This window comes from Ursus americanus, chromosome 4 (assembly GCF_024610735.1).
Source record: "Ursus americanus isolate L20-20 chromosome 4, mUrsAme1.1.p, whole genome shotgun sequence".
NCBI classification, from domain to species: Eukaryota; Metazoa; Chordata; class Mammalia; order Carnivora; family Ursidae; genus Ursus; species Ursus americanus.
In genome coordinates this window covers 88,899,159-89,187,516 of record NC_142130.1, presented here as the reverse complement: position 1 = coordinate 89,187,516, position 288,358 = coordinate 88,899,159, and the positions used below count along the sequence as shown (strand labels likewise).

The 288,358-nt window shown below is 46.0% G+C and overlaps 5 protein-coding genes and 1 non-coding gene across 12 annotated transcripts; 4 read left to right on the top strand and 2 right to left on the bottom strand.

The window, feature by feature from the left end:
* The first annotated feature begins 27,529 nt into the window (after positions 1–27,529).
* KCNE1 (potassium voltage-gated channel subfamily E regulatory subunit 1) lies at positions 27,530–41,698 on the top strand. Of its 2 annotated transcripts, none has more exons than XM_087861779.1 (2): positions 27,530–27,674; positions 37,321–41,698. In XM_087861779.1, exon 2 carries the CDS (start codon positions 37,372–37,374, stop codon positions 37,759–37,761), a length of 390 nt encoding a protein of 129 aa, XP_087717905.1. In that variant the 5' UTR covers positions 27,530–27,674; positions 37,321–37,371; the 3' UTR covers positions 37,762–41,698. The 2 variants fall into 2 exon arrangements, with proteins under 2 accessions (XP_087717905.1, XP_087717906.1); XM_087861780.1 differs by lacking the exon at positions 27,530–27,674 and adding an exon at positions 27,959–28,018.
* Positions 41,699–62,993: 21,295 nt separating this feature from the next.
* Positions 62,994–66,468, top strand: SMIM34 (small integral membrane protein 34). The gene is made up of 2 exons (XM_045785706.2): positions 62,994–63,634; positions 65,068–66,468. The coding sequence occupies exons 1-2, from the start codon at positions 63,628–63,630 to the stop codon at positions 65,478–65,480; spliced, it is 420 nt and encodes a 139-aa protein (XP_045641662.1). The 5' UTR covers positions 62,994–63,627; the 3' UTR covers positions 65,481–66,468.
* Positions 66,469–81,134: 14,666 nt separating this feature from the next.
* Positions 81,135–87,523, top strand: C4H21orf140 (chromosome 4 C21orf140 homolog). Its single transcript, XM_045785576.2, has one exon. It carries the CDS (start codon positions 82,981–82,983, stop codon positions 83,734–83,736), a length of 756 nt encoding a protein of 251 aa, XP_045641532.1. The 5' UTR covers positions 81,135–82,980; the 3' UTR covers positions 83,737–87,523.
* An 8,322-nt stretch (positions 87,524–95,845) lies between these two features.
* On the bottom strand, positions 95,846–105,945 carry SMIM11 (small integral membrane protein 11). Of its 3 annotated transcripts, none has more exons than XM_045785575.2 (4): positions 105,844–105,945; positions 102,531–102,613; positions 101,783–101,887; positions 95,846–96,023 (listed from the first exon to the last, which is right to left on the bottom strand). In XM_045785575.2, exons 1-4 carry the CDS (start codon positions 105,941–105,943, stop codon positions 95,859–95,861), a joined length of 453 nt encoding a protein of 150 aa, XP_045641531.2. In that variant the 5' UTR covers positions 105,944–105,945; the 3' UTR covers positions 95,846–95,858. The 3 variants fall into 3 exon arrangements, with proteins under 3 accessions (XP_045641531.2, XP_087717901.1, XP_087717900.1); XM_087861775.1 differs by having other exon boundaries at positions 101,783–101,892; positions 105,844–105,866; XM_087861774.1 differs by lacking the exon at positions 105,844–105,945 and having other exon boundaries at positions 101,783–101,892.
* A 1,490-nt stretch (positions 105,946–107,435) lies between these two features.
* KCNE2 (potassium voltage-gated channel subfamily E regulatory subunit 2) lies at positions 107,436–282,113 on the bottom strand. 4 transcript variants are annotated; one of them, XM_045785574.2, is made up of 4 exons: positions 272,721–282,113; positions 268,745–268,889; positions 123,239–123,333; positions 107,436–110,004 (listed from the first exon to the last, which is right to left on the bottom strand). In XM_045785574.2, exon 4 carries the CDS (start codon positions 109,990–109,992, stop codon positions 109,621–109,623), a length of 372 nt encoding a protein of 123 aa, XP_045641530.1. In that variant the 5' UTR covers positions 109,993–110,004; positions 123,239–123,333; positions 268,745–268,889; positions 272,721–282,113; the 3' UTR covers positions 107,436–109,620. The 4 variants fall into 4 exon arrangements, with proteins under 4 accessions (XP_045641530.1, XP_087717902.1, XP_087717903.1 ...); XM_087861776.1 differs by having other exon boundaries at positions 123,239–123,330; XM_087861777.1 differs by having other exon boundaries at positions 268,789–268,889.
* On the top strand, positions 138,998–139,104 carry LOC123784466 (U6 spliceosomal RNA). Its single transcript, XR_006777458.2, has one exon. It is a non-coding gene; the product is annotated as a U6 spliceosomal RNA (small nuclear RNA).
* Positions 282,114–288,358: the final 6,245 nt, after the last annotated feature.

Here is a 288,358-nt window from a genome sequence, read left to right as displayed (position 1 = left end):
AGGCAAAATGGGCCCAAATCCAAATTCTTTTTTTTTTTTTTTAATATCTTGCCCCCATGGCTCATGAGAGCATTCACCCAGCTCAACCTAGAAACCCTGAGGTCACCCCGACTGTCCTCTTTCTCACTCCCCATGTTGCAGTGAGATTCTCCTGGGTTATCTGGGCCGGCCCTACCAATCACAAGGGTCCTTAGAAGAAGGAAGCTAGAGAGATTTGACCACAGGAAAGACTGAGACACTGCACTCCTGGCTTTGAAGATGGCGGGAGGGGCCCTGAGCTCAGGGATGCAAGGAACATGGCTCGTGAAGCTGGAACAGGCAAGGAAAATGAGTCTCCCCTCGAGCCTCCGGAGGGAGGAGGGCTTTGCGGACACCTTGACTTCAGCCCGTGAAACTCCTCTCCCTCTGGCCTCTGGAACGGAAAGAAAAGAAATGTATATTAAACCCCCAAGTGTGTGGTGAACGGTTATAGCAGCAGCAGGAAGCTAATACATCCTTCAATCTAGAATGGAATTTAAAATCCTTAGCGGGCCTGAGGCCCCCCTCTGTCCTGCCCTTTGTCCTTCGTCACCAACCTCTTCATGCACGTACGGTCTCTGGCTCGGCCCTGTCCAGTCACACCGACGTGCCGCACACACTCCCTTGCACAGAATTTGCCAAATTCTGTGCCATTCCCAGGAAAATACTGACGGAGGCATGGGTGGTGATTCCAGGCCTTTGCCTGGGGCCCCAAATCCTGGAAATGACTAAATTTCTTTGTGGAGAGGAAATTACACCATAGACAGATGGTACCAGCTACCCAGGGCATGAAGTGAACCCCTATTGCCTCATCTTGGTTATGCCACAGGGTCTAGGCAGCAGGCGGGCACTGAGCCAGCTTTGGAAATCATGAATTACCACAAAAAATTTCAGAGTACTTTCTGGAAAGCAGCTTTCCTCCCCAGGGAGCAAGGAATTTGAATCTTGCCTGGGATACACTCCTGGGATGATCCGAGGACAGGGGTTCTCAGGGAAGCAGAAGCAAGGGACTGACAGATGGTCCTAAATGATGTGGGAAACAAGGCAGAAGAAAAATCATTAAATTTCCTTACTACCTACAGCCCATTGACACGTCCTTGAAACAGGCAGAGTGACATTCCTCAGGGACTCAACTGTCTGGGTGTTAATACTTTGCTAAGGGCAAAAGGCAACCCTAGCCCGACCCCCGCCCCACCCCAGGGTCCTGTAAGTCTACTTTACCATATAAAAATTCCTTTAGAAATTTCCTTTATCTCTAAACCCCCAAGATACGTGTTGGCAATCACACCCCCTCCCCCGCCCCAAGCACATGGCCCACCAATACACATCTGAAAGGTCTCATGACTCAGGTTTTATCAGACGGTCATAAATGACCTTTTCCCAACAATAGTTAGCCCCCTCAAGGTCCTGGAAACCTTGCTTCCAAAATTCCTTAGAGACTTATGCTTTCCCTAACCCCCTCCCAGCTCGAAAGTATATAATGAACCACTTCTCATGACCCCAGTGCAGCTCTTTCTGCCCACGGGTCCTGTCCCTGTGCCTTAATAAAACCACCTTTCTGTACCAAAGACGCCTCGAGAATTCTTTCTTGGCTGTTGGCTTCGAACCCCAACGTTCTTTCCAACACCATAAGGGCTCAGGTTTGGGGGGCAGTCCCACTCCCAGTGCTGTATCTTGGGTGATCGCAGCCAAGAACCCAAGTCGCTGGGAGCAAGGGTTTGGGTAGGTGGGTTGGGGAGCTACACAAGGCTGTACGGACAGATTCCTGGCAGAGGGACCGACTGGGAGAGAGGAGGCGTCAGGCATAAGCACGGCCCGTCCGCTCCCAGGGCCAGGGTGCTGACAATGGGGAGAACCGCTGGGGATCTAGGAAGCCCGGCGTGAATGGTCTGGGATATGTGGCTGAGTGCTGCCTCCTGGGCCAGCCGACCAGTCAGGCCAGCAGCGCCCCCTGCTGCCCAAACTGAGCTGCACACACTCAGCACTGGTGGGAGAAATAAGCAGGAGGCGGGCACAAAAGGGGAAGTTGGAGGGGGGTGTTGGGAAGGGAGGCAGAGAGAGGTCACCTGGGCAGGTCCCGCAGGGCTGGGTGGAGAACGTAAGGGGGCTCTGTAGCTGGGTGTCCCCGATCTGAAGAGGCAGTTGCCACATCCCCAGTCACTAGAGAGTTCCCGAGGCTGTGTCCCAGGGTTGGAGAGGATGGGGCTAGTGGGAATGAAGTTGTGTTTGGGTTGGAGGGTGGTGGTAGGCAGCATGGTCAAGACGGCCCCAAGATTCCCAGCCCTGCTCCAGGTGAACCGGATCTGTGGCTACGATGGGATATCAGCCCCCCCCCCCCATGATTATATTACCTTAGGTGGCAAAAGGGATTTTGCAGATAGAACTCAGTGCCCTACTCCGGGACTTTGAGTTAATCAAAGGGAAATTTATCCTGGGTGGGCCTGACCTAATCAGCAGAGCCCTTAAAGTGGACAAGAAGCTGCAGCAAGGCTCTCCTGATGGCAGGAAGGGGTGAGCTGCCAGGTGATGAGAGGAGGGCCGTGTGATAAGGACCTGCAGCAACTTCTAGAGGCTGAGAGCAGTCCCCGGCCAACAGCCAGGAAGAAAAAGGAAAAAACTGCAGGGAAATGAATTCTGCTAATGACTGAATGAGTTTGGAAGAGGACCCTGAGCTCAGGTAAGACCCCAGGTCTGCCTAACACCTTGATGCCAAGGTGGTCTCGCCTGGGGAGAGACCCTAAGCAGAGGACCCAGCCAACACGTACCTGGACTCATGACCCACAGAAACTGCAAGGTGATAAATGTGTGTATGTTAAACTTCTATGTTATTGGTAATTAGTGCAACAATCAAGGTGCAACGTGCCACCTCAGAGGGGGCGTGTGACCTCTTCATCAGGGCGTCGCTCATGGCCATAAAGTCAGCCCAAGGCCAGCAGCTCGGGGCCAGGCTGTGTGCCCCGGGAGCCATCAACCCCAAATGGACCTGAGCTGTCCTCAAAGCATCCCTGTCATGCATGCCACGGACCATGTCCATTTAAGCACTGATCTCTTGCCTCCTTTTTAATGAATACATTTATGACAATATTTTAGTAAGCTCTTTCCTACGCAATTTTGCAAAAAGATATAGTTATGAACTGGGGTGGGTTTCGTTTTTATTTTTATTGAAAGGGTACGATACTCTTGGTATAAAGCATTTTTGTAAGATACGCAAAATAAAGTTACTATGATTTAAGAAATCAGGCTTTCTGTGCTTATTTGAACTACTGTGCCGATGACACCATCCACAGGCCGTTGCAATATCACAACATTGCCTTCAGTGTTCATTCAGAAGGTATCGACTGAGAGTCCAGGTGTGCCAGGCACTGAAGAGGGGATGAGAAGGACAAACATGGAGCCCAGCTTCACAGAGCTTAGTCCGAGGAACTAGATAGTAAAATATAAACAAATAATTTCAGGAGAGCAATGCTGGGAAAAAGATCAAGATGTATTCGTTTTCTATTGCCGCTGCTAACCAGTTACCACCAACTTAGTGCCTGAAACAGTGCAGATGGATTCTCTCACAGTTCTGGACGCCAAGGTCTAAAATCAAGGTGTCTGCCATGTTCCTTCTGGAGGCCTGGGGAGAACCCGTTTCCTTGCATTTTTAGGTCCCCTTCCTGGAAGCTCTCCAACCCTGGCTTCGTCATCTCTCTTCATCACCTCCTCTTCACCCCAGCGGTAAGGGGGGGATTCCTGCCCCAGGGTTACTGGGACCGTGAAGACGCCACACCCAACGCTGGCCAGTGAGGCCAATGGCAGGTTTTTAGTCTCTCGTAGTCACAGCCAGAGGGAGGGGAGCACCAACCGCCACGCAGGGCCACCCAGGGTCACACTCGGGAACAGAGTGAACAGGCAGGGCTGTGAGAGGCAGGCTTCGTAGTACCAAGAGGGTGAGGTGCCCCAGTTCCCACGAGAGGGTGTGATGGGCTTGTCTGAATAATTCCACGAGCTGGGAGGGAACTGGAACCCACTACTCCAGGGTCAGCAGGCACTGAGCTTCTGTGTGATAAGAAGGGGTGCTTGGCTGGGGGACTTCCCCACAGGAGCGGCATGGGGGAGGGGAAGACCCTTCACAGCCCTCCGATTCCTCCAGATATCAAGGCACACATAATATGGAGTCTTATGTGATGTCCTGCACCACATCGTCCTACTTCCTACTACAGATGGAAGTGGGCGAGACACAATGTCAGCCCCTATTTGTCTGAATCTGGAGCTGTTGCTCTAGCCGCCACACCGCACAGTCTCTGCCGTGCCGTGGGTTGTGACAGCCAGTGTGTGAAGATGGCCCCCAAGGAGCCACATCGGCCCACACGTGTGCCCTGGCAACATGTCCTACCACATTGAGTCTGGGTTGGCCCTAAGATTCAATTTAACCAATAGAACATGGTCAAAAGGACACCATACTTGTTCTGAGGCATAAGAAGGCCTGGAAGCTTCTGCTTCTGTCGCCTTGGCAGCCAGCTACCACGGAAGGAGTCCAGCTACTTCCTGTTGAAGGGAAGAGGAAGAGGTACCAGGGCATGAGACCCTTCCACGGAGGGAGAGGCCACGGGAAGGAGCACCAAGTTATCGGCCATGTAGGGAAAGAAGCCACTGTGGAATGTTCTAGCAAAATAGAGCCCCCAGACACTGCAGCCCCAGCCCAGCTCACGGAGCAGAGAAACTGGCAGCTGAAACCAGTCGATCCACGGCGTACGGTGAGAGAATGCAATCGTGGTTGTTGAAAGCCACTGCTGCCGGGTGATTTGTCACTCCAACAGATGACTAAAACTCTGATTTAAATCTTTTCTTACCGGGGCGCCTGGGTGGCTCAGTCAGTTGAACATCTGCCTTCACCTCGGGTCATGGTCTCAGGGTCCTGGGATTGAGCCCCACATTGGGCTCCCTGGTCAGTGGGGAGCCTGCTTCTCCCTCTCCTGCTCCGCCTGCTTGTGCTCTCTCTCACTCTTTCAAATAAATGCATAAAATCTTTAAAAAAAAAAAGAAAAAAGAAAAAAGAAAATGACCCAACTCTCTCTATGTATGAGAACACTTGCATGAATATACTTACAGATTAATAAAAAGGGTTGAAGAAAGACCTCTAGTTATATTGCATTTTTTATCATTTCTAGTCCCACGCATGGATTTTTTTTTTTAAGATTTTATTTATTTATTTGACAGAGAGAGAGACAGCCAGCGAGAGAGGGAACACAAGCAGGGGGAGTGGGAGAGGAAGAAGCAGGCTCCCAGCAGAGGAGCCTGATGTGGGGCTCGATCCGAGAACGCCGGGATCACGCCCTGAGCCGAAGGCAGACGCTTAACCGCTGTGCCACCCAGGTGCCCCCAGCCATGGATTTTTTTATAAAGTTGTCTAATGGCTGCCTCCTCACTCTTTGTCAATTTCTGTGTTTTGAAAAACATATTCTGTCACAACGCTTGGTCATTCTGAAGGCTTTCGAGAGAGTTCCTTCACAGACATTCTTCCAGAAACACTGAAAGCACGAGTTACATAGATGAGCTACCTTTGACATGAGGTAATGTCTTGGGCTGTTCGTCCGACTCCAAAGAAAGATGGCGTGTAACTCCAGGTAGTGGTGACTGATACTCTAAAAGCCAGAGTGGGTGTCTTTCCAATTTTTCAATGCATGCCTAGGCTGCTGTGTCACCCGTGGCCCTCCCGCCTCTCACGGGGCTCATGATGCAGTAGGGTTTTGAGGTGGGCGTTGTGTTAGGGGGATTATGGCCTGCTCAAAGCTTCCTCATCGTCACTGACTTAGATCTTCTCTGGGGCAAGGTAGGTCCTGGGATAAACCACCCCTAGGCCCTCCTTTAATCTCCAAGAAAGATATTCAAGGCTGACACACAGATGCGTGTTTGTCGCCATTAGAGACGAGTTTCTCTGCTGTCAGAAGGAAGTCTTGAAACACTCCTGGGGGCCCAGACCCTTGTTCTCCACAAGACTGCCACCCAGCCCACTCCCAAGGGCTCCACAACTGGGTGTCCTCCATGTTTCCACGTCTCAGTGACGGGGAACCCTGTTCCTGGTGACTGAAGGGAGGGCGGTGGGAGGCGTCCTGTCTCCTTGTCTCCCCTTCACTCACTCAGGCCTTCCTCATGTCTCCCTTCACGATCAGCTAAGCCTCCCCATCCACGCTCACACTCCTGCCGGAGCAAGCTTTCTAACACGCACATCTGATCCTCATACTTCCCCTCACCGTCATACTCAGTCCAAACTCAGTCTCCTGATGCACATCCGTCCACCCTGGGAATTCTTTCTCGCCTCCGCAGAGACCGAAGACCCCATGGGGCATCTGCACTGCTCAGGCCATGCCCCCCGCCCCGTGTCTTCACCCACAATGCCTTTCTCTGACTTTCCAGCTTCTCACCATTCTCCAGGACACTTCTCAAGCATCACGCTCTTTGGGAAGACTTGTCTGAAGCCCGCAAGTCCCCCTACAGAGAGCTGAGTGTCCCTGCCCTGGGCTCCCACAAAGCCATTGTGTCCCCAGCACAGGTCCAACCACGCTGGACTAGACCGTGGGGTTGGCTTTCCTTCCATCCCTGAGCAGCTTGCCAATTATTTCAATTTCTGTGTCTGATTTCTCAGCACCCTGCAGAATGCTTGGAATGAAGTAGTCATTCAATAAATATTTATTTATTTAAAAAATGAATTGCTTCCAACCCTACTTGATTCCTTTTTCTTCAACTCCATAAAGGTACAGAGCCTCCCCCAACACTACTGAGCGGGCGGAGTCTGTGTGGGTGGGTGGTGGAAACTTGGGCAAAATAGGTGACAAAAATATTTCACAGGCGGTGTTTTCTCAGCGGGGACAATGCATCCAACGTGGAAACGTAGGCCTGGCTTTCCCCCAGGTGCTTCCAGGAGGAGCTGGTTCTCATCTCCACGCCCCCTGGCTGTGTCCACATCTGCCCCGTCTCCACGGCCAGTGGAGTTAGCCGAAGCAAGAAACCATCACTGAGTGATGGGAAAACATTTCAAAGACACGATGAGTTGAGTCTGGACACCGCACGGTTTTCTGAAAAGTTGTCCCTTCGGGATCTGTAGGGCCCGGCTGAAGAGCTGAGGCAGAGAGGACATTCCTGAGGCACTGACCTTGACCTACAATATGGAAGAGTACAGCCGCTTGGTTCTGAGTGCGCAGTAACAATTCATTCCTGAGAAATTTCCTAGAGGGCCCGAGAACAAAACAATCCCCTCATGTAAGGCATCTGATATCCGAGTGCTTACACAACTCAACCAACAAAGAGCGTATGTTGAAATCATTGCTAAAAATACTGTAGTTAAGAAATTTTTTCTTTTTTAAGATTATTTATTTATTTGAGAGAGAGATCAAGAGAGAGCATGAGTGGGATGAGGGGCCAAGGGAGAAGCAGACTCCCCACTGAGCAGGGAGCCCAGCACGGGACTCGATCCCAGGACCCCAGGATCATGACCTGAGCTGAAGGCAGACGCTTCACCGATGTGCCACCCAGATGCCCTTTTTTTCTTTTCAGAATCCTCTGTCCTGTCTCACAAAGCAGCACCATCCAGGGGAATTTCCGGCAACTTGGAGGTAGCGACTGTGTGTCCCGAGAGGCGGCCGTGACATTCTCGGACACGCCAAGCCAGGTCCTTTCCTGGGACCTAGGCTGAGCTCCCTGGAGCTGGAGTAGCCAGTGAGAGTGTTGGCACTCCCTCGGCTGCGCTTTTCGCAGATGAAGGGGGGGATGGAGCAATGCACGTGGTGATAGCTCGGTGACACTCGGGACACATGGTCAGAGCAAGAACAGGGAGACAGGCACACTCCCAGCACCCAGGGACTGTGCTACGGCTGGAAGAAACTTGTGTGCAACCCGAATGTTAAAGGCTTCTGCCCGGGTCTCTCAGCGCTGGGGAAATTCCGCAGCTCGGGGAAGCCCAAGCCTCCCTCCCGAGATGCCTGCTTACACTTTCCGCACCAGCCTCGGCCACTCTTGCGGCCACATCGCCCGGGCCACAGAGTGTGCCTCCGTCCCTATGTCTGACGTACAATCACATGTAATTCACCCACTTGGTGCACAGCTCAGCGCTTGGGTGTATTCATGGACGTGTGCCGCCAGCACCGCCATCCGTCCGAGAGCACTGTCACCACCTCACCAAGAAACACCAAACCCATTAGCAGTTATGCCTCGGGTTCCCCATCCTTCCCCCACCCCCACCCCCAGCCCAGCCTTCAGCAACCAGGAATCTACCTTGTTTCTCTACATTACCGCACCCTGGGCTCTCCTGGGAATGGAATCCTCTACCATGGGATCTTGCGTGACTGGCTGTTTTTGTTATAGGATTTCTTTTCCTTTTAGCGCCCACGGTGCTTCCTCGCGCCCCTTTGAAGAACGAAGAGGTAGACCCAATGAAGAGCGGTGGGCAGCAAAGCAAAGCTTATTGAGTGATAGTCTGAAGCTCCCAAAGAGGGAGGGGACCCAGGAGGGTTGCCAATTTGACATTTAGATCTAGGGGTTTCAAGGGCTTGTGGGTGGGCTGTTTCAACCTGATTAACCCTCCACGTGCCTGTCCCCCAATCAGGTGAGCTACCTACCACATGGGAAAGGGTGGAGGGTTCCTTCCAGGGTGGTGTAAAATCCTCGTAAGAATGGTTTCCTCTTGGGGCGCCTGGGTGGCTCAGTCAGTTAAGCGCCTGCCTTTGGCTCAGGTCATGATCCTGGAGCCTCCGGATCGAGTCCTGAGTTGGGCTTCCTGCTCAGCGGGGAGCCTGCTTCTCCCTCTGCCCCTACCCCCGGCTCGTGTTCTCTCTCAAATACATAAAAAAAAGTCTTAAAAACAAAACAAAACAGGTGGTGTCCTCTTAGGGAGGGGGGCCCCTTGTCCCTGCCTGCCTTCGCTCCGACTATCCTTCATTACTTTCACGCATCGTAACAATTACGCGGCTCATCCGCTTCGTACCACGTGTCACTACTTCATTCCGTTTTACGGCGGATACTCGTGTATTTTAGGTCAGTGTGTTTATCCGTTGATTGGCTGATGGGCATGTGGCTCTTCTGCTTTTGGGCTATGATGAGTAAAGCTGCTACGACTATTTGCATAACAGTTTCCGTGCGGACTTACTGCTTTTGTTTCTGTTGGGTCTCTATGCAGGAGCAGAATTGCTGGGTCTCCTGATAACTCTGTGCTCAATCATTTGAGGAACTGCCCGACTGCTCCCCAAGGCAGCTGAACCACTTTATGTGGCCACCGGGAGTGTATGAGGGCTTCGATTTCTCCACATTCTTACTGATGCTTTTTCTCTCTTTTTCGTCCTGGTCACCTAGCGGGTATGAAGTGGTATCTCCTGGTGGTGTGCCTTTACAATTCCCTGGGACAGGTGACGTGAAACGTCTTTTCTTGTGCCTAATTGACCACTGGTTTTGGGTTGAGAGGAGGGATTTCATCTTGCAGAACATTCTACTGTCTCATTCTCCCATCCCCTCCTCCTCATCTTCTACCCTCTTGAATCCCACCCAACCCAAACACGCAGCGAGGTCCAGCCTTTTCACTCCCCTTCCTCTGACGCCCCAGGGCCAGTCAACACAGGGACTCAGGGTCTGCCACCGTGGGCTTGCCTGACAAAGGTAGACGTCTCACACCAGCTGCTTAGATCAAAAGTTCTCCGTCTTCTTCCGTCTGTGTAACTGGCACAGGGGAGGGGCCCACTGGTGGATAGCTGTTAATATCGACATGTGTTTGAATGCATGTATTCAGGCTTCGGAGTGCTACAAATTCACAAGGTGAGGAGCTCCTCAAAAAATTCAGAGGGAAAGAAAGGGTTTGGGGGCATATGTTGAAATCCTGAACACCCCCCCCCCCAAACAGCCCACTTTTCACAAAGATCTAACCTTCCTTAAAGAAAAACAGAAGGTGACTTTGGGAGATGAGAAATTCACCCAGACCCCATGGTAGCCATGATGAGATTTGTACGGAAGCTCGGAAATTCTAGAGCCGTGCTTCTTAAGGGAAAATGGGGCTTGATAGGAGTATTGTGACCTCTGATCGTATGTCAGCCTTGGCTGAATTCCAGTCTCAGGCAGTGCATGGAGCATCTGTTCGCACCTCACATGGGTCGGTAGAGAACAATCCACAGTGGGTCCTCCACGCTCGCTTGCTGACAGACAGAGGGACCCGTTGGCCAAGTCTCCAGGTGGAGTCAGGTGAGGGAATGGAGGGGTGGGGTAGGGGGAGGATGGGCCTGCCCAATCAGAGCACAAGGTGAGCTCCATCCTGGTACACACCAGAAGGTATTAGGAATGACTAACGATAAGAACGCCAAGGTAAGTATTCACCATAGAAAGGCCAGGACCTGCTGTCACATAAAACCAAACCACAAAACAAAACTCATCTGGGTTTTGGTCTTTATTCCTGGTTGGTGCAAAAAGACGAAAAAGTAATAAGCTAAGTGCCTTTGTCTGGGAAGCAAATCACCCTCAGGCCAGTTTCTTCACCTGTTGAATTCATTCATTCACCTCTGAACAGTTATTGGGCACCAACGAGGTGCCCTGAACAAGGCTAAGTGTTGACGATAGAGATGAGTCGAAATCCTTATCATCCAGCCAGGATTAAATGCGAGAGGATGGGTGAGGCCTTTCCACCTGAGGGGGCCCAAGAGAGGTTCCTTCGGCAAGGCAATGCTGCTGTTGATTCTCGACAGATGGGAAGGACTCTGGCACAAGGGTCAAAGAAGGAAAGGCATTTGAGACGGTTGGCACAACAGCAAATACCTGTAGAAATAGAGTTCATCTATGTCCCCAGTTCCCAGGGCATCAACATTCCTATTCTTCCCGAGGCTTGAGACTTCCAGGTCCACATCCACTGGTTGGTGAAGACACCCAGTTCTAAGGCCACCTTGAGACCCAGTGGTCCCCCAGGGCTTACAGAGGCCTGGGTTACTGTGGGGTTCATTGTTTCTGGAGCCCAGCGGGTCACGGAGGTGTATCTGGACCAGAGGTTAACAGATGCTATCTTAAGCCTACAGAAGCTACGGACATGCCAGCTGCAGAGTGGGGGCCTGCTGGGGTGAGATCATGGCTCGGGGAGGGTTCCAGAGTCTGGGTTTGTTCCTGGGACACCGGCACTGGCCCGAGTCCTTAAAGCTTTCCTCTGTCTACCAACCCTTACACCCCCAGGCTTGGCTGGTGCTGTTCTAGTCCCATCCGCTCACCCACCATACCTGTTAGACCCAGAAACTGTCAACCCTCGCATCCACCCCCACCTTGCCCTCAGGAGCCTGAGGGCAGGCCCTGAACCCAATAGCATGAGGTCATGTTCTTTCTCAGACAATTGAGTATCTCCCTCCAGGACAAGTCCTACCTGGAGAGTTGCCCTCATCTTCTGCCTGGAGCAGACTGCTTCAGTGGTGAAGAATGTGGGGGCCCCTTTTCCCGGGTTTCATCTGGGCAGTAACTTATCTTGGCAGATGACCTTGACTTGCCCAGTCCGACTCCCTGCTGTGACTTGTGGATCATCCTCCTTCCTTGAGATTGGGGCTTCCAGAGCCTTCCTCGGATCAGCTCCCTCTTGGGCAGCCAAACTTCCACAGCAGTGTAGCTCCTCCCCTGGCATTTACACAGGCTTGATCCCACCCTTGCTAAGGCAGGAAACGGCAGTGGCCAGCCAGAAATCCAGAGGCTCCGGGCCAAGACAGCTAACTCTGGAGTGACGCCCCCCCAAACCTCACCTCCCTCATCCAGCCCAGAGCAGAAGCTGACAGGCAGTCGAAGCACCTAATTTTAAGGAACATTTATCTTCTCCTGTTTTTTCAAGAAGCAGAAAGTTACAAAAGGAAGCAGGTACCTAGGCTAACATCCCAGAGAAACAGGCAGAAAGGGCCTTCTACCTCTGTGTTCACAGTTCAAAGAGAGGGCTTCAAGCCCCCAAGAAAGACATCCCTGAGAAGCAAAACTGGTAAGGGGCTTAATTCCTTTTTTGAAAGATTTACACGCATCTCAAAGAGACTGAAAGAATGCTAAAGGAAATACTCTTAAGTAAAGGGAGGGAGGGGCTTCTCCTTCCCTTTGATCCCAGGGAAAATCCTCTTTCTTTTGACTTGCCTTTGCCTGGAAGAGTGGTCCTCGGCCCACCGCTTGGGGATCGACCCTCCTTTCCCTGTCGGCTGGCTGCTCCATGATCCTACCACCAGCCCTCAACTGGGATGCAACGGGCCCCCTTCTTGCTAGCTCACCCTGTGGGTTCCTGTTTCCACCATTGCCCCTGGAAAACGTTTCTCGTGTTTGAGATTCAGCAAGAAGGATGGTCATGGGTCTTTCTCATCTGGAAAACCTTGACCTGCTTTTGTGTCCTCCTCGGCTTATCAGACACAACAGAGACATTTGCCAGAGTTAACCAGCCCCTCATGTTTGAGACACGGTATTTTCCTGACTTCTAGGATGGGACTCTTGGTCTTCCTGCCACCTCTCCAGCTGTTCCTTCTTAGTCTCTGTTCCTGCTTTATTCTCCTAGAGACTGAATATGCAAATGGACAACGGCCAGATCATTTGGAGAGAGAGAGCTCTGACCCACAGCCTGCAGCAGCCTTCCCAGGAAGCCCGCTTGCTGGAAGCCAGACTAGATCTCTAGTCACAATACAAAAAGATAATCAATAACTTCGCAACACTTGGCCCCAAATGGCCAGGACTTAACTAATAACTGACAGCTTCCAGAATTTGTGTCCCCACTCCCAATTTAGGACCAACAAGAGAAAGCCAAATATTCACCCCTAACCAATCACATAGGACACCCCCCTTCTGGGTAGCCTACCTACTGTTTCCCCAAGCCAACAACCTCCGATGAAGCCACCTGAAGTCTTCTCTTTGGTCTCCTACGACGTGTTCCCACTCCTCTGCCTGCCTTTGAGTCTCTGCCAAAATGCAAGTGATGGGCTCCCTCGCTACCTCTCTACCGAATCAAAAGCTTTTGCTTGGGGCACCTGGGTGGTTCAGTTGGTTAAGCGTCTGCCTTTGGCTCTAGCCATGATCCCATGATCCCAGGGTCCTGGAATCGAGTCCCATGTCAGGCTCTCTGCTCGGAGGGGAGCCTGCTTCTCCTTCTCCCTCTACAGCTTTCCGTGCTTGTTCTTTCTCTCTCTCTTGCTCTCTCGCTCTCTCCGTCAAATAAATAAAATCTAAAAAAAAAAAAAAAAAGCATTTGCTAATCTCACTTGGCTCCTCTGTGAAACTAATCACTGGGGCATCTCAAGACTTGATCCTCAGACCTCTCTTCCCCACAGGGGCTCTCAGCAAGTCCCATGGCCTGGAGTACCATCGTATGCTGAGGACACCCAAGTGTGCCTCTAGCCTGACTCCTCTCCGTAATTCAGATTCAACAGACAGTTGCCCACATCTAGACTTGGACTTTGAAAGGCATCCCTGACTTCACACTTTCAAAAGACAATCTTCTTAACATTTCCCCCCATGGTGCCCATCTCAGTGAATGACACAACTCCACATGGCCACTCAAGTCAACTCTTGCTGTCCTCCTTGATTCCTCTTCTCACTGCTTGGGCTCAGCCACATTGTTTAGAGCCATTCAGGGTCTTCTGACAGCTCTGCCTCAAAATGTTTTTCAGAGCTATTTACTTCTACTTCTTCTCTGCAGCCAGCTTCCTTCAAGCCCCATCATGTCTCATGTGGACCATGTGGGTGCTCGGTTTATGCTTTGGAGTGAATGAGTGAGCCACTGGGTTGGTTTCTCATTGCTCATTGAACTCCAACATTTGACTGTTCCCGGTGATTCTAAAGAGCCTTATCAGCAGATGTAATCTGTCTTCCAGGAAACTTTGAAATTACATTTCATGAAAGATGTGATGTTAACAAGGGGCTGGTGAAATGCAAAGGTCCTCTTATGAAAAAAGAAGCTAATGGTTTCTGTATTGCCAAGAATCTATGGATCCATTCATCCTCAGCAACATGGAGGCCAAGTGTTGATCATTAAATGCTTGTTAATTACAGATATAGACATACATGCACATATGTGTATATTTCAAAACCCGAAAAAAGAACAGAGAATAATATGATTACCCATGTAGCTGAACCCCACTGTATCATAACAATATTTTGCAATTTGTGCTTCAGATTTTTTAATATATATAAAATACTATAGCTAGAAGTGAGACCCTCTATCCCCTCTTCCTTGATTCTATTTCCCTTCCTCCCTCTGCAGAGGTAACTGCTGTCATGAATTTGGTATTTATAATCTCATGTGTTTCTATATAGTTAGACTGAATGTTCTAGGTCGGCAAGCAAGATTGTGTGACCCTGACTAATGTCATCTTGGACAAGTCTGCCATGCCAACTGACCAGTCTGTGATCTGAAACATTCTGGAGCACAGCACCCCCCAACCCCCCATCGCACCCCCACCTCCTCCCCACCACATTCTTTCCTTTTGTTTAACCACACCTTTACATACACGTCAGGGCAAAGCATCTTTGATCTGCCCTGGGGACAGGACAATGACACACCTATTTTCCAACATTCCCCTCTTAAGTGATCCCTCACCTGTACTCCCAGCCCCTAGGGTTATAAAAGCTGGTCTTAAGGGAGAGGGGGGCTGGGGAGCTCTGCTTGACTTGTGGCCCGCGCTAGACACGCTTCTGTCTGTAAATCCTCTTAAGAAACCATTTCTCGTCAAGCTGGATTTGGTGGCCTTTTTCTTTTGTCTTAAGGCTGCTTTGGCCTTGGGAGGTCTTTTTATAAAAACCTCCCTTTCCCGGAACAGAGACAAACTTTGCTCTACCAATGGTAAATTTTAAAAACTGGTATATTTTAGGTATGATTTGGCAGAATACTTTTTAAAATTCAACATTTTTTCGTATTCATCCATGGGGATACACACTCTGATTCACTCCGCGGGCGGTTTTGCTTCCTTTCCACCGTTCGGGTTTGTCGCAGTGCACAGCAAAGCGCACACGTAATTAGTTCATTAACGGTCATGAAATGAAAGTATCCGGGAACCCGACTGGAGCAAGAAAGAGAAAGTGAATTACGCTTCCCAAGCGCCTCACGTGACGTCATCTGCTCACCGCCTGCTGCACTTCCCCAAAAGGAAACCCCTTTCTAACTTCTCATGCCCTAATCGCCAGCCTAAGAATCCTATATGCGAGACGTCATACAATCTGTTGGCTCGTCGGGCTTCTTTTGCTCAACTTCCTATTAGAGAGATTCATCTATCTTTCTATGTCCACCACCGGTTGGTTCATTTAAATTTTTCTTTTTGGGGCGCCCGGGTAGCTCTGTGAGTGAAGCGTCTGCCTTCGGCTCAGGTCATGACCCCCAGGGTGCTGGGATGGAGCCCCACATCCGCTCCCTGCTGAGTGGGGAGCCTGCTTCTCCCTCTCCCTCTGCCACCCCCCCTGCTTGTACTCTCTCTCTCTTTCACAAATAAGTAAATAAAAATCTTTAATAATAATAATAATAATAAAGGCTGGGTTATAAGTTACGGGGAGGAAGGTCACAGAGGTCAAGTGCTATTTTCAGCACATCGTGGCAAGTGTACATACTGTCAACATGATTGATGACTGTCCTGTCGGTGGCCTTGGTCAGCCGCCGCCGGAGGCAGGGTTGGTCAGGCATCTCCAAAGCAACGTTAGTCTTTTCCCCTCCCTTTCTATCCTGTTCGGTTTAGAAGGAAGTCACTCACAGAATGGGGACTTTGACTCTCCCCTTCGAGGCACGATAGCGGCATTAATCCTTTGGAACCCTTCCGCATAGAGATTTAGTCTCTTCTTCCTCATTTATAAATATATCCAATCATTTATTTATATGCATATGGACTGGTGGATATTTACTTGATACTTTGTGTTATAATCTAATATTACTTTATTTTGCAGCTCAGAAGTTCCAGCGTTGACCACCGGGAACCCTCTGTCGGCTCCTGTGATCCTTCTGATGCGGGGAACGAAGGCAAAACAAATGTAGCTTCAGTTAAAATCTCCTTACAGCTGGCAGCCCTGGATGGATCCCTGAAAAACGCAGAGTGTGACCTTCTTCCAGGAATTCATGGCTGTCTTAGGGTCTTAATGTTCCAAAGTAACCGTCTCTTGGCAGCAGCTGGCCCCTCAAGGTCCTGAAAGCATTGCTTCCAGATTCTTGGAGCCTTGCGCTATCCCTAAGCCCCACTAATTAGGAAGTGTACCGTCAGTCACTCCTCACAGTCCCGGCATAGCTCTTTCTGCCCCCAGGTCCTGTCCCACGAGTAGGGAAGGGGTGAAGGTATAGGCAGGACAGGTAGGACGCCCCACAACCACGACGTGCACGTGTGTCACGTCCTGCCCCTTTGATCCTAGATTCAGAACTTCGTTGCATTTGGGCCATAGCACCCAGTCCACATAAAACTGACATTTAAAAATGGGTTGGGACTTCTTTTGTGACCAAGTACGTGGCCAATGTCTGAAACTGTTCCACCGATACTTGTAAAGAATGAATACTCTCTACTGGTTGAGTGTAGGGTTCTGTCTGTATGTTCACTCAATAAAGCTTCGGAATTCTATTACTCAAATATTTTTTATGCTTATGCTTAGCATTTTGGGGGGAGAGAAAAGATGTAGCAGTTTCTCAGAGAAGGATGTTAAACTTCTCCCACAACCCAATTCCTCTTCATATGAATATCCCGATTTCTTGTAAATCAGCCAGTATTGTCTTACATTTTTTAATTCTGCATGTTTACACACAAAGCCGTAACTTTAATATCTTCATTTTATTAAATTATGTGACCTTGATATCCTACTGATCGCCTGAATTTTTACTTTTTTTGTATATTAATATTGATAGCTTAGATTTCTGTGGTTTAATATTTACTGAATATATTTTTTCATACATTACTTCATTTTCAACTTTTTGATTTGGTTTTATTTTATTTTTTAAAAAAGATTTTACTTATTTAATGAGAGAGAGAGAGCACACGCAGTGGGAGTGGTAAAGGGGGAGGGAGAAGCAGATTCCCCTCTGAGCAGGGAGCCCGATGCGGGGCTCGATCCCAGGACCCAGGATCATGACAGAGCAGAAGGCAGATGCTCAACCAACCGAGCCCCCCAGGCGCCCCACGTTTGGTTTTACTTTTGATCTGCATCTTGCAAAAGCAGCAAAGAGTCAGATTTAATTTTGTTATTCAGTGTGATAATATTAGTCTTTTAGTGTCTACATATCCTGTTTAAGAAATTATTATTGGGGCACCTGGGTGGCACAGCGGTTAAGCGTCTGCCTTTGGCTCAGGGTGTGATCCCGGCGTTCTGGGATCGAGCCCCACATCAGGCTCCTCCGCTATGAGCCTGCTTCTTCCTCTCCCACTCCCCCTGCTTGTGTTCCCTCTCTCGCTGGCTGTCTCTATCTCTGTCGAATAAATAAATAAAATCTTAAAAAAAAAAGAAATTATTATTGGTCTAGTTGGATATATTTCTGCTATATTATTTTTTGACTTCTGTTTAACAGCTTTTTTCTTTTGTCCTATTTACTTATTTAATTGACTTTTCATCATGATAAGTGCACTCCTTAGTCCCCATCACCTATTTCACCCATCCCCCCACCCCCCTCCCCTCTGGTGGCCGTCGGTTTGTTCTCTAGAGTTGACAGTCTGTTTCTTGGTTTGTCTCTCTTCTTTTTTTTTTTTTCCTTTGCTTATTTGTTTTGTTTCTTCAATTCCACATATGAGTGAAATCATATGGTATTTGTTTTTCCCTGACTGACTTATTTCCCTTAGCACTATACTCTCTAACGCCAACCATATGCTGCAAATGGCAGGATTTCGTTATTTTTTATAGCTGAATAATATTCCGTTGTGTGTGTGTGTGTGTGTGTGTGTGTGTGTGTGTGTGTGTGTCTTCTTTACCCATTCATCTATCGATGGACACTTGGGCTGTTTCCATAGTTTGGCTATTGTAGATAATGCTGCTATAAACATTGGGGTGGGTGCATGTATCCCTTTGAATTAGTGCTTTCATATTCTTTGGGTAAATACCCAGTAATGTGATTACTAGACCATAGGGTAATTCAATTTTTAATTTTTTGAGGAACCTCCGTACTGTTTTTCACAGTGGCTACACCAGTTTGCATTCCCCCCAGCAGTGCATGAGGGTTCCTTTTTCTCCACATCTTCACCTACACCTGTTGTTTCTTGTATTGTTGATTTTAGCCATTTGGATAAGTGTGAGATGATGTCTCGTTGTAGTTTTGATTTGCATGTCCTTAATGATCAATGACGTTGAGCATCTTTTCATGTGTCTGTTGGCCATCTGTATGTCTTCTTTGGAGAAATGCCTGTTCATGTCTTCTACCCATTTTTAAATCAGATTATTTGTTTTATTTGGTGTTGAGTTGTATCAGTTCTTTATATATTTTGGATACTAACCCTTAATCAGATCTGTCATTTGCAAATATCTTTTCCCATTCAGTAGGTTGCCTTTGAGTTTTATTGATTGTTTCCTTCTTTGTGCAGAAAGCTTTATTTTGCAATAGTCCCAGTAGTTTATTTTTGCTTTTATTTCCCTTGCCTCAGGAGACAGATCTAGAAAAATGTTGCTACAGCTGATGTCAGAGAAACTACTGCCTGTGCTCTCTTCTAGGATTTTTTATTTCAGATCTCACGTTTAGTTATGCTTTTAATACATTTTGAGTTTATTTTTGTGTATGGTGTAAGAAAGCAGTCCAGTTTCATTCTCTTGCGTGCAGCTGTCCAGTTTTCCCAACACTACTGGTTAAAGAGACTGTCTTTTTCCCATTGTATGTTTTTGCCTTCTTTGTCAAAGATTAATTGACCATATAATTGAGTATTTATTTCTGTTTTTTTAATTGTATTCCATTGATCTATGTGTCTATTTTTATGCCAGTGCCATACTGTTTTAATTACTACTGTTTTGTAATATAACTTCAAATCTGGAATTGTGATACCTCCAGCTTTATTTTTCTTTTAACAGCTTTTTTTTGTTAAAGAATTTTCCCCTTCGGGTTTCTACCAGTATGATAAAGCATTCTATATTCACTTTTATTTTTATTTTATTTTTTTAAGATGTAATTTATTTATTTGAGAGAGAGCAAGAGAGAAACTGAGAGAGGGAGAGCATGAGCGGGGGGTGGGGAGAGGGAGAAGCAGGCTCCCCACTGAGCAGGAAGCCCAATGTGGAGCTCAATCCCAGAACCCTGGGATCATGTCCTGAGCCAAAGGCAGATGCTTAAACGACTGAGCCACCTAAGTGCACCTCTTATAAATTTAAACATACAACTAGTCCTAAGTATTAACCTGATAAAAATGAAAACATAAGTCTACACAAAGACATGTAATTGGATGTTTTTATCAATTTTGTTTATAAGAACCCTAAGTTAAACCTTAAAGTAACCTGAAGTAAACACCTAAAGTAAATGGTAATGTCTATCAGCTAGTGACTGATAAATATCACAGCACATCCGTTATGAAATACTAACCAGCAGTATTAGGAACAAGCTACAGATACCTGAAACAACACGTACAAATCTCCAAATCCTTATGCCAAGTGAAGGAAGCTAAATGTAAAAGACTGCATACTATATGACTCCATTTGCACAGCATTCTGGAAAAGTGAAACTGAAATCAGATTAGTGGTTGCTGGGAGCTTAGGTTAGGAGAACAGATAGTTACAAAGGGGCACATGGGAAACTTTGAAGTGAAGGAAAGATTCCATATCTTTATTATGATTATGATTACATGACTGTACATTTGTCAAAATTCCTCAAATGTTATACCTCAAAGAGAGAAATTTTATCAAATGTAAATTATACCTTAATAAACATGACTTTAAATACATATGAATATAATCCAGACTCGGACCAGTTCACACCATTTCCTGTGATAACTTTTTAGTCTGAGCCAACACCATCCCTGTTCAGCCTCCTGACTAGTCTCCCTTCTTCAGCATCTTCAACCAGTTCTCAACATGGCAACCACCATGAGCACATTAAATGTAAGTTATTCCCATTTAACACCTGTCCCATTTTTCCCATCTTACAAAAGTTTATGAAAGTACCTATAAGATCTTTCCCCCATCGCTTGAGCACTTCCCTTGTCTTCCCTCCACTTCCTGTTCCCTCTTCCCAGCCACAGTAACTGATTTCTTTCTCCTCTCACCAGACCTTTCCCATCCTAGGCTCCTGGCATTTGCATCTCCCTCTGCCTCCTCCCAGGTGCCCAAATTACTTGCTCCTCGCTTCCTTAAGACCTTCACTGAAATCTCACTTCTTCAGTGGGAATTTCCCCTGCCACCCTATTTAAAATTACAACCTCCCCCAACCCCTGGCCAACACTCCCTATCCCCCTTCTCTGATTGATTTTTTCCATGGCACTTCTACGTTTTAGGAATGTTATTTATTTTCTTGACCACTGGGGTCCTTCTCCCCCTCCTTCCCCCCACCAAATTGAACATAAGGTCCATCAGAAAAGACATTTTTGTCCACTTTGTTGATCCCTCTCCGTGTCTAAAACAGTGTCTGCACAGAATAAGTGATGAATAATGTAAATGTTGACTAAACAAAGAAATGAATGCTCATACGGTTTTTCTCCTTTAAAATGAATCACTTCAGTAAATTTGATAATAATAACATGTGTGTTTCTCTCCAGAGAAACGGGACCATTAGGAGGTTATGAAAAGATTTGCTTTAAGGAATTGGATCACTTGATTACGGAGACTAACAAAGAGAAAATCCACAGAGCTGATGTCCTTATGTTGGTCTAAGGGCCGGCAGTCTGCTGTAGATCCAGGAAGAGCCTTATGTCCCATTTCAGAGGCTCTCAGGCAGGAGAATTCTCTCTTACTTGAGAGAGAGTCAGACTTTTGTTCTAGTAGCGTCTTCAACTGATTGGGTAAGGCCCACCTACATCGAGGCATGCAATCTGCTTTACTGTGTCTGTAGATGTCAATGTTAATCTCATCAACAACACCTTCACAGAAACACCCAGAATAACGTTTGACCAAATATCTGAGCACTGTGTGGCCCAAGCAAGTTGTAACATAAAATTAATCATTAATTTATCATAATATTAATATTACTACTACCACATGACTTATGTACATTGATTTTCTTATATTATACCACATTAAACCAACCTGGCATTCCTGGAATAAACTTATTATTTTATTTGTTATTATATAATGTTGATTTAAGAGTTGTTGAATTCGGTTTGCTAACATTTTTACCTAGCGTCTCTGCAACAGTTTTCAAGGTTGATGCTGATGGGTGATTTTCCTTTTTTGTCCCATTCTCATGCAGTTTGGTATCAGAGTGTTCTAACTTCATAAAATGATTTGAGGACTTTTGACTGTCCTTGATATTAAATTTCTTCACATGTTTTAGAATTTTAATTTTAGGCTCCTTTCAAGTGGATTTTGTTTGTTGGCTTCTTTTCATATTTCAGTTTCATTTTCACCTGGATCCACCTCACCCAGCCCCCCCTTCCCTGACCAACATTTTGTGACAGCTTTCACCTGGGCTCTGGACTGTCATCCTGGACTAGGTAATGGCAGTTTGGGGGCACCCTGGCCTTGATAACAGTAGGTTGGGGTCTCTGTCCCATACTGATCCTGGGGGCATCCACACAGTCATGAGGCCAGTATGTGACTAGGCTCAGTTTTTGGTGGGGAATTGGGTCTCCAGCTCCGCAACCCTAGACTCCCATTTTTCTAGAACTGTAGTCTCCAGACAATAGTTTCTTTCCATGATTCCTTCCTTTCAGGACTCCCACTCAGCTCCTGACTTCAGGTAACTCGCTTCCGGTCTGTCATCTTGCTTGTTTGCCTGTTGGGCTTGCCCAGAGGAGCTAAGCTCCCTGCTGACTTTAGACCAAGAGCCCAGTGGGTCAGAGGCTTCCAGAAAGCTTTCACTGTTTCTCTTGAGCCAGACATCTCTTTTTAGCTTTCTATTTTTATACCTTATCTGTCATGGCTGTGTTCAGAGCTGAAGGCTGGGTCAAAGCATGAACTCATTGAGCCGTATTGTCCAGAACACTCTTCCCTATCTTCCTTACTTTCAATCCACTGCCTTGTTGCACAGGGATTTAAAGAAGCTTTTTCAACTCATCACAGCGACACAACAAGTCAAATAGAGCGAGACTTCTTATCACCTGAATCGCAAATGAGCAAAACAAGAAAGGGAGGGTTCAAGTGCCTCGGTTCAGGTTTACTGATTGGATGGTTTATTTGCAGGGCCAGGACCCCACACAGGGTTCTGAGTCTTTCCCATTTTAGTCCCAGGCCACACTCGCTGCCAAGGGACATGGAACACTGAACAATCATGACATTTGTTATAGACAATTCCCTTGTCCAATATTCACTGCTTATGGCACCTTGGGCATTTCGTGATTTACAAATGAGCAACATCAGAGGAGAAAAGGTCTGATCTACTGTCACAGCATGGATTTTCATTTAGATATTGTCACTCAGACTTATTCCTCCTACTTACTTTTCTAGCCCAAACTTCCACGCTCTGACAGTCCATTAAATTCAACTTGACTCAGCAAATGTTCATTGAGATTCTGTCATGCTCATGTGCCACCAAGGGATACAGTCTGGTCTATGACTGGCCCAGAAAGGGGTGCCCCTCCAAATCATGGAAAGTAACCAGTTATCTACTCAAGAAATATCTGTGAATCCCTGTCTACTTGCTACATTCCTCACTGGTCCCAGTGGAGCACTAAAGGCGAATGAGTTGGTAGAGCTTGTCCTTTGGGAGCTGACAGCTGACAAGGAAGGCCAATGTGATAGTCAGCTACTGACAGGTGAAGTAGAAAATGTAGTAAATGTAGAAAGTGTAGTAAAATGGACCTCTTGAGGAGAGAGGAAGAGGGCCAGATGGAGTTAGAAGATTAGCCTGGAAACTCTTGTTAGATTCCTGGCAGAAGTTGATACGTGCTGGCCTTGGTGGGGCCTTCAGAAATGAAACAAGAAGACTAGTCCTAAGAGCTTTGGGGGACAGAGTGCCATGGTCAAGGTGACACCTTGTGCTGTTGGAACCGATTGGGTTTAACAACAACAACAATAACAACAACAAGGACAACAACAACAACAAACATAAGGGCAATATTTGCATAGCATCTCTCCAGTAGGAAGAGACCACTTCCACCAGGAAGACTGTGTGTGTGTTGAGGGTGGGGGAAGGCTGGCAAGAGAAGGGGGTGGCATCTCAGCTCTACTCTGCAAGGTGGGTAAATTTGGACATGCATTTAATTGCATGCTCTCCACCCTGCCCATCTAGGAACTCAGTAGATACTGAATTAAACTGGCCCATCATCAGGAGATTTATTTATTGAGAAAAATTTTAAGGGAAAGGGTCTGAGTTCAGACTCAATATTACTTAGAATAAGGATTCAAAGATCAGGGGTGTCATGAAAATCTTTTCAGTGTTCACACATTTCAAACTTAAAGGTATTTTGGAATTTGCTCTTCTGAAGATTTCCTCTGAATATAGTTCCTCTGGTCCTCCACCGAGACATGCCAGACACCACCTCTGATTTCTTCCTTCAATCCCTGTGGAGGGCCTGCAGCAACCCACATTAACCCAGACTGCCAGGCAGAAGGGCCTGGTTGAAATGGCACAGAAATCGTGACGACTGTGGACAGTCCCGTTTCTAAAAAGTGACCTTCGCACACATTCCCAGAAAGGCTGGTTTCCAATTCAGGCTTGCCAATGTCCTTCTATTTCAGGGACTTGGGCCACAGCAGTGCTTCTGTGTTATCGGGAATTGGAGGAACACCAAAATAATATCAGACATGCAAGGAACTGAAGAGATGTTAATCTCATTCCTCTGGTACCTTGCTCTTTGGCTGACTACAACACCCAGCACATTATTACCTTCGCTGTTTTAAATCCACAGCCTTTAAAAGGATTATATGTATAATCCTATGTAAACTGGACCTGTTGGGTTTAAAAAAAATAAAGCAAAAACATAAAGGCAATATTTGTATTCAAATGTCAAACACTGTATGTGTAGATTTAGTGTGCTTTCCTAGCAGTGAATAGCATTCCAGAGTGTAATTAATTTATCATGTTCCTATCAGCATAGCATTATTCCGGGACAAAAAGGGGGTTGGGGGGTGAGTAGGAACAACAATGTTATTTCTTTTGGAAAAGCTTTCTTAATTGGATTTGTGCTCTTTCATAGCAAGGTGAAGGCTGTGGTTATTTGTCAAACGCAAGGGCAGCTGTGATGCCTGACTTGGTGGGTCTGGAGCTGGTACATCATCTTCCTTGGGTGACTGGAGGGTGCCAGGAATTAGTGCTATGCTCCCAGGATCCTGGGTAGGGGCAGCTTCAGCAACTGTTTTCGTAGACAGTCTTGCTGTCCCCCAGTCCGGCAACACTCGGTGACATTCGTTGAGCATAGTACATAGTAAAGACCCATAGAATCGGTTCTGCAGAGTTGAAATTGTTTCACGGAAAAGATAGTCCTTGCCCTGCAGTTCCTAATGTGGCAGCCACGAATCGCCCAGCATACCAGGGTCCTTACGTCTCCTGAATTGTAGGCAAAATGCTGCACATCCGTGCCTTTGGAGGAATGGGAGGAAAGCCAGAGCTTTTCTCAAATGCCCAGGAAGATTCCTGAAAAATTAAGAACCCTTGCTCTAAAAAGATAAACAAGCAAAGAGCACTTGCCACACAGCAAATTAGCCAGGACAAAACAAGGGCAGAAATGAGTTCCCAGGTATGCAAAGAGAAGGAGCAGCCAGGCAAGGGGCTTTGTCCTGGAAGGGAAAGGCCTAGAACAGAAGTGACCAGCTAATACCTACAGACAGGCAGGTTATTGAGTAAGTGGGTCCTGCTCATTGTCCTTGTTGGGGAGAATATGGAGTGGGAGGCGTGTGGTAAACTCTCTAGTGTGTCTTTTTGTGGAAAATGCAGCCCCTGACATTGGTGGAAAATGTGCCAAAAGTGAGCCTAAAGTTTCTAGATCTGTTGAGTTTTACAAGAGAAGCCAGACATCTTGATGTTTAGTATGAGAGATCTCAATTTTTTCATCTTGAGAATGAATTCAGGGCTAAAGGAAACAGATAGACTCTATGCCAAGAGGCTTAGAGGTGGTCACAGATCCCACATTTTGCACCTTTGCTGAAGATCTGGGATTGAAAATGTCCTGGGCCCATGTTGGAAGAGGATCGTCCACCTGTCTGGAGGGGGGAAGGGCAGGTTGTGCACAGACAATGGAGGTGTGTCTTTTGCTGGTCTGGAAGCTTGGAGGAGCAGCGCTGTGGGAAATAAGGTCATGGAGCCGGAATGGCCTCTCTACAGGTTGTGGGCGGTCTCTTTTCAGAACAAGGGTGGTCCTCTAGGGGATTTTAGGAGAATGCCAGGAGACTGTAGCTTTGGGAAGATGTCCTTTATGTGCAGGACCCCTACCCAAAGAGGAGCTCTCGGAGGAAATGGAGGCCAGGCCTCCTACAACCAAGTGAATCAGATGGGGAGATGTTGGCCAAGGGAAGGAGGACAGAAGAGATGAGAGCACCACGTGGCCATCAGAGAAGACACGGCCATGCCGAGCCACCTGCATGAGGTGCTGATGGAGCTGTGGACAGCAAGGGGGGGACAGCATGCCAGGTGATAGGCAGGGGGCAGGGTGGGGCTCTTCCATCACTCTGCACCTCATCCGTCACCAGTAAGGCAGAATGAGGACTTCAGTGCCCTTCCTCCTCTTTGTCCTTCTTGGGGGAAGTATTGTAACTGAGCATATGACCACACTCAGGATATGCTCCGCTGCTACTAAAGAAAGGTTGTTTGCCTTGCAGGTGTTTCTCATTGACAAATGAGAGTTTCCCGTGGGATAGCAGAAGCCATGGGGTAGAGGGGGTGAAAAAGCAAGAAGAGGGGTTGAAGGGCATGGGATGTCCTGAGGCTAATGCAGGGGCATCTGGACACCAACGGAATAGCAGCAGAGGGAACAGCCAAGAACTGTCTACATACCCTGGTCCAGAGTCTGTAAGAGCATCCTGGGGGGGGGGGGGGGGCGGTTACCCTGCAGACCGATCCTTTCTGATGGCAGAGCTGTTCTTTCTCCTATAGCATGTGAGCAAGGTTAGGAACGTAAGCAGGACATCCAAGTTGCAAATTGAGATACGAGATTTTCCTAAGAAAGAATGAAAAGTGGCTGGAGCTCTGGCTTCGAATGCCTCCTGTATTGGGTGGGAACTCACAGAAGAACATAAACCCACTAAGAAGAGCAGGGGGCTACACTTGTCACCCCTTTCCCAAGCCCCAGCTCTCAGTGAAGGGACCAAGAAGAATGGAGAAGGTGAGGAGCCAGAGAGACGAGAAATGACCCAAGGGCCTCGCAGGCTGTAGCTCTGTTGTTCTGATGGTTTTAAGTTCAGTCACACCCGCACCGAGGAAAAGTGAGTCTAGAAAGGTAAAATTAGGAAGAGAAAGAGAAAAGAAGAAACCATTTCAAGAAACAAAATACAGTTGGGGAGCCTGGGTGGCTCAGTTGGTTAAGCAACTGCCTTCGGCTTAGGTCATGATCCTGGAGTCCCAGAATCAAGTCCTGCTTCCTGCTCAGCAGGGAGTCTGCTTCTCCCTCTGACCGTCCCCCTTCTCGTGCTCTCTCTCTCATTCTCTGTCTCTCAAATAAATAAATAGAATCTTTAAAAAAAAAAAAAAAAAGAAAAAAATAAGTCTTTCTTGCCTACGATCATGTCCTATCATTACAAATAAGAAGTGACAAAAACAGTATCATCATAATCAAATAATCCATCACATGGGAACGGATTGAGCAGGGAGCCCGACTCGGGGCTCGATCCCAGGACCCTGGGCAGAAGGCAGACGCTTCGCCTACGGAGGCACCCCGGCGCCCCTACCAAGAACTTTTCTACGCAGAAACCTTTTCCCTCCGCGCAGAACACACTTCCCAGAGTACAATTACACAGCCGGGCTAGGGGCATTTTAGGGCTTTCCAAAGCGTCTGGGTTGGGGTTGTACTGGCACCCATGGGAACGGGAGGTGCTCCGGCTGAGCTGAGTCCTGGAATGTCACACGAGGCGGCGGCGGACCCCTCTGAGGGCCTCCTCACCGGGAGAGCACCCGGGCCACAGCCTAAACAGAAGGAAGGTGAAGGAGGAAGACCAAGCGGAGGGAGCATCTTTCGGCTCCAGGTCAAGAACCTTCCTCATCTGCTACCCGCCTGCGGAGCGTGAGCCTGGACCTCATTGCTCAGCTTCCGCGGGCCTGTCATTTGGAAGTGGCCCAGGCCCATTCTCGCCTCCCACGCTCGTGGGCAGCGGCTGTGACATTTGCTGGCAGGGCCCTTGTGCAACGGTTTGTCCCCCGCGGCCGGTCCCACCGCCCCAGGACTTTGGAGTGCCCCTTCGAGGCGTGGGTGGCTCTAGCGACTGGCTCCGGCGGGCCGGACCGCACCTGGCCGGTGCACAGCTGTCCCTCCAGCTCGGAGCCGGACCCCCAGCCAGTAGGTGCTGCCTGATTCCGGCGCACAGATGCGCGGACACTGCTGGCATGCGGGATGCCGCTAGGAGTCTGCTGGGGTTGTGAGCGCCTTTGAGTTATTGTTTGGAGCCGTTGGAAGGGACGTTTGGGCTGGCTCTCGGCCGAGGGTGGGGGTCTCCCGGAATGCCTTTCTCTTGCTTCTAGCCTGCTCACTGCAAACTCCCGCAGGAAGGTAGGTAGATCTGTCTGTCCGTCTGTCCGGCTGGCTGGCAGGCAATTGTAGTAATACGGACGCTCTGCCGGCCCTGAGTCTACACCGTGCGATCCGAGGCGCTCGGCAGGGGACGCGGGCAGCGGAGGGCGGGGAGGGCCGGGGCTGCTCTGGGGTGGGTCGGGGGCTGGGGCTCGGCCAGGACGCGCGGGGACGGGGCGGGGCGCCCGCGGGCTCCGGGAGGCCCCGCCCGGCCGCCTGCGCCGCCCGCCGGGGAGCGCGCCGCCTGGGGCTCGGCTGTCGGTGTCCTGCGCGCGACCTGGCGGACCCGCTGCGCACCCGGCTGCCTCGGCGCCCCGGACCCGGTAAGTCCAGGCTCCCGCCTCCCGGCTCCTCGGCCCGCGCGCCGGCGCCCCAGTCGGGCCACCCTGATGGGGGCCCCAGGGACCGGGTCTCAGCCCCCGGGGGCCGGAAGCGCCGCGACCCCCGCACCGGGAGGTAGATGGGACGGGATGGAGGACGCGGCCCAAGCCTCCTCTCCCTCTGCCCCCCTTCACCTAGAGACGCACGCGTAGGAAACTGTCTCACCACCAAATAACAACCGCTTTTCCCCATTTTTATGAAGTCTCAGTCATTCTTGTAGAAAACTTGGGAACAATTTCAAAGCACCCACGGAAGACTAAAAACCGCCCACGATCCCAGTCCCCACTCGATTTCAAAGACCTCCCTCCAGCTCGGGTTATACTCGCAGGTACACCCAGCCTCAAAGGGTACTTCTTAATTTTTTGACCTGGAAGGTGCTTGGGCCATGGCATCTCCCTGGGGAAAAGGCGTGGGACGTGGAGAACATTGATGGTATCTGATCTTGACTGTAGTAACTGGGGAAAATGCAGAACTTCTGGAAGAAAGTTGACCCGGTAGCGGCCGTGTGTCTGTTCGGGATCTATCACCTGTTACAGCGTCCCCGCCTGGATTTTTTAAACTGCTGTACGTGAACTGTTTGTTTTGAGTCCACATTTAGGTTAAAAAGGAGCATCTAGTTCCATTAAGGAAGGTTCTGGTCAGTAAGCACTGCTGTCAATTACGTTCCCGGTGGCGGGAAGCTTTGCTGTGATCGCACAGCTGTTTAAATTCCTATGTGGTGACTTGCCAGAAAGCACCTTGGCTCTGATCTATGGATTGCTAAGGAGGGGGCCAAAACCTGCTTCTGTGGTCCATTTCATATACTCATCAGACGTGAGCCAAGGACGGGTCTGAGGAAGGTGTTCTCCCTTTGAAGACTAACCCCAGGAGGTCTGGCTTTGGACAGATTCTGAGAAAGTGGATTGTTTTTGAAAATAAAGTACGCTGGGAAGACATCAGAGGGACTCAGTCTTGTCATCCTAAATCTCTGACGGTAGAGCTGGTGGTTCGGGGCTTTCTGGTAGTTGAGTGGGACATGTATTCATTCATGCATGCATGCCTGCGTCCTATGAATATTTATGGCGCTCCTAACATATGCCAGATACTCTTCTAGTCCTTGAGATACAGGCAGAAGAGCCCATGCAAACATCCCTGCCCTCCAAAGCTTGCGTTTTGGTGGAGAAGACAAAGAGTAAGCAATGGACATAATAAGAAAACCATATTATATTAGCAGGTTTTAAGTACTATGGAAAAAAGAAAGGGAAAGCAGGGTACAGGTTATTAGGAGGGGAGCCGAAGGGATAAAAATTCAGCCATACTATCAACAATTACTGACTACCTTAAACCTCTTTAGGAATAAATAGGTTGTGGATACCCATGTAACAATGTTAATGATATCAATTTTAATATATAACATAAATAATACTAATAAAATAAATGTAAATAATTCACATTTTATTATATAAAAACATACTATATTGAAAAAGGTTTTCATTTGGCTACCCACCAATTTCTTTCATGAGCGTATTATACTTTCTTGGTTATTTGCACTGACAATCACGTTGTAGTTGTATTGAATCTAATACTTTGCATCCCCATTTATTTCAGCAATCACTTATGGGATGATTCTGGGTGCTGGAGTGGGGACAAGGTGAGCATATTAGTTTCTGACCTTCCTGAGCTTCTGGAAGGAAACGCCCAGACAAGTCTACACATTATTGAGATACAATTTAGAATATGAGTGGTATAGACAAGGCGCCATGTGATCAAAGGGGGGGGGTGTGGAGAGGGGCATTCTCACCCAGATCAGCATAGGACCAGGCATTGGAGGACCAGTGGAATTTTGACAAGCAAACATGGGGGTCATGACTCTCTCGAAGAGAGAGCTGCAAAATTTAGAGATAGCAAAGTTGTGGGTTTGTTCCACGCTTCACAGAACCCTGTGGTATAGTTGGGGGAGATTCCATTATGCCCAGTGTTTGGATAAGAAAACCGAGGCTTCTCAATTTTATTTAATTTGCTGAAGGTGATAATCCATCTACCCTCCTGTGTGGCTTCAGATGCCCTCCAGAGTCTGGGAATCCTTCGGTCCATTCTCCCCGCCAAAATGTTCGTCCCTTTCCCCATATTGAGTTTGGCTGGGTCCCTCTCACCAGCTCACTGGTTCACGTTCCCATCCTTCACAACCCAGAAGGGTCTGGGGGGGTCCCTGTTGGCTTTTTTTTCTGCTTGGAGGTAAGTATGTCTCCAGAATTTGTTGAGATCAAGATGAGAATAATTGACAGTTGCTTCCAGGGAAAATATGGCTGCAGAATTCTTGACTCGATAAGATCATATTCACGAAAATTAGGCTAATCCATAATTGGTTTTACCCTAATTCTTCTTCCTGAAGCAAGTAAAACCTAATGATGATTTCAAGACTGGATGCTCGTTGAGGAAATGCTTAAGGAATGCTGTTAAGATGGTAGGAACGTTATGCCTATTTACCAAGATAAGTAAACTGAGGCCCGGGGGAGCCCTGTGTTTTATCTAGGCCCGAGCCAGGCCTGGAACTCAGATCTCTGAGCTCTGAATTGGACACTCCCCCTCCTCTCCTCCTCCTCACCTCCCCCCCCCCCAACCCCCCAGCATCTAACCCTCGCAGCAGAAGTTTGGATGGAGTCAGCCCACAAAAGCCTTGGTTGCTCAGTAAATGCTTAAGAAAGAAGGAAAGGTGGCAGGGCCAGGAAATCTGTTCTAAAAGCTTCCAGGCCGTTATCAGTGCTGACAGGCCACGCAGCCAGAACATGTGGGAGAAATGCAAAAGGGGTGGTGTATGCCAGAACAGTGTGACATCACTCACTGCCCCCTTCTCGTCTGGGTGCAGCTGAGGGCCTTCCAGAATCCCAGGGTGCTGGAGACCCAGTTGGTATACATTCGCAGCTGTGAGCTTTGAAGAAAAAAGACAATTGTACTAACCTTGACTGGGGACAATTCTGCACGAGGAGTCTCAAATCCCCTCCAAAGTAGACACTTCTAGAAGCCCCCTCTTTCCAGGCCCAATAAGGCCAGTTTGAGAATGTTCAGCATGGGCTGGGCATGAAACTGGTTGTGTTTAGAGTTGGACCTCCCTAGTTCCCGCCAATTCTCCCTCCCCCAGCCCCCCTGTCACTGTGCAAGCTACAAAAAGTGGTGGCTCTCCCCGGTGGGGAGGCGGGATCTTCTGATGGCATCTTTGGGTCCCAAGCCAGTCCTCATTTGGATAGACCTGGTTTTACCTGATATAAATGGCCAGGTCCTCCGTTCCTTTGACCTTAAATATAGAATCTGTCTCCTTTCTGCAAGGTCCTGAGAACTTCTTTTTCTGTACTAATAAAATGTGAGTTCATGGTACAAGATTAAATTTTAGATGTATTTTTGATAAGAGACATGACCTTGGGCAGGTCAGCTCAACTCTTCGGAGCCCAGTTTCCTGTAAGTGAAGATTGCTGGCTGCGATGCTCTTCAAATCCGTGTGAGTCCAGGGGTCTGAAACAGTCGCCAGTGGGCAGTGCGTTGGTTTTCTAATGGAAGTGAACATAGAGAATGGGACATCAACCCCCAGCTGACATGCAGATTGAGTTCCTTTACACCATGCTGACTATTAAGAGAGCATTGCCAAACTCATTTTGAGACTCATTACACAGAACACCGCGTGACCCAGCAGGCAGCCCTTGGGGGCACAGAGGGCATTTCACAAAAGCAATACAATAAATTCAGTGTAAAGTAAGGAGATTGTTTTTCTTTAAAAATTCAGAGTCGTTACTTGAAAGGCAGTTAATGAACTTGACTTTTCGGGTCTGGCGGGAGGCTCTGGCAGCCTCCGCATCATTAAGGTGCCAGTGTGAGTTAGGCGGGAGGCAGCTGGGCTTATAGTGAAGATTTGAGAATTTCTCTCTGCATCTCCTCTTCAGATTATAGCAGGGACATATAAGACCAAACAAGAAAATCTAAAAAACAAATGAGATTTGAAAACTATTTTATGAAATCATTTCTCTTCTGATCAAATTCTCCCTGGCACCTTGCAGCATGAAAGATTGATCAGTTTCCTAACGTTCCATAGCGCAGCGGGTCTCAAGCTTGGCTAAAAATCCGGATCACCCAGGAAGCTTTATGCCAGAAAGGAACCCAGAGCCAGGACATCACAGTCTTCGGAGAGAGGGGATCCGACCATCAGTACTTTTTTAAAGCTCTCTAGGTGATTCTGATAGGTCATCAAGTGGGTGTCCCGGACCAGCAGCACAAGTGGGGATCCCCAGACCAGCAGCATCAGCAGCACCTGTGAATTTGTTGGAAATGCAAATTCTCAGGCCCCACACCAACCATTCTAGATCAGAAACTCTGGGAGTGGAGACCAGCACTCTACATTTTTGAAGGTGTCTCTAAAGCATGCCAGTGGCGTCTGGGTGGCACAGTCGGGTAAGCAACAGACTCTTGGTTCTGGCTCAGGTCCTGATCTCAGAGTCCGGAGATCAAGCCCTGCGTCAGGCTCTGCACTCAGCTCAGAGTCTGCTTAAGACTCTCCCTCCCTCTCCCTCTGCCCCTTCTCCACCACCAAAATAAATAAATAAATCTTTTTAAAAAAGACATTTAAAGCATGCCAAAATTTGAGCACCACTACCTTAAAGCAAGGCCGAGGATTGTTGGCCTGGCAGGTTTTCAGAGCAGATGTTTCTGGTTGCTTCCTCTGGCCATAGAGAAGTCTGCCTGATTTTAAGTAACAAGTCTTCTCTGTGATCCCACCCGTATGAATTAGTTGCAGAAGTTACTGTTAAATTAACTTGCTGTGTGGAGCTATTGGTTTTAAACCAATTAACCTTTGGAGGTTGTCTACCATACTTCTATTTTTCTAAGATTTTATTTATTTATTTTAGAGAGAGTGAGAAGGAGAGAGAGCACAAGCAGGGCAAGCAGCAGAGGGAGAAGCAGACTCCCCGCTGAGCAGGGGGCCAGACTCAGGGCTCGATCCCAGGACCCTGAGACCATGACCTGAGCCAAAGGCAGATGCTTAACAACTGAGCCACCCGGGCGCCCCGGTTGTGAACCATAATTCCAGTCTCACGTGAAGCGATAAGAACACTCTAACAGTAATTGCTGGCAGGATTCCTTGCTTGTGATCATTCTGCATTTTTAGAAAAAAATTACATTATCAGCTCAAGGGCTACGTATTTTCTGGGGGCAGGGCCCTATGCATTCATAAGTGGTTTGAAGTCGTTTAAAAAGAAAATGTCCAGGGGCGCCTGGGTGGCTCAGTCATTAAGCGTCTGCCTTCAGCTCAGGTCATGATCCCAGGGTCCTGGGATCGAGCCCCGCATCGGGCTCCCTGCTCTGCGGGAAGCCTGCTTCTCCCTCTCACACTCCCCTTGCTTGTGTACCCTCTCTCACTGTCTCTCTCTGTCAAATAAATAAAATCCTGAAAAAAAAATAAAAAGAAAAAGAAAATATCGGGCATTGTGTTTGTAAAGCTCAGATGCCCACAATTTCCAGCAGACTAGCAGCTCTGGGTCTAAGCATCACAAACAAACAAACAAACAAATGTTACCAAACAATTTCTACCTACTGCCGTGGTTAGACTGGGGCAAAATGCTGGTTTTGTGGAAGAATCACTACCTGGGAGTCTCTTGAGCCAGTACAACTTAACCCGTTCTGGAAGATCTCAGGGCACAGACTCAGAAGCCCCAGAGTTTCAGGAAAACCCATAAACACATTTGTTTCTTATTCTTGAGCAGTTTCTCCACAAGGTAAAGAGAGCCACAGTGGTCAGCCACGGAAGAGCCAGACCTAAAACCCCAAACCTCCAAATTCCTGGGCTGGGCTGGTTTCTTTCTTTTTCTCTCTCTCCTTCTTTTCTTTCTTTCTTTCTTTCTTTCTTTCTTTCTTTCTTTCTTTCTTTCTTTCTTTCTTTCTTTCTTTCTTTCTTTCTTTCTTCTTCCTCCTTTCCTTCCCTCCCACTCTCCCTCTTTTTCTTTCTTTCTTTTCTTTTTCTTTCTTTCTTTCTTTCTTTCTTTCTTTCTTTCTTTCTTTCTTTCTTTCTTTCTTTCTTTTTCTTTCTTTCTTTCTCTTCCCCCTTCCCTTCCCTTCCCTTCCCTTCCCTTCCCTTCCCTTCCCTTCCCTCCCTCCCTCCCTCTTTTTCTTTCTTTCTTTCTTTCTTTCTTTCTTTCTTTCTTTCTTTCTTTCTTTCTCCTTCCCTCCCTCCCTCCCTCCCTCCCTCCCTCCCTCCCTCCCTCTCTCTCTCTCTCTTTCTTTCTTTCTTTCTTTCTTTCTTTCTTTCTTTCTTTCTATTTTATTTATTCATTGAGAGAGAGCGTGCACACAAGCAGAGGGAGGGGCAGAGAGAACACAGGGCTCAAGCCCACGACCCTGAGATCATGACAGGAGCCAAAACCAAGAGTCAGAGGCTTAATCGACTGAGCCACCCAGGCGCCCCCAGGCTATTTCTTAATGAGCTGGAAAAACCAATCCATTCACACTCGGGACCCCATGTGTGCACCACTATGTGTCATATGTTATGTCGGCTCCTCTGCACGCTGGTCAGTGATCCAACAGTGGCAGATGTCAGTGCTGTTTCTCCGTGTTCCCAAAGGGAAAGAGACTGAGCCATCTAAGGAACCTGACCAGAGTCGTCTAGCTGGAAAGCAGCAAAGCCAGAATCCAAACCTGGAGTGCACGTATAATTCCAATGTCCGATCTCTTCTCCTCCTCCACTCTTGGTCCCTGAGCCTGTGGCTCCCAGAGGGGGGCAGTGGGGGCCCCTGTTAATTAGATACTTGGGTTATGAAGAGTCAGGCATTACACCGTCAAGAGGTATAAGAAGTTCACGGACAGCTCCCGAGCCGTGTGCCAGGCACCAGGCTGGGGAAGCTGCGGGGGCAGGGTGGGGGGCAGGGATGACAACCGTACTGATGTCAGTGGGGAGCACAGCGGCCTTCATGGGCATGCAGGCTGGTGCTTAGCAAGCCCCATGCATCAGAGAAGGCTGAGCTGGATTAAAAAACACAAGTAGGTACCACTTCATGGCTCGGTGGGCCAAGAAGGAGGGGCTGCCTCTGCTGGAGATGTGGGAAGAGGTGGTGATGTGTACAGAGCTCGGCAAGCATGGGGTCTGGGCAAGTGACAGTAGTCGAGCAAGAGAGGGAGGCAGGGGGCCCTCGCATTTAGACCCCATATCCGTGCTGAAGACAGGGTGCTTCACCCCAAAGGTAGGGAGGAACCTGGGAGGGCCTTTGAGCTGGGGAGTGACCTGATGGGATTTGCTGTGGGGACCACAGGTTTTGGGGTGGGTACAGAGCTCACTGAGGCACGGCGCAGGAAGGGTGGGAGCTGAGGTGGAGGGGCCTGGGGATGGCCAAAGGTAAATGAATCCTTGGCAGGTCATGGGGCACGCAGCTCTGGTGCTCAGAAGGGTACCTGGGGTCATGGCCATGTGGGTGAACCTGAAGGGGCAGGTGCAACCACAGAGGGAGAGGGCAGAGTGAGAAGAAAGGAGGGCCAGTGAAGGAATTCTGGGGTGCACCAACATCCCAGGGACAGATAGAGGGAGAGGGGCCTAGGGCAGGTGCCAAGCATCTTCCCCTAGGGCTGGGTTTAGAATTTTCAAAATTAAGCCAATTCTAAGAAGTATCTCTAGATTGACATTTGTCCCAGCAAGACAATGTGTGATGTCACAGCCCCCATCCTAGCTGGGAGAGGCTGAGCCCCCGATTCCCCCCCACCACCATGTACATTGAATTTCTCTTGCTATGAGGTTTCTGGCCAGAAACTATGGTCCCAAACCGTCACCCTTAGTTTCAACAGCCACCCCAAGGTGCCTCGAATGTATGTTACACACACCTGCTTTGAACGCCCTGAGAAATGAGTGAGGCCTGGGAGTCTGGTCAGCCCTCGGTAGCCCCTTGTGGGTCGAGTTTCAAGCGTGGCCTCATGAAGTTGGCTCTGGATAGTTTGTCTCCCAGCAGGACCGGGGCCGGGGGGAGCGGGGGGAAGCCAGCATTTTCTCAAAGATACAAACAAAACCTGTTGAGCTTATCAGTGACCATGAGGTGGGGTGTCAGGACTCATGAACCCCCTGACAGAATTCCAGAGTTTCTTAGAAACAGCGCTCACAATTCCGAGGCCTAGTCTCTGTGTTTTTAGGGACAGTGACATCCAGATTGAAATGATAGGGAAATTGTCCCTTTCTACATGGCCCATGCTAGCCATTCAGCAGAGGACGGGGGCAGGGAGGGGACAAACACAGCACAAGCTGGAACACTGACCCATAAAGCCGCGGTGGAGAGAGGAAACAGAAAGAGAGGCAGATACGTAACCCAGCACCGCTTGGCGTCCTAGCTTGGGCCGCCATAACAAAATCCCACAGGCTGGGGGCTTACACGACAGATGTCTATTTTCTCACGGTTTTGAAGCTGTAAGTCCAAGATCAAGGTTCTGGAAGGTTTGGTTCCTGGTGAGAGCTCTCTTCCTGGCTTGCAGGTGGCTGCCTTCTCATAGTGTCCTTGTGTAGGAGAGATTTCTCTCTCTTATTATATGGTCTCAGCAGGTTAGGGCCCTACCCGTACAGCCTCCTGTAACTTTACCTCCTGAAGACCCTTTCTCCAGGTGCAGTCCTTTGGGGGTCAGAGCTTGCACAGGTGAACTGGGGGGACAAAATTCGGTCCATAGCACATAAACTAAAACACACACACACACACACACACACACATACCCCAGTGTGTATATTAAAGGAACTCATTCTGGGGGTCGCCTATGGAGGTAGGCGATGGGAGTGGTGAGTGGAAATAAGAGGGAATCGGGGCGCCTGGGTGGCTCCGTCGGTTAAGCGTCTGCATTTGGCTCAGGTCATGATCCCAGGGTCCTGGGATCGGGGCCTATGTCGCGCTCTCTTCTCAATGGGGAGTCTGCTTCTCTCTCTCCCTCTGCTGCTCCCCCTGTTTGTGCTCTCGCTCTGTCAAATAAATAAAACAAGAAAAGAAAGAAAGAAAGAAAGAAAGAAAGAAAGAAAGAAAGAAAGAAAGAAAGAAAGAAAGAAAGAAAAGGAAAGAAAGAAAAGGAAAGAAAGAAAAGGAAAGAAAGAGGGAATCAGTCGATTCATTGATCAGTCAAGAGAGGCGCCGTGCGGAGTCAAGGTGCGCGTGGCAGGGACTCGGTGGACTTCCGGGCGCCCCTCCCCCCTGAGATTTCACAAAATGTGCGTGTGTGTGGGTCTGGGCCAGGACACACTTTCCAATTTCAGATCGCACTTCTCTTTCAGACAGTTTTCTCGGCAAGTTCGAGCTCCAGCGGCGGAAGCTTGAAGCCCAGGATGGTTCTGTCCAACACGACGGCGCTGACGCCCTTTCTGACGGCGCTGTGGCAGGGGACGGTCGCACAGGGCGGCAACTCGTCGGGCCTGGCCCGCAGGGCGCCCGGCGGCAACGACGGCCAGCTGGCGGCGCTCTACATCCTCATGGTGCTGGGCTTCTTCGGCTTCTTCACCCTGGGCATCATGCTGAGCTACATCCGCTCCAAGAAGCTCGAGCACTCCCACGACCCGTTCAACGTGTACATCGAGTCCGACTCCTGGCAGGAGAAGGACAAGGCGTACTTCCAGGCGCGGGTTCTGGAGAGCTACAAGGCGTGTTACGTCATTGAAAACCAGCTGGCCGTAGAGCGGCCCCACACACACCTTCCCGAGATAAAACCTCTGTCATGACCCCACGGCGGGTGTTAAAACTGGACGAGTCCTACTTGGAGATCTGATTTTTCTCATCACGTGCCTTTCGTATTCTTTAGGGTAGGGATGTAATTGGGGTTCTTTGCAATCGTAAGGGGTGAGGGGTGGCTTCATAATCCTTATTTCTCCACAATCACATTCTTTCTCTGATGACCTCCAGATGTCCCCCAGTATCTGTCCCTTTCTCGTTGATTTCAGCAGCAGCTCTGAGATCACAGCCTCAGAGCATAAGAGCACTATTTCCCAGACTCCCTTGCAGCTAGCAGGTCATGTAATGTCGCTCTGACCAGTAGAAGTGGGAGAAGGAGAGGGTGTGTCCTCCACTCCCCTTCATCTCCCCCTTCCCAGTGGCTGGGACAGGGACACGGTAATGAGCCAGCTTTGACTCTGGAAGAGGACAGCAGCCTCACAGATGGCAGAAAAGAGAGACGCGGGGCAATGTCATGGGGCGGGACCTCTCTGCCTTCCTGCTCACCACCAGCTCAGGCATCGTGGGAAGGAAACTAACTCTGACCTTCCTTGGGCCCCTGTTATTTTGGTTCCTGTCAAAATAACAGAGTCAGTAACCTAACTAATATCCTATTTTATGGGACTGAGACTAGAGGCACAATATTCCCAGATTTGTCAAGCTTGCACCCTGCCCTTGTCACAGGACAATACCACTCTGCCCTTGTCACTAATGCCCACGCTGCGGTGGCTCTGGCCTCCTCTTCCTCCCTGCCTCCTTCCCCTCCCCTCCATCCACCCTTCACACCCCCCCCAAACACAGACCTACTCACACCCACATGCACACACACTCACAGATACACACATGTGCACACAGAGAAACACACACAGACACTTTCTACTCACACATGTCAATCTCAAAATAACTCACTTCCTACAGGACTGAGATGCCAGAGAAAAACTTTCCACTTTAGAATGTGTACCAAGGGGAGGGGGGTGCACCTGCCACCCCAGAACCCAGGAGAGGGAATGGGTCTGGGTAAGTGGCAATGCATGGGGTCAAGGGGACAGGGCATGTTGAGACGATGTACCCATCGTGGTTGAACTGGGGTCCCCCCAAAAAACATGGTCAAGTCCTAACCCTGGTACCTGTGAATGTGACCATACTTAAGAGGGTCTTGGCAGATGTCATCAGGTGAAGATGTGGTCATTGGGGTGGGCCCACATCCACTATGACTGATGTTCTTATGGGATATGGGAAATCAGGTCATGGACACATGGGGAGAACCCTCATGAAGACAGACAGAGACTAGAGTCACCCATCTATGAGCCAAGGATGCCCAAGGACTGAATGCCACCACCAGACTGGGAGAGGTGTGGAGGGGCTCTCCCCTACAGGCTTCACAGGAACGTGGCCCTGCCACACCGTGATTTCAGACTTTTGGCTTCCAGAACTGCGAGACGAGGAGTTTGTAATGTTTTATTTGGGTTCTGTTAGGACGGCCACAGACAACGTGGGCAGTGTCCACCCCCCCACACCCCCCACCGGAGACAGCAGCTTTCCTCTCCAGTCTTCTTCTCACCGGACAGAAGATTCTCCGGGAATCTTCCCTCACGGAGGAGAGAGGGGGAAGAAATTAGGGTGGAGGCTTGTGGTGCTGGGGCCGTTGCTCAGAGCAGTAGAAGGAAACCCCCTTAGCGTTCCCTGACCTTCGAGAATCCCAGAGAACACGCGCCTTGGTTTCTGCTTGCTTCTCCAGGGGCCGAGTTAGCGCTCTGGGAAGTCCTGCATGCTTGCCCACTCCTGAAAAGCGTGGAATATTTAAGTAAAACATAATTGTTGGAAACCTGCGCATAGTACGAATGAAAAGCAACACGTAGTCATCATCGGCCATCCTCAGTGGACAAGTCGGGCCCCGTTCACGGCAGCCCTTGCTTCACGGCTAGACCGTGGTGCCTGCAGGAGAGCTTGGAGGCAGGGGTTAGGACATCTCTGGGGCAGAGCTCTGGCGTGGACGACTATAGTCCCTGAGATGAGTGCTTCTTTGGGTCAGAATTCTTTGACAATCTAATGAAAGCTATGATCCCCCGTACCTGAAAAATGCACATAGAAACATTTTGCCCAGCATCTCGGGGGCTCATGGGCCGCTGGAAACCCTCTCACACCTGCTTGCACCTCATGGACCCTGTGTGAGCTGCCTGCTTCCGACAGACACACATCGCCCACGGGGAAAGCAGGCGGGCCTGGAGCGCAGGTTTGGAGGGGGACCCGGAGCGCACGTGACCCAGGACATGAGTCAGAGTGGGCACAGCGGCTGGGACCCCGGACCCAGCAGCTGGTGCTTACCCCCACTGGGATTCCTGGGACTTTTAAGGCAGAGAGAGATCCCATGATCTGCAGTCCTCCCAGTCCTCAAGGGGCCAGGTATCCAAGCACCCCCACCCCCGCACCCCTCAAAGGTTCGAGAAGCCACACATTTTCAGATGCCTGTGACCACACGTTAATATTTGGTTGAACAGGCACAGAGCACTCGGTGTGTCCGGGTGCTGTTCTGAGCTCTTTAGAAACAGAATCTCAACATTTTGTGTGTAATGTTTTATGTGTTCTCTGGATAGGACAACATGCCTGGGAGGAATTAAGTTCTTTTTAAAAATCAGAGTCTTTCATCATGATCTGTGGCGTATATTTTCTTCAAGCCATGATGACGCTTTTAGAAGTGGAGGTGGGCTCTTGGGAGGCTCTGGTGAGGCAGCCCCGGGGGCTCAGGAATAAGGAAATAAGATCGCTTCTGGGTAGTTAAACTCGGCTGTCAGTCCCCCGTGTCTACAGATAGAAAGCAAAGGGAGCAAACGCAGCCATCTGGGAATACAGACGCGGTCTTAAGGGACCTGGGAGTTTTAAGAGAAGCTGGAAATGAAGATATTTATTTGAAGTCTCTTGATTTTTAAATGTTAGCACCTGATTCCATTAAAAAAATGTGTAAGCCAAACGAAAAATGACCTTGAGTTGAATTCTACTCAGAGACCACTGATTTACAGTCTCTGCTTTAAAGGGACAGAGGATCTGGTAGCAGCCCCAGGTCACACTTGATGGAGAGCAGCGGGGGGAGGGGTACGGGCCTCTGCCAGGCAGACTCACTGGCAGCACTCCGCAGAGTGTGGTTCCCTGGCCACTGAACACTCATCCCAGCCCCATGATGACCTCTACCCCAGGCTGTCTGCATTCATCAGACTCTCACATTCAGATGTCAGGCCCCGTCGTACTGTCACTCCGCAAGAGTACAACACAACCCCGATTCTTCTGCTCGGACTCTTGGGACGAGTTGTGAGGGTCCACCCTGGAGAGGCAGACCCACTCTGCGTGCAGACAAACCAGGCTTCGGAGCCTCTTATGAGACTGAGAGCTGAGCGTGGACCGCGGTGAATCAGCCAGATGAGGAACGTCATTTCCACCTCCGTGTCCGCAGGAGCCACCCGGCCTGGCTGGGCAAGTTAGCCTTAGAACTTCTCCGGTGTAGACAGGCCGTGTGCAATTCAGTGGACAGTTGCTCTTGAAGAGTTAGCTCCAAGAAGGCTAACTAGACGTCTGAGAGGTTCAAGGACACACCCAAGGTCATTGGTTGCTTAAAGGAAGAAGCCGGCAGGAATGCTGCTTCCCTGACTTAGGGCCCCAGCCCCCTGCTCTCCTCCAGCTGCTTCAACAGGTCAATGGCTCCCAGAATCCTTGAGGTGGGAAAGGTCATCGCCCTTAGCCACCACCAGAGCAAAGACTTAGTGAACACTGCAGGGCAGGATGGGGACTGATTTAGTGATTTTATTCTTTTTCATACACTAAGTCAACCTGAGCATTTTTTATAGGATATCATTTAGTAACATTGGACAATTTACACTCAAAAAAGATCCTAATACCATCTCTGCTGTATACCCAGAGATCTGCTTAGAAAGACAGAGGCTAGTCCAGCATATTGGCCAAGCCACTAAAAAAGGTGGCGGGGCGGGGGGGGGCGGGCACCTGGGTGGCTCAGTCGGTTAAGCACCTGCCTTTAGCTCAGTTCATAATCCCGGGGTCCTGGGCTCGAGCCCCGTGTCCAGCTCTGTGTTCAGCACGGAGTCTGCTTGTCCCTCTCCCTCCAGCTGTGCTCTCTCTCTCTCTCAAATAAATGAATAAAATCTTAAAAAAAATATATGAGAATACAGTTTGAACTACGGCGTTTGCACTGGCTGTGAACCTCGACCTCCCCTCAGGACGCTGCCATAATCCAGCAGCAGTCTCAGCAAGAGTTAGAGATGAGCTGACAGGCAGAGAACATTGCTGTGCATTCTGTAACCTTTAAACTCCCAGGAAAGCCTGCACTGAGCACAACTGTTACGTAATGTGCGGCTCTCTGGACACTACAGCCTAGCTTAAATCCACACCAGCAGATGACGTCTCTGTGGGCACAAATGAGATGTAAACACTCAATCAGACTAAGAGAGATAACCGAAGGCTACGAGGACTTGCAGACTGAAGAAATGCATGGGAAGCTGTGAACGGATTGATAAGGGGGGGGGGCAAATTCTGTGAGCCAACTGCCTGGATTCATAAAAATCTAAATACAAAAAAAAGGGAGTCTGGAGACAGAGAGCAATTGGCCCCTCAGGTGCACTGGTGTGTCTACTTGACGTCAGCAGAGCTGGAGGCAGGTGTGGAGATTTCTAAAAATACTAGGTGTTGTCTGCCAGTCTCCTGGCGTGGGAAGGCACTGCGGCCACGGCTGCCCTCTGGTGGTCACGTTGAGGATGTTTCTCAAGGGATGGGGAGCCCTGAGCACCAGGTGCCCTGCGATGCTCGCTTGGGCCTGGGCCAGGTGCTCAGAGGGGGCTGTAGACAGTCTTGGGAGGCTAAGCTTCTTTTCACGTGTCAAGTTCCGCGGGACAGGGCTCACCGTGGACACCATTATGAAACAGGAAAATTGAGAGCCTGGAAAGAGAGAAGCAGTCCCCAGGAAGTGTCTTCTCTGGGCAGGGGCCCTGAAGGTGCAGGATTCTGGGGAAGTCACTAGGACCCCCTCCTTTGTGCTGGAATCTGCTCATGCCCTCCCCATTTCCAGAAACAACTCTTTATCATCCTTTCCAGCTTTGGAAAATGGTCTCTCACTTAGACCTAAGCCCCCTTCCATTCCAGGCCTGTGACCACTACGTTCTGGGTGGAGAAAGGTCTCCACACGCGTAACTTCAGAGCCTCTGACATTTTTCACCTCCTCACCCCAGCGGTGAGGGAGGGATTCCTGCCCCAGGGTTACGGGGACGGTGAAGACGCCGCACCAACCCTGGACAGATGAGACCGACAGCAGGCTTTTAGTCTCACATACTGACAGCCAGAGGGAGGGGGACACCACACTCCAGGGAGGGGCCACCCGGGGTCACACTCAGGAACAGAGTGAACAGGCAGGGCTGTGAGAGGCAGGCTTTGTAGTACCAACGGGGTGAGGTGCCCCGGTTCCCACGGGAGGGTGTGATGGGCTTGTCTGAATATTCCACGAGCTGGGAGGGAACTGGAACCCACTACTCCAGGGTCAGCAGGCACTGAGCTTCTGTGTGATAAGAAGGGGTGTTTGGCTGGGGGACTTCCCCACAGGAGCGGCGTGGGGGAGGGAAGGCTGCGGTGAGACCCTTCACAGCCCTCCGATTGCTCCAGATATCAAGGCACACGTATTGGGCTGTAATTTGAGGCCTTGCACCACCGCTGGGGACACCTAGCAGGAGATGCACTGAGCTGGGTGCTGGGCCATGGGGGTGAGTGAAGGCGACACCCAGCACCTGCTCCTCTAGCCAAGTTCTGGGCTCTGGAGTGGGACAGTGGCTGCTGACAGAAGGGGCGCCTTTCTCCAACTGGCTCCAAGGACGCTGTCTGGGCTCGTAGGGCTGTTGACTCTCATTTCCTTTGTCCCTTCCACACCTGCCACTGAGTGTGGACTTAGTTTCAAAGATACGATGTGGTGGGCGGGTGTGCAGGAGGTGAGCTGGGTGGGTTCACTGCCCCCACTCCCCACCAAGGCATCTGGAAGGCTCCCCCAGGAGGACGGAGGTGGCTCTGAGGTAACTCAGCAGCAAAAGGCCTTAAAACAGCATGAAGAATGGAGAACGTGCCGGCTTTCAGGAAAACCCAGGAGAGCCGTAGGAAAGAACCCAGAGTTCCAGGCTGCTTTTGAAACACAGCTTTTCTGTGAGAATTCAGTGATATATATTAATTTTCTAAGGCTACCGTACGTAACAAATTACCACAAAATTGGTGACTTGGAATGATGGAAATTTGTTCTCTCACAGTCCTGGAGGCTAGAAATCTACAATCTAGGTGTCGGCAGGGCCACACGCACTTCCTCTGAGGGCTCGGCAGGGTAGGGGAGGGTCCTTCCTGCCTCTTCCAGCCTCGGGTGACCCCAGGCATTCCTTGGCTCATGGCTGCCTGGCCCCAGTCTCTGCGCCTGGCTTCACTTGGCCTTCTCCGTTGTGTGTCGTGAGTCCTTGGATGAGGACACCATCCCAATCCGGGATGATATCTCATGCAGATCCTTAATTACATCTGCAATGACCCTCTTTCTAAATGAGGGTACATTTTGAGATTCTGGGTGGACATGGATTCCATTCAATCCACTACTGTGATTCTAGGCCAAGACTTTAGAAAATGCCTGGCCCGGAACGAGTGTAGAATACCCTGTCAGACATCCCCAAAGGCAAGAGAAACAAAAGATAAAATGAATTTATGGGACTTCATCAAGATTAAAAGTTTCTGCACAGCCAAGGAAACAGTCAGAAAAACTAAGAGGCAGCCCACGGAATGGGAGAATATATTTGCAAATGACACTACAGATAAAGGACTGGTATCCAAGATCTACAAAGAACTTCTCAAACTCAATACACGAGAAACAAATAAACAAATCAAAAAATGGGCAGAAGATATGAACAGACACTTTTCCAATGAAGACATACAAATGGCTAACAGACACATGAAAAAATGTTCAAAATCATTAGCCATTAAGGAAATTCAAATCAAAACCACACTGAGATACCACCTTACGCCAGTTAGAATGGCAAAAATAGACAAGGCAAGAAACAACAATTGTTGGAGAGGATGTGGAGAAAGGGGATCCCTCCTACATTGTTGGTGGGAATGCAAGTTGGTACAGCCACTCTGGAAAACCGTGTGGAGGTCCCTTAAAAAGTTAAAAATTGAGCTACCCTATGATCCAGCCATTGCACTACTGGGTGTTTACCCCAAAGATACAGACGTAGTGAAGAGAAGGGCCATATGCACCCCAATGTTCATAGCAGCAATGTCCACAATAGCTAAATCGTGGAAGGAGCCGAGATGCCCTGCAACAGATGACTGGATTAAGAAGTTGTGGTCCATATATACAATGGAATATTACTCAGCAATCAGAAAGAATGAGTTCTCAACATTTGCTACAACATGGACGGCACTGGAGGAGATAATGCTTAGTGAAATAAGTCAAGCAGAGAAAGACAACTATCATATGATTTCTCTCATCTATGGAACATAAGAACTAGGAAGATCAGTAGGGGAAGAAAGGGATAAAGAAAGGGGGGGTAATCAGAAGGGGGAATGAAACATGAGAGACTATGGACTATGAGAAACAAACTGAGGGCTTCAGAGGGGAGGGGGGTGGGGGAATGGGATAGACCGGTGATGGGTAGTAAGGAGGGCACGTATTGCATGGTGCACTGGGTGTTATACACAACTAATGAATCATCGAGCCTTACATCGAAAACCGGGGATGTACTGTATGGTGACTAACATAATATAATAAAAAATCATTATTAATAAAAAAAAAAAAAAAAGAATACCCGGTCAGTGTTACTGGTTCTCACCAAGTGACAGTTGCTACTATAAACCCAATTGTGATTTTTCTCAAGTGACATTTCCACTGCACATTCTCATCCCTCAGCAGACGCGCCTTATCACTTCGTAGCCTTCAGTCAGGGTCTGCTCGGGAAAACAGAAGCCTATTTATTCTGACAGAGAAATTAATAGGAAGAGTTCGATGTGACTATGAAGAAACAGATATGAGAAAACTGAAGAGACAAAAAGGGAACCAGACATTGTAACTGCAGGGAGCAGCCTGCAAGCAGGACAACAGGAAAAGGTGGGGGGGCTTGTTACCCTGTGACTGCTGTGTACCCCATTGCCCTGTAAATCCTACACCACTGCCTGGGGAGGGACTTGGAAGTGAGACTGTTTATTTAGTACTGAAGTGTAAATGCACCCATGGGAGCTGGTCCTTAGAGGCTGGATGCTGCCTTTCAAGGCTCCACGCTGGGCACACACTAGATTGTGCTTCCCCCCATTTTACTTTAAAGGGTGGCCTTTCTTGGGGCAACTGGGTGGCTCAGTCAGTTAAGCGTCTGACTCTTGATTTCCGCTCAGGTCATGATCTCAGGGTCCGAAGATCAAACTCTATCAGGCTCTACACTCAGCGTGGGGTCTGCTTCCCCTCTCCTTCTCCCTCTGCTCGCTTGCCCATGCGCTCTCTCTCTCTCAAATGAATAAATCTTTAATAAAATAAAATAAAATAAAATAAATAAAATAAAATAAAATAAAATGTGACCTTTCTGATATTGGGGCATAAAAAGAAAGAGAAAAACTCCAAAGTCTCAGCTATTAAGGAAGTCCCCAAGAGCCCAAAACACTGCGGCCCAGTCAAGAATTTGTGAGTTCAGGGAGGAGCTGAGTCAGGCACTCAAGGGCTGGCCCTGCATTAGGAGAGAGAAGGAAAGACATCATCATGTGGTCAAGTCAGAGGGAAGGAGCAAGGCTGGGAAAACTAAGAAACAGAAACGTCATTTAAAATGCAGTCCAGGGGTGCCTGCCTTCCACTCAGGTCATGATCCCAGGGTCCTGGGATCCAACCCCACCTCTGGTTTCCCCACTCAGCAGGGGGTCTGCTTCAAGCTCTTCTCTTGCTCTGCCCCTCACCCTGCTTGTGCTCTCGGTTTCTCTCTCTCTCTCTCTCCCTCTCTCAAATAAATAAATACAATCTTAAAATAGATTAATTAATTAATTTAAAAAATGGCGTACAGAGACCAGCAGTTGAGCTCTCATAATCTAGGGTTTATGATCAATAGCCAAACTCTCCGGAAGACACATACCTGGCGTTCCCAACACAAAGCCTATGCTTGTTACTACCCCCACAGCAGAAAGAAAGATTTTCTCCTACCCCAGCAACAGTTCAGCCAATGAGAGGCAGTCACAGCCCAACCAATGAGAAGGAGTCACAGCCCAGCCAAGGAGAAGCCGCTGTACTTCAACTTTGCAATTTCCCTCCAAGCATTTAGTGTTTACAACAGCCCCTCCCCAACCCCCTTTCCCTCTATAAAAGAGTTCTCCTCTCCATTGTTTTCCAGACTTGCCTATGGTTTTGCTGAAGATGGCTTGTCCTCCGTTGCAATTCTCTGTTATTCCTGAATAAACCCATCTTTTGCGGTAAAATAAGTAGAGTTTTATTTTTAAGGTTAACGGACCCCTAAAGGAAATGAGGCAGAAGATGTATTTTCTTTGTGCACATGTGCTCACAGGATCTTTGGGAGATGCTTCAATTGAAGCAGATGTGTTTTGATGCAGCCAGATGAGGATGAAGACATTTGGTGACTACGGGTTTGGAGTTGACTTCTTGAATCAAACACGTTGGGACAGTCTTCAGCACTGAGGCATTCAAGGTGTCACTCTCCCCAGCTCACAGAGGTTATACCTTTACTCAGTCACCAGATGTCTGCACATCCTGACCTTGGGCTGTATTCAATTCTGTGGGACAGCAGACCGCAAAACCTCACACTGCCGACAAGGCAGCGTGTCGTTGGAGTTTGAAGACACGGACGAACATTCTAGACCAGTGTTTGGCCAACGATGGCCCATAGCCAACTCTGGCCTGCCACCTGTTTTTATAAATAAACTTTTATTGGAAATAGTTACACATTCATTCACACATTGTCGAAGACCGTGCTGGTGCTACAGAGGCAGAGTTGAGCCCTTGTGACAGACGTCATATGGATCACAAATCCACAACTATTGACGATCTGGCTCTTTAAAGAAAAAAAAAAAAACTGTGCTGACCCCTGTTCTAGAACCATCCTAAAAATTTTGATCATGTGGCCAAACTCGGTAACGTTGGCCCCCTATGGTCCTGTGGACGCACTGGCTGGAGCGTGCAACTCCGGGAGTCACAGGTGAGAGGCGCCCTGAGCACTCTCTGAAGTCAAACTGAGGCAGGTCCCGGCTGAACACACCCCACGGATCTTCGTAAGACTTTTGTCTGTTAAGCATAGAGTAGCAGAATTTGCAATTAAAAAAAAAAAAAACAGAACTATCATTAGGCTCAGAATAATGCACTTCGTAATTTTTTTTTTAGTGCTTCTGTGTGTGCATGTTAAAACCCACATATCTGGCTATTGTGCTAAAAAAAACCACGCCCAGCTCTTACACAGAAACATGGATTGAAAACCCATGGGCTGGACACCCAGGGAAACAAGAGCGCTTCTGGTTGTCATAGCAGCTGCTCGCCACGCGGGGGCAGAACATCCCCGGCTACCGCGGAGCCCTGCCCCGCAAGAAACCCGGAGTCCCAAAGTCTCTGCCTTCAGGGGGTTTTCGGGGGCACCCCCCCCCCACCCTGGGAAAGAGGAGGTCTAGTGGGGTGAGCATCGGGGCAGCTTCCACTGAATTACTGAATCAGTAATTACCTGCGGCACTGAATCAGAGGCAGAATGAATCGCTGAATTTCGAAGGGCTTTTTTGGTTCAATTCAGGGCAACCCGCACATAACAGTTTCCATACTTCATTTGATTCTATTGTGAGGTAGGCTTTTTCTCTTGCATAGGGGAGCGTTTCTACAGGAAGATGCAAATGGAACTTTAGAAGATCGGATGAAAAATGTTTGAAAGCAAGAATTTAAAACGTGCAGGCGTAGAAATGGCTGATTCCCTGCAAAGAGCTAATATGTTTATCGCAAACTCTTCATTCTTAAAAAAAAAAAAAAAAAAGATTGGTCTTAATAGGTAATAGACACACGGTAAAAAATAAAAAAAATCATCCAAAAGGATACTGCTCAGAAGCAATGCAAGGATTCTTGGGTCTCCTTCAGAGATAGTCAGTTTATATACAAGAATAGCCAGCTTTTGTGAACAAAGGGTATACAACGCACACTGTTCTGCATCAGGCTTATTTTTTCCTACTGAGCAATATATTGAAGATCGTTCCACATTAGTTCATGGACATCTTACTTCATTCCTTTGAATGCTTGAATGCTTCAATAGGATCCCACTGGAAGGATTTCCATGCTTTTTTTTTTTTTTAAGATTTTATTTATTTATTCAAGGGAGAGGGGGTGGGGGCGAGGAACAGAGGGAGAGGGACAGGCAGACTCTGTTGAATGAGAAGCTTGCTCTTAGGGCTCTGAGACCATGACCTGACCCGAAATCAAGAGTCAGACTCAACGGACTGAGCCTCCCTGACCCCCCCTCCAAGCTGTCTTTAACTAGATCTCTCTTGATGGACATTTAGATGACTTCCCAATCTTTTGTTGTTACAATGGCGTGATGACTGGGCTTGCACATATATCCTGAAAATCTCATACCTTCGTCCCCCAAGTTCCTAGAAGATGACTGAGTGATCAGAAGGGATGCATGTTATAAAATTGTAATGATGCCAGTGAATCCTCTAATGATACTAATAACTGACTTCCGTGAGCTGTCACTATGTCAGACACCCTTCTGACTGCGTTGTAAACTGCAGTAAGGGCACTATGGACAAATTCAACTCACAAACGATCTTTACTCATCTATTGTAGTAAATGAGATCTCTTTATAATTGCAATTTGCATTCATGTTATGAGTAAGAATGAGCATATTTTTATTTTTGTTTAATTTTTTTTTTAGAGAGAGTGGGGTGGGAGGGGGCGGGGGAGGGACAGAGGGAGAGAGAGAATCTGAAGCAGGCTCCACGCCCAGTGCAGAGCCAAGGTGGTACTTGATCTCACCATCCTGAGATCAGGACCCTGAGATCACACCTGAGCCAAAATCAAGAGTCAGATGCTTAACCAACTGAGCCCCCCAGGCGCCCCATTTTTATGTTTAGAAGACGATTGTACTTCTTTTTCTTTGTGACTACTTGTTTAGATCTTTTGACCATCTTTCGGTTGAGTTGCTGACCTGTTTCTTAATGTAAAAGGCCTTTGAATATTAAAAAATTTGACACCCAATCATATAGGTTGCAGATGCTTCCCCTCGTTTAACATCTCTTGACTCTGTTAATAGTATTTTGCTTTTGCCCCAAAGAAAATTTTAATTCTTATGTAGTTGGTTTTATCGGTCTTGTCTTCTGCAATTTCTGACTTCTGTGTCATGCTTGGAAAGACTGCCACAATCTGGGATTATAAAAATAAATCCCCCATGTTTGTGCTAGCACTTTTATGGCTATATTTTTAAAAATTATAACTTAGCTCCATCTGGAATTTATTTTGGTGTAAGTATTAAAGCAGAGATAATTTTACTCTTTCCCAGATGTCTCCGCAACTGTCCCATGCCTTCATGAGATAACCCAGGTTTTCTACGCTAATTTGAAACATCCTTTTTATTTAATATTATTTTCCTGAATGTTTTTGCGTCTGTTTTCGGACTTCATTCTGTTCCATTGATCTGTCTGCTTGTTTGTATGCTAGAATCAAGCTCTTTTCGTTTCTGTGGCTTTACAGTACATTTTAACATCTTGCAGGGATATTTCATTACTTCCCCCCCCACCGAATTTTCTTAGCTCTTCCTGCATGTTCCATTTCCCATATAAATTTTCGACTCAGCTTCTCTATGTCAATTTGAATGAGGCCAGGCTCTCAAAGTCTTTGTTTAAATAAGAAATCTAACAGATTTGTTTACCTCATGCCTCCTGTGAGGGAAGAGAGAAGCCAAAGAAAGAAGCCTCATGAATGGAAAGGTCACCTTTGGAAAAACAGAGGCCTCTCTTTAAAATATTTGTCAGAACCAACTTCATTAAGTAAGACGACCGGGTTGGTATTAGAGCCTGTGGGGAAGTTGAGGTTACCTTTCTCAGGGCAGAGCAGCAAACTTGAAAAACCAGGTGACGTGCCCTCTCCTTTGTTGGGATAATGTCTCCAGGGATGGAGGTCAGTGACGCAGGATGCTTGCGGAAAAGGAACTTTTCCTCCTTTCCATTTTGCTGCAGTGTTGCTGTGATTTTTTCAAGCCTCAAAGCCAGAATTCCGTTCATTGGTACTGAGAGGAAACAAGATGGGTCTGAAAGTTACTGTTAGTTACTGTAAGTTAAAGTACGTTCCTGGAAAGGAAAAGAGAGGAATAAGGTCATTAACCAATGGAATGTGGGCTGGGATCGTTTGACATTCGGTGTAGTTCTGAAATACAAAACAAAACCAGAAGGACAACTAAAACCAAATAAAAATCTCTGTCGATGTTTTCTTTGGGATTGTACTAAACCTACAGATTTTATTTGGGAAGAATTTGTCATCTTTACACAAGTGAATCTTTCTAACAAAGTGTAGGAAACAGTTGCATTTAGTCGCATCTTCCTTTTTGTCCGTCGTCTAGAGTTTCTTCATGTATGAATCTTATACATTTATTGTACTCTTGGGTGTTTTATCATTTAGGTTTTTATTGGGTTTTTTAAAGATTTTATTTATTTATTTATTTCTCTTTGTAAGAGAAAGAGCTTGAGCAGGGGAAGGGGCAGAGGGAGAGGGAGAGAGAATTTCAAGCCGATTCCGCGCTGAGCACAGAGCGTGATTCAGGCCTCGATTTCATGACCCTGAGATCATAACCCGAGCCAAAACCAAGAGTTGGATGCTCAACTGACTGAGCCCCCCAGGCGCCCCATTTTTGGTTCTCACTGTAAGTAGAATCTTTTCTTCAATTATATTTACAAAATGCTATTAATACAGATCCTTGGATATTGATTTTATTTTTTACGATTTAGTTTGTACCCACTCAGCTTGTTGAATTATCCTACTGTTGTTCATAGTTTTGCCATCGCTTCTCTTCATTTTTCCAACCATACAATCAATAATAATTTTTGCTTCCTCTTTCCAGTTTTTGTGCCTCTTGTCTGAGTGGGATAATTCCTCCAGTACCATGTGAAATAGCAGTGGTGGTGACAGCTGATTGTGTCTTGCTCCCCACCACACTGGCATGCTTCTCATGTCTCCCCATCAAGCACAAGTCTCATTTCTGACTTGAGATAGATTTAATTTGGCATTTTAGAGAATTAGCTATCTTCTTATTTATCGAGATTTTAAAAATCAGGATGAGATTGGAATTTAACAAATACCTATCATCTGTGAGAATGAACACATTTTCTTTGGACTTATTCATGTGGTAAATCACGTTAGCAGATTTCCTAATATTGGACAACTCTTCCATAATTGGCATAGCTACAATTATTTGTGGCGTTTATTTTTTTAATACCCTGTTGGATCTGTTGGCTAATATTGCCTTTAAAATATTTACATCTGTCTCCATATGTGAAGTTGGTCTGTGGTTTCCTTTTATCATGGTGGTTTTGTCAGGTTAAGTTATCATTGATCTGCTAGCTTCATCAGAAAAACTTGGAAGCTGTCTTCTTTCTCCAGGCTCTACAGCAGTTTTAAAACAGCATTCTCTAATCAATAAAGGTTTAGTAGGATTCACTCATGAAACTCTGAACCAGGTGTTTCTCTGGGTGGATGACTTTTTTTTTTGAGAGAGAGAGAGAGAGAGCACGCACACAGGTGGGGGGAGGGGGAGAGAGAGAGAATCTAAAGCAGACTTCACCCCCAGCATGGAGCCTATCTCGGGGCTCGATCTCATGACCCTGAGATCATGACCTGAGTCAAAATCAAGAGTCAGATGCTTAACCAACTGAGCCACCCAGGTGCCCCTGGGTGGATGACTCCTTATCAAGTTTTTCATCATCCTCTAGGGTAACTGACACTTTCTGCGATTTTAAAAATCTCTTTTGAGGTCAGTTTTAGTTATTTATATTTTCCTAGAAAGCCATCCAATTGTTCAAGGCTTTCAGACTGATTTGCACAGAATTGGGCAGAAAGGCACCATTTCTTTGATTTCCTCTATGGCTAGGGTTATTCCATCCACCACCCTTATTTGGTGTGTTTGTGCTTTCTCCTTTATTTCTTTATTAGGGTAAATATTGGTTTCTCCATTGTATTTATTTATTTATTCTTCAAGGAACAAACTCTTAGATGCGTTATTAGCATTATTGTTTTTCTGGCTTCTAAATTCTGCCCTTATCCTTTTTAATCTTTTCCTCCCTGCTTTCTTTAGGCTTCTCTTGTTGTTCTTACCCACAGGTCTGGAATCAGGTACTTAATTTAAAATTTAAAGCAGCTTTATTGAGATAATAATTTACATACAGTAAAATCTGCCTGCTCTAAGGGGAATAGCTGGATGATTTTTAGTAAATGTATACAATGGTGAACCACTGCCACAATGCAGTTCGAGAGCATTTCCATCAGCTCCCAAATTTCCCCTCTCTTGTTTGTGTCAATTCCTTCTCCCATCTCTGGCCTCAGGCAACCACTGATCTGTTTCTTGCTTTCTTTTCATCTTTCCCAGACATTTCACATAAATAGAATCATACAATATGCAGCCTCTTGTGTCTGGCTCTTGCATTCAGCATAATGCTTCTGAAGTCCATGCATGTTTACTGCTGCATAGTACTCCAAGGCAAGGATATAACACTTTTTGGTTCCGCTCACCACTTGACGGACATTTGGACTATTTAAAATTTGGGGTTTTATGAGTGGTGTTGATATGAATATTTATGTACCAGTTTTTGTGGGGGTGTATATATATTTTTTTCAGTGGATACCTAGGAGTGAAATTGCTAGGCTATGCGGTATGCATAAATTTAACTTTGAAAGAAATTACTCAACTGTTTTCCGGAGTGCCGTACCTCTCAACATTCCAACCAGCAATGCATAAGAGTTCCTGTATCGCCACATCCTCGCCAAAAGTCAACAACCTTGCCATTTTTTAAATTACAGTCATCTTAGGGGCGCCTGGGTGGCTCAGCTGTTAAGCGTCTGCCTTCAGCTCAGGGTGTGATCCCGGAGTTCTGGGATCGAGCCCCGCATTAGGCTCCTCCGCTAGGAGCCTGCTTCTTCCTCTCCCACTTCCCTTGCCTGTGTTCCCTCTCTCGCTGGCTGTCTCTCTCTCTGTTATATAAATAAATAAAATCTTTTAAAAAAATAAATAAATTACAGTCGTCTTAGTGGATGCGTGGTAATATATCATTGTGGTTTTGATGTGTATTTCCTTGAAAACTAATGATGTCGGGCATCTTTTCATGTGCTTATTAGCCATTTGTGTACTTTCTTTGGTGACATGCTTGTCCAAATCCTTTTTCTACTTCTAATTGAGCTGTTCATCCTCTTATTACTAAATTGTGAGACTTTTTCATCTATTCTAGCTGCAAGTCCTTTCTCAGATATCTGATCTGCAAGTTTTTGTTCCCAGTCTGTGTGACTTATCTTTTCATTTTCTTCATAGTATCTTTTGAAGATCAAAAGTTTCACATTTTGATGAAGACCAATTGACCAGGTCTTTTTTCTTTTATGAATTGTGCTTTTGATGTTATACCTAAGAAATCTTTTCTCAATCTAATGTCATGATTTTCTTTCGTGTGTTTATCTAGAAGTTTTATAGTTTTATTTTTTAAAATATTTTATTTACTTATTTTACAGAGAGAGAGCACAGCAGGGAGAACGGCAAGCAGAGGGAGAGGGAGAAGCAGGCTCTCCACTGAGCAGAGAGCATGACACAGGGCTCAATCCCAGACACTGGGATCATGACCTGAGTTGAAGGCAGACACTTAACCATCTGAGACACCCAGGTGCCCCAGTTTTATAGTTTGAGCTCTTATATTGAGGTTGAGCCAAATGATCCATTTTGAGTTTGCGTTTGTATATGGCGTGAGGTAAGGGTCTCAGATCGTCTTCTTGTTTGTCTTGTTTTTTTTTTAATGTTTTTTTATTACATTATGTTAGTCACCATACAGTACATCCCTGGTTTCTGATGCAAGGTTCGATGATTCATTAGTTGCGTATAACACCCAGTGCACGATGCAATATGTGCTCTCCTTACTACCCATCACCAGTCTATCCCCTTCCCCCACCCCTCTCCCCTCTGAAGCCCTCAGTTTGTTTCTCAGAGTCCATAGTTTCCCATGCTTCACTCCCCCTTCTGATTACCCCCCTTTCTTTATCCCTTTCTTCCCCTACCGATCTTCCTAGTTCTTATGTTCCATAGATGAGAGAAATCATATGATAATTGTCTTTCTCTGCTTGACTTATTTCACTTAGCATTATCTCCTCCAGTGCCGTCCATGTTGTAGCAAATGTTGAGAACTCGTTCTTTCTGATGGCTGAGTAATATTCCATTGTATATATGGACCACAGCTTCTTAATCCAGTCATCTGTTGCAGGGCATCTCGGCTCCTTCCACAATTTCACTATTGTGGACGATGCTGCTATGAACATTGGGGTGCATATGGCCCTTCTCTTCACTATGTCTGTATCTTTGGGGTAAATACCCAGTATTGCAATGGCTGAGTCATAGGGGAGCTCAATTTTTAACTTTTTAAGGGACCTCCACACTGTTTTCCAGAGTGGCTGCACCAACCTGCATTCCCACCAATAATGTAGGAGGGATCCCCTTTCTCCACATCCTCTCCAGCAATTGCTGTTTCCTACCTTGTTGATTTTTGCCATTCTAACTGGCGTAAGTATATCCTCATTGGAAAAGTGTCTGTTCATATCTTCTGCCCGTTTTATGATTTGTTTATTTGTTTCTCGTGTATTGAGTTTGAGAAGTTCTTTGTAGATCTTGGATACCAGTCTTTTATCTGTAGCATCATTTGCAAATATATTCTCCCATTCCGTGGGCTGCCTCTTAGTTTTTTTGACTGTTTCCTTGGCTGTGCAGAAGATTTTATTTTGATGAAGTCCCACATGTTCATTTTATCTTTTGTTTCTCTTGCCTTTGGAGATGTGTCATGAAAAAGGTTGCTTTGGCCAATGTCGTAGAGGTTGTTGCCTATGTTGTCCTCTAGGATTTTGATAGATTCCTGTCTCACATCGAGGTCTTTCATCCATTTGGAGTTTATCTTTGTGTATGGTGTGAGAGAGTGGTCAAGTTTCATTCTTTTGCATGTAGCTGTCCAATTTTCCCAGCACCATTTATTGAAGAGACTGTCTTTTTTCCACCGGATGTTTTTTCCTGCTTTATCAAAGATTAGTTGCCCAAAGAGTCTAGGGTCCATTTCTGGGTTCTCTATTCTGTTCCATTGGTCTATGTGTCTGTTTTTGTGCCAGTACCATGCTGTCTTTGTGATCACAGCTTTGTAGTACAGCTTGAAATCTGGCATTGTGATGCCCCCAGCTTTGTTTTTCCTTTTCAACAGTTCCTTGGCGATTTGGGGCCTTTTCTGGTTCCACACAAATTTAAGGACTATTTGTTCCAGTTCCTTGAAAAATGTCATCGGTATTTTGATCGGGATAGCACTGAAAGTGTAGATTGCTGTGGGTAGCATGGACATTTTAACTATGTTAATTCTTCCGATCCATGAGCATGGAATATTTTTCCATCTTTTTGTGTCTTCCTCAATGTCTTTCAAGAGTGATTTATAGTTTCTAGAATATAGATCCTTTACGTCTCGGTTAAGTTAATTCCAAGGTAATGTATGGTTTTTGGTGCTATTGTAAATGGGATGGATTCCCTAATTTCTCTTTCTTCAGTCTCATTATTCGTGTATAGAAATGCAACTGATTTCTGAGTATTGATTTTGTATCCCGCCACATTACTGAATTGCTCTATAACTTCTAATAGTTTGGGAGTGGATTCTTTTGGGTTTTCCATATAGAGTATCATGTCATCTGTGAAGAGAGACAGTTTGACTTCTTCTTTGCCAATTTGGATACCTTTCATACCTTTCTGTTGTCTGATTGCTGTTGCAAGGACTTCTAGAACTATGTTGAATAATAGTGGGCATCCTTGTCATGTTCCTGATCTTAAGGGAAAGGCTTCCAGCTTTTCCCCGTTGAGAATAATATTTGCTGTAGGCTTTTCATAGATGGCTTTTATGAGCTTGAGAAATGAACCCTCTATTTCTACACTCTGAAGGGTTTTAATCAGAGAAGGATGCTGTATTTTGTCATTGTTTGTCTAGTTTTGCAAATGAACATCCAGTTGCCCAGGGCCATTTGTTGAAAAGATTGTCCTTTCCTCATTTCTTAGTAAATTTATTTTTATTTTTTCTTTTTTATTAAGTTAGCTTTGTCACTTAGGTTTCAATATGTGCTGTTTTTAATTTATTTTCCAGATGATATTTTACTTTCAATTTGGATTTTCTTTTTGACCCAAGAATTTTTTAGGCTTTGATTTCTAGATAACAAAGCCTTCTGGTTTTCAATTTTAAAAATTAATCTCTATTTTAATAATTGGTAGTGGAGACTATTCTTTTTTTAAATGTCCCAAGTTGTCTTTTACAGCTATATATGTGATATTTTATGCATGTGAAAATTCCGTGGATCTTGAAAAAAGTTGTATTCTTTGTTTTCAGGACATGGAGAAAGCTTCTTTGCTGCAGGAGGAAATGAGGTCAAGGTGCAGAGAGACAGAAGTGGAAGACAGAAATGGACCTTGTCTTGGATCTACCCCTTAGACTAGCTCTACCCTGCCTCTCTCTTACTTACTTGAACCTGTAAAGTCTCCCTTTCTCTAACTGCACCCCAGAGCATCCTGATGGTATTAACATCATCGTTACAGATAAGACTCATTTGATGCAATAATAGCACTTTATTTGGGCTCCCACCATTTCTTTAATTTTGTTCTGTAGGCTTTACACAATGTGGGGTTTGATCTTTCCCTGCCCCCATTGTCAAGTTCGGTTGGGAGAGATGGTCTTAATTCAATAATTAAGATATGCAGTCTCATGTCATAATCAAAATTCTGAACTCAAGGGGCACCTGGCTGGCGCAGTTGGTAGAGCACACAACTCTTGATCTTGGGGTTGTAAGTTCGAGCCCCATGAGGGGTGTAGAGATTACTTTAAAATCTTTTAAAAAAAATTCTGAATTCAATCTTTAAGGTTGAGGCTCCTCTGCTCTTCCCACTCAGGCCTGCAGGGGGCAGAACTGCAGTGGGAAATGACAGCTGGGCTGGCTTCTTCCGTTGAGCGCTACTCCTCTGCTTCCACTCCGGAGATTTGTTAACTGTGCTGTGAATGAGCAACAGGCATGTGTCTAGAGCTAATGCTTTGTCTCCTGGGCGCGCTCTTGAAGCCTTTGAAGACTGCACCAAGCCGGTGTTCAACAGCGGCCCCCCATGGCACCTGGAAGCAACAGCAGCGGGGGATTACTCAAGCGCTGGTCCTCTGTGCTGGACTGCCCTCCCTATTCACTCTGGACCAAATTCCAGAGAGTCCTGGTAAACCCAAAGGCCTGAAGAGGGAAATAGATGGAGGATTTCCTGCTAACTAGGTACTGGGAGCTCAGGTAGTTAGTTTGGAGAAGACATGAGGTGTGACTGTAGTTGCCCCTTGGATTTGTGGGATGGTTCGTGTAATCACAATTTATTACCCTTGGTTTTAAAGCTGAGGTTTGGGGTGGGGAAGTGACTTGACCACAGTTAGTAAGTGAGGAAGCCCCGGCTAGAACCTGGAACCTCCAATGCCAAAGGCTGGGAGTATCCCTCTGCACCGTCCTGGAGATAGGACGTGACATTAAATGTCCCTAAACGATGGAGACAATGACATTAAAAAGGAAAGGCAAGGGGAATCTGGGTGGTGCAGTCGGTTAAGCAACTGACTCTTGGTTTCATCTTCGGTGGTGATCTCAGGGTCGTGGGATCGAGACCCACCTGTAACTCCATGCTCAGCTCTGAGTCTGCTTAAGACTCTCTGCCTCTCTCCGCTGTGAGTGCTCTCTCTCGCTCTCTCTCTCTCAAATAAATAAATCTTTAAAAAAATTTAAAAAAAAGAAAGGCAAGAATGACGTAAGTTAAAGATTTTTTAAATATGCAAAACATCTTTTAAATGTCCTCTGGAAGTTTGTACCCCTGCAAAGGCAGAAACATCTGCAGTCTGTGCTCCTGGTCAGGAGAGCCTGCAAGTGGCCTTTGTCTGGAGCAGGGCAAGAAGAAGTTCAGTTGCTGCCTGCAGGACTCCCGAACTGTCCTTTTTAATGTCCTTTTGCACTGCAAGGAGTCAGAATTGGTTAGTGAGTTCTGCCTTCCCTAGAAAAATTCCTTAGAAAGAACGTCAAGTGTGGTTATGAGCGTGTGTTTATTGACATTTTTTTAAGTGCCAATTCTGACATCCTGAAATGCAAAGGCACTCTGTTTCTTTTCCTTTTTTTTTTCCTTTTCTTGGCTAGTCAAATCCATATCCCTGCTACCTTTGCCCCCAGTTTAGACATCTTCTAAGCTGACTCGTTCTTTAGTAGAGAAAAGAGAAGAGAGATAAGAAAGAAGGGAAGAGAGAGAAGGCAGGAAGGAAGGAAGGAGGGAAGGAAGGAAGGAAGGAAGAAGGGAGGAGGGAAGGGAGACAAGCCACAGCCTTCTGGAAGAGTTTGCTCTCTAATGTCAAAGGAGCCATAAGGTATTGGGGCCCCTTTCTCCCAGAACTATAGCTCAGAGAAACATTTACCAGGTGAATGGCTTTGCTTGATTGCACTTTGTCTAGACTGAACCAGAAGGTCTAAAGAGACATACACAAATAGGAAGAAAATTCTTGCCCCACGCGGTGGTACAAGTTGTTCCCTTTCACTGTTATGTAAGCATTCGAGAATGACCAATAGAGAACGTCATCCACACAGCATCACAAGGCAGGCAGCTGCCCAGTGTCTGTGACCATGATGTCCACCACCCCCCAGCCCCAGGTGGGGCGCTTTTCATCAGATGGTACCCTGCGGCCATAGCCATGACAGAATATAGAATTCTTTTTTATTTTTATTTATTTATTTTTAAGATTTTATTTATTTATTTGACACAGAGAGAGACAGCCAGTGAGAGAGGGAACACAAGCAGGGGGAGTAGGAGAGGAAGAAGCAAGCTCCTAGTGGAGGAGCCTGATGTGGGGCTCGATCCCAGAACACCAGGATCACGCCCTGAACCAAAGGCAGACGCTTAATGACTGCGCCACCCAGGCGCCCCTAGAATTCTTTTTTTAAATAGCATTTGTATTTTCTATATAAACCTTCAACTTCATTTTCTCGTCATCTGTCAGGGCTTTCCATGTGAAACGGTGAGGTTTAGAGCGGAGTGAAACATGCATGCCGGAAAGTGAACACAGTGCAAGGGGACAAGTCTATGACCAAACCCACCAAACAGAGCACGACCAGCCCCCTAGAGTCATCCTCCTGCTACCTTTAGTTACTAACTGTCAGGGGAAGGATATCCGTTATCCTGACTTTTAACATCGCAGTTTCATTTTGGCCAGCAGGAAGGGTTTCAAGGTCATGGATATGCCTCAGCAAGGGCAGTCTGCGATTCAAGCTGGAGGGCGAGCGGTTGGGACAATTCCTGGGACCCTGGGTCCAGCCCGCAGGTGACACTCTCGGTGTGGGAGGAGAATGCCTTTGGTTTCAGCCCTCCCCCCTCTGGGATCTGGGAGCTGTGTGACACTGAGCAAGTCACTTCTCTGAGCCTGGAAAAGTATTACTCCCTCTTTAAGAGGGAGTAACACCCCTGCGTCCCAGGATTAGGGAGGGAGAAACCAGGCAGAGAGCACCTGGCACAGAACCGTGCCCTCACTTGAGCGCCCCTTGTACAGTGGGCATGAGAAGGAAGGCTGCCTTTTTTGTCTCCCCCATTTTGCTGGAGCTTCATGCTCCCCACACCCCCTGCCATCGTCCTGCTGAGCTCAATGCTGACAGCTTCTGACCCCACAGATGACACACTTCCCCAGCGCCAGCTGCCCAGGCCTGCCCTCCCTGCCCTCCCTGCCCTCCCTGCCCCGAGGCGGCCGGCCTTGGCAGCCCTCCCCTTCAGACACCTCCACGGAGTGGCAGCAGCTCCTCCCCACGCTTCCCCAGCCCCCCTCCCCCCTTCCTGGGACCAGAGGCGATCAGATCCTGCTGCTCGCCGTCCAGGTGAGGAAACTTGTTCCAGGGTGGGGAGGGACTTGCCCAGGGTCACAGGGCGAGGGCACAGCTAGGACGAGAGCCCTGGCTGCCGACCCTGTTCTGTCATTTGCTCTGGGTCACGCAGATTCCTCCTTTCTGGCCCTTCTCACTTCCGCCGGTCAGCGTGACAAATCCCTGTCCGTGTGGCAGAGAAGCGTGGGTCCGGCCGTCCCGCCACAGACAGACAGACAGTAGGAGCCCAAATACAACTGGAATGAATATTTGCATTTAATGAGTGGATGTATTCGTTATTGAATAGGGAGCACACAGACGCGGTTAACCTTCTTCAGATCCATAAAGAATATACAGTAAGAATTCTCCCCCCACTCCTGCCCTCCATCTAGTGAATTCTCTTCCTCTCCAGGGAACTCCTGTTCTTACGTGCATCCTTAAAGCAGCTTTCCAATGCCTACGCAAGCAAACTAGGTCTATAGGATTCCCCCCCTACTCTTTTTTTTTTTTTAAGATTTTATTTATTTATTTTAGAGAGAGAGCGCTTGAGTGGGGGCGGAGGCAGAGGGAGAGGAAGAGAGAGAATCTCAAACAGACTCCATGCTGAGCACAGAGCCCAACGTGGGGCTCAATCGCACAACCCTGAGATCAGGACCTGAGCCGAACTCGAGAGTTGGACGCTCAACCTACCGAGCCACCCCGGTGCCCCTCCCCCTCCTTTCTTACATGAAGGGTGACATGCTGTCTTCTTTGCTGTTTTCATTAAACCACACATGTTGGGGAACTTATGCATCAGCGCACAAAGAGCTTCTGCGTTTCTTGATCACGGCTCCATAGTATTCCTTCGTACGCCTGCATTCCATTATGGGAACAGAATTCATATCCCATAAAGTTCATCCACTTAAAGTGTACAATTCAATGGCTTTTAGTGTATCCACTAGAGAAGAGTTGTGGAACCTACACCACCATGAATTGTTGAACCTATACCGACCCTAAAAGAAACCCTGTACCCCTTAGTTATCACCCCGCAAGCACCACCCCAGTTCTGGGCAACCACTGATCTACTTTCTGTCCTTATAGATTTGTCTGTTCTGGGCATTTCATATCCATGCAACCATGTAATATGCTGTCCTTTGACTGGCTTCCTTCACTTGGCTTGACCCTTTCAAGGTCCATCAATGCTGTAGCATGTGTCAGCACTCCATTGCTTTTTACCATCAAACAATACTCCAGTCTAGGGATCGACTGCATTTCATTTACCCTTTCATCAGGCAGTGGACATTTGGACAGTTTCCAGTTTTCAGCTATTACGAATAATGCTGTTGTGAATGTACACATGTAACTTTTCATCTGGGTGTCTGTTGCCATTTCTCCTAGATACATGCCTTAGAGTGGAATGGCTGGATCATCTGGCATATTTGATAATTTACTTGTCTAGTCCCCTATTGATGAAAATTTGATCAAATTACATCTTACTTTTGTATTTTTTTAATTTTTAAATTTAATTTTACTTTTCAAAGATTTTATTTATTTATTTGACAAAGAGAGCGAGCGCGCAGAAGCAGAGGGAGCGGCAAGCAGAGGGAGAGGGAGAAGCAGACCCCAGCTGAGCAAGGAGCTCGATGTGGGGCTTGATCCCAGGACCCTGGGATCGTGACCTGAGCTGAAGACAGACACTTAACTGACTGAGCCACTCAGGCACCCCTACATCTTACTTTTTAAAAGATTTTATTTATTTATTTGAGACAGAGCGCATGCAAGGGAGGGAGGAATAGAAAGAGAGAGGGACAAGCAGACTCTGCAGTGAGCGTGGAGCCTCATGTGGGGCTCAATCCCATAACCCCACAATCATGAGCCGAGCCGAAATCAAGAGTCTGATGCTCAACTGATCGCACCACCCAGGCGCCCCTCAAATTACATCTTAAAAGCCAACAACCTTTACAAGTTGGCAGGTGCTGGTCTTCTTGGTGAGGATTCAGGAGTGGGGCTGGGGACACTGGCTGCTCAGAAGCTGCTGAAACTCCCTGCTTTTCTTCTCTCCCAGACTTCTATTATTCTAGCACTTTCTGGCTCAAGGTACTCAGATTCCAGTGTGGGCTGTGACTCAGGAGTGTGGGAAAGGGAAGCCCCACTCCGCACAGCCTGGCCTATTGGTTCACTGCCCACTGATCGCTGAGGGGCTGTCCCCACCTCCACCCCGTGCCTGTGTCTTCCTGTCTGGGTTTCCTCATCCAGGAGACAGTCCAAGAGGAAGCTGGTGACTCCTGCCCCTGGAGTTTCCTGACTCTGTGACAACAGGCCTTTGCCACACCTGACCATCAGCCACTCCTAGGACAGGTGCAGAACAGGGGAATTCAGGAACCATCCAGGCGCTAAGAGGATGAGCCAGCCTCTGGCGAGCCTCCCACCACTGCAGGCCTGGATGGGAAGGGAGAGCAGGAGACTCCTTGGTTCCAGCATTTTTAAAAAATTCTTTTGCTTTAGACTTTCTCAGGAAGCCAGGAAGTGCTTTGTTTTCTGAGCCAACAGTAGACAGATCGACTTCGTTCCCGAGAGAAAAGGAGTCCACCTCTTCTCTGTGAAGTTTCTATTTGGTACTGCCCTAAAATTCTCGGTATCATGTTACTCCCTGCTCAGTGCAGCCTGACTTCACTAGGACTGTGATCACAGCAGGGAAGACGTCTCCATTTATCTTCTCTGACCACGGCAGCCGCTTACACTTGCCTCCCCAAGACAAGGAAAAGACTGCCTCATGGAACGTGAGTATTCCGCTTCGATACAGGGATGGGCTGTTCTAGAATGACTGCTGTATTTCCCATCAGTAAATTAGAAGTGCAGAATGGCACAGAGGAAAATGTTCGTCTTCTGCAGGATGTGTGTATCTATTAAGATACAACCAACTTATTCTTATTTTTTTTTAAAAGAAAAGAAAAGAACAAAGTACTGCAATAAGTAATATAGTGAGATTCTTTCTTGTGGAAATGGACTGGTCTTAAAATAATGTAATGTCCTGTAGTTCTTGCTTGGGTGTATTTTATATGTATTTGAGCATATCACATCATTCTATCACAACTCTCAGCAAAGCTCTGAGCTTACATACATGTGTTCTCTTGCTCTAATTGAGATTTACGATGTTCTTGTTGGGTTGACTTTTTTTTTTTAATATGATGGGAATTTTCCCCCTTCCATACTTTAAGTTCTCAAACCCTTCCACCAAGAGCAGTATAGAATTCCTCATCGCTCTATCATTTATAATGAATGACCAATTTTATAGGACTAAATCTGTTCATTTGGGCTTTGTCACATGTGGTTTGTAGGGTTCTTTTTCAACTGTTTCTCCCTTCATCTAAAAATTATAAGATCATTCACTTATTCTGGCAATTAACTATAATAAAACAATACCAGCCTCTCTGCATCTCGCATTAGCAAAATGAATTAGCAGCAAACACGTGTCAGATGCACAGAATCTGTGGAGCAACCTGGGTCCGCACGGCAGGCTATGGGAGAGATCCGATGACACATCCGAATACATCTGTGGTCGTGAGGGGCGAGAAACGAGGATTTGAGCCAGGAAAGTTCAACTGGAAAATTGTCTCACAGTTCTCTGTACTATTTCTGTGGCTTTCATTTCATGTGCACTGGTTCTTCGAGGAGAGAAAACAGTTTTGAATTAAACAGCAATTAAGATTTTAATCTTCTGGTCTTGGAAGGGCACACGGTGTCATACCCAGGGGCACTTCGCCAAGGAGACCGAGAAAGTGCCCACTTGTACCCTTTCCTTTTCAAATTACCTCCTTTTTGAAGATAGATATACATGGTACAAAATGTACAAAAGGGCGCCAGTGAAAAGTACATCTCATCCCTCAGTTCTCTTCCCCAAGGGCAACTTTGTGTGTTCTCCCGGAGGTATTTTATGCATATATGAGCTTCAAGCAAATACCATATCCTTCCTTCTTTTCTGCATATGATTGCACTCTACCATGGTTGGTTCGCTTTTTCATATATTCATATTTACTACCCCACGCCCCAAAAACCTCTCTTTATATACAGGTTGTTAGACTCCTGCCCATTCAACAGAGAGAGCCCTTGAATCAGTCCCTCAGTTCTCCCACATTTTCCACTGATCATTGGCTTGGCCAGGCAACCCTCAGCCCAGAATACTAGATCTCATCTGAATCTCTCTGTTTCTCAGTGACCCAGTGGACTCCTCAGGGAGCCCCCAACCAGACCCAGGCTGGCACTGGCCTCGGCTACCTGCTGAGGGACCACATGGAGGGGAGGACTGGCATCAACTCCACCAGGGCCCTGAAACTTTCAGATGGGACCAGCGCTGCCTGGTACATCCTCACCATCATTGGCATCTATGGAGTGGTCTTCCTCTTCCGATTGGCCAGCAACATCCTCAGAAAGAATGATAAATCCTTGGAAGATATGTACTACTCCAATTTGACCTCCGAACTCAAAAAGAAAGGTCTCCAAAGCAAGGTGGCAAAATGCTCTGCACTGACCATTAGCAACACAGCTGTCCTGCAGCCCAACCAGGCCAGCCTGGGGCCAAAATATAAAAACAGTGAGTGCCAAACTGAAATCCAAGGGATCCCTTGAAAGCCAAGGCAAGCTGACTTCCACAGAAGAGGCCCAAGCTTCCTACAAGGGGAAGCAGATTTGAGTTTACCTGGGACCTTGAGAGAAGAGTCGGGTCCTTGGGTGGGGCTGGAAGAACATCCCTGGGGCACTTAAGCCAATGGGAGTGTGACCCAAAGCCAGTGTCCTGTTTCCTTCTCAGGTTTTGTGGCACTTTGAGACAGAACAGCAGGGGCAGCAGCTTCCAGTCATACCCTTCACTGGGAAAGCTTGTGTTCCAGGGAAGGACTTGGAGCATCCACTGTTGTCAGAGAATCTAGGAGATTCCTGAGGGTATACATGCAAGTAGCCTCTTATCATGGGAAGAAGGCTGAATTTGGAGTCAAGCCCTCTGGATTCAAGTTCAACTTCCAGGGGTCACATGAACTTTGAATGACTTGTGGCTCTCACCCGGAACGCACAGCAGTAGGATATATGGTTTCAAAGAGCCATTCCTTCTAGAGGTTCTCCGTTGAATACCAAGGTTGTTAATAGGAGAGAATGAAGTTCTTCATTTTCATTGAGGGTATGGGGTCCATTGAAAAGAGCATTAGTTTTGAAGTCAGAAGAATCGAACTCTAGTCAAGGATAACTTGGTGTCCTTGAACATGCCACCTCACCTCTCTGGACCTTAGTTTCCACACAGATAAAATGAGAATGATAATCTCTGTTCTGCCAGTCTTATAAAGTAGATAAGAGCTAATGAGACCATGCATATGAATATATTTTTCAAAGTAAAATAAATAGGTAAAACATAAGCCTTGTGTTCATAGTGGTGATGGTAGTTGATGCTGATGGTGATGATGTTAGTGGTGATGGTAGTGATGGTTGATGCTAGTGATGTTGTTGGTAGTGGTTGATGTGGATGGTGGTGTTGGTGGTGTTGGTGGTAGTGTTGGTGGTGTTTGATGGTCGATGTTGATGATGGTCATGTTGGTGGTGGTTGATGTTGATGATGGTGGTGTTGGTAGTGGTGGTCGATGTTGATGATGGTGGTGTTGGTAGTGGTGGTCGATGTTGATGATGGTGGTGTTGGTAGTGGTGGTCGATGTTGATGATGATGGTGTTGGTAGTGGTGGTCGATGTTGATGATGGTGGTGGTTGATAGTTGATGTTGATGGTGGTAGTGTTGTGTGGTTGATGTTGATAGTGGGGGGTGGAATTGTGGAAAAGGAAACGACTAGTCCACTGGCAATTAGTCTGTAAGAAATGGCTAGAGTACCTTGTTCTATAAGAGAATGAATCTGCAAAACAGTTGATGAACTGAGCTCTGAATCAAGTCCATGAGATTCAAGTTTTACATGTAGACAAAACAGTTACTTTTAGGTTTTGTTATATTAGACATCATATGATGTCTATAATGTCTATAAATATCTGTTACTTATATAGCTGTCTCTGCCCAAAAAGAAATAAGACCTCACTTAGATGAGTAATTAATTTAGAGAGATCGTGATTAGCCAAACTTCTGCAAGTGGTTTTCAGCAGGCAAAGTGATAAATTATATGTTGTACCAACTTCTATGAAGTTTATCCAGCTCCTTTTTTGGAGACATTCCCTGGACTACAAATGAAATATTTTTTTCCTTGTCTGTAGTCAGTGGTCTGCAACCAGCCCCACAATTTCATAAAGGTCAGAATCAAATCCCAAGCTTTTGTTTTTAGAGGGTGAGTTCGACTTCCAAGTATTTTTCTTTTTTTTTTTTCTTTTTTAAAAAATACTTTCTGCAGGTTATCCAGCAAAAGTGTTGGCTTGTTTATATAGTTAGGGCTGGACAAGCTTATAGGGCAGGATAAAACAGAAGGAAGAAATATAAACAAAAATGTAATCCACAGCGAATAGGAGCATAGAATGTATTACAATGGGAGTGAAAAGTCAGAACTTAAGTGAATTTGAAGATTCAATCCTCTCCTGTTGGTTGCTTCCCCCGCATGCAGTTTCCCCTTCCTTAACCCAACCACCCCCAATTTGCATTTGGAGATCCATACAGCACTAAGGAACTGAAACTACTCCTACTTCAAGGGCTGAAATAAGAGACCTCGGTTCATCCAATCAGCACATTCCGTTTCCTGGCTTCACTGATTGGATCCAAGATCGACTCATGACCTAAGTGAGCTGACCCCGTCAGAATCACTGGAAAGGTTTTAAAGGGAGATTCTGGGACATAAAAGTTCTGTCTTGTCCAGGATAGTGTTAAATGCGGATCTGAGCCTGTAATTGCTGGAGCCTTTTTGCTAACGTTAGAAAAGCCAATCTGAGGACAAAAGCCAACACAGAGAGGAGAACTGAGAAAATCACAGAGACTAGAGTCCCAATCAAATTGTGCCTGAAGCCTTAATTTGCCACAGGACTGTTTTAGTTTGTGAGCCAATAAATTTCCTTTGTTAAGCTTTCTGACCACCCCCCTCCAACCAAAAATATCCTATATGGTACTACTGGATAAATAATTTCCTGAAGGAAGTGGGCCTTGAAGTAGAATTTGAAAAGAGGAGCAATGTGATGTGGTAAGTTGAGGTTCCTTCTTTCACCAAGATTTCTGTATTTCTAGGATTTTTGTGTTTTAGGGAAAAGATAGATTTGGTATGCTTCTTATGCCAGCTCAGTGATCGCTTGTAAGATTTCACATTGCTTGACCTCTCAAGGAGCATTCAATGAGATTCTGTTCCATTCAATCCCCAACCCTTGGCTCTCTCAATAAACCTCCATGGAAACCCCAAGGAGAGCTTGTCATGTTAGACACGTGGTCAGGGATGGGCACCTATGGTATTTCCTAAGGAGCAAAGCTACCATCTTCCCATTGACACTCAGACACAGTTAATTACATGAGATCCAAGGACATTTTCCCAGGCCACTTAACTGTTTCTTGATCCAAATTCACCTGTTTTCTGGGGAGCTGGTCTGAGAGTTTGCATGGGAGATGGGTTCCTGGATGGGAACAACATCCATGTAGTCTCCATTTTAAGCAAGAATGGTGGGACACAAGTACTGTGAATATTTTACATAAAATCTCTTTAATCTAAAATGCTTGGGCTCCAAGCAATCCACCACTATCTTGGCAAACCCCACATAGTTGGACTAGTGGGAAAGGTACCAGCTCCACAGTGTATGGGGGTTCAGTTCAGCAAGTGGGGAAGCGATTTGCACAACCCTGGTGGAGACAGGAACAGAGCAAGTTGATGCCCTACATTCCAGACACTTTTGCTTTCTTTGTCCCTATGGTAAGTTACCCCCAAGATGAGGGGGTCAGGTCAGATAAAGGCCTTCCTCTGGAATGGAAATTTTAAATAAAACCAATGCAGAATGGATCTGGTTAACAGTTTCCAGGAATGGCTCCTCTGGGGATTTGTGGCTGATGGTACCATGATTTCTACCAAATCAAATCCAGGTTACCCAAGTTTTCCTGGGTATTTGCAACACTTCTATTCTAAATGGAATTCTAATCAGCTCAGCTGCATTTTCATTTGTCTGGTGTGATGTAATTATCACAACATTTTTTTTTTAATTTTGATTATTTTTTAAGATTTATTTATTTATTTTAGAGAGAGCAAAAGTGCAGGGGGAGGGGCAGAAGGAGAGGGGAGAGAGAATCCCGAGCAGATTCCATGCTGAGTTTGGAGCCTGACTCAGGGCTCCATCCCAGGACCCTGAGATCATGACCTGGGGTGAAACCAAGAGTCAGATGCTTAAGCAACTACGCCACCCAGGCACCCCATCACAACATTTAAAAAAAGGATTTAAAAAAAATTAAAGACCAAATATTTGTCAGTATTTACCCAGCTCTTCCTAGAAGTGCTGGTGGTGGCTCTGAGTCTCATAACTGATTCTGATTGTCTAGATTTCTACTGGAGCAGAAAAATGTCAACTCACTCTTCAATTACAGTTAAAGTTCTTCTCTTGGCAACAAGGAAACCAACTCTAGCTAACTCATGGCCTCCTTCCCCAAAAAGAGGATTTGTGGGAAGGCAACTAAGGTAGCTCCCAGAAGCAAAAGGACAGCAGCTTATCCAGGCCTTGGAAAGGAGAGGCATTAGTCTGCTCAAAGCCTTCACTCAGAGGCCCGCGCTGGAGAACCCTATCTCTAGAGTCCTCCCGGAAAATGTCTCACCTTCCATGCTGCCTCTCTGCCTCTGCTCGTGTCAAATGTCCAGGAGAGTATCCCATTGGATCAGGTATAGCAGGGACCTACCCCTTGGACCAATCACTGAGGGTGGGCCCGAGGAAGCAAGAACTCTGATTGGCTGAGGCAGAGTCACGTGCTCCCTCCTATGGTCTGAGGGCACTGGCGTCTAAGGAGGAAAAGCCAACAAAAAGACTCTTGTCCAGGTATTACCTTCTGTGAAACTTTCTTGACCTCTGAGGCAGAATTGCTGGTTCCTCAGGGCTGCCGTCACACTTTGTAAACGCTTGGATGAATCAAGAGAAAATTTGATGTAACGGAGTCTCTCCAAGGATGGGAACTGCATGTGTTTGCCGAGTGTTTGGTACAGGAAGTGAGACCCCGAGGGCTCATGAACGTGGGTGGAATCATCCTACAGGAGACGGAGGGAAGAATTCTCTTCTCAAGGGAAGGGGAAAAGAAAAAGAGGGAGGAGTAGGTTAGGGACCGAACAGGATGGCAGAACACATTGCGAAATGTCTTTCCAGTGACTTGCCCACCCAGAGAAGGACGATCATAACTTAAGAATAAGGACAAGAATAATTTTGACATTACCAATTCTGTGCAAAACACATAATTAATATTTGCTGAATGAATGAAGGATGCCTGTACTAGTGTGTCAGTTTAGTTACTTACAACGAGAGCTATTTCACTGGGGACGATAGGTCCTAATAATTTTCACTGGGCACTTCTTCTGGTGGAAATGTCGTCTCCAGACAAAATATAATGAGCACGGCATTTGCACAAGGCAATTCGTTGTTCTTTTTTTTTTTTTTCAATTCGTTCTTCTTAAGGAAGAAAGTAGTTCCAGCAAGCAAAAGTAATTGGATTATTATTGTTTACAATCTCTCTGTGTGTTTATAAAGTGGATTTATCTGTCTATCTCACTTGGGTCCTTATAGAGGCCTTAGGAGCTGCGCAAGCTTCCAGCCTTGGCCTGGGTGGCTGCCTTTCTGCCCATATGCCCCGTTCATTTGTCTATCTTCAAACCAGCTCAGATATCATTGCTTCCAGAAAGCCTCCTCCCATTGCCCAGCCTCCTTTGTAACAATACTCATGTGACAATAATAAAAGTTAAAATAGAAGGACTTGGTGTGGACCAGGCACTAAGCGCTGTTGTACCTGGATTGTTTCTTTTGCCCATTGCCAATCCTCTGTATCCCCACGTGCTATGCTGCCTCCATGGTAACACCTACAGTAGAGCTGGAGACAGACCATGCGGTCATGTGAACAGAGGACGTTTCATAGAAAGAACTACCCAATTATGATAAGAAACTATAAAAAATAGAAAAAGAACTCTAAAGCATATCCTAGGGCTGAGGGAGAGTGCCCAGGAAAGGACAAACTTGGAAGGGGATCCCCTCCCCAAGGCTGGGGTTCAGACCCCATTGGTGAAGCTCTGGTTGCAACCAGTGGAAAGTGGAAAAGTTTGTGGGGTTGCCTGGACCTGATCTGGGCCATGGTCTCTGGGCAGCAGGAAACAATTTCCCAGGGCACAGGGGGGCCAGTGCTGGTGAGCAGGTGCAGAGAGAATTGGAGTGTAGGGAGCCCACTCACTGGCAAGAGGGCACCTCGTCACCCATGATGGAAGGCTATGGTAACAGCTGTCCAGGACAGAGACCAGCTGAGGATGGTGGATGCCACGTGAGGGAGTCAGGGTGTTGTTAGTGTTCTCTGGACTGAATATTTGTGTCCCTCCAAATGTGTATGTTGAAGTCCTAATCCCCACTGTAATGGTATTTAAATATTTATTTATTTGAGAGAGAGAGAGAGCATGTGCACACAGAGGGGGGGTTACAGAGAGAGAGGGAGAGAGAATCTCAAGCAGACTCCACACTGTGCGTGGAGCCTGACGTGGGTCTTGATCTCACGACTCTGTGATCACGACCTGAGATGGAACTAAGAGTCGGACCCTTAACCTAACTATGCCACCCAGGCGCCCCCCCCCCCACCAGCCCAATGTAATGGTCTTTAGAGGTGAGATCTTTGGGGGGGTGTTAGGTTTAGATGAGGTTATTAGGGTGGAGCCCCCATGATGGGATTAGTGTCCTTATCTGAAGAAAGACACCAGAGCTCTCTCTTTCCACTGTGGGAAGCAATAAGGTGGCAAACCAGGAAGGGTCCTCACCAGACACTGAATCTACCAGCACCTTGATCTTGGACTCCTGGCCTCCAGAACTGTGAGAAATAAATGTCTGCTGTCTAAGCTCCCAGCCTATGGTATTTTGTTATGGTTGTCCGAGCTGGCTAAGGCACAGAGTCAAAGAAAAAACAGCACTGGACACTTCTTAAAGGCTGCAAGACAGATGGCATTCAGATGACTGAGGAAGAGGAAGGAGACTCCAGGACAGCCTGAGCTCCCCTCCAACTGAGACAAAGGTGAGAACAGATAAGGAACACAAACAGACTGGAGCTGTGTGGATATGGAAGATTCCAGAAGGAGGTGGGTGGAGGGTTACTGAAAATGGTTTGGCAAGGTGGGTTGTACACAAGATGCACATTGTGGGACCACGTACATTTTGTGGTGTGGCAGCACTGTATTTTCTTGAGCGAAGATTCAGCGCGGGGCTGGGGTCACCTTTATGGACACAGCCTAGCGCGGGTGGAAGCTGGTTCGGTCAAGTCTCTTAACACAGTATGTGGGTGAGTCCTTTGTGCCAGATGGAGTTCAGGGTTCACAGGAGTGTGCTCACTGGCAGGTGGAGCCTGGCCTGGGCTTTGGGGCGCATGGTATCTGCATGGGGAGGGCCACGGGAAACAACCCTCTGGGCCTCACATGGATGGCGGTGCCCTGGCTCCCCTGCCCCTGCCCCTGCCCACCAGCCTTGGCTCTCCTGTGCCTGGGGAGTCATGTCCTAGTGCTCGGAGACCACGGCCCAGCTCCAGCTTAGGCAGCCCTGCAAACTTCTCCTCTACCCAGTGGCCTCAATCCTCCCACAAGCTCTAAACCCCAGCCCTGGGAAGGGGACCCCCCCCCAAGTTTGTCCTTCCCTGGGCACTCCTCTTCAGCCTTGGAGCACCTCTAGAGCTCTCTTTACGTCTTTATGGCTTCTCCTGTTTCAGTTTAGTAATTCTGTACATTAAACGTCGTTGAGCACGGGGAGGGACTAATGCCCAGTTTGGGATGTGATCCACTGTAACGAAACATTCATCATAGAAAGAAGGAGATAGAGCCCCCAGGACTGTGAGCCTTTCACTTGTTCTGCACTTACTCTAACTGGAGTTAAATCACCCACTAAGCTAGGATGTACTCACACCCCCATCGCGCACGGCACTTTGCTACTTAAGCCCAAGACGGCTTCCGTGGAGGGAGCGCACGGCCGGGAGGACGTAAGTGGTGCAAGGTTTACTTTACTCCGATGGAAATGTTGAAGCAAGAGGTGCCCTGCGACAGTATATAATGAACCATGAAATGGGGGATGGCCAGAGGTCAGAGGTCAGGAGGGGAACAAACCACGTATTTATTTGTATTGAGGATGCTTCCCGGGTAACAACCTAGAACCCACTTTTTCTCTCCCTCCCTCTCTTTGCTGCTCTCAGCCTCATCTTTCTGAAGCAGCCCCATCAAAGTATCACTTTACACCAGTGCAGCGCCCAAAACTCTGGTCCTGAGGTCATGTGATTCCCCAGATACGCGGTAAGGGCCCCGAGCTATTTTTTGCTCACAGGTGGCCCCAAATGTGTGGGATTTCCACACCAGATGCTGGTCCCAAGTTCCCCCAGTGTCCCCAGTGCGACCGCCTGGCTGCACATCAGGGGTCCCCACAACTTCCTCAGGTTTGTCATTTGCTTGAAGAGCAATGCTAAGCTTGAACAGACCTCAGGGAAACACTCTATTACTAGACTGTCCGTTTATAATAAAGGACACAACTCAGGAACAGCCGGATGGAAGAGTTTATGGGGTGAGGCGTGGGGCACGGGGTGTGGCGCTTCCAGGCTCCCTGAGGGGCACCCCGCACCCCAGCACCTCTCTGTGTTCACCAACCAAAAAGCTTTGTGAATCCCATTTTTAGGGGTTTTATGCAGGCCTCATTATGTAGGTGCAGTGAATTAAATCCGTGGCCACTGGTGATTTAACTCACTCTCCAGCCCCTCTCCCCTCCCTGGAGGTTGGGTGTGGGCCTGAAAGTTTCAACCCTCTAATCACGCTGTTGGTTCCTATGGCAACCAGCACCCAACCTGCTATCTCGGGGCCCACCAAGGTCACCTTATTAACATAAACTCAGATCCAGTTGAAAGGGGCTTGTTACAAATAATGAAAGATGTTCCTCTCACTCAGGATATTTCCAAGGGTTTTAGAAGCTCTGTGCCAGAGGGGCGCCCCTGCGGCTCAGTCAACAGTTGGGCATCAGACTCTTGGTTTCAGCTCAGGTCAGGATCTCAGGGTCTTGGGCTGAGGCTCTGTGCTCAGAGTGGAGTCTGCCTGAGATTCTTTCCCTCTCCCGCCCCCTCTGCCCCTCCCCCCTCTTTACCCTTTGCTTGCTTGTGCTCTCTTTCTCAAATAAAGAAAGAAAGAAAATCTGGAGGAGGAGGAGGAGAAGGGGAAGAAGAAGGGGAAGAGGTTGAGAAAGAGGAAAAAGAAGAAGAAGAAGAGGAAGGAGAAGACAAGGAGGAGCTCTGTGCTGGGTACTGAAGCAAAGACCAAATATACATTTCTTATATGGCAGGCATGCAAAGGCCCAGCCACTGTGCTAGGACCAGCAAGACAGAAAAACAGAGTCTCCTGGAGAAGGTCAAGGGACCACACAGGGCAACACAATAAAAGCAAAGCTGGAAGTCAGCCAGGATCTTTGGGAGCGGGGAAAGGGCAGGTAGCGCTGGTCGGAAATTATGCGTGCTGGGGCTGGGGGGTTGGGGTAAGGGAGGGCTCCAGGAGAAAGGTTGCCCGTCAGGGACCCGGCACATAATAAATGCCTCTCCAGAGGGACAGATTCTGTGCAGATTACCTTCAGAAGGCGTCATGGTCTCTCTTAGGTTCTGCGTGGCATATGGACCTCACCCAAGTCAGGCTCCTCCTTCCAGACCTGACCAGGTGACCACATCAGTGTGTGACAGAAGGCGAGTCTTCCAGGGGCTGGGAACTCTTTGTAAGAAAAGCATGGGCAAAGTGTTGGTGATTGGGGGCGATATGTTACAACACAACTGAGAAATTGATCCATCAACCTCAGGTGAGGGCAAAGAGATTTATGTCATCCGCCATCGGCATTAGCCATATAATTTGGCACACTGGAAAATTTTATGAAGTCAAGCCAACAAGCAGGATTATGTTGATAAGTCTTCAATAAAAGTCCTAAATGTTAAATTAAGCCACATCATTTCCATGACATGGATTTCTGGTTCTTTCCCAGGCGCACAAATGCTACACAAATGCTAACGTTCTTTGGAGAGTATTGTTATTGTAATTATATTTGCCTGGGAGATGCTGAGCTGTCTGCCCTCCAGCCCTTTGTTTGAAACCCTGATTATCTCGAGCCTTCCGCCCCAAGCTGTCACCAAGGCCCAGACAAGCTCTTGCACGCGTGTGTCCCTTTATTAGCTGGGTCTGTGGGGGAAGCTGCCGCCTCACCAAGCCAGGCGGGGCCCTTTATCCCACACCCCTTGCCTTGCAAACCCACTCGGTACTGTTACATTAGGAAGTTTAATTAGCAGAACACAAGTGGGGGGCCCCGCTGGAGCCCAGGCTGCGTCCCCCGTTGGGGTCGGATGTGTTTGAACAAGTGTCTTTTGCACAGAGGACAGAGCACAGACCCCAGAGGAAGCTTGAAACTCTGGGGGCTTGTTCTTGTCTGCCCGGTGAGGGCCCACAGAGAAGCCAGAGAGGGGAGTTTTGCCTCAGCCAATGAGGCCAGAGGTGAGCTGAGGAAGGTTGAAGAGAATTTGGTAGTTCCCCTGACTCATAGTCCCAGCTCCTTCCCAGCAATGGGAGCTGGCGCTCATGTGGGAAGAGGCCCGCGGGAGGCGTGTGTAGCCGGAAGCATTCCCTGTGAGCAGGTCACTCGGCTGCAGAGGAAACAGGAAGCACATCCGGAGGTGGGTGTCCCACACCAGGTCCCGGGTAGTTAAAATCCACACACGTGTGTACACACGCATACACACGCACACTCATGTAAACACCCCCCCAACAGACACACACGCATACATATTTCCACACACATATACACATTCTAGACACACACACACACACACACACACACACACCTACACTCAAGCACATCTTACTTGTTCCATAAGAAAAAGATCCAATTTTAGGGCAAATGAAACACAGCCTTTGCCTGGTCCAATTCTCTCATTTTACAGGTGAGGCAAAGAAACTCCAGAGAGGATCAAGGCATATGAGAAGCCCCTGTGGTCCCTCCCTGTCAACTCTCCTTAGCTCTAGAAAGTACATTAGGTGCTTTTTTTAAGAATCCATTTTGTAGGAAAAGAGGCAACTGAGGATTCTTCCCTTGGTTGGCAAGGCGAGGAGAAGGGGCCCTTTTGCCCTCTCTTCCTAAACACTTTGTCCTGAAAATGGCGTGAGAATCCTTCCAACTCCATGGGCTGCTCGGAGGGGTCACCAAGATGCTTTGGCAGAGGGCACGGGGCCCTTCTTGCCACTAAGTGCTCGCAAACAGTATTGTTACCCCCAGTCGCTGAGCGAGCAGGGGCTTTGTGACCTCACATGCCAGACAGGGTTCACTGGGAGTGTCTTCCCTGCAGCAAGTCTGGGGAGAAGGCAAGGAGACTGACATTCGCCTGCTCACACACTTACCGGGGAGGGTTCGTTTGTGACTTGTGAAGTTGGGTTCGTTCTTAGCCCTTTTCCCTTCCTGCTCTGTCTCCTGTAGGGGGGAGCCAGGCTCTGGGCCTCAGAGGAGGTCCAAGCTGCCAGGTCAAACAAAGCCCGAGGGCAGCCCCTCCCCCGTGTATGTGAGACCAAGCTACTTGGAGGGTGTGGGAGGACAGGGTCGCCCAGGGGAGAGAATGGGGCAGAGCTATCCCCAAGCCCAGCTTTGGACAGAGGCTCTTTGATGGGGGTTCTGGGGGTCTTCGACTTGCTCATTCTTGGTCCCCCTGAATGTGACTGGGCCCCCTAGGCAGTGGCTCTGGGGTACAACCAGAGGTTGCCCTGAGGTTCTTAGCCCCAGCAAGACTCCCCGGCTCAGGGGACGGGACCACCAGAATTGGATCTGAGCGTCTCCTGGGTTGCCCATAGTGAGCAGCGTGGAAGGCTGACTTCAGTGCCCAGCCAGTGCTCTGGGCTTGGGGATGGGGGGTAAGGAGCATTCCAACAATGCCTGAGTCCAGTGTCGTTGATCTAAATAAATAAACATGATGTTTCCTGAGCAACTAAACTTAGGGCGTAAGAGTCAAACTAGCACAGATACACATATCTATCTATATGTGTGGCGACTGTTTCATTTATTTATTTATTTTTTGGTGCAACCAGTTTCCAGAGGTTTCCTTTTTTTAAAAATGCTAAGCATGATTTGTGTCAAGCAGAACTCAATAAAACTACAGCCATACTCGCCAGGTTTAGGATCCCCCCCACAACCCCTCCCCTTGTGAATTCAAGTTAGGACTTCTGTCACTTTTTGTCTTTGATTCAAACAAACTTGATTTTCCAATTATATTAAATTAATTTAAATAAGTTAAACACACTACAGTGTTCTACCTTAGAGTATCAGTTATCCAGGCAGTAGAGAAGAAAGAAGAACAGAATTTTCTAGAAAAGCAGAGGGTAATTACTATTAGGACTGAGGGAGAGGGCTCTGGTTGGGAAGGGGCTGGCAAGGCCTCCCCTCCTGGGAGGTGATCACGGTGTTGCTTGTAAGTCATCATGGAGACAGATCCAGACTGCCCCCTGGTGGTCCTTCCATCACCCTCCAAAATCTCTAAAGTGGAAGGTGACCCTGAGTTGTCATGTCCTCTCCCCCAGGCCTTCAGGAGCTCCCAGTGGAACCTACAGTCAAGGAGGGGAAGTGCAGAGATGCAGAATCAAGGGAAGGAGGAAATATGAAAGGTTCTTTGAGTTTCTCTGGCTGTGTGTGGTGCAATGATTTGCTTGAGTCCAGGCCCCTCTTGGCTGCCAGGTCAGGCTAATTCCTGGTCCTGCCCAGGACCAGGTCTCCCCCTAGGCCAGCGAGGGTGGGGTGCAGAAGGAGTCTCTGGGGAGTGGTCACTGTTGATCACTCTGACTCCAGAACCCCCTCTCCAGTCACCTCCAAGGCCTGGTGGGCAGCCCACTGGGCCCAGCCCTTTGACTCCTCCTTTGGCCAACTTCCTCCAAACCCATGGCCCCTGTGCCTTCTCTAAAAATAACCCCCAAGGGCATCTAAATGTGTGCACTTTATGTCAAATTCCTCTTGTCATTGTTTTCAAATTCTATGGGCAGATTTACTTACAATTAACGAAGTTAAAACAGCGAAGGGCCATTTTTGCCTAACAGATTGGCGAAGATGAAAGATTACTAATATCAAGTGGTGGTAGCAGTCTGAGGAGTACAAACTGGAACAAACTTTTTAGTGGATGATTTGGCAATATCTACCAATATTTCAGCCATTCATGGCTTTGACCTCTCCTTTCCCCTGCCATGTGTAGCTGCATGTGTCTACAGCAGACCTTCGTCACTGTGAGGAGATAGTCATTACAGCATTATTTGAGGTAGCGAACAATCTGAACAACCACAAAATAGGGCATTTGTCAAATAGCGTGTGTCACATCCAAATAATGGAATACAATGTAACTATTAAAAAGAATGAGGTTTGGGTGCGCCTGGGTGGCTCAGTCTGTTAAGTGTCTGCCTTCAGCTCAGGTCATGACCCCAGGGTCCTGGGATCGAGCCCCACATCGGGCTTCCCGCTCAGCAGGGAGCCTGCTTCTCCCTCTCCCTCTGCCTCTCTCGCCAACTTGTGCTCTCTCTCTTTCTTTCTCTCAAATAAATAAAATCCAAATAAATAAATAAATAGATAAGTAAAAAGAATGAGGTTTTCCAGTATTAATGACATGGAAAAATGTCCGTGATCTGTTGTGAGGTTTACAAAAGCAAGTTACAGAATATAGAGTATAATTCATTTTTTGAAAAATCAAACGTCAATTCATGGATCTGTATCTCTACTCCTAAATCCAGGTAGAATAGTGTCTGAACGACACAGAACAATTCCAACGGCATTCTGGCTGGTGAGTGAAGCAGGTATGGATGCAGTAAGAACAAGACCGGAAATTATATACCACACCTATACATTGTGTTGATAACTTCAAAGGTAACGAGAACATTTTTCAAAAAGAAGGCTCCACGCCCAACATGAAGCTCAATGTGGGGCTTGAACTCTCAACCCTGAGATCAAGACCTGAGCCGAGATCGAGAGTCAGATGCTCAGCCTACTGAGCCATGCAGGTGCCCCAACATTTTTTTTTTAATTTCAATTCTGACAGTTAACAAATCCTCCTCTTTCCCACTGCCCACCCCCTTCCCAGCTTTCCAGAACTTCCCACTTCCTGAAATACCAGGAAGTACTCTCACCTCCCAGGTAGGGGTAAAGATTTAATCAACAGACCACATAGCAAGCAGGAAGTGCACGGACAAGGTATAAACAAAGAGTGTGCCTCCTAAGCAGCCATTGGTCCCTCCTCCCCTCCCCTGCTTTGCATTCACATCTTTGTGTCTCTCTTCAGCTCAACCATCCCCCTCAATGGAGAAATCTTTGAATTCGGTGGCTGCAGTCCCCCCTACAACCTCTATTGGCTACACATTCTCTGGGCTCTGTGTAGCTCAACCCTTCCTCAGCAATTCTGTGACACTCTCCAGGTTAAGCCTTGAGGAGAGAGGTCAGGAGCTCCTTGAAGATTTATCTCAGCTGAAATACAAGCTCTTCCCCATGGCCACCCCATCCCTAGGTTTCCACAGTTGGCTGCTCCATCTCCTCCTTGGAAGGTGTCCCTCCCGTGGGGCCCCATTTCTTGAGCTTCCTTCTCCAGCCAAGACCCATCTCCTTTTACTGAGACTCATTGTAACTCTTCTCTCCCACAAGATGGCGCCTTCCTTGAGGGGACTTCAGGGAACTCTGGTTTTTCCAAGATTTACACAGCTTGGAACCTGGCAGCATTCAAGATTTGTTGATGAAGTTAAGAGGGAAAAAGAGAGGAAGGAAGGAAGGAAGGAAGGAAGGAAGGAAGGAAGGAAGGAAGGAAGGAAGGGAGGAAGGGAGGAAGGGTAGGAGGAAAAGAGGAAGGGAACACTTTTCTATTCCATGGGGTGGACAACTTATTTCATTTCAATGTTGGTCCTCAGTCTTGATTTTTCTTTTTAACTTTTCCTTCCTTTTCTCCTCCTTTGACCTTCCCCCTGTGACTTTTTTCTTTTCTCATCAGTCACTGCCAAGCTCTCTGAGGGTCTGTCTTCCCAGCCAGTCTGTCTTAACAATAACAGCAGCCATTTATTAAGCTCCATGCAAGTGAATTCTATCTACTACCGCATAAGTCCTTGCCTCAATACTTTACCATAGGTATTCTCCCCATTTTACAGAGAGAGAAGTTGAGGCTACTGAGAGTGGAGCCTCTGCCCATAACCCCGGTGCTCAGACTTACTCTACTTCCCTACACAGCCCAGTGGGGCCACATTCACACCCATCACCTTGGCCTGACATCTGCTTGGACTCGCCATCCTGGCATTTCCCACTCTGAAATGGAATCCACACAAGAAAAGGCAAGATAAGCATTTGATTCTTCTATTTATTAATTGGCAAAATAGTGCCATGGTGCTCTCCAATGTCACCTCCGGGCAACTAATAGGTTTTTTGGGTGTTTTTTTAATTGTGTGTTTGATTTGTTATTTGTTTCAGTACTATTATGAACTCAAAGATTTTTATACATTCATCCTGCTTCAATTTCTTGCAGTCATTATTTCTTTCTTTATTGATTGATGCTCAAATTCTTCCACTGTTGGCCATGGGAGCCTTTTTAATTTGACTCTTGGGTCCTTCCAACAGAATCTGGTAGTCTTTGATGGCTTCCTTGCTTTCAGGCTAGACAAGATGCCCCAAGCTCCTCTTGTATATTTCCTTTCCCTAGAACCAAAGGACCCCTGATTCCTCTAATAGGAGACGGTATTAGGGACTACAGTCTGGGGGACAGAAGTATGCATTGCTGCTGGGTTGAGTGTTTTTGTTGATGTTGCTGTTACTGACATGATAAGCAGGTTCATTAGTTTCAGCTTTATTTGTATATTTTAAGAAAATCTTTGTTTTATCTTTCCTTATTAACTTTTTATTTTTTATTTTTTTTTAAAGATTTTATTTATTTATTTGACAGAGATAGAGACAGCCAGCGAGAGAGGGAACACAAGCAGGGGGAGTGGGAGAGGAAGAAGCAGGCTCATAGCAGAGGAGCCTGATGTGGGGCTCGATCCCACAACGCCGGGGTCACGCCCTGAGCCGAAGGCAGACGCTTAACTGCTGTGCCACCCAGGCGCCCCAACTTTTTTTTTTAAAAAGTAAAATGTTTATACTTTCTGGTTAAAACTATAAAACAAGATACATTCAGAAAAATCTCTATTTCTTGCTTTTCTCCCTCCCTCCTGTTCTATTCCTCCACTTATAGGTAAGCAATTTTAATTCATATTTGGTTCATTCTTCTGTTTTTCCTACTTGAAAATATAAGTAAATATAAATATTTATCATTTTGTTATATGTATATATTTACACAAGGGATAAAATATGGCACATTCTCTTCTATACTGCCAATCATGCTTCTCATATCCATACCTGAACATTGGATGAAAGAAGCAAAGAATTGTTGTCTTAGAATTGACCCCATTGCTTTATATAGTGTTTTCACACTGCCATTCCAGAGCTCAGGGGACCTTGGGACAGTGGGGAAAGGGAGTGGCTGACAGGGTGACTCTGAGCCTATCGTTACCACTTCAACCAACCATAACAGCCACACCTTTGTTCTACATCTTTGGCATTCCTATCAAATTTGGTCTGAAAAACGGTCCCCACTATTAAAAGAAAAATCCTAGGAGAAAATGGCCATAAGTTAACAATCAACCCAAACTCACTGCTCCTGGCTTCTGAGAGGCTGTTCGGAGAGCACATGCTTCGTGTTAACTAGGCTGGGGTAATCTTACTGTCCAGGGTTGCCTAAATTTGAGTCCCAAGAAAACCCTGGTGAGAAGAGAAATACTCAGCCATTCAACAGTTGAGCAAAGGACCTGATAAAATCATTTTGTCCACATTGTCATTTGAGGGAGTCTGCTTTGGACATTTATGAAACAGCTTTAGCTCTAAGGATGGGAACAAGAAAGTCAAAGGCAATTGAAGAGGCTGCTGGGATTTAAAGAAAACTCTCTTTTGCCCTGAGTATATAAAATTAAAAGTGCTTTCCAGATGGGTTTTGGAGTTAGCTCGAGAATTGGGAGCCCCAGTGAAAGACAGGCATGCAGGCCGACTTTCTTATACTCTTTGCCACAGCTTCCTCTGCCACCTGTGAACTCCATGCACGTGCAGACTTAAACCACACACACGTGCATGTCTCACTGGATGTGTCATGGCTGTACCACTGGTGCATGGCACAATGCCCAGTGCTTAGTAGGTGCTCAATAAATATATTTGGACTGGATGAATGAATGTAAATATTCCTCTTCATCCTCATGAACCAAATGGAAAGGGGTCATAAATTCAGCTCATCACTGTTGAAAGATTGTTGTGGTGGGTAGGATCGTTTCCCAGGTTGTATTTTGAAGCCCTAACCCTGACCCCAGTACCTCAGAATGTGACTCTATTCGGAAAGAGGGTCTGTCAAGAGGTGATTAAAGTAAAATGAGATCATATGGGTGGGCCCTAATCCAACAGGACTAGTGATCATAAGAAGAGATCAGGCCAGAGCCATGCATGCACACAGAAGGAAGGACATGTGAGGACACAGCAAGAAGGCGGCCGTCTACAAGCCCAGGAGAGAGACCTCAGAAGAAGAAAGCAAACCTGCCGTCTCCTGGATCTTGGGCTTCCAGCCTCCAGAAACATGAGAAAATAAATTTGTTGTTTAAGCTACCCAGTCTGGTATGTTGTTATGGCAGCCCTAGCAAACTAATACAATTGATGATCTCTGTCCCAAACCATGGCAGAAGCCATGTCAAGGAAACATTTCTTTTTAATGGTTAGCATTTCCCATAACACATAAGCCAAAAGAAAATTGTACTGAGTATGTGTTTCATGGTGCTTTGAAAGCCAAAGTGTATCTATGCGACTGGGCCTACCTGTAAGAAAGCCCTTTGTGAGGTCATCATGCTACTCTTGCCAGATCTGCACAGAGAGAGACCTGCAAGCTTTTAAAAACACTTGAGGAGACACCATGCCTCACTTTGCAAACCCTCTTTTAAGAAACATCATTACCAGAAATCCATTTGATAGCATCAGGAGGAACCAATGTCTCCAATATTTGAAAACCCTGAAAATGCTGCAATATGATGGATTTAAGACCATCTATTTTGGAGAAACCGATATCGCTGAAAGTCTTGTAACTGGAGAAGACCTTAGTGATGGGTATTTCATGCAAACTCCAACTTGGTGTATTGTGCATGCTGGTAGTAGTCAAGGATGGGTGCCTTGGAAGTATCGGATGTTCCTAAGAGATGAGTTATGCATCAGACAGGAAGACAGCCTCTTCGTTGAGTTCTGTGATGTGGCGAAGAAGGCCTATGGGAAGTGTGCCATTGTGGTCAAAGAGAGAAGGCAGCAGGACAAGATGAAGCCAAACGAAGACGAAGAGCCAGAGGCCCAGGTCCATGCCCCATCAGTCATCAACTTAACGAGCACTGTATGTTGCCCTGAGGTAGCCAAGTCCTGTGGCCATGAACTACTCTCTCTGCCTTCCCCTTACAATTACCTAAACCCTTTAGACACAGCCTGGTCTTCTCTGAAATGGTTTATCATCAATAACAGAAAGGAGTTTTGTTTGCGCTACACTGACAGTGTCTATTCTTACCAGTATATACTTCTCAATGATTTAATTAGCAAAGGGATTGAAAGGATAAACCCAAGCAAATGGAAAACAATAACCAACAAAGTACGGAGATGGGAAAACTACTATCTTGGTAAATTTTCTTAAGGGTGATTCCTCTCACAAGCGGTTGGAACCATACTATGGGCATAGTCTTTACCAAATCTGCTGGGCTCGACTGTGGACCACTGCAGCCAAAGATACTCCAACAGCGCTCTCACAGAGAGACTGTGGGGACTGAGGTTTCTAAGGCTGTTGGCAAAGTGCTTTAGGCTTACTGGAGGTTCCATTAAAGCTTGTTGGTAAATTAGGGATCTCGACTCCCATCTTGTGAAGGCCTCCTTGAGAGCTATGTTAATGGGAAGATGACAAGTAACCCAGCCCAAAGGGCTCAGTGGTGAGCAGAGGTGAGCAGAGCTAATGGTTGTGGTAGTCGAAATTTAGGTCAGAAAGAAAAAGAACCAAGCGTGTGGTCACAAAAAAGTTGAAAATAGTGTGCCAACCAGTTTCAACCAACCAAAATAATCTACAGGGAGACAGTTTGCCGTGAGTGGGAGATGTGGTTCAGACAGTGGCTGAGCAGCTGCCCATTGCTTGAAAAAAAGGTGTCAGAAGTTAGGTGAGAGACATCCAAGGTGAAACCCCATCCAGATGCTCTAAGGCGAGTTGGTGGTCCTAATAAGGGACCTGGAAAGTTGTATCAGTTGATTGATTCAACTGGGACTTGGTGGGTGAACAGCTGAAGTGAATGGGGGTCTGTGGAACCCACTTATGCAATCTTTCATCCCAACTCCAAGAATCCTACCGGGAGGTCATTAGATTTTGCCATGGAGTTGCATCTTGGGGCCCCAAGGGCCGAGACACCTATGGCTGGTGCGGCACACATCACTCAAGTTCAAGGCCATTGCTAATGCAGGTTGTAAGGATTTGTGTGGTATGCTTCATCTTTACTGAAGGTTTCACCTGCCTCCAATTAAACATATCAGAAATTTCACTCCTATTTATATATGTTCAGGCAGTAATTTTACAACAGACATAGTTATTCCAGAGTGTGTCAAAACAACTCATGAAAATCTCCACCTAACTCCTAAGAGAATGACCCATACATAAGATTGTTCCTGATAGCCAATTGCAGAAAACACCAGATGATTTGCTTATCTTCCTGCCCTGTTTCCCTCCAGAACATCCCTGAGTTATTCAGAAATACATGGTCCAATGATACTAGATGTTCAGTGCTTTTCATCAGTCAAGTGGCGGACTTCTGCAGCATTTTGTTGTCATGCATTTTATCTGGGGATGAACCCATTGCACCTGCAACCGCCGACCCCCCCAGAACAAGGCGATCTCAGTTGTTACATATCCCACTTCCCAGTGAGCTGTGTTTATCTCCTGTGGCTGCTGTAACCAACCACCACAAACTTGGTGGCCCCAAATAACAGACACTTAGTGTCTCCCAGTTCTGGAAGCCAGAAGTCTGAAATCAGTTCCACTCCATCAAAATCAAGGTGTGGGCAGGGCCACACTCCCTCCAGAGGTGCTGAGAATCAGTCATTCCTTCTTCCGGCTTCTGGTGGCTGCTGGCATTCCTTGGCTGGTGGCCACACGGGTCCAATCCCTGCTTCTGTGGCCACATTATTTTCTCCTCTTCTGAGTCTAATTTCCCTCTGCCTCCCTCTTGTAAGGACAATCATGATGGCACGTAGGGCCCATCTGTATGGAGATGGGAGAACTATGACCTCAAAATCATTAATTCCATCTGCAGGAATTCTTTTTCCATATAAGGTAACATTTCACAGGTTCCAGGGATTGGGAGCTGGATGCCTTTGGGGACCATTATTCAGCTGATCACAGAGGCTAATGCAAGTCTTCTGCCAACTGAAATACAGCAGTCCCCATTAACGATTAACCTAGTGAAACAACTCTTACCATGTGCTACGTTTCTGAGGTCTTCTTTGCTACTTGTTTCGCGTATGTTTTAGAATTTAAGTTCCTTGAGAGCAGGCAATAGGACTCAAACCTCCTTGGTGACTTCAGTGCACTGGCACTTACAGACCCCAGTGTGGCTGGCCTGGGTTTGGGGGTATGAGTGTGTTTTGTCCCTCCATCACACTTATTACACATCTACCCAGAGTTCTATGTAGTTATAAGCACTGACAGCTACATGTCCTTAACTCATTTTGTCCTCCCAATAGATCGCGATGGAGTAACCACTGTTCTGTGTTTTAGATGGGGTAAACTGAGGCACAGAGCGATCATATAACTCACTCCAGTGTGGAGGAGCTAAGGTTCAAACCCAGCGTTCACACCTGGGCAGTTCATCTAATCCCATAACCATCCCATCATGGAGGTCCTATCATTTCCCCACGTTACAGATGAGGAAACCGTGATGTTTTGAGGTCACACAAGCCAATCAGACACGAAAGCCCAGGTGCCTAAGAACCATGCTTGGCTTCGTTGCTGGAACCCAGTGTTTTGTTTTTCTCTCCCACAGTTCACGTGGCGAAAGGGTCACCTTTGACAGCTGACAAAGTGGCCACCTCCAAGTGGACCCCACAACAAAAAGAGATTTCAACGCAGAATTGAGCAAGAGGCAGAATACCTTGCAAAGACATTATTTTGCAGAGAGGGGAGAGACATGGAAGGTTTTTAAGGTTCTCAGGCAAACAAGATAAACCAACAGGAGCTATTTTTGTTTGAAAACCAAAATGATCTAAAAAGACAAGTTTAGGGTCCTATTGTCTTAGGTCCTTGTTTCATTGTTAGGAAGGCACGGAGGGGAAAGAGACGTCAGGACAACCAGAGAGATCAGAAGGACCTTCTTTAACGTGTGATTTAGTTACCTAATACTGTATGCATAATTAAGAAATGCTGCTTAATACTAAGCATGGAAACTTTCGGCAGAAAAGTAATGGAAAGTATGTTGGGCTTTGGGAATCCAGTAGAGCTCGTTGGAATCTCAAGTTTCCAGCTTATTAACTATGAGACTTTGGACAAGTTACTTCACTTCCCTGAGGCTCAGTTAACTCATTAGTAAACTAGGGTTGAGAACTTTACTTTTTTATTTTTAAAGATTTTTTATTAATTTATTTGAAAGAGACAGAGAGATAGCTTTACCTTCACCAACAACTGTGCATGAGCAGGGGGAGGGGCAGAAGGAGAGGGAGAAGCAGACATCCTGGGAGCAGATGTAGGACTCAATCCCAGGACCCTAAGATCATGACCTGAGCCAAAGGCAAACACTTAACCGACTGAACCACCCAGGCTCCCGGGTTGAGGACTTTAAAGTGCTTAGCATAAGCCATGCCACTAAACCATGTCTGGAACCTCCTGAGTGCCCCGTACACCGAAGCTGCTGTTATCACAGCCCAGGCCGGGGGCCGGCAAGTGTGCCCCAAATCAGGCCTGATGTCGCTGACCTCATCTCCTTTTCACTGTCTGGGGGAAATTCTTGCTGCTTTCTATCACCAGGACATAATGAGAGTAGACACATCTTAAGATACTTTGATCAAAGGAACTTTGTTCTCTGGCATTTCTTTTAAGACCATCTGTGACAGGTCAGGCAGCTAATGATAATAAGTTTTGTCTGGTGGGGTGGACAGGGAGGTTGGTGAGCAGAGCCAGGACTCTTCGAGAGCAAACACGTGTTGCACTTATGTGAAAAGAACAGGTCACGAGACACAGCAATCCTGCGTGTGTGAACAAGTCCTCTGGAAGAGATTTCATGATGTTGGTGGCACTGCTTTACCTTCACCAACAACTGCATCCCCACTCCCTCTCCATGGGCACGGTGACTCCCAAGTAGGTGGTGTGTTGGAATGGTCTGTCCCAAAATGAACCCCGAAGTAAACAGGCAAATGGAGCTGGATGCCCAGTGGATCCTTCCTTGTCTACCCAAGGAAGATCCAAGCCCAACTGGGTTGAAGGAGCCACACCCGGCCAGTCGGGGCGGGGGGGGGGGGGGGCGGTGCTCTGCCTACCCAGGCGGTACACGCTCCATCCATTTGTGATTGTTTTGTACACACAAACCATTGGTACACACTTGACCTCATTCAGTGTAGACAATCAGCCTGTACATAGGCAGGGCAGTAATCATTAAGCTTATTTATCAATGAAGACAAGTCCAAGCAGTAACTGACTCACCTAGAGGCATGCGCACCTGGAGTGACAGGAAGGCCGGAACCAGAATCCACCACATCTTCTTATCAAGGAGCCCTCACACCTTTCTCTGCCCGGCTTCATGGGTTGGTTAGGATTAGGTCAAGCTGTGAGTAGTGGAGACCCAACCACAGAGTTAAGAAGGTACCCCACCTCCTTCATCAAAAATCAAGAACTGCCAAGGGGGCATTTCAAGCCTAATATGATGGATCCCTGGTCATCAAGAATCCAGAGTCTTTTTACTCCACTGTCCTAACCTGGATCAGTCCTCATTGTCCCAAATGGCTGCTGAACAAACCATTGCATTAGCACTCTAGGCAGCAAACAAGGAGAAAGGGAGGAAGAAGAGTTCATCTCTTCGCTTTTTAAGGGGTCTTCCTGGAAGTCCCACATAACACTTCTACTTAAATCTGATTGGCAAGACTTAGTTGCAAGGGAAGCTGGGAAATGTAGTCTTTTATTTAGGGAGGCAATGTAGGCAGCTAAACTCAGGATTCTGTTACTAGGGAGAAGAGGAGGAAGAACACGGAGGTAGGCCACTGGCAGCCTCGGGCCATATTCCCTGCTCCCTTTCCTTTTGGTGTGACAGTCATCTGCTCATCAATGTTCCAGTACCTTCTATGTGTGGTGGAAGAGGGATACCAAAGAAAATAAGCTCGGGCCCTCGAGGCAGTCAGAGTCTGATGGTGGGGATACCTCTCAGTCACTGAGATGTTAGAGGTTTGGGGAGTGGGGGCTCTGAGTCTAGGGCCTAGAGAGAGTTACAGAAGATGGTGTGGGGACCAGAGGAAGCATGGGGATCTCATCACAGGGAGAGAAGGCCAAGCCAGGCAGGAGCTTGAACAAGTGTGCTGAATCTACCCACCTCACACTCAGGCAGGGGGTGTGTGAGTGAGTGTGTGTGTGAGAAATGAGTGTGTGACCATGACTGTGACCATGTGAGAATTGTGAGTACAAGTGTGAGGTTGTGTCTGAGAGAGGTGTGTGTATGAGATGTGTGTGTGACCATGAGTGTATTGCATGTGAGAGTTGTGTGTGTGACTGTGTGAGAGCTGCATGTGTGTGAGGTTTGAGAGTGTGACCATAGGAGAATTTTGTGTGTGTGAACTTATGTGTAGGAGTGTTGTGTGTGTGAGAGACGTGTGCGGGTGTGTGAGAGAGACTCTTTGTGAGTGTGTAAAATGGTGTGAGAGTTGTGTGTGTGAGACCGTGTTAGAGTTGTGTGTGTGACCATGAGTGTATGCTGTGTGAGAGTTGCATGTGTGACTGTGTGAGAGTTGGGAGTCTGCGAATTTTGTGTGTGTGAGATCATGTGTAGGAGAGTTGTGTGTGTGAGAGATGTGTGAGAGACTCTTTGTGAGTGTGTAAGACGGTGTGAGAGTTGTGTGTATGAGATCTTGTGAGAGTTGTGTGAAATGTGAGTGTGTGTGAGAGTGTGTGAGCATGTGTGTGAGACGTGGCCCTGTGAACATGGGGTGTGTGTGTTGGGTGGAAGGGGACGCAATGACAGGAAGCATGGGCGTGAGGCAGGGCGGGGACAGAAGAGGACAGAAGGCGCCGGGCTCTCTGCAGAGGAAGGAAAACACTGGGGGGCCAGCAGGAAGACACCTTCCTGTTTTAGGGTGTGGAAGCATCACTTGTCCCACCGAGGGGACAAAACCCTGCGTGTGACTTTTCAGGCCCGACTGCCAGCAATTGCAAGGCTCTACCCTGCAGGCCCCACGGGGGAAGCTGCCCTCCCCACACCGGGCGTGGTGACAGCCGGGGCCCTGTGATCTCTGACAGGTCACACTTCTGCACCCTCAGCTTGGCACCTTCGTTCCTAGGCTCCTTGGGCTGGGTTTTCAGGCTCCTCTGCCGAGACGTCTTTGTGAGGAAGGGGAGGTTCGGGGACACATTGCCCCTCTGACTCAGTCCCCAGTACTTCTTCACTCCTAGGCCTTCCTCCTTGCTTCCCACCCCACACCCTAGGGTCCCTAAAACTGCCAGAGCTTTTTGTTCAGTGAGTCCAGCAGCTCCCGGTCTGAGCAGATCCACCTGACACCTGACCGGGGCTCGAGGGGGACAATGGAACAGGGCGAGCTGGCCCTTCCTCAAGTTTAGACTCTCACTTGTGCCATCTCGTACCCTCAGAGTAAGTGGTTAAAGTCCTAACTCTTCCATTTTGGGCTTGTTGCTCAGGTCAGCTACTGTGACACCTGACAGCTCAGCTCTCTCCCAGCTCGGCTGAGCTGCTGACACCCACAAGCACCTAGAAGCAGGGAGACACCGCAGAGGTTACAGGGGTTGAAGAGGGAGGAAGGTGCCTCCGTCCGAGGAAGAAGCAGAGGCAGACGGGATTGCAGAGCCCGGTCCCCTCGCAGCTCTGGTCAAGCCACAGTGGCTTCCCCACTGCCCCCAGCAGCCCTCCCACACTGGGAACAGAAAGCCTTGTGCCAAGCCACAGGGGAAACTAAGATCGCCAGCATAGCTTCCAGGGCCTTCAGGGCCTGGTCCCCAGATGGCCCGCGGGTCCCTCCCACTTCCTCCTGCAGCTGGTCCCCCTTCCTCTGTGTCTCCTTCAGCCTTGATCACGCTCCGGCTTCCTCCTTCCGGAAAAACCTTTCCTTCAATGCTGCCTTCCCCCATGGCTACCGAGGTCTCTCTCCCCTCCCGGGAGGTATGCAGCCTGCGGCAAAGTTGGGACTCACAGGACACGTCTTTCACAGTTTTCAAGTTATCTGCTCCCTGTGTTTTCAGGTGAAGTACCTCCAAATTTAATCTACTCGGGCAAATTGTGAATCTGGAGAAAAGCAAAATCAATACATTAGAGAGTGTCCCAATCATCTGGAAACACAAAGAAAATACTGAGCCAATGACTTGAAAACTCACCAGTTATTCGTAACTAACACATTATGCAGAAGTGTTTCCATCCTGGCTTTGCAGACACCACACGCGCGCACACACACACACACACACACACACAGACACAGACACAGACACACAGACACATACACACACGTGCTTGAAATAATAATGCAAACAGCACCGTTTCTATTCCCTCGCACCCTCCCAGCTCAGCCACTCTCCACAGCCTGGCCTCTGTCCCCATCATGCCACTCACGCCACCACCTTTGCACCCTGGCTGACCCACAGCCACACGCAGACCCAGAACTCCTGCCCGCCTCCCCTTCCCATGCACGGGGGTGAAAGGGACAGGCCCCGGGGGCTGATCTACCGGGCTTAGCCCCTGTCTCTGCCTCTGGCCAGCGAGGGGCCTGACACGGGGCTATTAACCTCTCTGCGCCTCCGTTCGCTTATTTGAGCAGGGGATGACGACAGCCGGCGCAGGTGCTGGAAGGGAAGCCCGTGGGAGAGCCGGGGCTGAACGAGGAGTCTCGCTACCTCGCTGTCTCTGGACCTTCATCCTCCTGGATGCTCTTTCCCTGACTGGGCTTCCACAGCTCATCTCCCTTTGTCTGTTGAAAGCTCAAAAGAAGGTCCAAGGACTCCCTCCTTGGGATCCCCGAGGGTGTTCCCAGCACAGATTCCTGTGGTGGGTCTGGAGTCTCGCCCAGGAATCTGCGTGTTACACGCCGCTCGCGTGTGCTCACGTTGGCGAACCCATCCTGAGTTCTCTTCTCCCTACAGACGCTCTCCATCATCCCCGGGCTTCACCCCGACACACAGGCGACAAGGAGCATCCACGAATGAGGTCAGGTGAGACACTGCTGTCAAGGCCCAGAGATCTGGAAATCGTCGGACTGAGTCATTTAGACAGCTGTGTTTCCCTAGAGATGATCATTTGGACTCTGTCCCGGGAGAGGGGACCCTTTCTAAAGCACTTTTTGTTTGAACTCTTTGGTTCCCGAGATACATTCTGTGTGTCTCTGTCTCAGGCGGCAGAGTACGTGAACACAGCTGAAGCTTTGCTTAGAGACGACGGTCATCACTGTGATCGTAACGTCCTGATATGCGGTGTTCCCGGTGTGGGGCCGTGACGATCGATCACACGGAGAGTTCTCAGAGGCTCGGTCGGCTTCGTAAAGACCACCGCTCTTGCTCTAAGGTATTTCGATATGTTGTAGGCTTGAAACCAATAAAATGGTGTTGAAGCATGTCTCATAAGACTAAAGAAGATCGGGGTGAGGGGGTCCTGGGGCTCCCCTATAAGTAGAGAACACAGATTTCCGCTTACGCTCTCTGAAACATCTCTCACCTACCCAGGGGCGGTCCCCTTCTTAGGGATTGGCGCACGATTGCGGTCCCGAGAGGGGCTGGCTAGCTGCAGCCCACATGGGGTCCCGGCTGTGCGCTTGACCAATCCCTCTACCCACCTGCATTTGCCCAAGCATGCATCCAACCAACCAAACTATGAATCTCTCAAACTGTGAATCTACTGACTTCAGCCTCATGGAGTGGAACGGTTGTCGTAACTCCGGGGGTGGCACTCATCTCCCCCTAGTGGCAGAAGAGAGTAAGAAAGGTGCTGGGCAGCGGGGGGCGGCGGGGGGGGGGCACAACACTGTACAAAAAACCCATGGGTGTGGTCAGTAGTTTAAGTTCAATCCTTAGGTCGCCCTCTACCAAATTTTCCAAGATGCCCCCACATTCCACAAATTCCAAAGCCGAGTTTTAAGTCCCAAAACTGAGTTTTAAGTTCCCCTAGAAAAGCACCTGTGTTTCAAATGTGACCATCTACTGCTTAGGCATATTTAGATTCCCCAGGAAAAGTCAGCAGCCCCCGTCCCTGGATTTCTGAGGCGCACAGCAGAGAGTGCTCGTGGAGGGAAGGTGCCCAGAGGGAATGAATGTGATGCCGGGTGGCCGCCAGGCATGCCGGGAGCCAGCGATGCCCTGGATCTGTTGACCAGAAGTCTTACCCACTGACATGAAGTTGATTAACACATATTTCGTATACATATTATATAATGTATTTTTAAAGTAAGATAGAGAAAAAACCGTTAAGAAAACCATAAGGAAAGTACATACAGTACAGTGCTGTACTGTATTTATTGGAAAAAACTTGCTTATAAGTGGAGCCCTGCAGTTCAAACCCATGGGGTTCAAGGGTTAATTGTACACTCATGCAAATTTTCCACATGGCCACCAGCAAAGGGACCAAACCAAACACTGCACCCTATGTATGGTTTTGGTTCCTGCCTCCTCACCCCCCAATCCACTCTGGTAACAAGAGAAGGGAGACAACAGGAATCTTTTAATAGAGATCTCAGTCTGTTAGGCGCTGAGTCAAAAAAGTCTTAGTATCACTTCTCTCAAATCTGGAAGTCTCCTTGGCTCAGGTCTCCCTTCATCTCTTACCAGCAAATCCCAACAAGCAAACTGGGGGAGAGGACAGCACACTGGCTCTTCTCACTCTTTCACGACAGGGCTCAGTGATGTGAGTTCTTCCGAGACTCCCACCCAGTGTGGCCGGTGGGTCTCACCCTGTAGCTCTCCCCACGAGGACCCTCCTGGGTCAGCGGAGGCGCCAATGCTCCCTGGGCAGGCGAGCATGCAGCTTCCCTCCACCCCAACAATGAAAACATGGCAGAAGGTGAGCAAGAGAAGAGCAGTGTGGGGGAGGGCAGCTGAGGAGAGGGACAGAGGGCTGAGGGGGGGGGGGCAAGCCTTCCACCCCTACAGCAGATGCCACTTCTCCGGCGGCCCAGTCCTGTGTCAAGAGCACAGGTGACTGGCACCCAGAGCTAAGGTGGGCTGGGAGGGGTGCGGGCTTGCAGAACTCCCTCCCCTCACAACATGGCAGACATGTGTATGAGACCGAAAGACTTTGGCTTATTCCAGAGACAGAGACACCCTTTTTTACAAAGGTATTTTATTTTAGTAAACAAAATACGGGTTCTTTTAAGAGCATTAAAAAGTTCATATAATTTTAAGTTAACCCTACAGGTTGGGAGTTCATCCTCTGACACATCATTCCATAATTGTCTCCTCTTTCTTCTCAGAGGGAATCCACTCAGGCTGACATTTAAATTGCGAATTCTAGAAAGGAAGACCAAAAGGACAAGTATGAAATATCCGAACGTTTTACTTGCTCGGCATTAATCTTCATGCTCAGCCATTTCAACTTAACAAACAGAAACCACTGAAGTCTATCTATTAAAGAATGTATTTTCAACCTTACAATTTTCTGCCCATCTAAAAGTCCCGCTTGGTTAAAACCGGGCTCGAGGCTGGAGGGAAAATGAAGCGTTAGTCCTGCTGCCACCCTCCCCCCTTCCATGGAGGTGTCTGTGGATGCCTGTGGGAGGGGAGAAGCATTTATGACCCACACCCGATCTTTCCTTCCTCTTCTCGGTCTAACACACAAAATGAGGACTCTGCCTGGGACAGAAATTCAACCTACAACATTTCAAAGACAACAGCCTTCCCTTGCCCGTTTTAACTCTGCAGTGCTCCCCTCTTTGCTCACTGTTGTGCCAACGCCCGAGTTTCAGTCAGGAACACACCTTTTCCAAAAAAAGTAAGGGTCCCTGACAGGAACTTCTTTGGCCTGGCAGAAGCCTACACAGCCTGCCAAAGACTGGCGTGGTGGCGCGGTGGGCAGTGGCATGGCGGGCGGTGGCACGCGGCCTGGTGGGCAATGCCAGGAGGAGGGGGGGTTCTGGGCCTGGGGCGAGGGCCAGACAGCCACAGTGCTCCTCACAGCACACGTCCCTGCGTTCGGAAAGAGGACGGGTCAGGATGAGGCCTGGGGGCACAGGTCTGACCTGGTTCAACGCTGACTCTGCTCTTCACCAGAGAGAGCGCCGGCCCTTTCTCCACCCGAACAGGCGTCCCGGAGCCGGCAGAAGGGGCAACACCCCCGTCTAAGAAATGCTGAGCAAAATGCTAACACACACAACGGTCACTCGGGAGAAGTGTTCCTAAGATTCCCAGTAGGTGTGCCGTTACCCTCCACAGCTCTAAAAATCCTCTAGGGGAATCCACCTGACAGAAGCGGGCATCTCAGGACGCAGAGGGGTTTTGGAGATCGCTAGCCCAGAGCTTTCTAGAGCAACGGCAGACGGGGCTGCGTCGGAGTCCCCCAGCAACAGACGTCCGCACCCAACCAGACTTCGCGGAATCCCTCGGGGCCTGGAAATCTGCACTCCTACCAATTCCGATCATTAGCCAAGTTTGGGGACCACTGATCTAGAAGCCCCTGCCACCGCACTTGAATCCTCTTATTTTTAGAGAAGCACAGAATTCAACCTGATCCATGAGGAAATTAGATCAGCGCGCGAGAATGACCATCCTATGCTCAATCTGTAATGGGGGTTTGATAACAACTTCGCAAACGTGTTCTGGGCACCCCTGTGCGCTCTGCGATAGACCCGGGGCTACAATGGGGAGTAAGACTTGGTGCCTGGTGAAGAGGTTGTTGGGAAGGGCCCTCTGGGACTAACCGGCAAGGGCCGAGGGGCACGAAACTCTATCACAGTCAAGGAATGGCCTGCGGGCTGTGGAGAGTGGGCACTAGAGGGGACAGATGGGACCTGGGTGAAGGACACGTCGGGAAGGGACTTTTATGCCATTCCTAGGAGTCAGACCCTGAGCAGGGAGCCTGATCCAGGGCTCGATCCCAGGACCCTGAGATCATGACCTGAGCTGAAGGCAGACGCTTAACCCGCTGAGCCACCCAGGTGCCCCCAGTACAGCAGGGTTTCTTAATCTTAGGTGCGGGCACAGGTTTCAAAAGACCTGTGACCCCACCTCCTTCCCACCCGTCTGCAATTTTATGTACAATTGTGGGTGTGTCTAATACGTATGCTTCTGCTGGGAGAAGGCCCACAGCCTTCATGAAATTCTCAGGAGTCCTGTGACCCGAGACCGGTTAAGCACCGCGGCCCCTGAAAAGGGAGCAGCCGCAGGCCTTGGGCAGAGGTGTGAACAACGAGCTGTGCGCCCTGGCTCGTCTGCACCCAGGGCGCAGGGTCAGGGTGTGCACACCCCGCCTTCTACAGATGCTCCACATCAGACAACAGGTGGGTCCAAGGGATGAGGCCTTCTCCACCTGCCACGTGTGTGGACCGGCCCACCCCAGCCCACTGGACATTCTGCATGTGCAAAGTCCCGGTACCTCTGATTCCTCTTTAGTTCTCTTTCTTCTCTGACTGCGTCTTTTTCTCAGCTTCCAGCTTCTGCTGTTTTGCTTCCAACCTTTTCCTTTGGTATATTTTGACTCCGGCAAATGCCAGGCAGAGAATTAAGGTTTTGGCTGCCAAGATATACAGTAGCAGGGGCACGTGTTCAAGGACCTGAAAGAAGCAAGCATTCTAGATATTCCGTGATTGATAACAAAGGTTTCTTTCATGTTCCTTCATTTAACAAACCTTTACCGTCTACCTCTTATGTACAGGCACTAGGTTGCTGGGACCATATGGGTGACCGGGACAGACAAGGTCCCCGGCCCCACGCCAGCGAGTCGAGGTTTACCTCTGCCCTCCATCACTCCCCCACTGCTGGCTTCACGAGAGAACTACCCGTGGACTGGGGACGTAACTCTGGTCTCTCACAATCGGACCACGCACTTTACCAGTCCCCCAGGCCCTCTGCTTCTGAGACGGCTCCGTGGTCCAGCAAAAGGAGCCGGAGCCAGGGGGCCTAGGTGACAGCTCGGCTCTGCCCGACGGACCATGCAACTGGGGTCAGTAAGGTGACTTTCTGAGCTTCTGCCTCTTCCAGGGAGGCTGGACCAAACCTTACTTTCTGGATTCTCCAACTTTGGCATGCTACAATTTCCTCTTGGTTGTGGCTGCTCGTTAGCACTGGCACTTGAAGGTAAAATAAATATAAAAAGACAATAAATTCCAAAACACGAGGGGTGCCTGGGTGGCTCAGTCGGTTAGGCATCTGACTCTCGATCTCAGCTCAGGTGTTGATCTCAGGGTCGCAAGTTCAAGCCCCGTGTTGGGCTCCACACTGGGGGTGGAGCCTGCTTAAAAAAAAAATTCAGAATGCGAACGCTTAGCTACTTACTAACTGTTCCTATAATTTTCTGTTAGCGGGTAGCTTTAACCCATGGGCTAAAATGATACCGGGGGAATAACTATGGATTTGAATTACTCTCTGTACGAGCACGTAGACTATTATGATAGCCTCTGTAGCACAATGGCATCTCAGGGCAAATCCTATACTGGTTTTATAAACGTGATTAATATGACCTGAATAGTAAGTAAGAGCTTCTTCTGGGATTAAAAATTCCTTCCCAAATAAAGGTATGCTTTTTTTGAGTGATCACCATTCTAGAGGACTGGGTAGGATTTATTCCCACGAAATCATTAAATTGCCAAACGTCACTTATATGCAATTCCTGTACAATGAGCTTCTACCATGGGAAGAACATTAGTCTCTCCTTGTAACAGTTTAACTCAACCGGTCAGAGAAAACTTTAGCTGGGACAACATGCTCACAGAGCTGGAGGCCTGGGGCAGATTTCACAGATGACTTAGTCCACCACGTTGTTTCATGAACAAGGAGAGGGAAGCTCCTGGTGGGCGGGGGAGAGGCCAACCCACGTCACACGGCGAATTCACAAGGACACCAGATTCAGACCGAAACGTTCTAACCTCTACGCTAGTCTTCTTTCCACTGCGTCCTGATTTCCAAGGAAATGGAATTAACGAAATCATAAATTATGTACATACGTGCTCGTACGATTTTATTAGAATTCTTGATGACTCGGACCTAGACGTAGATTTCACACGCGGAAGGTAGAATATCGTTAGGCCTACTGGGAGCTCACTGTGCACTCACTGACTCCCTCACATTTTCCCGTGGAACCCTCATCGGGTCCCCAGGGGGCAGGCGGACTGTCCTAATTTTGTGGCTGAGCATGTGTAAAGTCTGGAAAGGTTAGGTCTGACCAAGCTCTCGGGCCTCTCCAAACCTCAACTCTCTTCCTCGTTACACGAGGCTGTAATACATACCAGGTTCTCCCCAACCCTCCCCAGTTTTACAGCTAAGTTATGCAAATAAGTGATGCCTTGGCTACTGAATTTTCCAAAGGCAACTGGAATTACTGTCTCTGAAATTATTCAGCTGGTTACTTAGGGATATTTGAGGAAAACTGCCATGTGATACAGTGGGAATATACCAGATAGCAAAAGGAGGAACCCAAATATTTAAATCGCTTGAATTTAACTAAAACACTTAAGAACATACGAACACTGAGTAACTGGAAAATGGTTTTCAACCGCAAAGTCATTTCAACAGGAAAGAATAAATACAACATACCCGCTTCAGAAAGATCCCTCCAGCAAGAGCATCAAAGGCTAAAAAAAAATGCAGCAGGGAAACTTTTTCTCCTGACAAATATAAGCAGCCTAGGACACAGATCTTCCGGGGCGCCTGGCTGGCTCGCTCAGTTAAGTGTCTGCCTTGGGCTCAGGTCATGATCCCAGCGTCCTGGGATCGAGCCGCACTGGGATCGAGCCGCACGTGGGGCTCCCTGCTCAGTGGGGAGCCTGCTTCTCCCTCTCCACGTGCGCTCGGGCTCTCTCTCTCTCACTCTCCCTCAAATAAATAATAAATAAATAAAATCTTATAAAAAAAAAAGAACACAGATCTGCCTCACTCAGACTTACAGCTAACCTCTGTGACATCCCCCAAATAATCCCCTAATTCATCTATTTTTTTTGAAAGATTTGTATTTGAGAGAGAGCGCGCGCAAACTCGTGAGCAGGGGCAGAGGGAGCAGGAGAAGCGGACTCCCCACCGAGCAGGGAGCCCAATGCAGGGCTCCATCCCAGGACCCTGGGATCACGACCTGAGCTGAAGGCAGATGCTTAACCAACTGAGCCAGCCAGGCGCCCCTAATTCATCTATTTTCTTGAAGGTTCTCAGTCACGATGAGGCTTGACTCCATGTTTACAAACCAGCTATGAAAGAAAAAAATGTTAAATGTTCTTTTACCTATTTCCTTGGAGGCAAAAATCAACAGTTTAGAGGTGGGAACCCCATTTTATGTTCACAAGGTTGATCTCGGGCAACTGAGCACTAATCCCCATGGGAAAAGTTGCCCTTCCAGTTCTCTCCATCTCTAGGGCTGGGCCTGTGGGTCCACATCATAGCCCACGGTTCCCCGTGATGTGACAGGACACAGCTTTAGCTGGTACAGGAAGGCGATCTCAACCGCAAGTTAGAAAATGCCCCAAATTGGTAATACATCGACACCTGGACAGAGGTAAGCGGTTTCCAGATTTATTCTCTCCTTAAAGGTAGTGGACACAGGAGGCAGCAAGAGGCCAGAGGCAGAAGTTTCGGGACTGGGAGAGGGCAGAGCAGTAGCAGCAGAGGTCGGGGACACTACACAGGCTTTAAGCAAAGGGTTTCAGGGTTCCATTCCTGCCCCTCTAGGGTACCAAGCTTCAGTTGTGCTAGATTTCTAGCAAACCCCTCATTTTAACTCTCAAAACAAACCAACCTTTAAGGAGATAAATGAAAAAAATATTGTGGGGGTGGACGAGAGCTATACCAATTTTTAAAATAAATCCCCAGGGGTGCCTGGGTGGCACAGCGGTTAAGCGTCTGCCTTTGGCTCAGGGTGTGGTCCCGGCGTTCTGGGATCGAGCCCCACATCAGGCTCCTCCGCTATGAGCCTGCTTCTTCCTCTCCCACTCCCCCTGCTTGTGTTCCCTCTCTCGCTGGCTGTCTCTATCCTGTTGAATAAATAAATAAAATCTTTTAAAAAATAAAATAAAATAAAATAAAATAAAATAAAATAAAATAAAATAAAATAAAATAAATCCCCAATACCTGTGTCATGAGAATGGCTAATTTTTTCCACAGAGGTCACACACTGTTGCTAATGCACGATGTTGACTGTCACGGACGGCCACAGGCCCCCCGAGCCAGAAAGGGAAGGCCGCAGGACACACAGGGCGTGCGGGAGCCTCCCGCCTACCAGAGCTCTGTGCAGTCAGGGCGCAAGGAGAGGCCACTTCTTTCTGACAGGACACAGAAGGGCCCCCTTTTAAACATGAGGTTGCTCCCCGGCAGCCACAGAGTTGTGTGTCTGCTCAAAGTTGGAAAGGGGTGGGCAGATTTTGTCCCTGACATCAGAAAGAACTCTTTTTGTCACAAGCAGGAGTGGCCTGGGTGCTCAAACGGGCTGTCCGTCAGTCCATGATTAAAAACTTTCTCTGTGGGGCTCTGGCTGGCTCCTGCGACTCTTGATCCCAGGGCTGTGAGTTCGAGCCCCATTCTGGGAGTAGAGGTCACTTATAAAAATAAAATCTTTAGGGGCAACCTGGGGGGCTCAGTCGGTTAAGCATCTGACTCTTGATTTAGGCTCAGGCTGTGATCTCAGGGTCGTGGGATCGAGCCCCAACTCGGGCTCTGTGCTGGGTGTGGAGCCTGCTTGCGATTCTCTCTCTCTGCCTCTCCCTCTGCCCGCCCCCGCCCACATGCACACACTCTCTCTCTACAAAAAAGGAAACTTAAAAAAAAAAAAAAAATCAATAAAATAAAAACTTTCTCTGTGCCCTGCCTTAGACCCGTGTTAACCCCAGACCTAAGTGATCAGAAACTCTGGGGTGGGCCCACAATGTGTTTTAACAAGTCCTCAGGTGGTTCTGACGCACCCTGAGGTGTGAGAGCCATGCCTTGGAGCAACAGGCATGGCGCTCTGAGCTTTGCTGACACGGCCTTTCATGCCAGTTACTGCGTTTCATCCCCACTGACTGTGGCCACCACGGAGAGGACAAGCCCTCCCCTAAATCCCACCCCACACTGCTTTCTGCTTCTTCCCCTTATATCCCCTCACTGCCTCGTCTTTCCTTCCCAGCCTTTCCACTGTGAGCTCTGGAACCCCAATATATGCTAAACAAACACTCCTACATTTTCAACCCCTTCAAGAAACCTTCACTCTGCCTCTTAACTTCAACCAGGCTCGTCCTGGAAAATAGTACCCACGGTCCTCCTGCATGGCCCCCAAACCCCTACCCAAAGGAGCTGGGGAAGGAGAGGGGTTCTCTACCTGCCAGCTCCCTGGTTCTGCTTCCAGAGCTTTCCAGTAACCCTTGCTATGGAAAGCTGGTGGATGTTTTGAACAAGGAAATGTTCATAATTGAAAAAAATACAAACAATGAGATTGTAAGCTTGAAAATACACACACTACACTTACATACACGTAAAAAAGACTGGAAAAAAACACACCGAAATTGTTAATAGTAACCATCTCTGGAGGGTGAGACAACCTGATTTTTACTGGATTTTATACTTTTAAAGAATCTACAGTAAAATACATTTTAGTGGCTGTTCTCTTAACCAACCTTTACCGCACCCCACGTACTTCAGGAATTTAACGTGATGACTCTCTTCCCTTTCCCTCTGCGAGACCTCTTGACGGCCGCCCGCAGCCCACTGAATGCCCACAGCTCACAGGCTACCGTCGAGCGCCCCTGGACCTGCGCTCCCGAGGCTGAGTCTGCAGTACAGAGGACGGCTGTGTTTATTTCCCAACCAGCTGTAGCTGTGCCTGATGTTATAACGGATAGTTTATCTAAACAGAAGACTTATGAAATATAGCTATGTTATATAAGGAAAAAATTGTTTCCATGAAAACTAAATTGAATGCTTTCAATGCACTTTCAAATTTAGGTTGAAAAAAAAAGTGCTGTTGGCAACACAGATGTAAAAGATTAGGGAAGAACATAAAAATCTGGAAATATCTTGTATGTAGAATGTTTCCTAAAATATTAACCCACTTTAAAGAGACCAAAATGTGAAACTGTAGGTAAAACTTTCAAGGCGTGATTTTTTCAAGAGGAGTGAGGCAGATCCGAAGTCTATCTACCCACTCAAAGAAAGGGCCTAGCATTCCTCCAAAAGTCTGGGGAATAAATGTACTTTTATATGTTTTAACTTAAAATAGAATATTAAGTATTATTAGGATTCCTGCTTTAATCCGCTTTTTTTCTTTTTAATCAACCTACATCTCTAGCACTGTTATTCTGAATTTTTACAATGAGGAGAAAGACAAAACCCAAGCCATAATGCTGAAAACTATTCTTACCTTCCAGTTCATGTTGGGCCAATGGCGAATTCCCTCCGGGTCAACGCAGGCCCACTCAGACAAGCATATGAGGAGGGGAGCTGGAAGGGCTGTTCTGTTCCGTTGCTGTTCTGATGGGGAAGAGAAGAAACGGGTCACTCCGGTTTTCTGGAGCAGATCAACTTAGGAAGACCTCTGATGGACAGAGAGGGCACATGAGCAAAGAGAGCGAGGGCTACAGAGAGGAAGGGTCACCGTCCCCAACATGGTGACCCAGAGCCTGGTGGAAAGCAGATGGCCTGGCTTAGGGCTGACACGGGCTTGGGTCTTGGGGAGCAGAAACATCTCCCCGGCTGCTCTTTGCAGGGGGGTGGGAGCACAGCACGGAGCAGAGGGAGCAGTGCTGCTCCTAAGGGGACATGGGCTCCCACCCCTTTCATCTGTGCACATAAAGGCGCAAATCCAAAATCTACTTCCCCACTCCTCTCCTGCCCCGAGCAAGAGCTGGTCTGCGGAGGAGTGTCTTTCTGTTTTTCAGGCCCTCTGAGTGTTAATGAAGCAAATCTTGGTTCTTAAAAAATATCTGGAGGGGAATAAATGATAGGGGGAAAAATTGTCCTTTGAAAGCAATTCCCATCTAGAATTTCATCTCAACTGTGAGGGAGCCCGAGGGAAGGTGAGGCAGGGAGTGACAGGTCAGGGGCACAGCCGGAGCACAGCATTTGCTCCCAGGCCTTGTACGTCACTATTTTCAGAACATGGCACATACCCCAAGAGTCAGAAGACTTGCGCTCTGGAGGAAGAACGTATGCACGCTGGTAAGTGACTTCCCTCTCGGGGCCTTGGTCCCATCTGTAAAGGGGGAAAGGGCGTGGCAACTGGAGGGGCTCTAGGGCCCTGATTATTTTTCTGACATTGGGCAACTTACAGCATAATCACAGCTTCACTTCACTGCGCTCGGCAGCACACAGGTACTCACACGGACTTCACACTGGCCTCGGGAGGCCGCGGTTACCATTCCATTGCACAGACGAGGAAACGAAGCTTATGTAACGTGTCCAGCGTCACACAGGGACTGGGATTTGAACCCATCCGGTGTGGCTCCAGAGCCCTATCCTTTTTTTTTTTTTTTAAAGATTTTATTTATTTATTTGACAGAGAGAGGGACAGCCAGCGAGAGAGGGAACACGAGCAGGGGGAGTGGGAGAGAAAGAAGCAGGCTCCTAGCGGAGGAGCCTGATGTGGGGCTCGATCCCAGGACTCTGGGATCACATCCTGAGCCGAAGGCAGACGCAGGCAGCCTTTAATGACTGAGCCACACAGGCGCCCCCTCCAGAGCCCTATCCTGATGCAGGCAGAAAGCTCTACATTCAAACATCATGCAGAGCCTTGTCTTTACACGTACTTAGAATTAGGAAAAGCACAAGAAAATGCCACAGGCCTTTAGAATGGGGATAATAAAATGAACTTTGGGGAAAAATGTTTTAGTAAAAGTTTTACTTACAAAAACATCTAAATATAGAAAATTCATACCTCATCTATTCAAGGTCATAGTATCTGGAAAACAGGCTGGTGGTTGGCACAAGATAACCAGGTTTTCCCCATGACTTCTTTCAGAGCCAGATAAGTTAACGATAGGAACGTACACCATAAATCTGTTTAAATGGGATGACGGTGATTGAAGGTGCTCGTTTTCTTCATGGATAAATGGCCTGTTTGTCTCTAAGAAGCAGAAGATTCTGACTTGCACTGGTGAAATATGTTCCTAACATGATATAACCTATTGCTAGAATTTTCACTTTCAGGAATCTCGGATTGTCTGAGAGATTAGCCATATTGTAACTCACAATGTTTAAGGTTATGTAAATTTTATTTTTACAACTCTTGCTCTAGTTGAGTTCTGTACAAATAAAGTAGGTAAGTTTGGCTGTTTCTAATTTTCTGAGGTCCTGTTAATGTAATTAACATATTAATTACATGAATTAAGTAAGAATTAATGGGTTAACAGTAAGATACATTAATGGATTAATGTAAGATATCGATTCCCAAGGCCAAGGACCACAAATAGGTCCAAAAAGCTTACAGGAGGAAATAAATTAAAAAGAACACGCACTGGGGCGCCTGGCTGGCTCAGTCAGTAGAGTATGCAACTCTTGATCTTGGGGTGGTGAGTTCGAGCCCCACATTGGGTGTGGAGATTATTTAAGGAAATTAAAAAAAAAAACCAGTGTTGACTTAATGAACAACAACAACACCCAATGGTCTGGCCCTCTGGCAATCCAGGACTACGTTTACGACTGGTGTGACCTTGGACAAGTCGCTTGGCCTTTCTGAGCCTCAGGCCCCTCATTTTTAAATTCTTTAGAGGTTGGACTGTAAACACGAAGCACCATGCTCAGCACATAGAAAACATTAAATATCAACCGTTATTGTTATAAGTATCTCTCTTTCTGCTAATGGACATGCCAAGCTTAAGAACCATAAACACGAGGCAGGCAGGGCAAAACGCAGTCAGTGCTAGACAGCAGGGACCAAGAGAACTGGAGAGCTGGACTCTATTCTTGGTGGCCCCTGGGACGGGCATGTGACCTGGGGTAAGCCATTCACATCTCTGAACCAAAATGTTCTCACTTTAAAAATCAGAATCCAAAGAACAACCCTGCAACTCTGGCATTCGTAAGTCACCATTCTCTGGGATATCACAGAATCGGACTAAGAAAATTTACTGGCAGTTGCCTTGACTTCATACAGACAGTGAGGACACTCAAGCTCTTTAGACAGAAAGGTATTTAAAGTCAACCTGCAAACAAAGTGGCAGAAGGGATGCAGTGAGAGAGTGGGAGATAGGAAGGCTGATCAACCCAGCTCAGAGACACCCGCAGCCTCCAAATGCTGACTTTCCCCATCTCCCTGCAATTACGTGCTCCAACTCAGCCATTTCTGTAGCATCCCAGCAGGACTTCAGCAAATGAGAACTGAGAAAGCTAAAAATATCAGCAGGCCATTAGCTGCACCGCCAGAGGCACACACCTGCTGCAGAATCACACACAGGCGACAGCTGGTATCTGAGGGCTGCACCGCAAAAGCCAACGAGATGGGGGCACTTTGGAGTATAAACTCTGTGAAGTGCAAGAAGTTTTTAGACTTCCCCTAGAACTATCCACAATCCTAGCTTAAATCTGAAAAATAACAATGTCTTAGATAGAAATGGTTCTGTCTCCTTTGCTGTAAAAATATCCTCATTTTTCCTTTGCTTTCCTTTTCTCCTAAAAACCAGAAAAACGGTCTACAAAAATTTTGGGTTAGGCCAGTGAAAGCAATCTGGACAACATGTCCACAATCTACATTTTCTTCTTAGCACACCTAATAAACTCCAGGACCGTCTGTCTCTTGATGTCTACGCTCTTCGAGCCGCTAAGTAGGATATGTCAGTCTGAACCTCCCGAACCTGTTCGCCTTCCCAGTCTCTACCCTTGTCACCCCAACTCTTCACCCAATCTTTGGAAGCTGGAAGGTGCGGGGAGGAGGGAGTTAGTTGCAGGTGAACTTTGGGCATCACTCCGTGGACCTCTAAGCCCCATTCCCCGGTCACCTGGGATTCCCGGGGCCAGAGACACTGGATCTCAGCTCCTCCGGAACCGGAGGCGCAGGCTAGGGTCCTCTCCGCCCCGACACGTGGAGAACACCATCTACCCCGCCCACACCCGGAGATGAGGGCCACGGGCGGCCGTTGCTTCCCCCACCCATCCAAACAGAACAGGGTGTCCAGAACATTCGCTCATCCGCCCAAACCCTCTGGCCAGAACAACTCTGGGCCCCGCCCGGACCTCGTGCCAGCCTAAACACTGCGCCCCCGGCGCCTGGACGCCCGAGCCAGGCAGGGGCGCTCCGCGGGTGCAGGCCGCGGCGGCCGTCCTCCTCCCGGTCGCCACCCGGGGAGCCGGCGGCGCCGCGCGGTAGGGGACCGGCTGGCGGGCATCCTGGACAGAACGCGCAAACGCGGGGCCGTCCACCCGACTCCCCAGCTCCCCGAAGAGCTGTCGGGCTTCGGGTCAGGATCCCGCTGATCGGACTTCACCCACCTACAACTCCAGGCCGCCAGGGCTCCAGCACCGGTACTGCACACGAACCGCAACTCCCACAGTGCGGCGGGGAAACTACACGTCCCGAAATGCACCGCATCGCGCGCCGGCGCAGTGGGCCCGGGCTGCTTTCGAAGGCGCGGCGCTCGGCGAGCCGGCGCAGTGAGGCGCTGTGGGCCGGGCGTTGGGTGACCGCGAAGGGGTCACTGGTCGCGATTGGTCTCGGCGGGCACGGTTGTCCAGAATTTACCTGAGCTGGGAGAGGAGGGCGGCCGGAGTGCTGGGTCTCTCGCATCCACTGCTGTCTGCGACTGAGGCTCCTTGGGTTTCCAGAAGTTTCCAAATTTAGCGTTCATCTCCTCTGACAAAATGCATGCATTTTCCTTTGGGAAAGCGCTAGCCTCCATCCTGGGTTCCCAGACCAACAAACGCGCAGCGGACTTTGGGCACGCGCAGTCCCTGCCCCACGGGAGGGCGCAAGTCGGACCCCAAATAAATACCAGGGTGACGACGGGGAATGTTCACGGAGTTCTTTCTGTGGCTTGAGGAAACCAGCAAGGGGAGGATAAGTGGCTGGCGCAAGCTAACGTGCGACTTGGCAGTGACAGAATCTGGATTCGAACCCAGGCGAACTAACTCCAAATCTCACTGTGACATTTTGTCTTGATGAAGTACAAGATGTTAGGAATGCGGAGGAAGGGACAAACCGAGGGGTGGAAGGTTTAGTTGTGTCGACAAGCGATGTTTTCCTATACAAAGTAACAAAACTAGCTTTGTCCTGAGCTTTGTCAGACCTGTGAGGGTCTGGTCTCGCTGAAGTCTCACCATAAGCTCATAGAAGGACATAAAATAACCAATTCCCGATGAAGAAGTGGAGACGCTAAGACATTAAAGTGATTTGCCCAGGGTGTTAAAGCCAGCAAGTGCCGCCGCTGGGACCTGACTCTCAGTAATGGATGTAGACTCCCATCAGGGCGGCAGTTACCATGGGCTCCTTTTCCAACCGCTCGTGAGCTCTGCTTGTAAGAAGTGGGATTCAGGTCATATGGGGCCAGTCATCCAAGCAGACGGAGCTCTAAAAGCAAAACGGGGGCCGGGGGTGGGGGGCAGCAAGTTGTTTGAATTGGTATCTTAGTTACCGAATTGAAAAGCGACCAGCCTGGAATTTTGAGAATTGGTGCTGAAGAGGCAGACAGGGGCAAGTGGTTTCAACAATTGTATAAATTCTAAAGATTCTAAAGATCTTCCATTTCGCCCATCCCCCAAAAGTAAAGTTGGCTGATAACCATCTACCTTGCCACTATACTTACAGTGATGATAATAAAATGTACTTTCTTAGAAAAATCTAAATTTCTTTCCCTCCATTTGGTTTCCTGTGTCAAAGATCAACCCAGGCACTATGAGAGCCTTAAGGACAGACGTTATTTGGTAACTACTGCAGTAGAGAAGAGGGTTCGTGTGAACCTAAGTCCATTTTGATTTATGCGGGGGGTAGCTGGGCATTTTAAAGGGAGAATGAGGGAGTGGGGGCCCTGGGGCAGAATCAGGAAGTGGATATTTACAAAAACGGGGGGGGGGGGGGGATTAGTCAGCCTGATCCGGTTTTGTTAATAGTCACTTACCTGAAAGAGAAACAAACTTCTGTCTTTATGACCGGAGGCAACAGTGCAGGTAGGAGAAAGGTCCCCCTCTTGTCCAGAGAGTTACCTCCTTGAATGCTGGCATTTCAGAGACATGACAGTTCTGGGGGACAAAAGGTTTCTATCTCAAAGGGGGAGAGAAAAGATTTATAATTCCAAGTTTTCTAAAGTAACTCCTCTTAGAGGGGATTCAGGGAGCTGATGTGCTTATCTCCAGGTTTCGGCTGGAACCAACAGTAAATTTTCCTGGCAGCTTTCTCAGACTGGCGCTCCAAAGGGGGCTGGGATCCTCTTAGGGATGAGGCCTTGAGCTGTTAGAAGCTGTGCTAGTATTTGTTCAAGTCCCTTGGCGTGGAGAGGGGGACAAAATCATTTATATCAAGTGTCTGCAGTATTTATAAGCCAAGGTTGAGGCCTCCTTGAGGGCCCAGAAGAGCCTGACCAGAGGTTAGTGAAGAAGATAGTCCTCACCACCTGGTGGAAACCTTGGATTTCTGTCTGGATCCAGACCCAAGGCCAGGATTTTGTAGCTGGGGTGGCCCCTCTGGGCACACTGGGATGAATGTTCTGTGTGCGATGGCATTTCTGGGTTTCTGATCTGAGGAAGGTGGCCACTCTTGCCACATATGCTCTGGGAATGTAAATGGCTTTCCATAACACTGTATGTAATGCTTATGTGAGCATAATTGCACATTTGTTACTAAGAAATGGATACCTTGTAGATACCTCACTGGAGGTAGAATCCTTGTAGTCAATGGAAGACATCCTACAAGCATGCCTCAAAGAAGGGCTTCTTTTTTGAATTTTCTTAGTACCCTGAGACTTGAGGCCCTACTCACAACTGCTGTGCCTTGGCAGAGTAGATAGGGGAGAAGCTGGGGGGCACAAAGCCACCACCCCATACATCTGTCTTGGCTCTGACCGCCTACTCTCAGCGACTCAGAGAGAGTAGACTTTAACCCGAGTTAGGCTCACCCTTCCGTCCCTGCTCTAGCTCTGCCCGCTTTGGGTTGATCTCCTTTATAACCGGCCATGTTCTATCATCGTGATGTTTCTGTATGTACCTGACCCTCTCTGATTGCTCCAGCTCAGACAGTCTCGTTCATGTCCACACTGCTGGGGTCTATGCAAGTGGTCCGAGTAGACAGGGGTTAAATACTGCTTGATTTAATTAACAGATGAAGTCACCTAATCTGTGGACTGTGTCCGTAACGCAATATTGACATATAATGAACTGTCTAGCTTTTCAATGGACACGGGCAATTCAGACACTTTCTGTACCATCAGTCTCTTAAAACATGAGTGAAAATAAGTAATTGTAAAAGGAAGAAGATAAACCAAGTCGAAAGAATATGTTATTTATAAGGCGATGTTACAACTTTTCCTTACTTTTTCTATAATAAAAAGAGCTTTGAAGAGTTAATTTTCTGGAAAACTTTAGATGTTAACTTAAAAATACGTTTCTGTTGCACTGGGGTAGTTCTTAAAGATGCTACGTCTCCGTTGGGGACTATTTGCCCTTGTGGAATGTTTGTTCTCTCTTCAGACTTCCAAATAAAGAAATATTGGAAAACAATACCTGTAAAGTAACCTGGTGATTCTGTTCATTCATCACTTCAGACTCTATACTCCTGAATTACTAAATAAGTGCTCCGATGCCAAGCCAGTGAGCAAGTGATGCGTTTTCAAACCACAGCTTCTGGGTAACACACCTGGGTTATTTATAGTGAATTCGTCACCTACAAAACAGTGTTTCATAAGAAAGAAGGCTCAGTGATGTATTAGTCCTCACTCTATCCCCACTGCCAGCGCACAGACACTTCCCTTCAAATTTGACTTTATTTTCACTAACTTGACAAAATTTGTCAAAGTTGACATTGATTAAAATGACATTTATAGTGCCCAGGAAGTAAAAGAGGTCTTCAGCATAAAACATTGCTCCGATGAGCAAGTATAAATCACCGAGATTAAAATGTCATCTGTCTTGGTTGAGTGGCCACGTGATCTCCGTGAAAATTCTCAACAGCAAGCAAGGAACAGAGTGTCTTCTAAGCGATGACAGCTTGGATTTTCTCCGTGGCATGGGCATCTCTTCGTATCCGGATATCAGATGTTGGCTTTATGCCTATTCTGTTCATCAAGGACCCATTTTGAGCCCTGCGGCACCCATGTTCTCATGGATGGTGGTCTTTGATTCTTCCAGATTCAAGATTTGGCTCTTGTACTTCTCTTGCCAATCTTCCACGATGTACTGGTGGTAGGGGTCATTGGAGTGCTCTCGCCGCTTGGACTTCACTGTGCTCACCAGGATAGCTACGATGATGAAAGAGAACATTCCGATCATCACCATGAGGTACAGGATGACGTAGTAGAAGTTCTCAGCATCGAGTTTGGCTTGTAAGTCCTCTTGCTCAGCTGTTGTGTTCCTGCGCCAATTGTCCATATAAGTAATAAAAATCCTTTTGAAGACATCTTCCAGCGTCTGTGTCAGATTGGATAAAGTAGGCATATCTCCCTCCTGCTGCAATTGGAATGATAAAATAGATGAACAGGGTGACAAACACTGACTCTCCATTTGGCTACTTTAAGGGGTAAAGAGAGGGGAATGCAAGGGGGAGATAATACAATTTCTTCTTTACCCAGCTGGTGATTGATTGAGTGCCTATTTTTTTTTTTATTCTTTAAGCTTTGCACATGCATATTTATGCACTTTTTGGGTGCAGGATACCTTACAATAAAAGTTTGATGGAGGACATAAAACTATGTGTAGTATGCCCATTTACATATGTAAATAAACGTAAACATGCAAATGACAATGGAAGAAAGACAGGAACTAGTTCAAAGCGTTAATAGTGGGTGATATACCTAATGAAAATTTTTCCTTCTTAATACTCTTCTCACCTTCCAAATTTTCATCAATCATCTTGCACTACTTTGTTTTTAAACAGGTCACCTCACAATAGCTAGCATAATGCCTTGTTCTCAACAGGCATTCCTCAGGCATCAGCGGAATGAAGGGGCGACTCATGTCATTCATATTCCTCAAATGCACCTCTCCTCTCCCTCCTCACTGGTGCCGCCCAGCTGCCAACATCTCTCACCTCGATGACACAATGCCTTGCAATGTGACCCTCCCCCAAGCCATCTCCTGGGGACATATCTGTCCCTCTCTGCCCTCCACAGCAGTCACTGTGCTCTTTTAAAGAAGGAAATGGGATCATATCCCCTTGCTTTTAAAACCATTCAGTCCTTTCCTATAACACTTATAATAAAATCCTAGTTCCTTCATGGGGTTCACCTGGCTTGGCCTGAGCTGGCCCCTGACCACCTCCCCAACAACCCTATCCTCATGACAACTGGTCATCCTGGCCTTCCTTCCTCCAAGTCAATAAACATTCTCCTGCTTTAGGACATTTGCACATTCTCTTCCGCAAAGAATAATTTTATCCTTTCTCTTCCCTCTGCTACCTCCTTTACCCTCTTGGTCCCAGCTTAATTGTCACTTCTGAGAAAACTCCCTGGCTCTGCTCTAACTCAGTTCTGCCCCCTCCCGGCCGCCACTCTTCTCCAATAGCATCTTATTTTTTTTTCTTTGAAGCCCTTTTCACAATATGTGCTAATTATGCATGTATATCAGTGGTGTGTGTGTGTGTGTGCATGCGTGTGTGTGTGTGTGTGTGATTATCGGCTTACAGTGTCATCTTTCCTCAGCTGTCATCTCCATGAGGACAGGACTCATATCGCCTTTGCCTACCTTGGGACAGAGAATGTGGGCACAGAGCCCAACATATCAAAGGCACGCAATGGATGTTGAATGAATAAATGGATGTGCCAGGTACATGAGGGGCATTGGAAATGCGGAGATGATGAATATGAGATTTCTGTCTGTGGTAGCTCAGTGTCACGGGAGAACTGCAAACAAATGGCAATGAGAAGGAACAAAGAGTTGTCAGAGGTCTGAACGAAGCGATAAGGGAGCTCAGAGAGTGGAGCTGAACGTGGTGCATAGATGGAACAAACAGGTGTGAACAGAACTGGAAGGAATGTAGACAGGAAGTGAACCTGGGATTGGCCAGGACCTACAGGTTTGCCCAGTCAATAAAAGCCCGAACAACCTAACAGTGAGTTTGCCTAATGCCCTGCTGAAAACAATGCCCCTTCTCTTGAACATGTCTTTCATTTCTTCTTTTGAGGAGAGAGGTTTCCAATCTCCCCACCTGTGGAAAGGGCACAAGTACACGTCCAGGTCATTCTCTGACGGCTGCCCAACATTTCATTCATTGAGAATTACGGTAACTAAGGTAATAGACTTTTTTCAATCTGATGTTTTAAGTCCTATTATTCAAAGGAACTCAGGTCTTCCTCTTGCTCTTCCCTCCATGCAAGCCCTAGAGAGTTGAAAAGAAACTTGACAAATGGATAAGATTGCCCCAAAGTACATACCAAGCACATTTTCCAAGCAATGTAGCAGAGACATGCTTTCTCCCCCTTAAAATAATACAGTTCACTGTGAAGAGTAGAGCTAAGCTGGCTTTAATCCTACCTGAGACATCACCACTGGCTCCTTAACCCTCCCAGAGATGAGATCTAGTCATTTTGGGGGAGTTCACACTTATTTCATCAATCAAAAGACAACCCACCTCTCTGTGCTGTGTCAGGGCTGGTCTTACAGGTATGATTCCTTCACCTGTGAGTGTTCTCACCCTATGCTTCTGCCAACCCCTCTCCACATCTTCATCCAATAAAGAAAACTGTGATTTCGCCAGCTTGTATATTCCCCCTTCCACACCCTCTAGAGAGAATTCAGTTTCCTTTTATGAAGCCAAATGGAAAACTGGATAGAATATAGAGACAAGTAAAAAAAAAAAAAAAAGGACCAGAGGAGCTAAGTGTACAGAACGAAGGGCTGGTGGAAGGGTAGAGAAATCCCAGGAGTGAGTGGGGAGGGAAATTCAGTCTGGGGGAGGGTGCTGAGCAAATGCAGGGCAGCAGAAAACTAGCAAGGGGAAGGGGGAGCCCCTTCTGGGCTAAGAATCAGCTCCCCTGCAGTGTTTTTTCTAAGGTGCTCTCAAGATTAGAATTATTCTAGTTGTTTTTGCTTATTGGACAGCATTTTTTGGATACTACTCCAGTATCCACATGAGGCCCTGCCTTGGATCTGAGTCTCCTCCCAGAGAGGTGGTAGCATTGCAAACTCCTAAGTGCTCTGAGCTCCTCTGCCCACCTTGCCTCCCACGTATCTCCTTTGTGGGCTCTGCCACAGTGCTTGGAATTCTGTGCCGCCTCTGAGCGGAGGAAGCCCAGTAGGATAGGGCACACCCACTGCCAACACTGTTCTGCGAATGTTTTCATCAAAGCAATGGCACCACCTGTGAAAAATCTGGGCCAGCTCCTAACTTATAAGAGTCCTCAATTGTGAGTCCCCTGTCTTTTCAGGGCTCTGAGAGAATGGGGACATAGGAGAGGTATGTTTCGATGCTCGGCAAGACCATCCAGGACAGGGTGCCTCAAGGGAAGCCTCAAAATTCCACAGCTAAAATAGGAACGGGGCACTTTAAGTAAGTATTGAGGGGGAGGGCAGATGCAGCCCAAAGGAGAGAGGAGAGGGCGTTGGAGTAACCTTGATCTTCTGATGTCCCTGAGTTAGCCCTGCAGAGGAAGAAAGAAATACAATTTCTATAGGACAAAGGAGCTGAGTCTTTCCGGACTCACACATAAAAATGGCGGTATGTTCTTATAGTTTAGAAACCACCCCCGCCCCTCAACTCCGTCTGTGGTCACCTCATCCACAAGCTCTTCCCCAGACCTCTGTCTGAGTTGGAGGTCCCTTTCTGTGCTTCTGCGAACTTCCATGTTTGTCTGTTTGCTCGTTTTCAATTACCCAGGTATTGTGAGCTCATTCATGTGATACTCAGAACCACTCTCTGACACTGGGATTATTACCTCCAACTTACAGACAAGGAAACATGTTCAGAGAGCTGAAGTAACTTGGAGCATAATTACACGAGAACTTGAGCTGCTGGGGGCAGGGATCTACTCTTCTATGTATCTTGGAATCCCAGGGCCCTGTATCATGGTTGGTACATCACAGATCTTTACGAAATGTTTGGTGAATCAATGACTGTTCTTCTCTCGTGTACTATGGATTTCAAATGATCTTCAACTTACTTGCAGGAGAGGAAGGGATTTACGAACTCCGTGAAAACTGAAATTAAACAATCTGATTTTATTCTCTCCCTTAAAAGTATGCATAGGCACATACAAAGCTCTGCATTCAATTTCAGGGGACTCCTGGGCTCCCTAAAGCCCAACCAAGTATCCCTGCGACAAAACATCTTTGAGTTGAGGGACTCCAGTGCTGGGTTCCACTGGAGTTGTTTGGGTTTGTTTCAAGGTATGAGCAGGGCAGCATTCGCCAACCTGTTGCTGGAGCTAAATACTGATTATTTGTTCAGCTCTTCTAACATGGACAAAGGCTCATGGCAAAGCTTTTGGGGCACCTGGGTGGCTCAGTCAGTTGAGCGTCCGACTCTTGATTTCAGCTCAGGTATGATCTCAGCGTCGTGGGATCGGGCTCTGCGCTCAGCGGGGAGTCTGCTGGAGGTTCTCTCTCTCCCTCTCCCTCTGCCCCACCCGCTCCCCTCTCTCTTTCTCAAATAATATATTATTATATTATTATATTATATTACATATTATATATATTTATTTATCTTTAAGAAACAAAGCAGATCAAGAGGTGCTTCTTGATAAGACTTAATCATAGAATGAAAAGGGCTCAGGTAGATTAAGTACCTGGCCCTTGACCAGGCTGGAAAAATTGAGTCCAAGGGGGATTCCTATTTTGAGCACTGTTGCATGAGACATGGCTGAGTAATCCATCGTCTGTTCCATAACCAAGGGAAAAGCGAATCAGTGTGTGAAAGCAATTTTACTGATGGACATTATGCTAGAATGTTCTAATAGGTTTACATTTATGATACTCAGAATAACTACTTAACTGATAGGCCTTGATCATGTTGGGTATACATATTCTCCCTCTCTCAGCAGAACACATAATAAGCGTTGAGTAATGTGAAGATTGTTACATATGTTCTGTTGAACCATATGAAACTGCCATTTCTATATGTTAAATATGGTCAGTACTGGCAATTTCATATGGTACAACCTAACATAGGTTCAACATATGGTTCAACCTAACCTGTATTTTCAGGCATTTTCAATAAATAGTTCTTGCTCAAAGAATAGGATGGGCCTCTAAAGATTATTTAGGCTGGCCTGCTCATCTGGCAGGTGCAGTAAGTATAGCCCAGAGAGCTTAAGTCATCTGTCCAGCATCACAGGACTTACATGTTGGCCATGGTGCTGGGACTGGAAACCTAAGTCACCCAGGCTAGCACGCAGCACCCACTGGGCCCTAGCAGAGGTCACACGTTCCAATAATGCCCCATTTCCATCACCTGTGACTGGGCAGCTCGGCTGGGTAAAAGAAATGAGACCAAGACGGCGGTTTCAGCTCACGTACACCAAGTAGTTGTGCCGTATCTTCAGGACACATAATGATCCCCTAATTCCAGCTGTGTCTGTCACAGGTGTGTGTCCTTCACAACAGAGACAATCTGGACACTATGAAGAAAGTAACACCCACTTGATCCCAAAACCCGAAGTTCTGTTTTCTTGAAAGATGGTGGTGGGGCGCTGGGTGGCTCAGTCGGTTAAGTGACCAACTCTTGGTTTCAGCTCAGGTCGTGATCTCAGGGTTGTGAGACCCAGCCCTGCGTCAGGCTCCATGCTCAGCAGGGAGTCTGCTTAAGACTCTCTCTCCCTCTGCCCCTCCCTCTTTCAATAAATAAATCCTCAAAAGAAAACAAAGAAAGATGGTGGATCATTAGCATCACCTGGACCTAACAAGACAGTGAAGTCTTTTGTTGTTTATTGTTTTTTAGAGTTTTAGAGAGCGAGGGAGTGCACAGTGGCGGGGAAGGGGAGAGGGAGAGAGAGGATCTTAAGTAGGTTCCATGTTCAGCACGGAGCTAGACACGGGGCTCGATCCCATGACCCCGAGATATGACCTGAACCAAAATCAAGAGTCAGACGCTTAACCAACTGAGCTTACCCAGGCGCCCCGAACTCTTTCATTTTTATATCAAGAAGATAAAAGGATATGATTATCTGCATTTACCACGAACATTCCATAAAAACACTTTCAAAATTTTCATTGGAGTATGAAGAATTGAGGAAGGAAAACAATAGCAAGAATTAGAATGAGAATGACAGGGACGAGGGGAAAAAGAAGAGGAAGGAGAGGAAGGAGAGGAAGGAAAAGAAGCAGAGGAAGGAGAAGAACAGAGAGAGAGAGAGAGAGAGGAAAGAAAGAAAGAAGGAAAGGCCATCTTATACCAGGAAAATCACTTTTATAAATGTCTAGAAAAGGGAAATCGATCACTTTGTTACTTAATTTCTCAAAAAATAATTTGCGATAGCAGCTTACCTAGGCAGTGCGTGAGCGGCGTGAGAGCCCCTGCTACACAGCGAGGCTGCTCTGAACCCCCTGATTGCCGTTGGCAAGCTCTCCGGGACTATGCATAAATCCCGGCCTCCGGGGCACCCTCTGCTTGCAGCCAACCAAGGCTTTGTTAGCCGCAGTCTGCGATCTCGGCTTTTATGAACGCCAATGTTTAATCTAATCTTACATGGAAAGTTAAATACCGGGCGGCAGTTGGGAATAACCTTGGTGCCTGATGGGGTGTGCCCGCTTGGAGGCTGGCATTGGGTAGAGGCACCACAAGCTCCCTCCTCGGGCCCCGTGATGCCAGCCCTGACCAGGACACTGGCCACAGTGAGCCCCCCTCCTCAGGGAAAGGCTTAGTGGACAGCACGTTCCCCGCTGAACTTGTGCCGAGGGCAAGCATCCCAGGGAGACGAGATGAACATGGCCATCTCTGGGTGGGTGTGGGTTGAGGGGAAGGCCAGAATGCCTCCTGGCAAGGGCCCCTATTCTAACCACCTCCTCCTAAACCTGATTTGGTTTAAAAACTCCTCTTTGAGACAATTTTCAAGTGGCTTTACAGCAACACGGTTATCTTGTGCAGTAGAGACCGGCCACAGTAAAGGTACTATACAAAGGACACGGAAGCAAGTCCAGGGAATTATGTAAAGACCCCGAAAGAGCCAAACACTCTCTGTTTACCAAAAGATCCTTTTCTATCATGGTGGGAGTCCTTGGAACTGAACAGAGTGGGGCTTGGTAAGAGCTAATACCTATTATTAGCACATGTTATCACGTGCCAGGTCCTTTTCAAATGCTTTTATTTATCAGTCTCATGCAATCGTTGCGACAACCCAATGGAAAGGGACTCTGAGCTTTACAGCGAAAGAATCCAGGCACAGAGAGGTCAAGAGCTCAGGATAACATAGAGGGAGAGCCAGGATTTGAATCTAACCCCGAATGGTGGCCAGAGTAGTGACATACCACCAACATCACTTGAAGGTCATAGGGCTGCCCATCACTCTGTCATAGAGTTGTGCAAAGTAAGATGACCTTTGTTTTACGATTGAATTTTCTCATCCGACGGTGCTCTGAGCAATGTGGCTTGAGGTGCACTGGGTGGCAGGAGGAAGGTGGCTAGGAAATCATATTATCTACAACTCCTCATAGTAGTTAACATGGTGTGATCTAAAGAAGCACAAGGATCTCTGTAACTCCACGCCAGGCTCTCATGACACCATTTGTCCTCATAGATTGTCTTCACCGAACTCGATTAGGCAACCTCAACCAGACAAAAATGGTTTGATGGTCCAATTGGGCTGAAAGTGTCTCCATAGAAACGAAGTTCAAATGGCTCCCAGGGAAATTCCACTGGGGCAACTCTGCCACCTGCTGGTGGAAACAAGGAACCAACGTCTCCCTCACTCCTGAACCGGTCTTGGCCATTTCATTTGGTGTCTTGCATTCTCCTAGTGCAAAGGTGAGGAGAATCAAAACAGCGTGCAAGTCTACACTTCAGTAATTTGAGGCCGGACTGGAAGGCAATACATCATAGAGGCTGAGAGCTTGGCTTTGGAGGCTGACCAACCAGGTGAGCAAATTACTTACATCCCTGATCTCTGGATCCTTCATCTGGAAAATGGGAAGATTAAGAGCCCCTACCTCATTGGGTTGTCACCAAAGTTAAATGAGAGAGTGAATGGAAAGCACTTAGTACCGAACCCGACCCATAGTAAGATAGGAAGTGTTTTATACGTATTAGCTTTTGCTAATATTTTTTAGAGAACTAAGCAAGAGAACATGGCAGTGAGAAGCAGAGCTTGACCAGACGTCACCAAAGAAAAGAACATTGTAGCTCTGTGTGAAGAGTAGCTCCTTAGTGGTTTATTTTTAGATCGCTCCTACTCATGCCCTGATACTCAATTCACACAACTGGGACGAGATGAGGACCTGACAAAGTGGGTGCAGAAGTGGAGTATACATATGACCCAAGCATCAGCTGCGGGCTGGAGAAGAAAATGGGGGGAGGACAGAGCTGTTCCATGTCTACCCTGACAGGCTTCAGCTCCCCTGGCCTCTGCAAAAGGCTCTCAATAGATTCACTCTGCATTGTCCCCCACAGGAGAGTAAAACGGTATCTGCCAGAAAGCGAGGTTCATAAAAGCAAATGTTCTCTTTGAAAATCAAATTGCAACCCACACCTTTACAGAGCTCCTCTGCCTACATATGGCATATGTTTTTAAAGCCCAGGGAGTTGAGTCTGCTTTTGGATTTAAACTTGGATGTTACCCAGTCCACATCCAGCACTACAAACCCAAAATTCCTTCGAAAGATAAGAACAGCGGAAGACTGTTTAGAATTTAGCCTGCCTTTCCAGCTACAAGTACTGTGTTTAGGACACCACTATGATACAAACCAAAAGACTAGCAACTGCTAGCGGCAAGTAATGGGGAATGCAGGAAGTTGGGTAATTGTCTTTGGAGAATTTCAGGTCAGTCAGTGCCTCTCTGCTCCAGGCAATCCTGCTAGGAGATATCCCGTACAGGCTTTATCTACTGACCTCCTGTTATGGTAGGTAACTCTATGCCACATCCTGTTTCCTTCTCCACACCCTCCCCAGTATCTCACAATTCACAGTTAAATCCAAATTCAGACTTTGCATTTCTATAGTGGTGGAAATACTCTTCTCAGATGACCTAATCACCTCTCTCCTATACAAAATTTTGGTTTTCAAGGAGTAAATTATGATTTTGTTTTTTTCATTTTCACAAAGCTATACCTCTCAATGGCTCAACGTCATTACTCATTAGGGAAATGAACTTACAACCACAATGAGATATGACTACACACCTACTGGAATGGCTAAAGTCCTTTCTAAAGAACCAACACCGCCAAATGTTGATGAGAATATGGAGTAACTGGAACTTTCTTACATTGCTGGTGGGAGCATAAAATGGTACCACCACTTGGAAACATCTTGGCACTTTCTTAGAAAGTGACCACAGGGCCTTAACAATCCCACTCTTAGGTATTTACCCAAAATAAGTGAAAAAAAGTGTGTCCACACAAAGACTCACACGTGAATGTTCCTAGCAGCTTTATTCATAATACCTAAAAACTGGGAATAACCCAAATATCCCTCAATAGATAAATAGCTAAACAAATTGTAGTGTATCTATACCATAGAATATTGCTCAACAATAAAAAGGAACAAACTAATGATACATGCAACAGCGTGGATAAATCTCAAAAACATTATCTGAGCAAAAGAAGTCAGATACACAAGAAAAGCTGAACTGTATGATTCCATTTCTAGAAATTACAGAAAAGGCAAAAGTAATCTACAGTGCCAGTAAGCAGGTCAGTTGTTTCCTGGGGCCAAGTAAGGGGAAGATTGGCTGCAAAAGATTGAAATTTATGATCATAATTTCTGGGGTGACTGAATGGTTGTAGATCTTGATGGTGGTGGTAGTTACTGGGTGTATATATTTGTCAAGATTCACTGACCTGTACCCTTAAAATGGATACATGTAATTTTATGTAAAGTCTACCACAATAAAATTGATTTCTTTTTTTTTTAAAGATTTTATTTATTTATTTGAGATAGAGAGAAGAGCATAAGCAGGGGGAGGGGCAGAAGGAGAAACAGACTCCCCACTGAGCAGACAGCCAGATGCAGGACTCGATCACAGGACCCTGGGATCATGACCTGGGCCAAAGGCAGACACTTAACCGACTAAGCCACCCAGGTGCCCAATAAAATGATTTCTTAAAAATCCATGTGTATGTAGTTGACTCGTAAATTTATGTCCCAGGCCAGTCCTCTCCTCTGAACTTCAGACTCAAATGTCCAAATGCTTGCTTGACATTTCCATGTGGATGTCTAAGGGGCATCTCAACTTCAAGGTCCAAACAGAACTTTTGATTCTCCCACCAAATCTGCTCCTCCCTCTGCCCCATCTCAGCAAAGTGGCCCCACCATCTTCCCAGTTCCTTAAGCCAAAACCCTAAGAAATAGTGTTGACCCCTTTCTTTTTCTCACCTCCTTGTTGGGGAACATCATCGAAAAGATGTGACCACTCACTGACCTGTGAGCTGGATGGGGGCACTTGGAGGCTTCTCATACCCCACCCTGTCCTTGGAATGTGGGTTCTGCTCGCCTTTCCTTCTCCCCGAGGTTGCTCCAAGAACATGGCCTTGAGATAATGATGTGGTGTTGAGAACACCTGCACAGTATATGTGTCGAGACCCAGTTAAGGCCTCTTTATAAACTTTTAAGAGTAGGCAACCAGGTGTGGGGATCCATTTGTCTTGATGCCGCCCAAGGCAAGGCTCATATGTAAGTTCCCTTTGGAACTTTAAACCTGCCACCTACCAGCCTGGAGTGGCCATCTCTCTCTTAGAGCTCTTGCTGCCCTCTGAGTACAGGGGCCAGTTTCAGGTTATACAGGGAAGCTGCTGGGAGGGTTGCAAACCAACGGTTTCACATCCAATCCATTAGCAAATACTGTTGACGGTCTCCCATCCAAGAAAACGCTCTCCAAGCCTTTGAGCATGGCTGTATGAATTTGCCTACTGGGTGACATTGAACCTACCAGAAACTTAGCAACCCATCTCAACTTCTTTGAAAGACATGCTGGGGCTTGTGTGTTAACTAGTGTAATAGCCAAATGCAAAGAAGAATTACAACCCATTTCATGAGCCAGCCAGATAGCTGTTCTCAGAATCTTGCCCTTTGTTGTACTTTCTCCCTGTTGCCCTGAACCTACTTCTTCTCATTTCTGCACAGACTCTTTGACCTTGTCTCCTTTGCCTGGAAAACAAGAAATTCAGCTTTGTTTGTTACTTCTCTAGTGGTTTTGGGTTTTAATTTGACACCTCAGAACACACCCCAAATCGGTCTAGTTTCTTCAAACCACCATCAGCTCATGGCTGAACTGTGTCATGACTTACTGTCTTCAGCTTTCCACTCTTTGTCCCCATTCAGCCACTTCTAAGAGGGACCACATAAATCAGAACATGCTGGTGCCTGTATGAATCTCTCCACTGGTTTCCCAGCATCCTCAGAATAAAGTCCAGAATGCCTGGTGCCATAGAGCACCTAGACCCTGGTCCCCTCTCTGACCTCTCCTTCCTCTGTAGCCTGATCCTGCCTCCCTGCTCTTCTCATTTCTGCCTTAGGATCTGCATTAGTTTATCATTGTGGCTGTAACAAAATACCATAAGCTTAGTGACGTAAAACAACACCAGTGTTTGATCTTGAAGTTCTGGGGGTCAAAAGTCCAAAGTGTGGGTAGGGTGGTTCCTTCTGGAGACTGGAGGGAGAGCCTACTTCCTCTGGAGGCCGCCCTAATTCCTTGGAAGGGGGTGATGGCCCTTCCTCATGTCATGCCAACCTCTGCTTCCACCATCACATCTTCTGACCTCTAACTGACCCTCCTGCCTTCCTCTTCTAAGGACCTTGGTGATTGCATTAAGCCTGCCCAGACAAACCAGGATAATCTTCTCATCGCGAGCCTTTTATTCAATCACAACTGCAAAGTCCCTTTTACCACATAAGGGAAGCATGTTCACAGGTTCCAGGGATTGGGGTGTGGGCATCTTGGAGGGACCATTATTCAGCTGACCACAGCACCTTTGCATCGGCTGTTCCTTCTGCCTGGAATGCTCTTCCCCCAGATCTTAGCACAGCTCACTTCTTCTTCACTTCAAATGGCATCTTCTCAGACAGGTGTTTTCCTGCTGTCCCAATCTGTCACACTGGAACCCACCCTAATCACCAGTCATCCTACTTTATTTTCCTTGTAGCATTTTTTTATTATCTGAGTTGTGCAGGGCTGCCTCTCTCTGTGGTGTAGGTCAGGCCATGCATAATGGGAGGAAGCCCTCATGGAGAGTGGGAACGGAGTCCGTGCACAGCCCACACCCTGTGTGTGTGTGTGGCATCTTTGAATTCTGAACTTACCTCTTTCATTGCTTGCTATTTCCTTTTCCTGCCTCTAACTAGCACTTGAGCTCCGTGACAGCAAGAACTTTGTTTGTGTTGTTTTTCCCGAGTCTGGTTGAACAACAGCTCTCAATGCTTCCCAAACTCTCGGAAAAGACTGCAACTCTAGATTCGGGTGCTGAGGGAAGCCAAGCACCCCATCTATTTACAAGGTACTGAGATTATTCTTCCAATCAAAAATATACTTGGAATAGAAACTTTTCATCCTTTTGAGAGCATTAACAATACTTGAAGTTTCCAAATGGGACTCCTAAAACAGGACATTTCCTTTGATGGTTTTAGAACGAGCGTATCAGATTTTGTGAAAGGCTGGAGTTGAATGTGCTGAGAAACCACTGGTACTCTCATGAGCTGCACACGGAGCTGCTTCTTCTTCTTCTTCTTCTTCTTCTTTTGAAGATTTTATTTATTTATTTGACAGAGAGAGAGACAGCCAGCGAGAGAGGGAACACAAGCAGGGGGAGTGGGAGAGGAAGAAGCAGGCTCCCAGCAGAGCATGGAGCCCGATGCAGGGCTCGATCCCAGCACCCTGGGATCACGCCCTGAGCCGAAGGCAGACGCTTAAGGAATGAGTCACCCAGGCGCACCCCCCCCCCTTTTTTAAAGATTTTATTTATTTATTTGACAGAGAGAGAGACAGTTTGACAGAGAGAGAGACGGTACATGAAGCTTCTAATTTCTCTGCGTAGCTTCAGAATATTATAAGAGCTGACAAGGGCTCTGGATGCCATTTGACTGAGGAGTCACTAGAATGTTCTGTCTTCTTTAAGTCGAAAACAAGCTTGACTTTTTCCAACAAATATGGCTTCATCAAGAACTCTGCTCCCCAAACATGTGGGGATTTTGCTAAGAATCAGGCCTACCTTTGCTTAGAACCCAGGTCCTGTTAGTGCACCCAACAAACCTCTTTCCAGAGGGTTCTTTCCAGACGTGTCATTGGCAATATCTCCCCTCATTCCCAAGCCCTTCGTTTGGGCACTGTGTTGAGTGGGTTTTCTCTGGAGCTTCTGTGTCTAATTCAAAGACAGAAGTCCAGGCTGGAGAGTCTCCAGGAACAGAAGAGACCGACCCCCCCGGCACGGCGTGGGAACACCCACCCCACCCACCCATTGCCATGGACTCCCAGCCCTTCTGCCCTCCTGACGCAAGCAGGATTGGCCTCAGTGGGGGACATCGGCTAAACCCAAGCACCTGCTCCCTTAAGAAATATTTCCTAAGAACTCTGTCTCCTTGAAAATTTAGAACAAACCCATGATTCCTTACCTGGTCTTGGAGAAAACCATCTCCAGGCCTCTGCTGGGTTCCAAAGTGTGGGAGCTTTAAGAATTTGCTTCACGTCAGACCCGTCAGGATGGCTGCTATCAAAAAAGCAAACAGACAAACATTGGTAAGGATGTGGAGAAACTGGACGCTTCGCACACCATTGGTGGGAATTCAAAATGGCAGAGTTGCTACACAAGACAGTGTGGAGGTGCCTCCAAACAATTAAAACTAGAACTACCGTATGATCCAGCAATCCCAGGTCTGGGAATTTATCCCAAAGAATTGAAATCGGGGTTCTCGAAGGGATATCTGCATCCCCGTGTTCATTGCAGCACTATCCACAGCAGCCAAGATGTGGGGGAAAAACCCTACGAGTCCACCAAGAGATAAATGGGTGAAGAGCGTGGGGCATGCACATACAATGGGATATCAGTCAGCCTTTAAGAAGAGGAAACTTCTATGTGACAACACGGAGACACCCGGAGGACATCAGGCTGAGCAAAATCAGCTGGTCACAGAAAAACAGACACTCCCTGTTTGCACTTCTCTGAAATGTCTAGAATAGTCAATTCAGAGAATCAGAGAGTGGAATGGTGGTTGCTGGCGACTGGCGGGAGGCGGAGATGGGGAGTGACTACCCAACAGGCACAAAGTTTCAGTCGAGCCAGATGAGAAGGCTCCAGAGATCTGCTGTCTAACATGGTCCCTGCAGTGAGCAATGTGGCATCACGCACGGAAAGATCGGTAAGAGGGTAGGGCGCGTGCAAAATGTTCTTCCCACAGTAAAATAAAATTAAAAACCAAAGAATTTGCATCCAGTTAGCAACCTCAAGGAGAAAGCTCAGCTTTACTGAGTATTCAGAAAAAGGATGGCCCAGGGGCACCTGCTGTCCAGTTCTGGAGAATTCCTGACGACCACTTTCTGTTGTATGGTCTTTCAAGCTTGATAGGTTCCCCTCTGCTGGGCTAGAGAAAGAGAGTCTACACTGGAGGCTGCGGTGTTCAGAACAACCACACTGTGTCCCCACAGCGCTGTCAAGTGCGCGTGACTCATAAGCTACTGAGTCCAGAGGTGTTCAGTTGTGTGGAGCTGATAAAAACAGCCTCGCGCCGCTGTGGGGGGGAGAGCCCTCTTCCCCGCTGGCCCTCACTGCCGAGAGCCCCTAGCAAGGCTTTGGGTTGATGTCCTTTTAAATTTTTATTTTAGAGAGTGATGAATATAACCATTCTATCTATTTCTGGTTTATTATTTTTATTTTGAAATCATGATAGTCTCAGAGGAAGTGGCAAAAGTGCTGAGTCCCCTCTGCGCTTCACCCAGCTTCCCCCCAGTGGTGACATCGTGCATAACTAAAATAGAATATCCAAACCAGGAAACTGGGGGCGCTTGGGTGGCTCAGTCGGTTAAGCATCTGACTCTTGGATTCTGCTCAGGTCGTGATCTCAGGGTCGTGAGATCGAGCCCCGCGAGGGATGCTGTGCTCAGCACAGAGTCTGCTTAAGACTCTCTCTCCCTTGGGGCACCTGGGTGGCTTGGTCATTAGGGCTCTGCCTTCGGCTCAGGGCGTGATCCCGGCGTTATGGGATCGAGCCCCACATCAGGCTCCTCCGCTGAGAGCCTTCCTCTTCCTCTCCCACTCCCCCTGCTTGTGTTCCCTCTCTTGGCTGTCTCTCTCTCTGTCAAGTAAATAAGTAAAATCTTTAGGAAAAAAAAAAAAAAGACTCTCTTTCCCTCTACCCCCTCCATGAATAAACAAATCTTACAAAAAACAGGAAACTGATATTGACACAGTGCCGTTAACTAGCTCGCAGACCAAATTCAGATTTCGCCATTTTTTCCTGCACTCATGTGTGTGTCTGTGTGTGTGTGTGTGTGTGTGTGTGTGTGTGTGTGTGTGATGCAACTTCATCTGATGGGTAGATCCGCGGAACCAGCACCGTGATCAGCCCCATCACCATTATGGAACTAACCTTGACATGCCCTCCTTTTCCACTTGCACCCCTCTCTCCTATCCCTATTCCCTGGTTCCCCTCTGTAAATCTGCCACTTCTAGAATGTTCTATAAATAGGATTATACACTATATAACCCTTTGAGACTGGCTTTTTTCCCACTCAGCACCATGCCCGTGAGATCCGTGTGAGTGGTGTACGTCCACGGCTAGCGGATTAACGTACTCTGGTAAACAGATGTTCAACCACTCACCTGCTGAAGGGTATTTGGTTGTTTTCAGGTTTTTTTGCTATTGTGAATAGAGCTGCTGTGAACGTTTATATACAGATTTAGGCGTGAATGTAAGTTTTCATTTCTCCGAGGTAAACATTCAAGAGTGCAGCCGCTGGATCGGATCACAGTTGCATGTTGAGTTTGATAAGAAATTGCCAGTTTCGTTTCTGGAGATGCTGCGCCATTTTACATTCTGACCAGCAATGAGGAAAATTCTAGTTGCTCCACATCCTCCCCAGCAAAGCTCTGTGTTTTGTACCCAGAGTTATGAACGCTTAGGACTCTAGAACATTGGAACTGTAGGAGGCTTTAAAGGTTACCCAGTCCAGCCCATATTCTGCACAGGAAGGAGCCGGATGTGGAGCAGGGACCTGACCATCCCTTGTCCCTTCATCCAAGTCCTCTGTTACTCTTACCACCTTCCTTGTGTCCCAGAGCTGCCTGGGCTTTATGACATCTCTGCAAACGTGTGAAAGGTTGGGCAGGACCTGAGAGCCTTGTTCAAGCGTCGGGGGGCGGGGGGGAGGATGTCTTGCCCAGGAAACTCGACCTTGTGCTTTGCTGCCATTGAAGAAACCAGGCTCCGGCTGCACTCTCCAGTGCTCGCACGGCTCTCAACGCATTGTCTTCTCTCAGGAAATTACTAACAGCACCAAAGTTCAAATACAATCTGAAGTTACAGCCCACAGCCAACTTTCCCAGGCTCACCCGGCCTGCCCAGCGGTAATGTCAACACCCATTGCCTCTAGCTCAGCTCCATGCATTTATGGAGAACCTACTGTGTGTCCGGCACTGGGCAAGGCACTTGATGTCCCATGGCCCCTGGTCTTCACCCCGGTCTGCCGGGCTGGCCCCATGAGCCCCATCTGACAGAGGAGGAAACATGGCTGGGGAAGTCATGATCACATGCAAAAGTTTCAGAATAAAAGACTAAGGTATAGGTCGTTATTACACACAGCATGCATAAAATACTCTTTGGGGTGATCAAAGTGGCCTTTCCCGTCATTTTCTGAGTGTAAATGTGCAATGTGCTTCTCCCTGGGTCTTATGCCTGAAACTCGCACAGCGGACACCAGGTGGCGCCAACGCTGAGCTTTTCCCTAGGCCGGACCCTCCAGACTTGTCACAGAAGCCCTCTGCTGATTGTACCACCGTGTGTGCTTCCAACCCAACCATAGCATTTCTAGCACATTAAACTCTTTTTTTAAAAAGCAGAGATCCTTGCTTTCTTAAAAATCAAATCAGTAAATATTAACATCTGCACATCTTTCTAAAAAGGTTGCACTTTACAGCAAAAAGCCAGAAATGCAAGATCGAGGTGGAATATAGAACCTTTCCACTAAACATCAACTGTTTAAAATTGCTGGTTATCCTAACTTCAGCTTTTCCATATATGGATGTTCTTGAGAAACAGATAACTGTTCCAGACCCTTCCTGCATTTTGAATGCTGGAAAGCCATGAATTTCTCTGCAGAGAGGAAGCTCAGACATTATCTGCAGTTTTGTTTACTACTGAGCTTGTTGGGGGATATTTTAAGAACTGAAGCCCTCTTGTTTTGCTTGCGAGGCCCAACTCCTTATAATCTCCTAATTGCCCTGTTTCTTCCTGTGTGGATGAATTATGTTCTGGTTCTTTGTTCTTCCTAACGAAAACATGAACGGGGAAAGGCAAGTGCTTCTTAACACGCCTCTGGTCCCAGCGCCCCCTTATTTCCCTAATTCAGATATTTCCTATTCAGGAATTCTTCTCCCTAATTCCCTTTTCTTTGAGGTTTCAACCAGCTGCTCAATTTACACTAGCGTGTCTGGGAATTCTTTTCCAGTCTGCATCCACAGGAATCCCCTCCATCCCAGGCAAAGTGGGACGATTTGCGACCCTAGCTGTCTAAGTTTGAGCCGAAGTGAACTTGCGTTGAATTTTAGATTCAGATTTGACTTCGCTCCTTGTAGCAGGCTTCCTTCTCCACCGCATTACTCATTATTCATTCACTCGCTCAGCAAATGTGTACCCAGGAAACCTCAACTCTCTCTCTGCCATCCCGGATCTCTCACAATGGGCCTTGACATTTACCTTTGCTGGGTTTTGATGCCAGCGATTCGTGTCATATCCCTTCTAAGGTTTGCAGCGCCAGACGCAGCATCGAATCCCAACAGATGCCTCATTAATGGTTATTAAATGAAAAGGAAAGAAAACTGAATGTCCCTCTCCCCCTCGAGGCTACTGCTTCTCTGTGGTTCCCAGAATGTCATTACTTTGGAACCTTACAAGCCCCTGCTTGGAGCCAAAGAGGGACATCACGATGTCACGCAGGGTCCCGGCTATGATAGGGACAGCAGTGTCCAGTAGTTTTTAGAACCTGCCTCAAATTCCAAATTCCTGGTTACCCTTCTGGGAATAAAATCTCCCCGAGTTTGTTTTCCGTGGGGTTCAGATTTAGATTTATGAGAAGTTAGCATTTAGAAGGAACCCATAACTCCAGAGCAGTCTTCATTTTGCACCAGACCTCAAAATTTCAGAAGAGGAGGTAGTGGTTGCAGGAGTGGGAGAAAGGAATTTGCCGGAGAGATTGTCCTCTATTCCCAAATAAGTTCTGTCTCTCTTTCCCAGCCAGACTCTCTATAAAAGGGAAAACTGGACAACAGGCAGTGGGAAAGGAGCGCGTCCTGGCAACTTGCTGCAAAGCCTCGTACACCATGCTGTTTACAAATTCCTGCAGCCAGCCCCGGGATCCAAATGTAGACAACTCTGTTTATGTAACTAAAATAGATGCTTCTACCGTGTGATTAAGGTGGCTCGGGGAGCTGGGCCACTGTGAGGCGATGTGTGCTGTAGGCCAGAGGGGAGCGCAGAGCATGGGAGCCCTGGGACCCTGGCAGGTATGAGGTGGATTAGATTGGTTTTCTGGCCAAGAGATCTCCCAGGGTAGGCACATCGCAGGTGCAGGGGAGAGCTGGAGGACTCACAACCCGGCATCCTTTGTTGCTGTCGGTCTTAGAGGACCAGGGACCAGCCCAGCACTGTCCCCTCCCGCTGCATTCTTGCCCTGCACAGTGTTTGGAAGGAAGCCCCCCCGCGCTGCACCACCAGGAGAGGATGGGTTCCAGCATGTGGTTCCACTGCTGGGATCAATAAAGAGGCTCGAGTGTTCTAGGGTCGGTAGACATGCAGCTCAGTGAAACCTTCCCTCCACTCACCACGCCCTTCACATCTCTGCACCCTGTGCTTCCTGACCAGAAGACTTGTTCTTCTAGAAGCAGTGCAAGTTTCCCCTCCAGACATTCTCCAACCCCTCCCCAGCTGGAAGTGGTCCCGGCTCCCTCCCCTGGGCACCGAGGTCACCCCTCTCACCCACTGCACTCCTGCAGGAGCTCTTTGGGGTCAGAGTCTGCGTCTCGCCACCTTTATATCAGCCTTGGCTCCAGCATAGTGCCCGGCCTCGGCAGTCAAGTGAGCCAATGGCTTGTCTTTTTGCGTCATGGGAAGACAGCATCCAGGGGCCACGGGATGAGAGCCAGCAGGAGCAGAGGTGTCACACCACTGCTGATCACCTCACGGACTCCCAGAGTCTCAGAGAAGGAGGCCCCCATTCACGTGGCTTCCAGGCTGGCTGTGCCGCCCGTGCTGGGCTCCTCACGGCTCCTCCTGCCCCAGCCTCCTTGGTCTTCTCAGCTTTGCAAGGACGCATGCACCCTGGAGCCCTTTACACACTCTTTCTTCTCCTGAGATGTGCTGTCCCGCCCATCCACATCCCCTGTCTGACCTACCCTGGTCGCTGTTCTGGTCTGCCCCCAAATGCCTCGAGAGCACCTCTCCTCAGTCTAGATTAAGTCCCCTTCTTCTATGTTCGCCACACGCCAGCTGCTGCTATAACGTCTTACGTGTACTCACCGCCCTCTCGGGGGCAGAGAAGGGTTTGATCTCTGGGACCCCGGCCATGGCTCCATGTGCACCCCCTCCTAGCATTACTATGACGGTGCGCGATCCTTGTGGAAGTATTTGCTTACTGTCAATTTTCCTGCTTGAGTCGGAGAACGGGAAACCCATCTTCTTCTCCACTGTCTTCCCAATGCCCAGCCCAGTTACCTGGCTTCGTAGAAACAAACGAACCAATGACTGGATGAATTAATTAATCAACCGAGGGAGACCTGGAAAAACTCAGGAGAGAGCCTGGAGCAGGCAGACTCAAGGTCACCTTGAGACAGGCAAGAGCAAGCTAGAGCATGACAGCGGCCCACCACAAAAGGAGATTCCAGGGAACAAAGGGGTGACTACCCTCTGCCCGAATCAACGGGGTCTTATAGGCAACATGTCCGAGGGGAAAAGGCAACAGAAAAACCCCACGGTTTTAAGCTGACTGTCTTTTCTCTTTTTCTTTGGAAAAAAATTGACAGAAGGGTTGTTCACGGAGGCCTTAGGGGGAAGCGGGTGGCTGGGGCAGGCGGCGGGAGGAAGAAGAGTGAGGGACCGTCCACATCTCTGATCACAGACGCAGAGTCAAGGAGCCGGAGGCCCACTGAAGTCACACTTGGACGCCGGGCTCCGGGTGCAAGGGCGGGCACGGCGGCTGCCAGGCCCAGTGCAGGCACACACAGGGGGTATTCACAGCCCACGGCCGCAGCCGCTGCCGCCCACCCTGCGCACCCCCCAGCGGCAAACAGAACCCTCTGTCTCGGTTCCTGAGTCAAGCCTGCACAGAATTAACTGTAATAATTGGCAGGTGTGCTGCTGGCTTCTGGGTTTCAATCCACCGGGGGCTCATGAAAACTGGATGTTCCGCCGCAGCCAGTATTTAGCTTGGGCTCCGAGAAGCTTCAGCTTTCCATGACGAGAGACGAAGTGTGTGGCTGCAGCTGCCCTGGGCAAACAAGAGTTCCAGAACGGCCTTGGAGAAGGAGGCCCCTCTGGCCAACAATCCAGTTCGCTCTTTGGGGAAAGGGGAGGAAGTAGCCCTAGACCTGCTGCCCTTCTCAGGAGCACAGAGTAATGGAGAAGAAAGGAGCCTTTCTGGGAGTTGTTGTTGTTGTTTTCCCGCAGGATGGAAGACAGTGATCATCTCCTCCAGAAGTTTTCTAGGGCAGGAACGCCCTTGGACTTCTTCCTGTGAATACCTACGGTGATAAGGAGGCTTATCGCAGCCCGCAGCCAGGAGCCCCGGCCAGCCGCCTAGTGACAGCCACTGCCCCTGGGGCACCGCTGCTGTGCCCGTGGCCGACCTCACTAATCAAGAGAGGTTACCTTTTCTACTGAGTCTGAGACAGGAGCTCGGAATCCTTCTCAACCCTGCGCCCCAGAAAGCCATTACAATGAATCGGCATTGGCACGAGAGATAAAAAGTATTTGCCACTTCTATTTTAGTAACTCAGAAGAGGCCAAAGTGAGAATCTCATCAGAAAGGTTTTTTGCAAAGACGGGAGTCAAGGGATGTCCTACCGCGAACTGTGGCTTTGATGCCAGTTACTGGCCAAGCATAGAATCCCTATCACTGCGCTCCAAAGAGCCAGCTCCCACGATGATCCTCGGAAGGGGGGCCCTGTATGGGATTTCACTGCGGACACAGACATGGTGGCCCAGGGATGGGACTGCCAATGCCAAGGGCACATCCTTTCTGCTCATCACACCCACACTGGAAGCTTGTCCTTCGACTGGAGTTTTTGCCATCAGTCTGCTATAGCAGGGACAGAGCTGTCCGCCATCCTGAAGTCCCGTCAGGAGACAGCTGCCCATGCACGATGGCCCCCTGCCATGTGTCACCCCACCGCTCTTTCTCAGCAGGCCTGTGGGCCCATTTTTGTAGGAACTAATGTGTAGTGCTGGGGAGAGGGGACTCCAGCATCCAGGGCTGGGAAACACTAAAGAAGCAGCATCCCTTGGATTGTGCCCACATTCTCCATGGAGGAGGCCCTTTGTTCACAATCCCAGTAACAGAAGCTACTCCTTCATGGATGATTGTCCTTGTAACCTTGGGCTTCCTTCCAATAGGCTTTGAGACGGTGTCTCCTTCCAGATGCTCTTTCCCATCCATTTTACCTTTCATCAGAGACCAAAGCCTGGACAGGACCTCCTGCTGCTCAGCCCAGTGACACGGGGAGGGTCTTCCTCTGTTATCACAAGTTGGTGCTGTGTCCCAAGGAGGAGGGAGGACTTAGCAGCCCATCCCTCTTTCTTACCTCGCTGCTTGGGTTCCCAAGTCACACTCCCTGGGTTTTGGGCAGTCACGTTAGTTCTGTAGGTCTGTGTCCTCCCCTGCAAACAGGAATAATGACACTACCTCCTAGGATTGCTATGAGGACCAAATGAGAGAGTCTACGCAAAATGCTAGCATGCAGTAAGCACCCAGTGGGTACCAGCCCTAATATGGGGTAGCTATTCCAGCTAGCTCTGACACCCTCCTATGAATTTTTAAAAGTTGTAAAATACACATAACACAAATTTTACTATTTTGAAGCGTATAGTTCAATGGCATTAAGTATCCTTACAATGTGCAACCATCACCATGATCTCGTCCCAGAACTTTCCACAATCCCAAGTGGAAACCCTGCACCCACTAAGCAGTCCCTCTGCTCTTCTCCCTCCCTATCAGCCCCCGACAACCACTCATCTGCTTTCTGTGTCTATGGATTTGCTTATTCGGGACATTTCAAATGAATAGAATCATGCAATATGTGGTCTTTTGTGTCTGGTTTCTTCCACTTAGCATTGTGTTTCCAAGGTTCATCCATGTTGTAGCATGTATCAGTATTTCATTCCTTTCAATGGCTAAATAACACTCCAAAGTATGGATAGACCATAATTTGTTGGTCTATTGATCTGTTGATGAACAGTTTGGGTTCTTTCAACTTTGGGCTATTGTGAAAAATGTGCTATGGTTACTTGTGAGCAAGTATGTGAACACCTGTTCTCAATTTTGGGGGGTATACACTAGGAGTGGAACTGTTGGGTCAGAGGGACATTCTGTGTTTAACTTAGAAATCACAAATACTTTTCCACAGTGGCTCTGCCATTTTACATTCCCATCAGCAACGTAGGAGGGTTCTAACTTTTCCACAGCCTCAACGACACTTACCGTTTCCCCTTTTTTAAAATATGGCCATCCTCACCCTCTTACACTGTTGGTGGGAATGCAAGCTGGTGCAGCCACTCTGGAAAACAGTATGGAGGTTCCTCAAAAAGTTGAAAATAGAGCTACCCTACAACCCAGCAATTGCACTACTAGGTATTTACCCCAAAGACACAAACGTAGTGATCCGAAGGGGCACCTGCACCTCAATGTTTACAGCAGCAACGTCCACAATAGCCAAACTATGGAAAGAGCCCAGATGTCCATCGACAGATGAATGGATAAAGAAGATGTGGTTTATGTATATATACAATGGAATCTTATTCAGCCATCAAAAAAAGAAATCTTGCCATTTGCAACAATGTGGATGGAACTAGAGGGTATTATCCTAAGCAAAATAAGTCAATCAGAGACAGACAATTACAATATGCTCTCACTCATATGTGGAATTTAAGAAACAAAACACAGGATCACAGGGGAAGGGAAGAAAAAATAAAACAAGATGAAATCAGAGAGGGAGACAAACCATAACAGACTCTTAGTCATAGGAAACAAACTGAGGGTTGCTGGAGGGGAGAGAGGTGCAGGGATGGGGTAACTAGGTGATGGACTTTAGGGAGGGCATGAGATGGAATAAGCACTGGGTATTATATAAGACTGATAAATCACTGAACTCTATCTCTGAAACTAATAATACACTATATGTTAATTAATTGAATTTAAATTTTAAAAAAATGTTAAAAATCTGGCCATCCTAGTGGGTTTGAAGTGGTATCTCATTGTGGGTTTGATTTTCATTTCTCTGATGACTAATGACACTGGGCATCTTTTCATGTGCTTGTTGGCCATTTGTGTATCTTCTTTGGAGAAATGTCTATTCAAGTCCTTTACTCATTTTTTAATTGGGTTGTTTGTCTTCTTGTGGTTTCTCCTATAAAGTTTAGGTCATCTTCTAACCAATGGGGTCAGAAAAAAGAATCAAAAGACATGAAAGTGTGTGTGTGTGTGTGTGTGTGTGTGTGTGTGTGTGTGTACTTCCAAACTCCCTGTATAACCTGGATGTGCAGGGAATAAAGCTAGTTCCTTTATGTTGTCTAAAACTTACTTGTCTTCCTTCTGGTCTTTACTGCTCTAATCTGCTTTATTACCTAGATCCTAAATTTAAAAGGCCCTCCCAATTATGCTCAGTCTTTCTAGAAAAAAGAAAAGAAAAGAAACCCAAATTCGAAGTCTCTGAGATTTCTATTCCCTGGCCCAAGGTGGTCATGGCCTCTGAGAATATGGGGTGGTGGTGGTTTTGTAACCTCAAGGCAAAGGGGACATCTCGGCATTCTTGGTGTGGTGACTTCTGCCTTCTCTGGACTCCTTGGCCATACCCCTTGTCTGCTGACTGAGCCTCACACCCTGAAAATGGTGCCCAAAAGCTGTGGCCATATGGTCAGTCTCCTTGGCTCCATCAGAGGCTACCTGCTCCTGGTGACTTGGCCTACCTTTGAGGTTTGGCTGTGACTTCCCCGGGGCCTTCCTCTCAAAGATCCCGCCTTATCCCAGCCAGACCTTTGGCTCCTCCTGAGTCTCACCTTTACCACAGACAGGTAAACCAAGGACATCTCAGGAAAGGTATAGCCTCAGGACTGCCTGCCAAACTACCCCGCACCACCATGTTTGTGTGGCTGAGCTGCCCCCCAGGGAAGCTGCAGAATCCTCCCAGAGACCTGAAGAGGGAACAGGTGGAGTGACAGCATCCTGGTGGCTTTCAGGAGGGAGAATTCAGAATGTGGCCATCAAATAGATCCTTGAAGGACAGAGAGGTGTCTTGGGGTGGGGACTCTGCCCTCTGAGTCTCTACCATTCCTCAGAGCACCTGACAGTGTTAGACAAAGAGGAGGTGCTCAAGCCACCAACTGTTTCAGTTGACTGTGACAGATGAAAGCCTTGGAAGGTTGAAGGCAACAGCTCAGTGGCAATTTCTTTTTGAATTAGAGGAAACATTCAAATGGCCACCCAAGCCCATCTCCATCACTGGCCATGAATTTCCCTAACTTACCGCCCACAAAGTGACAAAGGTACAAGGTTTATATTTATATCCCTTCCCTGCCAGTCTTGCATGTCAGAAAAAGGAATAGTCCCCCCCCCCTTGGAAGTTAATTCTCCTACCTGTGCTCATAATTCCCAACCCTCCATCTTCTTTAAAACCTAGGCCTTAATCCCAGGAGTTCAAAGAGAGGATGCTCTTCTCTGATCTACAGAGCAGTGGTTGACCAGTTGGTTTCCTGCTGACTCCTAAAAGCAGAAACTGCTGAACCTTCCATTACCTGCTTCTTCTGCCACTGCTTGATAAATGTGCTTATCCTGATCTGCCTGCCAGTGGACTACAAAACCAGGAACATTTAAGGGTCTGTGATGAGAGGGAGAAAGAGTGAGCCTCCAACCCAAGAGGCCCCTGTTGGAGCAGGACTGACAAAAGGGGCTTGAACAAACAAGTATTGAGAATGCTCAAGAGGACAGAGAGTCTAAGAAAAGAACTTCTAGGAACTAAAAGAAAATTATTTTTTATTTTAAAAACTTGGGAAATAAACTGAAAGGAGGATGATCACTGCTTATCAGTGAATTAAAGGTCTAGGGGATCAAGTAGAAGAAAAGCTCATAATATGAAAACACAAAAATTTGGAAAACAGGAGGAAACAGTAAGAAATTTAGGGGACAAAACAGGAGATATGACGTTCAAATAATAGAAGTTCCAGAAGGAGAGAGAGAGAGTGTGAAGAACAGATGGAGGAGAAGTAATATTTAAACAAATAACAGAAGAAAATTTCCATGGTCCGATATGAGATTTAACACTGTAGGTTGAAAGGCCCAAGTCCAAGACAAGGTTATTTTTTTAAAGGCATACACCTAAATATAACTTGGTGAAATCTTGGAATTCCAAGGACCAAAAAAAATTGCTTACCAAGATGAGCGAGGATGAAGAGATACGAAGGGAGATAGAACTTTTCCTTCTACATCTTTGCATTGTTTCACTAGTAAAATGAGTACTCGTTATGTTAAAACTGACAAATAAAAATATTTTAATGGGTTTCTAATGATTCTCATTTTTCCAAAGACCCTCTTGACCCAATGTCTAAAGACATGCATGACTTTGGACCCAATGCCTAATTGTCCTATTTTTCTGATTCTGCCTCTCACATCTGGGTGCTAGCCAGCTTGAGCTCCTTCAGACCAACACGCACTTCTCATGCCTTTATTTTGAGCCTAGAACTGTGCCTGACATTGGTATACAAAGATGAAGACGCATGGTTCCTACACTCAAGGAGCCTAAGTTGGGAGTGAGCTGAATTTGCTCACTGGGGGAGGCCTCTGGGCCTTTGCTCTTGGCTGGTTCTCAGGGTAAGTGGTGACATATAAAAGATCATGCCCACTTCTTCCATCAGCCTGCCTAGGAACCCCCCCTTAAAGGAAGGCAGCTGGACACTATAGCCCTGTGGTTTCTATGACAACCTCAGGATGGCATTAGCTGTGACCCAGCTGAGGTTCTTCTGAGACAAGATGGGTGATTTGGCCTTCCCCCACCCATCCCAGCTCCTTTCCCTTCTCCCTGCACCTGCCTTCCACATCATCCTAGTCACAATGTATGTTGGGATTCCCTTATTTCAGGAAGACAGTCTACATTGAGTCTACAAACTCACCCCCTCAGTTTGCTTTCCAAAGGCAATGGAAAACAGTCCCCAAAGGCAGGCCACCTGAAGCAGTGTCACCCACGGGGGACAAGGGACTGGCTGAGGTTAAGAACCAAAGAGAATTAAAAGAGGACACTCTCTGAATAGGAGGACTCCTCCCTTCTTCTCTGGTCAAGGGAGTGGGATGGGGATATAGAAAGCTTAAGGGAAGATAGCAGGAGAAGCAGCAGGGAGGACTGTGGATTTGGCATCTCTAGGAAGAACTGTGGAGGGCCACCACCCAGGAGACTGACCTGCAGGGCAGGATCTGTCAGGGGCAGCTCAAGAGGGTTCCAAATGATACCCAGTGAGACAGGAACATCGCCATGTTGGACAAAGTAGGATTTCCAATCATCGAATGTGGCTGCAGAGCTAACACATTTGCATACCTGGGGGCACCTGGCTCGATAAAGGGGTACAGCTTCCCAGGTGTTCAGTGACTCCAAGTAACACCAACTGCATCTTTGGCATGGTTAGGTAATAAACTCACACTTCCTGTTTGTTTGCCATCGCCCCTCCCTTCCTTGCCACTCCAAAGCCCACCTCTGTGACTCCCCCTCCACCTGTCTGGTCAGAAACTGGCCAAGGCCTGGGGCTTGGGACTCTTCCTCACCCCAAAGCTTCTTCTCAATCCCAGAGGCCAAGAAAGAAGACCATGGTCACCCCTCCTTCCTTCTCCCTGAGATATGCAGCTTAGCTGGAGCAAAGACCCCAGAGGCCCAAATGAGGAAATGTCAAGGCATCCCAGGGCAGGCAGCTCAAGGCCACGTTGCCAGCCCTGGCCAAGGTCTGAGCCAAAGGACATAAAGAAACAGGCTTTCCATGGAGAGTATTTTCAAGGATTTGCACTCCTGCCCAGTTGACAAAAGCCCCAAAGTGTTGGCCCAGGGAGGGAGTGCCAGCTTTATGTTTAGTCTGGCACTGATCTCACAGGCCTGCAAGGCTCAGCAAGCTGCGAGTGTGGGTTTCAAGGCCCCTGAGTACCCATGTTTATCTTCAGGCTCAGATCCAAGAGCTCAGAAATGTGTCCGTTTCAAAATAATAATTACAATAGTCTGTCTTCTGTAAGATGCAGACCTCGGAATCCATGTCAAAGTACAGGGGGACCAAACAGCCTAAGAGAACATGATTTGGGTGCACGAAGAATGGAGTTTAGTAAAAGAATGCTCAGAATTCATGTGGGCCTCACTCACCTCAACAAGAAAAGGATGTGAAGACATTATAATTGGAAGAGATAATTAGGGAAAAGATTGGAGCACAGTGTTTTTGCAAAATTGGGTGTTTCAGCTGGTTCTGGTCATCGGACAATGGAAGGACCAGCATTTGGATATTCAATTATCTCCTGAAGCTGAGGACCCGTTGAATATATTTGGTTCCGGAAATGTCCCAATGAAGCAAGAGAAAAATGGAACAAAAGGCTTTGGCAGGGGCCGGGCCATTCTCACAGCTGCAGAAAGGGAAGACGAATCCCAGAACACCCTCCACCCCACCCCAAACCCAGCCCCCCCATGGCCTCAGGGGAGCGTGTAAGGCAGGGCCTCACCATAGCTTGGCTGACCACAGCACGAGCCCCCCAGGAAGCCTTCCTCTGTTGGCCCACCCGATCCAGAGGACACACCATCACTCCCTCACTAAGAATGAGAAATACCGAAATAACCTCTCAGACTGTTGGCACCCAGGCACCCAGGCACCCAGGCCCTTACCAGTTGGCCTCCCTGCCTCCTTAGAGAAAAATGCCAACTTCCCAACCACACACTGACATTCCTGGCAGAAAGAGCCTTATTATCCCACCTGAACCAACGAGAAACAAAGCCAGTCCAGAAATTTGCCTATTGGGATTGCAAAGCTTTGAATGCCATCAGTCATGTGGAAAATGTTGAGCCGAGCCTGGCAGAGTCCTCCAAGGCCTTCATGCAAACAACAAAAGGCCGCTGAGAGCGTTCAGGCCCGTGTGGAGGAGGAATCGCTCATCACAAAAGCAGGCCCTGGCCTCCGCCGATGGCCCTAATGAGGACCAGGTGACCACCAATGAATGCGACCACACTGCGTTCGCGTTTGTCAAATCTGAGATTACTGCAAAGCCTGGAATGAATGAGCCTACAAACAAGAAAATCTATCTGTTCGGGAGCTGGAAAGAATAGGATGTGGAAAAGGCGGGGGGTGTCATCAATTACTTGTGGTTCTCGGAGAGCCAAGAATTATGCTTGGAAGTACAACTTCTGAGCATCTGGAGAAGTCTTTGGTCAGCATCCTAAGTCTTCTGGAGAATATCAAAATCATTCAGACCATCCAAGCGAGGCCAGATGGAGACAAGATTGTGTAGTGTGCAAATGTCTTGGGCCTCTCTCTGCCCTCCCCCTGCTTCTTGCCCATCTTCCTTGGGAGCCCACCCCCTCCACCACCACCATCACCACCACCACCACGGCCACCAAGAACAGCTCATGGTCTCAACTTCTGGCCTGCCAAAATCTCCTCCTAGGAAAAGGATCAGATACAACTACACTTGCACTAATCCCAGGATAAGTATTAATGTAATGGGAGTAAATGCCTTCAGATAAAGGGTCATAATTCTCACTGTGTAAACTGAGGAATTAGCTGAGATCAGAGGAGGCGGGGGTCACAGTGACAGAGCCAACGAGGCTTTGCAGGAGGGAAGAGTGACACTCACCCAGCTCTGCCCTTCACTTCTTGGGGAACCTTGGACACTGGCCTCTCTCTCTCGGTCTTAGTCTCCTCCTTTCTAAAAGGAAGGGCGTGGCTGCGGTCGTTTCGGCAGCACATACACTAAAATTGGAACGATGCAGAGAAGATTAGCATGGTCCCCTGCACAAGGAGGGACATGACTTAGGGCACTTGAACGTGCTTTCGATCCTGACCAGTCCACAGCCAGCCGGCCAGCGGAAGCTTCTTGTGAGCCCCCGAGAAGTAGTGAGACATGTTTATGGAGATGGGGACACCCGAGAGGAGGTGCTCTAGCATTGCTGCAGAACACTCCAGAAAGGAGGGCCATGGGGTCCACTGGGCCTGGGGGACAGAGCACAGGGGGGGATTCTCACGGTGCCCATGGGAGTATTTGGGGGTCCTACTGATGGTGTGATAGGACTTGGGCTGGGGCTGCTCCCGTGTCCCTAGGGGGGCCTCTGGCCCAAGTGTACCTCGATTTTACTTCCCTGCAGGTGTTCCACTCACACTGTGGCTTAGACAAACGGCTCAGCTTTGCCAGGGTAAAGGATGCCCCCCGGAACTGTGCAAGGCCACAGCCCTGCCTTTTCCTCCAAATCACTCCCTAGTAACACTGCACACGTCAGGAGCTCTACTGTCCCCATAGGCCCTGTCACCTTCTTCGTGCTTCCCTCTCTTCCATCACAGCCAGAGCTCATCTCCCTCGTCTTCCTCCCTCTCTGAACATCACCCAGGATGGGGACCCGAAACCCTGCTGACTTTACTGGACTAGAAGTCCGGGCCACAAATGACCATTCCCTGCTATTCATAAATGCTGTGGGGGTTTTTGTTTGTTTGTTTGTTTTATTTTTATCTTTTTCTATGAGAGGTATTTGGGTGTCTGGGAAAGGGGTTCTTAAAAAACTTTTTACAGCTAATGAAGAATTTTAAAATATCCTTTAAAACAAAGGCCTCTTTGAAGCTGGGTGTGCAGAGCTGGGACACAATGGACACCCTGTTTACTTGCTACAAATTGTTTACTTTGCTACAAATTGAATGCAGAGAGAGGGCTTTTTGTGCCTAGGGTAGCATACATGTCAGCCTCGAAAAGAATTCAAGTAACTTTAGCCCCATTCCACACACTCCACCTCAACTATGCGCTATGGAATGATGTTGTGCTTGGAGCAGCTTGCCATCGATCTGATTTGGCCCTGGAGTGGGGTGAGGGGTGGCCGGGTCTCTTATTACAACTCTGTATTTTAGACCCTAGGGTGAAGAAAATGGACTCAATAACTCGGTATTTTTGACCTGTAGAGAAGAGTCTAGTGATTTGATGATTTACTACAAAAGAATTTAGTGCTGTTGGCAACCCTGGAGATGTCATCCTCCTTGCGCATTTCCAGGGGGCCCAATCACAGTGTTTGTCGCCCCTACACCAATCCCCTCTTCAGGACTTTACCTCCTCACCAATTTCATAGAAAGTCAGGATTTCACAGTAACCATCGACAAGACAAAGGTTCGTTGAAGGTCTATATAAATTATATCCACAAAGCTATTCACCTTCCTGTCAAACTCTAAGAAATTAGTCAGGTGTGATTTTGCCCTGATATAATCTGTTTTCTTGCCCAAAGAAATACTTTTTTTTAAAGTGCTGGTGATTCTGTCTTCCCTCCTACCTATGCTTTGTGACATGCTGGGGACGCAAAGTTTGAGCACTGAGCCTCTTGTGATGTCCTAGGGGCTTCCGGGGACACTGTGACCACATGTAATGATGGGTTACATCCTTCACCAACAGTCTTGGCCGTTGATCTGCATTTAGCTTGCTTGTCTTTGGAAACACTGGACTTTGACCACCTCTGAATTTAAACCTCCAATTCGATACATTCGAATCTCCCCTAGAGTTCTCCCACCCGACACTGGCGTGGATCCTGGCCACATACCGCTGCTTTCCCTTAATATCTCTAAATGAAAAGACCCTCTTAGTCCTCAGTGTCTGATGGCCACAGAGTCTCTGCCCGGCTTTGGGACTAATCTTTCTATAAACACTCTGGCCCTGCAAAGTTAGCTCACCTCCGGAGCTATTTCAGCTTCCCCTCTCTGTCTAAGGGAGATGGGAGCAACAAAATAGTTGGTCAATGCTATATTTAATTAATGTTTTTCAACGGTCACAAGATGTTCTCACTCCTGGGTGATAACTTCACCCTCAGGAGTGTAGAGAAGGCAATGGTCATGAAAAGAGAGCTGTCTTCTTTATAGCAGCATAGCTCTCCGTCTTCGAGAACTACCTCCCTCCAGATCGGAAGTCTCTTCCTCCCACTTGGCCCCAGGAAAGCAGCGTGCACCTCTCTGCCCGGGGCCAGTTCTCTACCTAAACTCCTGTCTAGTGTCTGTCCACCTCGGAGGGCCTTCCCGTCACACCTTGCTTGGTCTCTCCCTCCCCACGCACCAGCTCCCTTCCGACATTACAAAACCATCTTCTCCTGAGCCCCCTGTCTGCCCCAGTGGGCCATTTCTCACAGCCAACATTGTTTTTTTAAAACGTAATTTTTCCATTTGTATTGAGATGTAACTGACATGTCACCTTGTATAAGTTTCAGGTGTACAGCATGATTAATCGATACAGTTACATATCGCATTATGATACCACCAGAGCGTTAGCTAGCTCCTCTCTCGTGTCATACAGTTATCATTTCTCCTTGTGGTGAGAACAGTTAAGATCTCATCGCTCAGCCCCTTTGAACTTTACTATACAGTATTGCTAACTATAATCTCTGTGCTCGGCATTAGATTTCCGGGACTTTTTTATCTACCAGTTGCAAGTTTATACCCTGAAATACTATTTCCCAGTTCCCTCACCCCCGCACCCCCAGCCCCTGGTAAGCACCATTCTACTCTCTGCTTTAACTAGTTCTGAGGTTTTTTTATTCCGTATATAAGTAAGATCATACAGTTTATGTCTTTCTCTGTCGAATTTCACTTCGCAGAATGCCCTCAAGATCCAGCCATATCTCAAATGGCAAGATATCCTCCATTCTCCTGGCTGGATAATATCCCACTGTATATGTCTGCCATGTCTTCATGGCCAAGATCCCTAATCACAGGGTCGTGACCCACCACCATACCTCATAGCCGCGTGTTTGTTCTGAATGTCTGAAGCCTGATTGCCATCCTACCACTCACCAAACGAAATCTCAGTCCCGATGCCAAAGGCTGAGCCCCACGGGGCAAACCTCCGCCCCGGGGAAGGAAGCAGAAGCACCCGGCTACCAGCAGGAGGATGAGATGCCAGGCCAGGCGAGATGTTCAGTCTCGTGGGAAATCACAGAATCACATGCAGTGACCTTCCAGGCCATCCACATGGCACCTCTCCCTCTCTGTGACCCACAGCTTCTGCCACCCAGTGTCAGCCCACCCCAATGTGCCAGCCTGCCCCACTCAACTCCCACCTGCTCCCTCCTCCTCCCCCACCCCTTTCCACACCCATCAGAGACCCCAGAGCCCATGCTACACTGAGCGTCAATGAATACTTAACTCTGGCCAAGCCATTGTGTATTATTCTGTCCTCAGAGCAAACCTACAGGTTAGGTACTATTGCCACCCTCATTGCCATTTCACAGGTGAGAAAACTGAGTCCCAGAGAGAGCAAACTGTACTCGCCCAGGTGTCACTCTTTTAAAAAGTAGGGGTGCTAGAACTCAGTCGCAAGGAGTCTGGCTCCACGGAGCCTGTCCTGCCTTAGGTCTGAGTCTGTTTCCCTCTTCCCATCGGTGTCCGCTCCACTGCATGGCCCTGGGGCAAAAAAGACCCCCCAGCCCAAGGCAACCCTGGACCAGCAGGGCTGTCCTCCTGCAGGGAGCTCTGAGAAGTCTGGAGAAGACCTTGACATTGGTGGCTGAGGCCCCTGACTCCTTACTCTCCCTCCTGGATTCTGCTCCATCCCTACTTCTGCCCTGCCCCCAACTCCAAACCAGCTCCACTGCACCTGCTTTTCCTGTTGAGTAGCCTCCATTGGAGAGGAACCCAGTTTTGTCCCCAAAATGCAGAAAAGAGGAGCGGTTATGCCATGGATTTCAAGTGGACTGCCCAGTTTCTATTCTGGCCCCTGAGACAGGTTACTGAACCTCTCTGTCCCTGGGACTCCATGTCTGTAAAATGGGGATGATGATAGCACGTCCCTCTCGAGGAGACTGTGCAGATGAAGCAGCACGGTGTGAACGCCGAGTAAGCATCTGCTCTCACTGTTTGCACTGTGGTCCTAAGGAAATAGCCCTTCTCTTAGAGGCAATATTTTGGTGGGAGGCTCTTAAAGGGAGAAAACACTCAAAGAGCTGAAGAAATACACCTCTCACTGTAGAATTCCAGGCACCCTGGAGGGCCAAGGGTCCTTCCTTGCACCCTCCAAATCATACCACCCACATGCCCTGATTATGCTCGCAGTGCAAGTACTGACCACCAAGCCGGTTTGCGCAAAGTGGCCAATCACCTCTCATCAACACTGACTCAAAGTCTGCATTAGTTTGATGTGGGCAGGGGAGGTGTCCATGCTGCTTGAAAGAGCTCTGTGGAAGACTCACCTCTGCAGTGGTGACCATTACCCCAAAAAGGCAATGAGGGAGGGGCAGGGCCCAGCCCCCGGCTAGCTTGCTGGGCCTTGCATGAATTCTCTCCACAGAGTGGGGAGCACGGCAGAGGGGCTGTGCAGAGGGAGAGTGAACAGCCTTGGAGCTCCCCCTCCTTTTTTTCTGCTGTGCACAGTTGGACCTGTTACTGGTCCCGATCACAACGCCTTGTTTATTGATTCTGCAGGCTCAGGACCAGAGCATGATGAATATCACTTTTCCACTGGGGCTAAAGTCACAGGGCCAAAAGACCGAGGCAGTCATCCAGAAAACAAAATTGTTTTTGTCTGAATGTGCCGTTGGAGATACTCTGAAAAACAGGCTTTTCAGGTGATTATGGAACTTAAGCAAAGCCAGGCTCTTGCTTGAATTATCCGCATAATTGCCCTGGTTCTCCAGTGTGCCCATGCAGATGCGGCCTCGCAAATCTCCAGCTCATCTAAGGGAGAATCTGAAGTCAGGCAACGATGGTAATGATGCCGATTTAATAAAGGAAGAACGAGGCTCTGCAGAGCACCCAGCTGTAGCGACAACCTGGTGCTTAAGGACTTGTGTTTAAGGACTTCTTTGGCAGAGGTTTGACGAATGTTTTTATCGCTGGTTGTCCACAATAATCCTGGAAGGAGTAGTTCCCGCCTTGAGGATCATCTTGGTCCCTGAACAAGCTTGTCATCTGGGATGTCTTTCCCTGCTGGGAGATCCCCTGTTCCCCTACTGCTGGGGTGTCCACGGCAGGCAGTTCCTGAGGTCAGCCGTCTGCACTGTGTTGACCAACCTGGCTGCCATCTTGCAAAGTCAGTGTACTTCCTCTGACACGCCTTTCCAGTCCCTGCCTTTGGCTAGCTGAGCAGAGTTACCTGTCCCTGGGGCATCCAGACTATCCAAGCACATGACCACCCCCACTGAGGCCACAGCCAGGACCCCAGCAGGAAGCAAGTGGCCTGGCAAGATAGGATCATTCAAGGAGGGGATAGTTAAAAAGGTATGGGCTGGCTGAGGGGCACCCCAAGGGGTGGGGCAGGAATGCAGCGTTGGCTCTCTCTTGGCTCCTCCATCTACCTGACCAAACGAGGGAAAGAGCGGTCTCTAGAACATGGAACATGAGGGCCATGTGGAGCAGGCCAGCTTGAGAAAAGCTATGAGGGACACAGACTGCCAAGACCATTTTACAGCGAGGGGCCAGAGAAGTCAGACCAGGTGCCACCCCACTGCCACCTCTGATCTTAGGTTGAGCACCCTGCTAGCTGAACCCAACCAGAAGGCAGAGTCTCTTCCATCCCATCTATGAGCCCATATAGGTCAGGCCCTCAGGGCAGAGAGCAGGGGTGGAGGAGGGTGGGGGTGAATGCAGCAAGGTGAAGAGAGGGATTTTGCAAACACAGAAATCAAAATTCCATCATAAAAAGGAACCCAGCTTGGAAGTTCAGAATTGAATTTCCGTGGGTGTTGTAACCACACCCTACATCCCAACAAGAGTCAGTTGGTATAAAACCTAGAACCTGCTGGCTTGACTAGGCTGGGAGGATACTTTGACTCTGGTTCAGAGAAATCACTCTCTTGAATAGTCACTGAAATGTCAGGAATGGATCAAAATAAAAATAAGTAGAAAAATAATAAAGAAACAAAGAGCCCCATGACATACATTGTATTCTTATCCTTATTTTAAGTGTAATTTTAACCATGTCATTATCATTGTGATAATATACAAATTTTTTGAAGTATGCAAAAGAAGTCAATATAGTCAAATTGTGATTTTTAGTTGGATGATTAAGCAAATTTGATTAAAGAAGTTTGTAATCAATGTTTAAATATCAGGGAATTTTTTCATTTGGAAATTCCTAAGATTTATGTTATTGGTTGGGTAAGCAGTGTTTGGATTTATAGGAGAACAATATTCAATAGGCTTATGAGATTAATAAATTATGCATTAGATGAAGCACACATAGTATTGAATGCTTCTCTTTATGTTCAAAGCCATTGGACGTTTGCAAGGCCGTTCTCATGTGACTATGGACTTCGTCACATGAGGTCCAACCCGAGTCCCTTCATATCTGTGACACGTTCATTGATTCTTCCAGGGATTTCTCATCTCCTAATTCTTTAGCTGCTATACCCTCTTTTTGGTCTCTGATGTGTAACCTAGTTCTTGCCCTGTTATTATTTGGGGGTATCTATGACTTGAGTCCCCAGCTAGACTGTAACCTCTGGGAGACAGGCACTTCTCCAGAAGCAATCTTCATTTCTTTTCCTTTTTCCATTTCTCCAAGCCCAGTGCTAGATACATATTAGGTACTCACTACACGTGTGTTATTTGGTTGGTTGTTTTCAGACATGTGTGGAATGATGCTATCACGCTACAGATAGCCCAATAAACAAGAAGGAGTCAAAGTTGTTGTCAAAGAAGGAGTTAATACAGAGGACCCAAATATGGCCGGCTTGAGTATTAAGTAATGAGAATGTTTTATTGGTACTTCCATAACTTCCATAAACATACTTTCTCAATCCTATGGTGATCTGTGTATCCTTTCCCCACTTCACCATCACCATCATGCACAAACACCCACTCAGCGCCATGGATTTTTTAGGTTCTGGTGTTCTCTAAAGCTGTAAGGCACAACTTCTTATTTTGAGGAGGCTCAAACCTTGTTAACAGAATTCATCTGTTAAGAAAATGTCTGATGAACGTCTACTGTGTGTCTGGCACTGTGCTAGGTCCTGGGAATATAGCAGTGGAAGAGGCAGAGTCCTTGCCCTCTTAGAAGGTCACGATCTAGTCAGTATCTAACAGAACAATACCAAGCAGCCCATGTTCAGTGAGATGTGGGTGACGATAACTGCTCTAGGACTTGAGAAGGAAACCATCGCGGAGTGACAAAGTAGTTGTGAAAGTTCCACGAAAGAGGCGGCGAGGTGGCAGTGTAGACCTTTGCGGATCAAGTAGAGGTGGAGGAGGGAGATGTCCTCTTACTCTGCGGGGACGAACAAGAAAATAAGAGAGGTAGAAGTGGATTTCTGTTTTGGCCATGCTACACAGGAGGCACCATCACCTCAGGGGAACTGCTGAGAGTGAAACTCCGCAGAAGTGATAGGAGCAGACCAGTGATAGGAGCTGACTGAGCGCCATCTTGGAAAGGATGTCAGGGCATCAGGTCCCTGTCAATGGTCGGGAGTAGATCCACGGGGAGCACACGGACAGCGTGATGTGTTAGGAGTAGTGTTTCTAGTCTCAGACGTTCCTTTCTGCTCACCAGCTCCTTCTCTTCTGTAAATTGGAGCATCCCAAAGTGCGGATGTCAAAATCTGGCCCAGCCAAGGTGGAGGTGGGGTGTGGAGTGGGATGGGAATGGCAGAAATGCCCGACGCATGGGGAATGCACGAGCAAGGCACTTCTCTGCTTTAGGAAGAATTACTTCTCATGAGCATTCTTGACAGGGGGCAAGCCAAGGGAGGGGGCGGGTGGGTGCCTCCACGCAAAGCATGAGCACTGGAGAAGCAAAAGCTGGGTGGCATGTCACCAGGCAAATGGCCCAGTGACATGTTACAGACTCCCTGCACCCGCATCCGTGCTGAGAGGAGCTGGAGCTTTCCCATGTGTCCCAGAGTGGCACAGAAGTAGCAGAGAGAAAGCGAGCCAACTCTGACCAGGCGGGCCCAGGAGGACACTGTGGTGACATCCATTGCAGGGGACAGGGACCTGACAGGAATGACAGAAGCCCCGGGGTGTGCCAGTGTGTGAGTGCCAGAGGATGATGAGTGGTAACGGGATGCCGGACCTCCCCCTCCCCCACCCGTCCCTCCCCCAGCATAAGAATCCCAGGGGAAGGGGAGAACATGGCCGTGGAAGGATCTGAGATGACCCTGAGTTCACCGACATTTCAGTTTCCACCACCCGGCAAGACGAGAGCTTGAGATAGAATGCAAAAGCGGTTATTTAGAAATTAAAATAATGAACATCTCTGAGTTTGTGATCTGAGATCTGTGCCACATATTTAAGACCAAAAGGAAAAGTAGAGACACTGAAATAGACACAAGAAAGTAGGACAAAAACCGAAAGAGCGAGGCCATGTCACAGAAGTCAGGGGAGGGAAGAGCCGTCAGCCGTGGGCGGCAGCGTGGGGCACCGCAGAGCGAGTACCCGAAGAACCAGGGAGGAGCCCCGAGGTCCCTTCGTCAGCTGTGAGCACGGAGGCGGTGACCTTCCAGGGCACAGCGGACGCTTCTCTCGACTTGCCCAGCTGTCTCCGTGCGCAGCAAGTCACGCTTCTTGATCTTGAGAGGCTGTGGCCGGCGCATGCGCATGGGCTCTCCTTTCGAGAGGGCTCCCTGATCTGAGGCTGATACAAGTCTCTTCGTGTGCAGCTTTGACCAGACTCAGCATACATATTGAAAAGCAACCATGAAGGGGATTGGGTCTGCTCTTAAGGTCATAGAGAACTTCTAGTCAGCATGACTTCTCTTAACCAGGATAAGCAGCTGCCTTAAATATAACGCTTCAACACAGGAGGAGGCAAGGGGGGTCAGGTATGCTTGGGACAATTGTAAACTCATTGACCCCACACTGTGACCAGGATTGATCACTGTGCTGCAGGCCAGTGACTACACTCAAGTCCAGTGTCAATGAGACACCAGCTGTTTATCTGTCTAACTTTGGGCAAATCACTTACTTCTCTGGGTCTCACTTTTCTCCTCTATAAAAGAGCCATTCTGTATTCTCTGAGATTTCCTCTGTTCTCCCCACCATTTTCAGTGTCTGGTCCTTGTCTATTGTTAAGCACAAAGTACTACAACTGTCGATTGGCCAAACCGTAAGGACATGTTTTCCAGTTAGTGTGGATTTGGTGAAATGAACACCACTATACCCCGATGGTGAGAATACGAATCTAGAGGACAATCTGACTATAATATCAAAAGCCTCGAAAAAACAATTGTACCCGTGACTCAGCGATCCCATTTCTAGACATTTATCCAGCAAATAATCATGGACTTGTGAAAAGATATGCAAGGCAAGGATGGATGTTCACAGCTAGGACAAATTGGAAACAAATGTCAAACAGTACGAGATGATTACGAAGATTATGATACATTCACCCAATAGAGTACCAAGTATAAAATTATCCATAAAATTATACCGTAGGTGAATATTGTAACAGGAGGAAATGTGTATAATATGACGCAGGATGGGGGGAGGTACCATAAGATCTCATCTTTGGAACATTATCTGTTCCACTTATAAGATAAAAAATAAAGAAGGGTGTATTCTCTAAGTGTGAGGGTAGAGGTGGTTTTGATTTTCTTCTTTGTGCTCCTCTGTGTTTCCTAAGTTTTCTGCAATGAATGTGATCTATGTTCGTAATCAGGTTTTTAAACACATCTTTTATAGAGGGCATTTTTTACCCAGCCCCTCTTCATGTTCTGATGCCAATTAGTCTCTCAGAAATATGTCAGTAAATCCTTCATCGACAAAGCGTCTTTGTCTCTGCTGGTTCTGAATCTTTTGGAGTGTGGTTTCTCTGGATGTTGGGGAAATTCAGGTGGGTTTTGGTCAGATGGTTGGGATATTTTTGTAGAGAAAGGTGAGAGGAGCTGGAGGTGGTCCCATTTGATTGAAGGACAGAGTTGAAAGAGTTCAGTGGTAGCTCCCTGTCTTCTCTGCACCAGTCATGCAAACAGCCCACTGCCAAGTTCAGCATAAGAATCTCTAGCTCTACAAACAGGGTCCAGAGTGGGTGTCTGTCCATCAGGATTATGTAGCCAGTGATATTTTCGTAAACAAATTTAAAAAGCATTATTCTACATGCCAACCACGGAAGCAGTTGCCCTCTCTGGCAGACTGCCAGCTTTCCCAGCTCCAGAAATCCTGAAGCGTCTCTCCCACTGCCTTTTCTAGGTTGCGGGCAAATCACCAAGGCCAGTCGAGATGCAGGGGCAGAGGAATTAGACCCTATCTCTTGGTGGCAGAGCGACAAGACCACATGCCAGAAGAGAATGCAGGAGGTGACATCTGTCTCATCTGGGGCAAGGCCTTCTGGAAAGGAACCACTGATGCCTGTGGATATGGGGCTCTGTTGGCCTGGCATGGCCAGGCCTTCTAATTTTTCAGGAGTAGCCTGCAAAAATCTCTATTTTTATCTGAAATCTTTTATTTTTATATTTTCCCCTTATCTCCTCGTGAGAGCACTTGCCCTTTCTTGAAGTGGTAGCCCTTCTCTTTACCCAGATAAAAACAAGTTTTCAACCTTTGGGGGGAAAGGGTCAGAAGGAGAACGCTACTTAGAAAGGGGACGGTGCTGAAGGTAAGAGGAAGATCAAGATGAGGACCCGGCTTCTGGAGGAGAGAGTGACGAGGCAGGTTGAGGCCGTCCTTGATGAGAAGAGAGGCCATGTCTTCTTTTCTGGAGGGAAGGAAGGAAGAAAAGAGGAGGAGGATTCTCCCAAGTGTCACAACACTTTGTGGTCCCAGATGAAGTCCCAGGCACTACTTGGGCACTCTTCCAGGACTGGGGGCATCAGACTGGGGTCTTACCTTCTAGCGGGTGGCCCTGTCTTCTCTGTGGGGCCCAGGCATGTGCTGAGAATGCGGCATGAGGAGCTGAGGCCATTGAGGGCCCAGGGGAGCCCCAGGGGTAGGAGGGGCTCTCTGCTATTTCTCATCAGCCTTATAGGGATTTTTTTTTAAGATTTTTTATTTATTTAACAGAGATAGAGACAGACAGTGAGAGAGGGAACACAGCAGGGGGAGTGGGAGAGGAAGAAGCAGGCTTCCAGCAGAGGAGCCTGATGTGGGGCTCGATCCCAGAACGCCGGGATCATGCCCTGAGACGAAGGCAGACGCTTAACAACTGCGCCACCCAGGCGCCCCCCCTATAGGGATTCTTGAGCATGACCTTGCGACGAGGCACCCATGAACAGGGACCATTCTGAGGCTTGGGAGCAGGGACACACAGGAACACTTAACATGATTCTGGGTTGAAGATTAGGGCCGAAGAAGGCCAATGGGGTGAGGTATGAGTGGCTTTGATTATTTTTATTTTATTTTTATTTTTATGTGTATTTATGGTTTTTTTGTTTTGGGGTTTTTTGTTTTGTTTTGTTTTGTTTTTGTTTTTGAGTAGTTTTTAAACAATGGCCCCAGGAGAGAGTCAGTGAAGCCCAGGGTGAGGACATGCTCGGGACACAGGCTCCTCTCAGGGGGATGAGGAAACAGCTATCACTGAGGCCAGGGGCCACGCCCACCTGCCAGTCCTGCCGCGGGCCAGAATGGTGCCTGCACCCTTGCCCGGCTGGGTGATGGGGCTCCCTGGTCAAGAGACTACGTGGGCCTGTCCCTTTGGGAAAAAAATCAGCGCTGCAAGCCATCAAATCCCACTTTAAGGAAGTGGCACTGAATTGGTGATGTTAACCAGCTCTTCATTTAAAAAGAGAAATAAAATATGTGGCTTTTGTATTTATTCCAGTTGTTAAGGGCCTGAAGGAAAATTAACAGCCACAGCTTAACAGAGCAGAATGCGTGATTTGATGTTCCCTCGCCATATAACAAGCAAGGGCTTTATGGAAACTCTTGTTTTTTTAAGAGCCTGCTGTGAAAACCAGGCTGTGATGGGACATGCCAGGATTCACAGGGAAGAATGTTAGGATGCATCCGTAAGTGAACAAAAAGGGGTAAACATATACTAAAATGCAGGAGACCAATTTTTCAGAGCCTACAAATATGAGATAATCCAATTAGCTCGCAATTGGATACCTTATGTAAGAGCATTCAGGAAGTTGCTTCGTTTCTGTGAAATGAGGCATACCTTCCCAAATTTCATTTCCAAACTTAAATTTGAACCTGGAATAAAATTTAATTCCTCACTCACCATGCTATGCATCTGTTGGAAGAAAATTTGAAACAAATTTTCTATTGTACAGCAAAATCAATGCCAATTCATCCTGGTGTTTCTAATCAACATGTCTTATTTTCTCCTCTGTTCCCATAACTTATAATTATTTGTGGTACACTCCAAACAAACCCTTCTGTTCTTCTCCTTAGTGTCTCCTTCTGGCTTGCAATTTATATATGTGGAAGTCACTTGAGAATGGAGATCACTGATATATTACTAAGCAATTTTGGGGGTCTTCAAGACCCCCTGCCATTTTAAAATACGGAGCTCAACCTCTTGGTCTTTCATAGTTCAGGTAGAATATAGTAATGATTAAATTTTTAATGAGAAGGTAAACATGGAGCCATACAGTTTCTCAACTTGGACTTTGAGAAAACAGATCATTGATTTGGTGCCACTGCTGCTCCCTGCTAAAATAATTTCCACAAATGCTGGAGGACTAAAATATTTGGTTCTTGCTCAGAAATCTCATCCAATAATTTGACATTGGCACATTCCCACCTGGGCCTTCAGCATGAGGCTGCCTCTTACCCAGCCCTGACATTCTCCCATTCTTAATCCCTTTGGGGTTGTTTAAAATATATAGGCATATTTTCAGCTTGAAAATATTGAAAACATTTCCAATTAGTTTTTATAATTATTGAGGTTTGAGTTTTGGAGAACAAACTTCTCAAGTGGGCATCAGACCAGGGACGTTCTTGAGAAATCAGCCAGACCTCATGCACCTGAAATGCTGGGGGGCAGAGCTGGGACTGATGCTAAAGTTTCTGTCTACAGCCATCCCAACCCAGAACCTTCCTGTTTGCCTTCATTTCTTCCTTAATCTAAACGATGTAAATTCAAGGGGGGTAGCAGCCCAAGAACTAAGGATCCAGGCATTTTCCACTGCTTAATTTAGGCAATTATGTGGTTAAATCAAAAGACAACAGAAAGACCCAGAAAAAACTCACAGCAAGTTAATCCACTGCATATTAGTGACTGGGTTGGAATCTCTTTTTCTCTGGCTGTAGTGGACCCAGGTGATGTGAATTGGTAATATACTTCGCCATTACAATTGTTCCCAGTGCTGAGTGGAGAAATGTGATTTTGTGGTCTCTCAAGCCACTCAACACCACTGCCTTTTGGCAAACAGAAAAAATGCTTTCCTGCAGCACTCATTTCTATATCCCACTGGACTGAGTTTGCACAACTAAGGGGAAAAGCCCCACAAACTCGTGAGATGCTCACGGTGGTTAGGTTTTCATTCGTCTTCAATCTTTCTCCATTGTATCTCCAAAAATGTCAAAGAGTATTGTGAAATCCTCCAAACAAAACTGATTTTAATTCACTCTAGTCAAAAACAAATAAACATAATATGGGGGGGTAGGGGGGACAGTAAGGGAAAGGTTGTGAAATAATTATTTTCCATCGTAGGTGGTCACAGCACCCCCAAAGTTAGGGATGCTGCCTGGGAACCACCATCTGAAGATTTATTTATGCGCTTGGACCATGTCAGGAGTAGAAAACAGACTTACAGCTGAAAGGAGGGGCAGATGGAATCTGGTAAGGAGAAAAGAAAGACTGCGTGGAGGAAGCTATATTGGAAATGGCTCTGGGGTAAGATGGCAACAGGTGGAGATGGGGAGTAGGGTTTTAAGAAGATACCATTCTCCAAAAAGGGAACTATGAGGGTGGGGAGCTATTAAAGGATGCTTACACCCTCTCTCTTAATTCGGGCCACCCAAACACCTTTGAGAAGGATCGAGCTTTGTCAGTCATCGCACAACAGTAGAAAAATTAAGCCATCCCTTCCCCATTCCGTCCTCCTTTATTTTCATCTGCATTCAAAAACAAATCGAAGTGATTTCTAAAGAGAAGTTTTAAAAAGAAGTGGTTTAATGCATAAAATATAACTTCAGAGAGATCTAATGTGAACTAAAACCATTTTATAAGACTAAGACAACCCAGTTAGGTTTATTAGCGCAACACTTCCTGGATTTCACTTTGGAAAAGGCTTCTCCGAGCCTGATTGGTTACAGCAACAGGCGGGCGGATATCCGGCCAGGATGTACCCATAGGGCATAGCAACCATAGTCCGTTTTGATTGTTTGATACCAGCCATTAAATATTTTTATAATTGCTATGGATGCCTTCACTGTCTGGGAGTGGCAAGGTTTAAAACAAAACAAAATGAAGGACATTTGAGTTTCAGGAAGTTGAGACGAAACCCCTGTTCCATTACTGACAGTGGGAACTTGAGCTTCCCTTTCCTTCCTTCCCCTTCCTTTTACCCACAATGATACATAACATCTCAGGTAACTCCAACAGCATCAACCAATACCCCCCTCCCCCGACTGGAATGCCAACAGCTTTTCTTGTCCATTGGTCACTTTTCAAGCTGGTGAAAAAAAAGCGAACCAATAAACATAGATACAGTAGGGTCCATGTCTCCAGAGGTCTTTACCTTTAAGATAAGCTTTCCTGAGTCAGTATTCGGATCCCTTTGTTAGCCCACATTGGCACTGAAATTGGCAAGGCATTGCTACTCTCTTATAAAATATACAATGCCATTAATAAGGAGATAATGTAGCTTCCTCTTATGTCTCTTGAGGTATCAGTTCGTAACCAGGCATCCGGTTCCCCTCTGTATCTTTGTCCTTTCAAGTCTGATAAGGATTGCTCATCAATTATGAACTCCCTCCAGCGATGGGGATGGGGTGGGGGAGGGGGCTCCTTTGCCTCCAAGCCCAGAGAAAAATTCACTACCTGAGAGGGGTTGAGCTGTCTGGGTTGTCAGGTTAGTTTCTTTCATATTATCAAAGAGAATTTTCAAAGCTCAATTTCACAGCCTGTTAAAGTTTTATGGTGATGTCCCCATGTGATGCTTACGTGTTTGCGTTTGCATAAAAAGCCCTTTATATTTTTAGGTATAAAAACTTATAAATGCAGGATAGCCGTCTTGGCATTTTGAAGGACATTCCTGTTAAAGGGGCATTGGATTTCATCTCTTTTGCTCCAGAAAGAAGAAATGGAACCAAAGGGTGGAGTCCACAGGAACAGAATTCTTCTCAAAATTAGTTAGCATTTTCCTTAATAGTTTGAACTGCTGAAAAATGACTGGAACTACTTGCTTCAGAACAGTAGGGCTAGTTACTGGTGCTGGAAGAAGACACCCTTACCACAGTATTTCAAGAGATTGGAGGTCATTCATGAGGGAAGTAAAAAAAAGGAAATTCAGCAGCAAATGATCACTATGGTTCCTTCCAACTCAAAAACCAGTGGGCACTCCCAACTTTGAGGAGTTGATTTATGCTGTTAGGAAGCTGGCCCACTCTCTAGAACCCAGCAAACTTACTATAATACTTTTCTTCTTTTGTTCAAGTCTTCCTTTATTTCTTTTAATGGAGCTTTACAGTTTATGATTTTATTCATATAAATACGAGGTTCTTTGTCTTGGTCTGATTTCTGCTTTCTGAGATTTAAAAGTTATAGTAAAATAAAGGAATCAAATCTCCCTATTTCCACATTTAGAATGAACAAATATTAACTTTTTTTCTTATTTGCTTCTTGTCAATATTTTGGAAGAAAGAAAGAAGAAAGGAAGGAAAGTAGGAAAGGAGGGAGGGGTGAGGAGGGGCAAGCCAAGGAGAAATAATGCTCCTTAAACCACCAAAACCCACCCATCGCTCTTCACATCTCCCTAGAGACTCAAATGTTCACGTATCATTCCATTTCTTTGAAAAGTTTTTTTCTAAATAGACGTGCATCCATTAAAACACACACACACACACACACACACACACACACACACACACACACAGTATGGTTTGGTGCGTTATCTGTATATATCCCATCAATCTGCATCTTGTGTTTACGCTCTACCTTATGTTTTTAACATCTACTAATGCTGCCATATATATCAATTTATTTATTATTTTTAATTGTTACATGGTATTTCATCATAGAGAATACCACATTTGTTTAATTCTTATGTTGAGGGATGGTTCAGTCACTTCCTTTTTCCTCTGCCAATACCAAAAACTGTTGCACCAGACACTGTTGTGTACAAGATGTTCCTGACACCATGCAGGAGGCCATCTAGCATGTATCCCAAAGCAGAATTTCTAGAACACAGGGTAAACACATTATCCCACATGCCACCAATTTTTTCTCCAAGATGCCTCTACCAATTCACATTTCCAGCAACAATTTATCATTTCTTCTACAACCTTGCCAACAGTCGTGGAGATAGCCTGACTACTAAATTGTACAAATACAATGAGTGAGAAATGGTCTCCCATTGTTTTTTCTCTTTGCCTTCTCTAAGTCTGAGCATCTTTTTGTTTGTTTGTTTCCTTATTTGCTGGCCATTCACATTGCCTTTTCAGACAGTTAATTCATTTTTTCTACTTTTCTTTATTATGTGTTTTGTATACTAATTCCTAGTCTATTAAATGTGTCTCCCGGTCTCTTCTTAATCTTTGCCAATAGAAGTTTATGCTTTTCTGCACAGAATTTTAAAATTTGAAATAGTTAAATATATCTATATTTTTCTTTATTGTTGGGGCTTCGTAAATTCTTTTTTTTTTTTAAGGTTTCCTCTATGCTAAGAACATGTAGCTATTGTCCTTTATTTTCTTTACCAGTTTTTGAAATGTATTTTTCACATGTAGATCTACAACCCTTCTGGTGTATGTGTAAAGTCTTTGGTGTGCAGTAGGGATCTAATTGCATTTATACAGCCTTTACTCCCCCCACCCAACTTCCCAATACTATAAGATTTTTCTGGGATTGTTTCTGCCACTCCAGAGCTAGCCTGTCCTCATTTTAGTTGAATGGTCTCTGTAACACATTTTCTTGTGGGCCAGAAGGTGACAAAGTGATACAGTTCCAATCGACTCATACCATGGTACACTTGACAGTACCAAAGTAGAAAGGACATGGAATTATGGTGAATAGTCCTGACATGTCACTTCAGTGGTATGCATACTCCTATCTGCTCGGTTGGCACAGACTCTCTCCTACCTGTACCTAGTGCAGATGTTATGGGTTGAAATGTGTCCCCCCCCCCTCCCAATTCCTATGTTGAAGCCCTAACCCCCAGGACCTAGGAAAGTGACCAAAAATCAGGCCTTTAAAAAGATAATTAAGTTCAAATTGCCTTTGGTAATTTTAGGATGGGCCCTAATCCAATATGACTGGTGTTCATATAAGAAGAGGAAATTTGGACAGATATGGCAGGTACAGAGGAAAGACCATGTGAGGACACAGCAAGAAGGCGGCTATACGCCAGCCAACCAGAGAGGCCTCAGAAGAAACCAAACCTGCTGACACCTTGCTCTTGGACATCCAGCCTCCGGAAGTGTGAGAAAATAAATTGCTCTTGTTTAAGCTCCCAGTCTGTGTCACTTTGTACTGGCAGTGCTAGAAAACTCATACAGTAGGATAATGCCCAACAGAGAAGGATGAGGATGATTGTAATTTGACAGAGTTAAGCCTCTCAACAGGGATTTTTCACCTAGTATAAATACATGAAAAATATGTGAGCAATTCTATCCCAAGCTCACCGGAACAAAGGAAGGCAGTCAAGGAAACTGTATGAAGATCCACATGGAACCAAAAAATCATTCCTTTTTTAAGCTAGCAGGCATGATCCAATCACTCCTGATGGGTTGTATTAGTGTTTTACTGCTGCAGAAACAAATTCACGCAAACTTAGTAGCTTAAAACAAATTTATTATCTTACAGTGGTGGTGGGGGGGGGGTAAGAAATCCTAAAATAGAAGTGTTGGCAAGCCTGTGCTCCACACTCCTGGAGGCTACAGAAGAGAACTCATTCCCTTGCCTTTTCCAAGTGTCTAGAGGCCACCTGGGCTCCTTGGCTCGTTGCCACTTTCTCCATCTTTATAGCCACCACTCCAGCCTTTGACACTGCCAGCACATCTCCTTTCCAGATTCTGACCCTCTTGCCTCCCTCTTAGGAGGACCTTTGTAATTCATTGGGCCCACCTGAATAATCTAGGATGATCTCCTCGCTTCAAAACCCTAAAGTGAAGCACAGCTGATTTTTGCCACAGATGGACGGTACCTTATTCACAGGTCCAAGGGATTAGGATCTGAACATCCTTGGGGGCCATTATTCTGGTTACCACAGTTGCAAAACAGTTCAGTAAAGTGATTTTATAAGGAAATAATTCTATTATGTTCAAAAGTCGAGAATTTTAAAAGAATAGAAATATTGAAAGCCTCCCTGCTTCTTAACGAAGAGTCTTTAATTTTTTTAAATTATCTATTAGTACCAGAAGTTTTTCAAAATCGTTTTTCAGTCCTTGCTAGACTTGAAAGGTGTTGTTTTGGTTAATTTTTTGTTTGGTTTGAGCCCTCTGTTGAGCTTTTTTCCACATTCAGTTGGATTCCATCGCCAATGTGCAAATGGGGCTGTTTCTACTTAGGAGATCTTCTTCCATGTGCAGCCTTGAGGCAGAAGTGTCCTAAACTACTGCTGATCTCTCCAGCTCATGCAACCCTGGGGTCAGTCTCTAAGTCAGAAGGGCCAAGCTTTTGGGGCCGGAGGGGGACCAATGCTCCTCTGGCCCAGCATGACTCAGTCCCTTCACCACTCCTGTCACTGACCGTTTGGGGCAGCTGCAGGCAACAAGTTCTTGCCCCCACAGCCCTGCAGTGTCACATGAGGGAAGTGAGTGTCATCAGCTCACAGCACTAAATTACAACCTGCCTGGGGCACTGAAGACGCGTGGGTGGGAAAGCTGCCTGCCGGCTGAGGGAGATGAACATAGGTGTGCACTTGCCAGAAACCATCCTGGGAGTTTCAGATACAGACAGAGCCCCACCACTTGCAGCTGACCGATGGAGGAGGGAGGGCTAATTGTTCTGGAAGGCTGTTGCATCCTCAGCGGACATGCGTTAGAACAATTAACTCCCCAGGCTATCAAGAGAACAAGTTTATCAGCAGCTACTGCTTGTATTCCAGAATGGCAAGCTGCCCCGATCATCTGGCTGTGTGTATCTATTATAGACATGAACTCCGGATGTGCACACACATGTAATTGTGCAAGGGGATGCCGGGCATGTGTGCATCAATGTATGCCTGTCCATCTGTCTTCGTCTGTGCATTTGTTCTTGCACCTGTTAGTATGTGCCTGTGTGTAGGTCCTGCTTTTCACTAAGAAGCAAGAGAGGCCAGAGGTGGGATCTTCCAACTTCCCATCCAGCCTCGCCTCACTCACTCTGATGCTCCCGGAGGCAGTTTTCTGCCCAACACACCAGCCTTCCCAGAAAGGCACTATGACCATTCTTGGGAAGGCAGAAAATGCCCTATGGTCTGAGTTCCTTTTTTGTTCCATCTCATCCTTCACAGAGGCGATGTCCCAGGCTTGTAGGAGAAGGTCCTCGTTTCATTCCACACTCTCCAAGCCCCGAGATGTCATTGTTCATTCCTCTCTTCTGGGACCTGAGATCACGTCCCCAGCCTGGCAGAGACATAGAGGAGCAGGCACTCTGGCCGAGGCCCCGTGTGTGGCTTCAGACGGGTTATTTTTCTCAGGGGTAACAGCTACCCTGAAGAAGCAGCTGAGGTACAAATGCATTCCATTCTGCAGTCTCATTTTTATTTTTTTAATTGATAAACTCTATTTTTTAGAGCACTTTTAAGCAGCAAAATTGAGCAGAAAATTCAGAGAATTTTCATATGTCCCCTGTCCCTGCATAGGCACCCCCCCCCCACTGTCATATCTGGCACCAGATGGGACATTTGTTACATTCAACGAACCTAAATGGACACATCGTTATCACTTGAAGCCCACAGTCTACATTAGAGCTCACTCTTGGTGTTGCGCACTCTATGAGTTTTGACAAATATATACGACATGTATCCACCATTACAGTATCACACAGAGTAGCTTTCCTGCCCTAAAAATCTTCTGTGTTCCACCTATTCATCCCCCTCCCTGACCCAAGCCCTGGCATCCCCTTATCTTTTTCTAGTCTCCATAGTTTTCCTTCTCCAGAATGTCATATAGTTGGAATCGTACAGTACGTAGCCTTTTCAGACTGGCTTCTTTGACGTAATATTTGGCATTTACGTTTCCTCCATGCCTTTTCATGGCTTGATAGCTCATTTCTTTTTATCGTTGAATAATATTCCATTGTCTGGATGCGCGATAGTTTATCCTTTCACTTACTGAAGGACATCGTAGTTATTTCTGAGTTTGGGCAATTATGCATAAAGTTGCTCTAAACCTTCACGTGCAGGTTTGTGTGTGGACAGAAGTTTTCAACTCATTCGGGTAAACACCAAGAAGCTCGGTTGCTGGATGGTGTGTTAAGAGTATGTTTAGTTTTGGAAGAAACTGCCAAAGTGTACAGACTCTTTTTAAACTTAGCATTTCTGCTTAACTTTATTTTTCACATAGCTATTTATTAATATGCGGTAGGCACTTGAAATCCTCATGGGATGGCACTCTTGCTTCTTCTAGAATTCCCCAACTCAAGAATGTGAAAAATTTGTAGAGGCTCCTGGCGTCTTCCCGAATCACATTTCCATCGGGAGTTAAGTGTTTCCTGCACATCCATGCACACCACAATCTAACTGCCTGTCAACTTTTATAAAGCTTCTAGCTTTTACTTGTTACCATTTTTCACATACACAAAAATGATTTGTTATTGCTTGATAATTTCAACAGACTTACTTTGTAGCGTAAGTCAAGGAGAGGAGATCAATACAGTGCCCTGGGATGAAGGGTGAGCTAGACACATTCATGAAGCCACAAGATTTGTCCCCAGTACAAGCCTCATGGCGTTGATGGTTCATATTGATGCCTCAGCAAAAGGACAAATTGCAACCTGATGTGGGCCTTCTGAATCACACAGGGAAACTCAAACCTACAAGTGGTAAGTCCACAAATTCCATATAGTACCTTTTTAAAAAAAGTCTAGGAAATAGATTCATATCATTAACCTAGTTTAATCTAAGAAACATTTCATTAGTCTGTCCTCAGATTGCACAGTAGCATGATGACTGCATAACCCTGAGAATGCAGAGATAATATAAAAATCACTGATTCATTCATTTAAAAAAATGTATTGAGTCCTGGTTTTGTTGGTCTCTCCATTGAGAGATGAGGAAGTTACCTACTGATGTTCCTGGTAATATGATGACACCATCCCTAGACAGGCCACTTAAAATGCTGGAGACGATATTAATTAAAATAATTATTTTAAAACATAGCTGAACCAGCATCAGAATAAGGTGTTCCTAAGAGATCAGAACTTTGAGAAAGTGTGAATCCAGAAAGGAGAGTGAAAGCTGGAGGCAGCAGTTACCTGTGGGGGCATGGCCATTTCTTGGTGACCTAGCCTGGGCTTTAATGGGTCATGCAGGCACCATGGACAGGAAGGGTGAGGAGGTGACTGGGAGATCCTCACATGAAGCCAGGACCACCAAAGGGTGATACCCTGAAGAACTGAACCAGAGAAAAAGAGCCTGCCCCTCTGAGGGGCCCTTTGGGTACAGAAGGAAAGAAAAGTATCTCCTGAGAATTTCTGATGGTGAGCCAAAATTCATACTACTTGACTCGCTCTTCAAGCCAGCAATTTATTTCACGTGACAACAGATTGGGACTACCCCCCCCCCCCCACACACACCTGATAGAAACAAACACAATCCCTCAAAGAATGATCACAGATAAGGTTTTAAGGACTATGAGCTAGGATCAAAATTCACCGAACTCATGAAGAAATAAGCCATCATTACTGAAAATCAAGAGATATAATAAACCACAGAATCAGACCTGCAGAGATCACAGATGTTGGAAATACCACCAGAGACTGTGAAATCAGTTTATGTAAAAATACTTAGAGAAATGAATGAGGGGATTGAATGTATGATGAGGATATAATAAGCATCAAAACCCATCAGGCAGATTTGATAAGGAGCCAAAAAGTACTGTCATAAATGAAAAGCAGATGTGGATACAGCACACAGAAACAGAGGTAAACAATATAAAAGGGGTTAAGAGGCAGGGAGGTTGAAGGGCAAAGATCTGACGTATTACCAGACGAGAGCTGCATGAAAAGACAAGAGAAACAATGTGGAAGAGGTAGTATTTAAAAAGGTAATGGCCATAAATTTTATAGAACCAATGGGAGATATCAACCCCCAGATCCATAAAGCCTGAAGAACACCAAATTAGATAATTAAAAAAAAAAATCTCTTCACTTAGCTACCTTGGCAGTAAAAGTGTGGAACAAAGGTCAGCAAATTATGGCTCATGGGCCAAATCCTGCCTGCCACCTACATACAATTTTAATGGGCCAGAGCCACACCATTTGTTCACGCATCATTTATGGCTACTTTCGTGCTACAGTGACAGAGTTGAGCAGCTAAACAGAGACCGTATGGCCGACAGAGCTAGAAATATTTATTATATGGTCCTTACCTGAAGATGTTTGCCTACCCCTGTTGTAGAACATCGAAGTAAAGAGAAGACTTTAAGTGATTATTCATATTTATGGTGAATTAGTAGCATAGCTACTAATAGCTACATAGATTTTTTGCTCAGATCTCTTGACCAGTAGTTCTCAAGCTTGGTCCCAGAACAAGGACGAGTAGCCTTAGCATCACCTGGGAACTTGTTAAAAATGCACCTTCTTGAGCCCATGGTCTTCCAAATGATTCGGATGCATGCTGATGTTTGAGAACCATCTCTCTCAACTATTTGTACTAGACCAGAGGTTCTCAACCCTGGCTGCCTATTAGAAGCATCTGGGGAGCTTGTAAAAAAAAGTCACTGTTTGGCCTCACCAAATTCCTACCTAACAGGTCTATAAGGAGACTGGGCATTGGTATTTTAAAAATCTCCTCCCTCATTCAGGTGAGAACCACTGTGCCTTGTTTGATCACAGATAAAGCAGAATAGAGAAAACCTGTTGAAGTCCCAAAGCTTTGTCCATGTTGTGTATGGTATTCTCGATTATGTAAACTAAATCAGAACAAGAACAAGGACCACTTAGAGTGTGGGGGACTGTTCTGTTGACTTACTTGAACCACCCAAATAAGCCAAAGCTAAGTCTTACCCTTCCTTTCTCTCTCCCCCACCCCATCCACCAACACCACTCTCTCTCTCCTGGAAGAGGAACTAACTACCAAGGAGTGAAGTAACCAAATGTCAAGCCATTTAAATGGGTGGAGAAGCAAGTTTTGTGAACAGTCAATTTTGTTGTAAATAATTCTGGATAACAAGGGTTTTGGTAATGCCCATTACACCAACAGGGGAAGAAGGAACTAAGCAGAAGGAACTGAGACTTGTTGAGTTAAGAAACATTGGCTCAGAGTCCCCTGCATGGCAGGTGCAAGGGACAGGGGCAAGCAGGGACAGAGCATTCATGTCAAAGTTCTCCCAGATGTGGGGTTCTAGAAGAGGAGGGCTGAAATCTTCCCTCTTCACCCCTGATGACATTGACCTCTGCTGAAGGACACACCTCCTGGGCATACCTACTGAAGGCCCGCCCCACCTGCACCCACCCTCCTTACAGTGTAGCTCTCGAGGCAGGCAAGGCCACAACGTGACACCCAGTTGACATCAAATCACTACTGTCTTCTTAGCTTGTAGATGAAAGGGGCTATTTGGGGCCAAATGCTTCTTTGGCAGAGGGTAGTAAAATTCAGGGGGAGAGAAAGAAGGGGCCAGGAAAAGCCTGAGAACACCACTTCTCAGGCTGTAAATGTGCACATGAGCCACCTGGGGATCTTGTTAACCTGCTGATTTGGGCTCAGTGGATCTGGATGGAGCCTGAGATTCTGCATTTCTAACAATTTCCCAGGTGAAGCTGATGCGGCTGGTCCTCAGACCACATTTTGAGTAGCAACAATCGAAGGTATGTTCCCAAGATCAGGACCCTTGAAAATCCTTCCCCGTGAGGTACCGAGACTTCCTGCAGCCCCTATAGCTGCTAGCAACAAGAAGGTGCAGCAGTGGAAGCAAGACGTGCTCAAGAGAGGTTCTCTACAGTTTGCTCAAGTGTACGGATTGACTGATGTTCCCAAGCTTGGCAAAATTCCACTTGCATAAAACAGAATCCTGGGAGTTTATCGAGTTTCTCACCTAAAATTTCAAAATAACATCATGTTGAACCACCACAAAAACAAGTGGTTTTTATAATAGGAAAGCCCACAAAATGGCCACAGTAATTTACATCTTTATGGTTTATAGGCAAAAAGTCTTCAACTTGAGCTGAGGGAGAAGTAAAATAAATAACGGGTTCTTTTACCACTCACCAAGATACTTATGCACTTAAAAGACTGATGTTGGAAACCACATTCTCATCTACTCTGAGTTTCCACCCATTCCCTTGGAGCTGTCTCTGGTGGACGTTATTGTAATGCCACTGCGAATATTTGTTTAAAGCTCACCACACATTTATGGGGACCAGATTTGGTTCCCCGCGGAAACCTTGCATGAGGCAATTGAGAAAAATAATTGTCATGAGTAAGGTTTGGCAGCAGGGGGAATGAAAGGGTTGTAGACAACTGGTACTGGAAGACAGGCAGCCCCCCAGGGTCAGGGGACTCCCCACAAGGAGGCAAACTCAGGTCCAGGAAGCAAGGAACCCTGAGTCCAAGAAAGCCGATCCGAATCTGAGTCTTTTTGTCTAAGGCAGAGCTCAGGACAGCTGCAGGAGATGCAGGGGTCACCCAGGGTGATCACTTGCTGGGTCAGGGCTGGGAAATGGTCAGTGTGGGAAACAGGATGAAGAGAAAAGGCATTAGGTGGCTAAGGAGGCCCCTTGCACAAGCCTGGTCAGGCAGAAGCTGGACTGGTCCCCAGGGATCACTGATGCCAGGGAAGGACAGCTGCCAGGTGACCTGTCCCTGGGAAGCTAAGCACTTCCTTGGACAACTCCACCGGAAATCCATCCTCGCTCCTGACCATTGTGGTCATGGGCCTGGAGTCTCCTAGGTTGTTCTTTGAGCACTGGTACACCTTCAAGGCATTTGATGAAGCCCTGATGGGGAAGAAACAGAGGGAGACTGGGTGTGTCTGCCTGGGGGGTTGGACCAAGCAGTAAGCATCATGGAGGTGTGGCCCCTAGGGACTGCAAATTCAATTCTGGAAGTTCATTGCCTGGGAGGCTGGAATACAAGGATCAGTGTTCTCACCCCTGGCCAGACATTAAATGATTCCAGGGAGCTTTAAAATAAAATCTTAATGCCCTGGCTCATACCCAGAGATTCCGACTTAATTGCTCTGGGGAGCGTCCCTGGCATTGCATTTTTTAAACATTCTCTGGGTGATAATAAGGCTCAGTCAAGGCTGGGTTAGAGGAATGTGAAGAGGGGAGATAAGTGACCGTTTCTGTACTTGTCACCCCCCTCTTTCTACAGAAAGGCCATGTTTAATGTTTGACAGTCTGAGTTTTATTCATACTATCTCTTTAATGAATAATAACCGTTGGGTTTGTTTATTATTTTTTCCACTAAATTACTTTAAAATCCTAATTTTTAAAGACGTCTTTCCATTATTTCACAATGACTAATCACTAAATACAAAGCACTTTTCTCCAAGGGAGAGGCACAAAGTGACGGGAGATGACAGGAGGGGGAGGAGAAATGTTCCGAGCCCACGCAGGGATGTGTGTTCTCACCTGCCCACAGCTGGGCCCACCCCCCTCCACAATGCTGCCCCTCTGCTGGAGGTGGATATCTCCCCCAGGGACTGAGCTGCGTGCTAACAAGCCACCAGAAAGGGGCACCATCTGAAATGCTGTGGATCCAGAGCAGAATTGGAACAGTGCAAAGTAGGTACCCCACAGTCCCGGGCTTGAGCCTCTCTGGAGGACATCCATTCAGACCTCTAGGCTGCAGACCAGTGGCTTTTCCCTTCCTAGGCAACAATCCTCCCTTGATGTATTTGCTTTTTCTGAGACCACCAAATCCAGAAGGAAGTGTTGGTGAGTTTTGTCCTCCACCAGGTGCTTCACAACCTTGGTCAGAATTTGCCCACTATGAGCCCACCATGACCTCTCCAGCCAGCAAAGCTATGCTGCCCATTCCCGAGTCCTTAGGTTCACTTGAGTCTTCTCTGTTGACCAGACACCCAGCCACTGACTCCTAAATCATGCTAAGTGAAATAAGTCAGACGGAGAAGGACAACTACTGTATGATCTCACTTATATGTGGAATCTAAAAAAGCTAATCCTGCAGAAACAGAGAGTAGAATGGTTGTTACTAGGGGTTGGGAATAGGGAAAATGGGGAAATGTTGGTCAAAGTGCACAAGCTTCTAGTTAGAAGATGACTGAGTTCTGGAAATTGAATGTACAGCATGGTGATTAGCATTAGTGTTAGTATTACCATATTATATACTTGAAAGTTGCTAAGAGAGTAGATCTTAAATGGTCTCACCAAAAAAATGTAATACTAATGATGTGCCATGACGGAAGTATTAATGCTATGGTGGCCATCATTTGCAATATACATGTATCAAATCAACTCGTTGTATACCTTAAATTCACACAACATTATACTCAATTATATCTCGAGAAAGCTGGAAATAAATTTTTATTTTTATTTTTAAAGATTTTTATTTACTTTTATTTGAGAGAGAGACAGAGACACAGACAGAGAGAGCAAGCATGAGCAGGGGGAGGGGCAGAGGGAGAGGGAGAAGCAGACTCCCTTCAGGGAGCCTGACATGGGGTTTGATCCCAGGACCCCAAGATCGTGACCTGAGCCAACTGCAGATGCTTAACCTACTGAGCCACCCAGGAGCCCCTGGAAATAAATTTTTAAATAAAGGAAGGTATATTTTTAAAATACCAGGAAATGTTCTTGAGAATGCTCCTATTGTATGTTCAATCACACCAGGTATATTTGCTATAGTTCTGGCCCAGTTGTGCAGCTGGCTAGGCCCTGTACATTTTTGTGTGCATCTTCTGACTTTTGAGTCAAATGGATATGCATTTTTACTTTTTTATTAGTGCAATTAAAATATAGCAGGGTTGAACAAATGGAATTATTTTTGATGTTTTGCATGGTTTTAAAATTTCTTATGTTTAACAGTTGGGGAAATAAGTATTGGTATTCTGGTTGCAGTAGAAAATTTAGGATCAGGGAAATTAAAGAAGTCACCCAAGGTCACAGCTAGTCAGTGAAAAAGTTGCAGTTCAACCAAAGTTAATTTTGTTATTTATACATTAGGTCAATTTTTCTCTGTTTTGCTCAGAAGTAAGCCAAAATAAATATTTAACTGATTTGTTTTCTTTTATATTGAGGGCTGTATTCATTTTGTTAGTCTGTTCTTCCTTTTTCCTTTACAAAAAAAAAAAATGTTACTTGGGGAGCTGAAACACAAATTCCTAAACCTACCCCTGTGATTGGCAAAATAATAGTCCCTCAAAGACATCCACATCCTAATCCCAGGAACCTAAAAAATGTTATCTATGTGGTAAAGGGAATTTGCAGATGTGGTTACATTAAGGATCTTGAGATGGGAGATTCTCCAAGATAATACCAGTGTACCCAATTTAATCACCGGGGGCCTAATAAGAGAAAGGCAGAAGGATCAGAATGAGAGAGAATATGTAAGTGTAGGAGTAGAGAAGGAGTGATAAAATTTGAAGATTGAGAAGGGTCCATGAGCCAAGGAATGTGGGTGGCCTCTAGAAACTGGAAAGGGGAAGGAAAGGGATTCTCCCCTGGAGCCTCCAGAAGGAAACACAGCCCTGCTGACAGCTTGAGTTTAGCCTAGTGAAACTGATTTCAGAGGTTTGAACTCCAGAATGGGAAGGCAATATGTTTATGTTGTGTTAAGCCACTGAGTCTGTGATAATTTGTTACAGCAGCAATAGGAACCTAATACTCCCACTCCCTGCACCGTTGCTGGTTCTTGCCCACAATATTTTGCTCTAAGAGCAACCAGCTCCTCATTCCACCCCAGGCAAGTGTTACTTGTAGGTGTGTAATCCCCTCACTTTTCCCCTGTATTTTTCCCCAGTGTCCTAGATCCTAAAATCAACAGTCTGGTTTTGAGCTGAAGCCACATAGAGTGGACTAGGATGCTTTCGGGAATTCCTGGCCTTGAGTTGAACTTGATGGATCAAGCTAAGTTGTGTGTGCATGTGTGAGGTGGTGGTGGGGGGGGAATCTCAACACTGGTGGATACTTGGGGGAGGTCTCTCTCCTCTTCTTCCCCTGCTCTAAGACACACCACACACCCTGGCTGGCTGAATTATACTTGAGTGTCTGTGCAAAGTTCTGGAATGCACAACCATTCCAGCTACAGAGGTAGCCAGGAGACTTTCCAGATTCTTCCATCTCTGCCCCATTCCATACTTTCTATTCACTCATTCGTTCATTCATTCAACTGCCATCAATTAACGACCTCTCCAGGCCAGATGCCATGCCAGGCGCTGGGGATGAAACACTGAACAGACACAACCTGTCTCTGTATAGCAGGACGGTGGGCGGTGTGTTCTACTAGAGATGTGGGGTCACAGAGGACGGCAGGCCACTCTGTTGAGAGTTGGGTGCAGTCAGGCTCTGGGAGGATGGGGCCCTTGAGCTAGGTCTTGAGGATAAAGAGTGTTCAAGAAACAGGCAAAGAAGGTAGTGGAGCGTGCTGGAGACAGAAGGTGCTGCAGCCATAGAGGCCAGACATCAGGGAATGGCTTGGCCCAACTCAGTGGTGGAAATAGTTTGCTGTGGCTACAGCAAAGGGCATACAGGGAAATGGGAACAAGTAGGTGGAGAGGAGGGCACAGCCCCTTGGGGTCTAACAGGAATGTCAAGGACTGAGTTTATAAAACTGAAGCCTATTTTCCTTCACATTTGAATTGCAAAACTGTGACCCACTGGTTGGCTGGTAGGGGGGTCTGGAAGCACCTCATCATTGAGAACCGTTGTTGGCTGATTTAGCTAATATTAGTATTACATGGAGGGTTGGTATGTAGTTAAAGAGGAAAGATGGAGTGTATAGGGGTTAGACTGTGGACTTTGGAGTCCCACAAACCTAGGCTATGAGTTTCCAGGTGCGTAACTTTGGGCCAATAGATAAACCTCTCTGCTGAATTTCCCCCAGTGAGGTTCAAAGGTAAAAGTGAGGATTAAATTTAATCATGTATGTAAAGTGCTCAGCCCACTACCTAGAACACAATCAATGCTTGTCAATCACAGTTGTTTATTATCATGGTCGTTTATGCCAATTTAACGTGTCACCCTATTCTCCTACCAGGGAAAGATAAGAGGCGAGCTGTCAACAGCTTCAGGATGGGATTTTAATAAGAAGCTGTGAGCAAAATGAGAAAAGAGCCAGGAAATACAAATCTCTAGATTATAAAAAGATTCAGGTTGAGAGCAGATGGGATTAATTGAACTGTTAGAAGATCCTTAATTAGTTAGGGTAAAGTTTCAAGATTCTAGAATGACAGACCTTTCTCTAGCTCCTCCCAGGAAACCAAGAGGACAATGGCAGGAACCAGAAGAATTTCTGGAAGGATCTTCACTGAGAAAAGGGGGGCGGGGCAGGGTGAGGGGAAAGAGGGAGTAGGAAAGATACTTAGTCATCAGCATTGTGGCGGGAATGTCATATTCGGTCACCAGTGGAACCTGGATTCTATGTTCTTTGAGGGTAAGCCACAGTCACAGGTGTCTTTGTAACCTGCAGGGTCTGCCAGGTGTTGGAGAACTAATGTTGAATGGTTGAAGGAGACACTACTGAGTATTTCCCCCTGAACAGCTCATCTACCAATCCAGGCATTATTCAAGTGCTAATTCAGCACCGGTATGCCAGTGGATGGCTGTTTTTAAATGACACCTTCTTATCTCAATTTGAGCCTCATCTATCATTCAAATTCCTCAAATCACTCAAAAACTTTGTTATTGCTCTCGACCCTTAGGTCACCCAGGAGTGATGCCAGGAAGATGGGTGGTAGTTGCACCCTTGGAAGAATTTTATAAGCTGAATTAATAAGCGTTGCCCCTGGTCTCCCGTAGAATATGGACTGATAATGAAAGGATACTTGAAAATACATCTTTAATGAGAGAGAGGTCGGTAGCATACTCCATTATTTTTGCAAGTCTTAGCATTATACTTTGTGAAACAGCAAAGCCTGTTTTTAGAGATGTGGTGTCATTGGCTGGCATGGCTAAAAAAGTTACTGCCCCAATATGAGAGAACCAAATGGAAGACGTGCGTGTCTGTTTGTACTTTACTGTGTCAGGACGCTCACTGCTCCATTTTTTCTACCAACCATGACATTTTTCTTGAAATGGCACTAGGAAGTTTCTTTTTTCCTGATAAAACAGAATTTTCTTGCGATCTAAACAGAAGACATCGGCTCTTTAATATTTTTAACCAAGAGGTTAAAAACTCACTGAAATACTTCCTCTGGAAGATTGTGGGACAGGTGAAAAAAAAGTTTCCATTATTAAAAAATGTGCAGATATGAGTTTTTATAGGTAACACATCATTTTTGACAACAATACTACGTAGTCATGGAATATTTCCAAACATCTGTTTTCAAAATGCTTTCTCCATAGCACGATTTACTCTTGAGAATCAGAAACTTTTTTACTCGAAGGTAGAATATCATCTTTACCTTCGCAGATTATGTTGATTTATTACTTCCGAAATTCCTGCCAGCTAGCAAGCCACTGACAGCCGTGGGTTGCAGAAAGTGTCTGAATTTGCAACACTAACCTTACTGTAAAAGCAACCGGATGCCTCCTCTCTTGGGCAAATACTTTAAGTATTTTATAAAAGATACTCAGTAAACCTCTGTGCCATACCAAATGTGTTCCTAATACTTCCCCTTCCATTATGAAATATTTTAAAGAATCTCGCTTAGTTTACAGGTTTTTTGGTGTTTGTTTTATTGCTGTATTTTGTTTTGAAAATCAGCCCTGAGGCGACTGGTGGCTTAGTTGGTTAAGTGTCTGTCTTCAGCTCAGGTCGTGATCCCAGAGTCCAGGGATAGAGCCCCACATCGGGCTCCCTGCTCAGCAGGTTGCCTGCTTCTCCCTCTTCCTCTGCCCCTCCCCCTGGTTGTGTGTTCTCTCTCTCTCAAATAAATGAATAAAATAAAATAAGAAAATCAGCCTCATCAGTGTCATCCTCTAGAACTCTGTGCCTTCCAGCAACAACCTCTTCCTAGTGCTAGCTTGCCTGAGAAGGAAGTCGTAAATGAAAATCACCTTTGGATCTGTCTCTGTAGGGCTACCCTGGGATTCCTTTTATATTTAGGTCAACTTGGCTGCCACATCAAGGGTTGCACTAATACTCTTGTCTCATAAAACATTGTTCTTGTTACAGAAGTCACTTCTCGTTAAAAATATCTTCCCCAGGCCACCTTTCTCTAGAGGTTCTCGAAGAAAGTCCTCCTGGATGTATTTCAACTGTACTTCAATCCAACTGCCTCGTAAGCCTCCCACACAGTCTGATTTCTCCTCGTACTTGTTTCTTTAAGTCTTCAGTGATGTTTCCAACCCACCTTTGAACAGTGTGTGCCCACAAAGGAACGTGTTTTCACTTAGTCGCTGATTTGTGTCCCATTCCTCCCCCCCCCCCCGCCCCGCTATTGGACCCACAACAGGAGTAACAAGCGTCCACTCCAGAGTATGTAGCTTTTCCCATTGACTATTGAATAAGAAACTATTAAATAAGACATTTAAATAAGCCCATAAGGGCTTCCAAACATTTATCATCAAATTTAATGTGATTTTTATAAAGCACTGGATTGAGTAAGTGAATAGCTCTAAACATTAAAAAAATTGTAGACATTTACCTTGATATTCTGGATAATAAGTTTTTAAATGTTTTGCACATAGTTTTGGCTTCATACCAGCTTTAGTTGATATGCCGGTTACAATACCCATTTAGCTTGGGTTTCATTGTTAATGGTAGATGACGTAAATCCTATTTCAAGCAGGTTTTGTAGTCATTTCCATTTCTTTCTTTCTTTCTTTCTTTCTTTCTTTCTTTCTTTCTTTCTTTCTCTCTCTCTCTCTTTCTTTCTTTCTTTCTTTCTTTCTTTTCTCTTTCTTTTTCTTTTTCTTTTCCTTTTTCTTTTTTCTTTTTTTGGTCATTTGTTGCCAGAACTGATTAGGTTATCATTGTTTGGCCTCCTAATGTGGCCAGCCAAGAGTTTGCATCAGAGGGTCGGCCTTGACATTTTTCTAGTGGTTCACCACTGCTTTCATTACTAGCATTGTCTGCAAACAGCAATTTCTCTTTAGGTACATTTAAGGCCACTTGATCACTTTGCAAGGATTGGTTTTGTTAAAAACAAGATAGTATCAAAAATAAACCCACTTAAAGAAGCTCACGTGATTTGCATTTGCCAAATCTCCCTAAACTGAAATGAATGAATGAATCTGCATCCTGGGGATGCCGGCTCTTCCCTTAAGAGGACTCACACGTTGGATAAGACATGGGACGATCCGACATAAGGACCAAATGTAGGCCCCAGTGTCACTTCCTATGCTGAATGCTGGCAGCACTGAAGTTCTTTCTTATTATCTTAGATTTTTAAAAAAAGATGCTCTAATATACCTTTCCTTGTGCCAATAGATCATCTTTTGCACCCTAGAGTGTGTGTGTCCTGCTTTGGAGATGACCATTCTTAACCCACTTCCCTGATAAATCAATAGCAATATATTACTTATTGATTTCACAAATATAGACTGTTTAGCTATTCACCATCTCCATTTCTTCTCCTGTCTAGCACACAACTCCTACATTTCCTATTTTCTTCACGGCTTCTGTGGCCATGAGACCGAGTTCTAGCCAATGGAATGTGTCACTTCCAGGCCCAGGCCATGAAAGGCCCTATGCCATCTCTCTCCCTTTCTTCTCTGTTACTACATCTGCTGTCTGGCTGTCAATGTCTAAAGTTGGAAGCCACATGTTGGAAATGGAGGAGTCTCTTTCCATTTGGGTCCCTGAATGACTGTGTTGAGCAGAGCACCACTCTCACCCCTCCGTCATCAACTACACTTTGCAAGATTTACAAATAAACGTTCATTGTGTCAAGCCACCAATATCTGGGGAGTACCTGTCACAGCAGCCAGTGTTAACCTTAATTAATACCCTTCCTTTGTGGGCGACATTTTGACAGATGTTGTAGGGGTTGCGAAAATAAACAGACACATCCCTGACCTCAAGAATATAATAAGACAAGTATGCAAATCATCATATTATAAATCAGCTCAGAGCACAAGCACCATGAGAGGGGCCCAAATTAAGCACAAGGTGAGTTTAAGCAAAGAGAACAACTGTTTCAGTTAGTGTGGTCAGAAATGGTCCATGGAGGAGATCACATTTGCACTGAACTTTGGAGAACAGAGAACATTCCAGTAAAAAGAGCTGAAAAGGAGAGAAGGAGAAATGTAAGGCTCCAGGTGGGGGGCTAGGACTTCGAATATCAAGCAAAGGCTTTTGGACTTTATCCTGCAGGCAGTGAAGAGCCAATGAGAAATTGTGAGTCGGGGAAGATGCGGTCCCATTGGTACCTTAGGGAGATCACTCCAGTAACAGTGAAGAAGGTAGACCAGAGGATGCCCAGCAGGCCCTGTGTGTTTGTGAGGCCAATGAAGAAGGAACCACAATTCTGAGCCTAGCATCACAGCTTAAAACTTAGGCTGTGGGGTAAGCAGACCTGCCTGTGAATCCTGACTCTTCCACTTGTCAGCTATACTGGCCTTGAGTAAATTAATTAACTGAGCCTCAGTTTACCTGTCTGAAAAAAGTGGATAACAAGAGAAGGTACTTCATAAGATTGATGTGAAGAATGAGATAATGTATATAAAGCATGCAGCATGGTGCCTGGCCAATGGATAAATACTTAATAAACAGCCATTATTATTTCTATGCCCAGGGTGACAGAGTGAGGAGCTGAACTGGGTTTGTTGCAGTGATAATGGAAAAGAAGGGCTGAATGCAAGAGATACACAAGGAAGGCAGATGAATCAAAAGTGACTCCAGAGTTTGGTCTCAGTTGCTTGGGAGAATGTTCTCCCACTGGAAGAATGGGTCGCTTTTGTGAAATACAAAATAACCACATTTTTAGGCAAGCCAAGTTTAAGGTGTGAAGGGAAAGCCAGAGACATTTGTAGACAAAGATGAAGAAGGCAGGGGCGCCCGGGTGGCTCAGTCGGTTGAGCGTCTGACTCTTGATTTGGCTCAGGTCATGATCTCCTGGGTGGTGGGATCGAGTCCCATGTCAAACTCTGCTCACAGCACAGAATCTGCTTGAAGGTTCTCTGCCTCTGCCTCTCCCCCTCACTTGCATGCTCTCGGTCAGTCTCTCTCTCTCTCTCTCAAATAAACAAATAAATAAATAAGTAAATCTCTTTTAAAAATGAAGAAGGTAGCAGAGAAGGAGGATTTAAGAAGTAAAATAAATTGTTGGAGAAAGATTCTAAATAAGAAAGCAGCAGATGTGACTAAGACAGAGGCTAGGGTCTCATCGGCAGACAGATGAAGATATACACCCTTTTTACCTTCCTCTGAGATAAAAGAGAAAGAGGGGCAGGGGGAAGGAAGGAAAGCTTTCGAGAAACCATGATACATGGAACAGAAAAGTTGAGGTTGCTGTAGGCTTTTTCTGAAAAGCTGGGGGTGTAGTCTGTTCGAGTGGCAGTGGGGACAGAGATCTCTGCATGGAAGCAACCCCCACTCGCCACTCACCATCTACAAATCCTGTTCACTGAATATCCAAGCACATAAGACCCTGGGCTCGGTGCTTTGCAGAGAGAATTTCAGAAGGACATTGCTTTCATGAGCACTGCGGAATGACCAGCTTTCCTGGCCCTGCTGGAGGCTTACAAGGTTAGCTGCAAGCTGACAACAGCAAACATTCTCGCCATTTTAAAGCTCAATCAATTTTAAAGTTAAAGGTCCAAATCGACTCTTCGCTCTGATGTCGTTGGGCAGCATCAACCCCAAGGGCATGGCACGTTACTGTGTTTGCCAACTGGGGCCATGCTGTAATTTGCTCTCTGGGGGCCCAGGGAAGCCATTGGGGGACCGCCAGCTGGTTAGTGCAACGGGTGCTAGAAACAGTGGAAAGCTGGTATGGGCACTCACAGAGTAAGCTTCCACTTTCCTACCAACATACTCGACCGGCCAGGGCCTTATTGACTTCTCATCATCCAGGCTACCCAGATGCTCCCTTTAACCTGATTTCCTCTTTGGACAATGTGATTGAGCAGAGAGGGAGACGACCAGTGCACTAGATCCCCCCCAGAGATGGCCCTGCCTGGCTGCTAGAGCCAAGTTTCGGCCAAGTTGAGTCTGAGCATCTGAACTTGGAAGCTCATAATGTTGAAGACCACCAGAAGGTACTGGTCACGTGAGAACCTTCCTAATGAAGTGAAGCCTTGTTTATTTTTCCCTGGCGGAGGTAATTGCATATGACATTTCTCTGAATCATTTATTTATATTTTTTCTTCCTTTTTCAGCATGAGAAACTAAACAGATGGAGGAAGCTCACTTAAAGGGTTTTCTTATTACTCCTGGCAGTCTTTGGCTCCAGACAACTGCTTAGCCTCTTTCCCTGGCTAGAAATAATGCCTGGAAGTGTTTCCGCAGCCTTCAGACTTACAGAGGGTGAGCAGGGACCACATTTTTCCCATTTGTTCTCTTCATCATTCCTTCATCAAAGTCTTCTGAACTCCAGCACAAAGATGTTTTATTGAGGCTTTGGACGCCACTCAGAAGCTTTTTTGTTTAATTCAATTCTTCTTGTTACCATTAGGAGTGCATTTAAGCATGTCTCCGTCCCCATATTCTAGCTGGAATCCAGAGCTCCTTCTTAGAAGGTTGGACATGGATGAAAACATCCATGATGGTGAACTCAGCTGGGAGCATGGGCAAATGAGGAGAGGATAGATGGGAGGGGGGTGGGCAGCAGAGGGTAGAGTACCCTGTACCAGCACCTTTATAGGTAGGATATCCAGAAAGATGGGACTAGGGACTGTCTAGAGGGGGCCAGGAGCCTGTTGTTACTCCCAAAAGGATTGGCTTCTTAAATCTGGCCTAAACCAGATTGAGAGACTGAGCCCCCAGGATCCACCACCCTTGGATATTTGTTCTCCTCTACTCAGGGCAGAGTTTATACCCAGAAGACAGAGTTAGGAAAAGCAACAAAAGAAGAAGAGGAAAGGGGTGTAACTGGAGCGAGGAGGATCTGAGAACTCCAGACATGAATTTTGGGGGGACCAGGACCTATAATGGGGCACAAGTGGCACACCCAGCTCTCTATCCCATGGCCTACTTTCTGTCTGAAAAATTGGGGTTCCCCCTCTACTTCCCCACTATCTTCTGTCCCCATCGAGAAGGAAAGTAGTAGCTCAGCAGGGCATCCTCTGTCACCCCTGAGAACTGCCAGAATTCCCTTATCCCACCTCTCTTCCCCACCTGGGTGGAGTGCCCCTCTTTTCATGTTCCCACTGTACCCAACACTTAACTCACACCGTATTGGAATGAACCTGCTTATGGGTCTCTCTCCTTCATTAGACTGTACACTCTGAAATCAAGGACTGTCCCTTGCTGGTGGGTTTTTCTAGGAATCACCACAATGTCAACTCATTGTTCAATAACTTTCAAAGAAATATGTAGGTGAACAAACAAACATAAATGAACTTTCTCCACTCATCCAATCCCACTGTAAGACTGCCATTTGACAACACCAGACGAACACTGGGTGCTTGCGCTGCGCCCAGCACTAGGGCCCTGGACCTACCACGGTGATAAAGATGAGTTGGGACTTCCATGTTGCACTCATACATATGAAATAACAAACAGGAGAGCCCTGGTGGCTGTCTTCTGTCCTGCCCTTCTCAATCAGGGATGCCATGCCTGGCTGGAAGCAGACACGGTCCCTTAAGCATGGAGTATGCTGGTGCACCCCACTGCTTCTCATCCCTCACCTTGGCAGTGCTCTCCCTGGGCTGTTTGATTCCTCTCTCCTCCCATGGTTCTCAATGGGTCAGAACCATTGGGAAAATTTGTATGGTATTTTTGTCTCAATGACCAGGGGTGTCCTGCTGATATTTATTTGGTGGAAGCCAAGAATGCTCAACATTCTGCAAAGCCCGGGACAGTGCCCTGTTGTAAAGAGTTATCCCACATCCTGCCGACTTCCAAATGCTCCACCAGAGCTTCCCATAGATAAAAACTGTTTGTTTCACATGCAAATACAAAGTATTTCTTGCAAGGTTGAAAATATGCTGAATTCCCCAGGAATGAGACTCCCATATAAATTGAGGGAAGACTGTACTTTGTAAAGAGTCAATCACTATTTGGGACATCATACCACCACTGACAGTGCCCCATGGTGTTTGAGTCGCCTGTGGCAGGCTGCATTCCTACCTCCTGCTTTCATAGAGAGGCCACACAGACCCAAGTAACTGACTTGGGCATTACATTTTCTACCTCACTCCTGCCTGAGCATTTACCGACGGAAACATACTATTTTGCTGTAAATTACTTTCCATTTCTTTTTAAGTCAGAGCATTACATTGACCATTCCAAATATAATGCACGTACAGAGATTAGATTCATTTCCATTATGGGCTGAATTGTGTCACCTTCCCCTACAAGCATCCAAATTCCTATGTTGAAGTTCTAACCCCCGGAACCTCAGAATGCAACCTTATTTGGAAATAGGGTCTTTACAGAAATCATCAAATTATAGTTAGGTCATCAGGGTGAGCTCTAATCCAATATGACCAGTGCCCTTATTGAAAGGAGAAATTTGGACACAGGCACGCATAGAGGGAAGACAGTATAAAAAGGCACATGGAGGAGATTCTGTCTACAAGCCAAGGAGGAAGGCCTGGAAAAGACCCTTCCTTTGAGGTTCTCAGAGGGAGCCAGCCCTGCCGACATCTTGATCTTGGACTTTCAGTGTCCAGAACCATGAGACAGCACATATCTGATATTTAAGTTGTGAGATTTATGGTACTTTGTTATGGCAACCCTAGGGAACTAATACAATTTCATTCCAGAAATGTACAGGGGTATGAGAGATAGTATAAAAAGAGGGCATTGGGTGTGATGGGTTGAGAAAAACTGTTCGATTTAGACTCTCAAACAGCACTGCTGAATATGGCCCCAAACAGCAACAATAATACAAAAATTGGGCTTGGTTTGGCAAAGGCAAACCGTGGGTAATTTCAGTGTCAGAAATAATCAAAGTATTAAGTATCTAGCGAAAGAAAAGAAAAGTAAACCTCTAACTATGGAGATTTCCTGCGCTTGAGAGAAATTGACCACAAAGCAATTAAAGCTAAAAAAGAAAACCTTCTATTTCGTACTTGGAAAAATCTCTTAAAACTCTTCCTGCTATAGACAAATAGCCCCACTTATATTTGTATGGTTTTTCAGTTTTTGAAGTGCTTCATGTGTTTTACTCCATTTAAAAGTCCTGAGAGATAGGCAGGGCAGATAAAATTATCTCCAATTTATAAATGAGAAGTCTGTGGCTGTTAAAGAGATTTGTCCAAGATAAACACTAAATTCCTTTAGTGATTAAAATTATTTTGGTTGCAAGAAATAGCCACCAATTTGAATAACAGACATAAAATAACTTGGTAGTAGAGATCCCCCAAGCCAAGGAAGCCATGAGCAATCAGCCATGGGAAGGCCAGGGCCCAGCTCCTCCAGGGCCTTCCCTGCAGGGAGTTGAGGGTCTTCATCCACAAGGCTGCCATGAAGATGACTTCATAGCCAATCTCCAAGATTGAGTCTCTGATCTAATTTCAAATTCCCAAATGAGAGGCTCTGGTTGGCCAATTAGGTGTCTAATCCTACGTCAACTAATTGGGGCCAGTATCACCTGGTCATGTAGTATCAGCAAGACAAATGGGGACCCAATCTTATATATTTGGGGGACACTTTCCAGAAAGAGGGAGATCAAGTCCCCAGAAGTTTTGTACCTTGGCTGTCCCCAGGACAAGTCCCCAGCAGTTCCACACCTTGGCTGCCCAGTGCCAACACATACCAACTTTCTTGTGCATCTAAATACGCCCCCTGGGTAGCACAGTGCAGAACACAAACACACAAGCATTCATCCACTCCCCAGGAGAAACCACCAAAAGTCACATTCAAGTAACAGTTAGTAGCTGGAATAGCAGCTTCTCAAACTGGATTCCTTTCCTTCCTGGGCTCACAGACTCACTCCAATCCCCAGCCTCCCTTGGAATTAGATGTGGATGTGACTGAGTTCTAGTCTATCAACTGTGAGCAGGAGTGTTGGGCATCTTTTCCAGGTCCAATCCTCCTCGCTTTCCCCATTCCACTGCCTTGATGCAAACACGCAGTGACCTTGGCAAGCTTCTGTAAATCGAATAAGGAAAAACCACAATGTGGAAGGAACCTGGGTCCCTGAGTCACTTCTTGGAGAAGAGGCACTAGCAGATCAGGAACATATTTGAGACTTTAGGAGAGCAAGAAACTTCTATGGTGTTTGTGCCCTAATCCATTCTTGTATTGGTTTTATAGGAGCTGGTATTATCTTTTTTTTTTAAAGATTTTATTTATTTATGTGACAGAGAGACAGCCAGCGAGAGAGGGAACACAGCAGGGGGAGTGGGAGAGGAAGAGGCAGGCTCCCAGTGGAGGAGCCTGATGTGGGACTCGATCCCGGAACACCGGGATCATGCCCTGAGCCAAAGGCAGACACTTAACGACTGCGCTACCCAGGCACCCCTGGTATTATCCTTTCTGACACAGAAGGTGACGCTAAAGGCACACAGTTCAGAGTGTTCCCAAACTCCAACTGATGTTCATCCCTCCCCTGCATCCTCCCCTCCCAATCCCATATCCTTTGGACTCTGCTATCAACAATATTCATTATATAAAGGAGTGGGGAGAAGGAGAGGAGAAACAATATTAGATATGAATTGGAAGACCAAGTCACACACTTGACTCAGTAATTCTGTCTTTTGCTCGTGGTAAACTCTCTTTTCTCTGGTAACTCCAGGAATGGGCTACTGGCAGCCCTGTTTCTACTGCATGAACTTGCCTCCTCAGGGCTGACTGGGGCAGGGAATGCATCCCTCACCTAAGTGGGCCAGTCAGCTTCTTTCCTCTAGGAATCTGGACTTGGAATGAGGACAACAGACACCAGGAGATAAGAACTAAGCATATTAATAGCAAAGTTCTGGATGAAAAGACCTGTTAACTCCTGGGATTGATATCAGTAGAGCAGCCTAGGTCCCATCTTCCTTGAGTTGACTTTTCAACCCTTCCTGGATCACATGACATGCCAAGTAACCTTCCAATAAATCCCCCTTTATGCTTAAACTAAAAAAAAAATTGCAACCACAAGAACTCAATCTAATAAAGAAGGTGGTTCCGGAAGAGGGATTTGCTGACCTCCTTGGTACCCAAAGGAGGAGCACTTCAACCACACATTCGTTTGCTTGCTTGTTCATTTAAAGAACATTTATTGAGCTCCTACTGTGTGCCAGGCCTAATGTGTACCTCCTGAGGACTCAAGGACAAATCTGGTATCTGCCCTCTTGATGCTTACAGTCTGGAGGGGAGGGGGTACTGGTCAGGTAATCTCACTCGTGAACATGCAGTAACAGAGATGGGGACCCTTAAGGAAAGATCCAGGTCTATGAAAGAGCATAGCAAAGGATCGAACCTTACTTAGACCTGGGGGTTTGAAGAAATGACATTTGGGTGAGTCCTGAATACCGAGAAGGTATTAGCTTATGGGAGAAAACAACCCTAAACTAAATATTTACAGAACCCTGTGGTGGGGGCTTAGCGAGAAGTATATGGTGAGTACCATAGAAGTTGGGGAAAATAGTACTTTAATTTCTCTGAAGGAAATGGAAAAGGATTCTCATAGTAGGTGACATTTCAGTTGAGTGCTCAAGAAAAAAAAGGGGGGTTGCCAGGAAGAAAAAGGAAGAACCCTCCAAACAGAAGGAAAGAAGGATGTGCAGAGGCATGAAGGCATCAAAAGTTGAGAACAGGGGCACCTGGGTAGCTCAGTTGGTTAAGCGTCTGCCTTGGGCTCAGGTTAGGATCCCGGGGTCCTGGGATCGAGTCCCACATTGGGCTCCCTGCTCAGTGGGGAGCCTACTTCTCCCTCTCCCTCTGCTGCCTCTCTGCCTACTTTGCTCTCTCTCTCTCTCTCCTTCTCTCTGTCAGATAAATTAATAAAATCTTTAAAAAAAAAAGTTGAGAACAAATAGTTCTGCGTGGCTGTAGCATTTAGGATAAGGATATTTCTAAGGACGATGGCCAGTGAGGAGCCGTAAAGGACCTCCCCTAGGTCATGCTAATGCGGGGGGTGGGGGGGATCTTTACCCAGAAACCAGTGGGCAGCGGAGAGTCCAAGGAAGACGACTGCAGGGAAGGGTTCCAATAAGATTTTGGCTTCCGAAGTTTATTCTAGATTTTATGAAGAACAGATTGAATTCGGGAGAGAATGGAAGCTGAGAGGATAATTTGGAGCCATGAACTGCTTCTGTGTTACCCGTTATCATCTACTAAATGATCCACGATAGGCCTGAGGCCTACCGTAACCTGAGCATTTGCGGGAGAAGGAATAGCTTGAGTGTCTTTCCAAAGCCCTGTGCTGCCACCTGGCTCACTGCCGCCTGCTTGGTCGGCCCTAGTTGCCTCTGCGGGGCTTGTTGCCATAGCAACAACCAATCTCTCTCTCTCTATCTCTCTCTCTCTCTCTCTCTCTCTCTCTCTCTCTCCCCTCTCTCTTTCTGTCTTTCTCTCTCACTCTCTCTCTCCCCATAGTCTGCCCCTCCAGCCCCTTCTCTGCACTGCCAGCTGGTCAAGCTCCCAGGACTCGCAGTGGACGGCGTCCTCCAGCTCAGAGCTCCTCTTGGCTTGTGGGCTTACGCCATAGACATCTCTCCACCACCTCTAGCCTCCTTTCTCTTTGCTCATCACAGCGACTGGGTGCTCAGCTCTGTACCTCTGTACCTACATTATCCTTCATTCGCACCCCACCCCACCCCAGGGTGAGCATTACTGTCCTCCTTTTGTAGCCACAGAGAGGCCAGGTCACAGGTCACAGGCTAGTGAATTGTGAAATCACGTTCTGAGTCCAGGACTGTCTGACTCCAAAGCCCACACCCTTCCCATTCAGGCATGTCAACTCAAAGCCAAGTAGCCTGGGTTAGTCAGGCCCCAAACTATACACCCCAGATTCGCACAAACGCCAGAATGAGGCCCAAGTGATACTCCTGTAACATTGAAAAATGCCAGTGCTGTTCTTTTCCCGAACCACGGTAAAGAATAGAATTTTCCTAATTTTACATAGGTGCCCTCTATAATTAAAAAAAAAAATCTTTGGGAAAAAAATCTATAAATTAGAATTTCATAGAGAATGCTGACTCTGCACTAATTACTTAGTTATTTTAATCGATTTTGTCTCTTAAATAAGCTTGAAATCCACTGAGCTAGACTACACTGTTAGTGGGGGAAGTGGGAAATGAGGCCAGGAATCTTGTTGGGGCCCATACATGGGAGACTCTGAAAGCCTGATCCAGTAGGTTCTGTTCAAGGCAATGGGGGCCTTGGGTGGCTTTGAGCTGAGGAGGGTCCCAATGACAGCGAGGCCACAGGAAGACCTCCCTGACCACAGGGCCACACAGGTGAAAGCAGAATTTCTCAAAATGTGGTCCCCTACCAACTAGATTAGAATCCCCCAGGAGCATGTTAGAATACATGTTAAGATTCCCAGGCCACTAGACTCCCAGTCCCAGAGACTCTCTAGGGAAAAGGCACAGGAATCAACACTTTAACAACCTCCAAGATGTTCGTGTATACTGAATTCAAGAACCAGCAGATTAGGAGGAGAAATTAGAGATGCGGAAACCGGGAGGCAGCTGCAGAAAGTCTCCAGAAGAGAGGAACCAGGGAATGAACTAGAAGGGAGGAGAGGAAATGGGAGGGCGGGATCTGGAATGGGACAGCGGTTAGATGAGATGGGGAGAGACGGGAGAGCAGCCCACGGATTCTGAGCAGGTGGCCAGGACGTTGCTGGGTTCATTGACAGGAACAGGGAATGCAGGAGAAAAAGCCACTTGGAGGAAGAGAATATATGTTCAAGTTTGGTGACTTTGAAATTGAGGCTCGGACAGGGCATTGTCACCAGTGTTGGGAAAAACATAGCTCCCCGCAGATCTCTACGTGGCATTGAAAATCTCTGGCTGACTTGCATATTTGGAAACCACAAGACACTAATGAGGCTCAGGCCAGGGGACGGGTCTTCAGGGACCCGTCTATTAGCTTTCGCTGTTCCTGGCCACAGACGACACCTCTCGCCCACCAGCCACCTGCAGATAAAGGTAATAGTCAAAGGCGCAGGGAGGTGTGGGGGTGGGGAGGGGAGCATGACCAGACCCCTCACGATCTGGCCTTGCTGTGTGGAACCAGCTCCAGGCTCCCATGCTGCCAGGGCTGCCTCGTGACGGCATCTTCCAAAATGCACCCCGTTACCCTTCCTCGGGTGCTCTGGTTGGGATTTATATACGTGTCATCGTTGAGCTCACTCACCAGCAGTGAACTCTCAAAGGCAGGCTTCAAAATCCACACAGCTGTGCTCTAAACTCGGCCAATTATATTTGACTGGAAAGTCAGTTGGGGCCAAAACCTGGGAGTAATTTCAAGGACACCTTTTAAGACCAAAAGAAGGCCTTTTAGAATTGACGGTTTCTATAGATCCAAGTCGTACAGGGCCTTTCATCTGCACGTTAACACATGCAGGACTCCGGGCGGGGGCTTGTCTGAAGGCTTTCTGAAACCCACGCATTTTCTTGTTTAGCTTCCAGTCTACCAAGGGGGTCATCTGGGGAATATCAGTGCCGGAAATGCATCTAGAGGTTTCCAATTATAATAAATTGCCTCCATCTTTGCAACTGCCATCTTTGAAACCCCGTGTTGTCCTAGGGCCACAAACTTCCCTCTCGGGTGAGCTCCAGGCTGAGTTCCTACGGAGGCCACCGCCACGAAAGAAATATCAGCAAGACTCACTGCCTCCCCCACCCCCACCCCAGGACCTTATGAATGGACTCACAATGCCCAGTTCTCAGCCTCAGGAAGCTCTCAGCAGAAGTGTTGGGAAATCCACCCTGGCAATCAGTCCCCAGAGCTGCTTTGGACTGGGCTGCCCAAGGTTTTCCCGTCTGTGTCAGGGGACTCCTGGAGCCCCTCAGGGTTCGGTGGCCTCCCAGACGCCCTTTCTCCACCATCAGCCAAGTCAGCTCATCTCTAAGACAAAATGGCCCCACATCCCCAGCACCTGCCAGGTCCAAGGCTCCCCTGGGCTCTGATCTTTATCCCCAGGCAGGGTCTCATGGGCACATAGAACAGGGTTGCCTTTAGCTTGGTCCCCACACTGGATCAGAAGCACTCAGGTGGTAGATTTCCTTTCCGGAATTCCCTTCCTGGCCTCACAGCCCCCGGGAGCCCAGGAGGAGTGCGGGGTTGAGGTGAATGGCACTTGTGTTGTTTACAGACCTTTCAGGATGTGATTGTTGAAGACATTTCAGGACGGTTCGCGTTGACGCACGCATATATCACTGTCTCAGTCTGCTCGACTGTGGACGACAACCGAAATCTATTTTCTCGCCGTTCTGGAGGATGGAAGCCCAAGGTCAAGGTACTGAAAGGGCTGGTTTCTTCTGAGGCCTCTCTCCTTGGCTTGTAGGCAGCTGTCTTCTGGTATCTTCACCTGGTCTTCCCTTGGTGTGTCTGGGTCCTAATCTCCTCATATAAGGACCCCAGTCAGATCAGATCAGGGCCCCCCCACAGGACCTCCTTACCTGCACTGCCTCTTTATCAGGCTCATCTCCAATACAGCCACGTTCTGAGGTCCTGATGGTTAGGACTTCCTCGTATGATTTCTGGAGGGGACACAATTCAGTCTAGAACGGTCACCCAGCATAGCATGCACCCAACACACGGCCGCCCCTCTCGTTCCTTGCCCACTAGCCCGGCCACCCTTGCAAGCTGCGGTGGCTGGAGACAAGAGGAAGTCCAACAAAGTCAGTTGCTTCTGGGTCACAGTTGTGGCAGAAAGGTCATTTGGAGGAAGTATGTGAAATGAATAAGGGGGAGATCCCTCTCCTCACCTATGTAGACACCCGTCGCCCTTGGCCGTGGGAGGTCACCAGGGGCCTTTAACTGTGACTCAGCTTATAGCCATGGCCCCCCAGCCCTCAGAGAAATTCTTCCCCAAAGAATTCACACACCCCAGGCCACAGACATCGCCTTAGTGCCTGTGGTGCTCCAGTTTCTGGTGGGGGTCCGAGCACCAGGTGCAGGCCAGGCCTGAGGGCCTGTGATCTCACAGGAGAGGAGGCCCGGTGGAGGGACACACACGGGGAAGGGCCAAGGCGCCAGCCAGAGCCTATTGGCGGCTTCACACAGCTGTTTGAAGAGAACTGTTTTGATCCTCACCACAGATGAGCCGAAACATCGCAGGAGATCTACTCTAAAAGGACAAAAGGACGCCAACATCTACAGAGGCCCCGCTGTCGGAGGAGCCCCGCAAGGCGGAGCCGCGCGTCCTACAGTTCAGAGGAGGGGAAGGCCAGAGGCCTGGAGGAGAAAGGCCTGTGGAGAAGGAGAAGGTGGTGCCTGCGCTGAGCCTGGAAGGGAAAAGCTGACCGAGCGGGCTGGGAGCAGGCGGGAGGGAGGCCCCAGACGTGGGGGGCACAGCCTGAAGCAGGCCCAGCAGATGCAGGGGGGAGCCAGCTGTGCCCAGGGCGGAGAGAGAGAGGCAGGGCCCCGTGCTGACCAGAGCAGAGGGCAAGTTTTTGAAACGCAGAGATGGGGCTGCTGCATGAACAGGGTCCTTTCCAGAAAGAACAGGGAGCTGACAGCAGTGCCTGGGGCCGAGAGGGGCCTGCAGACAGCAGGAGAGGCCAGCCTGTTCTCAGACTCAGCACCTCTTCGGCATCTAAACCGAAGCTCTGCTCCACTTTCTGGCAGGACCCGGCCTCGCTCTCCGCTGTCAGCATTATTGCTTTCCAGGAATCTCCTGTTTTTCAAAGTATTTTTGCCAAGATGTGATGTTTTGCAAGCCCCACGGCCCATCTCCCTCCTCCCCTGTCAAACTGATGAAACCATTCATCTCCCAGCCCCAAGCCTGCCGCCCCACCCCGCCCACGCTCCGCAGCTCACCCCGGGATCTGGCTGAGACCCAGGAGTCCCGGAGGCAGAAGATAGGCCCGTCTTGTCTGTGCTGGAGCTGGCGACATGGAGGGGCCGTGGTATTCTCCCTGCCTACTCCGGACAACGGCATGTTGGCACATTCTCCCAAAAGGCATAAATATCTCCGAGGCAGCCCTTGAGTTTTGGCAAGAGACAGGGTGGGAGGGTTTCTGCATATGTTTTGACATGAATTAAGGGCAAGGGGCCCTTGCTAAAATATTTGCTTGAAGACTGGGTTTTAAACTTATTCCACTGCTTTGTGACTCCTGTCTCCCATATACTAATCCATACGGTAACCTATTTGTTGAGATTCCCATTTACTGGGCCAGGAGAACGTAAGTTGCCTCTGGAGAAATTTCATTAGGCTTGTGCATTCCTGTACCTGGAAATCATTTTAGCCCAGCCCTGGAATTCTACCAGCCTTTTGCATCAACCCAGGAAAAACATCTTAAGGTTGGAGAATATGTTATTAACATTTATTGAACTATGGATCAGGCACTGTTCTGAAAGTTTCACGTGTGTAAATGTACATAATCTGAAAAAAAATCCAAATCCAACATGAAAAACCACCTGTGACCCTTTGTGCTTTGCATCCCTGGTGATACCCCATGGAAGTCCATTCCGTCAGGAATACTGAAATAATAACAAACTTTACCATCCATCCCAGGGTTAAAGGCTAAATCCACATTGATCGACCCCAGCATTCTCAGGAGGCCTGTTGCAAGCCTTCAACTAATTCAGGACTCAGTTTTCCTCACCCGTATACTGTACTCCATACACAAACTACAGAGAATTTCCAGCTGCTGGAGGAGCTTTTGGAGAGCAGTCACCCTGGAAATGACCCTGGACCTTTCTGGAAGTCTAGCCAGGGCCTAGGAGGGCAAGCAGGTGGACAGGCTCTTTTACTCCCTAGCTAGCCCTGGGTCATGGGCTCCCCAGCTCCAAGCACGTGGCTTGAGGGGAACAGAAAAGTAACTCCGGAAGAAAGCTGTTGAGGAGTTCAGCGGGATGAAATGGCTGCCACAAGCCGTAAATAGCATTAGAAGAAGCTACTCCGTCCGCCACTGGAGACGCACACGATTGTAAAGTGATACCCTGTCGCAGATGGAAAAAAACTGCAGAGGTTACGTAAGTGTGTGGTTTTAAAACTTTAGAGTTGTTTTTACTACGGAAACCTTCTCCAAACCGAATCTTGCATGGAAACCCAGTACATCAAACAGCAGCTAGAAGGCTCTCTCGCCCTCCTCCCCAACCCCAGACACCAGTCTGGGCCGCCACCTTCCCTGCGGGTACCTGAGGGACAGGTGCCAGCATGGGAAGTAGAGAGGAGTCACCCAGCCTTCTAATGGCAAGTCCATTGAAGAAAGATGCCACGTGGGCCCCCTGAGGTGGGAGTCTCACGGTGGCACTCAGCGACTAGACCGGAAGTTCACCTGCCTGCATCTGGGATTCACAGCGTCTTGAGTAAAGGGACTCTTTGTGGTCCCTCCTGCCGCTCCCCAGTCGGCCCCTTTGGCCAGAGCTTCCTTGGCAAGGTAGCCTGCCCCAAACGGTTGGTACACATAGTGCAGTAAAAATCCCACCTGTTGCCGATGTAGGTTCTTCTGCTGTAACGAATGCGTCACCAGCACCAACACCAAATATGTACTTTATTCCATTTTTGTTTACCTATTATGTATATAGAAGATATACTATAATAGAACTCTTCTCTGTTCACTGCGGCTTAGAGAGGAGATGTGCCCTCCATAGGTGAGGTCTCTAGGAAGTAGCAAAGCCAAGCTACAACTCAGGGTGCGACCGCCACCTCAGCGTTTCCCCCTTCCTCTGTCTTATGTATTTACCACAACCACCTCCCCCACCCCGCTTCCTAACACCCATGTCAGTCCCTCTGTCTCTCAACACATTAATTCATAGTATTTATTGAGTACCAAGTGTATGCCTGGCCCTGCTCCAGGTACTCGGGATGTAACAACAAACAAGGCACACAGGGACCCTCCCTCATAGTTTAAGTAAACAAACAAATAATGAAGTCACATCTCATGATAATTGCAATGAATGAAATAAATAGGATGCTGGGATACAGAGTAACTGACTTCCCTCATATAATTTTAGGGCCATCCCCCAACCAGAGACCATCAAACTCTTGATATGCTCCTAATAGCTGGAGCATTTGGCCCTGGTTCCTCCTCCTTCCAACCTCTGAAAAGAGATGTCCATGACCCAGAGAGGCCCTTAGCCCAACCACCCATCCAGCCCTGTGGAGTGGGACAAAAGAAAATGGCAGACCTGCCCAGGGAAAGTATGGATGGGAAACAGGAAGTGTCTAGCAGGAAAAGAAGTCGAAGAAATAGGAAGTATAGGTCTCATGGACCCTCAAGTCTTCAGCTAGTAAAGGCTTGACTCTCAAATCCTCTGAGTCCTAACCAGACACATCAGGAAGATGGTAAAAGGGATGGGCAGAAGGGCATCGTCATGGGGGTTTCCTCACTGATGAGCTAAGGGGGAACCGCGGGGAAGCTGTGTGGAAAGTTCTCCCTCTCTTTCACCCTGAGGGAACACGTGACTGTAATAGTAAGAAGTTCAGGCACCCTCACTAACCTTTGCCAGCTAGGAGAAACTGGAAGGCTCAAATACAAAACAGTAATCAGGACATTTCTTCACCTTATCCCAGGACAGTACTAACTATGCATAGAAACACCGGTCAGGTCATTGAGATCTTTTAAAGAAATTTGCAGGAGGCTGGGATCTCTGTCAGAAATATTTCCTGGTGGGGAGGGGACAGAGAAGGCAAATATATTGAGGCCACAAATTAATTCACATTACAAGTCAGAGGTTCAAAGAAGCGATCCTTTATTTTCTCTATAACTTCATCTGCTACTCCCCATGAGCCTCCGCCCCGCTGGGCAGTGGAGGCAACCAAGCCTGGCCATTAACAATAGTTCAGACTTTTCCAATTTAAACAGACTCCTTTCAATGTAACTATTTGGTCAGTTTATTCAAAGTTCAATTCCCTGTAAGGCTCTTCTTAACAGTCTCTTCAGGATGGTTCAGATTTCCTCCCCTGTTGCTCTGCTACTTTCCAATATGGCAGCTAAGTGTTTGGAGGAAAGGTAAGGGTTTTCCTGACTTTGAAGAGCCACGGAAAGGCATCTCTGAACCTCCCTACTGGAAAGCATTCCCTAGCCAAATTTCTTTTTTTTGGGGGGGTCTGGCTTCTGCCTGTCCCTTCAAAGGCATCCAGGCCCATCTGCTGTCCATTCCACACTGGAGGTGAAGACAGCTGGGGAGGGCCAATCTGGTCATCCCTCTGACCCCACTCCATTGATGTCTTTCCCAGGCTGGCACAGGAGAAGCCTGTGAAACAGTCCCCTCTCAGAGTCCTGAATTGTGTCCTTTTGGCGTACTCAGCAGGGCCTCCACAACCCCCAACTCTGGGGTTGTGATTGTGACAGCATATCAGGACGGGGGTTTGGTCTCTTGCCTCCCCTCTGTCAGCCTGCTGCCATTTTGGAAATGGCCAAGAGCAGGGTTCCTCCTAGAGGTCAGAAGACTTCCTTTTACACACCTATGAAAACATTCCATAAGCCTTGAGGTTTGGGGCTGCCCCACCTATCCAGATGTTTCTGGGAGCCCCATGGGATAGAGGTGTGTGAGCAAGATCCTTGGTACCGGACCCGGTCTTTTTCCTTCTTATTTCTGCCCCCACAACACCAGACCCAGGTCGGGGGGGGCCTCAAGCTCTCCCTTCTTCTCTATCGTATCTTTCCCCCACCCTGGAGCAGCAAGCCCCAAGGCCTAGTTGTCACTGGCTGAAGTCCCTCTCTTCCATAATTATAGGAAAAGTTTAGGATATGAGTCCTCAAGCCTTGGTTCCTGGTATGTTAAAGATTTTTTAAAGTCCTCTCCCTTTCTGCAAAGTCTGGTTTTCAAAACTATTGTTTTGCTGCAAAATCCTATTTTGGATATCAGAAACTTCTTTCTCTTTGCATCCTGACAGGGCAATTCTGACTCTTTCCCAACTTGTTCCCCTGAGGGGGAACGGATGGTTCAGACAGCGGAAGAGAACTGGGAGGATTTTCTCCCCACAAAATTGCAAAAGGTAAAAGAACATTAGTAGTTTGCAAAAACAAAACACACTCACAAAAACAAAACAAAACAGAACAAAAAACACCTATCCCCATGTCATAAATCTAGTACTGGGACTCAATCAAATGCTTGGCCTCCGTCTGATTTACTCCTATTCTCAGAAGAGTAACACAGATACTTCAATGGATAAAAATGGGCCCCCCAGAAGCCCAAGCCTGTTCCATCTCATGTCTCCACTGGACACTTACTCACCCTGCTTCCTACTCTTCAAACTGTCCAGGGAGGGACTGCAGCCATCCTATCACCCCACAAAAGAACGGGCTCTGCTAACTGTGACAGGAACTTGAGGGACAAGTTGGTGCCTTTTCAATGTCAGAAAGAGGCAGAAAGGGACAGATGAGGCTTAGTGGTTTTACCAACCAATCTTATGGCTGATCTCTTTTGCCAAGTAATGGAAAGGTTTCCAGACCAACTGCCACAACTCTTAGAGACTCTGTAAAGAAAGGAAACAACTGTATGGATTCCTCCACGCCCTCTGTATGGAGGATGCAGTCAGGAAAAGTCAGGGAAAACCAAAGAAAGAGAACAAATGCCAGCACAGGGATGGCTTTCCTCCACCAACTTCTCCAGGAGCCACTTTAAAGAGACAGAACTATTGTTACATGTGATGATGCCCTGATTCGTGCAGCTTTAATTCTCAAAGCACGATCACATCCACCATCTCCTTCTATCCTCCCAAAGCCTTGTGAGGAGGGTACAATGAGCAGCAGCACGATCATTGCCTGTGACAGATGGCATCAGCCTCCGGGGCACAAAGACATTGAGAGGCTCAAAGAGATTTGCTTCAAATAACCCCCCACCCCCACCCCGATTCCCAGGGCAGTTTCCTTCCCTTATGTCACAAAGAGACATTGGGCAGAAATCTTCATGAAAAGGCACAAAGTTGAGTGGTGCTGCTGAACAGCTGAGAGAGATGGTGGGTGCTCATAAATTCATGCTAAACTCGGAAACAGGAAACCTGGCTTCTCATTCTGGCTCAGCCACTGAGTGGCCATGTGGCTTTGGGGAAGACCAGAAAATTGGAATCATCAATCATTATCATTGTTATCATCCTGCTCTACTCACTTCCCAGGATGGTTGAAAGCATTGAAAATAAGCTGTACCGATATGGATGTACCTATGCATTTATGGAGGGACATTTTACGACACCACCAGAACCCTTAGAGATGGTGCCGTGATGACTTGATAAAGACAGTGTGCCCATGCTCCTGCTTTTTCTAATCTCATTTTTGGACAGCAATCCTGGCATCTCTGCCTCCTTACCTTAGGAAAGAAAGGGGAAAAATTGTGTGCAACCAGGAAGATACAGATTAATCCTTTTGTTCTTGCTTACAGATGGCTGGAGGAAGGAACATGGCATGAATATATGGTAAAGGGTGGGTGGGGGCTGTAAGGATTCTTGGTCTATACATTAGAGGAACACTTTGCAAAAGCAGTTTTACATACTTTTCTCTTTTGGTCCTCACGGCGACTAAGTAAGTAGGTAAATAGGACAAATAATATTATCTGGGTATAGAAACGGAACAGTGGTGTGACCATGGTCACATGCTCCTGAATTCAAGCCTCCTAAGCACCTCATAATCTCCCCCTCCCCTGATACAAAATTTGGGGCTGTAACTTTCAGCACTTGAAACAAAAGATTCGAGCAACTTGAACCAAGGCATTTTTCCCCCTGAAATTCAGCAATAGTCGCCATCAATAATCCTTGAACATCTAATACTTATAGTTGTATCAACTTATAGATCTATATTGAGCCTCTGTTAGGCTCCACTTTGTGTTGGACCCAAAAGCGATGTTGAAGTCAAGTGGTCGGTGACTTCCAAGGTGCAAGAAACTATTAGTAAAGGGAAAACAAAGACATGAACTAGGCCAGAAGGAAAACCAGCAGAGGGCATGGTACACTCTAGGCTCTAAAGGAACACGTTGACATAGCAATGATTGAATCAACTAATTAAACCAAATTAATGCAAGACATACTAGTAAGTGCTAGGTTGTTTGGTTCAGGATATGAAGAATGTAGGGTGTGGGTGGAAAATAGATCAATGAAGGCAATTATTGTCAGAGAAAGTGTGATGGAGAAGAGAAGATTTAACTGGGGTGTTTATTGATCAGTAAAGATGTTGTAGTACAGGAAAAAGTAAAGATCTGCTAGGTAAAAGGGGGGGGGAGAATGTCTCAGAAGAGGAATATATAAGGGAAGAGCACAGTAGAATGCTGGCAATGTTCAACATCCCTTTTTTGGGAAAAGAAACAAACCATTATTTGCGGCATTTACCAATTCCCATGGTACAAATACTCTGAACATGGCTGATTCCCAGGTACCAGTGTGACATTACTGAATGCAGAGTTGGGAAGAGATGTGCGTTAGCTCACCATCATATAGCATTTCCACATGCAACATAAATAATCTCAAAAGCACAGATAAGAGTAAAATAATTAGAAAGTTATGAGTTTTAAGGATTTATTAACTTTTTAAACATAATTTATTTAAGTTTACACAATTTACTTTTTAATAATGGCTGTGTTTAACTGGCTCACAAACTTCCTGAAAATTTCACACCAGCTCTTGTGAGCCAGTACCAGACAGTTCCACACACTGTTATGTAGATAAAACAAAGAAATCAGCTCCATGAGAATGGTTTGTGTTGGGAGGGTAGAGGGAAAGAAAATTTGCTCCTCTGAGCCAGATTATAAAGTACAGGAAAGACACAGAAGGAGGTCTAGACTGAATGTACACGTAGGGAGGCACCAAGGATACTCAAGCAAAGGAGCAGCTCCCATGATGCTCGAGGAAGTCTGAGAGGGATGGACAGGATGGAGGGATGTGGGAAGAAATGGGTGTGGGGGTGTTCAGCTCACAGGGAGTGAAGGTAAGGGGAGCAGGAAGGGCGGGCAGCAAATTGGACAAAGATGGAGAAACTAATGTGAGAGAAATTTTGAGGTACATCCAAGCACAGCTTGGTGTCTGGATTTGAGGGTAAGGCAAAGGGCCAAAGATGCTTACAGTAGGTCTGGATGATTGAGAGGAGGTAAAGCTGAGAGAACTAGCTGACCAGAGCCTACAGGGGAGGAAGGTGATTTCCTGTGCCTGCCAGATGGAGGCACAGCTGGGAAGATGTGGTGGTAGAAATGTCTTGAGTACACCTCAAAGGAAATATTGGACCAGAGCCTGGGGAAGAGGAATGTACTAGAAGATGTTGATTCAGGAGTCCTAGTCCAGAGATGGCAGAAGAAGCCTTGAGACGGATGAACCCTCTGGAGACATACACACAGAAAAGAAGGCCTAAGTGTTGGTGTATACTATCATTTGGAAGGGGAGGAGGAGGAAGAAGAGCCACAAAAGATTCCAGATAAGAAGTCACCAGAGAGTAGGAGAACCAGAGAAAAAGGTCAGAGATACCAAGGTGGAGCACTTGATACACAAGGTGGGACATTTGATACACACTTCGCTGTTGGAAAGGGAAGTGTGTATCAAATACATTAGGGATGTTGAGTAAGCTAAAACAGAGAAAAAATAAGTCCTTGGAAAGAAAGGAAAACAATAATGAAATTTAATTCCATCCTATCAAGAGAACAAATTTCTCGATTTCAGGCGAAAGCTGTTCTCTTGCCTGGGTCATCTTGAACGTGCCCCAATATGGCACCTCATGTTGCTTCCGTAGGCACAGGCTCTTTATTTTCAAGATGGAGGATCTCAGTCAGTGGGTGTAAATGTGTATTAGAAAACTCACTGCGCTAAATGAGTTCTAAAAATAACAGACAACTTCTCAGTAGTCAACAACGATGAAAGAGCCAAGATTAAAGAAGTTCAAACTTTAATAAGCAACTAGAGATAGAGCACACAGCACATCAGCCTTTAGACATTTTTTTCTCTCGTAGGGATATGACATTGCAACTTGTGAAATAATCTGAAGGCTGCATTGAATCCGGTTGCTTCCTTTGAGGAGATTCTCCACGAAACTAAAAACACAAGTCGTGTCCCTTTAGAGGAAATCGGTTTTAAATGCCCAAAAATAATAAAATATAAATACAGCATCTTCTTAAAGGAATGTGCTGTATATATGTCTGTTGTTTGTTATGAATGCCAGAGATATCCACATGCAGCCTGTAGGGACCGCTATGTAAATAATGAGCCCTTTGAAAAATGCAAAAGCCATTTAATAGCATTTTCATCGTTCTTATTTTGCATTATGGCTACTGAGAGAGAAAACAGATCTCAAGCCAAGTAGGGAAAAAAGATAATAACCCACATATTGTGTTGAATTTAACATATTTAACGGCAATTGCAAAAACAAAGCTTACTCTGCAGGTTTATTCCCCAAATTTAGTAATTCTGGCAATTCTTCTGCTTCATAAAGCACTGAAAATAATAGCAAGAATGTTTACCTTCTCGTGTGTTCTACAATGCACCCCATCATTTGCCCTTTGGTGCTGTCTTATGTATTTGTTCTCTCTTTTGTCTCTACCCCCTCAAAAGGGCAGCCCGTGTCCCTATGTTTTTTTTTCATTTTTGTACTTGAATGATAAAAATCTTTCTTAACTCTTTACGATGTATATTAAAACCTCCTACATATCACCACAGCAGGCTTTAATTAGGGAAAGATTATTTTCTGATCCCATCTCCTTAGCTACGTGGAATTGTGCTGCAACCAGAACAACAGGAGAAATGAATCAAAACGACAAAATTGTTTGTTGGCAGGGTTTTGGGGAAGCAGGCACACTAAACTTTGCTGGTGGCACCATAAACCGAAAAAAAAAAAAGAGTCTTCAAGAGCAATTTTGCAATAAATGACAAATCATAAAAATTATTCTACTCTTTGACCTGGTGGAGCCTCTTGGGAAAAAATGTCCCCAGGAACGACTCCAAGGAAACAAACACATGTGTAAAAAGATGTTTCAAGTCCTGCCGTGTATTAAAACGAATAATTGGAAACAGCCCAAGTACCCAACTGTGAGGAAATGGTTTAGGCAGACTGCATTCTATTAATATAATGGAATTGGAAATGGTCACCAGGAAGGACAATTGGAGAGATGATTATGAAATCTGGCAAGCATTGTGCAAAAGCATCCTAAGTGGGAAAGAGGAGAAATAGACCAGCGCAGAGTAACAGGTGAAGTTGCGTGCTTCTCTGAGAGGGTATGTGAGTAAATAACTAGTGATGTAGGGCTTCACTTGTTGGAGCTTTCATTTCACCTTGCCTTCTTGATGGGCCTGCTTGTCCTCATTATTCAGGGTACTAACTCCTGGAGCTCTCAGCTGGCAGGTGGCATACTCCCCTCGCAGGGGAGAGGCAATATGAGAAGATGGGGTCAAGGCGGAGGCACATGTAGTTTATAAACATTGGGGGTTTCATCGCATTGTTTTCATGGGGTGGGGGAGATGATGCTTAATGTGAACCTCAAGTAATATTTTTATTTTAAGCAGGCTCCACACCCAGCATGGAGCCCAACATGGGGTACGAACTCACAACCCTGAGATCAAGAACTGAGCTGAGATCAAGAGTCAGACACGTAACTGACTAAGCCCCCCAGGTGCCCCTCGAGTTATATTTTTAAAGAGTGTGAACTTTGCATGTTTATCAAAAGTCAAAAGCAGGGCTTAAAAAGATCGAGAAATACGAAGTTCCCTCTGGCAATTTGTTCTAGGTATTTACTTCACCAGTTTCAGGATGGCATTTGAATTGGAGCTCCAGCGATTCCACTGGAACTGTCCATTCGGAAGCAGTCCATCACACAAAATAACTGCCTGATAGCAATTTGCCAAGGAAAGGAGTTTATACAAGATAAACAGGCTGATGGCCTGTCACACTGGGGTGGGAGAATGACAGCACACTTAAGGCAAATTTTTAAATGCTCAAGGGGGAACTCTAGAAAGACAAGTAGATTAAATGGAGCATCCAATGGTCTCCTTGAGGATATGGCTGAAAAAGTCTCATTATTTTGTTATATATTTAAGTGGAATTTACGCCAATGGACAAGAGGCCCTCCCCATACCTGGGCTCTGGGTCCCAGTCCACCACCTGCTCAGTCGTGCTTCATCCGAGCACCATTGTCTCCAGCACCTCCACCACCATCTCCAGTGGCTTTTTGCTCCCACCCTCCCTAGTCTAAATGAAACTCACACTAGACCCTTTTTCCCCCCATCTTAAGCAGTGGTATGCCACTGCGAACAGCAAGTGTTTCACAACCAGCTCTCTGGGGAGAAGAGTCCCACTTTATAGCTTTTGCAAATTGCCGTGGTGTAAATACTCCTACTGTGGTTGACTTCACGCTACCGACATAACGTCACTGACTGCAAAGCTGAGAAGGGATGGGCGCTATCATCCCACTATGTAACATTTAAGCCACACAGATGCAACAGACACAAATAACCTCAAGAGCACAGACAATTGTAAAATGTAATAAAATAATTAGCAAGTGAAGAGTTTTGAATATTTATTATCTTTGATTTTAATAAAATGCACTTAATGGTAAGCTTAGAAAATCGAATTTTTAAATTTTAACAATAGCTCACAAAATTCCCCAAAAGTCAACAGTTGGCTCTTGCAAGCCAGCTCTAGCATACTGCCCTAGCACACCAACCCCTCTCCATGGGAATTCGAGCCATAAAACTACTGTGCTGTTGGGTTTGTCAGTTGACACTGGCCTTCTTGAAGCTTTCTCCTGCCGTGGTTCTAGAACAACACACTGTTGGGGCTTTCCTTTGACACTTCCCACACACCTTCTCATCTCTTGTCTGGGTTCCATGTCTTTCTTTGCATATTCGTATGCCCCAGGTTTTCATTCTGGATCTGTGCCTTTTCTTATCTTCCCTAATGATCTCATTCATCACCACCATGGTAATGACTCCAAAATGATTCCAGATTTGTGACTTTCTGTAGTCTTGACTTTTCTTGCAGGTTTGAGAAACTCGGGCAGCTCCACCTGGATCCTTACCTTTGTGCCTTCTTTCCAACCCCTTCATCCAAACTTAATATTTTTCCAGCCTTCTTTATCTGATCCATGGCAAAGAGCATTCTCACTTATTCACTAATTCATTTGCAAATACTAATTGAGTCTTCACTATGGTCAAGGCACAGTTTTAGGCCATGGAAATATAATAGAGAGCAAAATTGGCAGAGTCCTTAAGAAGCTCACTTTCTAGTGGGTGACACAGTCCACAAAACAAACAAGCAAACAAAAACCAGACGTATTTTATCATATCAGATCATAATAAATGCAGTGAAGGCATTTTAACATCATCCTCAATTCCTTTCTTCTTTACTCTCCACATTGAATTGGATAAGAAGATCTCTTCCTGGGGCGCCTGGGTGGCACAGCGGTTGGGCGCCTGCCTTCGGCTCAGGGCGTGATCCTGGTGTTGTGGGATCGGGCCCCACATCAGGCTCCTCCGCTATGAGCCTGCTTCTTCCTCTCCCACTCTCCCTGCTTGTGTTCCCTCTCTCGCTGGCTGTCTCTATCTCTGTCGAATAAATAAATAAAATCTTTGAAAAAAAAAAAAAGAAGATCTCTTCCTTTACTGCCTAAATATCTCTTGAATGGAAACCTTCCCCTCTCTCCAAACTGACTCGGCCTTAATTTGGTCATTATCACCTCTGACTTCCACAGTCTCTAACCTGGCCTCCTTGTTACAGGTTCTTGCCTAGTCCATCCTCGACACGTTCTTTGGAGCTTGTCAAAAAACCCATCTCATCGTGCCACTCCCCTTGTTAAACACCTCAGGCATGGGGCAACTTTAATAACTGTAGGATAAATTCCTTAGCATGCTATAGAAGGAAACTGATTTTGTTAGTATGCGTGAAATGCTCAGTGAACACACACACACACACACACACACACACACACACACACACACACACACTTTATTTCTATATCCCAAATAGTTAACAGAAAGCATTTTGTTACCTTCCAACAACTCGGTGAATTCACATTATTTTTCATTTTGTAGTAGACCCCTTCACAGTCCAGCCCAATCTTTCTTGATAAAGTCTCCTCTCCTGCTCCTCGCCCATCACTCCTGAAACATGGCTTCCTTGCCCTAACTTTCCCATTTGAAGTTTTTTTTCACACATACGAGCTTGTTCACTCTTCCAGGGATGCGTTTGCTTCACTTTCTCTACCCAGTGAGACACTAGAATTTGTGCTCCATTCTCAGGCAAGGCTTCCTCCCTCTGACCCTCATCACCATCCTTTGCTGCAGCACTCTCCCCCTTTTCAGCATATTCACAGCCCTGTGCTCATACACATCTTTGTTTAGAACCTACTATCAATGAGGCTCTCTTCCAGACACTGGGGATAAGCTGATGAATAAAACTAAGTCCCTGGTTGGTATTCCAGTGGGAAGAAATGGAACCTAAACACATAAGTAATTTCAAATAGAAATGCACACCATAAGATGAAGCAGTAAGTAAAGGGAGGGGGGAAGAGTTGCAGGTTTGGTCAGGGAACTTTCTCCCATCCCCAGCGGAGACAATCACAGCACATAAAATCAAATATTAGAGTTGGTATCTGGATCCACTTTCATCTCCCCCATTAGTCAATGAAGGTAGGGATCATGACTTATTTCTCTTTGTCCCATATCACTTAGCATATATGCAGTAAGTATTTAAGAAAGAGAGAGAGAAAGAAGAGAAAGAAAGAAAGAAAGAAAGAAAGAAAGAAAGAAAGAAAGAAAGAAAGAAAGAAAGAAAGATTGGAAGAAGGGATGGAGGGAGGGAGGAAGGGAGGGAAGAAGGAAGGAAGAAAGAAAGGAAGGAAAGAAAGAAAGAAGGAAAGAAAGGAAGAAGGAAAGAAAGAAAGAAGGAAAGAAGCTATCGTAGACAATTTGGGCACAGAATCCAATTATCAACATTCCAACCTCTAAAAAATCTACTGATGTCTTAGTAGAAAATCCTGGCACGATAATTTGCCTCGTTTTTAAGCTATTCATATCAAGCCACCTGAGCAGCTCACACTTTTCCTATTTCCCCCCCATGGTCATTGTATCACAGCCAGCCGCTTGACAAGGAGAGTAAAATTGCATCAGACTTCCCAATTTTGAAAGCACAAAGAATTATTTCTGTCTTGGATGCAGTTCAGTCCCAGGAGTATCAATGCCAGCATCCTTTCTAAAGTTAATCTATTTCTCCATCTGTACCATTCATGAATCTACCCATTTGAATTCACAGGAGAGGGAGGTAGTTGGATGAACTCCATGGCTAGAGGAGACAGTAAAATGGTGACTCCCTTTTAGGGAAATGCACAGAACACCACCAAAAGGAGAGTTAATGGCAAGACACCAGATGAGTTCTTCATGCTCCCACAGACAGCATGCAGCCAATAGATGGAGGGGGTCCTGAGAATTTTCAGCCTTGTACCTTGAAAGTAGAAGAGTGACTTTGGTGGATCACAGGCATGATCACATTTCATGTTATTTGTGGCTCCCTAATTAACATTACTTTTGGTTTGGGTGGGAAAATGGTACATATTCTTTTATCGCTTGTGCAAGTACAGGAAGGAAGGTACAAGAGGACATATAATTTCAGGTCCTAGTTCTGTGGTTTTAACCCCGGTACCTTATGTCTTCCATGCTTGCTCTCAATGTAATCAGATTCACATATGTGTGTTTGCATATAAATTTTTATACAGCCTGCTGTGTTCCTGAAAGAATTTTAGACAATTTATAAAATCATTGAAAATATAATAAGATTGTACGGCTTAAAAATGGAATACAATTTCTGCATATGATCTTTACTTGAAATGAGATAACTTACTACACTAGATCTTTCTCACTGAGATTTGCTAAAACATAATTAGATCCTTCTGTATAGGTGCATAAGGCTCCAAAGAAAATAATGTTGCTAACAGAAGTCCAGGGCAATATCTCTGGGAATGGGAAAGATTATGTTCCACATTTTGGGCATATTTTTGCACAACAAATGAGAGGGAATCATTTTCTGCATGGTGAGCAGTTGTGAAGTTCTAAATGCTTTAGTTTCCCAACCTTGTTATGATGGGCAAGGGAGGTGGGGCAGAGGACCAAGGGGTTAGAACATTCTCTAAAAAGAAAGTTACTACATTTTTATTTTATATTGGCTTGTAGACAGATTGGAAGAAGGAGGCAGTGGGGAGTAGTTAGGAAAAACGAGAAACAATAGGGGAATCACAACATTGCAGCACTGAATATGGTAACACCAAAACATTGAGAACCATGGATTTACACAGATGTGGACTGGGAAGCAAAGATAGTATGTAGGAGTGAAGAGCATGGGTCTGACCCACACTGGTCTGGGTTCTAGCAGCAGCTCTGCTGTTTAGTAGCTGTGTGACCTTGGGCAAGGTCACTTAGCTTCTTTGGATCCAAGTGTACAAGGTGTTTATTATTCTTAGCTCCCTTGTTGAAGCCAGGGAGCCAAACTAGAAGACCTCTTAAGAAAATTCCCCTTCCGCTTTCGGAAGCACAGTGCAATGAAGAGGTGCTTGAGAAGCTGGTGAAGAGGCGCCATCCAACTGGGGCAGGGCTGGGAGAAATGTCCTTCTATTTTTCCTAGCTGGATCTTGGGTGGATTAAGCTCAGAGTTTGGCCTCCAGGGGCCTACCTAGATTCTCCATGAGCATGTCTTTGCCCTAAACAGCTCATTACTGAAAAGATTAGTGATAAAAGACTTTGTACATCTCTTTGGAATATCTGCTTTTCCCTCCTGAGTGGTTTACAAACCTGCTATCCTAAATTCATAGTATCATATTTCTCCTTATAAAAAACGGAGGAAAATGGCCTTCAGTATGTGACCTTTCAGACTTCCTTTAGTATGTACCACCAGTGCTGGAACAAACAGCCTTCACCCACCTTCACCTTTTTTTTTTCCTTCTAATTTTCTATAAATTATTTTCAAACTTAGTAAAGATTTCTTTCACATACAAACTCTCTAGGCCCACATGAAAACTTGAAAGCAAGCAAATTAAATGCATTACATCTAGGAACAATTAAGCACATTTTATTTTATCTCCTGGAAAAGCAGCCTAAAGTATCTTAATTCCAACAGTCAGGCTGGGACAAAGGACTTTGTACCCATCGCTGCTGAGGGATCATGGAAGAAGCCCACCATTCCATGCAGCCCGGGTCCCTAGAAGTCCAGAAAGAACAGCAGACAAGAGCAGACCTGTATCTCCTTGAAGAATGTGGTTGGAGTTCCACGTAGAATGTCTGGAACCACAAACACACAGACTTTGATGACTTAAAAGGAGGACTTAGAACAGGACCCAGTGAGAGGACCCAGCTAGGTGGTCACCACACATATTCTTCAGGGTCTTTAGGACATATGAAAGGCTTAAATTCTAAGCCAGGTGCAATGGGAAGCCATTGAAGGGTTTGGGGCAGGGCTGTAAAGTGATTTGGTTTCTACCTAGAGGAGACAACTCTGGCTGTAGGAGAGAAGGCTGCAGATGAACATAGTCACCAATAGTCATGGGGAGACAGGCAGGAGGCTAATGGGTACTCCAGGAGAGAACTACTGGGGCTGGACCTAGGATGGGACAGTAGAGATGGAGAGAAGTGGATGGACTGTAGACAAAATTTTGTGATAGAGGAGAATGAGTTGCAGGGGCACCTGAGTGGATGGTGGCTCCACTTCCAGAAGGGGTGTACAGTCAAGGAGCAGGTCTGAAGGGGAGGTCAGGAGGTCCACTTGTAAGCACTGAGGTTGAAGAAAGTGTAAGAGCTCCAAGTAAAGCTGGTAAGGAGGTGATCAGATGTGAGTATCCTGGAGCTCAGAGGGAAGGTTGAGGCTGCTTTCTTCACTCTGCCTACTTGAGCCCCACATCCACTAGACAAGCCTAACGAATGACCACCACAGGACCTAGAGCTTTCAACTGAGTCTGCTATTTACCCCAGGTCCCATGAACCCCAGTGTCAGGAAGGCTTAAGAGTCACTGTCACAAGATTTTGAAAATGTCGAAAACCAACCACAGATACTCCAGTTTAATTGCCAAGAGGGCACCAAAAGAGTTAAATGCATAGTAAGTATCAAAATTACTTTATTTATCCCCAAGCTTCTCCCATATTACAGTTCATATACTCAAGTCCCAGTATAATAAAATCTGGATTAAGCTGTTGTAGAGCTTAATAGAGCCAAGTCACGATGCCAAGTTTCAGTTAATACATTTTAAATGAAAACACACCAGCAAGATTTAGAACAAGGGTCAGGAATCGTAAAATAAATACCACAAAATAATTCTCCATTGTGAAATGATGGGCGTCACGCCCCTGGGAGTCTAAAATCTCTTCTGAATTAAACAGTCTTTTCACTTGAAGACAATTAGCAAACCACTGGCAGTCTCTGCTCTTACCTTTAGAGAGGGGAAGAGGAAAAGAAAAAAAAAAAAAAAACTCAAAAGAAAGCCAGAATCTTGCTACCTCTATTTCTAAGCTTGGTTCTAGCAATCGTCGAAATACCATTGCTCTGGTTCAAGAAACTGACCAACCAACAACTGGGTTAGTGCCTAGAAAAGAAAAGTAGGGCAGACTTCTAGAACCTTCTAAAAGCTGAATGAACTCTTATTTCTGGGGATATATTTGTTCCCTGAGAGTTACAGGTGGTAAATTAAAACTCTTTCCCATCCATCCCTCTAAAGTCGTCCTCATCATGAATCCTGCCATAAAACTCAGTTTTTCTCTCAGAGGAGCAACTCCACTACAAATATTCTTTGCTGTGGTGATAGTGAAGGCTTGGGGTCATTGTGAATGGCAGGAGCTGCTGAACTGAACAGGCACTTGGTGTTCCCAGCAAATGCTGGGCAGTGCCAACCCCTGAAAGGCCGAGCTGGCTGGGCCTTCTCTTCAGGAGCTCAGAGCTTTGTGCTCTGACAGGCAAAGACAGGGGCAGGACACCATATTTAAACTTCAAAATACAGAGTCTGCCCAGATTTGGTGGGAGCTTCCTAGGAAGGCTGTGTGTGTTTCTCATAGGGAGACATCCCAGCAGGATGATTCTTTGTTGGGTGCCCCTGTCTCAGGCCTTGCTGACTTTTTGCCTCCCTGATCAGTTCCTCATGCCAACACCCACAGCATGGTGACTCACTAAAATGCCCCCCTTGTATTTCCAAATGCTCTCCTCAAGGAAGTGGTACCACCCCTTGGTGAGAACCACTATTGGGGAAACCTAAGGATAGGAGTTTGAGACCCAGAACTGTGTCTTCTCTCTACCTGAGCCACACCCAGGCCTTGGATAGCAAACAGAAAACTATCCAGCCTCCCTGCCCCCCACATTAAACCAGAGTGTGTCCCCCACCAAAGGACATCTGGATCTTTTGGTGAAACCCAGGGCCTTCCCTAGCAGGCCTCTAAGCTGCCTTCCATGATGCTCTCCCTAGCCAGCTCTGTCTCTATGGTTGGCCAACATTCTTGGGTGGCTTGAGTGGCAGGCCATGTTGCCATCTTCCCCTACCTCACACAGGCCTCAGTGACAGCACGTACCACCCAACCCTCAATTCACAGTCCTCTCCCTTTCTCACACAATGTTTGGGATACCTGTTCCTTTACACTGGGGTCCAGGAAGCGCCATTATCAATAAGTGCTCTGACAGGTTTTTATGTTTCTTGAACGTGAGGATGTGAGGATGTACCAACAATTAAATTCTGTGAGCGGAGAGGCTAGGAATAGTTGCTGGTTGATGTGACTGGTAGGTCAACTATTTGTAACAGATGCTCTGCTGCCACTGGGCCAAGGCTGGAATAAATGTGGCCACACATCTGAACTGAACTTTGACAAGATCCTGTTTCCAGACGCTTGTCTGTCAAAAGCAGCAACATCTACCACAAAATGGAAGTTTTTGTCCTTGAAAAAGGTAGTATCAAAGAAAGGAGTGATGACCAGTTTGTGAGCTGTATTTAGAGTGCTATTAATACATTGGCCCCAAACCACAGGTGATTCCACGTGGTCGAGGTGAATGAGGAAAGAGGATACTTTTCTGAGGGCTTACACAACTAAGCATTTATGAAATTTAAAGTCACTGATGGGGGCAAAAGAGTGGGGTCATGGCCCAGCATGGATGACTCCCAGCCTCACTGTCAAGCAAACCGACTGTAGCAGTCTCCAGGCCAAAACATTAATATCATTTGCCCTAATTAAATCTACTCTGAAGGGGGGCTATGCAGAGCTATAATGCCTTGTGAGAGCTTTGGAAAGCCAAACAGCTTGTAGCCACCATGTCTGGCTCAGAGCAAATAAACAACAGTCGACATCTTGGCCCAGAATATAAACCTAGACTTTCAGGGGAGTTATTTTCCAAGGGTTGGATCAGTGTTTTTCTTCATTATATATATATATATATATATATATATATATATATATATATATATATATATATATATATATATATATATATATATTTCATTTTCACGCACATTGCTATCACTGGCCTCTAGCCAGGTGTAGTCTGCCAAGAGTAGGAAAACTATGAGAAAACCTTTTTTTTTTTTAACATTTCTAAACTGACTAGAAACAAAAGGTGTAAGGAATCTAGACAGTGGTTGGTGAAAAAAAGATGTATGCTTTGGGGGCTGGAGTGCAGAGACATTGCAGAGGAAGAATATCTAGCACTCAAAAATAAATCATGGTAGGATGGGGATGAGGGAAAGAGAAGGAACAGTCAAGGGAAAGTCCACATTCTAAGGCTGGGGTGTAGAAGAATGATGGGTCCATCAATGTATAAACTTGGGGAGCCTATGCCAGGTTGGTGCTTTTAACGACTCTTTCTATGTGCATGTTCAAGTTCAAAGGAACACCATGGTAAGTGTTTGAATCCAGCATTTCACCAGTTCAGAGCTTCCTCCAGAATCCACTTCCCACCCTCCAAACCCTCTAATCTCTAATCCCACAAAATTTTATCTTGCTGTCTTTCTACCTAGATTCTCCCTCCTGTCTCACCTCTGTGAATTGGTGACATTTTGGGGTAACCTGGCTGGCTTTGATTTGGTATCATCTCAAGACCCACCATTAATTTTTGTTTTCAAAACTCATCCTTTATGATCCATTACCCACACCCATCCCATACACATCAACAGCCCACCCTATGCCTTATAGCTTTTGACATGTGGAGCCTAACTTTTTATTTGATCTAAGGCTAGGATATGCCACATACCAGGTTGACTTGAGGTTCCAATTACCTGAGCAGAGAGGGGGAAAAAGGAAGAGAGGGGAGACAGAAAGAGAACTTGTCAGGCAGAATACAAGTTTGTTTTCATATGTGTAATACAAAGTGGTCTATTTAAGTGAACAAGACCAGAGAGCAATTAGAAATTCGGTCTGGAGATCAAGTGAGGGGTAGGGATAAAGTTTGAGAGTCACCAACATAAAGGTAAAAGTTGAATCAATGGTGGTGCTCTGTACAGCAATTTCCAGCCCCACCTACAAACTGAACTACATTTCCACTCATCCTTGCATTGTTACTTCTCATCTCTGTATTCAAGATGAATTCCCCACCTATGGTCATAATTCCATTCCTTCTCTTCTCATTTACTACCAGCTTTTAACCTTCAGGGAACCTGCTTCTCCCTCTCTCTCTCTGCCTGCTGCTCCTCTTGCTTGTGCTCTCTCTCTATCAAATGAATAAATAAAATCTTTTTAAAAAATCTCCCTTACCTTTATTTTTTTTTGCTTTTTTTAATAATAATTTTTTATTATGTTATGTTAGTCACCATGCAGTATATCCTTAGTTTTTGATGTAATGTTCCATGATTCATTATTTGCATGTAACACCCAGTGCAACATGCAATATGTGCCCTTGTTAATACCCATCTCCCTTATCTTTAAAATGACAAAAAATTAACAAACTAAAAAAAACCCAAAACCAAAACCAAACCAAAACAAAAAAAACCCTCCTCTGACCCTGGTTCTCCTTCCAGCCACTGCATTGTTTTTATATTTTTGGTTTTCCCAAGAGGTAAGGAGGTTTGCCTGAAAGAGGGGTAGATACTACCTTTACTTCCCATTTCTCATAAACTGCTTTGTTCTTGAGATCATCACTATCTCCATGTCTCCAAGCACAATGGATTTGTTTCAACACTCATTTCACTGTGTACTCTTTCATTTAACATTGTGGTTCCTTGAATTTCTCTGTTCCTTTGGCCTCTGTGACTCCTCTTTCTTGATTCTCTTTATTCTTCTTTGACCTTTTCTCATTGGCTTTTTTCAAGAGCTCCTCCCATGGTACCACCATACTGGTGTTTCCCCAAGTTTAGCCTTGGACCATATCTCGTCTCTTTCGCTGCATGCTCTCCATGGGTGATCTCTGTCATAGATTTCTAATTTAATTCCATTATCATCAAAGAACAAATGCCATATGACTTCATTTCTTTTAAATTATTGAGACTTGTTTTATGACCCCACATATGACCTATCTTAATGAATGTTTCATGTGTAAATCTTAAAAATAAGTATCCTGTTGTTGTCATGGAGCATTTTTAAGTAAGTGTCAATTATATCATATTGCTCAAGTTCTATGTACTTATTGATTTTCTTCTCCTATAAATTATGGAGAAAGGAGTGTTGTCTTAAACTATAATTATGAATTTGTCTGTTTGTCCTTTCAGCTATGTTAAGCTTTTACTTTATGTATTTTGAAGCTTGATTCTTGATGAATATATATTTAGAATTGTTATTCCTTCTTGAAAAATTGATCACCTTATCATTATGAACTCTCCTTCTTTAACCCTGGTAATATTCCTTGTTCCAAAGTCTATTTTGTCTGACGTTAATATAGCCAATTCAGCTTTCACTGGATTAATGAAAGTTAGTATGGTATATGTTTAACCATCCTTTTACTTTTAACCTATTTGTGTCTTTGTACTTAAAGAGAGTTTGTTGTAGGAAGCACACAATGCAGTCTTACACTTTTATGCAGTCTGACATCTGCCTTTTAGTTAGGGTGTTTAGACCATTTATATTTAATGCAATTGTCCACATGCTAGAATTTCCATTTGCCATCTTCCTTTTGGTTTCTATTTGTCCTATCTGTTCTTTATTCTTTTTCCCTGTTTTACTTTATTCTTTCGATTAATTGAGACTATTTTATGATTTATTTTATCTCCGTTACTGGACAGCAGTCAAAAAGGTGGGAATAAATCTGGTAAGTATGGTCTCATGAAAGCCAACTTAATGAATATTTCAATAAGAATAATAAACTATGTTAAATGCCTCTGAGAGCTTGAATATACACAGGAAAAAATGACCACAGAATTTAGCAATGTGGAGATCAAACTGATGACCTTGACAGGAACAAACGCAGTGAAGTTGTTGGGTTGTAAACCCAATCTAAATGAGTTGCATAAATAATAAAAGATGAAGAAGTATAGACAGGTATCACGGACAACTGAAAACATTTTGCTGTAAAAGGGAGCAGAGAGAATGTGGTAGTGATTAGAAAAGGATGTAGCATCAACAGGGATTGTTTTTTAAGAAGATAAATATAAGAACATGTTTGAGTGCTGATGAAAATGACCCTGCAAAGAAAGAGATTGATAGATTTACATTAGAGGAGAGAGAAGAAACACAGAGAGAACACAAGTGAAGAGTTACTGAAGATTTTCTAGCTTCGACATGAAAAGACTGAGCTTTACAATGGGTTACTCATCAGAGTCTGTCTATCACAGGGAGGCCAGGAAGCCAGAAGGCAGAGAGGGTCTTAAATGGAAACTTCTTTTTTTTTTTAAATGATTTTTTGTTATATTATGTTAGTCACCATACAGTACATCCCTGGTTTCCGGTGTAAAGCTCGATGATTCATTAGTTGCGTATAACACCCAGTGCACCATGCAATACGTGCCCTCCTAACTACCCATCACCAGTCTATCCCATTCCCCCACCTTCCTCCCCTCTGAGGCTCTCAGTTTGTTTCTCATAGTCCATAGTCTCTCATGTTTCATTCCCCCTTCTGATTACCCCCCCTTTCTTTACCCCTTTCTTCCCCTACCGATCTTCCTAGTTCTTATGTTCCATAGATGAGAGAAATCATATGATAGTTGTCTTTCTCTGCTTGACTTATTTCACTTAGCATTATCTCCTCCAGTGCCGTCCATGTTGCAGCAAATGTTGAGAATTCGTTCTTTCTGATAGCTGAGTAATATTCCATTGTATATATGGACCACAACTTCTTAATCCAGTCATCTGTTGAAGGGCATCTTGGCTCCTTCCACGATTTAGCTATTGTGGACATTGCTGCTATGAACATTGGGGTGCATATGGCCCTTCTCTTCACTACGTCTGTATCTTTGGGGTAAACACCCAGTAGTGCAATGGCTGGATCATAGGGTAGCTCAATTTTTAACTTTTTAAGGGCCCTCCACACTGTTTTCCAGAGTGGCTGTACCAACTTGCATTCCCACCAACAATGTAGGAGGGATCCCCTTTCTCCACATCCTCTCCAACAATTGTTGTTTCTTGCCTTGTCTATTTTTGCCATTCTAACTGGCATAAGGTGGTATCTTAGTGTGGTTTTGATTTGAATTTCCCTGAGGGCTAATGATTTTGAACATTTTTTCATGTGTCTGTTAGCCATTTGTATGTCTTCATTGGAAAAGTGTCTGTTCATATCTTCTGCCATTTTTTTATTTGTTTATTTGTTTCTTGTGTATTGAGTTTGAGAAGTTCTTTGTAGATCTTGGATACCAGTCCTTTATCTGTAGTGTCATTTGCAAATATATTCTCCCATTCTGTGGGCTGCCTCTTAGTTTTTTTTGACTGTTTCCTTGGCTGTGCAGAAGCTTTTTTATCTTGATGAAGTCCCATAAGTTCATTTTATCTTTTGTTTCTCTTGCCTTTGGGGATGTGTCATGAAAAAGGTTGCTTTGGCTGATGTCATAGAGGTTGCTGCCTATGTTCTCCTCTAGAATTTTGATGGATTCCTGTCTCACATCGAGGTCTTTCATCCATTAAACGGAAACTTCTGACATTATCTCCAGGTAAGCTTATATAGACAATCATAGTAATAATATGTTGATAGACTTGAGAGAGGACAATGTTAACCCACCTGATTTTAAATGTTTGTCCTAATATTGGTCCACACAACCTATAATGCCTCTGTTTTTTTTAATCAATCAATCTTGTAAATGAGACAATTATATTAAACTTGGATTTTTATTAAAAGATATTAAAAAGATTAATTCATTAAGTGGAAATAGTTAAAATATTCTACCACTTGGGGAACCTGGATTGTGTGTGTGTGAGAGAGAGAGATAAATACCAGAATCCTAAAGGAATGGAAGTGATACAGACTCAACTACTGAGAGGCTCTGCTTGCAAACACAGCAGTATTACCTTTTGTAAGCTGATAATAGCTTCCTTCTTTCTGTAGTATTTTACAGTAAGCTAAGAAGCATCAGACAATCAAACAGATGGTAAATTATTACAATTCTTTTATTAATGTCAACTTTTGTCTTATCATATTAGCAATGGTCACATATTGTATCTCATTCTGCCTTTGCAGACACTCTGTGCCAATTAAAATTCCCAGTCCATTAACATTTTTAAAGGTTTCAAAGTAAAAAAATTAATATAATTTAATTTCCATGCTTCAAAATTCAGCTAAGATTAATGGAGTTAAAGAAGAACATGCAAAATTCTTGACAAACACAAGATGATTATTAAGGAAACTGTCATGAAAAATAAGATACTTATTTGAGTTTCAGTTAGCACTGGTAAGTGAACCCTGTACATAGACAAAATAAGAATATATACTAAGCAATGCTGAGAGTGGGAACAGATGTCCCCAAAACGCATGAATCCATATTTTTCATTGTCTGTCTTCTTCACCAGATTTGACTGACACAGGAATGGAGTAGTTGAGCCCCCATGCAGTATTTTGTGAAGAGAACTACAAATGAATGACTATTTCCTGACTAAGGAAATCTTCCTTGCTATTCTCCCATTAGAGATTAATATCTTGGTTAAGTATTACTCTGTTTTTCCTTCTTTTTTTATTTTTTTTTTTAAGATTTTATTTATTTATTTGACAGAGACAGCCAGCAAGAGAGGGAATACAAGCAGGGGGAGTGGGAGAGGAAGAAGCAGGCTCCTAGTGGAGGAGCCTGATGTGGGGCTCGATCCCAGAACACCAGGATCACGCCCTGAGCCGAAGGCAGGCGCTTAACCGCTGTGCCACCCAGGCGCCCCTTTCCCTCTTTTTTTAAAATCCAAATACTTCTGGGTATTTGCCTGACCATGAGAAGCTACACTCAAAGCTAAAAAAAGAAAGAAAGAAAAACCCATCACTCAGGACCCTGGATTTGCAGCTAGATATGGTAATTGTGTGGGCTTTAGCTTGACTTTCTTTTAGGTAAAAAAAATATATATAAATTTTCTTAGAAGGAGGCATATTCTAAACTATAAATATGAAAAGAAGGATCTGTGTGTGTGTGCTGTGGGACTAAGGAGTGGAATGTTGTGGACATCTGTGTTTTTTATCTGTCCCAATACCCGCATTTCCTTTGGGGAAATGCTCCTTTTCCATAGAAATGATGTGCTTATAAATAGATGGACAACCCCAGCATCTTGATACCATTATTTGGCATAGGAGTAAGCAACTGGTATGGCTCCTGATGATCAAAGTATCCCATTATTCTAACCAGAAAGGCTGGTTTAAGTGTAAGTCCTTCCCTGGTATTTTTCTAGATAAGCTGGAATAAAATATCATTTCAGAGGTCAGGAGATTCCAGATAAAAATGCAGAATGTAGGGGACTAAAGTGCTAACCTAAGTAACTTTGGAATAGGTAAAGTCTGTAAGATTAAAGGCCAGAGGAATGTAGATAGGCACAGCACTGCATTCTATCTGATAAACTTATTTCACATGAGGGTATGAGTTAATGACTTTGAACCACTATATATGTATATTGGAATTGGACAATTAAGTAAATGGATGGCAGGTGGATGCAACTGAGTTTCTTACTGTTGAGGCGGGAGGTTACAGATGAGAAACAAGAGGAGGCTAGAATAATCTATGTAGTAATGGAGTAGAGTTGGAGACATCAGTATGAACTCATATTTAGCTTAAAATAGATACCGATGGTTATGTGTGTATAAATATTTATAGATATGTGTATAGACACAAGTTCATATACACACATATTCTCCACAGTCTGTCAGCTGAGAAGACTAGAAGCAATGGCCATCCAGATCATGGTTTATAATAACATTCTCCAGTAAAAGGGACCATGGGTCCATGAAGAAATGCTGATTCTAAGACCGGGGCAGGAAATACTCAAGATGATCCTGGAACATCTTGTAGTGCCAGAAAGTAAGGAAGTACTCAAAACCAAACCAAAACAAAAACAAAAAACAACTCACTTTGTTGGGGTTATGTCAGATGGACCCAGGAACAAACTGAAAGAGTTCTCAGTGGCCAAACCTGGAACAACTTGAGCAACAAAATTTAAAACACAGTATTGTGTTGTAACTCAATGTATAAAGTAAATATCAATGAGCCCATTCTGTTATAAACAAATGATTGAGTGAATAAATAAATGGGGGAGAATAGGCAAATCTCTTGTGAAGAGGAATTTGAAATAATTTATATAGAATGGGGTATACCCTCAAGATGAGGAAGCATAACTGTTCACTCTTTAAGTGTGGACTCTGCACAGCAACTGTCTTCCACAGAGGACAGTATGGAAAGGGAGACAAAGAGTAACTTTATGGTGTAGAAATCTGACAAACACTACCTCAGATGATCGGATTTAACATCAACAGTAATAAGTCATGTTGATAGTACTGTACCTTTGATATTATGCAATGAGAACAGCATTTTATCTCTGTGGTCGTCCTCCCCAAAACCCATAGCCCCAGTGTAATCATGAGGAAAACTTCAGACAAATGCTAATTGAAGGACACTCTGCAAAATACCTGAGCAGTACTCCTCAGAACTGTCAGGGTCATCAAAGACAAAGTCTGAGAAACTGTCACAACCAAGAGGAGCCTAAAGAGATATACGGGAACTAAATGTAAATGTAGGATGGGATCCTACAACATAAAAGGGACGTTAGGGGGAAAATTGGGGAAATCTGAATAAGGTATGTGCTTCAGTTAAAAATAATGTATCAATATTGGCTCATTAATTGCGATAAATGTACCACACTCATGCTAGATGTTAGGGATAGAGGAAACTGAGTTTGGGGTATACAGGAACTCTTGGTGCTATTTTTTCCTTTTTTAAAAGATTTATTTATTTATTTATTTATTTGAGAGCAACCAGGGGGGCGGAGCAGAGAAAGTGAATCTCAAGCAGACTCCCTGCTGAGTGCAGAGCCCCACACAGGGCTCGATCTCATGACCCTGAGATCATGACCTGAGCCGAAGTCAAGAGTTGGATGCTCAACTGACTGAGACACCCAGGTGCCCCTCTCTGTGCTATCTTTACAATATTTCTACATATCTCAAAATAAGATTTGTTCAAAAATTACAAGTTTATAAAAATAAAATTCAAGAGTTACTTAAAAAAAAAGAAGAAAGAAAAGAAACCTGCATCAGCAAAGCCAGCTCTCCCTCCAGCACTACGTGGAACCAGGAACCAGCTCCCTGGTTCAGAAGGTTCTGGGACCTCCACAGTCCTTCTTGGTCACCATAGTTTCTACAGACTTCCTGCTTTCCGCCCCGGGTCCCCTAGCTCTGATTCTTGGATCTGCCTGGGTTACCTTCTTGCACCATCCTTGGCACACGACCCTGCTAAGAGGCCCTCTTCTGCTTCACATCATCATCTGCTAGTACCAGTCAGGCATCTCAGGTAAGACATGATGAAGGTGAAACTTCACTCAAAGCCAGTAAACACTTAGGAAGACTGCATTGTAACACAGCTGCTCCCACTCCCCTCTGCTTCTGCCACTTTAGTAGGAGGAGCTATTTGAAGGAGGGGCTACTTTTCTGCATAACACAATAGAAGGACTGACCAAAGAAATAAGACCTAAAGCATTCCCAGACTCTGAAGACCTAGAACATTCTCTGACTCTGATATCCCAACATACTTGTGCCTTTCCACTAAGGCAACACACAAGATCCTTTTTGCAAATAGCTTTCCAAGAGCTGAAAATCATGCATTTGGCCCATAAAACTGGTCCTGGCCCTAGCCTCATATCCTAGGGTTCTCCCTCTCCTTATTCTCTATCCCCACTGCCTTTGCCTCTCTCTACACCTCAGTGCATCAACTTAGTACTACAAAGACCCTGGGGAAACAGGGGAAGGAGACATTATCTGAGGGCATGGGTAGAGCGATAAACATGTGAAGGGAAAATGTGCACCACTTCAAGAAGAATGGTCAAAATGAGCAAGAAAATAGCCAGAGTCTTAAATGGGGCCCACAGCCATGGGTCCCATCAGGTTGCTGCTATGGTGGTGCCAGGAGGCCTAAGTCAAGAGAGGATGGAGGGAAATCAGGAAAAGTGCAAACTTGATCTGGAAAACAGCCAAGAGACACCTGGAAAGGAAGGGTGAATAAAGAAAAAAGGAAAAAAGAAATAGGACATTCTTAGTGACTGCCATAACAAATTGCCACAAACTTGGTGACTCAAACTAATAGTAACTTATTTTCTTGTGGTTGTGAAGGGCAAAAGTCTCCAATCAAGATGTTGGAGGGACTCCTTCCTTGCCTCTTCCAACTTCTGGTGGCCACAGACATTGCTTGGCTTGTGGCCGTCTCTCCAAACTCTGCCTGCATCTCCCATAGTCACCCCTCTTCTCTGTGTCTGTGTCTTCTCCTCTTCTTACTCTTACAGAGACATTTCTCATTGTATTTAAAGCCCATCTGGGTAATCCAGGATGATCTCCTCTCAAGCTGCCTGCCTGTGCTTAGTTATATCCTTTCTCCAAATAAGGTCACATTCAAAGGATCTGGGACATGGACATATCTTTTGGGGGGCCACCACTCAAGCTACTACATAGAATTTAGGAGAAAGGATTAAAAAACGACTTCTCATGAGCATGAAAAACCAAATGCCCCAAGTGTGGTTGTTTGATGTTTGATGGTGAACAGATATTTTCATACATTGGACACAGCAAGGATGCGAAGCCTTTGTGCTTCATTGGATTTCAACTTGAAAAAATATAGATGCCCAGGCTTCACCACTGCCTAACTGAATGAGAATCGCGAGGGGATGAGTCCTGGACGTCAGCATTTTTCAAAGCTTCCCTGGTGATTTTAATGTGTGGCTGGGGCTAAGAGCTACTGGGCTAGGTGAGACATGACGGGTTGTAAGCACTTATAGTTTTTATGAGGCTCAGCCCACCCCGTGAGTAAATAGAAGAGAGCCCACTGGCCCAAGAAGAAATGCCGCCATGCTTGGTTCATCAGGCACTTCCCAGCATTCAACTGCAAGAGATGTACCCTAGAACCTGCCGCTCCTGAGCAGAGGTGTCAATGACATAAAGGGGTAGACTCTTGGCTTCACTTGTTGCCAGCATCTGTGCAGTCTCCCAGACACACATGCATTCCCCTACACACATAATTCCCTGACCACAAGTGACTCACACTTTTTCTGTGTGAGACCCTTTCCCCCAAATGGGGATATTCCAACCAGCACATAGTAATCTCTGTTAAGAACAGCATCGTCTTCTTAAAGGTGAGGGTTTTAGAGGGGAGCGGGGTGGGGGGATGGGCTAGCCCGGTGATGGGTATTAAGGAGGGCACATATTGCATGGAACACTGGGTGTTATATGCAATCAAAAACTAATGATGTACTGTATGGTGACTAACATATAATAAAAAAATAAAGAAATAAAGGTGCTATCCCAGATGAAAACCACATCTCTATCCAAAGTATTTTTTTTCTAGTTGGTTCATACAAGGAGCTAGATCAGGTGAGAAATACAAGAGCCAACCCATTAGAGTTATCAGATTTATATTGAAAGGAAAATTAGATCAGCATTTACCTGAAACAAACATACTCTCTCATTCAGATAATAAAAAATACATCAAACACTATTTAACATGGGGTACAAATATGCTTTGATTGTTTTTAGTAACACTCTTTTACATGGGTGACATCAAAGGAAGCACCGAGTTAACCAGGAATGAAGCCAAATTGGCTTGCCTTTGAAAGGGAACAAGAAACTCACTATCCTATAATCACTTCTTGGATCCACTGAAATGATCACTTCAAAGTGACTCCTTGGGCTTCACACCAATTAGTCTCAAAGCTACAGGCAAAACCTGAGAGGACAATGTCCCATTGTTGGGAATGAGGAAAGGATGATTGGACACTTCTCAAGTTTGTCATTATGACTTAGCAAAAAAGAAAAGTGAAGACAAAGTCAAAAATACTTCCAGGTTAATGCAGATTTTGAGCTGGTGGAAGGAGAAGGGGGACCACAGAAGAATTCTATGGGGTGGTGACATGAATGTCTAATATTCTCAGAGAAGAGCATTAAATAAAGAATATTATGGTTCTTTTTTTTTCAGAATCAGTGCCTCCCATAAGATGATCAAGGAATAAATAGTCCATTTATATAGGAAAAAAACACAAATAATAAATCATTACATAGTGGTCATTAATTCTATCTTCCATATTTTTCTGAATCTTCTCTTAGGACCATGATAGAATTGTAGATCCCTTGCCCTTGAAGTAGGGTATGGTCATATGATTTGCTTTGGCCAATGTAATTGTGGGAGAAGTGACATGTATAACTTCCAGGCAACAGCATTTAATGACCTACACATGATTTGCTCTTCTCTTCCACTTCCCAGGGACCAGAAGCATTTCTGATAGGGATGCTCTACCAGTCTGGCTCCTAGAGTGAGGAGTAATATCTCTGATCAACCCACAGTGGAAATGTAGCACGAGCAAGAAATAAGCCTTTATTATTACTAAGTCACTGAGATTTTTGTGATGTTATTACCACACCTTTATCTAGCCTAAGTAGATTTGCATATATGACATGAAAGAAAAATGTTCAGCTTCATAAAATTCAAGTCAACTGTAAAATAGCATTTTGAACATATAAATTAGCAAGAAAGGACTTAAATGATAAAAATCCAATGCTAGCAATACTGGGGGTTTTTAAAAAGCCATTACTGATTAAATAATTTGATGCAACATTCCTGGAGCATTATCTAGTACAATCTAACAAAAGTCAAAAATATTCACAATCTTTAACCCAGTAATTCCCTTCTGGGAATTTATTTTATGGAAATAATTCAAAGAAATTGTCAGAAATTAATTATAGAGGATTGTTTACAGCAACTCTAGTCATAATGGTCAAAATGCCCAACAACTGGGTAAGGTTAAGTAAACTATAACAATTAAAATATTTAATATGTAAATTACTAGCACCAATGAAACAGTATATATGGCATAAAGTTCAGTGCAAAAGTTGCCCACCTCTGCACATTAATTATAACTGAACATACTTGTAGCTCCTATAGAATAAGCAGATCTTTCCACCAGAATATAAACCCCATGTGGATAGGAATTTTCTGGATCTTGTTTCCCACCACATTCCAAGTACCGAGAATAATGCTTGGCACATGGAAGACATTCTGTCATATATTTGATGACTTGATTAATCAACTAATTAATTAACCTTCATAAAAAGGTTCAAAGTCAAGTATAATGTTATTGTCCCCAAATTATAGCTAAAAATTAATTGTGTTTTTGAGAGGTTTTTTGTTTGGTTGGTTTGGGGAGGGTTTTTTTTCCTTTGCATATTTTTCTACGTTGTTTAGCATTTTTAAGAATTCTCTCTGAAGGGATGCCTAATTCTTTAGTTCTCCCTCTTCAGTCAACCCCTTCTGAGAGCCTCTTCTGTGATTCCCAAAGGGCAGGAGGAGGCTCCGAGGTATACTGGGGCTTAGAAACCAAGCAGGGGGCAGGAGGGCGTTATCTTCAGGCTCTGTTTCTCTCATCTGAGTTTAGGTCTTGGCTCCAGCAGGCTTTTCAACCCTTCTGAGCCCAAACATAAACATGATGTCTTGGGTGAGGACATGAATATGAAAGACCTCGTAAACCATACAGAGTTATAGAACTTTTGGGGACTCAGTTTCCTTATTTGTCTGCTTCCTAGGATAATTATAAAAACCCAAAGAGAGAATGTATATGGAAGTGTTGTGTATACTATAAAGCTCTCTGACAGATTCCATTTTTGGTGAGAGAACCAGGGTAAAAGTGTGGGAAGAGCATGTAGTAACACTTAACTGGGGTGGCTGTGGTTCCTAGGAACCTGAATGATCTGTCTCCTCCCCCATGTTCCGCATGGTCAGGCAAGTTGTCCATACCCCGCTGGTGAGTCCAAACACAGCTTTCCTTCCTGCAGCCCTTGCACATCAAGCAACATCCAGGACACACCAATGAGGGCTGATGAAAACGCACAGATTGGCCAAGGCTTTTTCCATCAGAGCTCCTCAGGGACACCTGAGGGAGGAGACGAGTGCCAGATGCTCCTTGTATTAGTTATCTATTTTGTGTAACAAATTATCCCAAAATTTAGTAGCTAAAAACAACAAATGTTTATCATTTTACAATTTCCGTTGGTCAGGAATCCAGATGTGGCTTAGCTGAGTGGCTCTGGCTCAAGATTCCTCATGAGGTTTCAGTCAAGCTGTCAACCAGGGCCGTGGTTTCATCCAAAGGCTTGGCTGGAATAGGCGGGGTGGAGTCCATTTTGAACCTCACTTATTTGGTTGTTGAAAGACCTAACTCTTGCCACATGGCACCTACCTTACAACATCGCAGCTAGATTCCCCAAGGATGAGTGATCTGAGAGAACGTGGGCACCCAAGATGGACGATGCAATCTCTTTGTAACTTAATCTCCATAGTGGCATCCCATCACTTCTGCCCTACTCTATTTATTAGAAGGCAGTTAATAGGTCCAGCATGCACTGAAGCAGAAGGGATTACTGGAGGCAGGGATCATGAGGGATATCTTGGAGGCTGCCTACCACCCTCCTTCTTTCTCACATTCACTCCATAAGGTGGTGCGGATGTCCCTACCAGGTGCCATGCTACCTGCCAGGCTCAGTGCAGATCCAGTCCTAGCCCCAAAAAGCTCTACAATGGCTTCGAAAGTAGGAAAGGTCACATCAGATCTACATACAAGAAGACTCACCTAGAAAACCCCGGCCCAGGTCCCCCCTCTAACCCTGTCTTAGTCCATTCTGTAACAAACAGAACACAGACTGGATGACTTAGAAACAACAATTCATTTTTCAAAGTTCTGGAGGCTGGGAAGTCCAAGATCAAGGTGCCAGTAGATTTGATGTCTGCTGAGAGCCTGCTTCCTGGTTCATAGACAACCGTCTTCTCACATGGTTAAAGAGGCAAGGGGACTCTTAGAGGTCCCTTTCATAAGGGCACTAACCCCATTCATGGGGGCTCCACTCTCATAACCTAATCACCTCCCAAAGCCCCATTTCCTAACACTGCCACATTGGGTGTTAGGTTTCAACATATGAATTTGGGGGGCGATGCAAACATTCGGTCTATAGCAAACACACACTGACTTCAAATGATGAATTTGTTAAGGAAATATAAAGAACAGTGGTTAAGGGTACACTCTGGAGCCAGACTATCTGGGCTGGAATCTTGATTGTGCCACCTAATTATGGGAAACCTTGTCCAAGTTTCTCACCCTCTCCGAGACTCAGCTTCTTCATCTATAAAATGGGACCTATCCCATAGGGCCATACTGAGGATTAAAGAAAACAATAGGTAAAGTAGTTAGAACAGTGCCTGGCACTGAGCGAACTCTCCATATATGTGTATAGTCTCTTCACGCTTCTTTCTTTGTTGTTGAAAATCAAAACAGAAGATCAGCCCAGAAAGGATAGGAGCTGATCATCTTGCCCAAACTTCCCTCTTAGCAGCTCTGGCCTTCTAAATATGGTGTTCAAGTATTTTCTCAAAAAGAAAAAGATTTTTCCAAGGAAGGCCAAGTCGTATGCACTGCATGTTAATGCTTGGCCATCGACACTTTGCTCGGGCCATCATGAGCCACGAAAGTGGTAGGAGCACAACAGTGTGCTTTCTGTGTGTCTCTCCTAATCTGCAAAACAGATGCGGCCTGGACAGTCTCCGCTCCAGGCCGTCTTGGGGAGGAATGAGGCCCTACAAACTGCCACTGGGCTCTGCCTTCCCAGTGAACAGGATCCCCATAAATCAGGCCACTGGTTCCAACCTCAAACCCTAAAGCAGAAGGGTTCTTGGCAGGAAGCTCTTGTTAGCTTATGACTTTTTGTCTAATGACTTAGTCCTGTAAAATCCAATTGGTTGCAAGTAGAAAAATGAGGATTTTAGCTGTGATGTCTCGTTCACACTGAGCATATGTCTCCTGTCTGCGTCCCTCCGTGGCTTCGAAAGCAAGAACAGCAGATTATGGCAAATTCCTCCCAGCACACTCCAGTGCTAGAGAGAACGCCAAGCAGAGCAGAACGTCCAAACCAAGAGCACTTAGGAGCTGGGACAGACAAGGGGGCACTCCTCCAGGCCCTCGCCTGCCGTGGTGCCCACCGAGAGCAGCAAGCCCCGGGGAACCCTCCCGTGCGGGCTCCCCTCAGGCTCAGGGTCGAGGAGCCTGACCCCCCAGCTCTCCAGCCGCTACACGAGCTTTGCCTCGTCCACCTTCCAGAAGCGTGTTTGCCGCCCCTGCTTCTCGTTCTCTCCGGGGAATCTGTTCTCCCGTTTGTTCTTATGCTCCCTGCTCCCCAGCCCCGGTGTCTGTAGCACAGCTGCAGGGCCTGAGAAAAATACCGGTTTGAGGCCCACGCCGGAGCCGGCTCGGTGGGCTTGGCCCGCCGCCTCGGCTCTCTGAGCTCCCGCGTCTCCTCGGTCGGGCGCCGCCGTCCCCGCAGCTCTGTGCGCCCGTTCCCGAGGACGGTGGTGGCGGGTCCGAGGCAAAAGCTCCCCGCCGCCCACTGATACCCACGGAGCAAGGCATCCCCGCGGGAAGCCGGGCGCCTCCCGGCCTGGCCTGCCCGAGCCCCGCTGCCTGCCCCGGGCCGGGCCAGCGTGCGGGAGACGGTGCGGGAGACGGTGCGGGAGACGGGCGGCCCGGAGCCCTCCGGCCGCGGCGCGAGCCTGGGAGCCAGCGTGGGGCGGGTTGTCGGCAAACAATAACCGCTACGTTAAGACCCTCTTACAGGGAGCATACCTGGCAGTGAGGCTTAAATCTGTGTGCTGTGTGTGATGTGTGTGTGGTGTGTGTGTGTGTGTGTGTGTGTGTGCGGTGTGTGTGGTATGTGGTGTGGGGGGGTGATGTGTGTGTGGTGTTGTGTGTGTGTAGTGTGGTGTGTGGTATGTGTGGTGTGGTATGTGTGATGTGTGTGGTGTGTGTAGTGTATGTGTGATGTGTCTGTGTGATGTTGTGTGTGTGTGTAGTGTGGTATGTGGTGTGTGTATGTGTAGGTGATGTGTGTGTGGTGCGGTGTATGTGGTATGTGGTGTGTGTGTGTGATGTGTGTGTGGTGTTGTGTGTGTGTAGTGTGGTGTGTGGTATGTGTGGTGTGGTGTGTGTGATGTGTGTGTAGTGTATGTGTGATGTGTCTGTGTGATGTTGTGTGTGTGTGTAGTGTGGTATGCAGTGTGTGTGGTGTGGTGTGTGTGTGTTTGTGTGGTGGTGTGTGTGGGGGTGTGTGTGTATGTGTGTGCGTGTGTAGCCAGATCTGCCTTTTCAACAACTGTTGACACTAAGGATAAAAGGTTTTTACTTGGGATCAGAAGAGAAAATTACTATAAACGGCATTTTTGGGGACACTGGTAGATTTGAATATGGACCATATTATATTTAGTATTGTACCAGTATTCAATCTCCTGAACTTCATAAATATGTTGATTATAAAAATGAGTGTTCTTATTCTTGGCATTCAAGATGAAGGATCATGGTGTCTGCAACTTACTCTCAATTGGCTCAGTAACTAATGGTAATAATAAAATAAGGCGACTACGTAAGGCGCGAGCTAATCGCGCACGCAGCATTGCCAGCCACTGGTGAATGCAGGTCAAGGGCACACAGATGTCCACTGTGCTCTTCTCACAACTTTTCTGCACGCTTGAAAAGTTTCAAAATAAAAGGTTAAACACTAAATAAAGTAAGACACTTAAAAAACAAAGTGGGGATTTTGAAAACATGTTATTTTGGAATTAACGGCAGCAGGTATGAAGACAGGTGAGAGCCTCCGGTTCTAATTAAGGTCGCGGCCCTCTTGGGTTTCAGCCCCATCGCAGTGGGGGCCACAGAGCCGAGCCCGCCTCGCACAGCTGTGTTTTGCTGGAGAGAGCCCAGGGAGGGAGACCACTGTCAGTGGGAAAGAAAGTCAGCCCTGGGCCCCATGGTGATCGAAGGCCACCAAGAGGGGCAGCCCTTCAGCTCTGGAGGTGAGGAGATTTACTTCCCAGGGCATCTGAGCCGACTCGTTGAGTTTCAAACGGGGCAGCTACTCACAAAAATCGCCTTCCTCTCTCCCTGCCAAGCATCAGCACTTCCTTTCTCTGACCTCCGATTTGCCATTTTGTGAGTGGTAAGGGTGAGGCTGACGGTGGGCCAGGCTGCCCCCAGGAGGCAGGAGGGCTCGGCCCGCCCTTGATCACCTGTGTCACGTGACCCCAAGTCAACAGCTCCACTCAGTAGACTTCAGTTCAACAGACATCACCAAGATGGGAGATAAGAAGGGGTGATACAACCACGGGTCTTTGGGATGTCATTGCCTTTTTCAAATCTTTGTGGCTCTTTCTGTAAAGAAACACCATTATGACCCCCAAAGCGTGGGCATCTGCAGCCCCACTGCTGCTGGTCATCTCGGGTGGGGTGGGGGCTGGGGCTGCCCACAGAAGGAGGACTTGGAGGACAAAAGCACTCCTCTTCCCAAACATGTTGCTCCTCCTGTTAACCAAGGCAGCAGCACCTAGTCAGCCCATGAGGCTCTAGAATCTTCTGCCCCTCTGCGGTTGCTTCATTTCCTTCTTCACTTCCCCTGATCTTCAGGCCTCCTATGAGTCTACTTTGGCTTAAAATAGCCAAGGGCCAAGCTGGGACTCCACTTCCCACTCTTAGCTTGGAAGTACTGACAGGGCCCTTCCAGCTCCGAAGGTCCCAGGTGCCTGAAGTGGCTTCCCCAAGGGACCACAAGAGGGAGACAACTTTCACTGCCGGAATGAATGGCAGGCAAGCCTGTGTACCCAACCCTGTGCCCCACACAAGTGCTTGGAAAAGAGATCGTTTAAGAAGGCGTACATGAGGGAAATCAGCAGGCATACCTCTCTGGAAGTCATGACACCAAGGAAAAATCCCTCCCACCGTGTTCTGTCCCATTCCCTGGCTATCTATGAAGTCCCCAGAGTAAATCAACCCTTTGGGTTAATTAATGAATCCATCCCAGATTTCTGACTCCTACCCCTTCCGTTTTGAATTTGGACTGACCCCACTCCTAACCCCCTTTTCTGCTTGCCCCTCTCCCTTCCTTGTCCTGTGTTGTGTGGGGGGCAGAGTCCCACTGACATGCGAGCATGGCATCCAATGACGGAAAGAGAATCCCAGCAGACCCCATCACTTCTCTGCCCTGGTCCTCCCTCCCTTGGACCACACACCTCTCTTCCCTGCCTCCATCTAGTTTGCCTCTACAGGAGCCTCAAGGACCCCACCCACCCACCCACCCTACTGGTGAGCCCCAGGGAGTCTTCTCTTCACCCATCCCTGCCCTTAGGAGGACAGATGTGTCCCTGACCACATGGGCACCTCCTGCCCACTGCTTGGCCCCTTGCTGGCGTGCTCTCCATTTACTCTCTCTTTACACCCTCCACCTTCCACCCACCCGAGAGCATGGTCTTGAGGACAGTCCTTAAAAGGAGAAAATGTCCCTAAAAGCACCTTGAATTGTGCGAAGGAGTTAATAAAGGCAGGGCTATTCATATTTTTAGTACGGCTTTATTTTTTAGACTTTTTACATTCATTACAATCAATGAGTCTACACTGACACGTGATTAGCACCCAGAGTCCGTAGTTTACACCAGAGTTCACTCTCGGTTGTGTGCATTCTGTAGGCTTGGACAAATGTATAATGACATGTATCTACCATTATAGCACCATATGGAGTAGTTTCACTGTCCTAATAATCCTCTGCACTGTGCCTCCATATCCTTCCCTCCCTTCCCCCTAACAATCACCGATCCTTCTCCAGTTGCACAAGTTTTGTCTTCTCCAGAATGTCACACAGTTGAAACCACAGTATATAGCCTTTTCAGATGGGAGTTTCTATTTAATAATATGCATTTACGATTCCTCTATGTCTTTTTATGCCTTGATAGCTCTTTTCTTTGTAGTGTTTTCTATTTCATCGTATGGATATACCATAGGTCATTCATCCATTCACCTACTGGAGGACATCGTGGTTGCTTCCAGGGGTTAGCAATTATGAATAAGGCGGTTATGAACATCTATGTGCAGGTTTTGTATGGACATAAGTTTTTAACTCATTTGAGTAAATACCAGGGAACATAACTGGTGGATCATAAGAGGCAATGCTATTATTAATCGCACTTTGCAAGCAAAGACCCCTCCTCCTCAGCTCCCAGATCCTCTGTGGTCTGACCCATGAGGGCTTCAAAAAGTCCATCCTGGTGCCACAGCTCCCTTGCTCTTAGCATCTGATCCCCTTGACTTTCAATATAACTTTTTTAAAGCTTATTTTAAAGTAATTGTAAATTGGGGCACCTGGGTGGCTCAGTCGGTTAAGCATCTGTCTGCCTTCAGCTCAGGTCATGATATCAGGATCTCGGGGATCGAGCCCCTCATTGGGCTCCCTGCTCAGTGAGGAGTCTGCTTCTCCCTCTCGTTCTCCCTGCCCCCCCCCATCATGCTCTGTCTCTGTCTCTTTCTCTTTCAAATAAATAGATAAAATCTTAAAAATAAAATAATTGTAGATTTATATGTAGTTGTAAGAAATTATTCAAGAAGACCCCTTCACCCAGTTTCTCTCAATGATAACATCAACTTGCATAACTATAGTGTAATATCACAAGCAGGAAATTGACAGAGATATGGATATACCAGTTTATTTAACCATTCACCCATTGAAGGACTTTTGGGTTGCTTCCAGTTTGAAGCTATTACAAATAGAGCTGCTATGAACGTTTTTGTAGAGATTTTTTTTTTTTTTTGAACATAAGTTTTCATTTTTCCGGGATAATGTCCAAGAGTGTGATTGCTGGGTCATATGGTGAGTGCATGCTTAGTTTTGTAAGAAACTGCCAGACTTCTGCAGAGTGGCTGTGCCATTTATATTCCCATCAGCAATGTGTGAGTGATCCAGTTTCTCCCCATTGCCGGCAGTTGGTGTTATCACTGGTTTTTATTTTAGCCATTCTGATAGGTGATAGTAATATCTCATTGTGGTTTTAATTTTAATTTGCATTTCCCTAATGGCTAATGATGTTGAACATTTTTTCCTGTGCTTATTTGCCTTCTGCATATCTTCTTGAGTGAAATGTCTGTTCGTGTCCCTGCCCATTTGCTAACTGGATTGTTTAGGGCTTTTTTCTATTGCGTTTTGAGAGTTCTTTATATATCCGAGATGCAAGTCCTTTGTCGGATACGCAGCTGGCAAGTATTTCCTTCCAGGCTGTAACTTGTCTCTCTGTTCTCCTCACAGGGCAAAAGTTTTAATTTTGAGGATTTTATTAGTTTTTCCTTTAACAGATTATGCTTCTGATGTCAAGTCTAAAAACTCTTTATCTAGTCTTAGGTCCCTGTGATTTTTCTCCTTTTTCTTTCCTAGAAGTTTCATTTTTTCCATTTTAAATTTAAGCCCATGTCCATGTTGAGCGAATTTTTCTGTAAATATGTATGAGTATTGATATGATCACGAGTAAGAGTAACAATAACGAGTACTAACGTGTAAGGTTTAGGAGGAGTTTCGGGGTTTGGGTTTGGGTCTTGGTATTTTTGCCTCTGGACACCAAGCACTCGAGCTCCGTGTTTTGAAGAAGCCACTTTTCCTCCATTGAACTGTTTTTGCTCCTTTGTTAAAACCCAGTTTGATGTATTTGTGTGGGCATTCGCTTGACTTTTGTCTTGCCTTTTTTTTCTTTTAAGAAACTCCCCTGCCTGGCGGAATGCAAATGGCTGCAGACTTCTGAAGGCTCGGAGACTCTGGATAAGTAGGTGGTCATTGCCCCAAGCAGCCTGGACTCAAAACTCGCACCCAGGGGCAAAGCCTCGGAGGTGCGGCCAATGGCATCCGAACTTAAGCACAGCAAGAAGCGAAGAAGGTTTGGGGAAGGGGAAGTATTAATCAGCAACTTAGTTAGATTTTATAAATATGGGTACCAGGAGGATAGGTCTCTTTCCAAGAAGGGGGCAAAATGTGAGTGAACTCCAACTTTCCCTTCCCTAAAACACAGAGCTGTTATGAAGGCCTCGAGGGGCTGTGTTAGGGGCAGTGTCACCATGGTGTGACCACGTGGGTGTGAGACAAAGCCATTCCCAATCAGCAGTAACAGCAAGGGTGCATCTTTTACAGAGGGTCTTACGGCTCAGTAAGGCAAGCGTTTTAACTTCGAGGTGGTAAAATGCACCCATTTTTCCTTAAAGTATCATGGTTTCGGTGTCAGGTCTAGAAACTTCATACGGTCCTCTATCCCTGTGATTTACTTTACTTACTTACTTTCTGATGTGCTTTCCTTATTCTTTCTGATTCTCCTGCGAAGAGTCAGGATTCAATCCGTTCTTGAGAAGCTCACCTGGGGCTGGAGGAGCCCAGTGAAATCCATTCTCAGCCAAGAACCCATAGATCTTCTCTTTCACTGCCCTGCGCTCTCTCTCACCCTACTACTGCGTCCCCTCACCCCTTCCCTTTCAGGACCCATTTCACCCTACAGCCCCACAGGGTAGAGAAGGTGGAGGGAAGGTGAACGTTATAACCAGAAGCCTGGAGAGGCCAGGCCCCTTTAGAGCAGAGTAGATTCCCTTTGCCCTGCAGGCACAGCGCTGGGAATCACAGCTCAAGATCTTTTTTTATTGTCAGCATGTAAAAAATTAGAACAAATTTCTCAAAAAGCAGGATGTTGTCTCCTCCCAATTCCCGACTCAGGCTGTTTTCTGCACCACCTTAAAGAAAGGCAGAGCTTCCATCTGTGTGTCTCAGAATCTCCTAGAAACAAAGGCTATTCAAGACATTGCACTTGGAGCAGCTTCTCGGGTCCCAAGAGCATATCTTTCTGCCTCTTCCTGGACCCAGAGCAGCAGAAATGCCCAGCAACAGGGTTCTTGGGGCAAAAGCTTCAAGAACGTAACAGACCAAAAGGAACTCATGCCAAAGCCATCAGCCCTTTTGACCCCCATCCTTCCCCAGATGTGCTCAAGAAGAACATCCCAGGGTGAACTCTTGTCTCAAAGCAATCTCCTCTTACCGTTCGCAAGGCAAACGAAGAGGGCAGTCATAATTAGATTGCTACTAACACACCGCAGTTAATAAGTGGCAGAAATAACCATGTAAATGTCAAGCTGTGAATCTGAAACTTGACAGGACCTTTCAAATCCAACCAGAGCTTGGCACCAAAAAGCATTCTCCGAATTTGCACATAATCTGCTTTTTGCAGCTCTTTTGAGAAGGAGCTATTTACCCAGTAAGCATGTTATTCTCCACCGGAGATTATAGTCATTCCAAGTCAATGAACTGCATTCCAAAGAAAACAGGAGGAACTTAAAAAACAAGATTTTAAGGTTCGGGAGTGAGATAGAGAAGACATGAAGGGGTCGTGTAAGTCATGGTTACTAATACATTGACCTTGTCCTAGAGCTCTGAACAGTAGACAGCACCAAGCCATTTGATTAAAAAGAAAAAAAGAAAAAGAAATTCCATGTTGTTGCGAGGCTTTTCCCATGGTCAGTTCGGTGGAGGCTGTCCAGGCCATTGCAGAGTTGTCAATACGCTGGAAGGTATCACTCAGTGCTCCCTCCTGGGGCTGTTCACTCAGAACCGAAGGGTCCCCACAGTGCCTCCTCAAGCCATTTACGGTTAAGGATCCCCCAAGACTTCCCCTTCTTGCTTTTAATTTTTTTAATTGAGGTAAGTTCACATAATATAAAATTAACCATTTTAAAGTACACCACTCAGTGATTCAGTGATTCACAACCTTCTGCAACCATCACTTCTATCTAGTTGCAAAACACATTCATCACCCATAAAAGAAAGCCCCTTCCATTAAGCAACTACTCCCCACTCTCCCCCAACAACACCTGCCCCCAGCCCCTGGCAACCACTAATCCACTTTCTGCCTCTTTAGACTGACCTATTCCAGACATTTCATATAAATGGGATCATACAATATGCAAGCTTTTGGGTCTGGCTTCTTTCCCTCAACGTAATGTTTTCAAATTCATCCCTGGCAGAAGATGTAGCAGGACTCTGCTCTTAGTTATGGTGGAGTCTTATTCCACCGTATGGATCGTCTGCCACCTGTTCATCCATTCGCCACCCGATGGACATTTGGGTCATTTCCACCTTTTGGCTATTGTGAATAGTGCTGTTATAAGTATTCACGTGCACGTTTTTGTTTGAAAACATTTGCAATTCTTTCAGAATTCCACCTAGGAGTGGAATAGCGGGGTCAGAGGGTTTAACTTTTTGAAAAACCACTAAACTGCATTCTCCCTTCTTGCTTTTGAATGAAGTTATGCCTTCACTTAATACTGTCTTTCTTATTATGTCTGAGGTTTGGAAGAAGGGAGAGGAGGCTTGCTGGCGTCTCACTTGGCCATACTGATGCCAGAAGTCCATCGTGAAACTAAGCTTCTGTGGAATTCCAAATGGCGCCCTTCAAGGCCTGTTCTTCTGCACATTCACACCCCCTTTGCCCTCCAGTGAGAACTGGGGGTGAACGATCAAGGGGAAAAGAGGAGGAGGGACCAAACTTCATGTGAAGCTGAAGACAGATCAGGGTGATGTGTCGACAAGCCAAGGAACACTAAAGATTGCCAGCCACCACCAGAAGCTTGGAGAGCGGCTGGGGACGGATTCTCCTTCCCATCCTTCGGGAGGAACCAACCCCATGCCACCTTAACCTCAAACACCCAGCCTCCAGAATTGTGACACAATAAACTTCTATTGTTCAAGCCACTCAGTTTGTGGTACTTTGTTACCACAGCTCGAGCAAGCTAATATTCTAATAGTTAATATAAAGGTGCTTCTAGGTCCCTGAGTCCCTCATGTGCAGGATCTGAGTCTCTTGAGGGACGAGCTAGCTCCCGGGCAGTGTGAGGCTGGGGACACTCTGCCGGCACCCAGTGGAGTGGATTTATGGATTAGATCATCTCATTGTGATGTAATCAATTCTCACACAACGAATGGGTAGTTTTAAGATTACTACCAAAAAACCTGACCGGAAACAATGCTGAGGCTGCTTGCACAGGGAACAAAAAGGCCAAGTAGGGCTGACTTGTCCCCGAGAGGTGGGCTCCCCTCTTCCACAGCACGATAAAAAAAAAAAAAAAAGCTCTGGGGAGTTGATCAGATCGGACAGGAGGCTGGCCAGAAATGATTCCGAATTAACAAGACGACTACTTCAACTGTGTATTTACATCCCTTTTCGTTAACAACAGACCTTAAATCTAGATTCATATTATGCCTTGAGGCAGTAACTAGTGATCATACAAAACCACTGTAATTAACACTTAAAACGTTGTTGATGTCATCTTGTTCCTTCTTTTAACCTCAGCTTTATGTATGTTTTAGAATTCACAGAATGTGTAGTTTGTAAGTAAACATACTGGGAACTTCCACCCCAACACCGCAACCTTTTACTAAACGGGTACATAATCAGAAAAGTTTGGAAACCATTGATTTAGGGCAGGGGCTGCAGACAGATACTGGGGCAACACCCACACCCACACTCAAACCAGGAGGTGCTGGAGCCTGGATATCTGACCGTCAGCCAGAAACAGGTGCTGGGGAGACATTAGAGGTGTTCTGAACCAGAAAATGCCCTAGGGATCAAGGGGTCTAGTTCTCCACATGGGGGCAAGGACTCTGCTTCCTTGGCAGAAGGACGGACACTGGCTGCCAGGAAGGGACACACTGCGGCCAGGGCCGGAGAGGACTTCCCTATGTGCGCAGGCGCACCACGCAGCCATTCTGACCCACACTCTCCCGGAAACAAGAAGGAGCCGGTTCTCAGTTTTGCAAAGTCACAAAGCTTTCCACCAGGACAAGAAGTTGGCAGGATGGCTCCCCCATACCTGTTGCAATGGAGGGGAAAAATCCTCAGCAGAAAGAGGCAAGTGAAAGTGACCTTTTAATGTATTTCAAGGTCAGTGAGGAGACAAACATTCTTGAGCAAATACGGGCCTCCTAAACTCAGCAAATCTCTGCAGATTAACATTGAAGAGCAAGCGTTTCAGCACCCACGGTTGAGTGTGTGTGTCAGGAGGTGGCTGGTGGGGGGCAGTCTACTATCTTCCAGGATCCAGAGCCTTCCTTTCTTTCCCCACCTTCCTAATCTGAAGCCCAACACCCCCCCCCCCCACACCATGTTCCTCTAACCCAAAAGCAGAAGTGGGTGGAAAAGAGCTAGCAAACAAGAAGCTCTTTAAATTAAAGAGGTTAGGGCAAGGTTCTCAGACCAAAAAAAAAAAAAAAAAAAGGAGAGAGATTTCAAGGAGGGATAAAGTCATGGGACTTGGGGCTAATATGCAAATGTGTGAGAAGTAGGGGATCGGTCACAAATGATGTCCCTGTGGGATGCTCCGGAGATATTAGCCTGCGCCCCACACAACACTCACTCATGTGCACGAGGATGGATCAGCTACATGAGAAGAACAACACCCAAGTTCTTGGACACCACACATTTAGGTATGTGATACCGTAAGCTGGAAGCCCAGAGCAGATGGAAGCTTCTTCATGGTTCTGTGTATGGGCTTATCTGGCAGAGGAAGGGAGAACCCATCCTCTCCAACAGCGGTTTAAGGAAATTTCAGTACTAAGGATGGTTAGCCAAAGGGTATCAATCACACTTGCCAACCACCCAACCAACCAACTAGGAAGGCGGACTGTCCTGACCATGTTAATACTGGCCTAGTTAAAATACAGAGTCAGACTTCAGAGCAGTTCTCAGTGGCCCAAGAGAACCTATAATTTTAGGACCTTTCTGTGGAGAGTGGCATATCCGCAGTGGCCTGTGTCCCTGGAGATGACATTTAACTTCTCCAGCGTTCTGTGGGCCTTCCCTGTGTGGCCGCCTGATCCTACCATGGGACGAGAACAGGTAGGTGGATTTTCACCGCTCGGACAGCGCCCCCATCAGCCCGCGTACACTTGGGGTCAGCTCGGCCTTACCGCAGGAGGGGAACCACAGCTGCTCTTGGAACAGATCCCCCTGGACCACAAGAGGCTGGAGGCCAGCGAGCAGGAGGGGTGAGGCTCCTCTGAGGCCAAGGTAGATGAAAATGTACCCAGGTGAGAGGCTGCCGCCATGCCTCAGCTGTTGCTGAAGTAGCAAGTGCTGATATTTGCTCTGGCAAATCTGGAGGTAACCCCGATCAGGTGACCCTTGCCAGCCTCTCCTGCTGCCTAGGCAGGCTTGGGCTTGGGAGAGTGACAGTGGTGTCTGCTGCTCCCACGACCACCGATAAAGGCTTGAGATGAGGCTGTCCTCAGCTTCTCCTTTGTCCCTAGGACGGCATCCTTTCTGGAAGGGCCTCAGGAGTCTCAGATGCGCCTGGTTCCACCTGGTGCTTTTGGGGCCAGCCCCGGACAAATTCAGCTCCCAAAGATGGGACCACAGGGCTCATGTACCTGGCTTCTCCTTTAGGCCCAGCCTTGTCTGGGTTGATTTTGAAAGAAATATTTATACTAAACAGCTGAAGCGGAGGGAAGATTTCACCACCTCTTATCTCTCGTAGTTTAGAAAAACAACCAACATTTCATTGACAAGTGACCCTGTGGCGCCTGTGTTTGTGGCTCGTTTCTCTGGGGAGCCTTCTCTTCCCAGAGCCCTGTCTCGGTTTACATAGCTCTGCTCACTTCCTCTCAGACTCCCGGGGGAAAACAAGATTCTCATGGACATGCCGCAGCTCTGGTAAGGTTCCCTGAGTCTTGTGAGGGCTCGAAACGTGGGACTGGCATTGCTCCATGTTCCATCTATGTGATGGTGGCTCCCAAACCTCCACCTCCAGCCAGACGTCTTGAGTCTTTCAGCTCTGAGGAGCCCTGGAGACTCTCCCACCCAGCTCAGCCCCGGCCCAGCCCCCTGAACAGTCAGAGTGCCTCAGCCCAGAGCCATGTGCCCAGCTTGTTCACACTTGTCTCTACCCCTACGTAGGCTCTTCTGTCCACTGCCCCCCAGGCTGCCTGTGCCCTCCCCAGAAGACTGCAAGGCAAAGGCTCTCCAGCCCCACACCCCACCAGTGTGCCTGTTTTTTGGGCCATGGCAAAGTTGGTAGGCTCCCGCCCTCATCCTTCCCCAAGGAACCAAGCATAGACCTAGCATGGACATCTCCGTGCGCATGCGCCCTCCCCCTCATACCCTCTGCCATCTTCCTCCCACTCAGTCTGGCACCCTGTACCCTCAGCCATTTCTTCATGTGTTCCCTCCAACTCTTGGCTTAACTTGGTGATTCTCAACTCTAGCCACACATCAGAATCCCTTGAAGCGATTTCTTTTTCTTTTTTTTCTTTTCTTTCTTTCTTTTTTTCTTTCTTTTTCGGGGGGGGATTTTTTTAAAATTTAAATTCAATTTAGTTAACATATACTGTATTATTAGTTTCAGGGGTAGAATTCAGTGATTCATCAGTTGCATATAACACCCAGTGCTCATTACATCAAGTGCCCTCCTTAATGCCCATCACCCAGTTACCCCATCCCCTTTACCCCTTACCCCTCCAGCAACCCTCAGTTTGTTTCCTAGAGTTCAGCATCTCTTATGGATGCCTCCCTCTCTGTTTTCATCTTATTTTATTTTCCCTTCCCCTATGTTCATCTGTTTTATTTCTTAAATTCTACATATCAATGAGATCATATGGTATTTGGTTTCCTCTGACTGACTTATTTTGCTTACTATAATACCCTCTAGTTTCATCCACATCATTGCAAATGGCAAGATTTCATTCTTTTTGGTGGCTGAATAATATTTCATTGTGGATGGATAGATAGATATAGATATAGATATAGATATAGATATAGATATAGATATATGCCACCTCTTCTTTATCCATTCATCTGTTGATGGACATCTGGGTTTTCCATAGTTTGGCTATTGTGGACATTGCTGCTATAAACATTGGGGTGCATGTCCCCCTTCAAATCACTGCTTGTATCCTTTGAATCAATACCTAGTAGTGCAATTGCTGGGTCATCAGGTAGATCTATTTTTAACTTTTTGAGGAACCTCCATTCTGTTTTCCAGAGTGGCCGAACCTGTTTGCATTCCCACCAACAGTGTAAGAGGGATCCCCTTTCTCCACATCCACACCAACATCTGTTGTTTCCTGAGTTGTTCATTTTAGCCATCCTGACAGGTATGTGGTGGTATGTCATTGTGGTTTTGATTTGTTGGGAGATTTTATTTTTAAGTAATCTGTACATCCAACGTGGAGTTTGAACTTAGAACATGGATATCAAGAGTCACATGCTCTACTGACTGAGCCAGCCAGGCACTCCTCCCCTGGGGAGATTTCTCAAAGGATCCTGTTACCCAAACAGGCCTGATTACCCAAATTTGTGAGGCCCAGTGTAAAATGAATTTGCAGGGCCCCCTGTTCAAAAATTATTAAGAAGTTCAAGATTGCATTAAACTAAGCATGGGGTCCTTCGGAATGCGAGGCCCAGTGGGACTTGTGCCTATGAAGCCAGCCCTGGGACTGGGCACTTTCCTGAAACATTCAGATTTTATTAGCCTGGGTGGGGCCCTGGAATCTGCATTATAAAAGCTTCCTAGGAGGTGCTAAGGTGACTAAGCTGGCTGCTGCTGGCTGTCCCAGAGAGAGATACTGCATCTGCTTCCCAAATGGAAACTGTTTACTCTTATGCTCTTGACCTTGGGGCTAGGAATTGGGCTCACATCTTCCTTGCTCTGCACTGTCACTTCCAGAACATTTCTTTCACAGTTTTGCAAATTATCTGCTCGACTGAGGCTAAGGTCATTCAGGTCTCTTCCTTGCCCTAGCGTAGGTCATTTCTGCACTTTGTTTGGTACATTTCTTCATCCAACCAATATTTAGCAAATGGTTCACAACTTTCTCCACCCCCATTCATGTTGCTGCTTCAGAATCCTTACAGCTGGCCCAGCCATGATCTTGGCCTCTTGGCTCCTTGCCCTCCCATCTCCAGTGACCTCCCCCTTCCTCCTCCTCAGCCCCCACTCCCATGCCCATGTTGACCTGACTGACACTCCAGGCTCCTCCACCTCTGAATCTTGAACCCAAGTGCTCCCATTCATATCCTAACTTTCCCTCAATCCCATAACCCCACTACATCTGTTACTCAACCCCACTGGGGCCTTTGGACCACGACCCCTCCAGATATTCCTTGTCCATTGTTTTCACTCTCTTCAGCTTCCATTCTATCTTGCTTAGATTCAATGGTCTAGTCATTTAATTACTCCCTTCCAAATACCATACAGTCTCTTTCTCCTCTGTCCTCATATCCTACCATCTAGCAAAATTCCAACCCTGGATGAACGCCAGCATCCATCTTCCCCACACCTGCCCCACAGTGCTGCTGGAGGCAAATCCCACAGCTGCACTTTGCATTCTGTCACACTGAGAAAAGAGAACCAATTGCCCAACATGCATTCCCGAGTTTGCACCCAACTCTGTCCTCCTATGGAGGCCAGTTCCTTCGCAGATGCTCTCTGCCTCCCTTGCTTCCCATCTTTTCAGGAGCTGTTTGTAAGAATTATCTTCCTGTTTTTACCATCTCTTCTCTGCTCTGGATCCTTCCCATCAGTAGGTAAGTGCCCTGGATTCTGCAGTTTTTAAAAAGGAAAAAAAAAAAAAAGGAGAAAAAGAAAGGGAGGTGAGGTAAGGAGAGGAGAGAAGAAAACAGAAGAGAAAAGAAAAGAAGTCTCCTCATCTCCCTCCAGCTCCTACTTTCTTGCTCTTTCCTTCATGGCCACACTTTCTGAGCATGTTGTCTCTCTCTCACCTCCCATTTACTCCTCACTCCCTTTCCTTGGCTCTCATTCCACCACTTCAATGAAACAGTCCTTGAGAAGACCACCAGTTACTTCCATTTTAAACAGAATGGCCATGTTGGGCCTCTTCTTCCTTGAACTCTCTCATTATCACTGGAACTGGAACGCTCTCCTTCTGAAATACACTCTCCCACTGGCCACTCCCCACCATTTTCCCTTCCTAGTTCTCCAGCTGCCCCTCTTCAGATCCCTTAGGGGTTCTTCCTCCTGTATATAATTATATGTTAGACTTCTTTAAGGCTCCATTCTAGTCCCTCTCATGTCTCCCTCTACTCTCTATTCCTGGATAATCTCATCCATTTTCATCATTGCAAATATCATGTAAATCCTGACTCATCTTATCTGCAGATACATGAAATATAAGTGTCCATTTCTCTCACATTACGTAAGCATCTTGGGCTGATATGGTAATGCTGTGGTTTGGGGGCACCCAGGCTCCTTCTGTCTGGTTCCTCTGCCACTCCCAATGTATTGCATTCATCGCATAGTCTCAGGTAATTCCATGCCTATATTCCAGTCTTCAGGAAGAGGTAAAGTAGCAGGGAGCAGACAGGCCCCTTCTTTAAGGACACTACCCAGAAATTGCAGGCATCACTTCTGCAAACATCCTGTTAGCCATAACTTCAACAGCTGGCCACACCTAGCTCCAAGGAAAACTGGGAACTCTAGGCTTTATTCTGGGTGGTCGCATGCCCCCTTAAATTTCTCTTGGCGTGGAAGAAGGGGAAAACCAATACTCGGAGAAAACTAGCAGAATTGGCCACAGGCATCAGCTGGATTTGCCAATTCTTTATTTTGTCAAATAAGGACATTTTTTAAAACCTACCACCTATTGCCATCACATCATTAAAGGACATTTTTAATACCAAAACTGGAGAAGACATAATCTCAAAATAGAAAACAGTCTTTTAAATTAAATGGATTTAGATTTATGGAAGACAGCACTGTACCATCCTCATTGTTCTCATTTCCCTTGAAACTGGTACAAGCATCCATCTCCTGGCCCGAACTGGAAGCCATGGCTGAGGCATGGCTGTCAGAGCATCCTCAGTATCATCTTTATTTCTCTACGCTACCCTGATTTAGGGGGATGGCTATGATAGCTCCCACCTAGTAGTACTATGGAAATTCAAGCCTCCAGCCCTTCAAGTCCCTTCCCATTTCCAAATGCCCCAGGGCAATTAGCCTTCACTACCATGGCTGCAGGACCTAACCCCATTGCAGGACTGTACGTTACACCAGGGGTCTCCAGAAGGCTTGGCTACATCACTGCTGCCATGCCCCAAGAGGGGAATTTCGCCAGCAGAGACAACGACATCTCCTTTTGGCCAATCTTGAAAGGTCACTAACAGTGGTCCCTCTCCCCCCCCCCCAACATCCCTTCCATGTAGAACAAGTCCAGGAGACCAGCCTGGAGGACCCCCTAAGGGATGTTGAGCAGTGTCTCATCTCCCAACAGCCACATCTATCACAGAAGTACTCAATGGTTTGCCTTGATTTACTTTAAGGGGCATCCCTCCCCAGACCTCTGCTCTTCTCTGTGGTCAAGAGAGTCATCCCCACGTTCAGGTCCCTCATCATTTCTCTAGAAGGCTTGCGGGTAGATAGCCATTCAGATTAGGTCATGGAATAGAAGTGAAGCTAAAGGGCTGAGAACTCTTCCCTGGTTCAGGGCAGTTAAGAAGGGATGCTCTGCACCCCCTTACTTTTCCTCCATTTGTGGGGTATATCTCGGGGCATTGGGGCAGGCTTTCGGCTGTGTTGTTCAAAGGAAGCCTTGGGTGAGTTAGTTTTCTGACTTACTTCTCTTGTGTTCTGCCTTTCGAAAATGAAATGTTTTCATTTCACATAGGATCCTTCACTGCATGTTCTGGAATCCCAAAAACTAAGACTTGTTGTTGTCGTAGTCAAGAATCCCCCCACCTTCTTTTCCTGTAGACGTGGCCAGATTAGAATCCTAGAAGTTCAGTGCTAGAGGGGGCTTAGGGATCATAAGATCCTACAGCTTCATTTTATGGGGAAGGAAGGTGAAGGGCAGAGAGGTGAAAGGACTGCCTGAGGTTCCACAGTAGCCAGCCCCAAGGTCTGGGTCCCATGATTCTGCACCCTTGGCTGGGACATAGGAGGAGGGAGGCACCTGGCCTGAGAAACTGGAGCATCACCTTGAAGGATGAGACGCCGGGTCCTGGCATGTTTTCAACAGCCTCCCCTTGCCCCTGCACTTCATAATGGCTGCTTGCCCTCCGTGCCACATGAAGCTGATAAACAGAGGAAATTCTCACGGGAGGGATCTTCAAGATCCGTTAAGAAAAGTTTCTCTTGTTTACAGCAGAGTGCATCGTAAGATGCAATGCCAACAGGGTTTGCTTCTTTGTTTATTTTAACCAAGAAGGGAAATTAGTGGCAAAAGAATATTTTGATAATGAATGGAAAGTTAGTCATGACATTTTTGAGGGGGGGAAATATAAATAAACTTTTTTTTTTAATAGAGCTGTCTCAACAGATGATAGAGAGGATTCATGGGTTTCAGCCGGTTTGAAGAGACACTTGGGGTGCCTGCAGTGCCCGCTGTGGGTTTCTGCTTCCTCCATGCCTGCAGTAGAAGCCTTTTGGGCAGGGGGAGTGAGGTGAGTGTGGATGCGTGTGAATATGTCTGTGTGTGATCTCCTCAAGCAATCCTTGTTAATGGAAAGGTTTTTAAATATTTGCAAACGGATCTCAGAACTTGACAGAACACAACGGTATCTATTTCAAAACAACCTGGGAGTATTTGGTGTCTGCTTGGGCCTGGAAATTTCCACTGTGGCCAGTGCTCTGCAGCGTTTTCCTTCCAGCCCAACTCACTTCAAGTGGCATGATTTGATTAAGCATTTCTTCACTTTTAATTGCATGCCAAGGCCCCAGGGCATCATTTGTTGGGTGGCCCTGAGTGGGCTGGAGTGGGGGCGGAAAGACATGTCAATCTAGAAAGGTTTGTGCCTCACTTGTTCTCCAGTGTAATTCTGTCCTGTACCTGGCAAGCCTTCCCATTATTAGGAACACGCCTGTCTTGGCTGACAGTGGTTTTCAACGGTTCGGGGCAAGGAGCATCCAGGGAGAGCCCGCTCCCGAGGAGCTCCTGGCCTGACGGGAAGGTGGGAGGGCATCGCACTGCACTTGGCTGAACTCCACTCACCACCTGGAAAATTATAGCCCCAAGTTGCCCACTTGCAAACTCTCTTACCACAGTATTTTAGAAAAAGGGTTGTTTAATAATATCAAAAAAAAAGATCTTAACCTCCAAGCACAGTCTACGCCTCTGTAAAATGAGGTAATGCTACAACCTCATGGGGTTGAGGTGGGTGTTAGAAATATCGTAGATCAAGTTCTGGAACATGGTGAAACTCTGCAAATCATATTTATAGACGGCACCCTGGACTGTCACAGTATCTATTATTCCCATCCTCCCTCTGCAAAGAACGCCAATTGTGTTCAGACATCCACCCCACACCCATGTAGCTGTGAGCCCAGGGCAGGGCCTCCTCAGAAAGGGGCCCTGCATTCTAGTGGCCAGCGATTCCCTCAGGATGACCCTGCAACACACTGATGGCCATTAAGACATGAACAGAACCGGCAGCTGGGGGTACAGTGAAGCAGGAATGGGAGTGTCCTCTCCTCTGAGAGAAAGCCACAGGAAAAGTCTCCCTCATTCCTCAGGATGCTATTTCTCAGGCTGATGCTGCCATCTTGAAACCAGCTGGAGGATGAGGCCAATTTCCAAGGATGACAAAGCATAGAGAAGGAAAGAGACTAGGTCCTGGAGAACAATACCACCCATGTTGCCAACCGAATACATTCAATGTGACTGGTCTTCTCCAAATCTTCTCCAGCTGGAAATCTTCTTTGCCCCTCCTCTAATGAGCTGCCCCTCCCACTATTGAGTCACCCCCCCAACTAGTGAGTCATCCCCCCTACGAGTGAGCCATCCTTCCCACCAATGAGTCACCCCTCCACTAGCAAGCCATCCCCCTGATAGTGAGCCATCCCCCCAGTAGTGAGCTGGGCCTGACTAGTGAGCAGCGATTCACCGTTCCTCACAAACAGGAGCCTGAAGGGGAGACATGCACAGGTTGGAAGGGTCTTCTGGACTTTCCCAGAAGAGCGGGAGCCAGGAGGATGGAAAGAGAGAACCACAGCAGAGGTAGGAGCACCGGCTCACCAGAGGAGAGGGTAAAGGAAATTTCCTCTCAGAGAAGATTTGCAGACGAACAATGCTGCTGTGCATTTTCAGATATTGCTCCTGGGACATGCTAAGAAGCTGTGGGCTTTGGGGGTTTTGGCATTATAACTACCCCATCCACGGGGAACTTCTGGCCGCAAAGAACAGAAACCCTGGCCGGAACCAGCATAATCAATATGGGAATGTATTATTTTATATCATGAATATTCCCTGTAGGGAGCCTCGGGGCCAATTGAATAAGTGGTTCCAGAATGTCAACAAGGACCCGGTTCTTTTCCTCTCTCTGCTTTTGGTGTGGGCTTCATTCTCTGTCTGGTATCAAGACGGCTGCAGGAATTCTAGGCATTCTAATCATGACCCCCACCAAGAAAACAGCTGCCTTTGCACTCCATGCCACTCAAGTACTGCTGACTAAAGATGAATGGGTTTTGAATGAGGACAACATCCAAGGTCCCAGTGCCCAAAGTGACATGTAGGCCCAGGGAAACATTTGACAAACCATGAAAAGACAGCCTGCTGGCCCTGCATCCACCAAGGACAAAGAAGGAGGCTCAATATCACGGCAGCCAGCTTGGAACGTGGAAACAATATGCTCCACACCCCAGGGCGTTTAGGGCAGCCTCCATCCCGGATCACTCGATTCAAGGGGGATCACAGCAAGACCCTGCCTGGGCAAGCAATGCCCGCAGTGGTGAAGTAATCCTTGCCCAGAGCCGCCATGGCCTTGCGATCCTATGGAATGACGGTTGTCCGTGACCAGACTCTGCGGCCAGAGCTTTGTCCCCAGCACCCCACCAGCCTTTCTCAGCCTCCGGGCTTCCGGATCCTTTGCAGAAAGACAGCTGCTAACCTGTAGCTGGCTCACGGGAATGGAGAGGGAAGAGACAGACCTGACTCTGTGTCAGATCTCTCTTTCAGAAAATAATCAAGAAATTCCCCCAGAAAAGAGAGGATATTTGCAACACACTTAACAAAGGTTTGATAATCCTTATTTTCTTAGGAACTCTTACAGACCAATTTATTTAAGTGAACACATACGTAAAGGATATAAAATCTACAACATCTAAAAATGCTGCCACTCATTAGTAATAAAAAAGTAAAGTTAAAAAATGAGATGCGTTTCTTTTTTTTTCTGTTCTATTTGTTTCTCGCTTCATAAAATGGTCAAGAAATACCACGTAGTGGCACTGCTGCTATTAGGCACTGCTAGTGGCGATAGAAATTCATGCGATCTATCTAGAGGTCAGCTTGGCAAAATAGAGCAGGAAGACTTAAACACGTACATAACCTCTGAACGAGTGATTCCATATTCAGAAATGTATCCTGAGGAAATAACCAAAGAAGTGTGCAAGGCAGTCCTACACACTCATGAATATTCACTATGGTGCTGCTCTTGACATTGCCATGCTGGAAATTACCAAAACGTCTGCTGGTATTTGGATTAGCTCAATGGATGATAGCACATCCTTTCTGTACTATGCAGTCACCAAGAAATAATCCAAAAAAAAAAAAAATTCATCAGAGTTAAGTTAAAAAAGAGAGTTACAAATCATCAAGGCCAGGGTCAATTTTGGTAACCGTTTGCACGGAATAACCTTGCATTATCTTTACATTCAAACGTCATGCCCATAGAGTACACACAGAAGAAATATTTCAAATGTTTAGCAACCGGTTTCCAAGAACGAAGGGCCATGGCCCCAAATACAGTTTTCTCGGTGCTAGAATTATTTTTATTACCTACTTTGTGTGCCAACTACCCCACACAAAGTAGTTTTACTTAATTATTTAATACATTAAATAATTATTTAAACAAATAGCATTATTTAATTGCCCACACATTAGTAGTTTAACTCCTTTGTGTGTTTTCACATTTTCCAATTTTTTTTTTTATTGTGAAATGTATTACTTATCAAAACAGTTGAGGAGTTCAGTAATAAGGACCCTTCAGCCGTTGTCCTTTATTCTGCCCTCCCGGCAGTTGCCCCATGTCTGCTCTCCGTTTTGGGAATCCCAAAACCCTCTCAAGCAACCACATTCTTCAAAAAACAAGACGTATCTGATCTTGGTATCAAAACCAGATTTTTGTCCTCAGCCGGGGGCACCATCCCTGCACTCTCTGGGGATGCCAAGCAGAGAGAAATCTGGAGGCTCCTTAAAGTCCTGATTACCAGGCGGTTCTCCCGCCATTGGTGACAGTTCAAACACCTGCTGCACTTCGGGAGCGTGGCCCAACCTTGACCGTCAAAGGCCTAAATGAACAAAACTTTGGCCCACATTTCCCCTCTAGGTTCTGCTCACACACTTACAAAAAGACGTCTGCACAAGTACACTCCCTGAAGTGTTGTTGGAAATAGCAAAAAATACGGGATGCAGACCCACTGTCTATGAAGAGAGGATCATGATTGTATAGGAAATCCAAATGGGAAAACAAGACACAGCTATATGTGCTCACAGGAAAACATCCAAAAGGTAGCAATAAGTACCCCCCCAAAAAATTAATCTACAGAGCAAGTATACTATGATCCTATTTGTGCTAAAAAGAAAAAAAAATCCGTGTGCACATAACATTTCTGGAAATGTCCATGAGAAGCTGTAAGCGGTGCGGTCTTTTGGGAATCAGAGGGAGAGGGAGGGGGGACTGGTTGGGGCTCTTTTTCTTTCCACTTTATAGTCTTTTGTAATGTTATAACTTTTTGTTATGGGTAATAATAATGTTTAAAGATCTGCTTCCTGACATTTTAGGGCAGGCCTAGGCAAAACAATGGATGCGGACCACTGAGCCGGGCAAGTGCTCTCCAGCTTGGGTGTTAATTTACGTGTCAGGGACTTGCCCACAGAGTGATTTCCATTTTAGCAGTCAAGGTCATCTCAGGGCAATGCTTCTCAGAATTTTCCACAGAAGTACCCCTGATGACAAAACAGAACAAACACGTAACCTCAAGGGATGAAGGAAATTGGCCCAAATCTCTGCCTTAAGCAAAATTTCTTTAGTGTGCAGACTATCTTAAAAATTCAGGAAAGTTCTGAATTTTACTCCACCATAGAGTTGTCTTTGACTTATTGTAACAATGAATTTTTCTCTTCAAATTTTATTTGTGGAATTCTGGTCACTATCTTGGTAAACCCCTCTCCCCCACTTTAAATGGATAAAAATCTCCAGATGAAACTTAACAGGAAAAAGATTTATTTGTAGTCAGGCTCTCAGGCAAGAAAAGTTGAAGTGATAGAGGGATCTCAAGATGAGAAACTTCTGGAAACCAGGCCTTGATACCAGCTGTGAGGTGCAGATTCAATGTTGATGCAGAGGATCTAAAACACAGGGCTGGGTTTCCCAGAGCGCTGCTCCTGACATGAAATGAGAATTAAGGATTAGAAACATTCCACCCACCAGTCTGAGATGTGACAAGGACACTTGTCATCTACTTGGACTTTGGGGAAGAAAGAGAAAAATACTAGAAATCAGACACCCAGGGGCGCCTGGGTGGCACAGCGGTTAAGCGTCTGCCTTCAGCTCAGGGCGTGATCCCGGCGTTGTGGGATCGAGTCCCACATCAGGCTCCTCTGCTGGGAGCCTGCTTCTTCCTCTCCCACTCCCCCTGCTTGTGTTCCCTCTCTCGCTGGCTGTCTCTATCTCTGTCAAATAAATAAATAAATAAAAATCTTTAAAAAAAAAAAAAAAAAAAAAAAAGAAATCAGACACCCAGGCTGGCACTGTTGAGGAATATAAATTCACACTATCTGCCCAGCGCAGTGGTCCCAAGACACAACATCAATGCCAAAAGTAATTCAGTACTGAAGAATCCGTAAGGGTACTGGTGGAAGAAAAATCAAAACTGCCCTGTAGTCGTGGTCCTCAAACTCAGGGAACTAGGACTTACCATAGAACATATGAGCCACACTGAAGATAAACAGAAATAGTAAACTGCATGAGGCAATGAATCTCCATGACGGAAAATCACAGACGCAACAGATAGTTGTGTCTATAGGACATAGGACAAATAATAGGACAATATAAAAGAGATACCTAACATATTTAAACATATAAAGGAAGAAACATAAACCATAGGCCCAGAATGAAAATAGAACAGGGATAGGGCCAAAGGACCAAATAGAAGTTTGAGAAAGAAAACATATAAACTTCCTAAGGGAAACTGGAATTGATATAGTGTATCTGCCACAGATGAGGAAAGAATCCATGAACTGAAAGATTGGAGGAAATTACCCAACATGCCTCAAAAAAATAAAGAGATGGAAAATGTGAGAGAGAAATTGAGAAACATGAACATTTGAATGGGAAAAACCAATGTACAACTAAGAGGAGTTTCAATAAAGAAAGGAAAGGAATGGGCAATTTTCAAAAACATAAGGGCTTAGATGGGCAATAATGGAGTAAGATATGAGCCCTCAGTTAAAGAAGTACACCAAAATCTGAGAACGATCATTAAAATAAACCCATCCTTACACGCATCATAGTGAAACTACAGGATACCAAAGACAAAAAGAAAACTCCATGTTCAAAGCCTTACAAGGCAAGTGGGAAAAAAATTAACAAGGCTAAAGGAGAACTAAATCATATAATAAATAAGAGAAATAGAGAACATCTCCTTTTCAAGTGACCACAGAATAAACTTCAAAATTTCCAAAAAACAAAAACAGAACAGAAAACATTCTTTAATGACAATGTAGAAGTTAATGTCAAAAATCTGAAGACAAAAAGCCCTTACTCACTGGAAAATTTTAAACAATCTTTCAAACAAATGTGGAGTCAAAGGGAAAAAATACAAACTGATAACACAGAACAAGAGACAAGACTAATAAGGAAGATATGACTGTGAGCGCTTAGAGCAATACAGCAAAAGCAGCACAGAATGAAAATGCATATGCCTTATATAGTTTCATTAGCAGAAAAAGTAAAAATAAGTAAAGGAAATAGCATAATAAATAAGTTAGAAAAACAAATAAACTGAAGGATAGGATAGCTAAAGGAATAAATTAATAAAATTAAATAAATATATAAGTAAACTTAAAATATAATGTTTATAAAACAGAAGACTATATAACTAGTTAATAAATTCAAAAGCTGGGTTTTTTTTTTTTTTTTGAAGAACAAAATAATAAAATATACAAATTTATGGCTAATGAAATCAAGAGGAAGGAAGAAAGGGCAAATATACAAAATAAGATTAAATGGATCCAATAACTGGAAAAACCATGGATATTAAACAAATCATCTAAAAGTAGTTTGTCCAGTGTCATGAAAATAATTTTTCGAATACATTTGGAAACATGGATGAAAAGGACAGTGTTCTAGAGCCGAGGTCTCCAATACAGCAGCAACTAGCCACACATAGAAACTGAGCACCGAAAACGTGGCCAGTCTAAGCCTGGATATGTTGAAAGTATAAAATACACACTGGATTTTGAAGACCCATGAAGCAAAAAAAAGAATATTTCACTAATAATTTTAATTGATCACATGTTATAATATTGATAATGATAATATTTGAGATATGTTTGGTTAAATAAAATATTTAAAATAATTTATCTGCTTTTTTTCGCCTTTTAAATATGGCTCAGAAAACTTCAAATTATATGTGTGACTTATATCATGTTTATATTTGACAGTGCTGTGAAAGAAAGAATAACTTGTTCAAACTGACTCCAGAAGAGATAGAAAATCAAATAAACTAACAGCTGCAGAGGATCAAAGAAATTTGTCCCACAGTTTCCCCCTGCCACTCTGAAATAACAGCTCCAGACCAAGATGATTTTCCATTACAGAGGAGTAATTCCAATGGTATTTAAACTGTGCTAGAGCATTTTTAAGAGAAAGGTTTTTAAATGTTTTTCATGAGGGGCGCCTGGGTGGCACAGCGGTTAAGCGTCTGCCTTCGGCTCAGGGCGTGATCCTGGCGTTATGGGATCGAGCCCCACATCAGGCTCCTCCGCTAGGAGCCTGCTTCTTCCTCTCCCACTCCCCCTGCTTGTGTTCCCTCTCTCGCTGGCTGTCTCTATCTCTGTCGAATAAATAAATAAAATCTTTAAAAAAAATAAATGTTTTTCATGAAATAAGCATAATACCAAAACCTGACAAGGATTGCTCACAAAAAAACCCTATACATTACTTTCACTTATGGATACTGAAGAAATCAACAAACAATGTCAACAACAAAGACTAAATAAAACATCAACAAACAGGGTACTTGGGCTTCCAGGTAGAATGCAATAGGTCAGAAAGATCAACGTTCTCTCTGTAAGGCAGTAACCATGACTGGGTAAGTTTGAAATAACCGTATTTTCAAGACAGTCGAGAAACATGAAAACAAGGACTAGATAAACAGAAAATTCCAGAGGAGTAAGAGTTCATCATACATGAGCTGATACTCACCAGCTGGATGTGGGCTAATGTCAGCTTGGCTCAAACAGATTACCCAGGAAGAGAAAGAGGCAGAACTTTTGGTTAGTGCAACAGACTAGAAATTAAAAGAGTCCAAAACACGGGGCGCCTGGGTGGCTCAGCTGGTTGAGCATCCAACTCTTGATCTCAGCTCAGGTCATGATCTTGAGGTCCTGGGATCAAGCCCCGAGTCTGGCTCTGCACTCAGCAGGGAGTCTGCCTGGGATGCTCTCTCTCCCTCTGCCCCTTCCCCAGTGTGCGCTCTCTCTCTCTCTCTCTCTCAAATAAATAAATACATCTTTAAGAAGAGAAAAAAAGAGTCCAGGGATGCCTGGGTGGCTCAGTTGGTTAAGCATCTGACTTCAGCTCAGGTCATGATCTCAGGGTCCTGAGATTGAGCCCTGCACTCAGTGGGGAGTATGTTGGCCCCTCTCCCTCTCCATCTGCCCCTCCCTGCCTCATGCTCTCTCTGACTCTCTCAAATAAATAAAATCTTAAAAAAAAAAAAAAAGAGTCCAAAACACAAGGCTAATTTTCCTCATGAGGCATTTGCTAAGTTCTTCGGGGGGGGGGGGGGGGTGTCCAAAAGTCTGGGGCTGGGCTAGAAAGGCAGAGAGAAATAACCTGCAGTCTTGTAGGTGCTTAGGAAATAGTCCCATCAGGTGGAGAGGCTTGCCAGACACATGACCAGTCTTTCCCTCAAGATACTTGCCAAATTTTACCTTGCTTGGAGTGGTTGCTTAGCTCAACCCTCCAAAAGGCAGGACTTGCAGGGCAAACCAGAGGTGTAATGCATCTTACTAAACTAGAATCCAACCCCAACCCGACTCAGTTTCTGATCAGACTACAGCAATCTGCTTTTCACCTCATCCACCTATGAGAAGGAAAAGGCAACTCTCACTGGTGAAGATATCATCTGCAGCCTCTATGCTTCTAAAATAATATGATAAATGTGTTAAAGGAAATAAATGGAATCCGTGAAGATAATCAGGTGGACATTCTACAACCGAAAATATACTAGCTGCAATTAAGAACTTAGTTTTAAAAGAAGACTGTATACAGCAGAAAACAGGATTGGTAAACTCAAAAATAGATCAACAGAAAAATCCAATATAAGGCACAGAGAGAATAGAGCACAAGTGACACATGAGACACAGTCTAAAGATCTAATATAGGTATAATTGGAGTCAAGAGAGGAAAGAAATAAGGGCAGAAGCAAAGTTTGAAGAGACAATAGCCAAGAATTTTATAATATTGATGAAAGACATCAACTCATTGATCCAGAGTCTCAGCGAACCCCAAAGAAGATAAATAAAAAGAAAAATGCATCTAGACAGATCTAAGTGAAGCAACGAAGATCAAGGACGAAGAGAACATCTTAAAGGCATCCCGGAAAAATGCACATGACCTTCAATGAAGCAACAGTAAAACTGATGACTGACTTTTTCAACAGAAACTGTGAAAGCCACAAGACAATGGAATGATAAATTTAAAGCACTGAAAGAAAAAAAAAAAAGCTCTCAAACTAGGATTCTATATCCAGCAAAAGTCCTTCAGATAGAGGCAAAATAAAAATGTTTCAGGCATCAAACAAACAACAAACACTGACTAGTTTACCCCCTGTAGAGAGCACTACATGAAACACTAAAGGACAATTTTTTGAGAAAAGGAAAAATGTTCCCAGCTGGAAGCACAGAACTTCAGAAAGGACCAAAGAACAGTGGAGGGACACCTGGGTGGCTCAGTCCTTAAGCATCTGCCTTTGGCTCAGGTCATGACCATGGCGTTCTGGGATCGAGCCCTGCATCTGGCTCCCTGCTCAGCATCTGGCTCCCTGCTCAGTGGGCTCCCTGCTCAGCGGGGAGCCTGCTTCTCCCTCTCCCACACCCCCTGCTTGTGCTCCCGCTCTTGCTGCCTCTCTCTCTGTCAAATAAATAAATAAAATGTTAAAAAAAAAAAAAAAAGAACAGTGGAAAGAATAAATACATGGGAAAAGAGAAAAGAATATTTTCTGTTTGAAGCCAAAATAATAAGAATGTCTTGTGAGCTTTACAACATATGTAGAGGTAAAATTATACAATAATACCCCAAAGTGTGGGATAGAGTAAATGGCCTTAAACTGTTGTAAGATTACTGCATTATTAATTAAGAGATAAAAGTACCAATTTAAGAGTGTCTGGGTGGCTCAGTCAGTTAAGCGTCCAACTCTTGATTTCAGTTCAGGACATGATCTCAGGGTTGTGAGATTGGGCCCCACATAGGGCTCCATGATGGGCATGGAGCCTGCTTAAGATTCTCTCTTTGTCCCTCCCTTGGCCCCTTCCTCTCTTAAAAAAATACCAATTTAAGGTCAAAGATAATAAGTCAGAGATGCATAGTGAAATATTTAGGGCAATCACGCCCCAAAGAAGTATAATTAAAAAGCTAATGGACGATGGGGTGCCTGGCTGGCTCAGTTGGCAAAAGAGCATACAACTCTTAATCTCAGGAGTTGTGAGTTCAAGCCTCATATTGGGCATAGAGATTACTTAAGTGAATAAATAAAAACTTAAAAAAAAAAAAGCTAACAGATGAGAAAATGTAATAGGAAAATACATGATTAATTCTCAGCTCTGGTTGTTGATTTATTTCTTTAATTCTGTTCATTTCTATTTTGAAATCATGTTATCAAGGACATACAAACTTTAGATTCTTGAGTTTTCTTGTTGAATTGACCTTTTTATCATCATGAAACATTTCCTTCTCACTCTAGTAATACTTCTTGCTTTAAAGTATAGTTAGTCTGTTATTAAGTCAGCCAAATTTCTGTTTGCTAGTACTGTGTGGTACAACTTTGTCATCCTCCCCTTTCATCTTCAACCTTGCCCTTACATTTGATTTGTGCTCACTGTAAACAGTCTATGCCTGGGTCTCAACTCTTTTTATTTAGTCTGACTGCTTTATTCTTTTAATTGGAGTGTGTTACATTTACATTTCAACTAATTACCAATATAGTTGCATGAAATCCTACCACGTTGCTATTTGGTTTTTATTTGTTCCATCTGTTCTATTCCTTTGTTCCTCATTTTCTGCCTTTTTGAGGATTAATCATGTATGTTTTCTATTCCATTTTTCTCATCTATTAGCTTTTCATAGTTGTATGTGCAGGTTCTTATGCATATATTGCATATATACATATATACCCACATACATACGCACATGCATAAACTCATCTACTTATATACTTAAGTTTTGTGCACTTTCACTATCAACTAAAATGTTAACAAATACACCACCAAACAGAATTTATCAGCAAGTGAACATAGTAATGCACACCAGGACCAAATGGGGCTTATTCCAAGAATGCAGATGATTCAGTATTAGGAAATCCACTTAATTCTAAGGAGAAAATTATGTAGTCACCTTCACATGTTCAAATAGAATTTGACAAAATTTGACAATTCATCCTTTATTTTTCAAAGGCAATAACACGGGAATAGATACCCTTTAAATATATATCTGAACCTCAAAACCAAAAGCACACTCAATCAAGAAATACTAGAAGCTTTCCCCCTTAAGTCAGGAATAAGACAAGTGTTTGCTCACTATCACACTATTATTTAATTTTGCACTAGAGGTACTAGCCAACACGACTAGAAAAAGAACACAATTGAAAGTATAAAAATTGAGCAAAAAGAGGTAAAACTACCACTCTTTCTAGGGGATTTGTTTTATTCTTTGAAACCCCAAGAGAAATAAGTGGAAACTACTATAATCAGTAACAGAATAGAGTAGGATAGTAGGATATATAAAATTAATCTACCAAAATCAATAGCTTCTCTTCATACAAACAAATCAGGCAATATAATGTAAGAAAATACCTCATTTACAATAAAAAAAAAGATAAAGTCATTAAAAGGAAGCTTAACAGGATACAGGCAAGGCCTACATAATATTTTAAACACTCATAAGTGAACAAAAAATAAGAGAGAGGGAGAGAGAGAAAGTACAAGACTTGATTAGATTAAAAGACATACCATGTCCTTAGACAGGAAGATTTTGCCTTATGTCAATTTCCCTCAACTTACAAGTGTTAATTTACAAATATTATTCCAGTAAAAATATAAAAATAAATTTTTATCTATTAAAGGTGATTTTAACTTTCAAATGAACAAATAAATAAGAGTAACCCAAGTAATTTTGATAAAGAAAATAAATGAGGAATAGCTACATTATATATTTAAATGCACTTAAAATCTTCAATAATTTGTGGAATATGACTAATCAGACTGACATATGGCACAGAATTGAAAAGCCTAAAAAATATCCAAATACATACAGAAATTTTAAGATAAAGATGACATCTCAAATACATGGGGGAAAGATGGACCAGTTGGTAAGTGGTGCTGATAACAAACATGTTGAAAATTTTATTTATTTATTTATTTGAGAGAAAGAAAGAGAATGAGTGGGGCTGGGGGTTGCAGGAGAGCAAGGGGAACAAGCAGACTCCCTGCTCTCAGGGAGCCCGACATGGGGCTCGATTCCAGGACCCTGAGATCATGACCTGAGCTAAAGTCAGATGCTTAACCAACTGAGCCACCCAGGCGCCCTGATAACAAATATTTTGTATATAGACTTCACATCTATGCTAGAATAAATTCCAACTGCATAAACTTTAAATATAAAAATTTAAAACATAAAAAACAAAACAAAAATGGGAGATGAGGAAAGTCTTGTAACTATGACTCAAAATCTAGAAGCCATGAAACAAATGGTTGACAATTTCAACTACATGAAAATCAAAAACTTCCACATGGCAGAAAGCTAACAAATTTTTAAAACCACCCAAAGCAGGGGCACCTGGGTGGCTCAGTGGGTTAGGAGCCCGGCCCTTGTTCTCGGCTCAGGTCTTGGTCTCAGGGTCTTGAGTTCAAGCCCCACGTTGGGCTCCGCACTGTGGTGCCTACTTAAAAACAGAACAAAACAAACAAACAAACACCCTAAGCAAAGTCAATAAGTAAATGACAAAGTGAGAAATATGAGTAAGTCATACCAGAGAGGGTTTACTTCCCCAGTACATAAGGAGCTCCTGCACGTTGATGAGACAAAGACCAACAAACCAATAGCAAAATGGGCATGGAAATGATGAAGAGTTTGCAGGAAATACACTTGGTTCCTAAAACATGAAAATAGGCTCAATGTCAATCATAACAAGAATTATACATATTAAAGACATACTGATTTTTTAAAAAATTTATCAGAAATGGCAAAAATCCAAAAGCTTGAAAACATATTCGGTTGGGGAGCTCTGGAGACACAGGTGCTCTGTCTCCTGGGCTGTTACTGGGAACAGACATTGGCACACCCCCTGCAGAGGGTAATTTGGCAACATCTGTCCACATTAGAGATGCATTTACCCTTTGACTCGGCCATTTTACTTCTAGGAATTTACCTTCTGCATAAACATAATCATATGCTATGTGAGTTGCAGTTACTCATGGCAGCTTTGTTTGAAAGCAAAAGATTGCAAACAACTGAAAGGTCCATATACAGGAGACTGTTCAGGCGCCTTTTGCATAGTGAGTAAGCATCGGTAAAGGAGAAAAATGACATGCTTTAGGTACCGTGATGGAAAGATCTCTAAGACACAGTTAAGGTACAGAACAGCAGGTCGTATACCACCGAGCAAGTAGAAAGAGTTGGAAGTGGGAGAATATATATTCAATTTGCTTGTATGTGCAAAACAAAAAAAGAAAGAAAGAAAGAAAGAAAGAAAGAAAGAAAGAAAGAAAGAAAGAAAGAAGCAGAAGCAGCTCTAGAGATAAATTAATAACAGAGCTTACCTTTTTGAGGTGAGGGATAGGAAATGGGCTGATGGGAAAAGGTACTTTCCACTATGTAATGTTTTATAATTGTTGTTTTTTTGAATCATATGATATATGACTTACTCAAAAACTTAAGTGAATAAATGTTTAGCTATGAGAAGGAAGCATAGGACGATGCCCCCCCCCCTTTCGTCCCCAGAGCAACCTGGCTCCCACGGGGCCAAGCGGAGGAACAAGCACTTGGCTGTCTTGGTTTCACAGAGTGGGGGTGGGTGTAGCTGAGGCCCGGAAGGTTTTAGGACTTGCTCAGGCCTGTCCAGGGAGGTCAAGGGTGATTCTAGAGCTGGAAGCACAGGGCTGGGAGACTCTGCGGTGAGGAGTCCTGTGATGTCAGAATGGAGCCCTTGGCCCCCAGGTGAGGAGGCAGGTGCCCGGGGGGCCTCTGAGGGGCCACTACTGCTGCATTCTAGAGCTGCTGAGAGCCAGCCCTGGGCCAGCCGGCCAGCCCTGCAAAGGGCTCTGAGTAGCAAGGCACTGTGGTGTCCTCTGAACCAACTTCAGCAAACTCCTCTAACCCTGACAAGACGCCTGGCGAGACACCTCAGACAGGATTACAAAAGCAGAGAGTCAGAGACGTGGAAAGGAGGCTGGCTTGTCGGAGGAAGCCTCCTCCGCCCGGCGCTGACCCCAGGACCTTGGACCGACCCAGTAAAGAAGTGAGGCTGAGGCCCAGACACCTGACTGATTTTGTGATTTCACCAGGGGAAACATTCCATCCAGCAACCGGCATGGTCATTTCCTTCTTCACAGGCCTTTTATCACCGTGTGGCTAGAGGACCCTCCCCAGCAGCCCCAGCCCTGGTCTGGCCACACTGGCCCGCGTGCTGTGAGTGGCTGCCAGCAGCCGCCAGCCACCCCCACCCGAGAGGGGACGGTGAGCCACAGAGCTCTCTCTGCTTCTCAACTTCGGGCTCCCGTGGTCCACAAGCACCTACTATGATCCCATCGCAATGTCAGGGTACCTGTGGGGTTCCCAAAGCTCCCAGTCTCTTCCTTCTTTTGAGGCCCATCTGCACAATTCGGCAAGTGTTAGAAACTGTTTCATCCTGGTCGCAAATTGTTTTTGCAGCTCCACTGCATTTTCGACAAGACTGTGGCCCCCAACAGAGCAAGGTCTGCTTTATACTCCCTTGTGTTCTCCGGAGCCCCCCTGCATCCCAAGGGGGAATCTTCAGCCCCGCTGTCCATTGGCTGTCCCAACACTCACCTTGTCCCCGTCACCCCCTCCCCCTCCAGGGACAGTGCCTGCCTTCGGTTTCCTCCAGCTGGGAGGGTCCATTGCACTGGCTGGCTCCCCCCGCCAAACCTGGACCGTTCTTCCCCCAGAAATCCATAGGGCTTACCCCCTCACCTCTTTGTCAGGTCTCTGCTCAAAGATGACCTTTTCAAAGAGGCCTTCCCTACTCACCCCATCCCAAAATCACTCCCCGGGGCACCTGGATGGCTCAGTGGGTGAGGCATCTGACTCTGGATTTTGGCTCAGATCATGATCTCAGGGTCGTAAGACAGAGCCGCCCCCCCCTCCCCGTGGGACTCCGTGCTCAGTGGGGAGTCTGCTTAAGATTCTCTCTCCCTCTGCCCCTTCCCACCCCTCCCTCCGCATGCATGTGCCCACTTTGTGCACTTTTCCCCCCAAAATAAAATGAAATCACTCCACTACCTTCCATGTCCCTACCCCTCTTTCCTGCTAGCCACTTATCACCACCTCAGATATTCTATAGCTTTATCTGTCTTATTCCCTGTGTTTCCCATGACAGCATGAGCTTCCCAAGAGCAGAGGTTGCTGTTTTGTTCAGTGCTGTCTCCCCAGGCATAGAGCAATGCCTGGAACATATTAGGTGCTCAGTAGATATTTACTGAAAACATTAATATATGTACTGATCCATTAATTTAGCCATGGTTCTTTGTCAAAGTTAATTCAACCGAAAAGACATAGATTATACATTGTTTGCCTATGTGGGTAAAAACACTTCCATATATTTCCTTACAAGCAGTTTCATAGATACCATTTCATTTTGTTTTAGTTTCAGGAACTCTTATTATCCTGATTTTGCAGAGGTGAACACTAAGACTCAGAATTTCCAGGACCTTCCGCTGGTCCCTGGTAGAACAGAGCACCCAGCTTTTCTGTCTCCCTATGCTTGGCTTGGTTCACCCACCTCAGGCTTGTGGAATGCGGATGGCCCCTTCTTTCTGTTTCCTGGTTCATACTCCCCTTTAAGAAGAAAAACCTGCATTTTCCCCTTTCCTTCTCTTTCCTTCCTCCTAGATAGCTCCGGGCCCATTGTCCCCCTCCTCCCTTCCAATGCAAGAAGAAGCTATTGTGATTGTCTTTTGGCAGAACCAGCTCTCGGGCAAGGTTGCATTCTAATTTTTGGACTCTGTTCACTAGGTTCTTTCACATTGCAAGGAGCAGACACAGGCCTGGATCCCCTGAACAACGTGGATTTATTGTAATAATTCACGTGGAGTTAAGAAAGATAGGGATCTGGTAACACAGCCCAGCTTCATGGAAATGCAGCCGCCTGCCCAGCAGCCTCCCGCCACGGCGCCGCCCCCTTCCTTGTCTGGCTAACTCCACTCCTTGTATCTGGGATCTGCATCCCCTCCTCCTCCGCACTGGCCAACTGAGCAACATGTCCCTTCTTTGTGGCCCTGGAATTTTTTGTGCGTCTCTGGATTATGGCACTGATCCTACTGCATGGGGTTTGTCTGCTCTCCATCTCCCGCCTCACCTTCGATATAAATCTACCTTTGCTAAGTCCTGATCTTTGGCTCTCTAGGACCCACCAGCCACTTCTGAAAGGTCACGGTAGTCCTTGGATGGGTAGATCTAGAAAGATGCCCGGTTCATTCATTCTCCCTACACGTACGGAGTTGCAAAGCCCGGCAGAGGAACTTGGGGGACAATTCCAGACAGGACTTAACAGCTTGCTTGCGCAAGATGGGGGCTGAGGACGGTGCCTTCTGTCTGTCTGTCGGTCTGTCTGTCTCTCTCTCTCTCTCTCTCTCTCTCACACACACACACACACACACACACACACACACACACACACACACACACACACGGTGCATCCCCCACCCTAGCCCCACCATGATACTGGCATCACCAGCTTTTCTTGCATTTGCTGAAAGCTTTCCTCCCAGAAGGGTGGGGAGAACAAGACAAAAAACAAAAACAAAAAACAAAACAAACAAAAAAAAAACAGCTTCTCAAAGGTGACTCGGGAAAAGCGCCTGGAAGCCGGGCGGACCGGCTCCGGGACCGGCTAGGGGACCGCTGCGGAATGCGGAGCGCGCGACGCCGCCAGGGGCCGCCGCAGCCGCCGGCGCATGGAATTTTCCATCGGCCAGCGGAGCTTGCACAATCGCGTCTCATTGGCCGAGCGGGGGTGTCTGTCCCGTGTGGGGACGGAGATTAGATTAGCCAGGGAGCCCTCCTCAGTGGGCTTGGCAGGGTTCTGATTAATCAGGCCAGCGGGGCCAGGGACGGGAGGCCAGGGAGGGTGGGGGCCAGAGGAGCCCAAGCCTGTTATCAAAGCCAGCTCAGCTGAAGCCTTTGGATGTCACCTTTCTACACAGAAAATGCTCCAGTGAGCTGGGAACAGTCAGGGGTAGACATTAGAATTTGCCTCTTTGTAGTAAAATTCCCCTGGAAACCACAGGAAAATAAGATTCCCAGTGCTAAATCCTGCTGCCTCCCCCATCCTCACTCCTTCCCCTTCCCTTTAAAGTCTTTCTTCCAGACGCTGGTATTTAACCCTTTGAGCATGCAATGGCCCATCCCCAGGGTCAATGAAGAAATGCAGTGAAAGACAATTAGAAATAGGGAGAGCAGGACCTCTTAGGTCAGTTGGAGGATCGGCATGAACTCCCCACACTGACATTAAAATATGCAGCAAGATGTGCGAGAACATCACTGTGCTCCAACAGATTGTCGGCTTAATGGAATGTATGTGTGAGCTGGTCATGTTGATTTATGATTAAAAATACTACCCTTGTTTTGTTTGCTCCTGAAGTTTCTGGCATTAGGAAGCTCCTTTCTGGAACTTATTGTTAAATCTGCCACAAAGGCTCGTTCTGGCTCAGGATGAAGGTCTGGTGAGTGAATGAATGATGCCCCCTGCAGTCTGCAGGTCCCTCTTTAGCATGACCGCGGTGTGAGCTCCTGGGTCCTAGTGCTGGTTCTGTCATTTCTAGTCACATGACCTTGGACAACTCATTTCGCTCAGCCTGATTCCTTGCTTTTAAAACGGCTCGGATAGGTTCCTCAAGAAGTTAAATAACAAATTACTATATGACCCAGCTATTCCATATTCCACTCCCAGGTATACACTGAAAAGAACTAAAAACAGGTACTCGAACAGATACATTTCATAGCAGCACTATTCACAGTAGCCGCAAGGCGGAACAACCCAAGTGTCCGTCAGTGGATGAATGCATAAACAGCAGGTGGGGACGCATACCGCGGAATACTACTCGGCCCTAAAAAAGACCAAAGTACTGATACACCCTACGACAAGGATGAACCTAGAAAACATGATGCTAAGTGAAAGAAGACAGATGCGAAAGACCGCATTGTTGTATGATTGCATTTATGTGATTGCGCCACTGGAGCTCCTAATTGCATTTATGTGATGTATTCAGTAGAGGTGAATCTATAGAGACAGGAAGTGGTTGGTGATTGCCAGGGGCTGAGGTATCTCTCGCTTAAATGAGTCTGGGTTTTTTTCTGGGGGTGGTGAAAATGTTTTGGAAAGAAACGGAGGTGGTGGTTACATAACACTGGATGTACTAAATGCCACTGAAATGTTCATTCTCAAATGGCTAATTTTATGTTGTATGAATTTCACTTTGATTAAAAAAATTTAATGGGACTAATAATAAAATTACCCAACTGAGGATTAAATGTGACATCTATGTAGATGTCTTAGTCTTTGATTCTGTTTTATTCCTTGGGCCACGTACTGGTGAGAACAGGGGGCTTCGTGAGGTTGCCCTAGTCGCCAGCACCAGGGAGCTCCACAGCGGTCTGTCCTGTAGGCAGAAGGGCCTTGAAGGATGGTAAAAACCACCCCAAAGGCTGAATGGTAGGATTGGAATTTTTTAAAAATTTTGATGCAGGCTCCTCAGAGGACCCAACCCCAGCACTGGTGCTGTGACTTGCCACTCAGACGGAGTGCCAGGTGGCCTTGGCTGCCAGCTCTTCCGCCTTCCTTCCACACAGGGCCTCAGGCTTAAGGCTCTTGCCAGGAGTCAATTTTCTCATCTCAACAGTTGGGTTTATTGAAGCACCTACTGCACTGGGCTGCTGTCAGAATTGACCTAAGTAGTGCATGTGCTGGAAACAGAGTCTAAGCTCAACAAATGTTAGCTGGTGTCATTAAGCAAAAGGTAAATGACGAATGACAAACACTGGGTGGGGGCGCCTGGGGGGCTCAGTCAGTTAAGCGTCTGCCTTCAGCTCAGGTCACGATCTTGGGGTCCTGGGATTGAGCCCAACATCAATGTCGGGCTCCCTGATCAGCGGGGAGTCTGCTTCTCCCTCTCCTTCCGTGTGTGAGCTCTCTCTCTCCCAAGCAAATATATAAAATCTTTAAAAAATAACACTGGGTGGCTTGGGCTCTGCTGGGGGCTTGTGGGGTGAGGAGGACGAGGGGCCAGTTTGAGCATTTAAAATAAAAAGGGAGGCACCTCGAAGTTGTTCTTGACCTTGCTTTAAGCAAGGTGCAGTGCTACAGGGTGGGGTTGGGGGAAGTTGGGAGACAGAGAACAATGCCAAGAAGGGTTAGAGCTTCAAAGGGGATGTTCTGGAAATAAAGGAAAGAGAATGTGTCAGATACCGGGAGTCGCTCAGACGTGGGGATGACACAAATTCGGGAGTCTCCACGGGGCAGGGGATGAGCCTTCTTTTGTTGTCACAGTAAAAGGGGGACTGAAATTTTGTCCCCTGCAACAGGGCCCTTGGAAAGTCCAGCTCTCAAAGCAGAATCCACTGTGCCTGGTGACTCCCTCAGAGGAAAACCACTAATGAACTAAAGTCAGTGGAGACCCACCATGCAGGCGCCCTTGAACCCCTCGTCTTGTTCCCACCTGAGTTGAAAGTCGCATTATAAGAGGTATCTTTCTGCAAATCATCCCAGAGCCAACAGTCTTTAGCAGCAAAAGGGAGGGCTGCATGGTGCTGCATGTAATGGGAACGAGGACGGTTTACGGTTTTCTATGGTGACCTGACTCAGCTTCTGTAATAACCACCTTTGTAATGGTCCCCCTTTCCTCACTGTAACTGGAGCCCCCACCCCCACTCCCTAGCCACATGCCAGTGTTAATGCCAGGGGTACCCCAAGTGAAGCACTGGCCACTGGGACACTCCCTGCATTGTCAGCCTGTGTCCCCAAAGCCTAGCTCCCACCGGCTGCAGGGCAGGGAGCCAGTGAACGGGCATTCTAGAAAGAGCAGGTCACTACGCCCCAGAAGTGTGAGATGGACTTTGTTGGAAAGTAGTGTCTTCAGATCTATCTAATCAAAGATAGAGAGAGCAACAGCAAGGGTATCAAATCAATACCTTGTACACCCTAAACTTACACAATGTTATATGTGAATTATATTCCTCCAAAAGCTGGAAAAAAGATACAGACACAGACACAGTGTTAACTATTAACAGTATATGGATATTGAGATTTTATGAAAAATTGAATATAGAAAAGCGGAAGCATCTTCTACTAGAAATAACCTGAAACCACAATTCTACATGATTTTTATGCCTATGGTCTATCTCCCCTTCCCACTAGCCTGCCTCCCTCCCCTCCCAATGCCTGCCTCCACCCCTCTAAAACTGACACAGGTAAAGTGCTTTGCCTTGGACGGCAAGAAACTCACAGTTAAATGTACTAAGCAATTATGTTAAGTGTATTCAGTAATTAGAGTCGTAACTGATTTCACGTGCATCTTCATTTTTTTAATGCAAGTAACACATGCTTATTGTAGAAATTTTAAAAACACAAGAAAAAAAAATTAGGCACCCCGATCCTGCCACTCAGAAATTACTATCAAAATTTTTAATTCTGGGGGCACCTGGGTGGCTCAGTCGTTAAGCATCTGCCTTCGGCTCAGGGTGTGATCCCGGGGTTCTGGGGTGGAGCCCCACGTCAGGCGCCTCCGCTGGGAGCCTGCTTCTTCCTCTCCCACTCCCCCTGCCTGTGTTTCCTCTCTCCCTGGCTGTCTCTCTGTCAAATAAATAAAATCTTAAAAAAAATTTTTTTTAAATTCTGGGGCACTTGGGTGGCTCAGTAGGTTAAGCATCTACCTTTGGCTCAGGTCATGATCCTGAGGTCCTGGAATCAGCAGCCCCACATAGGACTCCCTGTTTGGCGGGGAGTCTGCTTGTCCCTCTTCCTCTGCCCCTCCCCCCACTCATGCTGGCTCCTTCGCTCTCTTTCTACAATACATAAATAAAATCTTTAAAAAAAATTTTTTTTAATTCCTACTTACATTGCTTTAATAATACTCATGTGTACACATGTATACACACACGCACACGCATGTGCATGAACACACACGGAACCAGCTCAGGCTGATGAACATGGGGGCCCCCTGTGAGCTCATTTGTGGGGGCAGAGAGAACTGGGAGGTCACTGCTAAATGCAGGGAGGCAGGGAGGCAGGGGGTCAGGGGGTCAGGTAGAAAATGAGGACGTCTGCATGACTGCTGACATGGCCCCCAGGTCCCAGCCTGCCCCTGAGCCAGGGCTCAGCCCTCATTCATCTCCCTTGTCCTTTGCAGAAAGCAGCATGGGACCAAGGCAGATGTTTCCAGCAAAGTGGGTGGGAGGTAGACCTTCCCAAGGCACCAGCAGCAAAAGCGGGGCTGGCACTGTCCCCATAAACCTCTACAGGTGATGGAAACCAAGAGGACAGAGAGAGAATATGGGGGCATTGTGGTCCTAACAGGTGGGAAACACCCCTAAGGCTCCTTAGAGAGAGCTGGAGGGGGGGCGGGGGGGTTCTGTGGAGGCAGGTGTTAACCTATAGAGAATGAGGGCCGAGCTAGGGGAATTCGAGTAATTACGATTAATGCGACTTCATTTTTTCCAAAAACTGGTGAAGCCTGGGAAAATTAGTGATCGATATATTACTATATATATGTTTTATCTTCTTAATGTAAAATTGGATCATACCATAATTTGATTAGTAAACTGTTTTCTTTGCTTAACAGGATCTCATGAGTGTATTTTTCATGTGCGTAAAGATAACTACAACAATCATTTTCGAACTGCACTCTAGAGTTTTACCAAATTATAGAGACCACTGAGGGTGCTTCAAGATCCCCACAGAGGGGAGAGCAGATTTTGCAGGTGGAAGGAGACGATTATGAGTTCCTACCCTCAGCACACTCAGGATGGTCTACTTTTAACAGTTCTATGTACTAAGTTTCTATGAAAGGCTGAGTATTAATAAGGGGAGGGACCCACTACTAGAAATAATTTGAAACCACAGTTCTACACAATTTTTTAAAAGATTTTTTATGTATTCATTTGAGAGCAAGCAAGTGAGAGCATGAGCAGGGGGAGGGTCAGAGAGAGAGGGAGAAGCAGACTCCCTACGGAGCAGGGTGCCCAACGTGGGGTTCAATCCCAGGACCCCTGGGATCACACCCTGAGCCTGAGCAAAGGCAGACACTCAACCAACTGAGCCACCAAGGCGCCCCTCTACACAATTTTTTAAATGCCTTTTTAGCATTTCATTGTGGGGGTAAATGATAACGTATTGATCAAGCCTCTCTATTTTTGGACTTTTAGATCGCAAAGAAGTTAGGAGTTGTGTTCAAATGCAAATATCACACTCCTGAGAGACAGTGATTTCAATTAGGATTTTGTTTTCTCATACAATGAAAAGTCTGGAAGGAGGCAGTGCTGAGCTCAGGTTCGTGAGTAATGGATCGCCAACATCGCATCAGAGTTCCAGGCAGAATAAAGGGGCGAGGGGAACACAGGTCATAGGTCAGAAGGGACTGGTAACTGAGTGGCTTCTCTTCATTAACAGTTCACCTGGAGATGCCCCCCAACGACAAATCCACCCCTATTTGCAAAGAGTCCAGAAAATGTTTTCAGCTGAATTGCTCCCCCTTACACCACGCCCCCAAAACTGGGGTTCTGTTAGTAAGGAAGAAGATTAGAAAAATAACGAAGCCATCCTCTGAAAATCCTTTCACCCTATCTTTGAAGCTACAGCACCTCGTAAATTTTAACTTAAGATCAAGTCATAGAAATGAATTCCTTCCTTTAAAGACCTGTGTCATTGTACTAATTTGCTAATTCCCACCGGCAGTATGAAAGGAAAAGCGTCTCTTTAACAAAAATATATACCATACTCCCTTTATTTTTTTACTCTTGGTTACTCTAATCAGCAAATTTTTTCAGGATTCCTCTCAGCTCACTTTCAAAGGAGGTCTGTGGACTCAGTGCCTGAGTCATTTGGGGAGCATCTTAGAAATGCAGATTCTCCCCCCCCAAATTAAATAAAACAAAATACGTAAAAATAAAAATTAAAAAAGAAAAAAGAAAAAGAAATGCAGAGTCTCAGCTGACTCCCGACCTGTGGCATCAGAATCCGCATTTTAATAAGATCCCAGATTATTTATTGCACACCCTGAAATTTAAGAAACATTACTCTAGAGCACTCACGTCGCATGAGACAAGACATCCGTATTTTAAAAACATTTTCAAACAGGGAAAAACAAAATCCCAGCCCCCCCTACCAGCACAGTTCCAGAATAAGACAGAATATGCCTGGGTTGGTCAGTGACAACGGCTCTCTTCCCCAAGAGGACCTCTGCACACGGAGCAGGGTCAGACCAGCAAACATGCCCAGTGAGGATTTGGTCCAGAAGCCAAATCTCTCATCCCTATGCTCTTGCAGAGGGAATAACAGTTCTGCTCAATTCAACGCAGGGTGTCTGAGGGAGCCAAGCGGCCCCTGGAAAACAATGAGAGCAGCTTTATCCAGGTTAAAGTCCGGGGTCCGGAGGGGAAAAGATAAGAAAGTCAAGCTACCTCTGCAGCAGCTCTTGTCCAAACAAGAGACCAAGAGCCTGGAGCGGCCCGTGAACCCCTGGGAAAGGTGGCAGGGCATCGGGGCGGGATCAATTGCTAAAGTACCATGGATTCAGCTTTGGCTCCCTTATTCCCCAGCCACACCAATTTCCATCCGGCAGCCAAGCTTCACACTTCCTTGCCTTAGGGATTTGAGCCAGCTGAAAGGATTCCTGCTTTTGTCAACGCTAAAGCCCTGGATGAGATTATGCCTAGGGCCTGGAAGATGGGAGGAGAAGGGGGAAGAAGGGGAGGTGGAAGAGCCCAGAGGTGTGCCCAGAGAGGTGCCCCCAAGCACCCCTACCCAGATTCCCGTTCCCACGGGTGCAGCTGAACCGCAGGGTCGGAGGGCTGGGTGCCCACACAGTGGGAGGGTGGGGAGAAGGGCGATTACCTTCTGGGGTTTGGATTACCTCTGTTGACACTCCTTATCTTAAAGCCAACTTTGTCTGATCTCAAGGTCACCACACCAGCTTTTTAGGCTTTGAGTTGGCATAGTACATCTTTTCCCATCCTTTTCCTGTTTAGCCTGACTGTGCCCTTATATTTAAAGTATGTCTCCTGTAAGCCTTTTTGTCATCATTGGAGAGGGCCGTGGCCTACCCACAAGTAGGGGTGCAGCCTTTATAGGGCTTAGAAAGTTCCCGCGGGTCATAAGCAGAAAAGGTTTCTAATGCTACTAATAGAAATTAAGCACCTTTTTAATCAATGGGAAACCAGAATGTGGGCAAGTTCAGTTCCACAGGTGAGAAGTCGAAGTCATGGGACGCAGCTCCATGGTTACTGGATACCCTGCACACCCAGCCACGTGACCAGTGTGAGGGCCTCTCGACCCGGGAAGAGGGTTTGAGAGAGAGTGTGTGTGTGTGTCCACTTGCCCGATGTGCTTAGCCCGTGCAATGCCCGTTTCCCTACCAACAGGGCTCGCGACAGTGAAACAATCCCCCTCCAGCAGCATGAGCACATGCTGGCGCCCCTTAGCTCACACCTACAGACAGTGCGGGAACCCCGCAGACACAGACACCCAGAAACCCCCGAAAACATGGCCAACAGACAGCTTTGCTCCCTCTTGTTCAGGAGGCCCAGCCCTGGCTGGACCTTAGAAGCACCCACCTGAGATTGTTTTGAAATGTGGGTCATGCCCGGGCTCCATCCCCGTGTGATTCTACGACATTGATCGGGAGCAGGGTTAGGCATCTGTAATTTTTTTTTTTTTTTTTGGTTGGAGATTTCAACTCAAATCAATATTTGTAGAGGCTGCCGTGCAATCTAACGTGCAATCAGATCCTCTGGCAGGCTGGCTGTTATTTCAGAGGGGAGCCAGGTAGAAAGCCGCCCGGGATCATAAGGGCAGGTATATGTTATTCTGTGGCATTGCCAATGCCACGGGGCTGGCTGGCTGCTAGGGACAGCTCTGTTGAGCTGCAATGTGACCAGGCAGCGCCAGGACCCATCAAACGCCCCCGGCCCGCTGGGGAGTGGCATCCAATGGGGGGTGGTGGTGGGGGAGGGGGGCTCCCCGCAGGGGGAGGACTATGGCTACAAAACCGGCAACTGGAGCCCTGCTTGCTCCTCAGCAAATAATTAGGCCTGCACTGTAGCGTTCCTTGTATCTATGGCCAAGGTCAATGTGAATGAATAGATCTCTTTGCTTGGTTTCGTCCCTCAAAGCAAATGTTTCAACCATCTCCTTTTTCCTCCTCAATTCAGAGCACATTGTCCAGCACGTCTGAGCTACTCTGAAAACAAGCCTGTGTGGGCATAATGGAAATAAAGCCATTTCCATGAGAAATGGCGTTTCTTGTTTAACCCCACTCACAAGAGCTTACTCAAGCGGAGAGAAAAAAGCAGTGCTTTTCAAAGTATGAAAAACTACCCATTATCCATTAAAGAGAAGCCAGTGGAAATCAGGAGCTTTTGGCTTCAGGAAGAACTAGTGAATTTGAGGCTCATTTTTTAAAATGGAAAATGCTCTTTTTTTTTTTTTTGCCGCTCACAGCGACATGGTGTGAAGCCCAAACCAGACCTTTTGAAAATAATACTGTTCTAGGGCTAGGGGGCTGGGAGAGACAGAGAAGGTTTTCGGTAAAGGATGAGAATGTTTTCTCCCCTTGGCCAAACTGAATCCCATCCACTTACCCCAGTCCAAGGATCCCATCCCTGTCCCCACTGTCTCCCCCCTCACCACTCCCCCTCACCACTCCCCCACAGCCACGGTGGGAACTGGCTAGATTTCATTAATTAAAAGCAAAGCTCCCTGCTGGCAAGCACCAGGTCCCCCATGCTGCCCCATCTTCGCAGGATCAGTCCCGCCCTTTCCTTCCCAGCCGTCCTTCTCTGCCCCCAGCTTCTCAGCTCCTGAAGAAACAGAGTGAGGTGTGCACTCGGGGGGGGGGGGGGTAGGGGGGGGTGCGTACCTCAAGGGAATGCATGGTCCCCCCACCACTTTCAACATAGAACAGCTCAGGGTGGGAGGCTGGGGAGCAGGGAGGTTCAGAGGACACTGCAGGGGTCCTGTGGTTGCTGAAGCCCAGCACAGAATTCCCCTCTGCTGCTTAGACACAGTGGTAGAAAGCCTAGGCCACCTCCCCCTGAGCTTCTGACCGCTTGGCAAGAGCAGGTGAAGATTAAGTGGATGGAAGCATTCCTTCACCAAACCCCTTGGCTTCCAGGGACAGTCAGGACACACCTTCGGTGTATCCTAGCTCCACTGTTACCCTGGAAGACTAGGGTGGATACTATAAAAGCAAGAGGCGGCGGGGGGGGGGGGGGGGGGGGGGGGCGGTGTTAGAGAACGTGATTGCTTCTTAAGCCCGAGGCTGGGGTGGCTTTATCGAAGAGAAAGCTTGACAAGTAAATGCCTAGGATAAGTGTCAACGGTCTTGACCCACTGAATGGCCTTGGAGTTTACATTAGCTGACAAAGACAACACAGTTTTTGCCCTTGCTTGCACACCAATTCTACCAGCCAGCTATCCCTGCAGGCTGCTCAGCACCCAATTGTTCAGAGGTAATTCTACCCTCAAGGATCCATTCCCTATACTCACTGTTTCCAAGTGGGAACTTGCAAGGTTGATTCCTTCCTTACCAAGCATTGTGTTTTTGTAGCTGGAATTAACAATGTGGGACTTGACGACAAACAAAATAACAGTGGCTCCCCTATCACCTGATACCCAAGGCGGATTTTTCTGCGAGAAGGTCTGGAGATGAATGACTCTAAAAGTAACCCAACAATGCCATCCGTGGCAGCCAAGCAGCCCAAGGTCAAGGTGCAGCTGTTCCTTACTAGTTGTGTGATATGTAGGTTACTCTGTGTCTCTGGGGCTGCCTCAGCTGCCTCTTGGGGATGCCTTAGGGGAGAAGCACTGGATAAGGCATGTGTGGACCTGGATTCTGCTCTCAGTCCTGAATTCAGGTGTCTGTGTGGTGGGCATATATGTGTGCAGGTACATGTGTGTATACGAAATGAACATGTTCTAGGTTTTTCCTCATCTGGCAAGCAGCGATGATCCATCACCTTCACAGGATTGCCTGGCAGATTAAGTATGAAATGGCTGTATTAGGGTTCTCCAGGGTAACAGAACCCATGGGATAAATAGAGATAGAGACAGACAGACAGACAGAGACAGAGATATTATAAGGAACTGGCTCATGCCACTGTGTAGGCTGGCAAGTCCCAAGATCTGCAGGGTGAGCTGGCAAGCTAGACTCTCAGGGGAGCCAATGGTATATTTCCAGTCCGAATCCAAAGGCCTGAGAACCAGGAGGGCCCGTTGAGAAGTTCTAACCCAAGGCCAGTAGGCTCAACACCCCAGAAGAGCTGATATTTCGGTTCAAGTGCAAGCAGGGGAAAGCCAATGTGCCAGCTCAATAGGACAGCCAAGAGAAGTTTCTCTTACTCAAGAGTCAGTCTTCTTGTTCTATTAGGGTCTTCAACTGATTGGATGAAGTCTCCACACACGACAAGGTAGGGGGATCTGCTTTACCCAGTCTACCAATTTAAATGTTAATCTCTGCCCAAAACACCCTCCAGGAAAACACTCAGAGTAATGTTTGACCAAATATCTGGGCGGTCAAGTTGACACATAAAATGAACCGTCACAACGGAGTAGGAGGCAACATCATGTACTGGAAAGAACACCATTTCTGGAGTCCAGCAGCCCAAGGTCAAGGTGCAGCTGTTCCTTACTAGTTGTGTGATATGTAGGTTACTCTGTGTCTCTGGGGCTGCTTCAGCTGCCTCTTGGGGAAGACGAGGATCACAAAAGAGTCAGCCTATGTCAATACATGACCTACAGGAACCAACGCATTAGTTGCTGCCTAACGTGAAAAGTACTTTTCTGAGGTTCGGTGTGCCCTTTGCATTAAATGTACATTGTTATTTAAGGCAAAAGAGACACCGCACGTAGAAAATACAGGACGGAAAAGAGGCATGGATATCAAGAAAGAAAAACAATGGACCAGAGAACGACATAGACCTATCTGCACATCCTTACTTTTCGATTAGAGTAGACCAGGAGCTGGGGGTTTCTCAGAGGCATCACAACTACCCGATTGTGCAGTTCCTCATGCTTAAGGAAACGTCTTCTCTATTTCCCCAGGAGGTTTGTGGGCCCATATTTACCTTGGAACCTAATGGTGGGGTAGCTGCAGTCTTTGCAGAGTATGGACATGTTTCACATTATATGCATGAGTGTTGGATGGTCGCGAAACCTAATATATTTGGGGCCTGATACCATCATCCACCATAAAAGCAAAATATTTTCCCATCTAGAAGTCAAGTTGGAAAAACCTCTCTCACAGTTGGTTGGGGTTTTAAAGACACAGTAATGGCTGCAAAGATGGCCTGTTCGTCCAGATAAGACTGGAGCCAAGCTGACACCTCATTGCAGCCTGGCCCTCTTCCAAAGTTCTGTTATGCATGTGGGTGGCGTTAACAGCATCCTTCTGGCAGCTGAAATGGACCAAGAGAACAGCCTAATGGTTAAAGAAAATCTAGTTGGGCCAGCAAGAAATGCAGTGGCTGCACTGGCCAGATACGACTGTGGGGGGCCAACAGGACGGTTCTTACAGAGTGTGAGATATTTGGGGTTTGGCAAACCCTAAGGAGTTGGTTGCCAAGCCCTGTTGCCCCTCGTCCCCCTGGTGTATTTCAAAGGAAATTAAATCCACATGTTTCTGATTTGCTGACACTTAAAGCTCATCCAAAGGTGGTTTTGCAAGAGTGGTTTGGACACAAGAAGCCTAGAGAAACTTTAATTATTATTGTTATTTTTCATTTTGAAACGCAGACCTGTAAGCTTACATAATGAATGCCATGCCTACAAACTCAGAGCCCAGTTCTGCCTGACCAAAACTTTGTGTCCTGGGCCCACCAGACACAGATAATTGAAGTCAACTAGAGAAGACAAACATCCAACCTAGAAATCCATCTTGCAAGTGGCACTATTAATAGCCCCTTATGGTTGGGTTGAGAGCCCCCAAACCTAGAGTTCAAAACCATATGCAGCGTATGGATTGAGTCTTGATTTCATTATTCCCTCAGACTATGGCCAAGGACATAGAAACCTAAATCCAAGATGGCATCATCTTGGTAGGTCCTGAGAACTAAGGTCCAAGGATATGGGGCATGGCATCTCCAGGGCAAAAGGCCATCACAAAGGCTTTCTGTAGAATGTTCTGAAATGTCCTGCCATGTCCCTAAATGAAACCTAGACAAGGAGCAACCCAAATTCTGCTTCAGGGAAATAGAATTACATTAGACACTTAGAAAGAATTAGTGCTTCTGGACAGAACACGTGACCTCTCCAAGTCTGTTAACATGAAAACTATTGGCCAGAGGGCTCAGAGACCAAAGGGTCCCCTTCTTCTGAACCAGGGATAACCATTTTTCGTCCCCCCCCCATAACCACTGCAAATAGCTTTTCCTCAAGACTCACCTCAGAGGAATTCTCCTGACAGAAGAGGTGGCTTTGGTCCCTCTGGCTGTTCCCACCTGCTCTCCCAGCCCCGGGCCATCAACTGCTTGATTGGCAGCCTTCTTGTTAGTCTCCACCGCTGGAATCCCCCAGCCCCTAGCGCAGGGTCTGGAACACGCTGTGTCTCTAAACCTCTCATCCATGAGGCAATGAGGGCTGAGATGAAGACCCGGGACTTCACCCGGAACTCGGCCCTCTCCAGTTTCTCTCTCTGCTCCCGCAGTTGGATTTCTCTGGCCATGCAGCATATACTTCCAGCTCCCTCTTGCCCTAGAGCCTCCACACATGCTCCCCCAACCCCTCATTTCTTTTCATCCAGGTAACCCTTGCTTATCAGGTCAGCTTAGAAGTCCCTTTCTCGAGGAGACGTTTTCTTTCCAGCCCAGGGATATGCTTCCCTCCCTCCTCTGATAGTCGATACATATTCATATCTAACTAATTAAATATAAGGTCATCTGCACTGCCTCCCTTCCCACCAAACTGCTGGCTCCTGGAGGCCAGGAACCATGTCTGCCTCCTTCACCCCATCCCCAGCACTGGCACTGAGAAATCGGTGTCGGGTCACTGACCGACGACTTCTCAAACCAGCCTTGTACCGGTCTTTGCCACCAACACAGCTCATTTCTGTGAACTGTACAAACTAAGAGCAACGAGAGTGTTTTCAGACACTTGGAAACCAACACCCACTTGAATGAGTTTGCTAGGACGGCCATAACAAAACGCCACAAATGGACGGCATAAAACAGAAACATTCTGGTTCGCAGTTCTAGAGGCTGGAGTCTTGAGAACAAGGCGTCCACAGGGTTGGTTCCTTCTGAGGGCTGTGAGGAAGGATCTATTCTGGGCCTCTCTTTCAGCTTTACCTGGTTTGCTGGCAATCTTTGGCACCCCTGGGCTTGTGGAAGCGCCCTATCCATCTCTGCCCCCATTGTCCCATGACGCTCTCCCTATGTGCATGTGTGCCTCTGTGTCCAGATATCCCAATACCCCTTTCTCTAAGGACACCAGTCATATTGGAACAGAGGCCACCCCAATAGCCTCATTTTAACTTAATCATCTGCAAAGACCCTAATTTCCAAGTAATACCTACTTTCATAGGTATTGAGGGTTAGGACTTTGATACCTTTTGGGGGAACACAGTTCAACCTATAACACCACTCTTCTGGTAAAGAAAAAAAGTAGCTGAAAATTGACATTGAAATACAGCAACCATTTAATTTATTGTCCACGCAGGGGTATGTTTTTGAAAATGAATGGGGGCGCGATTACTAAGTTTGTAGGGACAAGAGGTATAAACCAGCCCTGTCCCAGGCAAGCAGTCTGGGATGTATGGCCACCCTCTGTGGCTAGGCTCACTGCCCGGCTTCCCATGCAAGGATGCATCGTCCCTTCACTTCAAATCCCTCTGTGTTTGTGTTCCCAGCAAGTTCAGTCTGTTTTATACACAGTCGTGGTGAGACTGAGGGATTAGCTGTATTCCGGTGATAGTTAATTCACTGTTTCCAGTTATCAAATGCAAGCCCAATCTCAGCAATTACTTTGGCCAGATCAAATCAGGCGCTCTTACACCTGTTCCCCTGTTTTAATTAGGCTCTAATCTCCCCCAGGGGAGTTGGAGGCACCGAGCACCATTACCTAAGCCTTAGATTAGGAAGGCAGGGTCAGCTACCCCGCGTGGCCATAATGCACAGGCACTGTCCCTGAAACAGGTCCCACCTTCGGTCTCGAAATTTGCCTTGACAACTGTGATCACCCCAGCATGGCTGGGGTAACGATTTTTTTTTTGTTACAGACTTCCTTTCATCTCCTCCCAAGGGAAGGCAATGTTCCCAGTGGTGCTTCTTTCTGAGGTAATTGTTGGACAGGAGTCAGCCAGTTAAAGCTGCCCATCTAATTAACAGAGTCTGTTATGATTTATCAGGATAATGAGGTGGGGAACAAAGACATCGATTTTTTTTCCCTTTCCTGATATTTTGGCCTCTATTCTTCCTTTTGGAAAATGACCCAATGTTAATGAGAAGCGAGTCGCTTATTGTTGGGGTGCAAATAGAGAGATAAATGACGTCAGTAATTAAGTCTCAAGCCCTCTTTGGTATACAGAGCCATTTGTCAGGCAATATTATTCAATTAATTAATTCCATTAGGGCTACCACATTTCTCTAAATTCAGCCATTCAACCATCAGCAATGATAATTCATATGATACAAAAATAGAATGGTTAATAAATGCATCGTGAATCCAGGAAGAAAGGATTTTAGCCACCACGGAAAGCCTAGCTAGAAGCATTTGATTTGAAAACATGTAAAGTGATCATAGCTAGCCATGTACCTCTTCCCATCATGGACGGAACAGATGCTCTGGACGTTCCTTACTTCGAATGCCTAGGAGGAGGAAGGGGGACGTCAGCATGGTCCAGATCACCTTCTTACGCCACATCAGTGGACACTGTCAAGGCCTCTGGTCAGTTGCCCATCTGTGGTCAGAGAGGGGACAAGGGACAGGAAATGTGATTGTCTCAAGGCAATACAAGGAGAGAGAAGGTTCTCAAACCATGCAGTTTTTTTTTCATATAAAGTTATTTATTCATAAATATTTATCAAAATGAAAATCAGTTTACCAACCATGCGGTTAGTTTTTGTCTGCTTTCTTTCCTCTTTCATCGGGGAGAGAATCCTGACCCATCCATCCCTCACTGCTCACTACTCAAGGTAATTGTGTCTCTGTTGATCGCGTTAACGGAAAACACACCCAAATTCTCTTTAGTCCCCTTACTCTTTCCGCTCTCCTTTTCAACTCTTGCCAACTTTCTCAGAATTCTTTACACCCTCCTAGTGCGAAACTTGCCTTCAAAAAGAAAAGGGGGGGGGGACAGTCCAGAACCACATTTACGAAACTCGAGCTAAAGGAATTAGTATCATGACATTCTAAACAGAAAGGCCAACAACTCCTTCAGTCTTGACAAATCCCATTTATACCTCATCATCTGCTTCCAAATGTACCTTTCCTTAACCCACCAATATGAGCAAAAATGAAATACTACCTCTGTGTTTCATTTATCACTTTATTCTGCTTTGAGTGGTGGCTAATACTACGGGAGCACTGTGATCTGCTCTTTTTCATTGTGACACAGCAGTATTTCAGCTGGATTCAGGATTAAATATGCCCTGTGTGCTGGCGTGGGAATCTTTCTACCATTCCTAGGAGAACAGCTCACATTCCAAACAGCTGACTTCCAAAGTCCAGAATATGATCTGCTTATAAACTGGGGAGCTGCCTACACAGTTCTAGCCTCTTTTCTCCTCCTGACTAATCAAGGCGTCTTTTGTTTCCTGAGCTCATTCTCCAGGAAGGAGTGTGAAATCAACATTCAAGGCCCCCAAAGCACACAAGCCCGGGTGAGAAGGAAAAAGCCCAGGAACGTGGTTCTCAAACTTAAGCCAGCATCAGAACCACCTGGGAGGCTGTCAGGCTGCTGGAGATCTGGGGAGGGACCCAAGAAATGGCATTTCTAGCTCCCCCCTCCCCACGCTGCCCCTAGTGGAAAATTTGCCTTCAGAAAAAGATGGTCTCACCCAGGGATCACATTTGGAGAACCAATGGCCTAGACACTACATGTTCGGAAAGGCTATAGGGAGGTAAGTACCTTTCAGAATCCTGAGCGTCCAGCCAATAACCTGGCCGATGCAAAGGCCACCTTTCCCTGGGATGGATCAGGACAAAAGCAAAAAGGCCCTCCCTGGGTCTCCTCCACCTTTACCTGTAGGCAGAGACCATGCCCTAGAGTCAGGCCGCCAATTTCCTTGGAAAAAGCCAGCATCACTTGCAGTTTTACAGTCAGATCCAGAAATGAGTGCAGAAGACTCCCAAGATTGTGGGATCTCTGAATGTTTGTGAAAACGCTTTGTTTTGTTCTGCTCTCTGCTTCCCCTGGATGTCATACATACTCACAGGTGTTGACCAGGCTTGACAAGCCTTGGGGATCTTCTAGTGTTCTCCATGGTAGACTCAGATACCCACAACCCTGTTAGAGCGGAATGGGGACCTGACAATTCTCATTTGACATGCTGTGATTTTTAACAGACATCTGGCAGTGCTCCCCAAACTTCTCTTTGAACGCCACTCAGAGAGATATACAAGTCAACCAATCCCTTAGCAATCCATATTCATGTCTTAGTTCTAGCACATTATTCTAGTGTCTAGCCCAGGTTCCTCACAGAAAGCAGAGCTTGTGACAAGGGCTTTTGTAAAGGAGGATTATTTTGGAGAGTGATCCCGGCAAACAGGAGTCAAGGACAGGAAGGAGTGAAGCAAAGAAGGAGGGAGATAAAGTTTCCACATGATCCATCTCGTCTCCTGTGAGGACACTTCTAAGAAGCTGTGTAGAAGGCACATCGGAATTTTTAGCCTGAGGGAAGAAAAAGGAAAGCATTACCCCATGGACTTCCATTCCCTTTTGGAAGGTTGTCTCATGGGGTATAGACTCCCTTACAACTTCTAGATTGTACAGGCATGTTCAGGAGACGGGGAGACAGCCTCTGAGCGGCCCAGGGCCAAAAGAGAGACATATGGTGCCCTGAACAAGGCACTGTCTGGGTCCACCTGCCAGCGATGGCTGGCATCAAAGGTGGGCCAGGAGGTGAAAGACATGCACAGAAGATGTCCAATATGGTGTACTATAAAAAGAAGAGACTAGGAGAAAAAAATATTTTCTATTTTATCCACGTATATCGTAAATCTTGTATTAGTATATCTTTAATATTCAATAAATTTAAAACTTTAATTGAATGTGAGGATTTAACAGAATCACAGAAGTGTGTGTCTAAAACTCATAAACTTTACAAGGTGCCCACATGCCCTATTTCTAGAAAATTCTACCACTTCTGTGCCCAAAAGTCACTAGGAAACAATGATGAGACAATACATTTCATGATTAACAACTGCAACGCCATTTTGTGTTAGCTGTTTGGTGCTCACATTAAAGTACAGGTTGAAATTAATTAGGAGTTGGGGGCATCGAAAATCACTTTCATGACCTCGTGGCTGAAATTCCTATATTTTGTGCTTAGAAAATCAACTTGCTGCTATTTATAATCACTTGTCTACAATCGTTGGTTCTTTATCACTGAAAACCAAAATTAGACATAATTGTCACTGGCTTTTCTCCCTGTTAACACTTAGTTTCTGAAGTCCAGGGGCATCTTCAGAGGGATAAATTTTGATGACAAAAAGATCATCTTCAGATAAAGAGAAGATTATCATCAGGCAATTTACTGAATTAATAACACGAATTTCAGCATCTGGGTTGCCAACGCTTTTAGTCTCTAACAAATGATCCATTCAAGATATGGACCAAAGAACATATGGCTAAGAACAAAGGCCATTTGAAACTGTACAACAGGTTAGAAGCTTTGGGGGTTCAGCTCAGTTAAATTGACCGAGGCCAACTCACGAGCATGCTCAGTTAAGCAACCCTCCCTGCCACACATGGGTACATGATACCCATACTCAGGGGTTCTGGAATCATTCTGAGAAGAGAAATAGAAGCATTCAAATACTTTCTAAAAAACTTCCTATCATTAAGATGTTCAGAAGTGCAGAATACTAAAGTACAGAAACAAGAATAATGAGCCCTCAAATATTTCTCCCAGCTTAATTATCACGGCCACTCTTAAATACGTTAAAAAAAATTTTTTTTAACAGGCATCATTTTTGCTCTTAAAGACAAGAAACCAGGGAAGATTTTCATGACCCCCTGAGGGTTTGTGACCTGCTAGTTCTTTGGTTCACTGACCTTGCTCAATCCTCTCTCTATACAAGGGAATGCTAGGCTTCTCCCATTCTCTCTGGCTGTCTCTCATGCTTGCAGCAAATTAAGTGAACTCTGTCTATCATTTCAGCAATGGTGACATATAATCCCAGTGTTAAAGGATGGAATTTTCCAATGCAAGAAGCAGCAGAAAGAGAACAGAGGAAACGTTGCCATGAGCAAAGGCTCCTCAACACAGTATCTCCAACTGTGCTACAAAGCAGCCCAGCGTTTGGATGAAAAGTGAAAAAAAAAAAAATCTGACAATGGGGTGACTGTTCTCCCTTCACAAGCAATGCTACTATTTCTAACCCCTCGATGGGCTGTGCTGGCACCAGGCAGACATCGTCTAGGTCTTCCTCCAGTGGCAGGCAAGCCTAAAGGCAAAGGGGAAAGGTCCTGTTGTTTTCCAAGAGACCAAGATCCACACACCGGGGCTGCAGCCAGCGGAACCTTTCCTCACGGAACAGGGGCAGGGAGATCAGGGCAGCTACTCACCTTGCCTCATTTGTTCACGAAGAACCCAAAGCCAGCAACATGGATCGGCTCCTTGCTTTTTGTCCAACTACTTGCCTACTACTCTAGAAAAACAACCAAGGTCTGCCAAGAATCTGCAATCTCCTAAATCTTAAAATAATGACCAGCCTATCCAGAGTTTCCATCCAAAGCATTGTTGGTTCCTATACAAGAAAACCCTCTAGGGTGAGAGTCGGGAGGCCAAGAAAGGCATGTGGTTATTTTTGCCACACTTTGGAAAGAATGGGAAGTCTATTTTTGACATCAGCTCTTCGGCTTTCAAATAACATCAACCCATAAAACATACCTCATTTAAAAATTGATTACCAGTTTTACTTAACTTTAAGTCTTTTTGGTTCCATACTACTTCAAGTGCGTGCACACACACGCACGTGAGGGTGTGCACACACACGCTCTCTCACATCTACATTCTATTTCCTGGCCATATATGAGCTAAATAAAATTTTGGCATAGGTTAAGGAATCAAGGTCCCCATTTCCGTATGACAACCTCCATCTTTAAAAAAAAAATAATAATAAACAAAAGTGATCAGGTAGCGAGTTGATGGCTTCGTTCAGATGACAGCGCTTCTAAAACTGATCACAGCATTCAGTGCAATGAGCCATTAAAGAAGGAACTATGTGCTCAAGGGACGTGAGGGGGATATGAAATGGAGAGGTTCAAGGGACAAGAAAAGGAATCACACGGTGGTTGTTGACTATAGCAGCAGATGGGACAGTCATCACCCATCAATCCTGAGCTGAAGGCACAGATCAGACAAAAAGTTCCCTGAGAGCTTGCGAACACTAAGGACAGCAGTGTCAGTGACCACTACGCACCACATTTACTCATAGAAGTGAAAATGGCTTTTCCATGTGGGGGCCCCTTACTTGAAGGGAATGCCAAGAATATGACTTCCATTGGTTTAAAGAGAAAAACGTATATATTTCATATAGTCATGAAAGCATTTGCAGTCCAGAGTTCAGCCAGTCTTTTAGTTACAAAACAGAAAGCCACACTATGTTATCAAAATGATTCCTAACATGAAAGCATGGCATTTTTTTGCCCTTAACTCATTTCAAAGGCAAAGAAAATTGCTGTTCTTTGAAGCCTTTGGTGCATATTGTTCATCTAAAGTAAAATAAAATAACAAACAGGGGGCAGCTTCCCCTGCCCTCCTCACCTCCGCATCATCGGACACCCACCTCCTCTCAATTCCTGGAGTCCTCGGTGGATGCTTCCTATGTTCCTCCAGCCAGCTGTAGACAGACGCTCTTCCCCCTCGCAGCCATCTCACCCCATCACTGGAGCCCCCCCAGGACCTGAGGTAGAAGCTTAACCAGTGCTGTTGGCTGACTGAATGCATTTGGGGATTATAAGATTTTAGTCCCATCTATCAAATTAACCTCTTTTTATGAAAATAGAAGAGATGGAAGTGGAAGAAAATAAGTCACAGTTCTAAGTTTAGTATCAAACTTCACTAGTTACAGAGATAATGCAAATATTAAACAAAAAAGGAACTGAGTTAGAACCCTGTAGGGAGACCAACTGTGCCTGTGTGGCTGGGATTGCCCATTCCCGGACTGCCATACTCACATCCCAGGAAACCCCTCCGTCCTGGGCAAAACAGGCGATCACCCTGCAGGCTATCGGTGACTCTCAGAGACCAAAATACAAACGTCCACCAAGTTGGAAATCAGCAAGTTTGGAGAGGACTTATAAATGCATGACACACCCTGGACCTCCCTCTCCATGAGGCTCTATTCCAGCCCCGCCGGTTTCTTTCACTGCACTGAAAACAATATGATTACTTTTCTGGTTATTCATTTATCACATGTTCTCCCTACTCAGTGTAAGCTCCATGCAGTCAAGGAAATCATCTAGCCAGCTTCCCACCATAGGCCTAGAACATTCCCCAGAAAACAGAGGACGTTCAAGGAACACGTCACAGAATCTGACAGAATCCTTGTATTCTATTGATTCTAAGATGCAGTTTTTCACAATGTTACATCTCTGGAATCCAGATGCATCTCAGTCAGCAGTGCCTTTCAACAGCTGCTGGTCTAAGTGGTGGTGGTCATGACATCGCTGCCTTTGCCTCTGTGTGTCCACTTGGTCGTAGCTTCTCACACTGTCCTCACTTCGATTGTGAGGCATGTGCATCTGTTAGTTTAACCCGAGAGCTTAACTGCCATTTAGAAATGTTCTCAAAAAAAAATTTCACCATGATTCAGCATTGAAATGACAAGCTATTTTGTACTCAGAAAGGCACAGAAGCCAAACAGTAGGATGTAAATGTGGTATTAGTAACGAATATTTGTCACAGAGGAATGATCATTAAGTCCATGTTTTCTTGCAAAGGAACAACCAAGTGCCTTAGGAACCTCGGAAAAGAAGGTACCAACAAAGACAGGCAAGCTGTGTTGCTTTCTGTCACCAAGATATCGGTTTCATTGCCAAATTTCTCAGAAGAGATGAAGATTAATTTCAAAAAACTCTGCTGTGATTGATTCATAGGTCAGTCAGGACTGTCGTTAAAGGCATGCCTCAGTCTACTGGCAGTGTTTTTCCTTTCTTTTATAAAATAATGGTGGATCTTACATCCAAGGGCATCTCAGACTTGACTTAAAGAAATAAGGTATTAGCCTTTTCCAATCTCTTATTCAGGTCAGGAAGAGCCCTGCCAGGGACCATCAAGGAGACTGCTGGTACATGACAGGGTCAGTAAAGTGTAGCAACTCATTAGGTTTGTGCAACTCTTCCAGAACCTTCTGGTGATTGTTCTCACCAGCCCTTACTACCGGCTGGGGGTGTGGAGGGCTCTCTGGTTCTAACACCAACTTTAGTTTTCAGGTCCCCATCAATTTCCCATTGGTGCCCTCTCATGCAAAGCGCCCTGCTGCACTTGCCCACTTCTGCTCCTCACCCCGGACTCCTCACTAAGCCTGAACGATGCCCATTGACAGAATCTCATTATGGCCTCAGCACTGCACCTACCAAGTCCTGTCCTACAGGGCCGGGGAAATCTAAACACTAATTGCGATGTGTACCCTTAGGACAGTTATCTACCATCTTTGGTGACAACAAGCTATATAATTCTGAGAAAGGATTTAATTGTGTTCCCTCTACAGGATGGAAACAAGAGATGCTCAGGAACAGTGCAGACACCACACCGGACAAAACTTGGTCAGTGGCCCAATCAGAAAATCACAGTTATGGGGTGCCTGGGTGGCACAGCGGTTAAGTGTCTGCCTTCGGCTCAGGGCGTGATCCCAGCGTTATGGGATCGAGCCCCACATTAGGCTCCTCCGCTATAAGCCTGCTTCTTCCTCTCCCACTCCCCCTGCCTGTGTTCCCTCTCTCGCTGGCTGTCTCTATCTCTGTCAAATAAATAAATAAAATCTTAAAAAAAAAAAAAAAGAAAATCACGGTTAGAGGAGTTATTAGAGACAGTCTAATTCATAATTATGAACAGTGATCATATGTTGGGTTAAACAAAATAGGTCCATTTTTCTTAAATTCTCTAGAGTCTCTCAATATATTGTTATATGTTGGTCCTTTTGTATTTTGTTCATTTATTCTCTTTTGTTAAAAGACTTTATTTATTTGAGAGAGAGGGAGAGAGAGGGAGAGCACAGAAGGAGGGTGAGAGGGAGAAGCAGACTCCCTGCTAAGCAGAGAGACCAATGTGGGGTTCAATACCAGGACCGTGAGATCATGACCTGACCTGAAGGCAGATGTTTAACCAACTGAGCCACCCAGGTGCCCTCATTTATTCTTCTATTAACTAGATAATTGAGTACCTACCATATGTCAGTCCACTCTACTAGGCACAGGACATAGAAGAATAAACAAAAAAAGGCAATTTCTACATAATATATAGAATAGGATGGATTTCTAACCTGGGGCCCCCAGACCCTCTCCCCAAGTGGTGTGTGAACCTGGGTGGGAAAAACAAACATTGTCTTCACTAGCCTCTCAGCCCTGGAAAAGATTAATTTGTCTCTGTCATTATAGTTTCATTTTTTTTCAAAAAGTCCATATCAATGGAATTATACAGTATATAGAACTTTCAAGACTGGCTTCTTTCACTCAGCATAACACTTTCAAGATTCGTCCAAGTTGTTATGTGTGTCAATAGTTCATCCTTTTTATTGCTAAACTGAGTTGTATTCCACTGTAGGGATGTACCCCGGTTTACTTACACATTCACCCATTGAAATACATTTGGATTGCTTCCAGATATTGATGAGTATGAACAGAGCTGCTATAAACATTCAGGTAGGTTTTTGTGTGAACCTAAGTTTTCAGTTCACTTGGGAAAACACCCGGGAGTAGAACTGCTGAATCATAGGTAAGTTTTTGTCTGGCTTTATAAGAAACCACCAAGTGGTTTTCCAGAGGGGTTGTGCCATTTGGCATTCCCACTGGGAATGTATGAAAGTTCCAATTGCTCTGCATTGTCATGATCACTTGGTATTGTCAGTTATTTTTTTTTTAATTTTCAGCATCCTATTTTGCCATTCTGGGCATGTAGTTATATCTCATCAGGGTTTAACTTGTATTGCTTTAATGGTCAATGATGTTGAACAGCTCTTCATGTGCTTATGTATGCTAGATATTTGCCAGTATTTTGTTGAGAATTTTTGCATCTGTGTTCATGAGGGGTATTGTTCTGTACTCTGCTTTTGTTGTACCATCTTTGTTTGGCTTCAGTGTCAGGGTAATGCTGGCCTTATTATTTGAGAAGTGTTCCTCTTATTTGAGAAGTGTTATCTCCTCTTCTATGCTCTGGAAGAGACAGTGTAGAATTTGTTGTATTTTTTTCTTTAAATATTTGGTAGAATTTGCTAGTGTGAACCATCACTAGCAGTATTTTGTAGAATTTGCTAGAATGATCTGAGCCTGGAGATCTCAGAAAACAGAGGGTTTCTTTCTTTCTTTCTTTTTTTAAGATTTTATTTATTTATTTGACAGAGAGAGAGAGACAGCCAGCAAGAGAGGGAACACAAGCAGGGGGAATGGGAGAGGAAGAAGCAGGATCCCAGCGGAGCAGCCTGATGCGGGGCTCGATCCCAGGACTCCGGGATTACGCCCTGAGCCAAAGGCAGACGCTTAACAACTGAGCCACCTAGGCACCCCAGAAAACAGAGGGTTTCTAACTACAAACTCATTTTTTAAAAGTTACAGGGCTACTCAACTTATCTATATTTCATCTCAGGGGAATTTTGGTAGTTTGTGTTTTTTGCAGAATTGTCCATCTTATCTCAATTGTTGAATTTATGAAGAGTCTGTAGTGATAATTCATTTTTCATCCTTGATATTGGTCATTTATGTTCTCTCTCTAGAATTCTCATTTGAGATTTATCAATTTTATTAATCTTCTCAAAGAACCAAGTTTTGGTTTCACTGCATTTCCCTATTGGTTTTGAAATTGTTCTCAATTTGATTAATTTGTGTTCTTATTTCTATTATTCCTTTTCTTTTGCTTGTTTTGGTTTCATTTTAAAAGCTCTTCTTTTCTAATTTCTTACGATAGCATCTTAGATTATTGGTTTGATAGCTTTCTCATTTCAAATGTGAGCATTTTAATTGTGTAAACTTCCCTCTAAGCATTGCTTTACCTGCACCCACAATCATCCTGTTACTGACTTCCAGTCTAACTCCAGTATAGTCAGAGAACATAATTTGCATGATTTCAATTCTCTAAATTTGTTAAAGATTTTTTATTATGATACAGGATATGATTTATCTTGGTGACAGTTCCAAGTATACTTGAGAAGAATATGTATTGTGCTGTTTTTTGATTCTATAAGTGTCAGTTCAAACGAGTAATTTATAGTATATACCCTTGTTGGCTTTGTGTCTGCTAGTTCTACTGATGACCAAGAGAGGAATGTTGAAGTCTCTAGCTATTATTATGGATTTGTCTATCTCTTCTTTCAGTTGTTAGTTTTTGCTTCACGTATTTTCAAGCTCTTTTATTTGGTAAACAAATTTAGGATTATGCATCTTCTTGATAAATTACTCCTTTTATCATTCTGTATTGTCCCTTTTTATTCTTTGCTGTGAAGTCTGCTTTGTCTGACATTACTGCAGCCACTCTAGCTTTCTTCTGATTAGTGATATATATTTTCCATCTTTTATTTTTACACTACCTAGGTCATTATATTTGAAGTGAGTTTTTCTTATAGACAATATATAATTGAGTCATTTTAAAAAATCTGTTCTGACAACCTGTGCTTTAATTAGTGTGTTTAGTGCATTTACATTTAATTTAATTTAATTACTTATATCTTTGGATTTAAGTCTGCCATTTTATTATGTTTTCTGCTTGTCTATTTTGAGTTTCTAGCTTTTCCCTTTTCTTTCAGTTTCTTTTCTCTTTGAGTTTAAACATTTTTTAGTTTTCTATTTTAATTTATCTATTGCATTTTTACTATGTATCTCTTTGTGTAATGTTTAAGTGTTTGTTCTAGGGATTTAAATATATGTATTTAACTTTCATAGTCTATATAGAATCAGTATCTACCACTTCAAGTGATATATTAACACCACATACATTCCCTCACCCTCCCTCCCTCATGTTGGGTTGCTGTATTTGTTATATCAACATACACTGAAAATCCCCCTAAACAATGTTATAATTTTTGTTTTTAACCAACATATATCTTAAAGAACTTAAAAGATGATGAGTATTATAATTACCCAGGTATTTACCATTTCTGTAGTTTTTTCTTCATTTTTGTTGTTTCAGCTTGCCTTCTGGTGTCATTTACCATCTGTCTGAAGAAATTCCTTTAGTAATAGAGCTAGTGATACCAGAGTCTCTTAGTTTCCCTTCACCTGAGAATGTCTATTTCATCTTCATTCCTGAGGGGATTTTTATGGGATATAGAATTATGGGTTGACAGTTCTTTTAAAATGTTCTTCAAAAATGTTCCATTTCTTTCTGGAGAAATCTGTGGCTATTTAAATCACACTCCCCTATAAGTAATGTGTAGTTTTTCTCTGGCTGCTTTAAATATATTTTTTCTTTAGTTTTCAGCAATTTGACAATGGTGTGTCTGGTCATGGATTTTGGTTTATCTCGTTTGGAGTTTCCTAGACTCCTTGAGTCTGTAGGTTTATGTCTTTCTCCAAATTTAGCAAGTTTTCAGCCATTGTTTCTGTACACCACATCTTTTCTTTCTAGGACTCCTATGAAAAGATAGACATTTTGGTGTTTTCCCACAGGTTGAGGAAGCTCTGTTCTTTTTTATTTTTAATATTTTTTTATCTGTATTGTTCAGATTTTATAATTCCTAGTGGTCTATATTGAAATTCACTGACTCTTTCCTCTGTCATCCCCATTCTGCTAATGAGTCTATCCAGTGAGATTTTTATTTCAGTTATAGTATTTTTCCATTCTAAAGTCTCCCTTTGGCTCTTCTTTATATCTTACATTTCTTTTCTGAGACTTTTTTATCTTTTAATTTATTTTAAGAATGTTTGCCCTAACATGTTGGGGTATTTTATAATACCTGTTTGAAATTTTGTGTCATCTAAGCATTGGCTTCTGTTGACTGGCTTTTCCCATACAAACTGAGATTCCTCCCAATCTTCTTATGTGCTGAGTAATTTTTAACTGTATCCTGGATATTTGATGATTATGTTTCAAGACTCTAGGACTCTAGATTGTGACCAAATCCTATGGAGAATGTTGATTTTTTTCTTCTCTTCTCTTCTCTTCTCTTCTCTTCTCTTCTCTTCTCTTCTTTTCTCTCTCTCTTTAACAGAGAATCTTCCGGATTCAATTCAGGTCACAAGTTCCAACCAGTCTTCTATTGGTTGTAGTTCTAATATAAATTCTGTTTTCCATCATGTCAGATCTGTCCCTGTGCACATTATCAGGTGGTCAGTCTGCAATCTGGGCAGTGGTCTTATTTGTAGTTCAGTTCTCAACAACAACGGCATGCTATTTAGGGTCAGGTATATTCTTGTGAATTCCAGGGGTGAGCCCAGAAGTTCATTAACAACTTCATTAGGTAGCTTTCTCTAGCTATTCCCTCTCTGGTACTTTCCAGTTCCAGGGCTCAACTTTTTGGTCCTCTCGCCAGAAATCTGAGGCTTTACTTAGCCTGCTCTTCTATGCACTTCCCATAACTGTATCTGCACCCAGGGACAAATGGTGGGAGGACACAGAGAAAAAAAGCATTGGCGGTTTCCCCCATGATCTTGGGTCCACAGTTCCTCTGATCAGAGGGAAGACTTTCCTCCTTCAGTTTTAGGCTTCTGAGAGCTCTCATGCCCCTGACTCTGCAGGATTGCTTGGGAGGCTGAGGTGCAAGAGAATGGAGAGAAGAAAAAACAAAACTACATAGGGGATTTCTCCACTCCATCTAAATATTAGGAGACCTCCTTTCTGCTCCCTGTAGTGCTTCTCCTGGGGCTCTCTCTCTTGGCACCAGTGCCTACTTCTAGGTTTGGGGCTATGCAGAATCCAGGCTGGATGGTTTTGGAAAGGGAAAATGGTATCTCACCACCAGTTCAGGGGTACTTTAGATGCGGTCTTCAACATTCTACCAACTCCTAGAGCAGCACTTGCTTGGAGACAGAATGGAATGTGCTTACTCCATCTTTCCCTGAAGCAGAACTTGATAGGCTTTATTTTATACATTTTAAAAATGATTCTAAGATACGATTCATAGGTCTCATTAGCTTCCAAAGACATCCATGGCACAGAAAGGATCTTTAGCCAAAAAGGGACAGACATATCAACAGTCACTTGCAAATCAGCAAATACATGCTCAGGAGGAGCAGCTAGGGTCTTTGGAAGCCCTTAGAGAGCACCTAGGCTAGTCTGGGATCAGGGACAGCTTCCCAGTGGTCAAGAGAGGAATAGTATTCTCAGCAGATGGAAAGTCATGCTCACGAGCCAGAAAAGAACCAGTGTGGAAAGTGTGGGTCACAGCAAGTAGTTCAGAGAAGCCAAGACATGAACTTCTCTTGGCTCTTGAGACCATGCACAGAAGAGAATCACACTGTTTTATTAGATAGCATTGAAGGAATATTAAATTCAATGAAATCCTAAGTCCAGTGGAAGCTGTCATCCTGATGATATCCACTGTAGAATCCAATTCCAGATCTCGATCTCAGTTCTATACATAGACTCTGTATGTAGGCATTTAACATTTGAATAAGGAGCCCATTCATTTTGTATGCTTGGCAACAAATTCTGTTGTGGATACATATACCATTGGATAGCTATTTTAAATTGCTATTTCGGAGATCAAAAATTCAATGAGAAGACTGAAAGCAAAATATAAAAATATAAAAATGAAGACTGCAAAAGAATAAAGGAAAAAAATTTAATTCCAGCTTTTCATTATTATAAACTAGAAAAACCACAAATAACTGACGACATAGAAATAAATACGGTGAAACAGAGAAAGTGTGCTAAGAAATAAGAAAGAACTGAATTCCCAAGGCAGGTAAACCCAGTATGCGATAACACAGATTCAAATCCCCACTGACAAACACACAGAGGCCTGTTGCGAGAAATCCAGCCGCTCCGCCGCAGACTGTGGATTGAATCCCACCCTAAGGCACTGAACTCATTTCCTTACCATGCTATAGAAGGATATTTTGGAGGGGGTAAAGGAAGGACCATGTATTCACACTACTATAGAGTTACTTACACAAAATATTACTGGCTAAGGATAAAAAAAGACAATAAAGAGGTCAGTTAATTTATCTTAACAGAGCACACGGTACCATCCCATGCAACACAACTTGCTTGAAAGTCAAAATGATTAAAGAACAAATTGGGGGACTTTGATTCCGGCTCTCAACTAACCTTTACTTGGTTAGTTGTGCCTCTACTATCAACAATGCCTGCACCAAGCTCTTGTGTTACGGACTGAACTGTGTCCCCCAAATTCACCTGTTGAACCCTTAATCTTCAGTACCTTAGAATATGACTACATTTGAGGATAGGACCTTTAAAAAGTTAATTAAGGTTGAATGAGGTCATTAGGGTGGGCCCTGATCCAATCTGATGGGTGTCCAATCCAATCCAATCCAATCCAATCCAATCCAATCCAAACAAGAAGAGAAAATTTGGACATACAAGGGACACCAGGAATTCGCACACACAAAGGAAAGACCACGTGGGGACACAGCAAAGAGATGGCCACCTGCAAGCCAAGGAGTAAGGCCTCAAAAGAAACCAAACCTGATGACACCTTGATCTTGGACTTCCAGCTTCCAGAACGGAGACATAAATTTCTGTTGTTTAAGCTCCCCAGCCTGTGGTCCTCTGTTACAGCAGCCTGGGCTGACAGAGGGGGGAAGGTACATGGAACTCACAGGCTCGTGAGGAAGCTGACCCAGGGACAAATGATAACAATACCCAGGACCCACGTCAGAGTGATGACAGCAAGCAGGTGGGCCTGTAAACAGGGTACAAAGGGAAAAAAGAAGTGATTCCAGGAAATACCCAATTGGGTCCAAGAAAAAACTCAACTTCAAAAACCATCAGCACTGCTACTTCCTCTAGAAGTTGGATTCATCCTGGGATCTGTGAGACTGAAATGCCATCTGGGGTCAGCCTGGGAGTCGGAAACTGCCCCCTGACTGAGGTAGTCTCCCCATCAAGAGGTTTGGGATCCTATTGCTTTCAGGTATAAACCATCCCAAGCAAACTAGCATAAAACGTGCAGCTGGCTAACAGTGTGCATCCATCCCTCCATCCCTCCATCCTGAACTTTCTCATAATGGTGCACAAGTTATTCTGAATGACCAATGACCTGACTGATAGCTCAAAGACTCAGTGAAATGAAAATCATGAATAAAACACAAGAGGTAGGGAGGACAGATTCAAGAATACTGCATACTGGGCAAATACTGGCTATTGAATATTAGGAGTTCGAGAAGAATGACATGGAGACACAAACTGGAAGAACAAGCAGAATACTCCTTACCTGAATAAAGAACAATTTTTGGACCAGAAGTAAACTCAAGTACCAAGCAAGACTAATAACAATTTGAAAAGCAAAAAAAGGATCACACCCGGATGTAATCTGGTGAATTCCCAAATGCCAACTATCAGAGAATGAAAACAAATTATTTACATAGGAAGAGAATTCAAATGGCACCAGATTCCTCACTGGGAGCTCCTGGAACACTGAGGCAGTGGAGCCAGGCTTAAGGCTTTTGAGAGGTAAGGCTCTGATCCAAGATCCCCCTGCCTGACCAATGTCATGCATTAAAAAAAAAAAAAAAAAAATGAAACAGATAAAAGAAAACCAAAGACATCAGACATCTGAACAAATAGGACTCAATTAAATTCCTCCACTGAACGACACACAATCTGAAATAGAGTTTCAAAGAACTATTTGTTACATGCTATTTATGAAAAACAGCCAAATGAAATGACAAAGAAAAATCTTGGAAAGAAAGAGATGGGAAACTATATCAGGCAAGCGTAAACAAAATGAGTGTGGGGGGCAACGGGAAGATCAGACAAAGTGGAATTTAAGACCAATAGCTTTAAATAGGGCCAAAGAGATTAGGGGAGGGCTCCACCCTAACAGCCCCCAAAGCCCCCCCCCCCCCACCACCACCTTGGGGATGAGGCTTCAACATCTGCATTTTGGAGGGACACAAACATTCAGTCTATATCAGTTAGGCCACAAAAGAAAGAGTAAAAATGTAGACATTGTGGTCAACGTGGAAGACTGAGATGATGAAAGATGTCGTGCTCTGAACGAATGAAAATACTTAATAAAATACAACAGAATTTTGTTACACAGCTGAGCTCAAAAGCAAACAGACCCCCCTTTTGTGCCAAAAAAGAGGCGGCACAAAGCACTCAAGCTACTGCTAAAGTATCAATAACAGTGCAAAGCCTGGCAGAGTCCGACAGGAATGCGTCCTTCCAACAGGCCGGGGACGTCGGGGCTAGGACTGGGGTCTGGACTGGCAGAGCTCAGGCCGCTGTGCCGGGAGAGGCTGGGAGCTGAAAGGAGCCACTGGCATGAAACCAGGACCTGCCAGGAGCGACTTGGCTCCTGAAGCCGAACTAGAAGAACTCTACCCGTGGACCCGGGAAGCTTGCTTCCAACCCAGACCAAGCCATGGAAGCGAAAAGAATTACCCATGCGTAACTGGAATGACTGAAATAATACCTTACGAAGTTTCCTCTTATCCATGAATTCAGAGTTGCCCCCACATTTATTACTGGGCTGCAGGTGCAAAACTACTGAATCTTTTCTCCAATTGACAACTAGAAGTGTACTATGAAGAACTACAGACCACTGTGTGTCTACACAGCCTGCTTCTTCACCTGAAGAAATAGGTGTTGGAACACAGGAAACTACACTGCAGCTGGTTCTTTCCACCCCCAACCCCAACTTACTCTGCCAGCCTGAGGTCAAGGGCATCACACATTTCAGAAACTGTAAGGCCAGGCTTGGGACACAGAATGACTGGGAGACTTCAGAAAGTATCACATTTCTTTGAACCTCAGTTTCCTTGTCTGAAAATGGGACCGGTAATAACTATTTTTGAAGGTTATCATGAGAATCAAATGAGATATGCAGAAGAGTAACTATAATAAAGAAATAAGCATTACTATTACTATGTGTTTAGATATAAATCCTGGGGCACCTGGGTGGCTCAGTCGTTAAGCGTCTGCCTTTGGCTCAGGGCGTGATCCCAGGGTCCTGGGATCGAGCCCCACATTGGGCTCCCTCCTCTGCTGGGAGCCTGCTTCTTCCTCTCCCACTCCCCCTGCTTGTGTTCCCTCTCTCGCTGGCTGTCTCTGTCAAATAAATAAATAAAATCTTTAAAAAAAAAAAAAAAGATACAAATCCTTCCTTGATTTTAACTTCAGTTAAAAAAAAAAACGCCCTAATGATTTATTTTTATTTTTGGTTTAAATATCTTGCTAGAATTCTTCTTTACTGCCAAATACTATTCCACTGTATGGATATATGATGTTATTTATCCAGTCATCAGCTGATAGCCATTTGGGTTGTTTCTACATTTTGACTATTATGAATAATGCTACTATGGACATTGCTACGTAAGTTTTGTGTGGACAAACATTTTTTAATTTTCCTGGATTTATATACATAGATAGGAGTGGGATCGCTGGGTCACAGGGTAACTCTATGTCTAACTTTCTGAGGAACTGCCAAACTGCTTTCCAAAACAGAGGCGCCATTTTACATTCCCACCAGCAGTATATGAAGGTTCTGATTTCTCTGTATCGGCAGGATGCCTTTCAAAGCAATTGAGGGGCCATTGAAAACAGAAAATTGGGATATTCAGCATCGCCACCTCTTTCTTGGAGAGCATCACAAGTTGTTAAAAATCTACTTCCCTTTCATTTGTACAAACTGAGACAGAACAGTAAGGTTTGATCAGTCTTTCTCCTCATTTGTGGGGATTTCTGGCATGGCAAACACCTTCCCCTCTGAATCCATGTTCTCTCCTAGAAACAAAACGACAGAGGCAGAAACATCTCATTCAAGTATCTACTTGGTCCAACGTGACAGAAAACACAGTTAGAAAACATGGCCAAAAATGGTAAGAAACGTGGACTCAAACCTAAGACTTTAGAACATGTGAAAAAGCTTCACGTGAAATACAACCATATCTTTCACAAGCCTATCTGAGCAATTAAGGGACCTCCTTGGTTCTAAAGAGAGAGATTTTCCTTGTCCTTTTTCCAGGCCTAAGGAAGCAAAGACCAGAGTGATGGAGAAATAAGCCGAGGAGGAGCCAAAATGGCTGGAACCATAGGCTGCCCTAAATTACCTAGAGCTCACTGATCTCTTCAAATGGTTTGAATAGGAAGACAGAAGAACAAAGTAGATCGCATGCTCAAACTGCTCCTCAGAAGCCCGAACCATCGTGCTCTGCAGCATATTGGGATTCCTGGAGAGAACCATCATCCGCGGCCCAAATGGACTTCGGATGTGATGCATGGGGTTGGTCATACTTGGAATCTTATGTCCACGTACGTTGAAGAGAAGGGTTCATTTGGAGAGTTTGTTCAAGTGTAAAATATAATTTTGTTAGTTCCAGGCCAAAAAATCATCATGGTACAGAATGACTAACAGGACGCTCCATCCTTTTTTCCACAATCAACTACACGAGGGGAAGAAAAAAAAACAACAACAATGGAATATTCTTTTATGCGTTGCTTCCCCTATGTAATTCAAAGCGCAAGGCAGTAGAGTAATAAAATTAAATATGCCATAATGGAAAAAAACAGTTCCACTATAAATAAGCTTTATTATCCCATCTGAGAAAGAAAACAGGGAGCTGGATCGTGTGTGACTCTTCCCTTTCAAAACCAACCCATAATCAAAAGCAAACAGGTTCATAAACACGAGAGAGAGAAAACTGGGGTTTGCAGCTGTGATGGAGACCCGTGGGGTGAGACCTCTTCACACAATGAGTGTGGTGCTGGGTTTTATTTGGGAGATGGCTCTGAGGGGCTCAGGCCTCTTGAGTGGGGGGACACTCCCTAGTTGGGACCAGCAGCGTGAGGTGGCATTTGAGCCTTGAACGGGAGAATAGCAGCCCCAGGGTCGGGGGCAGGGAGTGAGTTTAAGAGTCTGCAGACTGCAGGTCCAAAGGCTCTCAAGGCTGGGTGTTGCTTTCTATGGCTTGGGAAGATGTCCTCAGCTTTTCCCATGTGTGGACCCTTTTGAGACAGAAGGGGCTATTTCCCGAGAAAGGCCCTGAATGTGATGTCATCACCATATAGGTTGGCCTCTGAGGTTTACCTGCGTCTCTGCATCTTAGGACAGGATAGGCAGCAACCTCAGGTAGACACTCTGCCCATGTGTCACCCAAATAATTTTATGATGATTGGGCCTCTTTTATGATGACAGGACTTCTCTATTTGTGTCTCTTCACCCCGGAATGGTCTAAACCGTTGGCTCCTTTGGTCACCAGGCATCACTGGGCAGATAGCACTGCTGCCACCGCCGGAGTCTATCACCATGAGGGAGGGGTTCCACATTCCCCCAGGTGACTCCTTTGGCTCCCAGCCACTCTCTGCCGTCAGTTTCAGCCACCTTCTCCCACAATGGCGCCAGGGCCTGGACTTCCCCTGAATCCCTCTGCCTCTGAAATCCTGCTCTCCAATGTGACGGCGCCCATCAGAATCTGAAGCATGCTATCACTCAGGATCCCTTCCTTTCCATTCTGGTGGCACTGGCTTCACCCATAGCTCTCAGCAAAAGCAAAAGCCAAAACCAAAACCAAAACCAAAACCAAACCAAAACCAAAAAACTGTAAACAAAAAACAAAAAAGCCCAACAACACCTCTGTTAAGGTTAGAAAAAATTCAGTTACCTCTTGCTCACCAAGGGGCTTGCTAATCACGGATTACATGAGAATGAATTCTTCTCTTTCAAAGAATGACCATACAACCTCTATACAGATGAGAATCAATGTCATGCTCTTTAAAGCTATTGTCCTAATGTTACCTCATCTCCTTCCTGTCAAAGCATAATTTTCAAAAAGTTAAACTCATGACTCTAATACAAATATATAAGTGTCCAAAATGTATTTAACTCATTAATGAGCAAACCAGTAGGAAAGATGGCTCAAAGAGC

What these genes read in the sequence shown, in the direction of transcription:
- KCNE2 (XM_045785574.2), bottom strand. Translation starts at nt 109,992, where the DNA reads ATGCCTACTTTATCCAATCTGACACAGACGCTGGAAGATGTCTTCAAA.
- C4H21orf140 (XM_045785576.2), top strand. Translation starts at nt 82,981, where the DNA reads ATGCCTCACTTTGCAAACCCTCTTTTAAGAAACATCATTACCAGAAAT.
- SMIM11 (XM_045785575.2), bottom strand. Translation starts at nt 105,943, where the DNA reads ATGCGGTGCATTTCGGGACGTGTAGTTTCCCCGCCGCACTGTGGGAGT. An exon ending in CTGGCGGCCTGGAGTTGTAG is followed by an intron (nt 102,614 to 105,843) that starts GTGGGTGAAGTC and finishes CCCCCTTTACAG; the next exon opens with ATGGGACCAAGGCCCCGAGA. An exon ending in CAAGTCTTCTGACTCTTGGG is followed by an intron (nt 101,888 to 102,530) that starts GTATGTGCCATG and finishes CCATCAGAACAG; the next exon opens with CAACGGAACAGAACAGCCCT.
- KCNE1 (XM_087861779.1), top strand. Translation starts at nt 37,372, where the DNA reads ATGGTTCTGTCCAACACGACGGCGCTGACGCCCTTTCTGACGGCGCTG.